General features: G+C 36.3%; 12 protein-coding genes, 1 long non-coding RNA gene and 1 pseudogene across 19 annotated transcripts; 3 read left to right on the top strand and 11 right to left on the bottom strand.

Annotated features, from left to right (window-relative positions):
- Positions 1–2,739: 2,739 nt before the first annotated feature.
- Positions 2,740–4,178, bottom strand: LOC128205995 (uncharacterized; annotated as a pseudogene).
- An 18,322-nt stretch (positions 4,179–22,500) lies between these two features.
- Positions 22,501–30,757, bottom strand: LOC128204081 (uncharacterized). 4 transcript variants are annotated; one of them, XM_052905423.1, is made up of 4 exons: positions 30,675–30,757; positions 25,557–26,249; positions 25,196–25,383; positions 22,501–24,984 (listed from the first exon to the last, which is right to left on the bottom strand). In XM_052905423.1, the coding sequence occupies exons 2-4, from the start codon at positions 26,242–26,244 to the stop codon at positions 23,929–23,931; spliced, it is 1,932 nt and encodes a 643-aa protein (XP_052761383.1). In that variant the 5' UTR covers positions 26,245–26,249; positions 30,675–30,757; the 3' UTR covers positions 22,501–23,928. The 4 variants fall into 4 exon arrangements, with proteins under 4 accessions (XP_052761383.1, XP_052761382.1, XP_052761386.1 ...); XM_052905422.1 differs by lacking the exon at positions 30,675–30,757 and adding an exon at positions 29,772–29,901; XM_052905426.1 differs by lacking the exon at positions 30,675–30,757 and adding an exon at positions 29,772–29,901 and having other exon boundaries at positions 22,501–24,963.
- Positions 30,758–34,850: 4,093 nt separating this feature from the next.
- LOC128206942 (uncharacterized) lies at positions 34,851–39,447 on the bottom strand. The gene is made up of 4 exons (XM_052909687.1): positions 39,325–39,447; positions 38,137–38,921; positions 37,837–38,012; positions 34,851–37,621 (listed from the first exon to the last, which is right to left on the bottom strand). The coding sequence occupies exons 2-4, from the start codon at positions 38,906–38,908 to the stop codon at positions 36,734–36,736; spliced, it is 1,836 nt and encodes a 611-aa protein (XP_052765647.1). The 5' UTR covers positions 38,909–38,921; positions 39,325–39,447; the 3' UTR covers positions 34,851–36,733.
- A 615-nt stretch (positions 39,448–40,062) lies between these two features.
- On the top strand, positions 40,063–131,902 carry LOC128205514 (structural maintenance of chromosomes flexible hinge domain-containing protein 1-like). Of its 2 annotated transcripts, XM_052907225.1 has the most exons (51): positions 40,063–40,207; positions 45,577–45,793; positions 54,216–54,294; positions 54,896–55,054; positions 55,595–55,677; positions 56,034–56,155; positions 56,348–56,480; positions 56,868–56,987; positions 57,714–57,877; positions 58,195–58,294; positions 58,763–58,970; positions 59,459–59,579; positions 60,387–60,446; positions 60,778–60,901; positions 63,060–63,254; positions 63,591–63,704; positions 64,112–64,218; positions 64,960–65,042; positions 65,664–65,774; positions 72,123–72,200; positions 72,561–72,680; positions 73,162–73,324; positions 75,554–75,653; positions 76,610–76,682; positions 95,099–95,238; positions 96,700–96,834; positions 97,323–97,488; positions 98,292–98,359; positions 100,647–100,792; positions 101,137–101,266; positions 106,546–106,632; positions 107,255–107,416; positions 107,612–107,737; positions 108,495–108,574; positions 108,905–109,065; positions 109,706–109,824; positions 110,230–110,288; positions 110,545–110,629; positions 111,026–111,157; positions 111,665–111,823; positions 112,012–112,147; positions 121,356–121,475; positions 122,532–122,617; positions 123,482–123,604; positions 124,060–124,161; positions 124,411–124,499; positions 125,090–125,196; positions 125,488–125,558; positions 125,881–126,052; positions 126,556–126,714; positions 128,336–131,902. In XM_052907225.1, exons 2-51 carry the CDS (start codon positions 45,629–45,631, stop codon positions 128,575–128,577), a joined length of 6,144 nt encoding a protein of 2,047 aa, XP_052763185.1. In that variant the 5' UTR covers positions 40,063–40,207; positions 45,577–45,628; the 3' UTR covers positions 128,578–131,902. The 2 variants fall into 2 exon arrangements, with proteins under 2 accessions (XP_052763185.1, XP_052763186.1); XM_052907226.1 differs by lacking the exons at positions 40,063–40,207; positions 45,577–45,793 and adding an exon at positions 50,412–50,550.
- LOC128205517 (uncharacterized) lies at positions 48,877–50,365 on the bottom strand. The gene is made up of 2 exons (XR_008256263.1): positions 50,230–50,365; positions 48,877–49,348 (listed from the first exon to the last, which is right to left on the bottom strand). It is a non-coding gene; the product is annotated as an uncharacterized LOC128205517 (long non-coding RNA).
- On the bottom strand, positions 78,025–82,547 carry LOC128205515 (uncharacterized). Its single transcript, XM_052907227.1, has 2 exons — positions 81,897–82,547; positions 78,025–80,545 (listed from the first exon to the last, which is right to left on the bottom strand). The coding sequence occupies exons 1-2, from the start codon at positions 82,290–82,292 to the stop codon at positions 78,326–78,328; spliced, it is 2,616 nt and encodes an 871-aa protein (XP_052763187.1). The 5' UTR covers positions 82,293–82,547; the 3' UTR covers positions 78,025–78,325.
- LOC128205516 (uncharacterized) lies at positions 87,986–94,007 on the bottom strand. The gene is made up of 2 exons (XM_052907228.1): positions 93,430–94,007; positions 87,986–90,541 (listed from the first exon to the last, which is right to left on the bottom strand). The coding sequence occupies exons 1-2, from the start codon at positions 93,823–93,825 to the stop codon at positions 88,334–88,336; spliced, it is 2,604 nt and encodes an 867-aa protein (XP_052763188.1). The 5' UTR covers positions 93,826–94,007; the 3' UTR covers positions 87,986–88,333.
- A 2,394-nt stretch (positions 131,903–134,296) lies between the features above and the next one.
- LOC128206556 (uncharacterized) lies at positions 134,297–138,295 on the bottom strand. The gene is made up of 2 exons (XM_052909115.1): positions 138,181–138,295; positions 134,297–137,483 (listed from the first exon to the last, which is right to left on the bottom strand). The coding sequence occupies exon 2, from the start codon at positions 137,480–137,482 to the stop codon at positions 135,338–135,340; it is 2,145 nt and encodes a 714-aa protein (XP_052765075.1). The 5' UTR covers position 137,483; positions 138,181–138,295; the 3' UTR covers positions 134,297–135,337.
- A 1,464-nt stretch (positions 138,296–139,759) lies between these two features.
- Positions 139,760–189,280, bottom strand: LOC128206080 (putative extracellular sulfatase Sulf-1 homolog). Of its 3 annotated transcripts, XM_052908227.1 has the most exons (20): positions 189,200–189,280; positions 183,559–183,681; positions 170,420–170,778; positions 158,025–158,141; positions 157,125–157,247; positions 156,658–156,883; positions 156,151–156,246; positions 155,410–155,560; positions 153,065–153,240; positions 152,514–152,642; positions 151,293–151,355; positions 150,627–150,789; positions 149,590–149,860; positions 148,524–148,598; positions 147,635–147,795; positions 146,647–146,867; positions 145,580–145,758; positions 143,733–143,875; positions 143,294–143,408; positions 139,760–142,570 (listed from the first exon to the last, which is right to left on the bottom strand). In XM_052908227.1, exons 3-20 carry the CDS (start codon positions 170,694–170,696, stop codon positions 142,482–142,484), a joined length of 2,775 nt encoding a protein of 924 aa, XP_052764187.1. In that variant the 5' UTR covers positions 170,697–170,778; positions 183,559–183,681; positions 189,200–189,280; the 3' UTR covers positions 139,760–142,481. The 3 variants fall into 3 exon arrangements, with proteins under 3 accessions (XP_052764187.1, XP_052764186.1, XP_052764188.1); XM_052908226.1 differs by lacking the exons at positions 183,559–183,681; positions 189,200–189,280 and adding an exon at positions 182,471–182,796; XM_052908228.1 differs by lacking the exons at positions 183,559–183,681; positions 189,200–189,280 and adding an exon at positions 171,224–171,354.
- A 7,612-nt stretch (positions 189,281–196,892) lies between these two features.
- Positions 196,893–200,334, top strand: LOC128205144 (ficolin-2-like). The gene is made up of 6 exons (XM_052906592.1): positions 196,893–196,921; positions 197,117–197,269; positions 197,744–197,779; positions 198,080–198,216; positions 198,644–198,740; positions 200,195–200,334. The coding sequence occupies exons 1-5, from the start codon at positions 196,900–196,902 to the stop codon at positions 198,734–198,736; spliced, it is 441 nt and encodes a 146-aa protein (XP_052762552.1). The 5' UTR covers positions 196,893–196,899; the 3' UTR covers positions 198,737–198,740; positions 200,195–200,334.
- Positions 200,335–209,425: 9,091 nt separating this feature from the next.
- LOC128205085 (uncharacterized) lies at positions 209,426–212,502 on the top strand. Its single transcript, XM_052906503.1, has 4 exons — positions 209,426–209,495; positions 210,579–210,649; positions 210,820–210,971; positions 211,946–212,502. Exons 1-4 carry the CDS (start codon positions 209,426–209,428, stop codon positions 211,998–212,000), a joined length of 348 nt encoding a protein of 115 aa, XP_052762463.1. The 3' UTR covers positions 212,001–212,502.
- An 11,788-nt stretch (positions 212,503–224,290) lies between these two features.
- Positions 224,291–228,970, bottom strand: LOC128206739 (uncharacterized). Its single transcript, XM_052909406.1, has 4 exons — positions 228,901–228,970; positions 227,781–227,851; positions 227,461–227,612; positions 224,291–225,410 (listed from the first exon to the last, which is right to left on the bottom strand). The coding sequence occupies exons 1-4, from the start codon at positions 228,968–228,970 to the stop codon at positions 225,299–225,301; spliced, it is 405 nt and encodes a 134-aa protein (XP_052765366.1). The 3' UTR covers positions 224,291–225,298.
- A 17,318-nt stretch (positions 228,971–246,288) lies between these two features.
- On the bottom strand, positions 246,289–255,304 carry LOC128205992 (prestalk protein-like). The gene is made up of 4 exons (XM_052908109.1): positions 254,959–255,304; positions 254,333–254,665; positions 247,352–247,422; positions 246,289–246,438 (listed from the first exon to the last, which is right to left on the bottom strand). The coding sequence occupies exons 1-4, from the start codon at positions 255,302–255,304 to the stop codon at positions 246,289–246,291; spliced, it is 900 nt and encodes a 299-aa protein (XP_052764069.1).
- A 515-nt stretch (positions 255,305–255,819) lies between these two features.
- LOC128205991 (clumping factor A-like) lies at positions 255,820–257,605 on the bottom strand. Its single transcript, XM_052908108.1, has 2 exons — positions 257,447–257,605; positions 255,820–256,659 (listed from the first exon to the last, which is right to left on the bottom strand). Exons 1-2 carry the CDS (start codon positions 257,603–257,605, stop codon positions 255,820–255,822), a joined length of 999 nt encoding a protein of 332 aa, XP_052764068.1.
- Between the last annotated feature and the right edge of the window lie 9,181 nt (positions 257,606–266,786).

Here is a 266,786-nt window from a genome sequence, read left to right as displayed (position 1 = left end):
AAAGTTTTAACTGCCCTCTTGGTTTGAGGAAAGGATGTATAGCGTCACCTGTTTTATTCATTCTCTTCATAAATGAATTTATCAAGCTTATTGAACCACCGGCATTTAATGGTATACAGCTATTTCCAGACACTACCCAGATAAACTCTGTGTTCTTTGCAGATGACTTGGCTTTGCTTGCTGACACTCCGTGTGGTCTACAACGCCTTTTAAAGGCACTAAGTGAATTTTGTTATCAGTTTGGTTTAAATGTCAATATTAAGAAAACTAAAATTATGGTTTTTAAGAATGGAGGTACCTTGTCTAAAGTTGAGAAGTGGAACTATAGAGGGACGTTATTAGATGTTGTAAATGATTTTACATATGTCGGGGTACTACTTACAAGACAATTATCTTTAAATAGGATGGCGTCAGATCAAGCTTTAAAATCAAAACGAATGTTGCTAACTGTTTTATCTAGACTATATGACTATGGACAAATGAATAAATCTACATTTTTCAAAATATTTGATACTAAAGTTGTCCCAATCGTGTTATATGGTGCAGAAATTTGGGGTGCAGAAAGGATGGTACCAACAGAACAAGTACAACTATATGCCTGCAAACGTTATATGTGCATACCAAAACATACGATGAAATTTCCGGTGCTTGGTGATTGTGGACGTTTTCCCATGTTTATTATCGCTATAAAGCGTGTTTTGAAATATTGGATGAGAATAATTAAACTTTCTAATTATAGATTTGTTAGGAAAGCATATGATTTATTATATTTGCAAGACCAAATTGGCAACAGAAATTGGGTAACCAATGTAAGGAACATTTTATGTCAAAATGGTTATAACTATGTGTGGTTAGAGCAAAATGTGAACAATGAAAAACTGTTTATATCACGTATTATACAAACATTGAAAGACCAGTACTTGCAGGAATGGCGTTCTGCAGTTATTGACAGTCCTAAGTTAACTTATTACTCTTTGTTCAAAGATAATTTGTGTCATGAAAATTATTTTAACATTGTAAAAATAAGAAAATTTAGAAATGCGATTGCATGTTTCCGTTGTTCTTCTCATGACTTAGAAATCGAAATGGGTAGATATATAAGCACCCCAAGGGACAGACGCATATGCAAACTCTGCAATATAGAACCAGAAACTGAGTACCATTTTATGTTTAAGTGCCAACACTACAATGATTTAAGGTTGAAATACCTGCCTAGTAAATATTATACTGATCCCACTGTTAACAAATTTACTGTACTGATGTCTTCAAGAAATGAACAAATTGTATTAAATGTATCTATGTTCATATTTTATGCTATGAAATATAGGAAGTTGTATTTAACAGATAATAATTGAATGCATAATGTTATATATGTGCCTTTATGTATACTTCTGTGTATTAGAAAAAATGTTTTCTTAACAGTTGGAAATATACATGGTAAATACCTAATATTATAATATTTCGACTCAGAGATCCACATAGTAATGCTACAAAGGTCATAAATATGATTTGATGCAATATAATACACTTTTTATGTTGAAGTAAGCCGAATGTTTTATATATTAATATATATATATATATATATATATATATATATATATATATATATATATATATATATATATATATATATATATATATATATATATATGTCTTAAATATATATTGTTTCCTATTGACAATCTATTTTTTCGTTTCGAATAGGCTGTCGGATAAAGGATATAATTCCATGCAGTAATGGTGTCTTACCGTTAGGTTATGTTGTCATAGTTGTTCTGTTAATCAGTTCAAATATCAAATAAGTCTATCTGTGTCTTATCAGGTTATATACATTTTATGACATGTGTTCTAGTAAAATAACAATAAGACAAGATAAGTCTTGTTTTCAACAATACCATTTACAAATTTTCTTATTTATAATTATGGAAAATCAATATGTGTATATGTCTGTAAATTTACTTAAACAACATTAAACAACCTAATTACAATTGTTATTATATTTGCGTTACAATGTCATGCATTGGTGTCCGTTCTTTAATGTAAAAATCTTTTGTTTTTGTTTTAACAATTCCTCTTCACCATATCTATATAATTGCATTAAATTGAATGTTGTTTTATATTGTTGAATGTATATTGTATGTATATTCAGACAAGCAATTTGAGCATATTATACTAGTATTAAAATACAAACACCTTAGTTGTACAATTAAAATCTCTTAAGTATTGGTAAATGTATTATAATTATATTCCTGGCATCTAAATACGTAATTAACAGATATATAATAATTAATTATTGATAAGACTTGGTTGATTCACATAGTCAATTCTAATAACTTTTATTTGACAGTTCTAACATTATTTATTTATTTTTGAACCATGTTTATTATCAACTATTATTTGTTTGCATGTAATATTTATGTAAAGCTGTATCTTAGAAGTTTGAATATTAACATTATCATAACCCTTTTCCACTCATTGTGTACATATATGTATCTGTATAATATGTTGTCTTGGGCCGGAGGCCTTTATCAATTAAATAAATTGAATTGAATTGAATTGAATTGAATTGGTATTGGCTCTTCTGGTGCAACAAGTTCAGAATCACTCAACAAAAAAGCAGCATGTGGAGCACATGTTTTAAGTTTTTCCCCAAATGCTAATGAATTAAGAGGTTTAACATTGTGCAGGTTGTCAACATTACATTTAGTAGATGGGCTAACTTTTTGTAAAGTGTCATTTTCAAATTTCAGCTTTTTGAATACAAGATGCTGAGACCTTTGAGGGCTTATTTTTTCTTTTCCTCGGCTGGTTCCATTTACATTTTGTTGAAGTTGGCGCATTCAAACCATCCTTCTGTTTGGAGCCGATATTAACAAGGGCGTACAGCAACGCAGCAACATGGTTGCATGATTCCCCCTCCCTGAAACATGAAAAGAAAAGTTGTACGAGTATGATAAAAAATTCTGCATTATTCATTGCAATTAAAAATTATTCAGAAACCTGTAATCTGACAAAACCGTGAACGGACGCACAACAGGGAGCTAGGAACACTTTTGGATAACGATTATTTAAATAAATTCATTGACCAACACCTCCTTCGAACAACTAGGCACGTAGCTACTGCTACTTTTGGATGACGCTGATTGAAATGAGTTCATTGAACGAAACCCCCTCCCCCCCCCCCTTCGGTTTGCATTTAAAATTCAGGGTATTTTCAAACAACCAGGCAGGTAGCTAGGGCTATTTTGGAATGACGCCGATCCAAGTTATTTTTTTGATTGCCTCCCCCTAGCCCCTTCGTTTTGTATTTCAAGTTCAGGCTTTTTTATTACAAAAACTTTGACCAGTCGAAATGTCATTGCACAGCTGCGTACAGTCAGCTATGCCTCTGTCAATTTATTTTATAATCACTGGCAATTTTGGTGCATCTTAAGCTTTTATTAGAACACCAACATTATTGCCAGATGGGATATCATTATAATGATGCATAATAAAATAACGAGTATGTCAACACCCTGCATAAAAAGGAGATGTTATTATCTAAAAGTGCATGTATACATCTTATTCTAAATGTGAATAGTAAATTTACCCAGCAGCACAGTTGCATCCAGCAGCATGAACCTTTCCCGATACTTTAGACAGACAGGCCCATGGTTCATAATCCTTTTTTTAACATCAGACCCTGGTAAGGACGGAATGACCTTTGCTCTTACGTAGCAGTGGGAACATTTATGTGATATCTGATTGTATTTCACACTATGGACATGTCCATCTTCGTAGAACACTGGCTTTTAATTGTTTTCTTGCATTCATATTCTGATTGTCAAACGTGCGTGAATGGTTTAACACAAGGTAATTGTATAAATCCTGCGTCCTGAAGAAGGGAATTTTTAACACATCGTCCTCCCAACAACCTTTTAAACTGCCTGGCTCTGGCAATTTTTTACCTAGCGGCGTGGTAAATAATTCCTCCTGTCGTTCAAGTTTGTTGTTATTGTCCTGAATATTAATCTCTTTCAATGTCCGTTTTCCTATTTGTACAAGGCCTCGGGCACGTTTTATTAACTCCGGTCTATTTCCTGACACATGTGCTTTCTATCTCGTAAATATATCTTAAGTTCACGCATTGATAATTTGTCAAATTGACACGGGTCACCGACCTCTTTATTCGACGCCATTATCCTGTCAATTGTTACTCACCGGAAGTTGAGGTCAACTACGAACGATAATTTGCTAAGGGGGGTAACAACGGTTATTGAACAGGACTATAGACTGTTCGGATTTACAAACTCAACCAGTATAGACATTGCAATGACACGCATATTTATATAATAGGTAATACAACTGACCTAATAGTTTAGTTAGTCTCCGAACAAGGTGGAGCGAGCGAGCGAAAAAAAAATAAAAATACTTTTTTTTATATTTAAGGCAATTCAGAGGCGAGCGCAGAGCGAAAATTTAAAAAAAAATAAACAGTTTATATCTTACCAAATTTATCATACAACTATCATGAATTATGTCAAGAAATGCTTTTTAATTGCAAACATAGGTTCTCAGTTATAAATGAAAAGCTTTTGATGATAACACATGAAAATCTGTCTCAATATTTAACAAATGGCAATAAGATCCAGTGCTTTACTATTAACTTCAATTTAAACGTGGATATATTGTAAAGACAACAGTTCTTATAGTAACGTGCAATTATATGAAGACCAAAAAGAAAACTATTGTATTCATTCCGTAACTTACTATCACAAAAAAAACATTTTAGACTAGTAAGAGTAATTCATCATTTGAGCATTTCCAAGTATTGGGTCAGGTCTAAATTTAAACCTCTTGAAGCACATGATAAAATTGTAGTGACTTTGACATTGCAGAAGATCGAAAATGTAAATAACACAGAGAACATTTCTAAAAAAGACACTGTGGATTAAATTGCAGGACAACATAATTAAAGCAGCATCAAACAAATCTGCAAATGTGGAAACGATCATTATATTATTAGAGCAGGTGGTGTAATAAAGATGTTTCCCTTTCAAGACCTCGCCTTTACCACGAACCTATGGTTTATAGGTATGTGCCTTGAAAAAAAATATCATGACGGCCTCCATAGCTTCAATGCCCGTAAGAAACAGGCCTCTTTAATCACAGGCAACTTTACTGGACTTTCGGTCCAGTCAACCCCGGGTAAATCCACTACATTCATCTGGCACTGCGGGGCCACCTGGAAGGTAAAAACACGGCCAATTCCCCGGCTATCCCTGGTATACCCCCGGACGGGGGTGGGTGGGGGGTGGCGGAGATGAGGGGGGAATATTTCTAAAACATTTACAAGTCCTACTATTTTTGTCAGTTTATAACAATTATGAGTATATGAAAACTGAGAAATGCATTTTAGAATTAAAAAATAACTCACGAATTTATGTTCAATTGTTGTAAGTCGTGTGTCCGTGTATTTTAATATAAGTTTTGCCCTCAAAATCTAGTTTAGTTATTATTGTTGTGACGACGCTTGTCACTTAGTTGTATGTAACCCGGCCGACTATGAGGAGGCGTTTTGTAGAGCCTTACGGTGCGATCGAAAGACTGCGCATGCGCTCTTTTTGGATGCAGCCCGCGAAGACACAAGACGTTGAAAAAAGTGTTCTGTGTTCATAGAGAAAATAAGAGTGTTTTGGTGTGGTTTGAAGGGGTCCTACGTAGTAATCAAGGGTATTTAGGACTAGTAGAGCCGGCAGACGCACTAAACACTTTAGTGGTGTCAGAAAAATTAACGAAACTTCGTCTGGAAAATTACATAATTTTGACCGGAAGTCGCATGGTTTTGGTCCAGCGAAAATTAGGACTATTTTGTTCAGTAGTTTTAACTAACAAACTGTGTTGGACTGTAGACTTGTTGTAGTATTTTTTACTAGCAAGTGTGTATTTTGTTGAAATTTAACCTGGCTTAGTATTTTTTACAAGTAGGTGTAAATTGAGGCCTGTTCACTTAGTTTTAGTATTTTTTACTAGCAAGTGTTAAGGTTGATAGTGCAAGGAGTCGCAGATTCAGGCAAGAAAGACCTCAATAGACGAAAAAGAACAACAGAGAGGTTTGTGGAAAGTTAAAGATTTAAAAAAGTAAAATATTTATTGATAATATATGAACTTATAGTTGGCCTGATAAAAATTTACCTAAAAATAAAAACAGTATTTTGGATTTTTTATATATAGATCTGTGATTAGTTATCGCTTTAAATTGATTGTGTGTGAGAGGAATTTGTGGTTGGTTGCAGTGTCTTGCACTTGTATTAGTCACATTGGGTATTCTTTATCTAATGGTGATATTGAACAGGATTTTTTCTTGAAAGTGCTAGTGATACATTTGCTTAGATATTGGGTATCTAGAAATTGCTAAGACATATATTGGTGTATTTTTTACACAGTCTTGGGTGTATTTTATACACAGTCTTGGGTGTATTTGTATACGTGGTGGTAAAGTGTATTGTTTACACCAGTAGGCATTGAGTTAGCGCTATATCAGCATTTGGAGGATTTTACTCATTTGTCATATCATTTACTATTTCTAGTATTAACTATTTTTGATATTGGAGATTTGAACCAAAAACACATCAACACACAATCATGTTTAAATCATCATAATTTAATAAATGATATAAAGTGAAAAGAGAAGAATATTAATAATAAGAATGGCGTTGAAAATAAATTTGGCTACAAAGGAGGAAATTGCAGCTATTATACCGGGGCACGGGGAGAAAAAATCAAACCTATTTATAAGGTATAGGGAAACAAATGGTCCATTTGATGAAGAAAAGTTGAAGTATGTGTTCGGAGAGGAGACTTACGATAAAATATCGAGTCTGCTGGACTTTTCAATGGAAGAGCCAGCTAAATCTCTCGAGCATGATCTATTGGATGCAGATTTGAGACGGCAATTGAAAATTTTAAGGGAGGGGGTTGACTCATTACCTGATGTGCCTCTCACACCAATAGGTGAAAAGTTAGGGGCCATTCCAAAAAAAATGGTTGTTACACCTAAGATACCAAAGACACTGAAAACCGTAAAATTGGAGTTTACTCCTGAACAGAAAGTGGCGACAGTGCAGGTACCTAGGCTTAAAAAAGTTGAGGGTAGTAGAGTGAAGTCTACTGTGAAGTTGGTGGAGGTCCCTGAAAAGAAAAGCAAACATTCTGTTGAACGGGTAACCAACTTAAAAGAAATAGACACCGACAGTGATACTGAAACAGATGAGTCACATACGGGGAGGTATCTTAATAAATCAGTCCATTCTAAATCTAAACATAAATCACGTAAAAATAGGCATCGTAGTAGATCACATTCAAAATCACCTTATAGAAAACAAAAAATCAAAAAGATCTATGTCACGCACACACAACAAATCAAAACGCTCAAGGTCTAGAAAGAGGCGTGCTCATAGGCATTACAGTAGTAGTTTGTCCTCATCCAGTAGTAGATCACCATCATTAGATAAAAGGGGGAAGAGATATAGCTCTTCAAGTGAGACAGAAGATTCTGACCAAGGGGTAAGGGGTAATCCCAGCAAAATACCCAAGTACTTAACATATGACGGGGTGTCAAACTGGACATCCTTTAAAGTTTAGTTTGACAGTTACAGGCGAGCTATGAGATGGACGGATGAGGAGAGCTTAGATTATCTGTCTTGGTGTCTACAAGGAAAGGCACTTGATCAGTATTCTTTAATGGTCCAGAATGGGCATAAACTGTCTTTTCGACGGTTAATGCGCATGCTAGATAATCGTTTTGGTACCACAGAGCTGCCAGAAACGGCAAGGGCAAAGTTTGATCAAGCTTGCCAAAATGGGTGTGAGGCGTTGGAGGATTGGGCTGATCGAGTCCTGATGTTAGCTACACAAGCATACAGAGAGTTTAGGCACTTTGTAGTATAAAGGGAAGCTGTGAAGAAGTTCTGTCAGGGGTGTACGGATAAGGAGGCTGGTAAGTATGCGTATTTACGGCACCCATCATCCATGGAGGAGGCATTAAACTTTATAAAAGAGTTTCAGTACACAACCTCAGCCATGGAGAGTGGTCGCCGCAAACGTAGGCCGGATGAGGTACAGGTCAATGTGGTTGACAACATCAGAAATGCGAACCTTGCGAAAATGGTTGAGTCTCTGACAGAGCAGCTGGCTGAATTAAAATCTTCAATTGGTAACCAGGGACAAGGCTTTGGGTCTTGTTACTTTTGTGGGAGGAAAGGGCATTTCAAGAGAGATTGCCTGAAACGTAAAGAGTGGCAAAAGGAAAAAGATAATAGCCAGGGGAGAGCAGTTCAGGGTCAGCCGCACAAGGGAAACGGCAAAGGGCCGGGGCCAGTAGGCCAATCCCTAGGTCCGAGGAAGAATTAGACCGTAAAACTTCTGTTGATAAGGCCAGGCAGGAGGTGAGAAGTTGTGTACAAAAACCTGAGCTTTTCAAAGAGGAAGAGATAGTAACATCAGTGCATAGGGTATGTGCGGAGTCTTCGTCCGTAAACATGATGGTAGGTGATGTGAGGGTAACAGCTAGGATAGATTCAGGTGCAGAAATAACAATTCCGTCTACTGAATGCTATAATAAATTGTCGTCAAGACCGGCTAAGGTGAAAGAGGTATCCATGCAATTGGCAGATAAGGATGTAGTTTTGAAAGGGTTTGTAACTCAACCGGTAGAAATACAATTAGGAAAACAAAGTTATAAATCTAGACTGTATGTAGCACCAATTAGTGATGAGTTGTTGTTAGGACATGATTTATTACATCATTTAGGCGTTAGTATAGACTGGATGTCTGAAACATTGGTCGTTAGAGGAGAGCACATTCCATTACAAACACAATTTAAAGAAAGCAAACCAAAAATAGCAAGGGTAACGATAGCAAAAAGACTAGTAGTACCTCCAAATTCAGTTGTTAGAGTTTCATGTAAGCTAGATCAGGCATTGCAAGATTACATAATCGAACCAAGTAGTGAGCTCAGTATTGAATCCCCTAGGGTACTGCGGAAGGCAGTGACGAGGCCTATCATGTCTTTTGTGAATGCTACTGATCATTTTCAAACCTTTAAGAAAGGGAAACTAGTTGCAAATGCATATGAGGTTCAGGGTTCTGTACATAATGAAGAGAAAGATACTGTTTCTTACAGCGAGGAGGTTTGTGAAGTGGGCCTTAAGGACAGCAAAAAGCAGGGCTGTGATGAAGGGCATGGTGAGAAAGGAGGTTTTTTACCCAAAATAAGTCAGGTTTCTTATCTGATAAAGACTCACCTGAAAAGAGAATGGGAGGAAGTAATGTTCCGGAGCATTTAAGTCAACTGTTTGAAAATTCCAGTAATAATCTAGATGAACAGCAAAAAAAATCAGTTGGCAGATCTGCTCTGTAACTATGGAGAGGTCTTTGCCATTAATGAGTTTGATTTAGGTAGTTTTTCTACCATTGAACACACCATTGATACTGGAGATGCTCGCCCAATCAAGCAAAGAATGCGTAAAACACCAGCTTGCTTTGTTAATGGGGAAGAGGCGCATCTGAAGAAAATGGTTGACGCAGGGGTAATCCAAGAGTCAGTCTCTGACTGGGCTTCAGCTCCTGTGTTGATCCGGAAAAGAGATGGTTCGGTTCGCTGGTCTGTAGATTATCGGGCTCTTAATGATGTGACAGTGAAAGACACTTTTCCCCTCCCATTAGTAGATGATTGTCTGGACACATTAACAGGTAGTGTATGGTTTTCGCAACTAGATGCAAATTGTGCATATTGGCAGGTCAAAATAAGTGAGGCTGATAGAAAGAAAACAGCATTCTTAACTAAGTATGGTCTGTTTGAGCATGTGAGAATGGGGTTTGGTTTAACAAATGCCACAGCAACGTTTTCTAGGGTGGTCTTATTTTGAGGGGAATGAATTGGAAAACGGTGTTAGCCTTTTTGGATGACATCTTGGTGTTGGGAAAACGTTTCGAAGATCATATGCATAACCTGGCTGAGACATTAGAGCGGTTTAAGAAGCAGGGGATGAAGCTTAAACCGAAAAAATGTTTATTGTTTCAGAAGAAAGTGGAGTTCTTGGGTAGGATCGAAAGCGAAAATGAGATCGCCATGGCAGACCGGGACATAGAAACAGTGGTAAACTGGCCTACTCCATCTTGCTCAAAAGATGTAGAGAGATTCCTGGGTCTGGCTAACTATCACCGGTTCTTTGTGAAAGATTTGCAAGAGTAGCTCAGCCACGGTATAATCTGACAGGGAAAAAAACATTTATCTGGGAAGAAGTGCAAAATGAAGCATTTAATGAACTAAAAACAGCTCTAACATGTCCACCTGTTCTGGCTTTGCCAAACAACCAGGACCCGTTCATTTTGGATACTGATGCATCCGATTATGCAGTGGGTGGGGTGCTGAGCCAAATTCAGAATGGGGTAGAAAAGGTAATCTCATATTGTAGCTTTACGCTCACAACGGAGCAAAAGAAATACTGCACTACCCGAAAAGAACTGCTGGCTATTGTAAGATTGACAAGGCACTATAAACACTATCTTTTAGGTAATGTTTTTAGAGTGCGGACAGACCATAGTAGCTTAACCTGGTTGCTACGGTTTAAGGAGCCACAAGGTCAATTAGAAAGGTGGATATAGGAGTTGTCCCAATATCACATGGTGGTGCAACATAGACCAGGTTCTAAGCATGGTAATGCAGATGCCATGTCTAGGTTGCGGGATGATCTGGTGCCATGTCACTCTTATATTGCAGGGGTAACTCCAGACAAGTTACCATGTGGTGGTTGTGATTACTGCAAAAGAGCAGATGATCGGTGGGGTGAGTTCACCAGGTCTGTGGATGAAGCTGTAGCCTTGAGAGTGATAACTGGAGAGAGTAGGGAAAGGAGAGCAGGGGATAATGTCAAAGATGAAAAGGGAGGGTGTGAGTCAAATGAAGGTTTAGGGACACCTTGTTCAGGCAATTATTCAGGCTGTTTCAGCCAGGATATTCCTGATGGAAGTCACCAGGGAGATAAAACCGGCAGTACTGCCGGGAAGGCACTCAGGGGTGACGGAGATCAGGGGCTTGCCGAGTTATGTCGGGAAGGGATTTTCAATGAGCGAAATCAAGGGGAACATACTGGATTGTACACCCGGGAAGGTAAACCTGATTCGTGTGTCAGGGAAAATCATATGTTTGAACAAGGAGACAGTTTTTCTGATTCACTGGGTTATGACATATATGACAGTCAGTCAGGGTTTGACATTATCAGAGATGGAGCGGACATCATGATTAGAACCTGTTCTGTTAAGGTACCGCAAGAAGCGACAACAGAAAGTCCATCTTGTTGGGGGGTTTACTTTTGAAGAACTCCAAATAGAACAAGCTGCTGATGGAGATTTGGGTATCATTAGGGCTTATCTTGAGGCAGGTACTGTGCCGACAGCGGGAGAGGTTTTTTAGCCTCCTCTGACAGCAAGAACTATTGGATAAACAAAGAATTGTTTAAAATCAGTCATGGTGTGCTGTTTAAGCAAAAGAGGGAATCGGAAGATTTGGAATTGGTGGTACCCAAAGCATTGCAAGAACTGGCAATCTATTGGCATCATGATATACCTTCTGCCGCACATCAGGGGATTGCAAGAACCAAAGCTAAGATTAAAGAAAAATTCTTTTGGTTGCAATTGGGAAGAGATGTTGAAAGATAAATCTTGTCCTGTGATGTGTGTGGCAAGAACAAGAAAACTAAGGTATATGGAAAGGTACCACTGACTGAGTACCATGTCGGGGCACCAATGGAACGGGTCCATATAGATTTTATGGGACCTTTGCCAAAAACAGCACAAGGCAATCAGCACTGCTTAATGATGGTGGATCAATTTACAAAGTGGGTAGAATGTATACCGTTACCATCACAAAAAGCAGAAGTAACCGCAAAGGCAGCCGTGAATGAGTTTTTTTCAAGATTCGGCTTTCCTTTTCAGATTTTTTCTGATCAAGGACGCAATTTCGAAAGTAAATTGTTTACAGCCCTTTGCCGTGCTTCAGAAATACACAAGGCACGTACCACACCGTATAGACCCTCAGCAAATGGTCAGGTTGAGAGGTATAATTGAACACTGATGGAGGCGGTGCATTGTTTTTTGGGCAAGTCGCAAAACAAATGGGATGAGCATATACCTCAGATAGCAGGAGCTCTTCGGGCAGCTGTGAACAGAAGCACAGGTTTCACACCAAACATGTTGATGTTGGGTCGTGAGGTGAACACACCGGCAAGTTTAATGTTCCCAAATCACGCTGACAAAAGTGTTGAACCGGAAGAGTATGTAGCAGAGCTACAAGAGAGGGTGAAGAATGCTCATGACACAGCTCGAAAACAATTGAAAACTTCTTTAAAGCGGATGAAAAGGTACTACGATCTAAAGGTTCTATTAAGGCCATACCAAGAGGGAGATCTGGTGTACTTGTTAGACACGGCAGTGGTGAAAGGAAAGTGCAAGAAATTGACTGCACCATGGAAAGGGCCCCCAATCATTACAAGAAAGGTGTCTGGCTACCAGTACCAGATTATGTTGTAGAATGCGGTAGTGGCCTTGTACAGCAAGACCTATCCCAGCTTGGATAAGAAAGTACCAAGAAAAACCGGATAGGGATCCATTCCTGTCAGAAGGAACGGGGACAGATGAGACAAAGTACTGTGAATGCAAGCAGCCATGGGGGGGGGTAGATTCATGATTCAGTGTGACTATTGTGATGAATGGTACCATGGTTCTTGTGTGAATTTTACACCTTCTGAGGCTTTGAATATTGATAAATACAAGTGTAAGAGTTGTATAACATCAAGGAATGTTTAATAGTCATTTTTTGTCTATTTGTTTAAGGATGGCTGACAGCAAGATCGTTCGGGAGGTGAAAGACCTTCTTGAGAAAGGCCGCTACTATGAGCCTGCAGACAAATTGGTGTCACACCTCAGCTTGGCACTCTGCAAGGAAGCGGACCAAGATCTTCTGAAAAGCTTGATAAAGGCGACATGTGATCTGGCTCGTAGTACGAGACGAGGAAAAGGGAAGGGGTTGAATTTCTGTAAAAGAGTGGCCAATGAACTGAACATCCTGGAAGTCGTGGACAGGGAGTGGATAGTAACCAATATCCACAAACTTCCACCCATCAAAGTGACCAAGGAACAGATCTATGAGCCGCTGAAGCAAACAAAAGACTTCAGACTGGAAATTGACCCCCAGATTGAAAAAGTGGTCAGCGATGCCGGAAAAGGGGCTGAGTGTGAAGAAATGGAGGTGGAGTTTGAATTGGACTTGTCTGCACATTCATCTCTACTAAATACTCCGGAAGGGGAAAAGGGTGGATCACCAAGAAATCCCCCGTAAAGATTGTGGTATCCCCTGCAGTAATAAGGATTTCCCCTGCCAAGGCTCAACTGCCTGAACAAAGGAGCCGGAAGACAAGTAGGGATGAACAGCAACCATCCACTTCAGAATATCAACATCAGCCCGGTGCAGGAGACAGGAAACGGTTGAAGAGAGCTTCTTGCTCTAACAACCCAGAGGGACCCGCCAGGGCCAATGCAGTAGCCCGATTATGTATCTGCTATTCATCAATGACCTTATGAACAAAATAGAGAAAAGCGAAAACTGTTTTAGTATTTACAACATAAAATGTGGGTGTCCAACTTCAGCAGACGACATGGTGGTCCTCTCTTATACCAAATCCGGCCTTGACAAACTTATTGAAATGTGTTATATAAACTCATGTGAAGAGCAATATTACTACAATAACTCCAAATGTAAAGTTGTAGTTTTCAATGATAAGCCACATGAACGTAACAGACAGTGGAAGCTCTGCAATAGTTGCATTGAAGAAGATAAGATATATACGCATCTTGGAATACCTTGCGAACAGCATCTTTCATTAAATACTAATATATCAGACAGCTGCGATAAACTTCGTAAAACGTTTTACAGCTCCGTCGCATGTCGAGGCCAAAACACACTGAATCCTTTGACTAACAAACGGATATATGAATCAGTCGTATTGTCCCGTGCACTTTATGGGACTGAACTCTGGTCAGAAGTCACCGTGACACAGTTACTTCCCCTAGAGACACTTCATCGTCAATGTATAAAGATGATACAGTCGGCTCCTAAACACGCCAGAACGGATGTAGTATTCAGCACATTAAAAGTGTACCCCATTATGAATCTCATTGATAAGCGCAAATTACTACTGCTTGGCCAATTATGCCGCCTCGATGAAAACGACACAGTCAAACAAATATTCGTAAACAGACTGCTTTCCTGCAAAATGTTCCCGATGAAAGCAACAGGCTTCATACCCGATATATTGTCGATATTGGGCAAATATAACCTGACACAACTTATAAACACTTACATCCAATCCGGACATTTCCCCAATGCGAATGCGTGGAAACGAACTGTTAAAGTCGCCATACAAACTACGATAGAGGACGAATGGAAGAAGCGTTTATCAACAGACAAAGACTTGGTTCTATTTAGTCAAGTACATAACACATACGACATATGCAACTTTTGGCATTTCAGCTCGCTAAATCCGTCATATAATGGGTGTTGCTCAAGAGCCTATGACTTAATGTGCAAACACTTCGAGCGACGCTATGATAGGATATGTTCGGGGTGCGGTCTTGTCTACTCATCATTTGCATTACATGTTATACTTTTTTGCCAATGTCATATAAAAATACGCACATGTTTATGGTTATATTTGGCAAAAGTGTTAGGTAATTGTCGATTCACACAGTTTTGTGCATTTGAACCTGAAGATCAGGTCATCTCGTTGTTCAATGGTTTGGTTGTCATTGACTTAGATGATCACGCCCGTCTATGTTGTTTCAAGTATATACTTCGAACACTGTATAAGATGAATGCTTACTAAACACATTTAATTGAGTACATGACTTGTAACACTAATTAACTGCAGTACTGTTTATAATCTATTTGCAATATAGACTTTATTTTATATAGCCTGTATCTTAGAATCGATTTAAGTATGTGTATATATATTTATATATAGTTAGATATATTTGATTGTAATTATTGCTCACTATTTACATATAATGTACATGTATGCTCTTCTTATAGGAGGAAATAAGGAATATATATTTTTTGTCTATTTGTTTAAGGATGGCTGACAGCAAGATCGTTTGGGAGGTGAAAGACCTTCTTGAGAAAGGCCGCTACTATGAGCCTGCAGACAAATTGGTGTCACATCTCAGCTTGGCACTCTGCAAGGAAGCGGACCAAGATCTTCTGAAAAGCTTGATAAAGGCGACATGTGATCTGGCTCGTAGTACGGGACGAGGAAAAGGGAAGGGGTTGAATTTCTGTAAAAGAGTGGACAATGAACTGAACATCCTGGAAGTCGTGGACAGGGAGTGGATAGTAAACAATATCCACAAACTTCCACCCATCAAAGTGACCAAGGAACAGATCTATGAGCCGCTGAAGCAAACAAAAGATTTCAGACTGGAAATTGACCCCCAGATTGAAATAGTGGTCAGCGATGCCGGAAAAGGGGCTGAGTGTGAAGAAATGGAGGTGGAGTTTGAATTGGACTTGTCTGCACATTCATCTCTACTAAATACTCCGGAAGGGGAAAAGGGTGGATCACCAAGAAAATCCCCCGTAAAGATTGTGGTACCCCCTGCAGTAATAAGGATTTCCCCTGCCAAGGCTCAACTGCCTGAACAAAGGAGCCGGAAGACAAGTAGGGATGAACAGCAACCATCCACTTCAGAATATCAACATCAGCCCGGTGCAGGAGACAGGAAACGGTTGAAGAGAGCTTCTTGCTCTTACAACCCAGAGAAGAGAAGAGTTTTTTACTCTGAAGAGGCTGGAGGGAGTGGACGTCTGACCATATCAAAGGGAGTTTCTTTCTCTAGTGATAAGTCAGAAAGTAAACCTGATCTGGTTCCACTCAACCAGGACACTTTAGCATCTGGAGGAGCAATGGAGAATGTGGCCTTGCATTACGGATATAAAAGAAGTCGCACCTGTATCATACCAGGCTGTGGAGGTAATACAAGGTATCCAAAAGTTCATGCCTTCCGGGAACATGTCCCAGGCATTTTTGATGAGCGCCTGCCCCCCCCCCCCCCCCCCCCGATGACGAGGAGGTTCTTGAAAGAAGAAAGCGGGCGTTGGTTATTATGACGACCTGGATGCTTGGGAGGCCAGGGACTTTGGATGAGTTGGCCGAGTGTCTCCGGATGCAGAGAGTGTTAGAGTTTGCGGATAATGTCTCTGTTTCAGACAGATTAAAGTTGCATATGGAGGCTTTTTGCCGATATGTTGGACATTCGATTCCCGCCAAGTTTACAGTGTGCCCACTCAATTCTATTGGGGCGGTACTTCATTATAAAGCATTGATGCTAATCTTGGCGACGTTCAATCAGGAACAGCAGACTTATCTGAGAACCATTTTTGACGGGCCAGCAGATTTGATGAGGGATCCCCTGCCAATTGCCTATGATGCACACTTTCATCTGGACAGGTTGAAGACCAAGTTGAGTCTACCAAATTGTGCCACCTTGGAGGCCATCTGGTCTAAAGCAGAAGTATTGCCCGACATGGAAATAGACCTCATCGGATCTTGTGCAAGCTTCTGTGATCCGAAGACGTGGCCAACAAACAGACAACTTCAGGATCTTCCCGGGAGTTTGGCAGTGGCGGTAGGGATCCACCCAAAGCACGCCAGCAACCACCAATATGCACGAGAGTCGTCAGATCTCAAAAGTTTGGAAGTTCTTCTGCGCCAGAAAAGGGTTGTTGCGCTGGGAGAGATTGGTGTGGACCATTTGGAGAGGCCGCATCATTGCCACCATCAATTAGAGCTGCTGGACGTCATTTTGCCACTAGCACAAGAGAAACAGACCGTTATTTTCCACTGTAGGGGAATGCAGAATGATGACGGGACGGAGGCGTATCTGGTATTGCTGCACTATGCCAAGAAATAACTGAACAAGGACCACACAGTGTATCCCCACTGCTTTACTGGAGACAGTTACGTCCTCGAAAAGTTGCAACATGCATTCACCCACCTGTATTGTGGTTTCACAGCGATGGCCAAAAGTTTCAACGAAGACCAGAAACAAGCCATGAAGAAAGTCCCGCTGACTTCCATGTTGTTGGAGACGGATGCCCCATACTTTCCACCCGAAGGAGAAAGGATCTCGGCTCCAAATCAGCTGTACCGTACCGCAAAGATTGTGAGCCATATATATGGAATGCCAGCGGCGGAACTACTCCAGGCTACAGCGGAAAATGAAAGGAGTCTGTTTCGAGGGGAGGACTAGAGGCAGGGGGGGGGGTGAATGGAACAAAGCTGAAAGAGAAATTTGGTATTTTTTACCAGTTCTCAGTTATATATATATATATATGAAAGTAACTTTTGTAACGAGAATAAATTAAAGGGGAAAGAGAAATATGGTATTTTTACCCGTTCTCTATTTTTGGGGAAAAGGGGAAAGAGAAATATGATATTTTTTACCAGTTCTCTGTTTTGGGGGAAATAAAATAATAAATGTTCCATTTTCACCAGGAAATGGTATTATTTACCATTGAAACAGAAGTAGTATTTTTTACTGCAAAAAAACAAAACAAACTAATACTAAAGCTGAAGGCTGACCAATACAAGAATTTATCTCTTTCAATTTTTAGTCCCACTGTACATCTCAAAAACATTGTTAGGGGTCAGGGTATAGAACGGTTAAGGTAAGGGGTTACCATAGTTTATCATCAGTTAAGGGGTTATCACGGTTATGGTCCATTAAGGTGGTTAGTCTAAGCTTTAGTTCAATTTTGGTCAAAGGTGCAACTTGTCGGCAACAGGTTAAAGGGAGGTTACATTTAGGCAGGTTAACCCTTTGTACCCAGACTTTAATTTATAAAGTTGGGGGGAGTGTTGTGACGACGCTTGTCACTTAGTTGTATGTAACCCGGCCGACTATGAGGAGGCGTTTTGTAGAGCCTTACGGTGCGATCGAAAGACTGCGCATGCGCTCTTTTTGGATGCAGCCCGCGAAGACACAAGACGTTGAAAAAAGTGTTCTGTGTTCATAGAGAAAATGAGAGTGTTTTGGTGTGGTTTGAAGGGGTCCTACGTAGTAATCAAGGGTATTTAGGACTAGTAGAGCCGGCAGACGCACTAAACACTTTATTATTTAACACTAAATTTTGAGTACAAAACATTGAATTACTTAAAACACACATAAATAATTCTTGCCTTCGACGCCGTGAAAATGTTGTTGTTTGCTGAAGACTATAATCCACTGACTATGACACTGATTTTCATTTAAACGTGTATTTTAAAACTGACAGTAACCTGAAAATTAATACCGGAAATAAATAACAACGGTGCGTCCTGCAAAATATTCCCGACAAAAATGACTGTCAACAAATAGGCTGTTTTGCGGTTACCCGGACCTGATTTTGTCCTGACACGAGGAAATTTTGCTCGCGAAGAATGTAAAGCTTAGAAGTTTTTAATTTTTTTTCGTTTTCCGAATTTTAGGTGCGGCAAATCCGACGAACAAATGATCAATTTGTTGTGGCCTTATAAAAAATAATATAATTGAAATTTGATGATTCATTCAGAAATGTTCACACGACAAGACCATGCAAGATGTGTATTATCTATTATTTGATAAACGTACATCGATTAGATACACCCTCGAATAAATACGTGCATGTATTCAGCAATCAAGTGCATTCACTTGCAACACGTATTAAGCGTTTAATTTAGTAGTTATGTGATCAACAAAACATACGTCGAAAAATAGGTTAGGCAAACGATTGTTTCCGGATCACGGGATCATTATCGTGGATCAACAAAATCATGCCTGTCGAGGAAAATGATGCCGAGAAAATCAAATAAAACAGTGAAACAAAACGTGATTGATAAAAGGACGCGAAACAACATATTACTTGTTCAATTTTCTTTATTTTGTCTATCCAATCGCTCAAATCACCCTGTTGGATGACCATCTTATGAAACCCTTCTAAAATTACGGCATACGTGGGACCAAAAACAAAGGGATTAAAAACAAGCCGTTATGGCTGAAAATGCTGTTCCGCACATGCGCATTGCACATTACCCTCCATTAACGAATCGTGCTAATAACAAAATATGCCGTGAAAATGTTCATGATTTCGCCAAAGATTTCGCATATTATGTTTTAGTACACTGAAAAAAACATCAACTGTATATACTGTAAGTATTTGTGTTTATTTTTTCATAGAACTTTTGAGTTTTTCTAGGTTTGTAAACATATTTTAAGACAATGTAAGTCTTCGTCTTCTTCAAAATATCGGCTTTGCTTAAATTTTAAAGGTTGATTGTATATTGTATATCCTTCCACATTCGAATATAAATATGTGCAACTTATCTGAGTTATTGTATAAATATGACAAAGCTTGACATTATTGTACACTTTTTATCAAATTTTATCTAAATATGAACAGTCAATTATGATTTGAAATGTGGTTGTTTTTGGAAATTGTGAAACTTTTCTAAAAACTCTGCGCCACACTGGTGACATTATATTTTCATTCAAATTGTTTATGTATATTAATATACTTTCATCATAGTTTTGACATCATTTTGTAAGTAGCATGCTAATAAATGTTGATGCATTCTTTTAAAAATAATTTCATAAGTAAAAATATTGCTAAATTTGTGACTTGAAGTTTGCCATTTATTCATTGTCAAAATAGGCATCGGATGATTGCTGCCTGGATGGTGTAATGACATATGTATTTCATTTCATGTGTTATAATACATATCTGTGGCAATATTTAAATGATAAAATGTTGAGGTATATATCTCAACCAATATATGTGATAATATAGTAACATTATACCACTATTAACCCATACAATTAACCAATACAATTATCCGAATATATTTGGTCAAACCGGAAGCAAAATTTCCAAAGAACATTTCGCTTGTTGGTATGAAAGGTTTTACCATCTTCAATGAACTGATTTTAAAAACAACTTGGCAAAATGGGGAACCATTACTTCGGTGACCATCTTTATATAACTCACAGACATAACGTTACTGTAATTGTTTTTCGATTTTTCTTTCTGGTCAAGCAATGTTATACATTTTCCTAGTGATTTCGTCCACGCTCGTTTCGTTTTTCCTAGAGACATTAGTTTAGTTTAAACATATTTATTTTACAACGATTGTGAAACAAGTTATTACAACATTATATAAATCACTCTCGTTGGCACGATTTTACGCGAGATAGTGGTCTTGTGTTGTGGGGGAAACCGGAGAACCCGGAGAAAACCCACTTGTCCGGCTTGGTGACCACAAACCAAACTCACAAACTCCTAGAGACATTGAAGTAAGAGTGACATTTCAATGGCAATTATTATCTTTCTGAGCTGTACCATGTAGTTTTTTATTATATTCTGTTCATAAATATTCCAGCATCATTACATGAAAAGGTTCCAAGAATTGCGCTTGATATATGGAATCATTGATTACTTTACATATATTATGATATATTTTATTCATGGATTGTTTTGTCATTGCTGGATTTATATTAAGCTGTTCTTCCGAAAAGAAAACATAAATACTCTGTGAATCTTCATAATCATTCCAAGAAGAATATAAGCACGGGAAGCTGGTGGGACATTTAAGCGACTACAATTAATTTTCAATCAGATTCAATCATTTTTTAAAATGATAATCGATAAGTTTAGTTAAATTTCTTCTTTTTTCATACGAGCAGGGAAAAAGATAATTATTCATGTTCTCAGCTTCGAGTAATTATGTCTGATTTTATGTTTAAGTAGATTTGAGTCCTCTTTTACAAAAAGATGCGAATACTAATCTGTTGTATTTTTGTTCGGCACAATAGTAACCCAGAGTTAAGGATAAGTTTTGAAAACAAAACCTTCAAATTCAACATTTATCCAAACGAAAGCAAAATTCTTTATCTTTCAAATCATTCATGTTTTGAGAAGAGATCATGCAAACAATGGATACAATAGACGTGTTTTACAAACAACACCGTCCGAGTTTTCCATCTAAGTTATATCTTTATTCGTGAACCGACTTTTTATAGCTCGCTGTATGTAAAATTAAGAAACTAGTTACACTATTTATAGTTAATACACACGAAAAAAAAGTGTCTTAACTTTCAATCAATTTCTTAATAACGCCTATCGATTTTGAATGCAGTCCGTAGATACCATTTTTTTGTTTTCCATATACTTTGAACGCGCAAAAGAATTATATAAAATATAATTTTCGGATTCAATTTTCAAATTTTCGGCAGAGAATTCTCTTCACATCGGTTTGAATGTAATGAAGATAATTAAACAAAATGCTACTTTTTTATTAACCTGCACCGGCACTGTAATCGGTCCATTGTTGCCGATTAACACTGAACATTTTGTTTTTAACTCGCTGCTTCACTGCCTCTTTTTTGTTACGATATAATCTATATCATATGAAAGATAATGATTCTTACTTTAAATGGGTGTAACAATTGCATTAGTAACAATTTTAGTCATTAAGTTATGACGATTTTCGGAAGATCACTCCAATTTTTAAACTTGAACTGGCTGTCAAATATTGACGATTTTCATTCAACGGCTTTTTAACTCGCTGTTTCAATGCCATTGTTTGTTTTGATAGTGTTTTATTTTATATCATACGGAAGGTAATTTCTTCAGCTTTGTATCGCTGTATAAATTGTAAAAATGCCATATTTATAAGTTATGACGATATTCGTGAAGGTACACCTGTATTCACTCGATACCGCACCTCTGTAAATCAATAAGCGCGCATTGATATTGATCAAGTCATTGTTATCATATTCAGACTGTCGTGTGATTTAACATAATTATGATTTCTTTAATTCTACTCCCAGGGTATACTCGGTACGCAAGCGGTTGGTACTACTACTATAACGTAATAAGAGACCCTATAGAAACCCGGAACAAATGATCTGTCACCGATCCAATACGAAATAAAATTGAATAACCTATTGAAATATATATGTTTTGTTCATTGGAAGTCATTTACTGCTTGAGTAGTGTATCAGCTTTAAATTGAATATTAACGCTCTTAAAGTGACAACCTTTATTTTTGAATGATCTGTTAAGCCTGATGATTGCATTGTGTCGATCAAAGGCAATTTTATCAAATCAATATTATATCAAGAAAACGGTCTAAATTTGCTTTAAGCTTGCTCATATAATAGTTCAATTATGTTCAGATTCGTATTTCGTACACTGGTATGGGGTAGAATTCAGTACAAAATTCAATTACGCATGAATCATTGTACACTTGTATTAAAATGAAACCCAAAATAAAACCAAGCGATATCTTCGTTTAATGACATCTGTTTGTTATATCATTCAAACATATTCGTAGTATTAATCAACCTCAAAGGACGGAATAATAGCAGTGTAAAATGACAAAAAGGCAGAAATCTTCTGGAACTCGTATATTTCGAGTTTTAATGTGATACCCAAATTTCTCGAAAGTTCTTACCCATTACACTCTTCAGTAGCTTATTTTATTATTTCATCTCCATTTCCTACTTTATCTTGATATTTCTAAATACAAATAAGTTTATTGTCTCCAGAATAAACATATTACACGCATTATTCAAAAACAGAAATAGCTTTATCCTGTTATAAAAGATTTGAGATGATTCGAGAAGTTTGGGCCTGGTTAATGTTTGTGTTGCCCGAATTGACATTTATACAACCAAGTACACAACATTCTATGTTATACAAAACAAAGCGTTAATTTGAAACATTTGAATCAGTTCATTAAACAACAGTTAATTGATCAAAACAGGTTGATATTTCGGACTTATTATAAACAAACAAATAATAAAGAGATTGGATAAATTATGTGTAACAAGATAGAGGAAAGGTGCTTTTAGAAGTAAGGTAAAATTAAATATTACTAGCTTAAAAGAAGATTCGTATTATAAATGACAGTAGTATGTGTATATTTCAGATATAAAGATACACCAGCCTGAAAGCATACTAGTATGTAAGAGTGAACTGCTATTAAAAACTTTATTTTCTATTTGTTGCCATTTCCTATTAAAGGTATAACATTTTGTAAAATATTCACTTGTTCATGTTACCAGTGATTTATTTTACCGTGCTGCCGAGATCTATTGTAGAACAAAATCTGAAGACCTCTTCAGTTTTATATGTTAACCAGAAATATGAACAATTTTAAACTATTGTGTACAAACAAATTATGTCTTGGACTCTCTTTTTCTCAGAACTCATGACTATTAGAGAACACGAAACTCGAGCGGATTTGAAAAGCAATCATTGCAAATGTACGTTCCAAGAAAAATTATCAAACAAAACAATCTTACCTAACATAATTATGATTTAAATGATGAATACTTTACAAGATGAATGTGTGAAATATAATAGTACAATTAATAAAATCTTCACTAATTTGATATTTTTACACAACTGTATATTTAATGTTTTTAATACAATTAATCAAACACATGAAGGGCTTTATCAGGCCGGTTATCCTCCGAATACCGGAACATCACTTCTTCATGTCAGTTGAACGTCGCTTGCGTAGATAAAGTGTACGCCGATTGACGGTAAATAGGCAAACGAATGGCGTCGGCATTTTTTTCAGCGTGATTCACTTATTTGCAAGAAGTTATTTCGTAGAGCATCTTGATTGGCCTGCACCTGCGAATCTTATATAAATAATGATTGTCCAAAGCAATAACCATTATTTTATCTTAGCCAAGTTGTCTTCATAAATATTGTAACGTGTGCTTTATGTCGATGTTAAAGCGGTAAGTCTTTATTTGTTTCACTATCGAAACCGTTGAATTCTGACAAATTATGATGTCGAACTATTGTTAACATAACTTGAATTCGCTCTCATGAACTTGATTAAGTTGCTGAAGGCCTGCTTGGAGTTGGAATGATAGATATACTCTTTTACCTGCCGTTGTTGAATCAACCCTAGGGACTTGATTCTCGGCTTGAAATTCAGCTGATGCACTTGATTGACTTCCAGTGGAACTCTTAGACACCTGTCGCTGGAATGTTTTACTTTCTTTCAGCGTTACAGTTTGTCTGTGTGTGTTCGTTTGTTCTCCTATCAGCATAGAAATTGCCACAACTTTGTTATGAACTGAATCTATATCGTCTTTACAGATGATGGCGCCGCTATCGCCTTTTGTTGCAAATGTTGTTTTGTCACTCGCAGCATTTCCCTCCTCGTCAGATGAGTCTTCGTCCTCAATTCCCACTAGATGTCTTCTATGTCTTTCAAAATATTCGGGCATTGCTATTTTCCCTTTTCCAGGCGACGACGTGGCGCCCCAGATATACACAAGTTCGCCTGTAAGTGCACTTATTCGTTCAGTTGCAAAGTCAAAAACTTGACTCTCGCTTTCATTCCCATCCGAATTTTTCTGTTTTGTCTCACATATTTTCAACAGTTGAGTATTTACTTTTGTTGCACATATGTCAATGGGATTAGAAAATTGCAGGCTATCCTGGTGAGGCAATATTTCTCCTAAGGTTAAATTTCCTTGCGGTCTGATCATTTTCAAAACATTGTTCTCTGCATTAGAAACGACATGGTTCGCGGTTAAAACGCACATATTTGTAGTACCCTCTCTAGTTTTTTCAGCAAACCCACCAAGCGTACCAAAGCTGCCTTCTATTGCAAACACCTTGCTACCTACTTTGCAGTTTGATGAAAAGCTTTCATAATGTGTCCCAACCCTTAAAACGTAATTGTCGACATCAATATTTAACCTTGCTAAGCTTGCATTGATATCAAGAAGAAGTTTTTGCTTTTCTTCTTCGTTCAAAATGTTACTGTTTGCATAGAAATTTAGGGTCCCAAATCTGTAGCCTAAACCCTTAATGCCTGCAATTTCCTGAAGGATAGCATCAGCGATCTAAAATAAACATTTAATAGCATGTGCATTCAAGAAAAACACATTAATTTAAAAATGTGAAAAGATCGTATTGTTATTATAATTAGTTTATTTAAAAGGCACTTTGTTGAACGTATTAAAGCCACTGTTACATACGTCCGAACTCTTATAATATATTAACGAAGTACTGAATCAAACCAAATGAAAGGCATTGTTATATATAATTGCTTACGCATTTGTCGACTTTATGGTCGATATCTCGTGGTTTGGGCTTTTCGTTATCGGGTAGGTTACTTCGCCCATACATAGCAATGATTTCGCCATGTAAATCTCTTATTGACTGCTTGTTTTCGTCAACAAGTCGGGTATGTGCCTCCTTGGAAACAGTCAGATATTCCTCCACAGTGGAATCGCGGCTGTCTGAAATGATAACCGAAAGGATATAAGTGAAAAACTTTGATTTGCTAGAACAATTGAAGCTCACATAGTTTGTATCTTATTTCAAATCATAAGTCAAATCGATACCTCAAACATTTGTTGGGATGATACCCAATCAAATGCATTCTACTGATTGTGAAAGGCAAAATACGTACATTGTCTGTGGGTTTGGACAGAATGGTGATCACCTCTAATAGTCGAAGGATTGATAACAGGACTATTCATTGCAATTGTTTGCGCGCCTAAACAGTTTTGTAAGGCATGGTAGTACGCCTGGTCATTACATCCTCTGGTCATTGTTAAAAGAATGTCTGTTCTCTCTCGGATATGTCTAAGCGCGTACATTTCAAGCATGTTACAGATGTTTTGGGAAAGCTTTTCCTTGGTCGAAATCCAAATATGAACGTCATTTGCCTTCGATCGATGCTCATCCTCTACGGGGTTTTCGGCTACTAGTATGATTAAGCGCCCAAAGAAGCTTGGAAAGTCATTAGCCTTGAATGTTTCATAATCAGCAACAAAAATGGTAGGTATCTTTAGACCCTCTCTAAAGCTGGAAAAATTGAGTGTTTTAAACTCTTCAACATTAAACGTTTTTCTTTGAATCCTACTTGAATCGACAGGTTTATATGCTAATGTTCTGACGTCGACGGGGTCACCTTGACCTTTAGATGAAACGTTTATGACGACCTCTCCAAATCCCAGAACATTCGTGTCATCTCGAACCCCACATTTTGTAATGAGTCTATGGCTTTTTCGGTTGAGACGTTGTACGTGTTGACATATCTGCTTGTACCTCGGGTATGCCTCAGGGGGTAAAGTGTTTTGCACAATTCTATCCATACCGCCTGCAGTTTAAAAAACATATTTAATCAACAATTGCTTTCAGCATTACCTTAGGAACATACAATTAGAGAGAGAGAGAGAGAGAGAGAGAGAGAGAGAGAGTCAACTCAAATGATAAGATGAAGTACGCTGTAAAAAGGTAGATCAATATTTAAGTTTAGTGTATTGTTTACTTAAAACGTATTCATATCAAACTTGGGCATAGGGCAAACCAGCGTTTATCTGAATTATCATTTGATGTCTCTAGGACATGTAGTTATATCACTGCCATAAATAACAATCAAGTAGACAAAACAAAATACAGATAACTGTGGTAAGGAATAGTGATATTATCATAAAAATTCGACCTAGCCCTACATACTCATTGAAATATGATTTATATTGTGACTAGTTTCCATCGTCTTACAATAGCGCCCAAGCGAATAAACGAAATCGGTATATCATTTAAACAAATATGTATCCACTATTTATCATATAAATCCCTTTATATTTTTCTTACATGTTACAAAGCGGTGTAACTGACTTAAAAATGTTATTTTCATTTTAATCAAAACACTTGTTACCATAACACCATTTGTTTTTTTTTTGTGTGTTTTTTTAATAAGCATACTTACAAATTTCAAGTATGCCTACGATATTCTGAAAAAATCCTTTAATCCAATTTATTCTGAAACTCGTTCCTTACTTGTTAAGTTATTGATTTCAATTTCAATTATACCACACAGGAATTATTTAACAAACGTGAATGTCATTAAAAAACTGTTGGAATTTTTTCAAAATCAATAACCTTCTTTGAGTTCCTGAATGAACGTATTTGGGTCAGAATGCATTGACATTTAATAGTCCTCTTATCTCGTTACTTACTCTCTCTGTTATTCACGCTTCGGGAAATAAAATAATTGAAACAATATAAATTGACACATAGAAGGAAGTTTATACTTTTTCTCGTATTTACTAATCAGAACAGTGACTTAAACTATATTTACATATGATCAAAGATTGTACATTAATGAAAGATTTTAAGAAAAACAATGGCCTCTGCAACGATATCCATTATATGGTCAAATTCACAGATGGGACACTACAAGTGCTCTCATGCTATCATAACACAGAAATAAAACCATTTAAAGAACCTGGCATTTTAAAACGTAAATTTTGATATTATTCTAATCAACAGTACACATATAGATCGAGATGTGCATGTAAGTGATAACAAAATGAAATATATCGCGACAATGATTTGGAAAAGAATCTTTGAATTATCTAGGTTGACATTTATTTCTGAGAAAGCGAATTTTAATTTTCTAACCCTACCTTTACACTTTAAATACGTATCCTACTTTTTAAGATGAAATCACTGACATAGTTCATGCAAATATATCCGCTCTAAACTAGTTCGCTAGTTGAGCATTCAAATAAGCGCAATATGAGATAAGCTACGTACGATCATGTGACCATGTTTTCATGTTTATGTTAACTAAATATCAATATTAATATATGTGTCATCGTTTATTATGGATTTTAGTCGTGCAATTAGTTTAACAGTGGTCTATGTTGTTGTTGTTGTTGTTGTTGTTTTTCATTTGTAAACCTTTTACAAAAAGTGTTAGCCTAACATAGTGCTACATCAAGGATTTTTTTTTTTTCAAAAAAAGTATTTGTATAAAATAATAAGTAGCAGTACTTCTTAATTGCATTTAAATCTAATACTGCTCATATGTCCGTATGGTTCATTATACTTTCCAATTCAAAAATTATATCAATAAAACTTACTCAACTAACACATAACGTTGTGACAACATCGTGTCAACGTTGTACCAACCTTTCCGCTAACGTTGTCTTAATGTTATGCACAAAGCTGTCTCAACGTAAATAATGTGGAAGCTTTCTGAACATTTAGACAACTTTACTAGGCAAAATAACTGCGTACAACGTTGTTACCGCGTTAAAATGCATGGTTACCACAAAGTTCTGACAACAGTCCCGTCAACATTGATTTAAAATTATGGATAACGTTGTTCCAACATTTGGAATGTCTGATTTTCTTAACGCTGTAAAAACATTTTAGGCAACCAATACATGACCGCAATACAACGTTGTTACAAGTGGGTAAGTGGGGTAAACAAAACAAATAAAAAAAAACAATAATGATAAGTCACATGCTTATATTTACTACACGTATGCGTCATACATACCACGAAGTATTGATTTTGAATCATGTCTTGATATATCGAAGCAAATCTTAATAACATGAGTAATATTGTCATATTCATAAAGTTTCTGTCAGAACGTATTGACATTCAATGTTCCTCATATCTCTAACATAAGATCTGCGCTTGAACAATGAAATTTAAATCAAAGCAATGCACATATAAGGAAATAAAAAAAAATCTTATCAATACTTCAGTTATATTTACATATGATCACAAAAACAGTACCTTAAAACAATACTCTCATAGATTAATCGTTTTGACAACTTTCTTAGTTTGTGTATAGAAAAGGCCAATAATTGTGTTAATGCAGGGAAACCAGTGATATAAGACTGCTGACAAAACTCAGATCGATGCTTTTCATAATTGTGTTAAAAATATTAATGTTTTATGCCGAAAAACTCATTTATCTTGAAACATTATGACGTTTTTAGCATCATTTTTCGCACGTAAAAATGAAAAACTGCAATCTGATATTTTGCCAACAGTTGTATACCACTGGTTTTCAGATATTTACGCAATTTGCTCATTCGAAGACAAAAAAAAATAAAGATGTTTTGATATTGTAAGAAGACAGCTTAGCATAATAAGTTTCATTCATAAAGGAATGAGAACCATAGAACAGCCACAATAAAGCACCTTAGTATTTTCAAACTGTTCACATTTATGATATACTAGTCAATACAAGAAAGATCTAGATGTACATGTACTAGAACACAAAATGACTCTTATGGCAGATTTCTAAATAAGAATTTTCGAATTATAAAAGCAGGTGTAAATTTTTGACAAAACATGTGTAAATGTTTTAATTTTAACGTTAACATTTAACACAAGGTATATTTTTAAGAGAAATCATTAACCGAGTTAATACAATTATATCCGAAAATAAAAACAGTTTCTAGTTGAGCATTGAAATTATCGGTACGATACAAGCTCAGAAACTTTGTATCATGAAACCAAACTTCTTGTCTATTCCAATACATTATATTCATATACAATTATGCTTAATGTACATATTATTTACCAGTTTGGTTATCATGCAATTCATCTTTATAGTATATAAATATATATTATTAGTATCGAGTGTATGCAGCAATCCAACATGGGAATATCCTAAGCGTTCATTTATATAAATAGACTTTGTTTTAGGAGTATCAAGTCAAGATCACACCAAATTAGTCATGAAATTTGAATGAAAAATGAGTACTGGTTTCCCTTAGAAAAACGTAAGCCTTTAGTCTTATGTACCGATTAAAAAAGTAAACCTGTCTTGTTGATAAAATCAGTTAAGAATTAATGAATAGTTTAACATACCCATTACAATTTCTCCATTTCAAACTCACACATTACAGTGTTTAAAAACAATTAACGTTAATACAGGTAGTGGAAAATAACTATTAAAGATACAAATGAATCATCGACCCGGGCTGAGCTCGTCTTATTTATAGAAAAACCGGCCCTACATTATCGCTGCAAGCGCTGCAAAATGAAGGAAGTAAATGCAAACTTCAAGGGTGCATACTATATTTTCTGAAATGATCCTTCAGTGCAATTTAATTCTTACTTGTTCCTTATGTTTTAAATTATTTACATAAAATTTGAATTATTAATATAAGTTTTAAATTATTGATGTCAGTTTTAAATAAAATGATTTTACAATCATCAAATGATCGAACTGTTAGCATTTTTTTCAAAATCACTAACCTTCTTTGAGTTCCTATCAGAACACATTTGAGTCAGAACGTATTGACATTCAATATTCCTCTTATATCGTTACAACCCCTCTGTGTTATTCACACTTCAGGAAATAAAACAATTGGAGCACTTTAAATGGACACACTAGGAGGAAATGAAAACTTTTAATTCCGTATTTTCTAATCAAAACAGTGACTCAGGGATAATCAAACACAGTACATTAATGGAAGATTTTAAGACACAGTGGCCTCTGCAATGATATCCATTATTTGGACACATTACTGAAGGACTAACTCAATTGCTTTAAATTTTATATCCCAAGCCATCATAACACTGAAATACAACCAACAAATCACACTAGCATTTTAAAACGTACATATTCAAATCAACATTATGTAGATCTAAATGTACATGTAAGAGATACCAAAATGAAATTTCTTATGACATTGATTTGAATAAGAATTTTGGATTATTCAGGTTGATCTTAATTTTTGACAAAGCAAATTTTAGTCTTAACCTTACCTTTACACTTTGAACACGTATCCTACTTTTTAAGACGAGATCACTGGCAATGTTTATACAAATATAAAATACTGCTAGTGGAGCAGTCAATTTAACGTAATATGATATCAGCTACGTTCATGTGACCATGTTTATAACGGGTGTGTTAACTATATATATATAGAAAAATTAGATCATTTTGAAAAAAAAACTATAAACCTTTAAGAAATATAGCCATTCACTGAAAGATAAAGCCGTCGCTTAACTAAGGGTGTTTGTGAGAAGTTATGCACGCATGGTTTACATTAAATATACGGCTGTCGTACTCAGGGGCGTAGCTTCCTTTAGGCACTGTAGGCACGTGCCTACACATTTTTCTCAAAAATGAAAAAAATAAAAGTTTCAAAAATGCAATAAAAATTGAAGGGTTAGGGGGGTATGGTATAGTGTCGATCTGCGGCGAACACATCGAATATGAAAATAAGTCCGTATTGAATAACACTATTAAAAAAATCGAAGGTTTTCATAACTGGTTCGAAGTAGTGTGGTAACGAAACTTCCAAGTGACCAAGGAAGTCAGATCAAAGTTTTTTGAGCGCTTGATTTGAAATTGTAACAACTTGACATGGACGACCAGGACCCTCCATATCCGGATATTGGCGGTTCTAGCTTCTGTGCAACTGATGAGGAAACGAAGCGACGTCTTCTGACTGAAACCTGGTCGTCTTGGCTGTCCTACCCATTCCCATTTCGGTATGTGCCTGCTGCATTTCTGTGTCATAGTTTTTAAATTAATGCGTCTGACCTTGCGACGTGTGAACAGCGTATGACATAAAATAGAACTGTTGCCTGTTTGGAAGTACTGATGGCCGAGAGAAGACGTTTACATCTGGTATGACTGATTGGAAGAACTTGTCATCGTTTATAAAACGTCATGAAAATGAAACTTGTCATAATAATGCTTCCGCTCGATCTGAAAGTTATCAAGACATACAGTTTGGAAAAAGTGAGTCTATTAACAAGAAACTGTCGGACTCCGCTAGGACAACAGTGGAGAACAACAGACATGTCTTGCATAGAATAATTTAAATAATAGTTCTCTGTGCAAAGCGAAACATACCACTACGAGGGCATACAGAGGAAACTAGTAATTTCTACGCAATACTTACTGCATTTGCACAAATGATGAAATTCTGTCGGAGCACATAGCTAGCGGCTTCGTTCAGTGTGCCTCTTTCAAAGGAATTGAACTTTGTGCCAATATTATGTCATTTCTCCAGGAAGCCGACCTTGACGTCTTAAAAGTGCGAACGCAGAGTTACGATGGGGCATCAAACATGTGGGGGAAATACCGAGGAGTTCAGGATCTTGTTCGTGAAAACTCACCGCATCACTACGTACACTGCAAAGCGCATTGCCTGAATCTCGCGTTGGTTCACAGCTCCAATATTCCTTGTGTTCGAACAATGATGACAACTGTCTAGGACAGAAGTTTTCTGTTCGATTACTCTGCGAAACGGCTAGCAACGTTCGTGGACGAGTTGTCTGGAGATGCCACCACTAAAGAGGAAATGGAGCAGCGAACGAAACTGCGTACTTTGTGCGAAACAAGGTGGTCGAGTCGCGCCGATGCCCTGGCGACATTCAAGAACGCATTTCCCGTTGTATTTCACACACTTGACGACGGAGATAACAAAGCAGGGCAGTATCTGGCAGGGATACTTTGCTTTGAATTCATTATAGCATTGATAGTGGCTGAACATGTGCTTAGTTCCACGGTTGCTTTAACCAACCTATTGCAAAAAGAAGATAACGTTCTATTGCATGCAATTGGTGAGACTTAGGTCGTCATTTAGCTAATAAACAATGAGCGAAACGACCCAGAAGTGTGGGGCGCTCTCTTTGAAAAAGCTACAAACGTTGCCGCGGAATTTGATATAATCCCGTCGACACCAAGAAGGGCTGGTAGGCAAAATCACCGCGCTAACCCGGATGTAGATACAGTTTCCGACTATTGGAGAATAACACTGTTCAATGTATTCCTTGACCATTTGATACAGGAAATGGAGACCCGTATTTTAAGCAATGAAGACCGCTTCGCGGCACAGTATCTTCTGCCAAACCGATTGCCAGGTCTACAAGATGAAATGCTTCCGTCCATATATGCCGCATATGCTCCATATCTCCAGCATTCGTTTGAAGCTTTCGGTAATGAAGTTGCGAGGTGGAGAGTTCGGTGGAATATCGCGGACAGTAGACAGCCTCGGCTCCAAGATACGCTCCTACAGACGAGCAAAGATTTGTACCCGTGTATTTATGGCATTCTCGGAGTACTGTTGACAATGCCACCGACATCAGCATCATGCGAACGATCGTTTAGTGCTATGAAACGAATCAAGAACTATTTGCGGTCGACCATGAGCACAGACAGGATGTCATCGTTGGCATTACTGCATATTCACAAGGACATGGACGTCGACATTAATAATGTTATAAATACATTCGCTTCAAGGAAGTGCAGGAAGCTTAACTTTTTCTGAAGCAAGTGTAGCCGGCCTTTGCTACAGAAAGTGTTTGATTTGTACGATTTCTAAGCAGTTCCGGTTTCTTAGTCTGATTACTTTTATTGACATGGTCGGTTATATATTCATGTTTTAAATATATTCTGAATAGAGTACGAAGAGTTTTTCAATTATCGTTTATTTATTTTTTGTTGAAAATTTGAAATGCTTTAGAACAAGTATGGAATATACTTTTAAGCTTGACAAAAACTGCAAAATTATAAAAATGATTTTCCTTCAAAAAATTCCCCAAAATACAGCTGCGGCGATATGGGATTTCAAAAATGTTCGGGGGGGGGGCATGCCCGCCAACCCCCCTAGAACAACGGAGCCTTCACATTCATTTTTGCCAAGCTACGCCCCTGGTACTGACACAACTACTTACCATTATTGTCCTTTTAAAGTCGTTAGAGATACTATGTGTATTATTCAGGAATGCACTCAGTGACCAAAGGTACTCATGAGCCAGATATTAGTGTAGAAGTTAACTCTGAAGGCTCGGAAACGCTAGGGAGACCACAACTATTTGATCAGCTGACTTTTGTTGAATTTAATTCAATTAATTGTCATTATTTTCACCAGGAGCTGATATTTGTCAAACAATGAACAGAAAATTTAAAGAAAAAACCCAAAATGTATTGAACTAAATACAGACAAACATTTAACATTATGCTGTCTACGGATAGTGTTTCAGAAATTTTAACAAAGAATTGTTTCATATTAACTCTATGGAGTATATACACTCCAGCTCAACAATGCACTGTCACTTACTGCATATATATACATATATATGAATATGTATGCATTCATCACAAAATGGAGATATTTTTAGGAGCACTGAATGTGCACTTAAGGCTTTGAAACGACCACTTGGTGCACCAAGTAATATGAACTAAAACGTATTTGCTTCCATTCATAACAACCTGTCTGTTACATTAGATGGTTTGTTTTATTAACCTGAATGAGAAAGTATAACAATAAAGTATTAAATGGCGGTACAGTTTTTTTAAGCTGAATATAATAACGGTCGATTTTCAAGTTCATGTCAATTTTCCACTCGGAGCAGAAGTGTATCACTATGTCTAGCATGCTCTGTAAATTCAAGGAATACTATTCATTGTTTGACACCCTAGGTTGCTATTTTCAAATTGATGTAGGAGTTCATCAATGTAAACGAGATAATTAAAAAAAAAATCAGAACACTCCTTCTGTCTGACGGATTTAAGGACTGCGATTTCTTCAGATAACTTCCCGTATGCTTTAAGTCATTGTATGTGGAAAACAGAATGCGCACCAGTTTTAAGGTAATTCCTAGTTTACCCAACTTCAGAAAACGTCCTGTGTGACACGCAAAATAAAATGCAAATTCCTTATCAAGCATGCTCATGAGCAGAGTACTGGTTCTTTCAATCTAATGATACCCAATCCCTTGCATGTTATATGCACCAATAATACAGTTTCCTGACGTACAACTCCATTCACTTATTTCATTGACCTCATGACCTTGCCACACACACCTTAAGACTTATGACTGACCACTATATTTGTGGTGGATACTAGTTTTTTCTAACAAAAAACGAAACAACATTTTGAGAAATACAAATACTGTATTTGAATAAGCATCTGGACAGTCAACTGAACAACATAATGCACACACATGTAAATACAATCAGAAACATACATATATTTCAAGTTATCAATATCGAATACACTAAAATATTCTACAAATTGAAACGTTTCCACAAACTATGAAAAAATATGTTGTATTTGTTATACATATCCACAATCGTGAAACATTTATAACCATGCAACACAAGGCCCATCAAAAACTGTAAATCTTTTAAAGAAAGTTAAGTCTTGTCCGTTTGACTGTCCGAAACTGAATGACCAATTCACTGACCAATACCTCGTTTTCTTCGTGCTAACTTACAACGCCACCTAGCGTTCATTTCATTTAACTAAGGAAATTAATTTACTTCTAATTCGTAAACTCAAACTAAGTAAATTACATTATTCTGGAAGTGATTGAATAGTGATTGACTTGATAATAAAAAGTACCAGGTATTGAGTATACTTTACTAAAACATGACATCTGAGAGATAGGCCTATAGCTACGCGGGTCGGTTTTAAGCTTACCTTTGCCTTTGTATAACGGGATAAGTATTCTGGTTTTCCATTTAGAAAGCTATTCCGCGTTCGTTTAAATGGTACCAGTAGATAACACATCCTGACCACTATACAGAACGTTTGTGTTTTAAATGGTGTCTTTTCATGGGCTTTGTGTTTCTCTAATGGTTTGATTGCACGCTGTACCTCCTTAACGGTAAAGTCTAATGATAGGTAATCTGTATTATGATCACAACTATTTTCATTTTATAACTATTCGATAGCCCATCATTTGCCTCAAACACTTTAAAAAGATAGCTTTTAAAACAGTTGATTTCATTTTCACCAGAGTATGTTATTTTTTCGACACGCGTGTTTCTTTTCCTCTTCCTCAGTCGTTTCCAGATTTATTTGTAAGCAAGTCTGGCCGCTGTATTTCAACAATCAAGCGTTTAGTTTTCTCCTCGATTTGCTTAGTTTTCTGTATTCGTCGAAAGTAACGTTTTGCGGCTTTATAGTAACGAAAGGATGCATGGTGGTACCCTCTTGGACGCCCCTGAGCAATCCATAGTATCTAATAACTGATCATTGTATGAGCGGTTTTAAGGTCATGATCCCTTTAAGGTTTAGCCCAGCGATGGACTATGCGGTTAAGTGTCATTATTATAATACAATATTTTATTTGTTTTATAATAAAGTCGTTGTGAACTTCGTGTATCGCTGTGCACCTATGCCACGTTATGTTGTTCTGTTGGGGCAGGGACGGCCGACAATCGGGTGTTGACTTTTGTTCTATTTTAGAACTGGCAGTATAAGGAGCACTCACCGACAGTCATGGAATATCAATGGTTTCCCGGCACTAACCGAAAGTGAAGGTCAGACAATATTTGGGGGCCCTCATCGACAGTTATCGACAGAAGGATTTCGGAACTCACCGGCGATCAAATACTCATTGACGGTCAACAGCGGATGTTTGGAAATATTGACAAGAGAACAGCAAACCAAACTACACACAGTGTGGGTTCAGAGGATACGTTATCAATGATGCCGAGTTTTTTGCTTGTACTAGCATTGTCCGACAATCTAGCAGCGAAGGTAATGAAATTAACCATGAAATTCTATTTATGAACTTTTATCTAAATAAGGTGCTTACTAAATCTCAAGGTCTTATTAATAATATATTAACAAAGTTATGCAATTAATGGAGTATAATGCATTCGAAAATAAAATGTATGAACGTGTACAAAAAATACAATCATAATCAAACGAAATGAAAACGTAGGAGGTATATGAAATAATGAAAGGAATAGCAAATAGCAATTAAAGCAAAACTACTTCATGTATGTACACCAACAAATACCTGTTATATAGTTTTTCCTTCAAATGTACATTCATTCAATTAATAAAATATTTTTAACATAGTTGAAATGGTTCTCCATGTTCATGTTGTAATTGTGTCAGACCTTGTTGCAAATAGAAGGACATGTATTGTCTTGGGATACTTTTCTCTGTTGCACGATTTAGCTTCAGACCCATTAACATTGAAATCACATGCACACATTGGCCGTCCATGTCATCAGCGCACACAATAGAACCACTGTCACCTTCTTTTGCAAAATGTTGTGGATTTTCATCGCCATCAACCTCATCTGGATCTAAATCTTCAATAGCGATACACTTTGTGAAGGTATTTCTAATGAATTCTGCCATTGTTATTTTTCCTGATCCTGGATTAGTCTTCGCACCCCATATGTAAACATGCAACCCTTCTAGGAAGTCAATGTCTCCACTGATAAAATCAAACAGTCTACTTTGCATTGGTTCTTTTTCGGAATTCTTAAACAGCGTGTCTGTTGTAACGTTGTTCAAAGTTGCTGCTGCAATATCAACAGGTAAATCGACCAGAGGAGTGTCTACGCTTGGGGTGAGTATTGTTCCAATTACTATTTCATCATTATTTCTTTCATCAATCAAGGACAAGTGAGTGACTTCTCCGGCAACATGTTTAGCAATAAGAGCACAAGTTTCGTTACCTTTCCGGGCAAATCCGCCTAGCGTCCCAACGCCCATTGCGGATATTGCACTTCCAACTTTGCAACCAGAAAACATCATAACTTCCTTCGGATCGCTTCTCAAGATAAAGTCAGTGATTCCGTAGGGTTTGAGGACAGAACGAATATCTTGGATCGTTTCTTCTGAATATTGTTCAATTTCCGTTTCTTTAACGAAGATGTTGAATGACCCCAGGCGGTATCCGCATCCAACTGCATTATGAACATTGTCGAACACAGCCCTCGCCATCTATAAGGTGAAAACAATTGTATACGTTTTATTCAAATTCCATGATGTAATGAGATAACTTACATGCAATTGCAAAAAATTATTATGTTTAACAATATTAATATTACAAAATACAGTTACTAGTTTTCGCTTTGTTTATAATGTCATTATTTTTAAGTTATATGCCACTAACAGCAGTCTATATTTTACAAATATGCAGCTTCGTTAATTGGTACCTCATCGGTCACCTGTCGTGGCTTCGTGCCGACCTGGGGTCGTTCCAAATCAGGGACCTTGCTTCTTCCGTACATAGATACCCCCTCCGATATCGTCTCTCTGATCTTCTGTAGGTTTGCACGTGCTAGTTCTACATGTGTTGTAAAAACCTCTTCTTCTGACATATCTGGCCGACCTAAACACAAATAGATAAAATAGACACTCGTAAAAATGGATAATGTTTAACGTATAAAGGTTTAACAAAATAACACAAATAAAAGAAAGCAGATGCTAAGATTATCTAAATAAATATTTCTTACCGCAGTTAAAATGGTTCTTTTGCAGCTCACCCAGTTCAAGTTTGTTCGAGCTCCTTCGTTTGTAAAAACTTTTGGCTGACACTGGAACATCTTCTATGGGGCTTTTTTCAGGATTCAGAAATCTCCCAAGGTCTGAAGCTGCGTTGTACAATGCAGAAATGTATTTTTGTTTTGACCAACTGGATGCTGCTTCTAATTCAACATCATGCCCGATGTTTCGAAACACATTGAGCACATTCAACCTTTCTTCCAAAAATCTGAAAACTATTCGCTCAAGAAGACAAGAAATAGTATCGGAAAACTTTGCTCGAGATGTCACGCAAATGTACTCATTATCTGCGCATGAAAACTGCTGTGGGGTTTCTTCTTCTGAAATCAGAACGATGAACTTCCGGTAATGACCGGGGATGTTTCCCTCTCGCCTCGCGCTGGTATGACTGGCAATGAAAATTACCGGGTCCTTAACGCTCGTATCTGAGGATGACGCTAGAACCTCCTCTACATACTCGGCAACTGTAAGGTACTCCTTGCTGACTTGACTTATTGCTGGTTTTGTAACCACTAACTGCTCATTGTGGATCAGAATTGTATCTTGTGGAGCCTGTATATTTAGTATAACACTTTCAAATTTAGGAAGACTAAAGTCATCCCTAATTCCACATTTTTGTAGTAGTTTCTGACATCTTTTGATAAACGGTTTGACGTACTTCCCTGCGTATCTGTACCGTGGGTAGGCGCTGGCCGGTATGGTTGTCCTTGTTATTGTCTCCATTATTTGGTTATTCCTACAAAAAAAGTCAAAACTAGTTAGGCCGACGTGCCTTCTTGTCCTTTTCTAAACATTGTGTTCATATACATTTATGCTTAATGATTATATTATTTACAAGTTTGGTAATAATTCTTTAGAACATTACACAATATATATATTAGAGTATTATGAGTAACGAGTGTATGCAGGAATCCAACATGGGAATATCCTATGCGTTCGTTTTTATAAATAAACTTTGTTTAAGTAGTACGAAGTCAAAATCACACTCAAATAAGTCACGAAATTTAAATAGAAATATGTACTGGTTTCCCTATTAAAGAAAAACGTTAATCTTTAGCCATATATGTACCGATTAAAAAAGTAAACCTGTCTTCTTGATAATATCAGTTAAATAAGAATTAATGAACAGTTTAACATACCCATTACAATTTCTCCATTTAAAACTCACACATTACATTGTTTACAAACGATTAATGTGAATACAAGTAGTGGAAAATAACGCCTTATATTAAACATGAATTATAGTCCCGGGCTGAGCTCGGCCTATTTATAGAACAATCGGCTTGACTTTATCGCTGCAAGCGCTGCAAAAAGAAGGAAGTAAATTGCGGCATTCTCAATGCACTGAGGCATGTAAGGCAATGAAGTTGTAAGCGTGAAGTTATACGCAATCACATTGCCCAGATCTATATCATTCACTGCCGTAGCCTGCAGATTATTTTTTAAAGTTGCACTCTTACTCCCAATTAAGCAGAATCATAATTAAAACAATTATTTTAATTTGCCGAAAAGGATGAATAAATATCAAATTCAAGGGTTTCTTAAGAAGGATAAAGTGTTTAATTTGAAGTAAAGCTACAGAAAACACGATATTTTTACCTTATGAGCAATCAAGCGTCTTTTAATATTTGTGCATTTTCAGCTATTACGAACACAATCTTGTCAATAGAATTTAAAATTTTCCATAAATGTATTTTTAAGTAAATAGTTAAAGGTTTATCATTCAAAATGTATGTTTGTTATACATGTGTGTGTGTGTGTGTGTGTGTGTGTGTGTGCGTGTGTGCGTGTTGATTTTAAATACGAGTGTCACTTTAAAGTCCATAAACTCATTTTAAACTGAAGGGGTATGGGGTATATGTTGGGTTAAGATTATGAACAAGCCTTCCTTTTAAGCGTTTTCTTTTACTCATATTTATCATTCTTTTATTAAAAGACAAAAACAATATCCATCTCGTGACAGACTGGCGGAAAATAAATTTAAGAAACTGGAGTTAATACCATCGGAAGGATATAAGAAAGGTAAGAAATATTATGGTATGCGATGTTTACGTGAACAAAATTTAAGTAAACATACGTTTACATTTGTTATTGTTTACGTTGGTGCCACGAATTAAATGACGACAGTACCTTAAATGTCACAGGTTTTTATGACGATATATTATACTACCAGACAAGCAGCAAAATGCAATGTTGTTACATTTTCTTTAAACCTAAAAATTGTGCGCCATGTTGCTGTCACCCACCCGAGAAGACAAGAAATAGTATCGGAAATCCATACATTTATTAAATATTAAGAGTTATAATCGCCGAGGTATGATTATAAAGTGTAAGTCTATTCCAGTTTTAACTCGAGATCACATGAACGCAAATACAATCTGCCTATGACTCGATAGGCTGTGGATAAGAGTGAGGTTTGTGCACGTAGACTGGTTTAACCCCCCTGTATATTTATATTATTCTGATCGTTCCAAGGCGGTACCTAACAATCCTTGATAAACATACCTACTTCTTTTTATATAGTATATATGCACTAGCTGTGCAATTTGTTGAGTTTTGTGCTGTTGTTCCATGTTAATTGTGTGTGATTTTTTGTTTGTTTTTGTGTTCTATGTCTTTGGCGTTTATCCTGTGCCATTAAACGGGTTATGTTTAAATTTTGGCTACTGTGCTTGTTTCTTTAGTTTTTCATATAAGTTATAACATTATGCCAAATAAGAGAAAATTTCGACACAAAGACGTGACGATAGTTATCTAATCTTCCTACGGCCAGAGATAATTACTACTAAATAGTGAATTGCCTTTATCAGTGGGGTTTTTACGTAACCACCTGTAATGATGATTGTGAAGTCATATAGTCAAGTGACTAATAGATGAAAGCACAGATGTGAGGTTATATATTTAATATAGAAATACTAGCTATGTTGTGCAACTATCAAGAAAGAACTGTCAGCTCTACCACGCGGGCTGATATATACAAGAATAGTAATAGTCTGTATTTAGACATAATGTAACACCAACAATAATGCATAAGTGAAAAACTATAACTGTTATATAATATACTATTAACAGTTTTTGAGTACCATTGGATTGTTTTCGTTTGTATAAACTGTCATTTGTTCCCAATGTTCAAAGAAACAGTTCGATTTTTTTTATGAGTTCTTAATGACTATGTGAAGAATGATGTTGCGAACGTACCAGCTATTTATATTCGTTTAGTTTCCCAGACATGCCAGATGACTCGAAACACCTACAAACAAACATATAAAATTGCGCTGTATGTGAACAATACTTGGCAGTTATCTGAGACATTGTATACAGGCTTCCTTGAAACAAACTCGTCATTCAACCCCGTGTGCACTTCCCTTCAACCCGTATGGCCCCCCGGTCGTCAGTTAACATCATGCGCAAGTGACGTTTTAATTGTATGGCTGAATGAGTTGTATCGAATTTAGAGTTTCTTCACTTTCCTCAATGATCAAGGTCACTAGAAGTAGTCAATAAAGCGATGGGAATGTAATAGAAATGTTTTGTGGTTCAACCTAATCATTTTCTTAGCGTTTTGCACATCCTACTTTGCAGAATAGTGTCGTTATCAGCATTCTTTCTCTGGCATTGGAAATAACAAAATTTGCCATTAAGTTCCCATTCTAAGTGCACAAGACGTCGTCAAGATATAGATGCAAACACTCGATAAAATATTGCTAAAATACGTCCATAATAATACGGTATAATTTGACTAAAAGTTTCAAGTGACGTAATTGTCTATTTTCACTTTGTCAAAAAAACCAATCGTTCAGCTTATACACTCAATTACTTTTCTTTACTTGTTCAGGCCTCTAGAAAAATAAGTTAAAATAATAGGATCTTACCTGAGTCTGGCCTCCTGGTAGGCGTAGTTACATTGCGATATAAATTATAAACTTACTTCCCAGGTCCAAATTTCCTTCGAACACATCTAATTATTCAAATAATCCGCCATGTTCCGCATCGTATTTGTCCCTCACTTAAAATCTCGCAAAATTATACTACGTTGGGCCCCTAGTCGTATTATGTTTACCAGAAGAACAAATCTAACCTTCCAGTCTCCACATAGACAAAATCACGTTGTGTTGTTGTTTTGATACCTAGTACTGATGTAATGAAAATCGTATGCATACGTTCGATTTCAAATCTTTCACGGCATCCCAAATTTCGGACCTGTATAAATTCTATTGGTTTAATAAGTGTTTCGAATAATTCTAAGTTATGACATGGTGTAATATTAATGAATTTACTTACATATATTTTTTCATTTAATTATTGCCCTCTTTACCTGTTCAGATAATGTAATTGTGACTTGCATAAATGAGTCGCCTGAAGTAAAGATAACTCATAGATACGTAAAAGTGTTTACTATATCTAAAAGTTCTTAAATTGACTGAAATTCTGCCACCTTTTCGAAAATTTAATACCTTAGTTTTTAATTGTATTTTTCTGCAGAAACATCAAATGTAACTATATCGTCAGTGTTTATCAGTAAGAAGAGTTTTAAAAATTCTGTATCAATACCTGTAGCGCCTTTTTATTGTTAAACCTTTTCTTATTTATTGATGTACCGATTGAAAATAAAAAAGGCAAAAGGCATTCACCTTGCCGCACGCATTGACCGACGTGTATTTCAAATATGACTGCAAGTTCACAATTGAGTTTAACTCTTGTATATACATGTCCATATATACATATGATTACAAGTTTTCCCCTGATTCCGAGCCTTAATCAAGCTAGTAAAAAGTCTGCCTAAAAATTAAAAGTGTACTTCCCTAAAATTGCTAACTTTGATAACACTAGTGTGAGTTTTAAGCATTATTATTTGCGATAACACTAAGACAATGGTAGGAACTACGTCACGCGCACCTGCTGAAACGGTTGCACGCGAAGCAGGAAAACGTCAACAAACCGGGGTTTTTTTAAAAAACAACAACAACAACAACACTTTCCACGATATTGTTCCATAAAAAAGAAAGAGCGCAACTAACAACTCTATATTCATTCATGTATGTACGGTTTCTGAAAGTAACTCTCTGTATACGCCTGAAAATGGAATAATACTTTTTTCTAGATATGGTTCCCTGTGGACGGAATTATATTTCCTTCGTTAAAGTCAACAAAAACGATAGTTTTATGTATTTTAGACGGCATGATCTCGCTTAAATGCTCTCCGAATTCGTGGATTGGTTGTCGGACTTTTTACGCTAAAAATCTGTAAAAACAGGAAATGATTCCACGCCGACGTGTTGCCAAATAAAGTTTCCGGCGGAAGACATTTTCATTATTCATCATAGCATAATAGAGGTGGCGTAAACAATAAAAGTATATATATATATATATTCAGCACATGTATGTATAGAAAATATCCTCTTGAAAAGGTACTAAGTTTTGTCACCATATAGAAAAATGATATCCCTCAGATTATATGTTCCATTTTTGATTGGCCGGTACAAATTAGTCATCGTTATGTCTTCCTTTTAAGTCTATACAAAAAAGGCATGTCCCATATCATTTTCACTTTAGTTTTTAAGCAGTTTTCTGGTGTAAATTTCTTCCAACAGTTGAAATATAAATATTTATGTGAAAAACTACAGAAACAATCTCAGTAGCCAAAAGTTTAAACATAAACCCCGTTTAATGGCACAGGGCAATCGCCTGTGATTATGTAAATCAAAGACTCCTGTTCTCAGCCTCTGTAAAACTGAAAATTATGACAACATTAAATGGGAGTGCGTGGTGACTTTTTACAGCTTCCGCACATATAACTTTAAGTTTAAAAATCACCAAATACACGATTTACAGACAAAATATCAGATCTGGTTAGTTGCCAATAGGACAATTTACGGTCCCTCTAATCCCCGCTGTGTACACAATTGACCTAAATCAATTAGTTGACAGTTGTTGTGATAGTTGCAAACTGTCAACAAAGGACCCCTATTTTAAATTAGCACTGATGTCAATTAGCGAAGTTTTGATAGCGGTACTTTCACCTACATAATCCTATTGTATACCAATTAGAGACCTTTCACCAAACAGTGGACGCTAACGAGCGAAAGAGTATCGTGAATTGATTTCTTAAATGGCGTATTTTAACTATTTTTGCAATGATTATCACAATTGATTGGTTGATATTTTAAATCAAGAATTATGAATATTGATGAGGTAAACAAGAATTACACAGAACGAAAAACTATCAATTTAAAAAAATAATTTGTAGAGTGAACAACTGAACTTCGTTCACTTTTTATGTATGCTGTTAATTTTCGTTCATTGTAATTTCAATTGTTGTTCATTTCTGCAGTCCAAACTTGTATAAAATGAAACGAATAAGCTTAATTAAAAGCCTGAAACAACATTTGTTTTCTTTTTATATCATTTTTTGTTTAAATACGTAATAAAGTTTACTTTAAAGGTGAAAATGACCAATAATACGACCAACGCACAATATACGTCATTAACGATACATGTATACACAATCTTGTCTTTGCGAACATAAATCAATTTTTCCGAGTACTCGAGTATTAATTTTACTACTCGTTGCCATCCCTAATAACTTACATACATCGGTTTAAGAATCGCATATCTATAGTCCTTAAACGTTTCTGTAAAAACAAAAAAATAGCAATCAATTAACACTAATGAAACAATGGGATCTACATGGAAAAGCCATAAAGTCAGCCAATACCTTTTTATGAAGCTACGCTTGTTGAGGTCTTACCATCGTCGGATATCTGTGTACATTGGGCGATTTGGCGAGAAAAATCTCGTTAATATGAATAATTAAAGAGGTAGTTTTCTTGGTTTCGCAAGGTACCAGAACTAAACCGGCTCTGCCTATTCTGTACAATACTTTTTGCCAACAGTCATGGCCTCTACTGACAGTACGGGAAATTGATATCTATTTCATTGTAACATGCGGATGCGTTGGAAGAAGAGTTGTCTCCTCCGCCTCACGCATTTTCATTTAAACGAGATTTGTCAGTCATTTATGAAACATAACGGAATTTAGGTTGCCGACGATGAGGTCAACATACTGCTATAATCGAAGTATTTGTTCAGCCTTTATAGGAGCAATGGTAACCAATGCCGTTATTGTAATTAAGCTGGATCTACACTATTGGAGCTTCACATGCAATTACAAACATTGTCGTATGGTTGTTTAAAGAATTGCATATATTGTTGTACAATGTATGCCGTACGATACTTCTAGATTTGTATTCCCCCTAGACACTATTCTGAACCATTGATTCTTCTTATGATATTTATATCGTAAAACAATGTCCTAAAATTCTTAAAAAGATGCTTGATTTTTTAAACATTTGGAAAACGTTGAAACTAAACACTGTTCGATATTATTGCAGAGGCCTAAAAGGGAAAGTAACCGCTGCTGGGATTTTGACGACCGTTATAAATATGGACGTTATGGCTGAGTTTCTGACAAAAATGGCGGCACCAAGCCAAGCAAAAGATGATGGATTTATTTTTGTTTACGATCGAAGGGAAAAGGATGCACCTGAAAAGACAATAAGCACGCAGAAGATATTATCATTTTCGGATTTGAAAGCTAAAATTATTGAGGTTTGTGCATGAGTAATGTTGCAAAATGCAATGGAACATTTACCGCATTGTTTATGTTTACGAAGGTTCTAATTATTCTAATTTGCATTCATAAATTTAAAAGCTGGTCAACAGTCATGAGGTTATCTTCGCTAACGGTTCCTTTCGTAGTTGAATGTTTATTCAGACCTCTTCAGTGTTTCTGCCAGAATATTTATAAGACGGAAAGGAGCACAGTGGCTTGATGATAGGAGCTCATAAAAGTAAAAATAAATCGGTTAAACAAGCCAAAATTATATTTTACACATACTTTAACATGTTCATCATCATCATAAAATAAGGTTTGACAAAATACAAAAGTACCTACTGCTTTAATACAAACCAAGTGAAGAATGTTCGTCCGTCGAAAATGTAAACAAAGACCAATTATCGTTGTACATTATAACTTCTTCATAAGTAAAGTTACTAACAAAATACCTGGGTCATAGATGCAATAGCCCTTAATGTACACTTTAACACCCGTATCCTTTTTGAGAGAAACAGTCAATTCTCGACTTTCCAATAGACCATAAGCCTTTGCGGCATGGTGACTTCCGGTTTATTTCCGGGTTATGACGAAGTACAATAACAGCGATAAATACGGACAAATTATCATTCCAGGTTTGTTATAATTTATTTATTTTTATTAGATTTGTCATTTTAATGAGTTTATATTACATTATTGTGATATTATTTGAATGTCATGAGCTATAAATCGCTTGACTGTTTACTTGGACAGTTAGTTCTGGTGGGTGGGGTAGATGGTTCAGAAAAGACTGCAGTTACTATTCTTATTGGAGTATTATAAACAACAAATTCTCATCTATTCTAAAACATTTGTTTTGAAAATTAACACAAATAATACATTAGTCTGTTTTACTATCTGACAGTCATAATCTAATGAGGAATCTGTATGTACATTACCAGGTATAACTAATAAGTCTTATGAATGAACATAAATAAATCATCATCAATATAAATTCTGATATTTATACTGATGTGTGTATTTTATTACTATGTAATAAACATTTTACTTAGAGTAATTATGTCATGTTGTCACCTGTGTAGTCTTCTAAATGATTTGTTATTTTCAAATATTATGATGCAGTGTTCTCAATAAGAACCAGCTGCCGGCCAAAATGGACATTTCAAATGCCAATAGGGCCGGTTCAAATTTGGAAAACTAAATGAATTTTCAGTAGAATAAGTAGAAGCTGGTCGGTTACTTTACTATTTGAGACGGTTCAACCGAAACTTATTGAGAACCCTGTGATGGCCACCGGACTAGTCGCATACCCCCAGGCCTGGAATTAAATCGGGTTCCAGATTGTCTTAAAACCCATTCATAAAAAAGTCTGAGAGTAACTTACTTTTTTATAAAAATATGCTTTTTATGTTCCATTCCTTTCTTTACAGATATGATTCAAATATGCTGATGTTACCTTCTGAGATCATTACTTTCAATGAAGAACATCACTACAATTGGTTGGGCTGCTAGATTGGTAGCAACGTGATGGACAGCTAGTACCTGACATGCTATTGTTGGTTTGGCATCTATTGCTTACTGGGCCGCTATATTGGATGGACCATACGTGTTGGTTGGACAATTATAAATGGTTGGACTGGAAGTGTTGGTTGGACCACCAGTGTTGTTTGGACTGCTTGTTGGACAGAATGTGTGATAGACAACTAGTGTTATTTGAATCACTGTTGGGTCATATTGGTTTGATTCCCATTGCTAGTACTTGTTGGATCTCTTTTGTTGGTTGAACTGTTGTTTTTTGACTGTTATTATTGATATTCATACATTGTATAATATGTTAAGTGCTTAGTATTCAACACTTATTATTATTATTGTTATCATAAGAAATATTATTATTCAAAAATCATATAAATATATAAAATTAAATATTTTTTTATGTCCTTGTACTTTAGTTATGTTTTACATTTACAATGTGCATCATAATGTTTTATTATATGAACAACTATTTTTATAGATATTTAAATAAACATTAATTCTGTACAACCATTTTTTGTTTCTTTTGCTACAATTTGTATGATAGTGTCAGACATTTTCTACAGAAATGATAAATTTGTCATAAAAAAGCACAGCAAAAAATCAGAGCTCATGGTAACTTCTTTAAATGCTGATTCTCATCAAAATGAATAAGTTGAATTGCATCATTGAATGTATGATTCTTCATTAAATTTAATGAGATCTCCTGCCAATTGACCTTTATGGACATGCACCTTTAAAACTGCAATCTTACAGATTAACTGATTTTGATATCATTGCCTTCAATTCAGTCAGTCATATAAGATGATTCACAAAATAACAGATCTCAGTTGTTTGAAACACTGTCAAAAGACTCCATTTTCTTAAAGCGTTAGAAACGCTTTTTATCCATAAATATATCCATTTTCAAACAAGATACGTACAAATGTTATCTGATCTTCTATCAGCAATCTTTTATCACTGGTTTTCAGACATTTTTTTTGTCAAAACGGTCAAGATAATTCTGTAAAAATGTTTTCTGATCTTCCATCAGCAATCTTATATCACTGGTTTTCAGACATTTTTTGTCAAAATGGTCAGTCTGAGAATGCAGCTTTAAACTTGAGCACTTTATTTACAATGATGAACAATTTTAGTTATGAAAATTAAAATAAATAGGAGCAGATGTATTGAATCATTCAAGTCTTGAAATATTATGTATGATCTTGCTGGACATGGGCCTATTGTTTCTGGAAATTTGCATGTGTACCAAGTTTCATTTAAATCTCCAGGCTGTTTGAATTTGGGCCAAGAAAATATTCGGCCTACAGTACTGCGCTAACGACACCTAGGCTTATTGACTATAACAATACTAAAGTAACATGATAGGAAAAAGCTCGAACCAAGGGCTGCCAGAAAAAGCACGGTGCTCCAACAAACTAAGTTAACCGGGTGGCTAGTTATTGCCCACAAACATTAACTCGATTTTATGTCTTTTTAATATTAACCATGGGAGTTAACACAGTCATTGGAATAAAAAGATCATAGACAATCATATTAATAACAACGGTATTTTTTACAATTTAATAATAACATTAAACATGATATAATTCAATAACAATAAATTGTCCTTGGTATGCAATAATCCCTTTAAAGGTTCAGTTGCCAAGGGTTAAAAAACCACATCTTGCTTCTTTTTGAAAAATCTCTTGTTCGACTGTTATCGGCTATAAAGTGTTGTTTCACATCCTGTGTCATAATTTTAAGTTCTAAATGTCTACTTTTTGTACCAAACATTTAAATTTATGTCACTTGTGTGCATTTCTTTAGTCCTTGCAGTCAAGGAAAGTTTTCATTTATATTGACACACTTCATTTATTTTATCTCTGTTCTTGAACCGATTCCGATTCCGTCTCTTGTGTTTTGCACAAATTTTTCTTGTAAAACTACTGATATAGCAGGTGCTATCAGATCAATGGTATCAACTGCCTACTCCTGTTGAGCATCAACTTGGCGGAATCAAACATCAAGAATGTACATCTCTGAAATAAAATAAATAGTTTTATCATCATCCAACTTAGCCAGAAAAAATATAAAAGACTCTTAACTGTTAAAGCTGCACTCTCACAGATATACCGTTTTGACAACTTTTTTATTTGTTGTCTTGGAAAGAGGCAATTTCTGCGTAAATATCTGCAAACCAGTGATATAAGCCTGCTGACAAAAAAAATCAGATCACCTATTTTTATATCTCCATTTAAAAATTATTATTTTATAGCTAATTTTAAAAGCGTTACTAACGGTTTAAGAAAAATGCATTAAAAATTATTTTATTTACTTAAAAATGAAAATCTGCGATCCAATGTTTTGTCAGCAGTCTTATATCACTGGTTTTCTTGCACGTTTGCATAAATTGGCAGTCGAAGACAAAAAAAAAAACAGTTGTCAAAATGTTTAATCTGTGAGAGTGCAGCTTTAATATCAGTCAGATATTTAAATAGTTACAATTTACTAGTACAATCTTAATAAGCTGTTATTTTAAGACCTGCATATTTGTTTACATACAGCACAGCAGTCAGTATTTAAATGCCCTTCTTAATCACATTTAAGCTTCATTTATTTGACTGTTTTGAAGTTGCAGATTTTAACCATTTCACACTAATTGCAACATATCATTCATTTAATTTAATAACAAACTAAACAAACCACGATTGAATGCATACTTCATAACAACCAATATGTATTTGAAGTCTTTGAGAACTACTATGAAAGTCTTTACCATTATATTTGTTATTTTACCCCACCCACTTAAATGTGTACTGAAGTTGGGTATAAACGTCGAAAACTTCATTGACATTTACAAAAAACGGTAGATATTTATAGAAGAATGTATAACCTGATGTTCCTAACATGTTTTACTCACCTATCGATCTATTTTGCCAATTATGCTCTTCCTTTCACTCGTATCGATAACTGGGAAATTGAATGCGGAAATAAACCGGAAGTCACCTTTGTCGCAAAGCATTATGGGCTTCTGGAATAAGGCGAATGATGCAAATGCTTCAAAATGCGAATTATCACAGGAACCAGCCAGACATTTTCTTGCTCGCCTTCATCTATTTGCGAGTGGCCGAAGGAAATTCACCACTGCACACTCAACACTTTTCCTATGGTTCAATCAGAACAACTCAGCCATGGCCGAAGTGTTTCGATTATTGAAAAATTGTGAACTGCAGCTTTGCAGGTGCCCTTCATGTATTTGTTGTTACATATACAAATGTCAATATTGGGTTTTTAAGTAAGGGCCTCGAACAATTTGCAAACTGTTAAAGATAATCACGTAACCATGTATCATTGTATGGTCGCTTGTTGCTGTACGCAATTGGTATTATCAAATATTTAAGTAAGGGACTAGAAGATAAATGTTTTCGTCTGGTTCGTGTATTGCAACGGCCGAAATGGAGAGAAAATAGTTTCTTCACTCATAAAAGGCCTGCAGAAGGCGAAAAGGCTGATCTTGACATGGGGATTGACCCTAAGGCCCCCAAGTCCCCTGAATCTAGCGGAAAAGCATCCATCGTCGGTACATCATCACAAACCATAAAGTCTCTGTCTGATTCTACGGCATCTGTCAGAACTGTCAAATAATGGAAAACGGAGCTGAACATCAAACTTTTGTATGATACAAAAAAGAATGATGGCAATGGCTTTGTCAAAATGTGGTCTGATGTTTGTAAAGAATTAAAACATCAACTGTAGGCACTATAGTATTTCAGTTTTTATTTAGTAATCAAAGGTTCACACCCTGCCCATTATACTTGCTAGATTCTCTATGCTTTGGCCAGTTGTGATAAATACATAACCATTGAAAAATGTACATAGTAATTTTCAAGAGAAAAACATCTACTCTGTGTAAGATTTGAGCCTATGAACCCCCGCTTGCAAGTCTGGTTCTCTCCCCAACTTGACTTACCAGGCACTTGGTTACTCAGAACCCTTGAATAGCTTATAGTGACTGTAACACTCCTCCCCACTTGACATTTTGAAAGTTTAATCTTAGGTTTGGAGGAGTGTAGTCACTTAACTTCTAGTGATTCAAGGCTTTTGAGTAACCAGAAGCTTAGTTAGCCCAGCTGGGTATATGACTTAGTCTATGTAAGAATTAAAAACAAAATGTAAAGGTTAATTGTTTATTCAATAAAAACATATGTAGCAAGGTGCATATTTCAGTATTTTATTAGTTTGTGTGTTTGGTATGGTTCTATATCATATATCGTTTTGTATTGTTTGTGTATCGTCGTGTTAAGTGTTGTGCTGCGTAGTTATTGTCCTCTGTGCGTTACTGTCCGTCAATGTCCGTCTATGTCCGAGTGCGTCAGAGCGTGAATACTGGTTATGCGAGTTTGTCTAAATTTATAGAGTGATTGATTGGTTCATAATGCCTTTTCCCCTTTTTCCCGCTTCATTGCACACGCCCTTATTTATATATACACATAAATCATTCCGTTCTGAATCATCATCGACGCAAGTCAAGATTTCAATTGTAACAGTTGTTACTATATTCTTACTTATTTAATACTCACTCTTATCTTTGAGCTCAAATATTCATTCATATTTAATTATTATTTAGACGTGCCTGGTAAGTTTATTACTCATAGTTCTTAGAATGTTTTATGTATTTAACCGCGAAGTCTCCCTTGAAATATTTACCGATCACTGTCCATTGTCTTTGTATTTTGTGTTATTAATAATATGATTATGTTAGCATATACTTTTATATGTTTTATTATATGTTTTAGGTTTCGTTCGACTACGTATAAATAAATATTTTCGAACTCCGAAGTTGAGTGGTTTTGTCTTAGTACATCCACGCTACAAATGGCTCCCCAACGGGGAATCGAACCCCGGTCTCCCGCGTGACAGGCGGGGATACTTACCACTATACAAATACTGAAAAGGGAGAAGCATGTTCCGGTGTAATGTTCTTACGTACTCCTGATCCAGTTATTTCTAGACTTAGTCCGAGTCCTGTTACTCCCATACCCGTGCCCAGGCCGCGACGTACCAAACGTCCGCCTGATAGGTATGGCGAGTGGGCTTATCAGCAAACAGCTGAATTCTTTGTTTGAGACTAAGTAGATTGAGTAGGCTTATGTATGAGTTGTACTGCTCTCATTATAGCATTTCAGGTAGTTTTCACAACAATATTAGTAGTTTTATTATTATAGCGCAGTGTACTATGGTTTTACCCATTATAATATTCATATTGCGTTACAGGCATTTTCATTGCGAAGTGACTGCTGCCCTTTGTGACATATATGTATTAACAGTTGTATCTGTTTGAGATATACTCTATTGTATTTGCCACATCCTTTGTCTCATGTTTTATATACAATACTTAAGCCTTTGCTATACATTATGAGATTTTATTTTTCTCGTAATATTATTTGAATACAATATCGTTGACACTTAATATTGATATCTATCATATTTCATTTCTTTGAGATAAAGTTATTTACTCTCTTTACCCGGAAAGTATGTTTCCTGAATGTAGGGTACATTCCAACCAGGAGGGGGAGTATGTAGCAAGGTGCATATTTCAGTATTTTATTAGTTTGTGTGTTTGGTATGGTTCTATATCGTATATCGTTTTGTATTGTTTGTGTATCGTCGTGTTTAGTGTTGTGCTGCGTAGTTATTGTCCTCTGTGCGTTACTGTCCGTCAATGTCCGTCTATGTCCGAGTGCGTCAGAGCGTGAATACTGGTTATGCGAGTTTGTCTAAATTTATAGAGTGATTGATTGGTTCATAATGCCTTTTCCCCTTTTTCCCGCTTCATTGCACACACCCTTATTTATATATACACATAAATCATTCCGTTCTGAATCATCATCGACGCAACTTATTTAAAATGAATTTGGCAAGCTGCATTTAAGTTCGATCTTTTTGCAAATTTATGCACTTAACACAGATTTGGAATATAAATGTCTGATTAAATTGAATTGTCAAATTGCTTCATATGCGATTGGTATTTTCAATTTTGGATATCACTGACAGAAACATCGGACCATTATGTACTCTGTTCTTTGAAGATACGATGGACAGTTTAAGAATCTACCAAATCAATGTTTTTTTGCAATCATAGGGGATTATAAGAATAAAGGTCCCAATTGTGACAGTGGTGTTTGTCAGACCTTTTCATTGTGATCAAGTATAGGAGAAGCACCGTCGATCCTGATTGGCTGATACAAATATCTTTATACTTTGGACATGCCTTCCGGCTGTCAGTCAGCCGTTGCAATCACAGCAATAAACGTGAAAGGTCAAAGACTATTGTTTTGTTATAGCATGGCGGCACAATTAACTTGTGTCAGTACTTGGCCTTGCCAGCAGATGGCAAGTTGGGCTCAACAAGCCATAAAGGTCTGGTGGAAACCTTGAGCTCTCTTAAAAGAGAATACAATGAAAAATAGCTTGCTTATTTGCGAAACATCTGTCAATCAGTTTGGGATTATAACCATTTAATATACTTTGCTTTCAAATCTTTTCAAAACATATATATTACAAGATAGAATGTATAAAAAATAATTTTGTTTGAATAAAGACAAATATATATGTATGAGTCTTATAGTTTTCTCAATGTTCCTGTCAGTTCACTGGACATGACTGCCTTATTTAGCACTGGTCGTAATTGATGGTTAAAAGATTAACATGTTATTTGATGAACAATGTGTTTTTTTCCGATTTGAACATGTCTTAAGTGTATTTAGCATTGATTTTGTGTATAATATTTAGATTTTTGTTGGAAAGGTTATGTTAGATTCATGTTTTACGAAGCTAGTCAAGCAAATAACATCAATTAAGTCTTATAATGTGATTGCTTTATATATATTTAATTATGTTTTGCAGGAGTTTGGATTGAAGAAGTCGGACAAGTTTGTCATATCAACCACTAACAGAGAGGAAGTCAATGACAATGACTCGTGGGGTAAGCTTGTACATACAAACATTTGGCAATTTAAATCATTCCAAATTGTGTTAATTTATAAAACACTGATCAACATCAGCGCAAGCCTTTAATTAACCATGGGTGTGTTAAAGGTGCACAATAAAGGTTGATTTGACTTAAATGATCCTTATAAAAAAAGAAGATAATTTATGTACAAAAAATAGCCATTATAAAATTATTTTTTAATTAATAGCTACATGGCCACAAATTCCAGAGTAACAAGAGTGCCAAATTATCACTTATATTTATTTATCTGTACACAAATGATATTCTTTTTATTTTGTATTGATCATCAAACCAAGTCAATTTCTAAAGTCTTGTGAACAAAAACTTAAAAGTATTCAGGTTCATTAAAATTAAAAAAGAATCCCTATTTCGATGACTAATTAGTACTTTTATAATTGAATGTAATGTTTTAAGTTTATACTGGCCTCATGCTATAAGCCATATATTTGTAGATTGAAATAGTCGTCATGTTTCTGAAAATAATTTTGTTGATGTTTGCCAGCCAATTTAGTATATATTGTTGGAACTACATTGTTCATCCTTCAAACCAAAATGTTGTTATTGTGTATTACAGACGTTGTGGGTTCGGGCGAGACACTGTACCTTCTCAAAAACCTGGATCAAGAGTTATGTGCCCCTGCCCGGGAACGAGTCAACTACCTACCTCACTACGACACCATCGTCAAGGGGGGCATGTACGAATACTATGCCTCTGAAGGACAGAACCCGCTACGTAAGCTTTCTTCTATCATCTTGTTAATCTTACTGGGACTGGGAAACCAATGTTATTTGCCCATTGAAATAAGAATGTTCCCATAGTAACTGTAACTGAAGTGATCTTCACAATTTTTTGAAGTTTGATGCATTTGAGTTTGATCATTTATTGTAAAAATGTATTGGACTGGTTTACGATTGTGCAGAGTGGAATGATTCTTGATCAGTGAAGTAAGTAAACCTGAGAGTGTCTTCAAAAGAAAAATGTTGTTTCTACTTTTGAACCACTTCTTGTAAAGCCTTCACTTAGTATGCATATTGATCATGTTCTGTAGATGACCCGTATTGATTTCTAGGTCAGTTACAAGCAGTAAGAAGGTAAAGGTCATGGTGACGTTAATTAGAAAATTAATGGGAACTTCAAACAGGCGACACACCCAATTCTCCGAATTCTGGTTTCACCATGAATGTATAAAATTATATGCAAGTACAACTGAACCACTTTTCATGTTTTGTAGTGTTCAATATTGAACTTTGTCTAAAATCTTTGTCATTACAGCATACGCTTTTGCCGAGTTGATAGACAATGCCCTGGCTGCCACCAGGAATAACGAGGGGCCCAGGAACATCGAAATCAGAGTGGTTTGTTAAATTTGGAATTGAGCTAGTTCAGCTTCTGGTTCAAACATTAGACTTATTCGATTTGGGAGACATATTGTATTTAAAATACATGCAATTCAACCTTATTGTAGAATTCTTAAAACATTTTTACATTAATGCATAACGAAACTGCATGTCTACACTGTAATTCAGGACATGTAAAGAAAGCACCAAACTATTCTAAATTGGTAATACTCTTTCAGTGATTTTCACTAAGAAGTTAAAATATGTAAAACAAACCAGTTCAGACCAATGGCTCTCTCAAAACCTGATAATTTGTCTTCATATTCACAACATATTACAAACAACAATAACTATTCCTCCACTGTACCTAACAGAACCTAGATGAGTCTACAATCTATGTGCTGGACAATGGGAAGGGCATGACGTCACGCCAGCTCAACAACTGGGCCATCTACAGGCTCTCCAAGTTCATACGCAAGGACAAACGATCTAAAGTGTGAGTACATGAACTCTGATCACCATAAGATTATTCCAGAATTACATCAGTGTTATGCCAACATCTCGGTTAGGGGGATCTGGTCTTTCTTATTGTGTCATTTTGACAAATTTGGATATATACAGGAATGGTTTCATCATGTAGAAATGTTGTATTGAGTAATGAGATTTTCACTTATTTTCCCCAATGTAGAAACCTTGACGAGACCGTCGAAGAAGAGGAATCGTTTGTCGAACAAGATGCACCCAAGTCCCTCAACAGCGATATATCATACTTTGGTGTGGGCGGGAAACAGGCCGTGTTCTTCATTGGCAATGCTACACGGGTATATCAATGTAGTATTTTGTCAAAGGAGAATTAAATAGTTTCTTTCTGAGAAACAAAAACACTGGTACTATTAAAGGTTGCAAAAATATCTATCTAAAAATAATGTGAACTTTCTGTTTTTCTGATAGCATATATAACTTTGTTTTGTGACAAATGCTTTTTAGCTCAAAACTGTTGTTGTTGTTTGTGGAAAATCATCCATCACAAAATAAATTTTCCGAGGGGAAACCTTAGAAGTTCTGCTTTCATTTAAATCTGATTCAATATATATCATGTGCATAATGACAAACAATGTTGCAAAGTATGAAATTTATAACTTGAATAAAATATGTTTAAGCTAAAAAAAATCATTTGCATTGTTAATCTCATATAAATACATTTTCAGATGATATCCCGTCCAGTTGGCTCAAAGGACGTGCACGAGTTGACCATCTCAAGGGAGGAGTTTGAGAAGAAGGAGAAGAACCATGAGGAGATCTACAGTGGCTTCATCCGCAACAGAAAGGTACAAGGAGGCTGTTCTGTGTCTTTGCAGTTGTTGAATTTCAAGTGTTTAACTTTAAGGCATTGCAGTTAACAATCTTATATAATTATGGCATTACTGTGCAATTTGTTAAAAATAACATTGAATATTTAAAAAGTATAATATCAGTGTAAGGTAATTGTGAGATGCTTAAATCAGATTACAACTGCCCTTAATAATTACCTACTCTGTTTATAACAAATGAATAATGAATCAAAGACCACATGTATTTGTTTGTCAAGGTTTTCATATGACTGATAAAACTCTATATGTTTTATAGTTATGAATATTCATATCCGGGTTGATTTGGCTTTATGTCAGTTGATTTTACACGTATCCTAGGATCAGATGTAGTTTACCTACACTCTATTCCTGTGATTGGATCTCTATTCTTGCCTTTTTTGTACAGTCAAACGCTTGCTTACTTACATATTTCCTTAACTCGTTGAATAAAATTGACTGTGTGTAATTTGACTACTTGTGACAGTTTCTATATCTAAGGTTAATTCTAAACAAAAGAAAATGATGAACTTAAGTATTGAATTAAATGAAGAAAGAAGGGTGCCCATGCTGGTCTTCATGAGCAGAAAAGAGTGACCATGTTGGTCTCCATCAGTGAATAAAGGTGCTTCCAATAAAGGCCTGGAGGAAGCACCGCTTCTCAACTCTATCACTTAAACCCTTGTATATTTGCCTATTTATCTACAGCCGGGTGATGCGGCTCATGTTTCCAAAGAAGACGAGACTCTGTGTAGCCTGATAGGAGAGGAGCCCGGCCGGGATCATTTCACTGCCGTCATAGTACAGGGCGTGAGCAAGGAGCACATGCTTTACCTGAAGGAGAAACTCAAAGAGTGGACACGACAACTCGCGTAAGGCTGGTTTCTTGAAATAATTTTCTGTTGATGTTTGATTAATATCTTGCACAAGGTCCAAGTTATATTTCATCATATTTGTAAATTCAGGTATTTGTCTATATGTTTTCCATCTCAAGCTGTGTTATTACTAACTAAGGTAAATAAGAATGAGGCTTATTATTTTTAGAACTCGTAAAATTATAGTTACTTCGTTTTGGAAACACCTCAGCTGTGATGTGAAGTATAGCTGTTAAAGCCATTAAGTCCTTAAGAAATTAATAGATGCTGTGAATTCTTGACATGACATAAATGTTTTTGTGTTTACATTACAGCCACATCTACCACTACTACTTACATGGCCCAAGTGGCAATGTGGAGCATGCTGATGAAAACACCAGGGCACCATCGCCATTCAAAAACATTGACATTGAGGTATGAGTTAGCACAATCATTGTGTAGTTGGCAGTGTCTACACCCAGCTGTCTGTTATTCCTCAAGATAAGAGCATTAATATGAATGGAGAAAATATAATTAAATTGTCTAAGAGAATTAGAAGCATTACCTGTGTGTCAATTATGCTAATGTATGTGTAATCAGCTTATTTGTCGTTGCTTTATCAAAGAAAAAAGTTGAGGTATTGTCAGAAAAAAGTTCAGATATTGTCATAGCCCTGGTGTGGTCGCCTGTGGTGTGAAAAACTGTTAACCTTAAACTTGAAACAATTTGACACAAATGTGACCAGATACAATATGAACATGCACACCAAGGCCCATTACTCTGGCTTAAATAATTGTTGAGTTTTGCCCCCTTTCAACTGAAAACCAACAGACAAGTGTCGGGGTTGGTTCCTCGGTGTTGTTGTAAAATATGCATTCTTTTATCTTGAAAAATGTCTTACAGGTCAAACTGTATCAAACTCGCAACCCAGTTCCCAAAACCATCAACCTCCGGGACATTGATAACGACATGCAGACCCAGTTTGTTCGCGGGGCTGCGAGTACATTTGAGTTTAACGCCGTCATTGAGGGGGCAAAGGTGGAGGGGGTGTTGAGGTATCATCCCTTCTTGTACGACAGGGAGACATACCCTATGGATCCATATGAGAAACGTTAGTACATATAACTGTGCCTGAAATGTTAAAGGGATTTCAACAGTTACATGTTTTTATTCCCAGTGTGGAAGCAGATGAATTTGAAATTTGAAATTCAGTTTAAAATAAATCAATATGCTCAAAACATGTTTATTTAGTTAATTTATTTAAAGAGAAATGGCTCTTTTCCAGTTATTGTGTCAGGGGTTCCAAAGTTCAGGATACAATTTGAAATCAGGATTGATAGCTTTTAACTTAAGACTACTGTTGTAAACATTGTGTTTAGCTTTGAATTTTGCAGCAAAAACATTAGGATGTAAATTTAAATGACTTTTATAAATTTCTTATACTTATCTTATACTCAAACAGATCAGGGGCTTTTTTTCAGGATTATTAGCTGTTAGTATTTGTGTTATCTGTATTCAGCCTGCAAAAGCAGCATTGTTTGCTTAGCAAGCAGTAAGAAAGAAAGAAATATCGTTTAAAGTAAAAACCTCATATTACAGCTGAAATGACTCTAGAAGATGAACACGGCTATGCTGTGAGTGAGGTGCCAGCAAGGGGAAGGAGACCCATCTTTGAGTGCTTCTGGAATGGCCGACTCATACCCTATACCATGATTGACAGGTCACTTTATTTTTAGAGATTAATGGAGGAAATTAATTAGTAAAGGCCCCACAAAAGTCTGCGTTTGCCCTGTAGTAATCATTCTGTCTGTCTGTCCAGGCCAACATTGGGGTTTTTTAAGGGCTGTGTCCAGGTTTAGGAGCTATTAAGTTGTTTTCTATTGAAAAAATACATAAAACTACATGCTTCAAGGCCTTTTTAAAAAAAATGAAAAAAACACAACCTTAAGTGTATCTGTCCATCAATCCACATTTTTTATGTTTTTTGTTCATAACTTATCGGCCTTTCAAGAAATCAAATTCATACTTTCTAATTTTCATCACATTAAGTCAGTAACAGTATGCTTTTTGTGATGAGTTTACTAATGCTTAAATATTCTCTGATTTATGGCCCTTGGTAAACTTAGAAATTATGACAACTTTTTTGGTTCTGTTAATAACTTGAAAAACATTCAATATATTATTTACAAACTTAATTTTTTGCTCACAATAACAATACGCTCTTTTTTGACAAGTTATGTAACTCATGCTTAAATTTTGTCACATTTATGGCCTTTTGTATACTTATTTTTTACTAAAATATAAATTATTCTTTATCTAGTTAAAACCCTTTCAGCCGTATTTTCCATATATTTTAGTACCCGTAGCAATGTTGAGAGTTTGCTTTGAAAATGCAATAATATTAATGTATAGTAGCAGAAATCAGACATGTTTTGAAAAACAGAAATACAAATCTTCTTTAATTAAAAATAAATGATGTTTAAAGCAAAGGAAGTTGTTTCATTCTATACCATATTTTCATTTGCAGCTTTGAGTGGTGCAACCCAACAAAAAAATCCAAGAATGTCCCTTCAGAATGCTGTAACAGGTATAATATAATATAAGTGTTGGCAGAAGGATAGAGCAAAATACAGTAAAACTGTGATTACTCAAGGATGTCAGGGCATATCCTAAAACTATCCAATTTCGATCTTCCCAGAGTTTCCATTTTAGTCCGTTATGAAACGCCTTCTTTTCAAAGTTTGAAGACATCTGGTAGTATTATAACATAATTATAATCATTTTAAAATTCTTTTATTTCATCATTCATCATTAAAATGCAAAATAATATCCAACAAAATTATTTGTTGTCAAGAAATATAAAGGGTTTGACTGGAGTCCATTTTAAGATGAAAGTCAGTTGTTTTTCCTGCATTCAGGGTGTCTGGTGTGTTATGGACGGATGACAATTTCCAAGTGAGCACCAACAAGTTGACCTTCATTGACCTTGAACTCAAACTGAGGGATAAACTTGCCAGCTTCTGCAGGGTTCTTAATGGACAGGTAGGCAAATATGTATATCAGTACGAGTTTTTAATATGTGTCAAACAATTGAGCCTCTTCATATGTTCATGAATCTATTTTTCTACTCAGGATGGACGTTAAAGGGGATGATCTGTACAGGCGTATAATAACTGCAGTGCTCCAGCCAGGATTTGAAAAGGGCAGGGTGGAGTTTTGAAAAGGGCAAGCTACATGAGTCGTGTAGGGGCGTTTGGGGGTGGTGGTGGGAGGGGTCAATCCCTGTCACAAGGTTGTTTTTTAAGGGGGGGGGGGTCTGCCCCTAGAATTTGTTTTGTTTACATACTCAATTTAAATCATTTTTCATGATTTTCAGACTTATACAAAATGGTGTTGTTGTTTTTTCTCTAAAATTAGAAGGGTGTGTTTTAATATTAAAATTAAAATCTGTCTTTTTGTCTGTGGTAGTATGATTCTACTTGTCTGGAGTCTTCTTTAGTGCAATGTCACATATTTCTCCTAAAAATTATGTAAAATGAAGAAAAAAACAAACACAGTTAAACATTTGAAGCAATCAAATAAATAGATACAGAAAAAGATATATGTTGGAGACGAATCTTAGTTTGGTACGATCGCGATTGGGTACGAATGTTACATTCAGCCTGGCTGTTATTTGATTGTCTTTGGTAAAATAATGTTTAATATGCTGATGTTTTAGAATAAAATGACAATAAAAATCACTTCCCTGATTTAAAAAAATCACTTATAAAACAGAGCATTGATAAAATAACTCCGAAAAATGTTCTGACAAAATGGCGGTTTCGGCGAATTTTGACAAGATCGTGGACATGGTAAATAAATGCTACATAAAACATCAACATATTTTTGTGGGTAACAAAGAAATTTTTATCATGAATATTTTAGAAATTAACTTTCAAAACTTTTACTGAAAAGGTGATGTATTTGATTGTGTTAGCGCCACCTTTCTTATGTTTACAAATCGGCAGTGACCGTCTGCTTCAAATCAACAATTTTTAATTAAAATGGCGAGTATCATCAGTACAATACAATTAACAATTATTTTTAAAGATTTGTGCTTGACAACTCTTTTCACCATCCCTTCACATTTTCTATCGCATTTTATGAACTTTCATGATTGAATGAACGAGTTCTCAATGTATATTCTGATTGGCTGACATTAAATAGCTCCACCTCCTGCCGATGCTCCCGTATTTGGCTCTTCCTAATTATTGGATTTGAAGATGACAAATTATGAATACACAGGTCGTCTGCTCACTACACAAATACACACTTAGCTGTCATATGACTTGGACAAGGCACATGGGAAGATGAAAGGGCAGTACGGCATATTTTAAGCAGACAATGGGGGCATGGTGACACCTAGTGGGAACACTATTATCATAAGTATTACGTAATTTGTCTCAATTATGACAGCAGATTAAGGGCTGCTGCTCTTTCATAATGATTTCAATAGTAAAAAGGGCACTAACGGAATAATTGGCCCTAATAGAGTATTTGTGAAAAGGGCACTACTCAAAAAAAGGGCAGGGCGGTAAGAAAAGGGGCACGGGCGCTGCGCCATTGAAAAACGGGCTAGCTGGAGCACTGAACTGTATTTGTATTTCAATATTCAATCATACTCCCAAAGATTTAGCCCAATTAATAAAAATGTTTTAATATACCAAAAAGGGTGAATAAATGTCAAAAACAATGGTTCTTATGAAGGATACTGTGTTCGATTTGTAAGAAAGGTGCAGAAAACACGGTATTTCTACCTTATGACACGATAGTAGATTGTAAATATTTTAATACTCGCCAATCATTTAATATTTTTGTGTTTTCAGCTTTTAAATACATGGTTACAATCTTGTAATCAGTTATTAATATTTTCTATAAATGCATTATTTAGTAAGTAGTTAAAGGTTCACTACTTAAAATTTATGTTTGTCATACATGTATGTATTGATTTTGAATAAGAGTGTCACTTTAGGCACCTGATATTAGTATGAACTTAGCAAAATGGTTTACATTCATACTGAATTGACATGGAGATGAAAGAAATCTTTAAAATATACAATATTTTTTGTCGGAATGATTTTAATATTTTGTTTAATAGAGATTTATTCTTACCTTTGAAATGTAAAAAATGGATGATTCCAAAGCATTACTTTTACTACAGGAAAAGCGCACCTCTATAGAGAAGGAGTTTATGGGCTGGTTGAGGGAGTGTCACGAGCAGTTTGACAAGCAAATCCACTTCACAGAGTACCAGGGACAGATCGTGAGGCTCGACCTGCCCAAGAACAGGCAGACTCCGTGGGCTGCGTATAAACAGGTCGAGTGGGACGGGAAGGTCTACAAGGCTGGACAGATGGTGGGTGAAATGTTTTATTTATTGTGTGAAAGATATTTGAAGTTTAATTACAATGAAAGATATCCTAGAGGGCTGAGACACTGGTCAAGCTGGTTGTCAGTACCTTTTCTCAAACTGTGTAAAGTAACACTTTTCTAATTTCATGATAAATTTTTATAAAAACTCAAAAATTAGAAAAAAGGCTGTTTGTAGATTTAAAGAATGGAACAGCAGGTATGTTAATTGTACAACATAAAATGATAATGCTATAAAGAAAAGAATGTAAAAAACTTCCCTGTTCTTTAAATATTCATGAGCTACCAAAAGGATTTTCAAAACAACTGCTTTACAATGCAGGTGCGTATAGTGCGGACCCTGCCGTTCTTCCTGGGAACCGTCAACCGGATCCTGCTTTACGGGGACCATGAAGGAGACACGTATGCCACTGGGGGCGATCTTGAGGTCATACAGGTATGCTCATATGAGGTTTGATACAGGTATATGTGTGGTTAAACAGAAAATGTTTTTTTTCCATGATTGGGTTGGTGATTTTGAGAGGTCAGCATTCATTTACATCAACAGGTCATTTTTTTAAATTTCATTCAAAGCATTTGCACTAGTTTTGAAATGAATCTGATGCTTTTGTGTGTCTCGAGCAAACATTTGAGTTATTGTCATTGCCTAAGTGTGGTTGTCATCATCAGCATGCTAAACTCCAAGTTTGCCACAACTTAAAATAACTTAAAATGATTGCGGTATATAAACAAAATTTGGTGCACAATTTTCCAGAGACTATTCATACATGTGTGGCACAAAATTACATTTAACAACCAGTAAAGCTCATAGATAGGCTTATTGTAAACATTTGCCTATTACAGGAGCCGAGGTCGCTGTACAACGAGGTGAAGATAGTTCCCCTCTCAAAGCTAGACAGGACAGTGAACAACCAGATGGTGAAGAAGTTCATCGAGGACGAGGAGGCAAAGTAAGGGCGGTGATGTGTATGGTGTATTACATTTATAGAGGTTAAGGGTAAAACACATGTGGTTTAAATATGGAAGCAAGGTCAATATTTACTGAGGATTTGAAATATATAGAAGCAATTGATATAACTGCCGTGCTCCAGAAAAGATAGGTAAATTGGTAAAAATACATTGAAAATCATGAAAAACGCAATGATTTTAATCTTTTATGTTATAAAACACATTGGAATAAGTCACGTCATTTTAATGGACTAGATTGGCGCATTGTCAAGCTATACTCAGTATTTACCTTCCTATGAAGAACCAATCTATTATCTTTTCATCAAGGGAGATCAATGCATTGATGTCATATTACTATTATTACCCACCTTACGGAACATGAACAAGATTCAGACCATTTACATACAGGGACTTAAACAGCATCCCCAGGATACTGATAAAAAATGTTTCAACTTGGTTTATTTAAATACATTTAAGAATATATGAATACTTTTGGAAAAAAATCATTTAGTAGCATATTGTTTGAAAAGAATATCTGGGGATAAAATACTCTTTCACTTAAAATCTCATCTGGAGCTCTGTAACTGTGATTAACATTAGCTAAAAGCATAGCTATTGGCAGGGATGCCAATATTCCTCTTTTCAGCTGATTTCCTCTTTTTTGGCCACAAACCGCAAAAAATGAATGATATTCGTACATATATTTGTATGATATTCCTTTACCTCCCCTTGTCCACTTCCAGGCTGCCCAGTGAGCTGGATATTTCATTCCCTGAGGGAAACAGGGTGGTCAACAATGAGAAAAGGAAGGCCGGGAAACCCATAGGTATATAGCAGTTTGTTTTGTACAGTTGTGATGCACTCAAAATCTCACAGTGTCTGCCAAATTTGTTTTTTTTTTTTCATGGTAGCCTACTGTGGTCAGGCTACCAAAATTGCTGCTTATATTTTAAGTAGGCCTTTTCTTGTACATGTCTTGTACAGCTTAAGTATATATTTCATGTCTAATCTAAGCACCAAGGACACATTGAGCAGCACCTACAATACAGTAGTGACTATCAGTACCTGCATTTATAGAAGGACTTATTACAGTCTTGACGCAATTTATCTCGAAATATCATCACATTGAAAATAACTTGTTTAATATAACTTGAATTAAAAAATACCCCTTTGTTTTTATTGACCTTGTTCAGGCAGGCAACCCAACATTCACCTATGGGGATAGTTTAATAGTTGTGTAATGTTTCTGATCTTGTAGCATTGTGTCTCTTGGTGGGTGCTTTTTCTGCCTTGATTCCTGTGCTGGTAAACAGAATCTTTGTTAAAGAGTAACACCTCATTGCAATGGTCGAAATTAGCACAAGCCTGCAAGCCCTGCACTGGTAAAAAGTCTAATTTCTATGACTGTCATTGTAAACATGGCTGAAAGTGTAATTCCTCATTGCAGGTGACATCAAGATAGAGATCATCAACAAGAAAGGCGACAAGGTGAAAAGTCTGCCAGGAAAGGAACAGGCTAACAAGAAACTCCTGGTCGAGTTGAAAGTCATCTGGCATGGTAGGTGATTGTGGGAGAATTTTTTTTTTTTGTGTAGTTTAAATTTATATATTATCTATACTGTATTGCTTGAATTCAAATGCATATATAGAAATAGAAGCAGTTATTAAGTTCTTGCATGAAGGTGAGGATAAATATTTGTAAAGGATGAAACAGCTTATGACAACATTGCAGTATACAAGCTCACTGATGTATTGTATGGGGAGAATCAGGTATCATGTTGTGGAGAAACCTAGAGTACCTGAAGGAAAACAACCCATCAAGCTTTGAGACTATCAATGAATTCACATTTCCCCAGGAATCATACCGGGAACATATTATTACTAAGTTAGGCAGGCTTTGGCTTGTTGTTGTGTTTTTGAGGAGAAGTTCTACATTATAAAGGTGCGCTTATATGTCATAGACTGGTTTCTATCAGTTACATCTCTTGTCAACAGATCTATAACAAAACCTTATTCCTGCCAGTAGACAACTTTTCAAGATACATGAATCATGTAAAAGGCTAAAAATTGACAATGTAAATGTGTAAAACAAGTCATCAAACTGGTTTAAATAAGGTTATATGAGTTATGTCCCTTTGTGACCTGAAAATAACATTTCAGATGAGTGAATCATAAACAGACCATTTTTAGTGAAATTGCTAGTGCTTTTTGCATTGACATCAACAGGTATAACTCACAACAGATAGAGGTTTTATCATTTATGTACAAGTATGTGTGCAGTTAACATCTTGTAGGCCTAGTTTAAGCCTTCTATAAGTGACCCCCCAAACTGTATACAGTACACAACCTTTGTTTATTGATCTTAATCTACTTGCCTTGATCCCTCTTATCAGATCTCCGATCTGAGTATCCTGCTGTGCAGTTTTGGAAGTTTTATTAAAGAAAATGACCCTAAATGGCCCTGAGCCAATAAACAAATACACAGGAAATTGGCCCCTACTGTGACACCAGTGCATTTAGCAGGAGATGCACAACAGGCCCCAATTTCTCGAAACTTCTTTAGCTTAACAGGCTTAAGTTGCTTATTTCAATTAGCCAAAATACATACTTAAATTGAATTTTGATAAATGTATAATGGTTTATTGTGAGTGTCATACAAGTTATTCCTTTAAAGTTTCGAAAAATTCTTAAAGAAGATAATTTTTACGCATATTATAGAACAACAAAAATAGTGAGCATAGCTTTATCCTGTTAAAAGGGACTTACGAAGTTTCGAGAAATTGGGGCCAGGGGATTATCATGCCAAACATTCCTTTAACTAGGCCTTTAATGATAAAAGCTGTGTCCAGAGGTTTTATCATTTATGTACAAGTATGTGTGAAGTAAACATCTTAACAATAAAAGTCGTTGACACAAATACACCAATTTTTCTGGTTATTAAGTGTATGGTTAGGCAAATCTATTTGTGTTGATTAGATAATTATTCAATTATCAAGTGACAGATAACAATTTCAAAACCAGGTTATCATTTGGTGAGGGAAGGACAATATCAGACAATCCGGAAACTTTTTTTCCTTCACAGGACATTGCGACAGGTAAACACGGAAAGTTTACCTGTCGCACCAAATATTTACCTGTCGCAATGTTACAAACAGTATTCAGTTACATCAGCCTAAACCTTTTAAGCCTCTTATTTAAGTAAGTTTTGTAATTCCCCATTATTACAGGTTTAGATCTTCTTGGTTAGATGTGTCCTACTGTTATAAATTACAAAAAAGAAGCTAAACATCTGGTAAAAAAAATCAATATTTCGGATCTTAAGTCATATTTTTTTTCCTCCCTTGCCTCCTTAAAAAAACTCATATCCGGTTTGTCTACCAATGGAAAAGCTAGATCTTACTCTTTTAATTCATCTTTAAATTAAAGATACAGTACGGTTATAAAATATAACAAATTATCCTACAAATCGAACTTAGACAGAACATTTATGCAAAAACGAAAGTAGAGTTCTTGTTATTGGTAATGTTAAACAGAGCGGAAAGAGTGTCAGCTCGGTATATTCATCATCATATTTAAATTAACACGATTGCCGGGAGCAACTTTTGCCGAAAAAAAAATACATACTGAATTTTGTTATTCCCGAACATTTCTGTAAAATTCTGTCTATTAAAAAGTATTAGAGTACGAGCTGAAATCGGAACCTTACGTGTTTTTCCAGCTTATACGGAAACATGTGCATAGCGGGGTTTACAAATAGTGATACACAGATTAACACGCTGAATAATCATGATATAATAATTAAAAATAACTCTGATCATTTATTTAGAAACTGAAAGTAAATTTTCAGAAAATTAAACAGTGCTGACTGTAATTTTTCTCTGGACATTGTGACGACTTAAACAAAAGTTTGATCGGTCAAAATGGAAATATACCGGACATGTCCGACTGTCCGACGGACATTCGCATTGTCTGCAATATCATGTCATGTCCCTCCTTCTACTATTGGAGGATGGGTCCCTTGCAGTTTATTTTTTGAAATTTTTAGCATATCAGGATTCTTTTATTTAAATATCTAATGTTGGCAATAATAAATTATCTTTAATTACCTTTCATCAAAAAGTTTCATTATAACAATCTATCGTTTAAATAATTAGTTAAGTTTTTTTTCTTTAGGGGAAATATTTGACCTTTTGGTGGAATTAATATGGGACAAAACACATGGGTGACTGTGAATGTTGAAGTATTAATACTGAAATCAAAGTTTTTGCAAACTTTTCTCCTCTATAATTGTAAAGTAAAAGATGTCATTTCGACCACAAAACACCCTATTTTCAGTATTTTTGACTTGTTGAACTTTCACACAACACTTGAACCACAGAATCATTCAAACACTGCTTTCCTTGTGAAGTTTAAACACTGCCACATTCTCCTTGTTTTCACTTTTCTCTTTCAGAACTGTTAGACAGCTATTTTTGTCATTGAACGTGATATATAGTGGAACATCTCTTTCTTCCTCCCGTATTGCAAATATCGTGCCAAGAATGTGTCGCCCCTCTCGGTCTATTTGAACCAGTCCATGAGCAGTAGCGATTGATTTTGTCAAAATGTGTTTGTTTTGATTTCCTTTCTCATAGTTTGCTTTTGTTTCATCGTTGATGACAAAAACATAGCCATTTCTGCTGACATGTATAAGCTCGGGGCGTGCAAGGCCATCATCTTTAATGGTTGATATGACTTCAAAATCATTATTCAGGGTGATAATTCTATTATCACAAGTTGCTATGTAAATTCTGCTGGCATCTCCGGTCATTGCTAAATGCCGTATCATGTATGTTCTCAGAAAAATATTCTTAACCAAATGCCCATCTAGTGTGTAAACACAGATGTCCGACTGATATCCGAAGTACAGGCAGCTTTGGCTATAGGCCATTGTCCTAAAGCTGTGATTTAGTTCAAACAGCTTATTCATTATCAGTGTTTTCCGAGAAAAAAACATTACTTCTTCAGCAGACACAGCAAAAATATCTTTGCCATTGGCTGCAATAGCTTTATTTTCATCATTAGTGCCACACATGTATGTAGAGCTATGGTATGCAGAATTCTTCAGTTTACAAGAAGCTTTGAATTCAAAATTGCTATCCAGCAGATTGACAGTTATATTAAATTTTACTGTTTGTTCTAATGTGTATCCTGCAACAAGAAACTGACTATCTGGAAGTTCACAAATGCTATTATAGGTTGTGGAGTCCTTTCCCTTGATATCATATGCCTTTCTTTTTTCAGCTGCAAAATTTGTTTCTATTCGCCCAATGCAATTGTTTTCAGTTAACATCTCTAGTACTTTGGGGTCTGCTTGGAATGTTACTGTGCTAGGCCGTCCTCTCCACATATCTTTTAGGTTCCCTACCACAGTTGCCATGGCGCTGGTACACTTCTTCATTCCAATAAATGATGCCGAATCATCATCTGTTATTTCTTTCAACTTGTTGTAAAAATAACAAAGGGTCCCATGCATTTCTGAACATTCTTCAATATCATTGGCCATACCATCATGCAGCGATTTTTTCATTTTTTCCAAATTCTTAATGGCTTCCTTTTCCATCTCATCCAGTTTTTCATTCAGTTCTTTTCTTATCCCTCGAATATTGCTAAGAGCATTATTACAGGAATCGTCTAGTCCATGCTGGATAGACGTCTTCTTGTCTTTCATAATTTGTATTTGTTTCAGAAGCCTAGAAAGGTTGTTGAAGAACCCTTTAAAGCTGGGGTCGTTCTGTATGTTTCGTGCAGCATCTGTTATTTTGACGATGCTTTTGCACTGCCTGTAGAATAGAAATGTCTGATCTGTTAAAAGTAAGTTCAAAACCGTTTGATGCCCTGATAAACCAGATGGGCATGCAATATTGCAATGTGACTGGGATAAAGATGAATGAGTTGCTTAAGTCATGTGTGACCTTTTATTTACTTATAGTAAGTATAGGTTTTATAAATTAATGACGTCAGTCAGCTAGTGCAGTTTAATTAAATGGCTTGTTTTATGATGGGTACACAAAATCTGCTCCCGTAAGTGAGTTTTAGGCCAAAAAAAATGTTCCACAACACATTTATCGGGAATGCTCATGTTACTGTTTAAAGTCATACACATTACTATTGTGGATAAAATATAACAATACAAAACTTTTTTTTAAAAGTAAAAGTGTTGGTTTTACCTGTGAGAGAGTGAAACACACATATTGCAGCACAAGTGTTTATGATCTTCACAAAACAGTTCTATAGTTTTGTCAGTGTGGTCATCACAAAGCACAAGCATGACTGTTGGGTCTTCATTTTGCCAGTCTGCTGGTTCTCCATACCGTCGCCACCTCTTTATTGCCTCCCGTCCAATAACTTCATGTCTTTTGAACAATGTGGCGTGCAGGGTTGAACATTTCATGCAGTAGTATAGCTTACACTCTGGACAGAAGTGCTCAGCCTTGGTTTTAAGACTATCATCGTTACATCGAGAACATGCGAAGTCAAAAATTTCATCTGTAGTCTCGTCTCTTGGCACTGATTTAGCAGCAACATCAGACACTCCAGCAACATTGTGTGTCAGTTGAGGAGCAATGTTTTTGTCAAGTGTACCATCCATGCTTGAAGCCATCCTTTCACTGTTTGACTACAGTCACCTTACCCCATGATTACATCTATAACATTGTGGTTGATAAAATGAATATAGTATAATTGAGGGTATAAAAATGGCTGAGATCACTGTTCAGTTTCATAATTTTGTTGATAAAGGCTGCTGAGATTGAGTTCAGTTTGATAACAAGATTTTAAACAATGTTGTTACACTTATATTATACTTGTTATCATTAGATTTTTGATGGATTTGACAGTTAAAGTGATAATATTTTAACAGTAAAAAATGTGAACACTGCATCAATCTTGAACTTATTTTTTACAATGTCTGTTCTCAATTAATGCAAGCAGTATTTTCAACTGGCCTGTCTGAAAAGCCTTAAAAGAAAAAAAAATCAAAATAAAGTGACCCAAATTGACCCATACTGGAGCATGATTTTCCAAATAAAAATGTTCCCCTATATTTACAAGAATTACTTATTTCCATTAATTTACCATTTATGATTTCTCCCGAACAAGAAGTCTGTCATACGTTGGCCATCATGTTTGTTTAACTTAGATTTTGGAAATTATTCTTATTACAATCTTGAATTCCAAGCAGTAGTGTACAAACTGGATTATGTTTACCTAATTCTAAATTTGATGACTGGGACAACTGAGCCGCATTGTGCAATTTTGGGCCTTCGGACATAATTATTACAAATGAAATAATCATTAATAAAAAATGGCAAAAATAATTATTTTTTCTATGTAAATCAATTTCTTCCTGACTTCTTTCTTTTTAAGGGTTTGTCATTGGTGCATCATTTTCTCGATAATATATGACCATTGGTTTACTCATGTTTCCATAGCAACCATGGATTTCGTCCCGACATATTTTGACTGGATTGATAGTCTGTGTTTAAAACGGCCAAATGTATTAAAAATACAAAAATGATTCATTATTTTTATCTTAATTTAAGTTCCTTAAAGATTCTGTGATAAGAAAATAATTTAAATTATAAGCTAGTTGTAATATTGATACAATAATTTTGCACGTCATTTGAATAATGCACTTTCATTACGACGTCATTTAAATGACATCAAATTTAGTATTCAAAATGCGCAATACATGATCTCACTTGTAAACACGTAACTTACGCAATTTAAGTGATATCATCATGAAAATTTCAGAATATCTTTCTGAAATTACAAGGCATTCAAATACCTTAAAACATTGTAATAGCAAAAATATGTCCGAAGGCCCAAAATCGCACGACGCGGCTCAAATTATATTTATTTTCAGCGGCGGGAGGTGACCAGACTATAGTATCCCACATCAGTCAGCATGGCAAGAACTGGCCGTACTGGTTCAGGAAAATGGGTAAGTTTATATTAAAAATTTAATGATTTTTACAAATAGAATGTATGCATTAAATATGACCTAACCTTTGATTACATGTGTAAATAATTCAGGGGTACTGTACTAAGTCTTCGTAAAGTATATATTTATATATGATGATAATGACATGGGATTTTTTATTTCGATTTTTCATTTGCTTTTTAGTAAGTGTATGTAAGGAGCATGTGTTCTAAAGCAAACAATCTTATATTAACTCGAAGCAGAAGTACGGGTACTTCAGTAACTGTTGTTCAGTAAAATTCTGCAATTGAGTAATATGACATATATAAATGATGACATGAGCAGCTCACTGCTTAAAACCTCTTCCTGTTAAACCTGCAGAGAATGTGAACTACCTGGGAAATTACACACTCACCCTGCAGGTGGTTCTTAACGAGAGTGGGGAAAACACATTTGCAGGCAGGGAGCTTCCAGGACGGAAATACAAGTTCCAGGTTGTAGGTGAGTGTGGTGGGCTTGGTTGTACATGTGTGGGTCTGACTGTGAAGTATCCAATATATTTGTATTTATTTGTGGTCGGCCTTGCTTACTAAGGACTTAGTTTTAACTAAAAAATATTGGTCAATAGTTTATCTGTTCTGCAATATGTCACAGGAATGATTCAAAACATAAATACTGCTATTTTAATAATTTTAAACACATTGACCCTTCTGCTTTATACAGTGGTCTTCAGAGGAGCTATTTGGTGTCACCCATAAGGGAGATGTCATTAACTCAGTTTGTTGTTCAGTGAGGCTTTTTAGGGTGTGAGTGCCATCGTACATTTCCCAAAAGCTGAAAGATTAAAAAGGAACACTTTCTTCTAACTATTGTATCCCAAATTAATACAGGATGCCTCAAGGTTGTGCAGTTCTTTAGGCCATCAAGGTCGGAGTGCCCTTCAACATCCTTGCTACATTTTTAACCATTTCTTGTAATTCAGAGGGAGAGGCTGAGAGGTTCTCTGTAGGTCTGTTGGAAGGGCCATTCAGGGTCGGAGTGCCCTTCAATATTCCCCTGGAACTGCAAGATGCATACGGTAATCCTGCCAAGATTGATATGGGCAAGGTGGATGTGAAGTCAATAACCCCTGTTCTAGAAGCAAGGTAGGTTGTTATTATTGTTAAGCCAGGTTGCAGTAAGTTCAACACAGTTTTTACAATGGCAGCTTGGTGTATACGTTCATTCATTAATTTGTCTGCCATCTGATTTTGTCCTGTCCGGAATGTTATTTGGCCATGCATATGGGAATTTTAAAATAACTGCAAAACACAAATGTTCACCATCAGAAGAAATTGTGCCGTGTGCGAGACCCATATCTGTATTTCAGAGGTCAAGGTCATATTTGTCAGAATGATTTAAAAGACCAGTTTGAATATGGGTCATCTTTTGTCAAAATTTAGGATGTATTTTGTGTTCAAGTCCTTGTTCCTGTCATAAATTCATCAATGTTTATGCTATCTGAAACTGTCAGAATACTTCCCAACCAGTGTGAATATGGGTCATCTCGGTCAAAAACTAGGTCACTAGGTTAAATCAAGAAAGTGTTTGAGTTCATAAATTATATTTGAAATAAAATCCAGTGGAAAATGGGTGTTCTCCAGTCAAAAACTATTTGTGTTTAAGTTTCTTATTTCTCCATAAATTCAACAGTGTTTGCCCAATCTTTAAGAAACTAAAATCTTTCTCCGCATGATATTTAAATCCAGGGTTAAAAACTAGGTCAGACCAGGGTGATTATTAGTCTACAGCGTTTTCTTTTTCTTCTTTAAACATAACTTACTGCTGCAAAATTGCAATGGTCAAAAATGTAAAATATGGCTTCGATACAGTTTCAGTATTAACCCCATGTCTTTGACAATATTTGTGACAAAACTTGTTATTAAAGATGTTGCATAAGAAGCAATTTTAATGTTAGCATTGATAATCCAAAAAGAAAAGAGATTGTTTTTATACTCTTTGATTCCAATATTACGTACTATTTCAAAGTAAAATGATGAAAGATACTTTAAAAGTATGTTTAAATATGAAAATCACATGCTTGTTGATGAATTTACATGATGTTTTAGAGGAAATTGGTAAGTTATAATTATGCTGTGGCATGAATATTTTGTGCTCTCAATTGTGAAAAAAAGTCCTTAAAAATACCTTCCATGGTAATGTACCTACACACACTGAACTTCATAGATATGATGATCAGCATGGGTTGTTGAGCACCAGTCATTTTTGTTTTACTATGGCCCTTAACTTAGTAAAATATGGTGTAAAAAACTTGTGTAATTACACATGCACTAATGAAACTTCATATAAATGTTGGTTCGAATAGGCAGTTGTGCTCCTGCCTTTTCATTCCAATTCAATCTTTAATTCCACAACTTGACATGTAACCGTACCTGTGTCCAAGAGGCGATTGGGGTACCGTAAATCATTGTGTATAGGACGTTGTCATATATAGGACGCAGGGAAAAAAAAGTTGAGAAAAATCAAGAAAAAATTTAATACCACTCAAAGTATAGAAAGGACGCATTGAAGAAATAATAAAATCAGCAGCCGCCAAATTTCTCAAAATCGGCAGCCAACATATTTGTTTTGACGAATTTTATTGAATCATGAAAATGGCAAAGGTTATTTAATAGTACAACACATGTAGATAAATGATAGAATATATTCAAATAACAGTGGTACACAACACATAAATAGTTAATTGCAGTACTGTATTACCGGTAAGTTATCAATGAACAGCAGTGTATATCTGTCTCCTGATGTCGCTCTCAGTGAAACCCTCAAATTACTTGTCATTGAGGCTAATTGTATAAGGAACAGCCCTATGGGAGGAACAACACTTAGAGTGCCTCCTATGCTCAATGATTAATGGTGTTCATCACAGCAGCTTAAGTTTGGTTTTTAAAGTAGGAAATTTGAGATGTATTTAAAGCTTTTCCCTTGTTTTTGCCATCTGTATCCATATGCACCCTACAACAAGTATATAGTGACTTCTGAACTATTACAGTGGAAGCATGTTGTAGTGATGTTGTTGTTTCCATGTAGACCTGGACATCGTTTATAACAAAAATTGTTTTATTCCATCTGCTAGATCTGTAATGATGCTTTATATTCCAAAGGTCATTGCAACATGATTTAGCTAACTATGAATAAAACTAAGGCTTGGCACCTTGAATTGCTTGTTAACATGTTAATGAAAAGAAAGTGTTTACTCTGTAGCAAATAAGAAATTTGAACTGGCTTCATCACTCAAAGAAATTGATAGAACATAAACATGTGTACATTGCCTTCAGAAAAAAAAATATATTTATTGAAAACTTCTTGTATTACAGTGGCCTGGAACTGGCTTATGGGGGTACGTCAACCAAGGGTCACACACTGACCATCAAGGATGTTGAGGCTCAAGGTCAAGTACAAGGAAACACTGGCAAGGTCAGTTGGCTCTCCCAGCGTACCGGGGGGGGGGGGGGGGGTATTAGTAGGGTCAACCTGATGACCAAGGGTCACTCACTGACCATCACAGACCTGGATACGAAAAGTCACATACAAGCAAACACTGGCACGCTCAACCATCTGTTTCATTAGAAAAAACACATTTTTAAATGGGCTGTATCTAGCTATATAAATTTTCCTTTTAAATCTTGCCCCTAAGCTTTATTAAGTAGCAAGATATCTCAGAATGTACAGATCCCATATCGTAACTCAACCACAGTTTGACATTTATTTTTCAACTGAAAATGACACAGATATATATGATAAAGTAACAAACGCCATGACAGCTTGTTAACACCGTAGCTTAAATGTGTTTTATATTCTTCCATGCAATTTTGCCCTTGTCTTTCTGTGCGTCCTTCCTTCCGGAAGTATTATGCGAATCTGTGTCCCTAAGTTTTAAAACTCCCAAACTTATTTACCAAGAAACAATTCATTACTTATATTTACACCAATAGTTCATTATTTCAAGAAACCTTGATGGAATGTTATTTAGGTGATGAAGTTTTGCACCTGGAGTTTCGTTCCCTGCTGCTCTTAGTAAAACCAGAGTTATTGAACTTGGCATATCTGGAATTGTGTGGCTGAAAACACCAAAACTTTATTACATAGAGCCATGAAACCTATGGGGTATGGTAATGGGGTGATTTTAGTGCACCTGGTGTTTTGCTTCCAGCTGCTCTTTGTCAAACTTTGAGTTATGGCACTTGAATTAGCAATATTTAGCATTTCTGGACTTGTGTAGCTCAACTCCAAAACTAAATTACCTAGAGTCATGAAACCAACAGGGAAATATTAATGATGTGATGGAGTTTTGTACAATGGGTTTTGTTCCCACTGCACGTAGTAAAACCATAATTATGGCTTTTGTTTACAATGAAACATCTATTTTTCAGAACTTCAGTTTGACAATCACAGTGCCAGAGTTGAACAAATTTGCCCAGGTGTTGAAAATCAGGCTTCTACCAGGTAATACAGAGTTCTTGCCATGTTGACAATCTAAACTTGCTTGTCACTGTAAATATATGCTGATTTCTTTTAGCTTGATTGTGATGAAACTGATAGCTTATAGGATCATGAGTGAGTCAGTTTCCTGGGCAGAAACCAGTACTGATGTCCATTTTGAGGGGCCATGAAAATTTTCCCTTGGCAAACTGTGAGCTAGTGTTAGGAATCAGACCAAATTTTACAACCAACCAATGATCATTTAATAATCAAATATTTTGATGCATGTACAAACACTTCCTATTTTGCATTTTACTTCAGATTTCTTATGCATTTCTGAGTAGTCTTTTGCGTTATTTTCTAGGATTGCTCAATTTACATTAATAACAAAATTAATTCATTTTGGTGAGAAGCTTTAAGAAAGTTTCTGTTATGAAAATGGCCGAAACGGCATAGATGGAAAGTTGGATCTTAAGGTTTTATGCACTTTATATTAAGACAAAATCATTATCGAAAGTTTCCGATATTGACCTTTTCTATCGATATTCAATTATATTCAATCATCGGACCACCATTACCCTGAGCATAAAAAAATAATTTTTGTCTAAAAATTTTGTTTGATCTTAAATGAGATGTGTTGCGCTTGTACAGAACAGTTTTTCTTTGCCTAATGACTGAGTAGAGTGCTAAACAATCTTGTGTTTCTAAAACTAAGTTTGGGAATAGTTAAGCACAACAGACACGTGTAATAATTGCGTGAACAATTTATAAGTAGAACGCTTAACTATTGACTCTCAAAAGTGTTTTTGACTGCAAAATTGTAAAAATCTTGCCAAGCACGCTGTGTTTGTAAAAACAAGATGGCGGATTCAGAACATGGTTCTCAAGATAAAAATTGCCGAAAAAGTCTACTTCTAAATTGATATTCAATTATATTTAAATCATTGAATCATCATTACCCTGAGCATTAAAAATCATATTGTATTCAGTTAAGTTCCATTTGCCTTGTGCTTAAATATTCCTTTTCTTATTCAAAGAGCTTATTGTAATAGTGTTTTGCCTATCACTGGGTTGTCTTAAAATAAAATAAAAATAAATGTAAATTTGTGCTGTAAGTTCAAAGCTTATTTTTGCACTTGGATTGATGTGAGTTTTTTTATACATCAGGATAAAGATAGCCATTTGTGAAAAATACCTGAGGCTTGAGTTCTGGATCAAGTTACTGATTGATGTGTTATTTAATAATTCTAAGATCTTAAGGGAAGTATCAATACTCCTTTGTGCTTAAAAGCTATTTCTAGCGTTTAAATTAATGCATGTATTTGTGGCTCTTTATTATATCACCCACTTCAACACTGCTTTAATCATTTTATTGTTTTCATAACACTGTGTTCCAGTAATAGACCTTTACTTTAGAATGTTAAAGTACAAAAATAGGTTAATATTCAAAAGAAGTTTGGACAGTGCAACCATGTGCTATTATTTATTGACAAAATTTTGTTGATTTTTAACAAATTACGAGTGGCGCTTAAGAACTTCTGCCTTTTCAGATAACTAAGTAATGTAAAATAAAATGTTCAATATAATTAGTTTGGAAGCACTTGATTGCTGACGTCATAGTAAAAGAGTTGGTCCAATATTTAGTGTGCAATATTGTCTTGCTTGAGCTAAACTTGGCCAAACGACTCCTCAAAGCTGAGTCCCAGTCCACTCATGTGAATATTAGCAGCATTATTAAATCTGTAAAGTCTTAGTGATGAGGTGTAACACTGCCTGGCCATATCTTTGTTGTTCTCCAGTGCATAGCAGTGGCCAAGCACATTGAAGGCCGTCTCAGCGTGACCTTGACCTGTAATCTTCTCAAATGCATAGAGATGAAGTTTCTTCAATGCTGCTTGTTTTCTCTGAGTGAGTTCTTTTCGGAGTCCCCGATTTATTTCCTGATCTTTGAGTTCCTTGTATGTGAGGTACTGCAGGTAGTAAAGAAAAGGAATGGCGTCGATAATGATGTCGTCCATCCAGTCATCTCCAGGCCGTCTCATCAACCTCTCTTCATCACAGAGTGTCCGATCTTTTTCATAGACCAGGTGCTGTGGCACACAGCGTGACTCCAGTTTTATGAACTTGACACTGCGAGCAATGTTTGCCTTAAACAGTTCTAATTCTGGAATATCTACATGCTCATTGACTTCTATCATTGGAAGACCATCTTCGTCTATCAGTCCTATATCAGGCAAGTTTCTTATCATTTCAACAAGTTCATTGGTGGGTTTTATCTCAGGTCTTCCCTGACACCCACACCATTGCCACACATTCGGATGTAGCAGGCTTTCAACATGTGCCAGCACTTGTTCAGCAAGTGTATACTGCCGACTGCGGTACAACATGGAGGCAAACTTGAGTCTGCATGATGTCAGGTCCGCATCCAGGGATACAGCGTATGGAATGTTGATATCGTCAGGAAAGGCCCACTTATTTGCTATATGAAAGGAAGCCCTCACTGAACCAAGGAAGCAGCATTGTATCTTCAGGATCTCCTTGAACAATCTATTTGGAATCTTCTCACTCATGATAAAAGATTTGGTGTCCATGATTTCAGCCGGCAGTTGTTTAAGTCTCAAGGAATGGATTCCATCAGCTTTGCTTGCAAAGCCCTCTTTCCCTTCCACTGTTTTGTACATGGCACAGAACTGCCCAAAGCAATATAAAGCTGTTTCTTTAACTGTGTCCTTTTTCGTAACGCCAAACACACTGCTCAGCACTCGCTTTTCAATATTATCCATGTCTATGCTTATAAAGCCTTTCATTGGCTCTTCTATTATAACTGACAGTGCATTATCTATTTTCTGGAGTTCACTATCATTTAGCTTCCCTGCAAACAAGTTAACACCTTCAATTGTATAGTGGGGGCAGCTTCTTTTTCGTACAAATTCCTGCAATGTTGTTAGGCAGTTAATTACACATTGTGTAAGATTTTCATCCCGCCATATTTCAGGTGGATATTTTTCGACAGTGAAAAGCATTGCTGTCTTGAAGTGGAATGTGCTTAGTCTGTCTTCCACCATTTCTTTAAATCTGGATTTCCGAATTAGCTTTACGATTATGTATGTTCTTAACTGAACAATGTTCAAGTCAAACATTAGCAGGCGCTCTATTTGGGACGTAGAGAATCTCCACTCTAGTTCTGACTTGGGGCTGTTTGGATGTCCTTGACGCACAACAAATGTTCCCAGTCCCTTTGCTTTTTCCAAGACTTCTTTTCTGGGCCAGTGACCTGGACGCATCCTTGTAAACAGATACTGGCATTCTTCAGGGAGGGTAGCACAATGCAAGGCTGACACCATATCAAAGTCCTCCCATCCACTCCTTGATGGTCCTTGTTTTTTATACTTCCCTTTCCACAATTCTTTAAGCCTATTGTCATCGTATATGTGTTTGAGAAGCACCCTACCTTCATCATCTATTTCCACATCTTCTTGCCTTCCAATTACATGCTCAACAGTGGCAGGATTTCTGGTGTATGGACAGAACATTTGAAGGTAACAGTGCTGGGCCGGCATTTCTGGAGTTTTGATCGCTAAGAAGAAAGATATTAATGGGTCTTTGTCTGGAATGGTCAGTTCCACTGGGCAGTCATAGTCACAAACAAGCATATCAATGTCAGAATTCATCTCAAGAGTGGTGCTTCCTTCACTTTGGCTTCCAAAATGGAACTTCTTTACATTTTTAAGGTTTATTATGTTGCTATAGTCAGTGTTGACTTTCTCCCGCATGAGGAATAATCGACGTCGCCTGTTCACCATTTTTTGTGTCACCCCAATATCTCCCATTATGTCACTCATCTTCAAAGACACCTTTCGCATCAGCTCAGGATTTGCTGGTAGTGACTAGATAAAAATAAATATCCTACATGAGAGTGAACTTAAGATTTAAAAGTATCATTTTTTTATTTGTTTCCCTAAAAATATTTACAAAATGGAATCATGTAATAGTATGCTACCCTTGCAAAGAAGGGGGGTGGGGATATTGCTGTGCATGTGTCAGTTGTTCAGTCAGTCCATCTGTAGGGTAAAGCTTGTCCAAGTGATAACTAAACAATGCCTGGACCTATGGTCCTCAAACTTGACATAGTGGCTGGGCGAGACTTAAGGGCACTGAAATTTAGGCTGCTGGCTAAAAAATTCTCAATTTTCAAACAACTTCTTAAAACTGCTTGAATTTTTAGTTTTAGCTTGAAAAGTGCTTGCCTTATCCGAAATAGTCCTTAAATTTATGTTCTGCCTAAAATGGAGTAACTATAGTAAAAAAGGTTCATCTTAACAAAATAAGTTTGGCCATGCTAAAGACTTACAGTTCTCAAACTTTACATGGAAGGTGGACCTGACTAGCAGATGACCCATATTGATTTCGAGGTCATCAGGTCAAGGGTCAAGGTCACAGTGACTTTGAATTGGAAAAGCTTGTTCAAGTGATGACTAGACAATGCCTGCATCCATAAAGATTGTTGATTTTGAGGTCATAAGTATAAAGGTCAAGGTCACTGTGACTTTGAAAGCAGAAAGTTATAACTTTACAATGCCTGCATCAATGGCCTTCAAACTTGACATGAAGGTCGTGGGTGTAACCTAGGGTTCTCAAAACATTGCGGTTGAACTGTCTCAAATAATAGTTACTTTCCCAGCTACTACAAATTTTACTTCACTAATTTTTTCGAATTTTGCCAATTGGTTGGTCCATTTTGCTGGCAGCTGGTTCTTATGACCCCTATTGATTTTGATGTCATCAAGGTCACAATTATTTATTGTCTCTATAAGTTTCCCTCAGCTGACCAGTATTGGTGCTGACAAGTCTTGGCAAATATCATATTGTGTATTGAAAAAGCAGCCGGCATCTGGGTCACAATTGTTCAATATTCCTGACAACACGGAGCATAATGTTTGACAATCATCTCTTGTTGTATTTATTCCTATGTGAATGTCATGTGCATGGATTAGTCATAATCCATGGATGCGATGGCTTGATGGACCAAAAAAAGGATAAAAACAGTTGTTATTCATTTGTTCTTAGTACTGACACTCCAGTTTGTTTCAAATTTAAAGGAAAGAGAGCCTTCTAAATGCCTTCTTACACAGCAGTTTTGTTAGAGCGTCCCCCAAACCCCTCGAAGTAATGGTTACAGCATTTAGGCTGCCAGGTCTATCACATCACTGTGTTTAAAATATAATTATTGTTACTTACTGTTATTTCTTCTGCCTCACCATCAAATCTGTCATATTCTTCGTACTCCTCATCCTTAAGCAATTTTAACTCCTCCTGGGGAGTGGAGCCAGGCACTCGCTCATATATCACTCTTTCTATGGGCCGCATCTTTGTCAAGCTACTTTCATTCAATCCAGCCATGTTTAATTCTTCCACCGGTTCATCTTCTTTGGTTGTATTTGTTCCTGGGTTGACTTTTGGAGGACCTGGGTTAGGTTCCACACATTGTGCACAAAGTAAATAGAACAGAGCAATCCTTATGGCTAGTGAAAGCCCTTTCTGCTGAAGAATTATCAGATTTAAAATGAAACTGTTCTTCAGTGTTTGGCTAAATGTTCCAATTTTGCCACGCCATTGCTGAAGTGATATTCCCATTTTGGACCAATGGGTTTTATATCAAGGGTTAACTTAAGAATGTTTCATTGTAAAGTCAGTATACACTGTAAAAATATCATGATTTATAACTTCTGGATTACAATCAAAGTACATTTACATTACTGTTAGACAGTTCCTTTTGTAAGTCTACATTTTACATGTATTTCCATTTCCATCCTAAAAGTAACACAATGATAATACTTAAGTGACTGTATTGTGTTTGAGCATTATCTTATATTCATTGATTCAATCCAGAGTTTCTATGAATTCTATTATAATTAGCTCTTTTCACAACAACTAATCAACTATTTATATACCGAGTTATGAAAAAAGATTGCAAATGGTTTTGGATCAAATTACATTGTCTTACAAATAGAAGATTATTCATAAGGACTAAACAAAGTTGTTTGGTAAGGTTAACATCCTTACTAGATAGGGTAGGGAGAGATTTTATTCCAAATACATAATGTCAAGATTAGTTTTTTGTATAATTAGCGCTATTCTCACAAAGGTCGCTTTACATATTTTGCTGTTTTTTTGGAACTTTATTCTGACAAAAATTAATGACAGTTTATGTTTAAAAAAAATGTGTATATGGTTGTGTTTTTATTGTTGTTTTTGTTGTTGTTTTTTTCAAAAATACTAGGGTCAGCGGCTTTTATTAGGTAGTGTCAGGTAACCAGAACCAAAAACAAAAAAAATTGTTAAGGCCTAATGAATGATTATATTTCACTCTGAAATAGGTTTATGGCAGATTTCTTTGTTCTCTTACATCAGATATAAAGAATCATGCCTTCAATTAAAGTAATCATAATTTATACTAGACTGAGATACATGTGTTTGCATTTAATAAAAGCATTAATAAGGATTTATGCATTAAGAGAATAGGGCCAAAATTGCATAGATGGAAAGACGGCTGTGTAGGATTTATGCACTAAGAGAGTAGGGCCGAAATGGCATAGATGGAAAGACGGCTCTGCAGGATTTATGCACTAAGAGAGTAGGGCCGAAATGGCATAGATGGAAAGACGGCTCTGCAGGATTTATGCATTAAGAATTTAGGGCCGAAATGACATAGATGGAAAGTCGGCTGTGTAGGATTTATGCACTAAGAGAGTAGGGCCGAAATGGCATAGATGGAAAGACGGCTCTGCAGGATTTATGCACTAAGAGAATAGGGCCGAAATGGTATAGATGGAAAGACGGCTCTGTAGGATTTATGCACTAAGAGAGTAGGGCCGAAATGGCATAGATGGAAAGACGGCTCTGCAGGATTTATGCACTAAGAGAATAGGGCCGAAATGGCATAGATGGAAAGACGGCTCTGTAGGATTTATGCACTAAGAGAATAGGGCCGAAATGGCATAGATGGAAAGTCGGCTCTGTAGGATTTATGCACTAAGAGAATAGGGCCGAAATGGCATAGATGGAAAGTCGGCTCTGTAGGATTTATGCACTAAGAGAATAGGGCCGAAATGGCATAGATGGAAAGACGGCTGTGTAGGATTTATGCACTAAGAGAATAGGGCCGAAATGGCATAGATGGAAAGTCGGCGGTGTAGGATTTATGCACTAAGAGAATAGGGCTGAAATGGCATAGATGGAAAGACGGCTCTGCAGGATTTATGCACTAAGAGAATAGGGCCGAAATGGCATAGATGGAAAGTCGGCTGTGTAGGATTTATGCACTAAGAGAATAGGGCCGAAATGCCATAGATGGAAAGTCGGCTGTGTAGGATTTATGCACTAAGAGAATAGGGCCAAAATGGCATAGATGGAAAATCGGCTGTGTAGGATTTATGCACTAAGAGAATAGGGCCAAAATGGCATAGATGGAAAGTCGGCTGTGTAGGATTTATGCACTAAGAGAATAGGGCCGAAATGGCATAGATGGAAAGTCGGCTGTGTAGGATTTATGCACTAAGAGAATAGGGCCGAAATGGCATAGATGGAAAGTCGGCTGTGTAGGATTTATGCACTAAGAGAATAGGGCCGAAATGGCATAGATGGAAAGTCGGCGGTGTAAGATTTATGCACTAAGAGAATAGGGCCGAAATGGCATAGATGGAAAGTCGGCGGTGTAGGATTTATGCACTAAGAGAATAGGGCCGAAATGGCATAGATGGAAAGTCGGCGGTGTAGGATTTATGCACTAAGAGAATAGGGCCGAAATGGCATAGATGGAAAGTCGGCGGTGTAGGATTTATGCACTAAGAGAATAGGGCCGAAATGGCATAGATGGAAAGTCGGCGGTGTAGGATTTATGCACTAAGAGAATAGGGCCGAAATGGCATAGATGGAAAGTCGGCTGTGTAGGATTTATGCACTAAGAGAATAGGGCCGAAATGGCATAGATGGAAAGTCGGCTCTGTAGGATTTATGCACTAAGAGAATAGGGCCGAAATGGCATAGATGGAAAGACGGCTCTCTAGGATTTATGCACAAAGAGAATAGGGCCGAAATGGCATAGATGGAAAGACGGCTCTCTAGGATTTATGCACTAAGAGAATAGGGCCGAAATGGCATAGATGGAAAGACGGCTCTGTAGGATTTATGCACTAAGAGAATAGGGCTGAAATGGCATAGATGGAAAGATGGCTCTGTAGGATTTATGCACTAAGAGAATAGGGCTGAAATGGCATAGATGGAAAGACGGCTCTGTGGGATTTATGCACTAAGAGAATAGGACCAAATGGCATAGATGGAAAGTTGGCTGTGTAGGATTTATGCACTAAGAGAATAGGGCCAAATGGCATAGATGGCATAGATGGAAAGACGGCTCTGTAGGATATATGCACTAAGTTCCTTTAAGTTGCATTTGCCTTCTGCTTCAAATTTAAAGTGCTTATTAAAAAAAAAAAAATGCCCATTATTTATTTGTCTTAAAAAAAAATATGTGCGAGTTTGTGCTTAAAGTTCTAAGCGTATTTTAGTGCATGGATCAATGTGGTGAATTTTTTTTTTTATACAGATTGATAAACAAAGCCATTTGTGAAAGTTACATGAGGCTTGATGTCTGGATCAAGTAACTGATTGATGTGCTATTTAATAATTATGCATTATAATGTCAGAGATCATATGGGATTAAATACTCTTTGGTGCTTGGAAGCTTTTATACAAATTCAATTCAAATACTGTATTTGACCCTTCCTTTATTTGTGGGTCTTCAGACAAAGTGGGTCTTGACAATATCTTCCACTGTCAAGTTCAACTTGCTCACAGTGAAAATCCAGACTCTTCATCTCCTTCAGTGCTCAACTTCATTTTATTGTTTTTTATTAACATGAGTTCCAGTAATGCCTTAACGTGGTGAACTTAGATTTGCAATACCAAACTACAAATCCAAGATTAATACTTTTAATATAAATAATTCTTAAAACATTTTTAATGTGCTATATAATGCATATCAACTCCTCTCTTCTCTTTCTCCCCTTCTGCCCTGGAACACTCAGTTTATATTCAAATCATTAATGTCAGCCGACATTTCAGCTGGGACGACAGATATTTCAGCTTCTTTGTTTTTTTTTACAAAATGACAATCAAGTTCCTTTTAATAGACTATAGTTAAGAAATCTTAAAGTTTAATTTACAGTTATTTAGTATAATATACTCAGAGAGTGACAAGTATTATCAATAAGTACCCAAAGTTCCAAAATAACCTGTCAACTCTTCATGACTTAACACGTGGTGTTTACATACGAAGTCACGTTGTACAATTGCTTCAGAAACTCTGTCCTTAGCATTTTAGACTTATGATTTAAATAAGAGCCAAATGTAAACATTCATGTATTTGACTAATATTGTTGTCTTTAATATTTCATAGAAAAGTACATGAAAACCCAGCCAAGACATTTGAAGACCATATCATATAATAGTCATCAATCAAAATATAGAGCATACACAATTACATTCGCTCAGAATTATTTTATATTATACATTCGTACATTGTGTATTGATTTCTTGTTTATATTGAACTGAATAAATATGTTTAAACTAATAACATTAGTTTCACTTTATTAAATCAATTAATTATCCCCCGCCTATGAAATAGGGAGGGGGATATTGAAATGGCGTTGTCCGTCCGTCCTTCCGTCCGTCCGTCCTTCCTTCCGTCCGTCCTTCCTTCCTTCCTTCTGTCCGTCCGTCACCTGCGTTTTCTCAGTAACTAGCTGGTAGAATTTCATGAAACTTAAAATTAATATGAACCACTATACTGGAATGATGCTCGTCCAAAAAAAAATTTGATTGGTCAATTGTCCTTGGAGTTATTGCCCTTGATTTTTTGAAAAATGCACATTCACAGCCATTTCTCAGTCACTAGCTGGCAGAATTTCATGAAACTTAAAATAAATATGAATTACTACACTGGGATGATGCCTGTTCATATTTTTTTTTGTATTGGTTAATTGTACTTGGAGTTATTGCCCTTGATTTTTTGAAAAACTCATTTACAGCCATTTCTCAGTAACTAGTTGGTAGAAATTCTTGAAACTTGAAATAAATATGAACCAACATACTGTGATGATGCCTGTTTATTTATATTTTGGATTGTGTAATTTCTATATGAGTTATTTGCCCTTGATTTATTAAAAGATCCATGTTTGCAGCCTTTTCTATGCAACTAGCTGGTAGAATTTCATGACACTTGGAATAAATAAGAACCAACATACTGTGATGATGCCTGTCTATTTTTCTTTTGGATTGGTCAATTTTCCTTAGAGTTATTGCCCTTGATTTATTAAAAAATCATTGTTTGCAGCCGTTTCTCAGTAACTAGCTGCTAGAATTTAATGAAACTTGAATGTTATATGAACCAACATCCATCATCCCTCTGATTTATTTCGTTAAATTTTTTTATCATAAAGTAGTCCCGGTCGATATTTATGCCCCCACAAAGTGGCGGCATATAGGGTTGCCCTTGTCCGTACGTACGTCTGTCTGTCTGTCTGTACGTACGTACGTCCCGAAGATTGTTTCCGATCTAATTCTTGAAAACCGTTTGTCCAATCCTCACCAAACTTTAAACACATGTTTGTGACCATAATATCTTGATCAAGTTCGATAGTCATGGAAATCGCTTTAGTCATTTAGGAGTTACGGCCCTTTTTTGCCAAAAATACTTCAAAAATATATGTTTCCAATCTAATTCTTGAAAACTGTTTGTCCAATCCTCACCAAACTTTAAACACATGTTTGTGACCATAATATCTTGATCAAGTTCGATAGTCATGGAAATCACTTTAGTCATTTAGGAGTTACGGCCCTTTTTTGCCAAAAATACTTCAAAAATATATGTTTCCAATCTAATTCTTGAAAAGTATGTGTCCAATGTGGATCCAACAAGTTTTTTCCTGCCTGAATGGCGCCATATAACCTATACAGTCTTGCGATGCAGTAAAACCCAACTCAACTCAACTTATCCTATATGTGCAGATTATCCTGAATAATCATTATGGCTTATTTTCTGTGACAAAAAATCGAAGTGGGGGCATCCGTGTCCTATGGACACATTTCTAGTTTATAATTTGGCTTGGAAAGGAATAAACCAATGTGCTTATCTTATTCTTTATGAGATTTTTTTTAACCTTCAAGCAGAAACAAGCCATCAACACAAACAAGCCATCAAGCACAAACAAGCCATCGTTGGCGGGGGATATCTTTTCACTGAAAATGCTTGTTAATTACACAAATATAAAGCCAACATAGGCCACTATGTTAAAATGGACCTTAACTTGGAATATTAAATGAAAAAAATAGTGCAATATCCAAAAGTAGTTTGGACAATTTAACCATGTGCTGATATTTATTGACATTTTTTTTTACCAACTTGCGACTGTCCAGATTAGTAAGTAATATTCATTCCTTTTAACTGGTCACTTTATTTATTGGTGGTGAAATTACAGGTTTGAAATTTGAATTACATTAAAGAATGAAGACACATCATTATAATGTTAAATTAAATTATTTGAAAACACATTATTGCTTATGTCATAGGGAATGTGTTTGTCCAATATTTAGTGTGCAATATTTTTATGCTTGAACTAATCTTGACCAAATGTCTCCTCGGAACTGGGTTCTAGTCCACACATGTGAATATTAGCAGCGTTATTGTGTTTGTAAAGTCCCAATGACACTGTGTAACACTGCCTGGCCATATCATTGTTGTTCTCCAGTTCATAGCAGTGGCCAAGCACATTGAAGGCCGTCTCAGCGTGACCTTGACCTTTAATCTCCTCAAATGCGTAGAGATGAAGTTTCTTCAATGCTGATTGTTTTCTCTTTGTGAGTTCTTTTCGGAGTCCCCGATTTATTTCCTGATCCTTGAGTTCCTTGTATGTGAGGTACTGCAGGTAGTAAAGAAAAGGAATGGCGTCGATAATGATGTCGTCCATCCAGTCATCTCCAGGCCGTCTCATCAACCTCTCTTCATCACAAAGTGTCCGATCTTTTTCATAGACCAGGTGCCTTGGCACACAGCGTGACTCTAGTTTTATGAACTTGACACTGCGAGCAATGTTTGCCTTAAACAGTTCTAATTCTGGAATATCTACATGCTCATTGACTTCTATCATTGGAAGACCATCTTCGTCTATCATTCCAATATCAGGCAAGTTTCTTATCATTTCAACAAGTTCATTGGTGGGTTTTATCTCAGGTCTTCCCTGACACCCACACCATTGCCACACATTCGGATGTAGCAGGCTTTCAACATGTGCCAGCACTTGTTCAGCAAGTGTATACTGCCGACTGCAGTACAACATGGAGGCAAACTTGAGTCTGCATGATGTCAGGTCCGCATCCAGGGATACAGCGTATGGAATGTTGATATCGTCAGGGAAGGCCCACTTATTTGCTATATGAAAGGAAGCCCACACTGAACCAAGGAAGCAGCATTGTATCTTCAGGATCTCCTTGAACCATCTGTTTGGAATCTTCTCACTCATAATAAAAGATTTGGTGTCCATGATTTCAGCCGGCAGTTGCTTAAGTCTCAAGGAATGGATTCCATCAGCTTTGCTTTCTAAGCCCTCTTTCCCTTCCACAGTATTGTACATGGCGCAGAACTGCATAAAGCAATATAAAGCTGTTTCTTTGGCTTTGGACTCTTTTTCAATGTCCAAAATACGATCTTGAAGACTATCCATGTGTATGCTTATAAAGCCTCTCATTGGTTCTTCAATTATAACTGACAGCTCCTTATCTATTTTCTGGAGCTCCCAATCCTTTAGCTTTCCAGCAAACAAGTTAACACCTGCTGTTGTGTAATGAGGGCAGCTTCTTTTTCGTACAAATTCCTGCAATGTTGTAAGGCAGTTGATTATACATTGTGTGAGATTTTCATCCCGCCATATTTCAGGTGGATATTTTTCGACAGTGAAAAGCAGTGCTGTCTTGAAGTGGAACGTGCTTAGTCTGTCTTCCACCATTTCTTTAAATCTGGACTTCCGGATTAGCTTTAAGATTATGTATGTTCTTAACTGGACAATGTTCAAGTCAAACATTAGCAGGCGCTCTATTTGGGACGTAGAGAATCTCCACTCTAGTTCTGACTTGGGGCTGTTTGGATGTCCTTGACGCACAACAAATGTACCCAGTCCCTTTGCTTTTTCCAAGACTTCTTTTCTGGGCCAGTGACCTGGACGCATTCTTGTGAACAGATACTGGCATTCTTCAGGGAGGGTAGCACAATGCAAGGCTGACACCATATCTAAGTCCTCCCATTGACTCCTTGATGGTCCTTGTTTTTTATATTTGTCTTTCCACAGTTCTTTCAGGCTTTTGTCATCACATGAGTGTTTGAGCAGCACCCTTCCTTCATCATCTATTTCTACATCTTCTTTCCTTTTAAATACATTGTCGATAGTGACAGGATTTCTGCTGTATGGTAAGAACAATTGTAGATAACAGTGCTGGGCTGGCGTTTCTGGAGTTTTGATCGCTAGGAAAAACGATTTTTCCGGGTCTTTGTCAGGAATGTTCAGTACAACTGGGCATTCATAGTCACAAAGAAGTATGTCGGTGTCAGAATTCATCTCAAGAGTGGTGGTTCCCTCGCTTTGGCTTCCAAAATGGAATCTTCTGCCATTCCTTAAGTTAATAATGTTGATATAGTCTGTGTAAGTTTTTTCCCGCATGAGGAACAATCGACGTCGCCTGTTCACCATTTCTTGTGTCACCCCAATATCTGCCATAACGTCACTCATCTTTAAAGACACCTTTCGCATCAGCTCAGGATTTTTAGGAAGTGGCTGAATTAAAAAGAAAATATAATTAGGTAACATTAAAATTAGACTACATGTATGATCATTTACGCTCCATGACCTACAGTACTATCCACGCCAAAACTACCACTTTCCTCGATCAATTCGAGGGTTTTTTAATTTATCGTGGAGATCTGCCGAGTACGTAACCTTGCTAATATCCACTGAGTTTAGCTGAGTCGCTTGTTTTCTGCTGAGTTTTTTTTGCTGGTATGGCCAGTGATCATGTTGTTTTATTAGCCTCAAAGCGGACTTCCGAGTTGTATGCTTTGATACCTTGCTACTTTTGAAAATAAATAATTACATTTGCAGTCATTTTGTTTGTAAAGTCAATTTTTTCGTTATTCGTTAGTTTTAAGTCATTGGTTATAAATTTTCCTTTCAACTTATATTTGTTAATGCCTGTTGATATCCACACATTTAAGATATAACACCACATATTTGTTTGTTAACCACAGTGTTACACCATTCTCTGTGTATATTGTTGAGAACTAAATTGGATAGGAGTAATGCAGGTGTTGAGTACTTTGTAAGTAATGTGATGTAATATTTTTCCTGTCAATATTTCTTTTGTGATACATATCAGTTGTTTTTCCACATTCAAAATAATATTTTAATTGCATTTATTGTCAATTATGACGTTACAAAAGTATGAAGGTAACTCAGGTTCTGTGGTTTTAAAATCGCCGATTTAATCTATGCAGGTTTTTTTTCGTAATCTATTTCCTTCTCTGAACGAAATAATTAAGCTTTCAATTGATATATTTTATTAAAGTTACAGTGTTAGTATGAATATTATGTTTAAAAAATATTTAAACCATTACTTCTTAGTTAATAATTGGAAATTATTAATATGAAACGCAGTCAAGTGTTTTTTGCAGTGTGGAAGTCAGGTGATTTGTAATTTTCTTAGTGATGTATTGCGCGCTAAATTCTACCTTCGGTTATCTGGTGTGTTGTGTTTTTTTATCAAATTGGAGGTTTAAAATTCAAAAAATTGATTGAATCTATGTAGCAAACAGAATGTTTACATTACTTTAAGATACTGCCACTGAAGTCAAATGAGTAAGATATAATTAGAACTGGGTCAAAAATGGACATCGACATATATATTGAATTTTCGCGCAATTAAAGAATTACCAGTCATATTATGTGCAAGTGAGTCTGAAAAATATTGAAACAATACAATAAAAAGTATTCAAATAAATTAAACAAAATCAGATACATGTATAGTAGGAGATTCTTATCGGTTTCCTCGGAGTTTCGCTGTGTTTTCACTCCAAGTAACCCGGCGATTGCAATTATACGGTCCACTGATCAGCCTTGGAGGGTGAACGTTTGAAAACACAGAGAAAATTTCGGTAAATTGGATACCGTGTTGGTGATGATGAAAGTCTTCCGATGAAAACGGAAAGTGGTAGTTCTGCGAGGAGTGTACTTTACTTTACTAAATTAGACTATGATCATTTACGCTCCATGATCTAGAGCTTTGAAACTTGTAAGTTTATAGGTTCAAGATTGCTCCTTGTACAAATGCTTCAGGGATGTGAATTGTCTATGAATTTGTGATAACCCATGGATTCGATAGCTCCAGGGACAAAAAAACAACAACATTTAGATAAAAACTGTAATTGGTTGTATTTTTTTGGCTTTTAGTAGCAATAACAATGTAAAATATTTTGTGCTACTGTCATATGATATATCATTTTAAAGGTTAAGTTATAAGCTTGACTGTTGGAGGAATAAGGCAAGCTATACTTATAAACCCTAAAAGAGGTGTCAGTATCACACAGTAGTTAACAATTTGAATGTTAGCACCTTTAAATCAATATCTCACCAAATACATCATGTATTGCATTGAGACTTTAGACAACTTTGTTATCAAAAAGCATCCGATAAGTCATCTGTATCCCCAAAAAAGAAAAAGCCATCAACAAGTTCTAGTAGTCGAGTCACTCAAGATTGATACTTTTTAATATTCATTATATGATTTAGGTGTAAATATCTACTTTAATAAGACAATATTATTAGGGAATAAAGCAAATGATAAAATTGCAAGTTGATATTTCATTTTGTGAGTGCTCTTCAAAGTGAAATTTGAACCCTGTGACCTGCATCACGACTCGTTCGTTAGGTAAACATGTATATGTCTTTGCCTGTGGTCTCGGAGGATATGCGTTTACACATCGAACTCGACATGATACAGGTCACCAGAAACACTTCCTATTATAATATCCCCTATATCTAAACATATAAAAATAATAAATCTTATTTATAAGCCTAACTCAATCTTAAATTCAAAACTATATTCAACATTAGACATGTTTAAAAATGCTACTTACTGATTAATTCCAATACCTTCCAACAAACAAAACTGTTTCCAACCAAAAACTTAAGTTAGGATTAATGGATAGTGAATAAACTTAGTGTATATGTAGCTTATGTGTAAAGCTAGCTTGGGATTGCTTTTGAGGGGAAAGGGTCAAGGTCATTGTTACTAAATTGTTACTAATGGTTTCTTTCCAATAACTTAAGCACGAATTAATGGATAGTAATGAAAGTTGATGTGTAGGTTACTAAGCTTATGTGAAGAGTGTTCATTGATAGTGATGAATCTTAGTGTGAATAAAGCTTTTTTGAATCTGCAGATTAAATTGGACTTAAAATGTTTCATTGATATTCAGTGATGCTGGCTTGTAAAAAGTTGAAACATTGTCATATGCAAAAATAAGGTAAAAGATATTCACAGGTGACTTGAAGCTTCACTCTCACAGATTTAACGTTTTAACAACTTTTTTATTATTTGTCTTGGAATAAGCCAATTTTTGCGAAAACGCATGAAAACCAGTCAGAAAATATGATTAACTGTAACTTACAAGTATTTCTTCTGCCTTATCTTCAGAACTGTCATATTCTTCATTCTCCTCGTCCTTAAACAAACTTAACTCCTCCTGCGGATCCGAGCCAGGCACTCGCTCGTATATCACTCTTTCTATGGACCGCATCGTCGCCAAAATACCTTCATCCAATTCAGACAAGTTAAATACTTCCACCGGTTCATCTTCTTTGGTTGTATTTGTTCCTGGGTTGACTTTTGGAGGACCTGGGTTAGGTTCCACACATTGTGCACAAAGTAAATAGAACAGAGCAATCCTTATGGCTAGTGAAAGCCCTTTCTGCTGAAGAATTATCAGATTTAAAATGAAACTGTTCTTCAGTGTTTGGCTAAATGTTCCAATTTTGCCACGCCATTGCTGAAGTGATATTCCCATTCTGAATCAATGGGTTTTATATATCAAGGGTTTACGATAATGTTTCATTGTTAAATCAGTTCGACACACTTTAAAAATATCATATAAAAATATTTAATCATATATAGCTCCTTTTCAAACTCTACAGTTTACATGTATCCCCTCTTTCATCCCCAAGGTACCACAACGTATTTTAGTGACTGTATTTTGTTTGCGTGTTTTGCAAGTAACTAATGACTCAATCCAAAGTTTCTATGAATTCAGAAATTATTAGCTTGCCTCAATAGATTAGACCTATATATATATATATATAAATATCTGTTCACAAAAATAATTGCAATTGGTTTTTAATAAAAGTGCAATGCCATACAAAAGGTAGGAGTTTTGTGACTATTGATTATATTTCACCCGTCACTGTTATTTTTGCATGAATAAAATTAATCATGAATTGCATTTGACAAGAAAATTATTGAAATGATTGTTGACTTTAAATAGAAAGTGTTTTTTTGTATTTTGTGTATGGCAATACGAAAAAACGTTCTGTACATGACCTATAATTAATGATCCGTATTTGATTACCTGCACCACTGACAAACTTTTATACATAATGTGGCTTTAGTCTTGTGCATACAGTTTCCTATATGAAACTGGCCTCAACTTTTTGAGACATTTTAAGTCCCTTATAACAGGATTAAGCTTAATATATTTTTGTCTTGGTAATATTTTTTTGTAATATTTACATTTTAAGTGTATATGGACTTTAAGATGAAATAATCTTTTATGATTATCACAACAAACTATTTTATATGAAGTAAAATTAAGATAAAGTAAAAAATTTGGCTTAATAAAATAAGGTACTTAAATTTATTAAAACTCGTTACAAATAACTTTCGAGAAAATGGGGCCTGATGATTATTTTGCACAAACAATATTTGAAAAAGTATGCTGAGCTCTGTTCACCGATTTTGAATCTGTTATGGCTGCTCTGCAACCAAAAGGCATGGAAAAGGAAAATTCATTGACTAAATAATTGTTAGCCATGAGACAGTGTGTTTAGAAGGAAAGGGACAAGCCCAGATTTACAGATGTAATGTTTTGTTTTCAATTTTATATCACATTTAATATGAGTAGAGATATACATTCATGATAGTTCCGAGTCCTGCAACCATTCAAAGTGTTAGCCCAGTCAATATGTGGGGCCAAATTTACCACATATAGAAATAAGTTTCTGATGCACTGCATGCATAAAAGTAAATTGTACATAGATTCACAGACATGTGTATGATACTTCCAGGTCCTGCCAGTATTCTAAGTGTAAGCCCTGAAGAGGAGCTATCAGTGGTGAATGGGTCGGCCCCGATATACCGCGTACAGATTCAGGATGTGGCGGGTAACCCTACCATACTGGAGGGCAGACAGAGCATTGTGTGTAAGGTAAGGACATGGACTATGGCGGGTAACCCTACCATACTGGAGGGCAGACAGAGCATTGTGTGTAAGGTAAGGATATGGATTATGGTGGGTAACCCTACCATACCGGAGGGCAGACAGAGCATTGTGTGTAAGGTAAGGATATGGATTATGGTGGGTAACCCTACCATACTGGAGGGCAGACAGAGCATTGTGTGTATAGGTAAGGACATGGACTATGGTGGGTAACCCTACCATACCGGAGGGCAGACAGAGCATTGTGTGTAAGGTAAGGATATGGATTATGGTGGGTAACCCTACCATACCGGAGGACAGACGGAGCATTGTGTGTATAGGTAAGGATATGGATTATGGTGGCTAACCCTACCATACTGGAGGGCAGACGGAGCATTGTGTGTATAGGTAAGGACATGGACTATGGCGGGTAACCCTACCATACTGGAGGGTAGACAGAGCATTGTGTGTAAGGTAAGGATATGGATTATGGTGGGTAACCCTACCATACTGGAGGGCAGACGGAGCATTGTGTGTATAGGTAAGGACATGGACTATGGCGGGTAACCCTACCATACTGGAAGGCAGACGGAGCATTGTGTGTATAGGTAAGGACATGGACTATGGCGGGTAACCCTACCATACTGGAAGGCAGACGGAGCATTGTGTGTATAGGTAAGGACATGGACTATGGCGGGTAACCCTACCATACTGGAAGGCAGACAGAGCATTGTGTGTAAGGTAAGGATATGGATTATGGTGGGTAACCCTACCATACTGGAGGGCAGACAGAGCATTGTGTGTAAGGTAAGGATATGGATTATGGTGGGTAACCCTACCATACTGGAGGGCAGACAGAGCATTGTGTGTAAGGTAAGGACATGGACTATGGCGGGTAACCCTACCATACTGGAAGGCAGACAGAGCATTGTGTGTAAGGTAAGAATATGCACCCTACACATTGAAGGCTGTCCTTGACAATATTGTACAAATCAGTTACTACACCTGTCCTTCGTGATTGAGAAGTTATGAACTAGACCTGTTACCCTCCTGATTGAAGTTATGCAACTTGTGTTTCACGCTGGAGTATAATTTCAGTAACTCAGGTGGTTGGTGCAATAACTATACTTAAATCAGGTTGGTTCAGCATCAGGACTGTTGTTCACCTGATGCAAGGTTGAAATCATCATGTGCCCCTGCTATCATTCTTGGGAATTGTATTTCCAGTAGAGAGTCAAGCATTGGATAAAGTTGTATAATCTTCAGTTCAAATGTACTTTGCAACGCTTTACTTGATACCAGTGTGACTGTCCAAATACTGAAACTGTTGGTAGTACTTTGGAAACTAGATTGCAAACTGATATCGTAAAACTTTTTGACGTTAACGAAGGACTAATAGTTATGTTAGCAGCAATGGGTCTTGGAGGTGTTTTACTTGATGCTCGTAATTATGATATCTTTATATTGCAGTTGTCAGGTGCTCCGGGCCTGCCCAGCTACTCCCTGGACAGTCTCAGTATCAACGGGGGGAACCTCACAGGGGAGTCAATTTTTCTCAAAAAGATCAAGTCAAATACCAAGCTTACAGCAAAATTCGATGTTCAGGTGAGTGCTCACAGATTGGTTGATAATTAAACTGTTAAAGTAAAACTTTTATATTGTATTTCTTGCTCTTACATGTTGAATATTTGAAATCTAAACTTGGTATTCTGATGCTTGTATACATAACTGTTTGTATTGAAATATTGTAAACAAATATATGTGTACTTTCTAAGGACCCTTCTAGAGGAGAGAGTGTAAGTTTGTTCTGTTTACAAGTTCAGTTTGCAATTGTTTTGTCTTAGTGCATGTTTGGAAGAATGGTCACTACTACCAAAAATGGAAAGAAAGAACTAAAATGTCTGGTCTACCAGTTTGTTTAAAGCCCACATTATCTCACTGGTTCAAGTCCATATTCATTGGTTTTAATAAGGAAAACATTTAAATTACATTAAAAAAATATATTTGTATGATACTGTTATGGGATACAGACTTCAAGCTCCCAGATGATGTTCACTTTATTATGAATAATTCCCATAATCTCTTATTTCCAGGGATCTAAGACCATAAAGCCTGTTGAACGTAAGATGGTGGTTGTCCCGAGTGGTAAGATATGTGACATGAAAGTGTGCTACCCCGACCCCGACACCAAGAAACAGATAACCATCACCAACGGCATGGAGATTATCATAAGGGCTGGAGAAACCCTGGAGGGGCTTAGTAAGTGGAAGGGCAGTGGGGCTCTGGTGTCATGAGGGCTGGAGAAACGCTCAAGGGTCTTAGTAAATGGAAGGGCTGTGGGGCTCGGGTGTCATGAGGGCTGGAGAAACATTGGAGGGGCTTAGTAAGTGGAAGGGCGGTGGGGCTTGGGTGTCATGAGGGCTGGAGAAACACTGGAGGGGCTTAGTAAGTGGAAGGGCGGTGGGGCTCAGGTGTCATGAGGGTTGGAGAAATGCTGAAGGGGCTTAGTAAGTGGAAGGGCGGTGGGGCTTGGGTGTCATGAGGGCTGGAGGAACACTGGACAGGCTTAGTATGTGGAATGGCAATGGGGCTTGGGTGTCATGAGGGCTGGAGAAACACTGGACAGGCCTAGTATGTGGAAGGTCAGTTGGGCTTCGGTGTCATGATGGCTGAAGAAACGCTGAAGGGGCTTAGTTAGTGGAAGGGCGTTGGGGCTTGGGTGTCATTAGGGTTGGAGAATTGCTGAAGGGGCTTAGTAAGTGGAAGGCGAGTGGGTTTTGGGACAGAAAGTTCTAATTTTGATGTTAGAAAATAGATCTGGGATGAAATGCTAGATTTTTATGGTGTACACTGATGTTAGACTCTCAGAAACAAACACAAACATCTGGAAAACCTTTCTAAACCTAAATTATTTTACAAACATTTTACATCGATTAGCAGAAAGTATACTTGGAAATTATCTTAAAGCTCTTTGTAGGTATTTCCTTAAATGTTTTGTTTTGAACTATACCATATCCTATCTTGAATCCTATACTTATAAAACCATCATCTGTATGTTTCAGCGTATAAGCTGTATGATGAGGGAGAGAGAGAGGTGGACATCACTGAAAAGGTTGCCTCTAAGATAAAGGTACTGGTGGTAGAGTCATTACACAGCACGCTGCATTCAGTGCAATGCATGGACATTTCTAATTATTTATATCTGCTGAATTCAAATTATTATGGATAATTTAATGAAATTAATGTTTGAATTTTTTTTATAGAAAATTATATTTACCTGTGTACAATATTGATATTTATATATCTGAATTATTATTCTTAACACACCTGTGAAGAATTTGTTTCACCATTTTTGGATTCCTTGTTTTTGAAGAAAAAAGTCCTTGTATTGTTGCCTTGGTATTGTCGTTGTGTAAAAACTTGAACCTTGGCACTCATGCTAAAACTGTCAAGATATTCATATAAAACTTGGTACACATTTTACACGGGACAATACACACATATTACGCGGGACAATGCACACATATTACCCAGGACAATACACATGTTACCCAGGACAATACACACATGTTACCCGGGACAATACACACATGTTTCCCGGGACAATACACACATGTTACCCAGGACAATACACACATGTTACCAGGGACAATACACACATGTTACCAGGGACAATACACACATGTTACCAGGGACAATACACACATGTTACGCGGGACAATACACACATGTTACCAGGGACAATACACACATGTTACCAGGGACAATACACACATGTTACCCAGGACAATACACACATGTTACACGGGACAATACACACATGTTACGCGGGACAATACACACATGTTACAAGGGACAGTACACACATGTTACCCAGGACAATACACACATGTTACCCCGGACAATACACACATGTTACACGGGACAATACACACATGTTACCCGGGACAATACACACATATTACACGGGACAATACACACATGTTACCAGGGACAATACACACATGTTACACAGGACAAAACACACATGTTACACGGGACAATACACACATGTTACCCGGGACAATACACACATGTTACCAGGGACAATACACACATGTTACGCGGGACAATACACACATGTTACCAGGGACAATACACACATGTTACGCGGGACAATACACACATGTCCCGGGCCAGGACAATACACACATGTAAGGCGGGACAATACACACATGTTACCCGGGACAATACACACATATTACGCGGGACAATACACACATATTACCCAGGACAATACACACATGTTACCCTGGACAATACACACATGTTTCCCGGGACAATACACACATGTTATCCAGGACAATACACACATGTTACCAGGGACAATACACACATGTTACCAGGGACAATACACACATGTTACCCAGGACAATACACACATGTTACACGGGACAATACACACATGTTACGCGGGACAATACACACATGTTACCAGGGACAATACACACATGTTACCAGGGACAATACACACATGTTACCCCGGACAATACACACATGTTACACGGGACAATACACACATGTTACGCGGGACAATACACACATGTTACACGGGACAATACACACATGTTACCAGGGACAATACACACATGTTACCAGGGACAATACACACATGTTACCCAGGACAATACACACATGTTACACGGGACAATACATACATGTTACGCGGGACAATACACACATGTTACATGGGACAATACACACATGTTACCCGGGACAATACACACATGTTATGAGGGACAATACACACATATTACCCAGGACAATACACACATGTTACCAGGGACAATACACACATGTTACCAGGGACAATACACACATGTTACCAGGGACAATACACACATGTTACCCAGGACAATACACACATGTTACCCGGGACAATACACACATGTACAGCAAGCCATAAGTCTGGCTTTATTAACATCATATTGTCATAGATCTTATTTTGGCATTTTATCATCATTTTACCTCTGTGTATGCTGACATTGTGTTTATTACTACATTATTAAAGTTACATTACTGGCTTATTTAATCACTGTAAAATTGTAGGAAAGAACCCCGGATTTATAGAACCATTTGATCTCATTCCTAAGAAAAAACTAATAAAGTCACATGACAAACTGACCTGAGATAAAAACACCAACCCATATGCATGTTAGCTGACCTGATAAAGCAAAAGTTTAATGGCACTCTCTTATCGGTTCAATTTCAAAAGGAAACCAGTACAGAAATCAGTCCCTATATGTACATATACTTTGGTGGCTGCAGACCAGTGACCTAATGATATCAGAGGTCAATTATAAAAGAAGAACATTCATCAGTCTAATTAGTCTATATTCTAACATGTCAAATGTAGGAAAATATACTTTCCTCCCCAGATTAATTGGCTAGCCAAGCTGAACAAGGACATACTGATGAAGGGCCAGTTACCAGGAATCAAGGCCACTAACTCTGTATTGGAGCTCAAGTACTGTCAGGTGTCTGTGGCAGAAAGCTCTGGCCTTGAGCTGGGATTTGTACTCAAGTAAGTGATGGTCCATGATTGATTTTAACAGTACCTATACCATTTGATACCTGTGCATGTTGTAAGTGCTCTCTGTAATTAAGATGGTTAACTTGAAGGTGTTATGTTTTGTAATGATTTGTTGGGTGAAAAGTCCATACATATGCTCCAAAGTTTAAACTTTCTGTTTAAAATCTAAAAATGCTGTAAAATCATTCTATAGCAACTGTCTTTGTTTGAGTAAATGGCGTAAATGTAGAGGGAATTTGTATATTACAGCCTCTAACATAACTGTCAAGGTCACAATTAGTAAATAATTGTCTTTGTGTGAACTACCATGCAGATAGATACTTAAAACATTTCAGGACAACAGCGTGGGAACCACATGGCCTTAACTGCACATTGACTGGCTCCAACAAGATCAGTATTGGTCAGCCTTTGGCCGGTGAACTTCTGGTCAAGATTATTGACAAGTTTGGCAATAAAATTGATATGGTAAGTGGCCTGGATTTTGCCAGGGTAGTAGGGCTATGAAAGTTTTTTTGCTTTAGATTAGCACTTTCTTGTTTTGTTGCCTTTATTTGCCATTGTAAAGGATGCTTAGAACAAAATTTAGTGCATCTTGAATGTTATGACCCAAGAACATACAATAGGGCTTAAAGCAACACTGAATTAACTCTCTGTTTTTATTGTGTTGCCTGTAAATCATGCCAGACACAGGGGTTGCTTTTGATCTTTAACATCCGATAGATGTGGAATTCCAGTATGGAGTAAGGACTATCTTGAAATGAGTGTATTAAAGTTTCGGGTAAGTAGGTGTCCGATATGGGATATATGGGGCAAAGAAAACCATAAAGGATGGGAGCTAGGAATATGGTTTCCAGCACTTCATGTATCCCATATATAGCACTTACAAAACCATTGCCCTTATAAACTTATAAAATATTTATTATGCCCCCCTTCGAAGAAGAGGGGTATATTGCTTTGCACAGGCATGTCGGTATGTCGGTCGGTCGGTCGGTCCGTCCGTCGGTAGACCAAAGCTTGTCCGAGTGATAACTCAACAATTCCTGGACGTATGGTCATCAAACTTCACATGAAGGTTGGGCCTGACCAGTAGTTGACCCCTATTGATTTTGGGGTCATCGGATCAAAGGTCAAGGTCACAGTGACCTTTAATGGTAAAATAATTTTAAAGCTTGTCCGAGTGATAACTCAACAATGCCTGCACCCATGGCCCTCAAACTTGACATGGAGGTTGGGCCTGACCAGTAGATGACCCCTATTGTTTTTGGGGGTCATCAGGCCAAAGGTCAAAGTCACAGTGACCTTGAATGGTAAAAGGTTGTCCGAGTGATAACGTGACAATGCCTGCTCCCATGGCCCTCAAACTTCACTTGGAGGTTGGGCCTGACCAGTAGCTAACCCCTATTGTTTTTGGGGCTCAATGGGACAAAGGTCAAGGTCACAGTGACCTTGAATGGTAAAAGGTTGTTTGAGTGATAACTCAACAATGCCTGCACCCATGGCCCTCAAACTTGACTTGGAGGTTAGGCCTGACCAGTAGATGACCCCTATTGTTTTTGGGGGTCATTGGGCCAAAGGTCAAGGTCACAGTGACCTTTAATGGTAAAAGGTTGTCCGATTGATAACTCAACAATGCCTGCACCCATGGCCCTCAAACTTGACTTGGAGAATTGGCCTGACCAGGAGATGACCCCTATGGTTTTTGGGGGTCATCTGGCCAAAGGTCAAGGTCACAGTGACCTGGAATGATAAAAGGTTGTCCGAGTGATAACTCGACAATGCCTGCACCCATGGCCCTCAAACTTGACTTGGAGGTTGGGCCTGGCCAGAAGAAGGTCCCTATTGGTTTAAGGGGTCATTGGGCCAAAGGTCAAGGTCACAGTGACCTGGAATGGTAAAAGGTTATCCGAGTGATAACTTGACAATGGCTGCACCCATGGCCCTCAAACTTGATTTGGAGGTTGAGCCTGGCCAGAAGATTGTCCCTATTAATTTTAGGGGTCATTGGGCCAAAGGTCAAGGTCACAGTGACCTTGAATTATAAAAGGTTGTCCAAGTGATAACTCAACAATGCCTGCACCCATGGCCCTCAAACTTGACATGGAGGTTGGGCCTGACCAGTAGATGACCCCTAACGATTTTAGGGGTCAAAGGTCAAGGTCACAGTGACTTTGAAAGCAAACTCGACAATTCTTGGACCTATGATTATCAAACTTGACATGAAGTTTGTCCTGCCCAGTAGATGACCCCTATCGACTTTGGGGGTCATCAGGCCAAGGTCAATGTCACAATAACCTTTAACACAAAAAAGTTAACAAATCTTCCCCCACTGATATCTCAACAATGCCAGAACCTATGATCATTAAACTTGACATGGATGTTAAGCCTGACCAGCAGATCACCCTTTAATATTGATTTTAGGATTCATAGAGCCAAAGGTCAAGGTCACAGTGATTTTGAATGGTAAAAGGTTGTCCGAGTGATAACTCAACAATGCCTGAACCCATGGCCTTCAAACTTGACTTGGAGTTGCATCTGACTTGTAGATGACCCCTTATGATTTAAGGGGTCATCGGGTCAAAGGTCAAGGTCACAGTGACCTTGAATGAAAAAAACTTGTCTTGTGAAAACTTGACAATGCCTGCACCCATGGCCCTCAAACCTGATATTTAGGTTTCTGGTGACCAGCTGATGACTCTGGATTTTGAGGTCATAGAGTCAAAGGTCATGACGGTCATAACACACTTTATCCTCACACTTTAATGGTCATAATCTTAAAACAGCAACAAATCAGCTGTCATTTCGGTCCATGCATATTTCATTCAATTGTCCATATAATCATGACAACATGGCGCTCAGGGGGGGCATAATGTTTGACAAACATCTCTTGTTTATTATGTCTCCCCCTCTCTGGGGGAGACATATTGTTTTTGCCCAGTCCGTCAGTCCGTCCGTACATCACACTTTGTTTCCGATCGATAACTGGAAAACCGCATGACCTAGGATCACCAAACTTGGTAGGGAGGTTGGTCGTGAGGTGTAGAGGATCCCTATTGTTTTTGGGGTCACTAGGTCAAAGGTCAAGGTCGCGGCAACCCCCAATATAAAAAACATTTCTGCTCAAAATCTTGAGAACGGTTTGACCTAGGTTCACCAAACTTGGTAGGGATGTTGGTCGTGAGGTGTAGAAGATCCCTATTGTTTTTGGGGTCACTAGGTCAAAGGTCAAGGTCGCGGCGACCCCCAATGTAAAAAACATTTCCGCTCAATATCTTGTTATTATTGTTGTTATTATGTCTCCCCCTCTCTGGGGGAGACATATTGTTTTTGCCCTGTCCGTCAGTCCGGTAGTCCGTCAGTCCGTCCGTACGTCACACTTCATTTCCGATCGATAACTGGAAAACCGCATGACCTAGGATCACCAAACTTGGTAGGGAGGTTGGTCTTGAGGTGTAGAGGATCCCTATGGTTTTTGGGGTCACTAGGTCAAAGGTCAAGGTCGCGGCGACCCCCAATATAAAAAACATTTCTGCTCAAAATCTTGAGAACGGTTTGACCTAGGTTCACCAAACTTGGTAGGGAGGTTGGTCATGAGGTGAAGAAGATCCCTATTGTTTTTGGGGTCACTAGGTCAAAGGTCAAGGTCGCGGCGACCCCCAATGTAAAAAACATTTCCGCTCAATATCTTGAGAATGGTTTGACCTAGGTTCACCAAACTTGGTAGGGAGGTTGATCATGAGGTTTAGAAAACTCCTATATTTTGGGGGGTCACAAGGTCAAAGGTCAACATCGCTGTGACCTCTAATGTAAAAAAATATTTCCGTGCAATATCAGGAGAATGCTTTGATCTAGGTTCACCAAACTTTGAAGTGAGGTTGGTCATGATGTCTAGATGATCCCAATTGTTTTGGGGGTAACAAGGTCAATAGTCAAGGTCGTGGTGACCTTCCATGTAAAAATCATTTGCGTGTAATATCTTTATGTCTCCCCCATTCATGGGGAGACATATTGTTTTTGCCCTGTCCGTCAGTCAGTCCATCAGTCTGTCAGTCAGTCAGTCAGTACGTCACACTTCGTTTCCGCCCAATAACTATAGAACTCTTAGACCCAGGAACTTCATACTTGGTATGCTAGTTGGTCATGACTAGTAGATGACCCCTATTGAATTTGGGGTCACTAGGTCAAAGATCAGGGTCAACGTGACCTTGAGGTGAAGAAACGGTTTCCACTCAATAGCTAAAGATCCTTTGGGTCCAGGAACTTCATACTTGGTATGCTAGTTGTTCATGACTATTAGATGACTCCTATTGATTTTGAGATCAAAAGGTCAAAGGTCAAGGTTACCTTCAGGTAAAAAATGTTATGTTGGCAGTGACCTTAAGCTTAAAAATGGTTTCTGCTCAATAACTAAAGAAAGCTTGTACCCAGGAACTTCATAGTTGTTCATGACTAGTAGATGACTCCTATTGATTTTGAGATCAGTAGGTCAATGGTCAAGGTCACCGTGACCTTGAGGTGAAGAAACTGTTTCCGCTCAATAACTAGAGAACGCTTGCAACCAGGAATTTCATACTTGGTATGCTAGTTGGTCATGACTAGAAGATGACCCATATTGATTTTGAGATCACTAGGTCAAAGGTCAAGGTTGCCATGACCTTGAAGTGAAGAAAAAGTTTCCGCTCAATAACTAAAGATCCTTTGGTTTCAGGAACTTCATACTTGGTAAGCTAGTTGTTCATGACTAGAAGATGACCCCTATTGATTTTCAGATCAAAAGGTCAAAGGTCAAGGTTACCTTCAGGTAAAAAATGATACGTTGGCGGTGACCTTAAGCTTAAAAATGGTTTCTGCTCAATAACTTAAGAACGCTTGTACCCAGGAACTTCATTCTTGGTACGCTAGTCGGTCATGACTAGTAGATGACCCCTATTGATTTTGAGATCAGTAGGTCAAAGGTCAAGGTTGCCATGACCTTGAGTTGAAGAAATGGTTACCGCTCAGTAACTAAAGAACACTTGCACCCAAGAACTTAATACTTGGTATGCAAGTTGGTTATGTAGATGATCCCTATTGATGTTGTGATCAGTAGGTAAAAGGTCATGGTCACGATGACTGTGAGCTGAAAAATGGTTTCCGATCAATAATTGAATAACGCTTGCGCCCAGGAACTTCATACAATGCAAACTTCTTTTATATTTTCCATGATTAATCAACAACACTTTCTTCTCTTCACTATTTAATATAATCAAATAAACCAAACTTCACTGTTGGTTTGTCTCCAGTCCAAAGTTACAAATTTCATGTCCATCATTTATTTTTTCTCAGCTACGACCACACAATAGGGGAGACAAGTGCTTTTTCAAAAAAGCAATCTCTAGTTGAATGTTTGTTTTATAACAAATTGTAGTACAGTTATGCAAAATGTTCCATTTATTCATCAGAATTAGAAAATAAATGCCATTTTGTTTGTGAATTCAGTTTAAACATATTTTATTCAACATAAATATTGAATATCACATTACAACATTGTATGTCAAACATTTATATACATGACATATTGAAACACAAGCAGACCTTGTAATGTTCCCTCTAAAACGATTCATTTACACTAAATCATTAGCTGTAGAATGCACAATTTAAAAGATCATCTATGTATGAACAAGGCAGTGTATAAGCACAGCATCAAATTAAGACTGGATATTGGTGAAAAGAATTACAAGGTTGTCATGGGAGATTGGTTATTTCAGGATGGTAAAGGTTTTGTGAATGAGTTAGCAGCCCACATCAGTGGAGAGGGGCTTAAGAAGGAGCTGTGTAAGATTACATATGATAAGGTAAGGATATATTGGTCAAAACCTTCCCTTAGCTTCACTTTCATCTTTAATATCATCTTGTTCTAGGTCTCAGAAAAGTGAAGAGTTTCACAAATGGTGAAAAACATTGTTATGCTACATTAGGTTTAGGGGTTAAGCCATGTTTTGTAAAGCTAAGGGAAAAAAAGGGCACATTGTTTCGGGCCCTGAAAAACTTGAGTTAAGAATTATGTTTAATTGAAGTCATACTTGGTTTCAACTGCATACTACAGTACACTCTTCAGGTAAACTTTATTTTTCATTTTACTCCATGGATTTTCAGCATGGCGGACATTTAATGTAATTTGTCTCTTATCAGCTTTCCTTGGCATTTTTACTTTCACCCTCCATGGCTGATCAGTGGACCGAAGAATTATGAATGCTGTGTTTCTCAGAGGTGTAAACATGGTGAAACTCGTTAGAAACCAATTAGAATCTCCTACTATATCTAAATTTGTTTATTATTTATTTGTATACTGTTCTGTCACGGTGACGTTTCAATATTTTTTATACTCACTTATTAGTAAATGTTGGTCATTTGATGTAATGAATGGTCCAAATGAATGGGAACAAATATTGATAAACAAAGTTATTTTAATTTCAGCAACTGATGTCAGCAATAATTAAAGGCATAGTGTTTGAAGGTGGAACAATTGGTAAAAAAGAGCTTCAGATTCAGTGGAAGAGCCTCAAGGATTATGTCCGCCTAGAAATGGTGGCAGGGCCTCCCGCAAAGATCAAGTTCCTACACTATAACCCTGATGAGGTAGGGCAATTTACTGACACCTAACCACATTTCTTAATCTTAATAATTTGTGGATCCAGAAACTGTGATGAAATGCAATTCAATAGAACTGATTTATCTTTGATCTGTAAATGGAGGTCTCCCTCCCACAGGAGTTGGTAATACACAACAAAAAAGACCAAACGATTGGCTTATTCCTTAATTTTCTTTTCACAGGAGCTAGTGTTATACAACGAAAGCCAGTTCCCAAAGCCGATTGTTGTACAGTTACTAGATGAGGGTGAAAACCCAGCCCGGGTCGCCGACATAAAGATGCAGCTTGCTAAGGACACCAAACTAAAGGTATTGGAGGTTCCATGGTTATATCTAAGTCAAGTAATGACGAAGCATGTTATAGATTTGTTGTATACTGATCATGTTGAATGCCTTGATTAGCGAGAGGGAACAAAATGTGAAGACAATAATGAGAAGGCTAAGAATCATTTGATTGATTCATATATACAGTATTGTAGTGCTTATCAGCATTTGACTTGATTAGTTTGAGTGAAGTAAAACGTGTTAAGATGGATGTGTTTTTGAGGCATGTATAGTATTGAAAAATTAATTTGGATCAAACTTTGCATTGTAATGAGCAGGGCCTGTCAGTTTGGCATTTAATGTTTTACAAGCGCCTGCCTGATGTGCTTTGTATAGCACTATAGAATCTTATATCAAGTGCCATTTAATGCAAACATTTATGATGTGAGTTAAGGTAAAATTATAAATCCAACCTATGGCAAACCTATAATTTTATTCATGTTTAAAATCATACACTTTTTCTCAAATGACAGATTTGTTGAGCCAAAACTAAACATTTTTAAAAAAAAAATCAGTAGAAAGTTTGACGCTAATATAGTTGGGTGAAATGACATAAATGTCAATACATAACAATTGTATTACAAACAAATCAAGAAACATCATGTGGTAAAGGATGATTTGAATTATGTATGAAATAGATAGCAATAAAGGTACATTATTATCTGTAAAATATTAAGATGTTAACAAGCATGCTAATTTAGTTAATCATCATGAATACAAATACAACTGTTGTTGTCTTTAGTTGATTCCCACTGTTCAACCTACCAAGACCAACAAGGAGGGCGTGGCAGACTTTGGCATGTACACCATCTCCTGCTCACAGTATGTACTCAAGTGGTCGCTTCTTTAACTTATGTGCTTTTAAGTATTCTTATTACCAAAGTTTGCTCAAAATATGCAAAAAAGGTCATGAACATTTGTTAGAAGATAGATTTAAAGTAAACTGATGGTGAAACACCTCAAGTTATTGCTATTTTTTAATATTTTCTAGGAAATGAAACTCAGATGTGATCAGTTCATAGTATTATATAATTAAAATAAGAAAAATTGTTAACATGTCACAACTATTTTATATAGTCAACAGTTAAGAGGAGGTAAGATTTTATCATTAAGACAATTTAACACATGCTGGGGTATTTTGCTTTTTCGTAGGGGAAAATATGAAGTGCAGCCGAAGGCGTTCATCTCTACCAGTTTTGTCCTGTCTGGCCCTAAACTGAAGATATCCATCCAGCCTGACCCCACACGCCCAGCCAGTCTCAATGTGGTCTATAACACCAAGTTGACTCTCGTAGTTGGACAGTCTTTGCCTGGTAATACCACTTTAGTCCTATAGATAATTAGCCTGGTAAGAATGACTGAAATTGGTGTCTGTGTATCAAAGTGCCTGGTAATTTGCGGACCAGATTTATATCAATGAAGTTATCAGTTATTGAGCTTAAGTAAGAAATTAAACAAAACACCTGTTCAAGTGATTTTGTTTTTATCAGCTTTGTCTATAAAGCCTGTTGAGTCTACCCAACTCAGTCAATATTATTAAGTGTCTGGTACAATATAAAAGGATCTCACATGAGTGGTCATTAAATACAAATTTTTTGTAACAAGTTTCCTAAAATTGATAAAAAAAAAACAGCCTTGGCAATTTTAGTAGTTTAGTTTAATAAATTTTGTATTGAATGACCACGAATGTGAGATTCTATTTATATCATAATTATATATGCGCCAATCTACAGCCCTAAATGTCACTATATAGTGCGGCCATTTTCAACGCTATTTGCTCATGACGTAACGTCACACTTTTTTGATAGTTGTTACACTAGTTACTTATATAAAAAAATATATAATGACTTAATATCACGTCATGTATAGCTATGTATAGCTTTTTACCATAGGCTAGAGATATTCAATTCAAACAGATTTACAAAGTTTGAAGGCTTGTCTTTTCCTTCCCAGAGTACACAGTGACAGTGGTATCAGAGGATGGTAGTCCGCTGACCACGGCCAAGTGTTCCCATGTGTCCCTCAAACTCTGGAAGTCTGATGGCTATGATAGCAACAGTCTGCCCAGCAGGGTGAGTCACCATACAATACATGGTTATCAGTCCTGGTACGGTAATTATTTATAACCTACTAACAACAGCCAAGTTTGAGGGTGGCTATGGTCTAGTAGAATAGGTCCCCCCCTCTCACTTAAGGAGTTGTGGGTTTGAATCACCAGTGGTTCTATCTCATAACCTCTCAAGAAGCACATCAGTACTGCTTTCTACCCAGGTAACAGACTCAAGCATGATTAATATCAGCTTTGAGATGTGTTCACAAGCTACAATAGTATAAACTAACAGTGAAGTCTATAACCACTGTTCATGATTGCCAATATAAATTATGTGGTTTACACTATTATTAGAAACATGCTGGAAGAGCTGTTAATACAGAGTATAATTTTCGACCTGTCAATAAATGCATGATTTCCATTGCAGACCCTGTCACACAACCCTGAAACAACAAAGAAGTCTGAGGCAGGAGTCTTCCATTTTAGGTAGGGTTGTTTAAAGGCATCAATATCATGACAACTTTCAACATTTATACTGATTTAGATTTTTTAGGGGAAAATACATAAACTACAGGGAGTGATACTGTGTTGTCTTGGTGAAAAAGACATGTTTGAGCAAACAATGGACAAAATGAACTTACTATATATATATAAGCTCATCTATTACATTCATTAAAAATATTATAAATGTATATCAAATAGGAATTTAACATAGCTCTTGTACATGCAAATGTATTCCTAGGAACATCGACACTCCGGAGGAGTCAGGCCCTTACAACATCATGTTTGTCTTCTATGACGGCAAACATCAACTCTTCAGCAGTGTGGTAGGTGTCTTGTAGAACTTATCAATTGATGTTTGTTTTGTGTCCCCTGAAAATGTGACTTGTAAGTATTACTTTTAGCATTAGTGGTGTTAGCCTAGTTGAATAACATTTTATAGCATATAAATTTATGGCTGACCAATTACTTTAAATACATGGTAGGATATCAAAGTGGAGATGTACAATATTCTGTTTCAATTTCATGATTGAATACCTTAAAATGAATAATTAGATGAAACCTGACAGTATATTTGGTATATTAGAACGTTTTATATCACATGGTCTATTTTGTACATATGATATGTATGGTAGAGGGATGCATTCAATGAATATATATATATATATATATGCAGTAGATGACTGTGTTGAGTAGCTGGTGTATGTGAGTCCTGATTCCAGATCCACACAAAGATAGAGCCAGGAGTTCCTGTGAAGCTGTTTGCCCTGGAAGAGCTGGGTACAGCCACCATCTCCAACAGTAAGAACGTCAACACCAGGTGCATCGTCAGAAACCTTAAACTGGAACTCAGGGTAAGAGACAAAATATGATTCTTGCTTTTTAACCGCCGGATTTCTTGTTTTTAACGGGAGGATTTCTTGTTTTTAACAGGAGGATTTCCTTTTTAAGGGGAGGATTTCTTGTTTTTAACAGAAGGATTTCTTTTTTAATGGGAGGATTTCTTGTTTTTAACGGGAGGATTTCTTGTTTTTAACAGGAGGATTTCCTTTTTAATGGGAGGATTTCTTATTTTTAATGGGAGGATACTTCCTGTATGTATGTGACCCACTGTAAGAAATATATCAGATATTTAACTTCAAGAGCATTTGGTACAAGTTTTACAAGTAGACAGATATTTTGGGTAAATAAATAGTGCACAAAACATTGAATACCGGTATAAATCAATGCTACTTTCCTGGTTTTCTATTAAACATACATCAATTCATTGGAGAATATATACATATCTTGCATGTACATGTATATTGTTCTTGCTGTAAAGTCTACATACAATGCTTTAAAGATATAACATGTTGACACAGGACAAGTTTAACAACCATGTGACCCGGGGCATGAACGGCTGTGTGAACGTCCAAGTGTCGTGTCCCACAGATGAGAAAGAGCTCCCAATGTTACATGGGACAAGCTCCAAGTCTCGAGTGCTCCAGTTTACCCTGGCAGGGGGCAGCTGTACTATACAGGTATAGATCAGTCCTAATGGCTAAAGCTGTACATCAATATGTAATGCAACAATTTTGTGCTCTCTTGTGATTTAGATTTAAGGGAATTTGGTCTTTAAGCTAGCTTATTTTTACTTAAAACATGATTTTGTATTACTCTTTTATGCAAAATATTTGCAAATTGGCACACTGAATTCCTAAATATTCAGATGGTAGCTATCCAGGAGAACAGTCCTGGGAAGGATGGCTGTCAGTATGAACTCAACTGTAGCGTCGTGTGGTGTGATCCTATACCTGTTAAGACTACGCTGGAACCACTATGTATACCCTTCCTCTTCTATAACGGTAGGAACTATCATTAGTTTGGGAGGGGGGGGGGGGGTATTGTGAAAGCCTTGTCATTGTTGTTGTCAGCATCCAAGAACTTAAACCTCGGCCATTACTCAAAACTGTTCAAGATATTAGAATGAAACTAGCATCACATGTTACTGGTGATAATATGTACATGTGTAGCAAGGCCCTTACCCTGGCTTAGATATTTGTCAAGTTGTGCCCCTTGATAGTTTGAAAAAGTCAAGCAAAATCCTTAATTGGCAATGACTTATAAATGTTTAAGATAATTACATTTAACATTGGGCCAATTGTTCAGAACTATGTTAAGTGAACGACAGGATAAGCGACACCTTTGTTAATTTTCAAACTTGACATATTTGCTGATGTGCTCACATATAAAGATATAAACAAGTACAGTTGAAAAAGGCTGTGCCAAATCTTGTTACAAATACATCAGATCAAAAGTGTATCCAATAAACTTCCAGAGCAGGTATGATTTTAAATTTAACAAATATGACAATAAAAATGGTTGTTAACTTTTGTTGTCACAACAGTGAGAAAGTGTACATGTGTAGCACAGCCTCTAACACTGGCTTAGACACTTGTTACATTTAACATTGTACACCTATCAACAGTGAGAAAGTGTACATGTGTAGCACAGCCCCTAACCCTGGCTTAGACACTTGTTACATTTAACATTGTACACCTATCAACAATGAGAAAGTGTACATGTGTAGCACAGCCCCTAACCCTGGCTTAGACACTTGTTACATTTAACATTGTACACCTATCAACAGTGAGAAAGTGTACATGTGTAGCACAGTCCCTAACCCTGGCTTAGACACTTGTTACATTTAACATTGTACACCTATCAACAGTGAGAAAGTGTACATGTGTAGCACAGTCCCTAACCCTGGCTTAGACACTTGTTACATTTAACATTGTACACCTATCAGCAGTGAGAAAGTGTACATGTGTAGCACAGTCCCTAACCCTGGCTTAGACACTTGTTACATTTAACATTGTACACCTATCAACAGTGAGAAAGTGTACATGTGTAGCACAGCCCCTAACCCTGGCTTAGACACTTGTTACATTTAACATTGTACACCTATCAACAGTGAGAAAGTGTACATGTGTAGCACAGCCCCTAACCCTGGCTTAGACACTTGTTACATTTAACATTGTACACCTATCAACAGTGAGAAAGTGTACATGTGTAGCACAGTCCCTAACCCTGGCTTAGACACTTATTACATTTAACATTGTACACCTATCAACAGTGAGAAAGTGTACATGTGTAGCACAGCCCCTAACCCTGGCTTAGACACTTATTACATTTAACATTGTACACCTATCAACAGTGAGAAAGTGTACATGTGTAGCACAGCCCCTAACCCTGGCTTAGACACTTGTTACATTTAACATTGTACACCTATCAACAGTGAGAAAGTGTACATGTGTAGCACAGCCCCTAACCCTGGCTTAGACACTTGTTACATTTAACATTGTACACCTATCAACAGTGAGAAAGTGTACATGTGTAGCACAGCCCCTAACCCTGGCTTAGACACTTGTTACATTTAACATTGTACACCTATCAACAGTGAGAAAGTGTACATGTGTAGCACAGCCCCTAACCCTGGCTTAGACACTTGTTACATTTAACATTGTACACCTATCAACAGTGAGAAAGTGTACATGTGTAGCACAGTCCCTAACACTGGCTTAGACACTTGTTACATTTAACATTGTACACCTATCAACAGTGAGAAAGTGTACATGTGTAGCACAGTCCCTAACACTGGCTTAGACACTTGTTACATTTAACATTGTACACCTATCAACAGTGAGAAAGTGTACATGTGTAGCACAGTCCCTAACACTGGCTTAGACACTTGTTACATTTAACATTGTACACCTATCAACAGTGAGAAAGTGTACATGTGTAGCACAGTCCCTAACACTGGCTTAGACACTTGTTACATTTAACATTGTACACCTATCAACAGTGAGAAAGTGTACATGTGTAGCACAGCTATAACCCATGATGCTTCAATAATTGTCAATGTAATGCCCAATATTATACTTGGCAGTCTTTTTTTAGACACCTTCTCTACATATATGGGATAATCTCTTTAGTATGATTGTAAATGATAACATTGAATTAAGAGTGGTTACAGTTGCATAATTTTACGGTACTTTCATTTGTAACACTTCATACATACTGTTAGATATTGACAGAAAAAATCTTAATAATGAATATGCATGAGGAATTGGAGACATCTCTTCTTCCAATGAAATGGCATGTTACAATTAAATACTCTTCAATAACCCTGTACTGTCAGTTGTCTTCACAGGCAAGAGGTCTAGGCAGCTGTTTTAAAATTTGGAGTGACAAGGTGGATTGAGTTAAATTTGAGCTTTCCCTGGAATTCCTTTTCTATGGGAAAACTTTTATGAGTGTCTGTTTATATTTAAGCAATGGTAACTTGCACAAACAATTCATGATTACAAGATTTTCTTTGCCATATCACCCACGGTATTCAACAAAGCATAGCCCAGTAGTGTATCGGGGATATCCGACGTTGGCTGATTAGTCAAAAGTAAATCAAAAGAACTCTGATATTTTTTCATTTATTTCTTAGGTACATCTACAATAATAGTAAAAAACACTCATTAATTGGTCACTGCTCAGAAATCATTTATTCATTTGACACTGTTCACCTATAAATTGTTATATTGTTATTCTTACAAACTCTTGCAAGTAATTCACTGACAGTATTTACTGCTCCCTTTTCTTTACAACCCCAGCTAGTGTGTTGAGTAAATGTTCCAGGGACTTGCAGGCTTTGTATTTACACTTGGCCCTCGTCACTACAGCTGCTTTCCTAGAAATGTTACAAGAAAGTGAATGATGTATTCATCAAACACAGAAAGTCATGTGTATGTCAGCAATTGCCTTCAAACTATTCTAACAAATCTATTTAAAAGAATATGTGTATAAGACATGTTTCTGTTAGTAGCAAGCTAACGTATAAAGGAAACTTGAACTTCCACGATTGGAAGTACCAAATCTGAAACATATGAAAAGTTTATCAAGAGTCATTTACCCTGCCAGGATCCATGCTCATTAAGTCAAGAGTCACTTACCCAGCCGGATTCAATGATAAGCTTATCAAGAGCCACTTACCCTGCCAGTTTCCATGCTTAGTGACTTACCCTGCCAGATTCCTTGCTTAGTGACTTACCCTGCCAGTTTCCATGCTTAGTGACTTACCCTGCCAGTTTCCATGCTTAGTGACTTACCCTGCCAGATTCCATGCTTAGTGACTTACCCTGCCAGTTTCCATGCTTAGTGACTTACCCTGCCAGATTCCATGCTTAGTGACTTACCCTGCCAGTTTCCATGCTTAGTGACTTACCCTGCCAGATTCCATGCTTAGTGACTTACCCTGCCAGATTCCATGCTTAGTGACTTACCCTGCCAGATTCCATGCTTAGTGACTTACCCTGCCAGATTCCATGCTTAGTGACTTACCCTGCCAGATTCCATGCTTAGTGACTTACCCTGCCATATTCCATGCTTAGAGACTTACCCTGCCAGTTTCCATGCTTAGTGACTTACCCTGCCAGTTTCCATGCTTAGTGACTTACCCTGCCAGTTTCCATGCTTAGTGACTTACCCTGCCAGTTTCCATGCTTAGTGACTTACCCTGCCAGATTCAATGCTTAGTGACTTACCCTGCCAGATTCCATGCTTAGTGACTTACCCTGCCAGTTTCCATGCTTAGTGACTTACCCAGCCAGTTTCCATGCTTAGTGACTTACCCTGCCAGATTCCATGCTTAGTGACTTACCCTGCCAGATTCCATGCCTTGAGGACAATGTATCCATTTTTGTGCTGGAAACCACTAGATGTAGGTGCACAGGAGCTGTCTTCTCTTATAGACATCAGGTGTAGATGCCCCTGGGTCAAATTGGTCGGAGCTGGGATTGTTATAGTTACCTGTAGAAGATTTTTGAAAAAGTTGTAGGATATAAGAGTTTATGAAGTGCAAATAATTATTAAACTACATTGAAATCTTAAAATATTGCTGAAAATATCTTGTAATCATAGCATCTGTTTTAACACAGTGTTATTTTCTTGCTATATTTTATTCATTGGTAGTTAAGGTACACCCTATTGATATAGGTTGTGGATAATTTGTGTTACCTGTTTGTTACCATCTCTTGTGGAAGTGATGATCCATCTCCATCTACATTATGGCCTACAGTGTTAAATCAATGACAAATGCAATGTGAAAGTTATCCCATTCACCTGTTTGTTGAAGTCTCCGGTGTCGAGGTTTTTCAGGAACACAATGGGTCCGAGGGAGATGATGTTACTAATAAGCCTGTTCTTCTGTCGCAGCTCAACCAGCTTCTCATTCTGCACTTTTATGATCTAGAAAATAAATTATTATTGGGCGACTTGTGACATAATGGACGTAGCATTATCATTTCTGTTTTCCAGCTTGACTGGTTTCCTGCCAGGCAATGAACTCAACTATGATTTTTCTCAGTTTATACTGTCTTAACAATGGAGGAAAAATGAAACAGTTGTGTTAACAAAACCAGAACAATAAGTATCAAAACCTGCCTTCATCTGTGTTTGTATGAGTGTGGACACAGCCTGTGGTGGGAGGAAGATGCTGATATTGCTGTCGTGAGAGGAGGTGAGCCAGCCACCTTGGGGTGTCACGGTGAAGGTCTCTGTTGTTGTGGCAACCAGCCCCTGGGGTAGTTCGTCATCCTGGTCATTGCTGATACGCCACAATCCACTTGACGTTTTCTTAATAGCCTTTTCTGAGAAACTGAAGAAAAAGGAGATAAAGTTATGTTTGACATGTTTTTGGGTTTATGTAAATGGAGTATAATTTGCCGACATTATATTCATAAGAACATATTTTAATACATTGAATAAAATACTATGCTCTTCGTTCTTTTCAGATAATGATGAAAACACAAAGTACCAAGTGAAGAGCACCTTAGAGCGTATCATGTTTGCATAATTAACGAGTTCATACACTAGCACTATGTATTTACCAACCTTTTGCCCATACTGAGGCCCTTTAGGGACAGGACTGGATGAAGCAGCTGTTTGTTTAGCAACATCTCAACTTGGTTACAAATGCCTAGTAATCGGTAGTCAGTAGTCTGTGCTGGTACATTGCTGGTAGACACATCATCACTCTCTGCCTTCAGGGCAGCCTCATGGGCCTGGAATCTCTTGTATGTCCTGAATGACTCATCTAAGAGACTATTCTCATGAATTCTGTTGCTGTGGTAACTGTTGTCATGCATGTTGCTATGGGAATGCTTTTGATTAAGGAAAGCTGAATTGGAGTTTGTCTCAAGGTGACGAGGACTGAAGCCATTCTGAAGCAAATCCTCACTGTCCCACATCTTGTGAGAGTTGTCACCATGGGGAAATGTAGCCACCCTTGACATTGTGCTCTCCATTGACCTTGACCTTTGACCTCTCTGTGTGTTGTATTTCCTTCTTGGTTCCCTTCCCCTTCTCTGGCTTTGATACATTCTCCTTTTCTTGTGGAAGTCAGGCTGTGAGCTGATTTCACCATTGTGTAGAGAGATCTTTGCATTGATATTATTGCCCCGAATGTTGAAGTAGTCTAGTCGGTCAAACTGCTTCATGACCTGGGGTATATTGACCAGCATATTGTTTCCAAGGTCAAGTGTACGTAACCTCTTCAACTGAACTATGTCAGATGACACATAGCTGATCTGGTTTGTGTTTAGGCGTATGCTCTGAACTCTTGATAAAGAATACATTCCCATTGGGATATTCTCAAGGTAGTTGTTGTTTGCATTCAGTGATTTGAGTCTCTTCATGTTCACCACTGAGAAGTTGTACAGTTTATTGTTGGCAACATTGAGATACTGTAGGTTTGGAAACATGTCGGGGATGTAGTCTAGATTATTTTCTTGCAGATGTAAAACCTGTAAAGCTTTTAGTGTGGTCAAGGCATTTGGGATGGACTCCAACTTGTTCCCCGTCATGTTCAAATAATGAATGTTCCTAAGTCTTAAAATAGATTGGGGGATTATCTCAAAGCGGTTGTAGGAGAGGTTCAGTTCAAGTAACTGTGTCAGGTTGTCAAAATCTGGGAGAAGGTTTGTAAGGTTGTTTCCCATTAAATTCAGTGTCCGTAAAGAGGTGATCTTGCATACTGGTAATGGTAGATGCTCAAACCTGTTGTTTGCCAGATTCAGATACTTGAGTTTATGCAGCTTCTGCACTGAGAATGGCAGGTACCACAGATTGTTACCATGGAGATCAAAGTATTTCAGGTTTTCCAGGGCACCTATTTCATGTGGTAAACATTCAAAGTCATTCTGTCCAAGCTTCAGTACTCTGAGATTCTTCAACAATCCCAGGCTTGTTGGAAGAGCAGCCAGCTTGTTCCTGGTTAGATTCATCTCTACCAGGTTAATACAGTTTGGAAGAGTCTCTGGTAAGAATGTGATCTCGTTGCCATCAAGGTATAGAAATTTCAGGCTTCTGAGCCTTGAGATTGCCATTGGTACCTCACTGAAATGGTTCTGAGAGAGCTTTAAGACCTCAAGTCTGGAAAATAAGAACACCTCTATCGGTATGGCAACAAGTCTATGATTGGCTAGATCAATCTGGACCAATCCTTTTGAATTTGTCACAAGATTTAGTCTCAGGTAACTCCCATTTGACCTTTTGACACTCTTCTTTGACCTCATTGTATTATGTGACCTTGTAGTGTCAAGTGTCCTTGACCTGTTGTGTGACCTCAAGGTCATGTCCGGGTCAGCCTGGTGACCTCCCTGATTGAAGGCTCTAGTTGACAAGCTCCTGTACCCTGAACTCTTGAGTGTCGACATGGTTAAAGTTCTTTTTATTTACTGTTCAAGAAATGCACCAAATTTGTCACCTTAGAAACACACATCAGGGTCAAGAAGATTTTTCAACTTCCATTCAGTATTTCAAAATGATTCACAAATTGCCCAACTTCACTGTTTACAAAATATCCATAATTCTGAAAGTTCAGCCAAATCGTAACAACGAATTTATCAATGTAATTATTAGGTTATTATCCATATGTTAATATTTATGCATATTCATGTCAAAGTATGGCAATATTCTTCTATTATAATTATACTGAGAAATAATAAAAATAAAAAAACGTTTAGTTCAAAATATCCAGGAAATATATCTTTTATATATAAATCTTAACACTGTGTTTGTTGTTAAGAAACTATTTCTTTAGCCAATGAAACATGTCGAAAACCAAGTCAGTGAGACTGGTAACCAGTACTGGATATACAGCAGCAATCAAATGTATAAAACTTGGTAATATTTTGTTTTGTCAAACATATTTAAGGCAAAAATAAAGTTTTTTGATTGTTCAATTTTTATCTAGTATTCACTATTAACAGTGACGAAAAGATAATGTTTGGACAGTTTGAAACAAATTTAAACTAGTGGTTGCAGGTTGCCAAAAGTCTGTAAAATGAGAGAGGAGAAAAAACAAAATTCAGCTGGTAATATGAATAAGTATTCTAACTTCTTTTGACTTTAATACTTTTATCAAATTTCATGCTACATTAATTCACTGGAAGGTATTAAAATACAGATGACATAAGAATGTTAAAAATCCTAAATTTTGTATACTTTTAATGCGCATCTGAGAATGGAAACAAATCAGAACTATCAAATAAACCACATCCGTTTCACTGGAGAGTATAGAGTAAATAATTTGAAATTCAGGGATGCCAATGTTCCTCTTTTCAGCTGATTTCCTCTTTTTTGCCACAAAACTTTAATTAAAATATGACTTGTTGCCTTTTCCCAGATCTATACAAACAATGTTTCTTGGTATATTATGTGAAAGGGATACTCCTATTTCACACTGGTTTCCAATTTCTTCAAAGATTTGTGTTGGCATCCCTGTCTAATGTATTATCTTTATATGATGGTTAGTCTTTTGCATGTGACCAGTCTAACACTATTATAGAAGTCAATATTGGCCCATCTGCACCAAAGTTCATTGTCAATAATTCATTAAGGCATCTTTAGCATCTTTAATTACCAGAAATGTTTCTTATATATGTTGTTATTGTTCTTGCTAATGAAATATTGATGAAGTCAGATTACCTGGTTAACCTTTAATCAATTCTGGCCTTTTATTGCTGGTAGTGAATGCTTTTGAGGTAATCAATTGCTAGGAGAAGTCTTTCTCTTTTTGTGATCTGTTTAATAAATGTGAATAGGTGTGTATGTCTTTATGCTAAAGGTTTTTATTATTTTTATACTCCACTTATGGAATGGGGGATATAGATTTGCCCTTGTCTGTCTGTGCATTCGTTCATGATTCAAAACTATTTGACCCAGAGTCATGAAACCTTGGAAGAATGTTGTTTAGAAGTTAGCATCTGGGTTTCGTTTACTGCTGCACACAGTAAGGGGAGAGTTATGGTCCTTCAATAACAAAAAATTGGCATTTTTGAACTTGTTATCATTTAAAACTCAAAAACTAAATTAACTAGAGTCATGAAACCTTAGAGAAATGTTTTTGGTGAATAAGTTGTGCACCTGGGGTTTTGTTTGCAGCTGCACATAGTTCAGAGAGATTTATGACCCTTCATTTAGAAAAAATTGGCATTTTCGAATTATGGTCCTTGCATTTAATGGTGGTGACAGTTCTATTAACATGTTTAATTAGAAGGATAGAGCTACATGTTTACAGATCTAAATACTCCAATTTCCACAAACCAAGGTGTGAAATTTTCCTGTGTCACATGAGGCAAGTGGGGGCATCCGTGTTCTATAAACTCGATTCAAATTAAATTTGGGTGCACCATTTGACTTTCATCCAGTGATGTTTAAAGTGACATTAGGAAAGGTTTCCATCAGTAATTCTTTTTTCTTCAAGCCCCAAACTTGCTCTCTAAATGACCACCATCCAAATGGCATCATGCTGTGTAAGGCACTGAACTATCTACCAGATGTAATACTCCAGCGTGTTTCTACCATGAAAATGACTCCAGCTTGATCCCATCCCGTTATTCTACCGGGAAACACCCTCAAGCATTATTCTCCCAGTCTTCAGCCTTTGGTCATATTGGATCTGAGATTTTAAAGTAAATTTATAAATCCAGTACATTCAAATTCCAAATTCAATTCCAGATGCGAAGAAGCAGACGGAGATGGCTGCACTGACCAAGGAGAGAGATAGCCTCGTTAACGCCATCAAGGTCTACAGGTCCCTGTTTGAGACATCAGAACAGCTTATACAGGAACTTAAAAGTATGTGGTATTTTAGCTGTGATGAGGTTGTGGGTGGGAAACAGTCATTTGCATTGATTGGTATTGTTTTGCAAAATGGATTGGCTACAAAATCATACATGCCATATCCCCCGGCGGGGGGAAAAATCCCCCGGAATTTCGATCCATCCCCCGATCTCCCGGCGGGAGAAAATTTTTTTTAATTATAAATCAGGCAATAATGACAAAGTGAAACCACAGTATGTGAATGAAACTCTCCAAAAGGAAACTTTTACAACAAGTGATCAATTAATTTGTAGTAATTATCAAAGGCAAAGAAATATTACTCTTTTGGAAGGAAGAAATTAATAATATTTATTATATTCTCTTATTGTCTGAAAGTCATCAAAGCTGATAGAATTAAGCACAATTTTTCTAAAGACTTTGGAGGAAGGTATATTTAATTTAATTGTCTCGAAAACATATTTTTCCAATGACGTATTTTGTTCTGCAATTGCATTACAGTATGACATGACAGTGTATCATAAAAATATGATAAATCATGACATAAAATAATTCTGTATAATGAAAAAGTTAAGAGGTTTTCAAAGCAAACTATATGTGAATACATTTTTTCATACTTGCGTCTAAAAATACTTTAAAATTTCGCCAACTTAGACCTGCTAAAAAATCCCCCTGAATACAACCAAAATCCCCCTGAATTTTCAGCCTTTTGAACAAATCCCCCTGAATGGTCTCCAGAAAATATGGCATGTATGCAAAATGAATGCTTAACTATTGATCCCTAGGCCTAAAAAATGTACACATTTGATTCAAGTTACCAGTTCTTTATAAGTGTGTTTTAATATGTAGTTTAAACCTTTAATGCCTTATACAGAGTATTACTTTAACACCATTCTCTTATGGTGAAAAAAGCGTTCTTATATAAAGCCTAATAAAGAAAAAAACAAACTACCTTTTTGAAAAGGATGTTACCCTAACCAATCCAAAAAAAATTTGCCCTATTTATGGACCAAATATAACTGCAAGCAAAAACAAAATTATGAATTCTGTGATTATTTATTGTGCTTGTTTCAGTCTCAGTGAAGGAGATGAAGTCAGATGAGAACAGATATAGAGAGGAGCTGAGGAGACAGAAGGTCCCAATAGCGAGCACTAATTCTGTAAGTTACTATGGTTTTTAGCTCGTCTGTTTAGCAAACAAAAATTTAACCTTTTTCTTCATAGAGAAGTGGCCACATCAGCAGCCCCTAGATAATCCCCTGGTATTATAACTAGAGTAACAAGGCATAACTATGAGGCTATGGACAGAGGAGAAAAAAGGTCGTAACTATGAGGCTATGGACAGAGGAGAAAAAAGGTCGTAACTATGTGGCTATGGACAGAGGAGAAAAAAGGTGTAACTATGAGGCTATGGACAGAGGAGAAAAAAGGTCGTAACTATGAGGCTATGGACAGAGGAGAAAAAAGGTCGTAACTATGAGGCTATGGACAGAGGAGAAAAATGGTCGTAACTATGAGGCTATGGACAGAGGAGAAAAAAGGTCGTAACTATGAGGCTATGGACAGAGGAGAAAAAAGGTCGTAACTATGAGGCTATGGACAGAGGAGAAAAAAGGTGTATCTATGAGGCTATGGACAGAGGAGAAAAAAGGTGTAACTATGAGGCTATGGACAGAGGAGAAAAAAGGTGTAACTATGAGGCTATGGACAGAGGAGAAAAAAGGTCGTAACTATGAGGCTATGGACAGAGGAGAAAAAAGGTCGTAACTATGAGGCTATGGACAGAGGAGAAAAAAGGTGTATCTATGAAAGAAAGGTTATGGTACAACAATGACATGTTAAATGTGGAGGCAGCAATCTCATTAATAGGTACATGTAGTAAAATATTAAGTGAAGAGTATAGCATGGGGTGAAAATGGGATTGGCATGTCAGCATTGTATCAAAAAGTTAACTCATGCAAGTAAATGGTTGTGGTACGCTTTCTTTTAGTTGGTGAAGACAACACACACTGTTGATTTTGCAGGTTGAAGGTGTTGAAAAGCTGCTGAAGGAGTATAATGAGAAGAAGTTGGAGGAGAGTAGCCGGAAACGTCGCCTGTGTGGGCTACAGACCATTGCCGCTAATGATCCAGATGTACTCGGCAAGGTAGGGTAGAAATTAAAAAAGTATTATGTGAAACTGCACAACGAAAATATATATTTATTATCTGTAAGAAAATGTAGCCTGTTTTAGAGTTAATTATCTAGATGTACTGGGAAAGGTAGGGTAAAATATAAAGAAAAAGATGATAATGGGGAAAATTCATCTTTGATCCTGACTTTAAGTCAAATTTATGTGTCATTGTTCATGTGGACCACAGACCATTCAAGCAAAAGAACATGGTTGTTTATGATGGGCAACATAGTCTTTATTGGCAACAATGCATTCAAGCGAATTTACATAGTTGTTTGTGCAGGGGATGTACCCATGTAAACAGGCTGAATGATAAATTTTATAGCTTTTGGACTGTAGCATATTTAAGAATCTTAATCGTGTCAATCAAATATTCTATTTGTTGTGTTTTAATGTGTATAACCAAGATCTCTCTTTCTCCCCTGCAGATAGGTCACCTGGCGTTGATATCAGACGATGATGCGGCCAGAGTACTCTCCTGGCACATGTCTTCCGACATGGACTGTGTCGTCACTCTTACCACTAAAAAGGTGGGTATTAGACTTCAGGTTTAATAGACGTTTGCATCAAAAATAGAAGGAAGCACCTTGAAATGAATATATAAAATGGCTTTGATAACAATTTCATCAGAGGTCTAAGCCCTATAACCCTGTTATGGGTCTCAATCTTTCATAAGCAAAACATATCATTATGTACATGTACATGAATTCAGAATTGGAACTTTTGGTCTGTAATCACGTTTGATACAATCCTACATGTATATTCCGTTATACGTACAGGCTAAGGAGATCTACAGCATGACGAGTGGTCGCCAGCAGGTGCTGCCTCTGGACTCCATCTTCAAGAAGAGTCTCACAGAGTGGAACAAGTATGTGCCCATAAAATTGACATCTTGATGGTTGTACTGAAATATGTCAAATTTTGATATTCCAAAAAAAACAATACTTAATAACCATGTTACAATTCTGACATGTGTAAGTAAGGTATGATAACATGTACTACATAATACTATGGGTAAAATACTCAGCTTAGTTAATGTCTGAGTGACAAAGGCATTTGAGTAGAAAGTCTCATTACTTTGGCCAAACTATTTCTTGAGTTTTTGCCTTTATGAGTGAAGATAAAGTCTTGAATTATGGTCCTTGATCATGTGAGAAAAAAATCTAGAGTTAAAGGATAAAAGGTGGAGGTAAATTGTATGTACTGTTTTAAAATTGGCTATGTACATGTGATAAAAAAAATAATTACCATTCCTGGTGATCACCAGTTGTACTTTCCTCGACGAAGTTCAGACTGGGGATCAAACTCCTGACTTTATCATCCATAGTCTGGTATGCTAACCACTCGACCATTGCCACTGTCTTTATCAAGAGATCTATTGAGCAAACAAGAAAAGCAGATAAGTATCATCCTCTTCAAACAATGCTAAGGATTACATACCTTCATGCTCTCCTACAGACCGCTGCCTCATGTCAAGTACAAGCCCAACTGGCGCCCAGCAGGAAACCCCGTGTTTGCCAGGAACCTGCTCACATTTGAGAAGAACCAGGACATGTGTAAAACTGGTAAGTGAGGCCAGAAGCTTTCCAACTCTATGCATGGGTTACTTCCCTTTGCTGTACACTAAATACGGCTGTGATGCATACTAATATTTTGTTTTTTATCCAAATATATTGGTTTTGGAGAAGAAACCTTTATTTCTTTAAAAGATTTTAACCAAAAAAAGAAGGCAGTGGGATGAAAAAAAATACGGTAAATTCTTAAAAAAGTACTGAACTTCTAAGCTGAGTGTGTGACATGTTCAGGTTAATATGGTATAATACCTGTATAATGGTCTGACCTCAATGTTATTCCAGTTTTCTCAATGCTGCTAGGAGACACATTGTGGATTGATACCCTTGACCAGGCTAACAACTACAGAATAGAGGTTTGGACATTGCACATTTCTGCGAATTAATATTTACATTATGAAACTTCAAATGAAAAATCTTAATGAAATATGTGATTAAATTTTATAACTTCCTTGTGGGTTCAATGATTTAGTGGTATAGGTGTTTATGTCCACTTTATGTCCGAGAGTTTGTTGGCTTGAGACTCACTAGGGTTCTCATGAACTCTAAAAATATACATCGGTACTAGTTTCTTCCTAAGAAGCAGACTGCACTATTCTATAAGCTTTTGTCACAACAGAGTCTGAGGAAAAAAGTAGAATAAACTCTTGATTCTTCTTGAATTCTTCTCTTCTCCAGCTGGTGAAGTACACCAACTGCCCAACCATCCTGACGAGAGAGGGTGACCGTATCCGTAGTAATGGGAAGTTCGGGGGTCTCATGAACAAGGCCCCTCCTGTTGAGAAATTGAGAGGTGCCGTGTTTGGGGCACAGTTGCCGGAGGGATACCATAAAGTCTGCTCTGTCATTGGTAAGATACACTTAACAATTGGCTGTATAGATAATGATTAATTGTGAAAAATGATCTTGCCTACAAGACAGCTATCCAAGGTCAATTTTTCATAACCATGTAACACGTTCGGAACATCAGTTTTGAAGCATTATCACTTAATTTACTTCTATTTGTTGGAATCTGATTGACTTACCTCAAATTGACCTAATAAACCCAAAACAGACAGGTAAATTACAAAAATACAACTAAATCAACTGTCACTACAAGTATATACTCTTACAGATCCACAATACAGTCTGGGAAGAGCTGCATGTTAGATGTCCTGTTGATTGTTATCAAAGCTTATTAGTGGTTTTAATTGGAGCTAAATGATTAACAAGAATATTTCATTAATTTCATAGATACCCTGACAAGCTTATGACCCCTACAGACCCGCATTAATGCCCAGTAGTCACTGGATGGCCAAGTTAACTACATTTTGGTGTCAAAGCATTATGCTATCATCTTTCTCCTGTTTACAGATACCCTGACACGGCTACATTCAGCTCTACAGACCCACAACACAGCCCAGGAAGAGCTTGACGACCAGCTGGCCGTTATCCAGGCTCCTGAGATGCAGGCCAAGTATGAAGAATGTCGGGAGGTTGAGAAACAACTCAAGGATCTTGAGAAACGTATAGGTTAGCATTCCTTTTCCTTCAAGAATAGAAACTTTGACAAGTTGATGACCCATATTGTAGGTCTAGGAACAGTCAACAGTGTTTGTTCACACCATAACTGGTTCACAGTTCAAAGTATGAAATATTTATGTCTCCCCCTCTCTGGGGGAGACATATTGTTTTTGCCCTGTCCGTCAGTCCGGTAGTCCGTCAGTCCGTACGTCACACCTCGTTTCCGATCGATAACTGGAAAACCGCATGACCTAGGATCACCAAACTTGGTAGGGAGGTTGGTCGTGAGGTGTAGAGGATCCCTATTGTTTTTGGGGTCACTAGGTCAAAGGTCAAGGTCGCGGCGACCCCCAATATAAAAAACATTTCTGCTCAAAATCTTGAGAACGGTTTGACCTAGGTTCACCAAACTTGGTAGGGAGGTTGGTCATGAGGTGTAGAAGATCCCTATTGTTTTTGGGGTCACTAGGTCAAAGGTCAAGGTCGCGGCGACCCCCAATATAAAAAACATTTCTGCTCAAAATCTTGAGAACGGTTTGACCTAGGTTCACCAAACTTGGTAGGGAGGTTGGTCATGAGGTGTAGAAGATCCCTATTGTTTTTGGGGTCACTAGGTCAAAGGTCAAGGTCGCGGTGACCCCCAATGTAAAAAACATTTCCGCTCAATATCTTGAGAATGGTTTGACCTAGGTTCACCAAACTTGGTAGGGAGGTTGATCCTGAGGTTTAGAAAACTCCTATATTTTGGGGGGTCACAAGGTCAAAGGTCAACGTCGCTGTGACCTCTAATGTAAAAAAATATTTCCGTGCAATATCAGGAGAATGCTTTGTTCGTTTCCGATCAATAACTTGAAAACCGCATGACCTAGGATCACCAAACTTGGTAGGGAGGTTGGTCGTGAGGTGTAGAGGATCCCTATTGTTTTTGGGGTCACTAGGTCAAAGGTCAAGGTCGCGGCGACCCCCAATATAAAAAACATTTCTGCTCAAAATCTTGAGAACGGTTTGACCTAGGTTCACCAAACTTGGTAGGGAGGTTGGTCGTGAGGTGTAGAGGATCCCTATTGTTTTTGGGGTCATTAGGTCAAAGGTCAAGGTCGCGGCGACCCCCAATATAAAAAACATTTCTGCTCAAAATCTTGAGAACGGTTTGACCTAGGTTCACCAAACTTGGTAGGGAGGAAGTACAAATTTCATGTCCATCATTGATTATTTCTCACCTACGACCACACAATGGGGGAGACATGCGCTTTTTCAAAAAAGCAATCTCTAGTTGTCTTCACTTTTCACAAAACTTCAATCACTAATAATCAATTCATTTCTTCTTATAACACTTTTGTTCAACCTTCCACATGTTTCTGACAAAGCAGATCTCAGATGGCATAATGTTTAACATGTAAACATCTGTGGTTTCGGCATATGTATCTTGCTCATGACCTGTTCGTGTGCTATATGCACAAAGTTATGATATTAATATTCATTATTTAAGTTTCTACTATACATTCACTTACAACAAGGTTAAAAATGAATAAAAAACCCTGCAATAATTGACTATGTTACAAACTATGTTAAACAGTTTCATTCAGCTGCATGCAAAATGCCCACCATATTATGACCTCTAATGTTCCAGGTATGACCTCACCACACAGAACTGTCACACCGAGCCTGCTACCGAAGATACCAAAACGTACGCCAGACAGAGAAGAAGAGAACAATCGAAGTGTTAAACGTCTTCGGGGCTCCCCAGCCTCCTCAGACAGTAACAGTGTAACATCGGTCACCCCCTCCCTCCTCACCCCGACACGCCAAAGTCGACGTCTTGCTGCACAAAGTCCTGCTGATGAGGGAAGGAAGAAGTTGAAAAAGTCATGATGGGAAAAACTATGGAAAAAACTTTATGAATGTACTATGTTTGAAACTGGAAGAAATATTAATGAGAATGGAAGTTCAAATGATAAACTGTTGTTAAAGTTTGTAGTCCACAAATTGACGAGTGAACAAGTCTAGCATCTCAGGATTGGAAGAAGAAAGTACAAGGAATGTGACAGCCTATAGCATCATAAGGCAGATGTTGCTTCATCCCTGTTAAATATGTAATTGGATGGTTGAAAGCAAATTGGTTTTGACGATTGTGTGGAAAAAAGCTTGTCATGGAAATATGTCTCAAATGTTCACATTGCGCTTATGACTTAACTCTTTTACAGACACTGTAAGTACATCAATGGTACTGAGTCCAAAAGTTTTACTACATTTACTTCTGATTGTATAAGCAGGAAGGTTAACTAAAAGTGTATTGAATAGAAGTTGCACAACTGTTCAAAACTGTTTGAAACATTTGCAATTGAAAGCGTTATGACTGTCAAGTTGTTTGCCTAAAAAGGCAACATATCTATAACTCTTCGTCATCAGTCGCAGCAGTGTCATCAATATTTTGTTATAACTTAAGTATTTATTTTCCAATCAGGATGAAACTTGGTGTGTTTGTGTGCATAATGTCTGGGTCAAGTTTGAATGTTCAGTTAATCTAGAGTTGACCCATTGTATGTTTTATATAGTAATTTTATGTCTTGACAGTAACTTTTTTACCAAATCATGATACAACTTGGTGACGATATTTTTAGACATAACATCTTGGTCAAGTGTGATTGATTGACAAATTGTATCTGTAACTCACTTTACTTCAAAGTTTTAAAAAGTTTTAGTTTTACAAAGCTCCTTCGAATTTTAAATTTGTATATAACCGATTCCGTGGAATTCTAGTGCAGAGAGAGTATCATTTTGTAATCCTCTGTTGTGAGAACTGACAAATGGGTGTTTGTATGGAATGCATTTGCTTTTGGTGGTTGTTTGTGCGCCCTGTGAAGCATCGGGATAACTTTGTCTCAAATAGTCATCACACTTTCACTACCAATCAATAACTTCTGAACTATTTGGTTATAGTCATTAAACTTTGTATGAACTTTGGTCATGGTCAGTAGATGACCCTGGTCATGGTCAGGAGGTGTCCAGTCATGGTCAGTAGATGACCCTGGTCGTGGTCAGTGGGTGACCCCGGTCATGGTCAGTAGATGATCCTGTCATGGTCAGTAGGTGTCCATGTCATAGTCAGTAGATGACCCTGGTCATGGTCAGTAGTTGACCCCTGTCATGGTCAGTAGATGACCACTGTCATGGTCAGTAGGTGATCCCTGTCATGGTCAGTAGGTGATCCCTGTCATGGTCAGTAGTTGACCCCTGTCATGGTCAGTAGGTGATCCCTGTCATGGTCAGTAGTTGACCCCTGTCGTGGTCAGCATGTGTCCAGGTCATGGTCAGTAAGTGACCCTGGTCATGGTCAGTAGGTGTCCAGGTCATGGTCAGTAGATGATCCCTGTCATGGTCAGTAGGTGATCCCTGTCATGGTCAGTAGGTGGCCACTGTCATGGTCAGTAGGTGACCCCTGTCATGGTCAGTAGGTGATCCCTGTCATGGTCAGTAGGTGTCCAGGTCGTGGTCAGTAGGTGACCCCGGTCATGGTCAGTAAGTGACCCCTTTTGATTTTGGTGTCAATAGGTAAAATAACATATAAATTTTCTAGAAATATGATGGGCTTTCCTGACAGGCCACACATTCAATTTGCGGAATTCTAGTGTATTATTTTATTTTAAACAAGAAAAAGTGTTGTATTAATGTGTACTTGTATAAATGATCTCAGTCCATGTTTGAAACATTTCAATGTATCACAAGTCCGTCATTGATCAACTTCATAATACATAATATATACATACACATTTGTTTTGTAGTTGACATTGTAATCCATAACTTGAATTGAACCATACAAATTCATTTGTCCATTGAAATGTTTCTCCTCATGCATGTACATTCTTGTCATGAACCTTTTGTTGTATCCTCATGTAGAGTTCATGTTAGTCTATTATTGTTGTTGTTAAGAATGTATAGTGAAATTCATCAAATATGTATATAGCACAGATTTACAGTCATTTATAATCTTTGTCTGGATATAGCTTTGTTGTTAATGTCACCACAGTGTTCTTTGTAAAACTCATTGTACATGTAAACGTATGTTTTAAACCATAATCAGAATTATTCCTTATTAATACATCATTCATGAATATAGCTTAGTAATAACTTAATTGATACACTATTACCAAAATATATTAGTTACCCACCTTCCTATTTATAAATGTAGAATAGCATGCATGTTGAGATGTTATTTGATTATTAAAGCTCAGTTGGAAAAGATGATAGAACTTGGCATGATGAAATTCACATTTAAAAGCATACAAGTACCCCGGTAACAGTAAATGATAGTTTAACAAAAACTTTTCAGGAAAAAGATAAAGTTTGACCAAAACTTGTAAGGAAAATTATTTAATTTAGCCACAACTTGTAAGTTGAATATAAAGTTAACCACAACTTGTAAGTTGAATATAAAGTTTAGCCACAACTTGTAAGTTGAATATGAAGTTTAGCCACAACTTGTAAGATGAATATGAAGTTTAGCCACAACTTGTAAGTTGAATATAAAGTTAACCACAACTTGTAAGTTGAATCTGAAGTTTAGCCACAACTTGTAAGTTGAATATGAAGTTTAGCCACAACTTGTAAGTTGAATATGAAGTTTAGCCACAACTTGTAAGTTGAATCTGAAGTTTAGCCACAACTTGTAAGTTGAATCTGAAGTTTAGCCACAACTTGTAAGTTGAATATGAAGTTTAGCCACAACTTGTAAGTTGAATATGAAGTTTAGCCACAACTTGTAAGGTAAATATGAAGTTAAGCCACAACTTGTAAGTTGAATATGAAGTTTAGCCACAACTTGTAAATTGAATATGAAGTTTAGCCACAACTTGTAAGTTGAATATGAAGTTTAGCCACAACATGTAAGTTGAATATGAAGTTAAGCTATAACTAGTAAGGTATATTATGAAGTTTAGCCAATATTTATAAGGTAAATTATAAAGCTAGTGGATATGCTTCATCTTTATGCTTTTAAAAAACTACCTGTGAATTTATATTTTAAAGAAACTGATAAAAGTTATTGTAAATATAATCACCCTGTGTTTGTATTGTTGTGAAGTTATACCTGTTTCATCTGTTCAGTGTTGTATAGTTGCCAGTGATGTGTTGGTATTCCTCCTGTACAAATGTTTATATTTTGGTATTTGTACTCAATGGAATAAAACATCAAAACTTGTTTGCAATTTGTTTTGATATGCATCATTAACAAGTGATTTATCATTAATAATTATGCCCCCTTCAAGAAGAGGGTTTTTTTGCTTTGCACATGTCGGTTGATCGGTAGGTCACTCGGTCCGAATGATAACCCAACAATCCCTGGACCTATTGTCATCAAACTTTATATGTAGGTTGGGCCTGACCAGCAGATGACCCCTTTTGATTTTTGGGGTCATTGGCTCAAAGGTCAAGGTCACAGTGATCTTGAATGATAAAAGGTTGTCCGAGTGATAACTTGACAATGCCTGCACCCATGGCCCTCAAACGTGACTTGCATGTTGGGCCTGACCAGTAGATGACCCCTTTATTTTAGGGGTCAAAGGTCAAGGTCACAGTGACCTTTAAGGCAAACTCAACAATTCCTGGACCTATGGTCATCAAACTTGGCATGAAGGTTAGGCCTGACCAGTAGATGACCTGTTGTTTTTGGGTTTCATTGAGTCAAAGGTCAAGGTCACAGTGACCTTTAACACGAAAAAGTTAACAAACCTTCTCCCAGTGATATCTCAACAAAGCCTGGACCTATGATCATCAAACTTGATATGAAGGGTGTGCCTGACCAGTAGATGACCCCTATTTGTTTAAGGAGTAATTTGGTCAAAGGTCAATGTCACAGTGACCTTGAATGGGAAAATGTTGTTTGAGTGATAACTTGACAAGGCCTACACCAATGGTCCTCAAATTTGATTAGGGGGATGGGCCTGATCTGTAGATGACCCCTATCAATTTAATGAGTCATCGGGTCAAAGGTCAAGGTCACAGTGACCTTGAACGCAATAAGCTTGTTTGTGTGATAACTTGACACAACCTGCACCCATGGCCCTCAAACTTGACTTGGAGGTCCATGCATATTTCATTCAATTGTCCAAATAAACCTGACATGGCGCCCAGGGAGGTGGGGGGGGGGGGAGCATAATGTTTGACAAACATCTCTTGTTTATTTTGAAAAGTAATGTTATGAGCATAAATTCAAAACTATTGAGGACAGTTGTAAACACAATGAACATTATTACTGGTTATTTGAAAAGTGTGTACACATGCTTTCAAAATGACAGAGACCTTTGTCCTAGTGACCAAAACAAAAACAACAGCCCACTGTACCTGGGAAGTTTCCCAGATCAAGCAATTTTTATCTTGACCTAATTACCTTGGTGGTTGTCCTGCTTACCCCATAGGGCTCATCTATTGGCTAAAGGGCTACCTACCATTGACATTTGATTTCAAAGCTTAATTGTGTTACTACTTAGACTAGACCAAAAGTTTGAAACAACAATTATTGTGACCTTGACCTTTGATATCCTCATTCAAATCCCCCCAAAAATAAATAAAAATAGGGGTCATCTATTGATCTTCATACGACTGAAGCATTACTGTTCAAGTGCTAACAGTTTTCAATCACCAAAACAGTATGGATCACCAACAAAACACCTATCACTGTAGTTTCATGAATTTAGTTCAAACCTTTTATGAGTTGTTCAGACAAATGCTTTAAGCACTGTTATGTGTTCCTACTCCAGTGCAGATGTAGTTTGTACTGTTTTATAACACTGCTGACCTTGACATACTGATCCCACAACAAATCAGATCCTCATTTGGCCATGGGCACTACTACATCTACTACTACTACTACTACTACTGCTGTTATTACTACTATGACTGCTGCTGCCTGCTGCTTTTGCTGCTACTTCTACTATTACTACTACTACTACCTACTGCTGCTACTTCTACTACTACTACAGTACTACTGCTACTGCTACAATGTACTGCTCCTCTACCATTACAACTACCTACTGCTGCTACCTGCTGCTACTTCTACTACTACTACAGTACTACTGCTACTGCTACAATGTACTGCTCCTCTACTATTACTTCTACCTACTGCTGCTACCTGCTGCTGCTGCTGCTACTACTACTACTGCTACTGCTACAATGTACTGCTCCTCTACTATTACTATTACCACTGCTGCTGCTGCTGCTACTGCTGCTACTTCTACTACTGAAGTCGCATGGTCCTATGCGAAACTAACATGACTTGTTACTGATCCCAAAAAAATCAAGTTTAGGGATCATCTACCTGTCATTGGCAACCTACGACTGAAACCTTTTTATGGTCCTATGTCAAACCATTTTGGTGTTGTATAGTACCACATGATATTGCTGTCAATTGCAGTCTGATTGCTTTTAAAGGATGACTGGGTATCAGTCTTAACCTCACACTCACTCATCATGATGCTTTATCAGAGCCTAAACCAACATCGAAGACAAATAAGTAAAACAGCCAAGTCGGTATACATGTTTACAGTCATAATTTATTTACTCAACTACCAAACATGTACATGTATTTCATCTGCAAATATATAAATCCAACTGCAGTAACACCTGACAGTTACTCATCCAAAGTATGAAGTAATCATACACACATTTAGCTATCATAATCAGTTAATCACACTTCGACAGTAATGATTTAAAACTATTGTCCTTAAATAATAGCATTACACTTAACAACAATTGGCAAGGTAAGGCATGCTATCATTGGTCCTGATTTTGGTTGATAGCATGTTAAAATATAGCCTATATGCCACCGTGCAGCATTAACAAAATAACGCCTCTATGCCATCGTGCAGCATTGACAAAATCTATATGCCACCGTGCAGCATTGTCAAAATAAAGGCCATATGCAATCGTGCAGCATTGTCAAAATAACGGCCATATGCCATCGTGCAGCATTGTCAAAATAACAGCCATATGCCATCGTGCAGCATTGTCAAAATAACGGTCATATGCCATCGCGCAGCATTGTCAAAATAACGGCCATATGCCATCGCGCAGCATTGTCAAAATAACGGCCATATGCCATCGTGCAGCATTGTCAAAATAACGGCCATATGCCATTGTGCAGCATTGTCAAAATAACGGCCTTATGCCATTGTGCAGCATTGTCAAAATAACGGCCATATACCATTGTGCAGCATTGTCAAAATAACGGCCATATGCCATTGTACAGCATTGTCAAAATAACTGCCATACACCATGGTGTAGCATTGTCAAAATAACTGCCATACACCATCGTGCAGCATTGTCAAAATAACGGCCATATGCCATCGTGCAGCATTGTCAAAATAATGGCCATATGCCATCGCGCAGCATTGTCAAAATAATGGCCATATGCCATTGTGCAGCATTGTCAAAATAACGGCCATATGCCATTGTGCAGCATTGCCAAAATAACGGCCATATACCATAGTGCAGCATTGTCAAAATAACTGCCATACACCATGGTGCAGCATTGTCAAAATAACGGCCATACACCATCATGCAGCAGTGTAAAAATAACTGGCATTTGCCATCGTGCAGCTTTGTCAAAATAACTGGCATTTGCCATCGTGCAGCTTTGTCAAAATAAAGGCCATATGCCATCGTGCAGCTTTGTCAAAATAATAGCCATATGCCATCGTGCAGCATTGTTTTGTGGGTATGCCCATACTGACTCACAGAAGCATTGCCAAGCAAGGTCCAACTTGTTTTCAAGTTGCCAACAATGACCCAGCATATTCCATGCCGTCTCTTTGTAACCATACTGATTTTCGTCATCATTCACATAATTACAAAGCTTCTGCAATGCTGCCAGTTTCTTGTCATGTTGCCCGTGCTCTCTATACGTGAGGTATTGCAGGTAGTAAAGAAATGGGATTGAGTCGACTGTAACACAGTCCATCCAGTCACAATACGCGGGGTGTCTGTGTTGAATGTCTGCTTGTGTGCAAGTCCTGTATAACTCATACACCAGATGTTTTGGCACACAGTAGGATTCCCGAGGCAGGAATACAACACAAATTGCCACCAAATCCTGAATAATCTCCGATACTGGAAGATACAGCCCTTTGCGCAGGAAGTTTCTGGTAGGTCTACACTGTCTTCTTCTGCTCAAACATAGGGGTAATACATCTTCGTGCAGCAATCCCTCAGTGAAGTTCAACACTGTTATAGCACCCTCATGCTGTCCAGTGCAGTACAACATGGAAGCAAACTTAAGCCTGCTTGATGTCACATTTGAAACCAAAGAAGTTTGGTATAAGTTATAAATGTCTGGTGAGATGGTTTGGCGTAACTCAATGCATCTGGAAGCCTGGATTGAGGCTAGAAGACCACAAAGGTTTTTTACGCCTGAGCCGATGACATCTCTGGCAAAATGTAATGTGTCTTTATTAATATTGCGTCTTAAAGAAATTAAATCTCTAATAATTTGGTCAACAGAAACCAGCAATTGTGGAAGAGTTTTCTGTGTAACGTATTTCCATGGTAAACTGTACAATTCAAACAGCAAAGAATCCAAGCAGTATTTCACTGTTATCTCCTGATTCTCATACCTTGTTCTCATTTGCAGTTGTGAAAGTGTGTTTCCATTTAATACCAGCATTCTATCTCCGACCTGATCCATATTTATATGCACAACGTATGTTATGATATTCTCTATCATGTCTGACAACATTACAGAGATACGCAACAGCTCAAACTTCTTCAGTTTTCCCACAAACAAGTCCACACCAGAGATTGTGTAATGTGGGCAGTAGTTCATCTTGCACCAGCGCCTTAGTGTAGTAAGACAGTAAATGATACACTGTAGTAGACTTTGCTTCCGCCAAATCTCGGGAGGATAGGTCTCAATCGTGGATAATAGGGTGGTTTTGAAATGGAATGAACTCAATCGGTCACCTACGATAGGTTTAAAAAATGTCTTCCTTAGTATTTTCAGAAATGTATAGGTCTTTACCTTGCTGCTATTTAGGTCAAACATGAGAAGTCTTTCTGTGAGGGAAGTAGAGAATCTCCACTCAATACTTGAATCATAACTTTCAGCATGTCCTTGTGGAACCAAGAATATTCCATATCCTCTTGCCTGTTCCAGTATCCCAGGTCTGGGCCAGTGTCCAGGCCGAGGTCTTTGGAAGAAGATCTGACACTCTTCTGGCACCCTTGGACAATGATAAGCATTTACCACATCTAACTCTTTGTTTCCACTGCGTGATGGACCTTGCCTAATATATTCCACTCCCCATGTCTGTGTCAGTAACGAGTCATGTACAGTGTTTTTGAGCAGCACCTTGCCTTCCATGTCAACTTCACACTCCAGGCTTTTGACCACCATATCCTGTGTGAATGGCAGTGGAAGGTCTGTTCTAATTATTTGTAGGTTACAATGTTGAGGAGGAGTTTTCTCATTCTTAAGCATCAGAAAAATCCCTTTGCCCCCAAACTGCCATTCAGACATTTCCAAAATAATAGAATGGTCATTTATTTTCACTAACATGTCTACATCCGATTTCATACCCAATGAAGTGGTTCCTTCACTTTGGCTTCCAACGTGGTAACATGTGTAGTTTTTGTCACGAAGGATATTTACTTCAATCGTGTAAACTTTCTCTTTAATGAGCCATGTTCTCCTCCTCCTGTCAACCATGTGTCTTGTGACCCCGATGTCCCCGAGCACCTTGGACAATCTCAGGGACATCACACGCTGGCTCTCTGGATCACGGTCCATTCTGTAACAAGAACATTTGACAACGTTTTTGACAAATTTCTTTTTCTTTCTTAAAATTATATCACTTGGTATTTTAATAGCTCTTTTAAGTCTTTTTTGTTCAGTTTTTGCTTTTGGGTGATGTAGTTTGTTCTGTGTTTATTATTTATTAAGTATGCTTCATGATTTTACTTTTACTTATTTTCTAATACATACAGATATCATTGGATAGATATTTAAAATAACATCAGACCTATACCGCTTATTGCCCATCAGGTACGAGTAGGACTGATATCATGTCTGATAGATGTAAACCTACCCAGTATATCATATCTGGTCAATATTGGATATACCTATATATCATTCTCATATCAGATATATATCGAAAACAATGTAAAATCTATATTGCTTTGCCAATCGGATACAAGTTGTTGCATATATTGTGTTGTTAAGCCCTCTTATTTGACTGACTTAAAACATGATCGTGTCTTATAATTAGGCTTATCCCAGAAGTTTCATTTATAAAGAACCTTCATGTACTGTTGTGGATAAAGCAATGAAAGAAAACAATGAGTTCATAGATTTGCAAATTCTGAATATGTTCAACTAAACTGAAAGCAAACAATAAACCATAGAGCTATGATCATTCTATAATCTGTCTCAAGTTTCTGGTAGACATATTTAAACGACAGTTTGATTTAAAAATAACACTTACATACCTTTCTGATAGTTAACCTCCAGTGTCTTTCATCATGTTTTCTTGTCCTTACACCACCCAACACGTTAACTTTCAAGGTTTTAAAATATGAAATGCAAGTTTCTGTTCAAACTTCGGCTAGTAATACATGTATAATAAGTCTTTGTAAATGATTTCCACAGACATATCATATTTCATTTTATTGATCTTAATGTTTATATCTGTATATCAAAGCCACGTTGTGAATACATATATAAACCAGAACATGATTAAGACAAGACTTGTTTTACATTTTAAGTTCACAGTAAATTCAGGGTGGCCTTGAATATTGACCTGCTGACCAAAATCAATTTTTATTCATCTGCACGTAATGAGCAAGCGCTCTACAAAGTTTGAAAACTGCTGGCCAAAGCATAATGAAGGTTTAAACACAATATTTTGCATAGATCTTGTTTTTTACAGTATTTCTTATCAAAAACACCTTAATCCAATCTTGTTAAGTTTAAATCTGTTATTTTGTATTGATTGTGAAACAAGTTATTACAATAATCTCAATGACATGATGTCGTGCAAGAGTGCTGGCTTAACCTGTGGGGAAACCAGAGAACCCGTAGAAAACCCACTGTCCTGCTTGGTGACCACAAACTTTTCTCCCACCTCAAGATAAGTAGATCCAAAAATTTAACCATGCTAGAAATTCTTATCTTGCCCACGGGCAAAGATAAAACGCCCGTATGGAACTTCTTTTTAATGGGCATCACATTTTAATTACCTCCCTTGTTGAAGACTGTCGTCTGTAGCATCATAGAAACCTTGTCTTGTTGTAATATTTAGAACGCTAATTAATTATTTCTCGCTTCAAATGTCACCATAAAAATGCTTTCACGCACCTTTCAAGAAATAATGCTTCACTCTCCTCAGAACTATTTAAAGACCATTTTGACTATAAACATATTCTAAATCACTGCGTGCATATCCATGACAACCACGAATTATCACATATCCATACGCATTTATTTTCACTACGCACAAAAGAGTTCCAGTAAAAAAAATACATTTTTACTTAATTTTGTTTAACTAAGGTGGGAGAAAAAGCATCTTGCATAGCCGCTCGTGTCAAGATAGGTTCATCCCAACCCTCGCGCAGGGTGTTTTGCGGAAACTCGGTAAACCACGTTTCCGCAAAACACCCTACGCTCTGGTCGGGACCAACCTATCTTACACTTTCGGCCATGGAAGATACTTATAATCTCACATGCACCCAGGCTGGTAACCGAACCCTTGACGCCTTGATGGAAAGTGCTAATCAATGCACTAACATGACAACTTGAAATATCATTGGGGACCGAGTACTGTGCTTTTTATATCCTGGCTTTTGTCAGACACAATCTGACAAGCAAATATCAAATTACGCTTTTAAATGATTTCAAATGGATTAATCAGCATTACATCTTTATGGATTTTTCCCATCAAATATTCTTATATTTTGTCTGTAGTGATGAAATAAGTTAAATGTCTATATAGACACATATAGACAGTATATATTGCCATGAAGTACATATTAACAAGTTGCACATGTGAAATAAAAACTCTCAACAAAATAATTATTTACAGTTTATTTAATGTATTGAAACGAAAATTCATCACATTTGCTAGAAAGTAGTTTTACAAAATGTTAAAACAATGAAACAGTGAAGTAATACATTGTACCTAAAATAAAGTAAAGTGTAGCAAGACACAGGATTACAGCATTTTACTTAAGCAGTAGTTAACATAAGTAAAGAAATAAACTCATCTTAACTTAAAAAACAAACACTTCAAGGACTACAGGCTTTCTATGCGAATTTCATATACTGATATATGGATTAAAAAAAATAATTTTAAAATCTTTTAAAATTAGGTCATATAAACACAAACTGGAGAGTACTGAAAGGACAAAATTGCATATCTTAGAATAATTAAGCCTTTCTTATCATAGTTTACCAAAGTTGAAGTAAGCAATTAAAGCTTGCAACATCCTGATATTACAGAATTTACAATGAACATGTGATACTGTATGTTTGTTAAAGAGAAACTATTTAAACACACTTTCTAGAAAGTTTATAGAAATGCACCTTTTAGATGCTTATAATGATGAAAATATTGCACAACATATTTTTCAAACAAGTAAGACAATATTCCCAAATGCCCATTGTGACACCCAATTGCCCATTGGGACACCCAAATGCCCATTGGGACACCCAAATGCCCATAGTGACAGACACCCGAATGGCCATTGTGACACCCGAATGTCCATTGGGACACTCAAATGTCCATTTGGACACCCATTGTGACATCCAAATGTCCATTGTGACACCCAAACGCCCATTGGGACACCCAAATGCCCAATGGGACACCCAAATGTCCATCGTAACATACAAATGCCCATTGGGACACCCGAATGCCCATTAGGACACCCGAATGTCTAATGTGACACCTGATTGCCCATTGTGACACCCAAATGCCCATTGTGACACCTGAATGCCCATTGGGACAGTGTTTTTACACATACATGTGTTCATGCACATGATTACTGTTAATGAATAGTAATGTTGTTTTTGTTTATCATTTTGGTTTCACAATTAAAGCATTAGGAGGGAGAAATAGTTTCTACATTTTTTATTTCGGATTTCTTTACACTACCAAGACAATAAACTACAGTAGGCTTTTAATAAATTGTCGTTTTTAGAAGATAAAATTGAAATCCTAAATTAAATATTATTTTACCTGGCACACACTTTTGTTTTTGAAACTGACATGCAATTTGGTTACACCCAACTATAAAAAAATTAGTAGCATGTAAGAATACTTTTTTTAGGGATTTTTTGAAAATTAAACCAGAGTTAAACACTTTTGATTTGCTAAATATGTACTATGTTCATCATGTAACAGTTTGAAGTACAGTAAAACAAACATGATAACATTTTCTGTTTGACTATTAAATAGTTATCAAATGTCATATGAATAATAAATATCCCTCTGTATGTCTGAAATATCAGTTCCTTGGCAGGATTGAAGCATACATATAAGAAAAATCCTTCCCTCAATCAATACTGAGTTATAATGTAACTTCTTCATCAATGTTTTTTATAATGTCAGACCTTATTAATTCATATATTCTGTCCACTGTGTTTTCACATAGCTTTGAAATTTATCTATGTGGTAAGTTGGCTTCTTTCAAAGTTTAGTAATATACATGTACATGGTATGTTCCTTTTCTCAGAAAGAAGAAACTTCATCTGTCTTTATATTATTACTAATCTTGAAATGTCCGATATTCCACATTGAAATTTTACAATAACTCATTTTATGCAAGTCATCATGATCCTTTAATGGATCTCTGTAAGTAGAATGTGTCCATGAAACTAATGAAAAATAACTGTACACACAAAACAAGTACCCTGTTATAGGACAATGCACATTTACAGTAATCATTATTGAGATAAATGTGTACTATTCAACTTTATACATCAAACAATATTTATTTCACTGGCATTGACACATACGTACAAGACAAATTAAATAACCTATTTTCTATAAAAAAAAACAAGAAGAAAAAAGAATGAAACAATTTACCGATAAATTATTGAAAAGCTTTGCTTCTCTAAACAATATGTAGTCATTCAACTATATGTAATTATTAGGAAAAAATTAACAGTTAATTTATAAACAGTATTTTCAATATCACAAATAATAATACAGGTGGTAACTTTATAAAGTACATGATATATATACATTTTCGAAAAAAACACAAACACAAACAGAAAGCTACTGGCATGAAAACAGTTTACAAACATCAAATAAAACACACAAGAAAAAAACTTCTTAAAAAATAGTTCCAGAACATTCCGGGAGTCTTTTAAGAAAAGGAACCTAAAATCATGAGATTTCCTATATCTAAAACAAAATCATACCAAACAAATTAAGAACCTATCACAAACATATCAAATGGTGAAATCTAAGACGGATCAGTTCCAATCTAAGACTGTTCGTTCATAAGTGTACACAAAATCATAACAAGAACACAGAACTATATTATTCATTTACATTGTGCATTAATACACTTCACAAAATGGCACATAATAAACAATTTAGTGTACCAGTCACTAGACATCTAATGAGATTTCTACCAGTCACTTAATATCACACAGTCTAAATCCGTTTCAAATCACAAATATCACTTAATTTATACAGCCCTATATGCCCGCAGCTGATGGAATACTTTACAAATATTCCCCATTTCAATAAAGTATCTACTAACAACTAAATGTCTATTTCATTGTTTCATATATATGTCCGAGTGTTGTGACGGCGACTGCGGTTCCTGTGACCTCTACGCACCTTCCTTCTACGTCTACGTCTTTTATTTTCACCTGTAAAAACAGATTTAGGTTAGAATTGAAAGATTCAAATGAATAGTTTGGCCCATTCCTTCAGCTGGGAAACCTCTTATAATGTGGGTCACAATGTTTATATCCTCCCATTCACTATTAGCTGCCATCTCCTCAATACCTCAACTTCCTCATGCATCTAGAACATTCCTATTGTCCACCAAATATAGTGGCCGACCTTTGCTATGTATTGTTACACCGCTTGTCACCATGACATCTCCTCAATACCACATGTTCCTCATTCTACAAGAAAATGTCTACTCACTGCCCGTGTCAAAAAAGCTTCGCAAAAGCAATGCTAAAAGCTTTGCATTATACTGTCTACCTTAATATGGACCAATTGTTCACCGCTTTGTTAAAGTTGACAACATGATTAACAATGATAACTTTAAAAGAAAAATGTTTGATAATGTGCTCACATACTTAGATATCAACAAGTTCAGCTGAAACAGCTGTCTCAAATAATGTTAGAAATAAAGCAGGTCACAAGATCGGTGCTTCCATTAAACTTCCAGAGCAGTAACAATTTGAAAGATGACAAAAATGATCTTAACGACATGTTAACTTAACCAAAGTTCTAAAAAATCAGCCCATTGTGGCCTATCCTTTTTCTATGTCTTGTGACACTGGTTGCCCCCTGACACCGCCTCAACATCTGAAGTTCCTAGCGCACCTAGAACATGTCTACCAAATATTGAAGTGTACCTTTTTCCCGTATCTTGTTACACTGCTTGCCGCCCTGACACCGCCTCAACATTACAAGTTCCTCATGCAGCTGCTCCATCACACCAAAGTCCACTGACTTGATCACATTGTGCAGCTGCAAGAAATGGTAAATATAAACTTATGGTACAAATTAATTATACCGTAATCATATTGTATTTATTGCCAAACAGCCTAACGGTCCATCACAATCTGTTTTGCTTTTGTTAGTCAAGGGCAAATATTATAGCAAAATTGTTGGGAATTTCTAGGTGTTATATAAATGTATGAATTTGCATTGAGTGAAACAGTTCTTAATCCATAAATGGAAGAGTTAACCCATTTTAGCGCACTAATGACACAAAGGTTACGACAAAAACAATATTCCCTTGAAAAACAAGTTTATAAGCAAAGAATGCTACAAAATCACTGCCGCCCAAACCTGGTGTGGGTCTGTTGTAAAGTCATAGAACGCGAGGAAACTGTCGACAAATTCGCAGTACAGGAAGTTGTGTGTCTCGTTCACTGTTCGGAGGCACCAATATGTGTTCTTCTCCGCATTAGTGCAGAAACAGTATGGACCCACTGAAATAAAGATAGAATGCTGGATATTGTTGACATAACATGTCCACACACAGTGCAGGAAGGAGTGTGGCTCATTCTCCGTACATATTCTTCACTTTTCTTAGCATAGTAAAAATATGTGCCACTGCAAGACATGTTCGTAAATTGAAATTATGCATTGTTGAATTCACACGATTATCTTAACTGTGCTTTCGCTTGAATATTTTCTATAAGTACAGTCAAACCTGGCTGAACGGTCACCTGCTTTAAATGGCCACCTGCCTTAACGGGCCACTCCAAATTCCCCCCGTACGTTTTTACTATATAATGTACATGCATTAAGCGGCCAACTCTCTAACGTGGCCACGGCCACTAATTTTTGTCCCCATGAAGCCATATTATCACTAATTAGCGGCCACTAATCCCTTGTCTCTGACACTTTCGCTTATAATTTTTTCCAATACACAGCTTTAATTGCGTATAGAAGTTTACGGAAAAGAACGACGGCCTCGGGTATCTCCGTCATCCAATGAAAATGAATATTGCATCACACGATTGTCATGCGTATTTACTCATCGAGATGTTTATAACACGTCGGCGAATGTTTTGATCAGAATTGACACAATTAATGACACAATTAATATGATAATTAAATAATTAAGAAGTTAATTATTAAATACCGACAAAAACACCGGTTATTTTGAATTCACAGTTTGCATTGTCATTCGACGGCGTGAAACGAGTTACGATTTTTATTCACTTCAATATTATTTTTCAAAGTGCACGGATTTATATTTCTACGAACGGATATTTACAATGCATTGTTCTTGATATGTTTTTTTACTTTGATTTTGGCTGAAAAAAAGACTAATCGAAAGTGTTTGACACTAAACGAAGGTGTCAAGTGTATAATGTTATTAGAAAACGGCCATAGTGCAAGAAGTGTTGCCAAGGAATTTAACTTAGGACGGACTCAAATCAATTTCTTACTTAAGCGTAAGCGTGAAATTATGGAGGGATATGAAAGCAATGGAAATCCAAACGCAAAAAGACAGAGGTAAATTACCGGAAATGTGTATGCACATGTAGTTGTGTAAATGTGTAGACTGATCTGTGGTGTTTTGTTTATACTATGCATCAACATTTATTTTATGTACGGACTACTTTAAAAAGTGAACGAAAAACGTGTATGTACATGTAGTTGTGTACATGTGTAGACTGATATATGGTGTGTTTTTTATGCCTTGTATCAACATTTATCTAATGTATTTTATTTATAAATTTGAAATAAAGTTATTTTATCTATACAAATACATTTGTATTCAACCTTCTTCAATAATATTGATACAGATGTTATTGATTGTGCTGTGAGGTGGTGGTTAAGATACATACTCCATCTCTGAATAAAGACAAAGTGGCGGAAATGCCGAACCTGGATTAAGTGGCCACCTGTCTTAAGCAGCCACTTTGATCATTTCCCAATGTTGGCCACTTAATACAGGTTTGACTGTAATTTGCATTTACTAGTAACTACATTTAAAACACCACCTTTCATTATCTTGATTTCTTTCAAATTTTAAAACACTACAAAACAGCTAAATCTTTTTGACATGTTTGTCTAACACATAAACTCAATTTGATATTTGACTTGTGACCTGGGCAAAACCTGAACTTAACCTCCTTGCTGCAATTAAAAAATGCAGCAGCGCTCCACTTAAAACGTACATGTCCACCTAGGTGGTGTCTGCCAGTGGTCATTGTCATGTATGGAACATTTCAGGTTGTCATGGTTACAGGAGCTCTTTTTTCCCTTCTTCCTGAATTGTCCCTCCTGGTCGTCGTCCTCCTCCATAGAGTTGCCAAATTCATCAACGTACTCTTCTAGCGAATCTGCACCAAACTTCCTGGATATTGAAAAGTGAGAATATAATAAATATGTCTTCATGTTACAAGACCAGGCTTGTGGGCTTCCTCGCAAATTTGCAAGTCTGCACTCCTGTGCTCACACAATGATAGCATTCCTTATAGTTATTCATCATGATTAAAAAAAGTAAAATCTTTAGCGACTAAACATTTTTTATTAAAGAAATATTAATAATGACAATATACATATATGTGACTTTACAAATGTATATTAAGAATAGTTGGTAATTGTAACGTTATGGTATGGGTTGGCAATCCAGTGTGTAACCACTAGACCATGGATTGGCAGTGTGTAACCACTGGACCATGGATTGGCAGTGTGTAACCACTGGACCATAGATTGGCAGTGTGTAACCACTAGACCATGGATTGGCAGAGTGTAACCACTAGACCATGAATTGGCGGTGTGTGACCACTGGACCATGGATTGGCAGTGTGTAACCACTAGACCATGGATTGGCAGTGTGTAACCACTGGACCATGGATTGGCAGTGTGTAACCACTGGACCATGGATTGGCAGTGGATTGGCAGTGTGTAACCACTGGACCATGGATTGGCAGTGTGTAACCACTGGACCATGGATTGGCAGTGTGTAACCACTGGACCATGGATTGGCAGTGTGTAACCACTGGACCATGGATTGGCAGTGTGTAACCACTGGACCATGGATTGGCAGTGTGTAACCACTAGACAATGGATTGGCAGTGTGTTACCACTGGACCATGGATTGGCAGTGTGTAACCACTGGACCATGGATTGGCAGTGTGTAACCACTGGACCATGGATTGGCAGTGTGTAACCACTAGACCATGGATCGGACACTTACAGCCTAAATCATTTAGGATGATTTCTCGTTTCTCCCACTCACCGTAATTCATCCAATTCATCGATCTCGACATCACAATCACACCCATCGTCCTCCTCCTGCTCTTCCTCCTCTCTCCCCAGATCCACACTATCTGTATGGTCCAGGGAGAAACTCTCATCATAATCAATGGTATCGTCATTATCTGCATAGTCAAACTCATCTGAGTCGTTCTTGTCCTCATACGTGAGTCGACGCTGTTTCTTCATCTGCTTTCTTATTCTCTGTTATGGATAGAACCATATGAGTTTGCATGTGTTTACAATTTATGTTGAATAGCAAAGCTCTTGGTTTCATAACAATTGAGAAATGGTAGTTCTGGTTTCAGAGGACCGAGTGCAATAAATTCATGGGTTTAGCTAAGGAGTTATGAAAGGTTGCTGCTGGTGGTTGTTCTTTTTTGGTAGATCCCTTTTGCCTTCTTGAGGACAAGCATGGGCGACTTTCTGCCTTCACAGAATGGAATGCTTAAGATTGTGAAAGATTTCTTTTGTTTTCAGTAAATGTGATTGAAAATACATACAAACTATACCTAGTTGGCAGTTGAAACCTAATATCACTCCAATTAAACACAATTCCTAACATTTTTTGGTCCCTAAACCCTAATGTTCAAGTTCTTCAGTCAGTTACAATGTCTCCTTTTCTCCCTTAGCAACCTGTCCCTCTTTCACAGCATCCTGTCCCTCTTTCTTAGCAACCTGTCCCTCTTTCACAGCATCCTGGCCTTTTTAAAACCCCATGGCTAAAACCATATTAATAAATTCCATCTTATAATGCATCATAATCCAACTAAAATATATTGAGACTTTCCAGTAAAACATAACTGACGGGGGGAAGACAATTATTTTCATAATAAATGATGGGGTGTCTTTTACGCTAATTTGGACCCCAAAAGGGTAAAATTCTTTCTGTAGGGGTGAGGTATAAATTAAGTGTCTCCCCTCCCATGGTTTATATGTTTAAATTGAATAGCTCTTAGCATCAACCACACCTTGAGGTTTCTCAGCCTTTTTCTCGTCTCCTCTATCATCTTGTCAAGTTGATGTTGATGATGTTCAAACTCTGCTGGGTCCCGAACCAGTTCCTTGTCACAGGTGAATGTATTATTGGGTAGGTATCGACATCGCTGCCGGTTCATTGTCAACTGCTGGGCTGGAATAAAAGACACAATAACTTTTATATCATGTCACGTTAACATCAAAGGACAATAGCAGAATAACCATACCCTGCTGGGTCATGGATCAGCTCCTTGTCAAAGGTGATCCGTGTTATCGGTAATGTTGTTCTGATGATAAACTTTTATCGAAAAGGTCAACGTCAGCGATTATTGACAGTGATTGTGTCAAAATCAATAATTAAAAGAATAGTTCTATAAACTGTATTTTCTCCTCAACTTCTCATCAAAATCAATTGTCATTTTTAACTCTCCAACCTGTTATTTATTTAATTGATCAATATAAGATAAACAAAAATAACAGAAAAGAATAGTCGGAAAATGCATTAATAATTGTAGTTAATGATGAAGCAGAAATGCCAAAAGTGTCCAAAAATAATTGATAATTAGTCAACCATTGATCATGTTTCAATCTTTGATAATTGATAGTAAAATGTGGTCAATTTCCCTACATCAAGAGGCAGGCAGGTACCAACACAGCTGAATGTTCCTACTCACCTGGGTTTTTTTCTTGTTTAAAAAAAAACAAATTCCATTATTTTGTCACAGGTCTTGTCATCTATATATTTGAATTTAAATTCTCCTATACATTTCCTACACTATTAAATGTCAATAAAATGAATGCCTGTTTAAAGATAGTTATAATCATTTAGTGACTTGCTAGGACATAAATTATCAGATAACCATCATGTTATCTTCAACTCACCGATCAGTTTCTTTTTCAGTGACAATTCCTCGTCATATAACGACCTCTTCTTTCGGAAAAAAGTGGGCTTGAAATCTGAAAGAAATTTATACAACTTTATAATAAACATAACTTTTACATGATTTGTACTACAATACACAATGTATTTCTAAACCTCTAAAAGGCCAAAAATATAAGGTAAACACTTAAAAAGTAACACTTCACTATGAATTTCCTGAACTTGCTCTGTGTATGGTGTTATAAGTTTTGAAAGTTGAAACAGTTTTTATAGTTGTGGTGAAAAACCTAAGCATAATTAAGCATTGTCGTCCAGACAAACACACTCAATTATTGCCGCCATGGAGACATGGTGTAACTACTATATGCCTTCCTTCATGGGCCTGGCTCATTGAAATATCAGGGCTGGTATTCATCTACTATATGCCTTCCTTCATGGGCCTGGCTCATTGAAATATCAGGGCTGGTATTCATCTACTATATGCCTTCCTTCATGGGCCTGGCTCATTGAAATATTAGGGCTGGTATTCATCTACTATATGCCTTCCTTCATGGGCCTGGCTCATTGAAATATCAGGGCTGGTATTCATCTACTATATGCCTTCCTTCATGGGCCTGGCTCATTGAAATATCAGGGCTGGTATTCATAAAACATATTAGGTCATTTCTTAACTTAATTCATTTTCATAATTTAATTATCTCATTGTTCATTTGACATAATCACTTAATTATTTCTGTAATACTTTGTGGGGGGTTTCTGCTTAATAGTGAATACAACCTTTAATGTTAGAAACACTTATACTTTTCTTTGAATTTAACAATGACAATTTTAGGAAATCAACTTAAGTTAGGAAATGACTTAATAAGTGAAAAAGGTCCCTGAGTCTTAACATCAAAACTCTTAAATAAGTAGAAACATCACAGATTTTGTTTTCATTTACTCAGCTTTGTGTTCATTTTTCATACAGTCTGAAATTCAACTCACACAATTATACAAAAAATATAACGAAAACATGACACTAAGATAATTTCAATTTATGACTAAAATCAGAATAAAACAATAGCATACTTGTGCTACTCATGTGATTCCTCGAAAACTGCCTCTGTAACTCCTGGTCCTTATATGGCATTCCCCTTCCTTCTGCATTCCCATACTTTTGGCTACAATTGCACTTTGGGTTCTTATCATGTGTTGTGGGTAAATTCTGGGCATGTAATGGTACACTGAAGCCTTCATCCTTCTGGAAGATGTGGTCATTTGTTGCAATGATAGTTCTGTTGTAGTTACGACATTTCTTGATTCGGTTTCTGTCACGATGGTCTTTGAAGCAAACCCATTTCTGTCAAAAGAAAAAGGATGGAATTGTTGCTTAATTTCAATCAACTAACCAAAAAGCTGAACACATTTATGAAAATAATGAAATTCAATCTGGGATTAATATTGGATTTGCTAAATATTTCATTACATTTTATTTAACAACAACGTAATAAATTATAATGTACTTAAAACCTAACGATCAATGATAAAAAATTACTAAGTTCAAAGAAGAAAAACGAGAACTGCAAAGCATGTGAATGTTTACCAAGGGGCAGAACTCAAAAATGACTTCATCTAGAATTATGAGACTTGCTACAAATGTGTGCATAGTAATTGAAAATATGTTTACCAAGTTTCATTATTATCAGTGAATGGTTTCCAAGTTATGGCCAATATCTAAAACTATTGCTTGATGCTAACAATATTTCCGTCAACAACCAAGAAACCAACATTATGACAATACTTTGACTAACAGGCAAGCAGATTAACACTCATAATAACTGTGCATATTCAGTCCAGGCTATTCCATTAAAACATATAACCCCCGGGGGAAAGGTACTTTTAAAATATACCACCCTCCTTCAGAAGTGAATTTACCCTTTTGGGTCCAAATTAGCGAAAAAAGACACCCACCTATATACGATTTAAATAATTGCCTTACCCCCGTGGGTTATATATTTTACTGGAATAACCCTCCAGGGTGGGGCACATATCTGGACAGTATTTGTTAGTTTTTGCTTTGTGTACGACAAAGACTTCTGAGCAACTACATACCTACATTTTCTTACCTGTTCATATTTACAGGGTGGAGCGTTTTCAGGGTCAGCACATATCCGCATCGTTTTTCTTGTCTTCTGGTCAACAAACGGCATAAGCACCTCTCCTTGCTCACTAAGTAACTTCTCATCCTGGGCCTTGAAGATACCCTTTAACATCTTCACTGTCACCTTCCTACAGGATAAAGAAAAACATCTAGATGAGAGACATTTCATGACTACTGTATAACGCCTTTACTATAGATCTTGTGGGGTATATAATGGATGGCCAGTTTGCACACTCTCTACCCTTCTTATCTAGGCATCCCAGGTTCCATTCTTAGCCTCGGCGAATGTGAGTTTGGTAGGTGCTCACCAAACTGGACAAGGGAGTGTTTCCTCTTAGAACTCTGCCTACCCACACAACATAAGACCACACTGTCACATAACAGTGCTCCAACTGTTGTAACATAAACGAGGTTAACTAATCGTAGCCCTTAAATAAAGATTCACAAAAATAAAAATGAAAAGAGTGGAGTGTGAGTACAAGCGCAAAAACTATTCATATGACTAAAAAAACCATCAAAATCTTTTCAGCATTTCAATCATACATGACTTAGTTCTTAAACCTTTAATGTCTGTAACATCTTACACTTACAATATAGCTTAGTTACAAACACATTTCACTTTCCACCTTACCCTCTCTCAATGAGCACGGTATCCCGCCATGGCCTTCTTGGTTTCACAAATCTCCCCTCCACGCTGAAATTCAAGAGTTCAGTGAATATATCAAATGTTAAAGTTGAACAAAAACAAGAACACTATGCACTTATAGTATTTTACTTTTCACAATTGGGTGGGTTTATATAACATATTAAAACAATCAGACTACTATGTTAAGGGTGTTAAATTATCTTTTGCAAGGGAAAAAAAACGATCTTGTTACAAGGGACTTCAGTGTGAGAAATTGAGACCTGACCACCAGCTTAATCCCACTTTCAAGTATGTGACACCGACTTGTAAGCTCAAAACTACAACACTCCCATAGTCAATAACACTTACAAACTTGTTAACCCCACATAATAATCTATGATGTCTACTTGCTAACCCCACATTGTAGTCTTTGACACCTGTTTGCTGACCCCACATTGTTGTCTATGACCCCTGTTTGTTAACCCTACATTCTAGTCTATGACACATATTGACACAAGCTAACACCACATTAAAGTATATCATGTCTCCAACATGAATGACGCAACGCCATTGTTCAAGGACTGGTCAGACGGTGACCCCATATTTTTCCATATTGGTTCATCAAATTTATATCATACCTAAATGGCGTCTATTTTCCGATTCCGATGAATAAATGAAACATTTAAACATGTAAACAGGTTGTCGACGTGATATACACGTTACGGGGTTAGTAGGTGACCCAAGATGGGATATACGGGGCACAGGAAACAATATTAGGGTCCGAGCTTCGCTCTCACCCAATATGGTTTCCTTTGCCCCGTATATCCCATATTGGGTCACCTACTAACCCCATTACTTATAATATGACACCAACTTGCTAACCCCACATTCTAGTATACAAAACCTATTTGTTAACCCTACATTCCAGTCATGACATCTACTTGTTAAACCAATATTCTAGTATATGAGACATGCTTGATAACCCCACAATCTAGAATACAACAACTTTTTGTTAACCCCACATTTTAGCAAACAAAACCTACATGTTAACCCCGCATTCTAGTATACAAAACCTACATGTTAACCCCACATTTTATTCATCACATCAATTTTTAACCCACATTCTAGTTTATGATATATTCTTGTTTAAAAACCTTACTCGTTATCCCCACGTTCTAGTATACAACACCTTAACAAGAACCCAACAAACTAGACTGTGCCACCTACTTGTTCTCCTGTTTGTGGTCCTTAATCAGTTTCAGTAGTGACCGGCCATCCATATGTTCAGGCACCTCAAGGCCGGCCATATCAAGGATGGTTGGGGCAATGTCCACATTCCCCACCGCATTGGGAATCCTGAAAGATGCGTTCATATCTATGAATCAATCTCACAAACTCCAGACTGATAAGGCTGATAGCCACATTACCCACTACAAGAAGGATTTGTAAATGCAATTTTGGGGTGAAAGCGTCTTCTAGTTCTTACTTATAAAACCCTTAATTGGTATAATCTTTTATTTGTAATTTAACTGATACTTAGTGAACTATAAGTGATCCTTTTCTAGTGACTATAATAATGTTTTGTATTGATATTTAAAACTAAAGCTTGATAAAGAATTTAATGAACGGAATAATAATTATCTTTATAATGAATATAAGATTGACGATCGTCTCATTTATGTAAAAGAAAACACAATTTAGTTTTTGACAACATTTAATTCAAATTGCTGTTCTACTGTAAATACATCCAAAAGTAATCCATCAAACCAACTACATACTTTGTGTCCCTGAGAATGCCCGGGCCCCTGATATACAGTGGAACACGGATATCAAAGTCATACGGGAGAGCCTTCCCCTTGGCGATACCGAACTGGCCCAGGTGGTAGCCGTGGTCGGATGTGTAGATGATGTAAGTGTTGTCAAGCTCACGTAACAGTCGCAGCTGGTAGTACACCTAGATTGATTTGGTGAATTCAGTTATCGTAACATTAACTCAGACAGGAAAATATTCATTTTAATTTGGAAAAAATGCAACATTAATGTGAGCTCTATAGAGCTTTTCCAACAGACTATATTCTTGATGCAATATCTATTTGCTCATTTATATATTGGCGATGATGTTTCTTTTGAGCTTTTTAAAACAAACTTGGATAGTGTATCAACTGGCAGGAGAACTAACCGTTGATAGTGTGTGGACTAGCAGGAGAACTAACCGTTGATAGTGTGTCGACGACTAGCAGCAGAACTAACCGTTGATAGTGTGTCGACTAGCAGGAGAACTAACCGTTGATAGTGTGTCGACGACTAGCAGGAGAACTAACTGTTGATAGTGTGTCGACTAGCAGGAGAACTAACCGTTGATAGTGTGTCGACTAGCAGAGAACTAATCGTTGATAGTGTGTCGACAACTAGCAGCAGAACTAACCGTTGATAGTGTGTCGACTAGCAGGAAAACTAACCGTTGATAGTGTGTCAACTAGCAGGAGAACTAACCGTTGATAGTGTGTCGACGACTAGCAGGAGAAGTAACCGTTGATAGTGTGTCGACTAGCAGGAGAACTAACCGTTGATAGTGTGTCGACTAGCAGGAGAACTAATCGTTGATAGTGTGTCGACAACTAGCAGAAGAACTAACCGTTGATAGTGTGTCGACTAGCAGGAAAACTAACCGTTGATAGTGTGTCAACTAGCAGGAGAACTAACCGTTGATAGTGTGTCGACTAGCAGGAGAACTAACCGTTGATAGTGGGTCGACTAGCAGAAGAACTAACCGTTGATAGTGTGTTGACAACTAGCAGCAGAACTAACCGTTGATAGTGTGTCAACTAGCAGAACTAACCGTTGATAGTGTGTCGACTAGCAGGAGAACTAACCGTTGATAGTGTGTCGACTAGCAGGAGAACTAACAGTTGATAGTGTGTCGACTAGAAGGAGAACTAACAGTTGATAGTGTGTTAACTAGCAGGAGAACTAACTGTTGATAGTGTGTCGACTAGCAGGAGAACTAACAATTGATAGTGTGTCAACTAGCAGGATAACTAACCGTTGATAGTGTGTCGACTAGCAGGAGAACTAACTGTTGATAGTGTGTCGACTAGCAGGAGAACTAACAGTTGATAGTGTGTCGACTAGCAGGAGAACTTACAGTTGATAGTGTGTCAACTAGCAGGAACACTAACCTTTGATAGTGTGTTGACAAGCAGGAGAGCTGACAGTTGAAAGTGTGTCGACTAGCAGGAGAACTTACAGTTGATAGTGTGTCAACTAGCAGGAACACTAACCTTTGATAGTGTGTTGACAAGCAGGAGAGCTGACAGTTGAAAGTGTGTCGACTAGCAGGAGAACTAATAGTTGATAGTGTGTCAACTATCAGGGAAACTGACAGTTGATAATGTTGACAAGAGTGACTAACATACATGAATGAGCATTTTAATGCTAAATCTCCAACGCAGTGATCTCCCTTGACAAGTAGAGAAGGTCTCGTACCAATGACAGCTGGATTTCAGCTACATTTTGTCTTTTTTAGAAAAATAATTATATTTTATCACATTGCATTCTTGTTTTGTGTAAATTCGTAAAAAAAAAATGAGTTTCATATCAGAAAGTTAAAATATATTTGATTTTTTTTTCAAGATTTTGAACATGGTCACAAGAATTTCATCATCAAGTAATACATGTGAGTAACCCCTGCATAAAGTTTGGTTTATGCTTACTCAATTCATATGCGTTCAGATCAATTTGAGCTATCAGAATGTTTAACGGCACTATTGAAAAATCAAGTCTTCCTTTAAACTCATCAAAACATTGCTCCACAATAATTTGTAAACAAATATGAACCTTTTCTACTAAAACTATCAACATATCACCGACCTTGCTAATATTCCCTCCATAATAAATTCAGTGAGCCTGATCCTCATTGGATTCATCATTTCAAAAAACCTAAGTTGAGATAAATTGCATCAAAAAAAGTTTAAATAACAAATCAATGTTTACTACCAAGCTGTTGACAGACTGCACTATCTACTGACATTTCCTGGCAGTAAATGCAAATACCACAAGATCCAATGTCTATATTCAAACTAAAGCCTTCACACTGACTGAAACTCAAAATAGGCTAACGTACCTTCTCCACTAAGCTGTCAACTGACTGCAGTGTCTGGAGGCGTTTTCTCTGCAGCATATCCGTGAAGGCAATCCCCGTGGGATCCAGTGTCTTCATCTCCTGTAGCAGCCACTGTTTGTCCGAGTTGTTCATGTAGTTCCAACTTGGGGTCCTGACCATAAAGGATGGGAAATTAATATGTAATATAAAACATAATATAGGGTTATACAACTGTTTCAGTGAGACATAAATTTTATTTCATTTAGTGAGCATCAAAAGAAAATGCGCCACTTGAGAAATTCTCAGTGAGGCAAACATTTATTCTTATAACTTTTGCTTAAAACTGATGGAAAATTATGTCTGTTTGTCTTCAATTACAAAAATGTGCACTAAAATTTTGATGCTGAAAAGTAATATTTGTCTACACTGAAGTCGGATTTATAGGGCAGACTGGGCCATACTTTCAAAACAGTGAGTGATATAAAAAGATGATAAAATAGGTAACTATTTTAAATTAAATTCAGTTTATTATGGAGACTGTTCGGGGAAACCAGTAAATGTTATATAAACACATATACAGGATCCTCTCTAGAGTTCTATTGTTCTTAGAATCAAGAATATTGGCAGTTATCTGCCATGGAAACACATTATACACTGCATTGAAGGCCTGCATTCTACGGAAATGCAATAAACAAATACACTGGTAAAAATAGAGTACATGTGAATATAATTATCATGCTGTTTAAAGTACACTTTACCAACCTGTGTAGTGTGTTATTTTCAAACATGTGTTGGTACTGAGGCGCGGAATCTTCCGGTCCATGGGGTGCCGGGACACTGAGCATCATCATCACTGGCCTGTCCAATAAATCAATATAGTGAGTAAGTGATTAAAGAAAATACGTCAATACATAGGTGTAGCATCACAAACAAAAGCCCCAATGTAATTTGTATACAACCAGTGGATTTTTTAAACAATCAGTGTATTTGTATACAATCAGTGCATATTTCTGAATAATATACAATCATACATATGTTTTTTATTAACATTCAGTTTATTTTATAGACAGTGTAGTTGTGTAGTTTATACACAAATATAGTATCTTCTATGGACAATCAGTATATTAATTAATTCTAGGCACACTATTTTTGTTTCAAGAACTACAGGGTAAATTCTTAAATTTCAAAAGAAATGACCCACTTTGTAGATAAATACTTTTGTTCACTATTAAACTGAACCCATTGATAAACAGAATTACAAACACTCACTTTGTTGGAAAGTACTGCTTGCTCTGCTTTAGGAAGGTGATGCTGTCATTGCCTATCAGGTCTGTAAAGTAGTCCTGATAGTAGTTGTCGTCGTGACGCACCTTCTGTCCGTTAAAGTTGAGCGTGTAGTTGTAGAAACGTGAGTTTTTGACGAGCCCCACCCACTCCCGCCAACCAGGCGGTATGTATGTCCCATTGTACTCGTTGAGGTACTTTCCAAAGAATCCTGCAAGAAGGTCAAATGAATATTGATGTTATATTCAAGGATTTTACATTCAATAATCTTTTTTAAATTATAATTTCAAGTTTTGTTCTCAAATATAAAATAAAAAATATATGGATTAGCGATAAGAAAGTCGAGAGTCCCAACTATTAAACTTATTTTTCCAGCAGTACAGACATCATTGATGAAGATAATAAGGATTTTTTACTTTTCTCAATATATATAAGTGTAAGATACAGCATACCTGTCCGGTATCCAGCGTCACTGAGGTACTTGGCAAATGTGCGAGGTTCATGTTCTCTCTGCCACTCCGTCCCGGAGCAGTTGTCATTATTCGTGTACACATGGTGGTTGTGTGGAAACAAACCTGCGCCCGATAGTTACAATATCAATAGTAAATGGCAGATATAGTCATGATCTATTTATTGCTATTGTAACAAGCACCAACAATAAGTCATTTGCTGCATGCTCTTTCATGCCTTTCACCTAGACACAAGAGTTTATTGTTTAAATGAAATGTAAATCATAATTAATGAACAGAGGTCTAACACTTCAATAACATACCATTTAATTGAAAAGGTTTGAAACTGCAATTTTATAACAGCACTGACATGATCCTTAATCTGCCAGGGGGCATAACTGGACATTTCATTGAGCAAGAGTGATAACACATGAGTCAAGCCTTTTTCTGTCCATTTTGGGGGAAAAGACCTAAAACAAATTCAGAAAAATATTTCTTAAATTTTACCAATATGGAAAGAAATTACAGTTTTGCATCAGGTTTTGGGAATTTTTAAGGTTGAATTACAATATTTTTTCATTTCAATTTTATTTAAAACTTGATGGAGGTTTAGTGTAAAAACTTGTTGCCACAGCAACAACGATTTGAACATCGCCATCGGCAAAATTTCTCTGAGCCTTAAGTGCATTACTTGAATTTCTTGCTGCAGCTAACAGTGAAATAATCCTTTTTTGATCCCTTAGAATCATTTTTTCTGATTTTCCACAATTATACTAGCTTTTATGCACCATGTTACTAAAGTGGTTTCCTTTCACAATCAGAATACCAATACATTTGATTCTTAGAAAGATAGACAAGCTAACCAGAGTTCATACACAAGCATTACAGCTTCTAAACACTTGCCTGTGAGCAGAGAGCTCCTGGATGGGCAGCACATGGGTGTGGACACAAACGAGTTGTTGAAGTGGATACCTTCCTGACCCATAATCTTGAGAGTCTTGGTCATAGTAGTCATAGAACCTGCAGACAGAATTAAGCTTCAATATAGATAGATGAAGCATTACAACCAATAGATTGTATACATCAACATAGCGATATCCTCTTTTTTATTTACGTTTGAATATCATTTTCAAAATTTCTGATTTTTTTTTCCATATGACATACACACAGAATTTGGACCCGAAATGGTGACATGTCAAGCTCACTGAAAAAGCCTTTGACACAGGCATAATGCCCTTCCATGCAATTGCAACACAGATTAACATGGAGTATAACAATAAGCAGAGAATTATTGTTGCATGGTACAGATACGGCCCAAACAAGGTTCAGGGACAGACAGACGTACGCACTGACGGCCATACATGGTATATGCGGCACCCCAACTCATCATGTTAAACCTTCATGGTATGTTTTTTGAAAATCCTGAAATGCATTGTCAAGATACAGCCCGCACAAGTATCATTTCAGCCTAAGACATCTAAGCATGACCAATTTACCACTGAGGTTAAGAAACCTTGGTGTTTTTAGCGCAACATTCAACCTTATCATCTTGAATCTTCATGGCAAGTTTTTTGAAAATCCTATAATGCATGGTCAAGATGCAGCCTGGACAAAGTTACCTCTAAGTGTGACCTTGACCTTTGAGGTACAGACCTGGGTCTTTTGTGAAACATGCCACCTGGTCATGGTGAACCTTCATGGCATGGTTTTTGAAAATCCTATAATGAATAGTTAAAATACAGCACTGACAAGAATAATTTCAACCTTTAGCTTCAAAGTGTGACTGTGACCTTTCGGATACAGATGTGAGTCTTCTTTAGGTCTAAGCTTGACTGTCACCTTTCAGATACAGTCACCACCTTTTCCTGATGAACAGTCATGACAAGCTCCCAGGAAATCATATAATGATGTCTGGACATGGTACAGTCCTATCATCAGTAATCATTTTAACCTTTGACCTCTAAGAGTTACCTTGACCTTTGAGTAACATACCTGGGTCTTATCCATGTCACACACTTCATCATGGTTAACTTTTATGACAAGTTGTTTTTTTTAAATCCTATAATGTATGGTCAAGAATCATTTCAACCTTTGACCTCTAAGCCTGACCTTGATCTGGAGCTATGGGGTTCAGACCTCGGTCATTGCGTGACACACCATCTCATCATGGTGAAACTTCATCACAATTGTTTTTGAAAATCCAATAATGCATGGTCAAGATACAGCCCTCGACAAGGATCATTGACCTCTAAGCCTGACCTTGACCTTTTTAGACAGATCTGGGCCTTGTACGCGACATGCCACATCATGGTGAACCTTCATGCCAAGTGTTTTGAAAATCCCCTAATGCATGGTAAAGATACAGCTCGGTCAATGTTTAGTTTGGCTGGACAAGCTCTTGACATATGACAGCTCTGTCTCGCTCACCACACACGAGCTGAACATAAATTTCTTGTTTCAGTGTAACATTACAATAAATTCACCTTGTAAGCAACCAACAACTCTGCCACTCATGAACTTTAATAGCTTTGGGTGCTCATACTACGAAATATATTGTAATCTTACATTGCAACACATAAGCAACTCCTCTATTACTGAGCATGAACATAACAATGATATCCTGTTGAGACTGTTAATTGAAGAGCTTATAAATACTTCAGAACCAGTCAAAACCAACCAAAGAGGATAAACTTTTATTCACATATATGACCACCAAGACGATATTGCCAGGAGCAACAAACTTTTATTCACATATATCAGATAAACTAGTTCAAACTGCATCATACTACACTTATTTTTCATTTATGAGTGTTTTGTCCCCTGTAAGGTCATTTAAGGTTACAAAGAGAAAGGCTGTCTAGAAAAAAGAAGTAACATCTGGTCAATGAACTCATAACCGACAAAATGGTCGTGTCATGTCAGGTTCAAGTTGTTTGTGCCTAATTGATGAATAAATAATGTTGTTTGGAGTTTAATTGAGTGCATCCAACCAAAATAAGCCACTGGAGACATTTGCCAAAATTATCACCAGACACGATGCACCGAATAACACTTGTTTAGCGCATTTTGCATTTGTGATATTATTTTCAACTAAAAACATGCTGACTTTGAAGACAATCAAATGAATAAGAAAACATAAATCTGTAATGTTAATTATTTTTTTTAAGTACATTCTGGCAAGATGCTTCAAAACATCTTAAGTTGAATTCTAGCATACCTTAATAAAAATCTGCTTCTGTTTTGCTTTTTTTAAAATTAAATAATGGTACTAGAAATGTTAAACAAACTGACAAAATTCTGAATAGAAGAACCACTTGCATTTATACTGTATCATCTTCTTACACCTACACATATCAGGCGTAGAGGTGAACAATAAAGAGGCCTGCTTTGTATAAGTGAATAAAAATAATTCCAACCATTTTAAACGTTTAAATTTATTTAGAGATACTTATGAAAATTAAACGTTTGCTAAGCTGCTAGCTAGGCTTAACATGAAATAATAACACCAGGCTGCTGCAGCTGCTGTATGGGTGTGTTTAAAATAGGGCCTGGAATAACTGCAAGCCTTAAGGGTATTAGAGGTGGGAAAAATTAACATCACTTTCCTTAGTTAATTCTCAGACACTGATATCATCTTTAACTGCTGATTAAACTCAATCATGTGATTACTATATCAGACTTTCTTGTTTCATCACACATTTACACTCAGTAGCATTTCATAAGAATCAACTGCCAATACTTTTAATGAGTATATCACACTCTCTGAAACAATTTACTAGTCTGGAGATACCACTTTTTCTCACAGAAATTAAGTCAAGCGGATTTTATGCTTTTCTTAACATTTAATTAAACTGAATATTCCCTGAAAGCCAACCTTGCCTTCACCTCTTAAATATATATATATATATATATATTATCTTAATTATTGTTTGGTCCAAACCTCTAAGCTGACAATTCAATTCAGTGTGTTTGCCCTTTACAGCCCCTTATCTGACTATTGAATTCAGTGGGTTGCCCTTTTTAACCTCTTGGCTGACTATTTGATTCAGTGGGTTGCACTTTTTAACCTCTTGGCTGACTATTTGATTCAGTGGGTTGCCCTTTTTAACATCTTGGCTGACTATTTGATTCAGTGGGTTTGCCCTTTTTAACCTCTTGGCTGACTATTTGATTCAGTGGGTTTGCCCTTTTTAACCTCTTGGCTGACTATTTGATTCAGTGGGTTGCCCTTTTTAACCTCTTGGCTGACTATTTGATTCAGTGGGTTTGCCCTTTTTAACATCTTGGCTGACTATTTGATTCAGTGGGTTTGCCCTTTTTAACCTCTTGGCTGACTATTCAATTCAGTGTGTTTGCCCTTTACAGCCCCTTATCTGACTATTCAATTCAGTGGGTTGCACTTTTTAACCTCTTGGCTGACTATTCAATTCAGTGGCTTGCCCTTTTTAACCTCTTGGCTGACTACTGTGAAATCATTTATATTCGTTGGCATGAAATTTCGTGGTTTGCCGAAAAATTACAATTTCGTGGGTACTTGAATTTGTGGTTTTTCATTTAATTTATTGAAATAATTTGAAACTACGATCATCTCCATAATCTCCACGCGCTGGCCCGTGATTTCCGTCTTCTACGTCACTCGGTTTATGACACTCGCTAAAGTGGTATGACATGGCAATTAGTGCATATACCCATGTCAATTATCGATTTAATTCTTAATTAAGGTCATAGAAGAAGATGTACCCTGATTAAAAATACAGATAGGCGAAGGCATTGAATGCCAATAAAGAATTTTGCAAACTGTGAAAACACCGAGAAGGTCCGTATACTTGAGTAAACAATCCCAAAAGATAGCTGATGTTTACAAATTCAATCACTTTTGAGTATCATCTCATTTCAATATTTATTCTCACGTTTTTGTTTAATAAGTATATTAAATGTGTTGTTTTGAACATTTTCATGTTGGGTGCTCAGTAACCTTCAATGTAATAGATCAATTATTTCATTTTAGAAAAAAATCGAGAACCGACATTCATCACTCACATCTTGACGTTTAGGCACGTGCTTCTGTCATTTTATTCATAAAAACACATTTAAATGATTTGTTTATTATTTGTTAAAGACAGATACAAAATATTAAAAAAACAATGATAGTAAGATATACAGTGAGACAGATATTTATGCTATATTATAACTGCGGCCTCTGTAACGAATAAACTGGACTATGTACATAAAATGGCAATTGAAAATCTGAACAAAGGGTCAATATTTCGTGGGATCTTGAATTCGTTGATCACCCAACCCACGAAAACCACGAACAATAATGCCCCACGAACATTAATGATTTCACAGTATTTGATTCAGTGGGTTGCCCTTTTTAACCTCTTGGCTGACTATTCAATTCAGTGGGTTGCCCTTTTTAACCTCTTGGCTGACTATTCAATTCAGTGTGTTTGCCCTTTACAGCCCCTTATCTGACTATTCAATTCAGTGTGTTTGCCCTTTACAGCCCCTTATCTGACTATTCAATTCAGTGTGTTTGCCCTTTACAGCCCCTTATCTGACTATTCAATTCAGTGTGTTTGCCCTTTACAGCCCCTTATCTGACTATTCAATTCAGTGGGTTGCCCTTTTTAACCTCTTGGCTGACTATTCAATTCAGTGGGTTGCCCTTTTTAACCTCTTGGCTGACTATTCAATTCAGTGGGTTGCCCTTTTTAACCTCTTGGCTGACTATTAAATTCAGTGTGTTTGCCCTTTACAGCCCCTTATCTGACTATTGAATTCAGTGGGTTGCCCTTTTTAACATCTTGGCTGACTATTCAATTCAGTGGGTTGCCCTTTTTAACATCTTGGCTGACTATCACATTCAATTTGGTTACCATTTTCACCCTCTTGGCTGACTTTTCAATTCAGTGTATTTGCTGGAGTAAATTTTTAAAATACTCTTTGCTTCTTTTTTATTTTATGTCTTTAAGATTTTGCAAAATCAATGCGGTAGTTGAAATGTGACGGGCAAATTTATTTCATTTGGTTTTTTGTTTACCCTGTGCCAAATTATACTTGTTTTTGCATATAAAATACCCAAGATAAACTTAGATGATGATAAATCTAAAAAAAATCTGGTTAAAAAGTTCTGCTTTAATTCAAAATAAACTATGCATGCAGAGTTTTGTATTCCTGTCAAACAAACCCTTAAAGTTCTTATCTACAGCAAACAATATCATCACACACAATGACTCATTACAAAATGCACATTTAATGAGGAAATGTATCTAAGTAATAGAACCATTCATGAATGAGGTTTTGCAACACCTAGTTTACAATCTTGCCCATGTCAGCTTATTTGCAGAACTGAAATGAACTTTTGTTGAACTGAAGTTTTGTGCTATATGTAATATCAGTTTAGATAAATCATGTCTCAACACGGCAATTAAATTTTTTTTTTCTTTCAATAGACATGTTTCTGCTCCTTTTCACAGACACAATCATATCACAAATTTATTTTCGGGCCTAATTTTTTTAGCTGTGTTAAGTGTTGTGTTTACAACAAGAAATAACAACAGTTTTACGGTTTATTACTAGTACTTGAGAACAGTCATTGAGAACTAAACTACTGTGATAGCATGCAGCATGTAGTAGTACAGAGGTGTGGCTTATCAGCAAGAGGTGTCGCTATTGGCTGAAGTTAAATACACAACAAAGGGCAACCCAACTCTACCCGGCCAAACCCCTCCACCCTTCAGCTTTTTCCGACCTTTGATAAAAAAAAATCTTGAATTTTCCTAGTTTAAAAAAATAAATGTTTATCATTATTGTTGTTGAATGTGAAATCCATTTATGTTTGATAACATACGTATAAAAACATACTAATAATTTAATACACATAATATCAAAATGTCTTGGTAGGCATTTGAGAATTTTAACTGGATTTAAAACAATGTTGGCCCTAAATCGCTCACCTGAGTAAAAGAGTTTAACCTTTGTAATCAATATAGCTTGATATTTGTTCTCAAACAAACATGTTGCCTAGATAATCACTGACAGGACTTGTCACAGTTGCCTGCACACTGACAGGACTTGTCACAGTTTCCTGGACACTGACAGGACTTGTCGATTGACTGCTCACTGACAGGATTTTGTTCAGTTGCCTGCACACTGACAGGACTTGATGATTGACTGCACACTGACGGAATTTGATTAGCATACCTGCACACTGACAGGACTTTGTTCAGTTGCCTTCACACTGACAGGACTTGATAATTGACTGCACACTGACAGCATTTGGTAAAGATACCTGCACACTGACAGGACTTTTTTCAGTTGCTTGCACACTGACAGGACTTTGTTCAATTGCCTGCACACTGACAGGACTTCGTTCAATTGCCTTCACATTGACAAAACTATGTTAAATTGCTTGCACACTGAAAGAACTTTTAGTATAGATACACAAACAACAAACAGTGCACCATCCAATAAAATCAATAAACTGCCTTAAGCTCTTGAAATCAAATTTCAGAACACATACAGTACCTTCAACTAATATTATCTCTTCTTCCATCTAGGACAACATCACCTTCCTTCAAATGTTCATAATCAAATTTTCTTTATATAAGGCTTATTCACTATCCACACAGAAGATAAGATTGTTGCTTAAAATAATCTACATGAAGTTTACAATAATCTACATGAAGTTCAATGGAAAAGTCTGATTATTAAATTTATCATTAAGTAAAAATGAAATTTCTTCTAAAGAATAAAGTGTATAATAATTATTTGAATCTATGAACCTAAAAAAAAGAATAATAATAACCTTAGAAGTGACTATGTTCAAGACTTAATAAAATTTAAAATCTATTCCCTTGTTACTAAAAATAGAAAGAAGTGGAATCTCCAACAAAAAGGGAGACCATATAGCAAGACTTGCTGCCCTTGTTTCAAGAGTAAACTTTACATAACTATCAAATTTTAACAAAATACATTTATAATGAACTTGTAACCCACGGGGTGAAGTCAGTTTTTCCACAGGGGCATAATTTGAATAAACATGGTAGATAACCAATAGACAATGTTACACACCAAATATTTAAACACTAGGTCAAATACCGTAAATGACTGGTTATAATATAATATGTGCTAAATCGGGGAAAAAAACTTTTAATTTATGTTTTGGGTTAAAAGACGCATAGAAAAAATGTCAAATTGTCTGGCATTTTCGGCCACCATGTTTGTTGACAGTGACAAAAAAATTTTTTTTCGTGAAAATGGCGATGGTTATCTTTAAAACCATACAATGATAACACAAAGCAAAATTGGTTTCATTTTTATTCGTTTCATGTGATAACATAACAGATTATTTAAAATAAACACATTCAATCAGCACATATTGCACAAAGAAACACACAAATTGTCATTCACTAATCCTTAAATCGCTTTCCTCAAAGCCCTCAAATTCCTTGTCATCGTCGTCACTCTCGAAGAAACGCTCCATTTCATCTTCCGTCATGTCTTTGGTCGTCTTGTCCGTGTAGTAACCGCCATTAATTCGTGCTTCTGTTTTCGCCACTTGCGTACGTTGACCTCATTCATCGTGTACTGGCGACCCGCTGCACGATTGCCGTGCTCTTCAGCATAGCTGATAACAGCTAGCTTTTCTAGTGCTGTGTACGATGTACGCACTTTCCCCATGATGGCACTAAAAAGTACCTAGTGTGACAATTTGTTGTTGGATGGCACTAAAAAGTACCTTTTATGACAATTTGTAAGATTCTTTCTGACAGTATATCGTAAACAAAATACGTCAAGAATGATAAGTTAAGTTTTGCAAAGACCTTATATTGTACGAGTTTGTTCTCAAAATGTCAACACCTACAGAAAAGAATAAAGAACGTGACAAAGTGCGAATAAACAAGACCATTATCGCAACAGTTTGTAGTATTGGTATGTTAACAGGTTAAAGGCAGTCGAGTTTTTCACACCTTATCGTACAACTGACAAAAAATATTTTGACAGTGCCCAACTTTGCTTTCTTACATGCAAGTTTAATTATTGTTCAATTCAATTTATTATTCAAAATTAAATTGAATAACTTTAATCGAAAAACATTTAATCCAAAAATATTTTTGTTAAAATTATAAACGTCTTACGATATACCGTATACCGATCTTTAACTTGCCGTTTTAACCCGTATATAATCGATCAATATGACGCGAGTAACTTCCCTTTCTACATAAATGTAAACAAACTCTCAGCTTAAAAATCGACCTCAGAAAAAAACTTTGAAAAATTGTTACGGGTTATTATACGCAGGCATTTTTTTGCATCGAAATCTGAGGAAAAAAAGGGCGTCTAATACCCAGTCATTTACGGTAGTATTTGCCAAAAACAGTTTTGCAATTTTTCTTTTAGGTTGCCATGGCAACAAGAGTTCTAGATGGAATTCATTTATTTGAACAATTTTGAAAAAGCACCAACCAAGGATCATTCCTATGAAGTTTTATTAAAATTGTCCATGGGGTTTAAGAGAAGATGATGGTTATAACCAATTGTTGACGCTTTTCCTTTAGGCTGCCATGGCAACCAGAGTTCTGCATGAAATTCATTTCTTTGATAATTTTTGAAAAAGCACCAACCAAGGATCATTCCTATGAAGTTTCATTAAAATTGTCCATGGGGTTAAGGAGGAGATGATGATTATAACCAATTGTTGACGCCTTTCCTTTAGATTGCCATGGCAACCAGAGTTCTGCATGAAATTCATTTCTTTGATAATTTTTGAAAAAGCACCAACCAAGGATCATTCCTATGAAGTTTCATTAAAATTGTCCAAGGGGTTTAGGAGAAGATGATGATTATAACCAATTGTTGACGCTTTTCCTTTAGGTTGCCATGGCAACCAGATTTCTGCATGGAATAAATTTCTTTGAACAATTTTGAAAAAGCACCAACCAAGGATAATTTGTATGAAGATTCATCAAAATTGTCAAAGCGGTTTAGGAGAAGATGATGAATATAACCAATTGACGCTGCACGACGGACGACAGACGCCGGACATAGACCGATCACAATAGCTAACCTTGTGCACTTTGTGCTCAGGTGAGCTAAAAAAAATAACAAAAAAACCATCTTTATCCCTTATTAACTTGCCTGCATTTTTGAGACCTTTGCCCTACACTAAGATAACACAATTTTAGGACTCAAAGCCTCCCACACCACATTTAGTCGGCACTGGGCCCATCCCCCCCCCCCCCCCCCCCCCCCCTGGTTAACCCCTGTACCTTGGGGGGCCGTGGTTACAATTGTCTGGTGCATAAAAATAACCAATTTTAGGTAGCTTGCTCAGAACATGTATAAGTCATCAAGACTGCATGTAAATGACAAATAAACAATTCTGCACCTAGTAGACATTCAAGTCTTTGATGTAAATTAAGAAATGACCAGAAAGGCCATCATGATATATTTCTTACATCAAAACACTGACAGCTGCTACTGATTTCCAGCCTACAGTAGGGGGTTTCAGCAATTACACAGCATTTCTTTTATTAACAATGCCTTTTTTTCAAAGTAAACCAATCTCCCACAAGCTACAGGCTTCTCTGATCACTGTCAAGTGTTTCCCCATGGTCTAGACATTTGTGGCTAAACATTTCACAAGCAATGTTTTATTTGCTTTCAACAAGAAACCTGATTTCACAAAACATTGTTTTATTTGCTTCTAGCGAGAAACTTGATCAGTTCATAGGCCAACATTAAAGCTTTCTGTTAATTTAGTATATAGTATTCTTTTAAATAAAACAAAGAAACCTTAAGTGTCAGGAAATTCAATAAAGGTGACCGTATTGTTTAATTGGAGGTCCTCATGGAAATTAAAGGTTCAAGCCTAGCGCAGCTGAGAGAACGTTAAATTTTCATAATGACCTCCAAATATATCATAACTACTTTATTGGTTGAAATCGCTGCTGTTTACTGACAAGACACGCCCCTTTTGATCGACGATGCTTTTGTCCATTATACTGTTTAAAAGATAAGCTATTTTGTTTCAAATTTAATGTAAATCGTCAATATATTAGTAAGCCATTTTACCAATAAGTATGGTACTTACAAGGTTAATCAATGGAATATAAAAGTCAAAATATGATTACAACCATTTAAACTTTTTTGGTTGTTCATATTACAATGGTAACTTTATCGATTGTCTGCTAAGTTTATGTGAGTTATGAGAATGATAATTATAACAAGATGCCATCAACAGCTTCAGTGTACCGTGAATATTATTATTGCTGTAAGAAGAACATTTTCGGGTAATTTTCGTGAGAAGTTCTGTGTAATTTGGCAAAATAGTTCATATACAAATACCTACAATCATAGTGATGCAATCATGATTTCTTACATGTACCCATTTTAACAGTAGAGGCATTTTAGTCATTAATTCATAAATTACAAAAAGAAATTCATCTAGACTATTATATATACGTTATAAATTATTTGCAGGTCTATATGAATATTATATTGTTTATACGGCTGCGCCAGAACTTGAACGGTTATTTCTCATTAAATTCTCCAAATAAACATGTGATGTGAAAATATTTAACTAAAAATTCCGCTGAGGTTTCTCGTTTCACCATCCCATGTCAAATTATATTAATACAAATTTAATGTGTCTCAAAAGACAGACACAAAGTCTCATTGGTAAATTTAATTTGGGACTTTGTTAATTTGATATATTTTCAATTTGTATTTAGTTTCTGTGCGAATTAACCCCAGGGAAACAAGCTTTCTTTGAAGTGAAATCTGCATTATTTCATTTAATATGAAACCTGGCATTAGTATTGTAATTGTTACATCTATTTCCATATTAAAATGCATTTGTATAGACAAAATTTGAACTCTAGTGATTTATTTTAAATCAGACTTTTATCACTTTTTTTTTATATATTTTTCATCTTAAATATTAAATTTGCTACATTATGACCATAATAAATTCAATATGAAGTACTATATACTAAATAAATAAAACTTTGTAAGTTTGTATTATATTATATTGCTTTGTATTTATGATGAGAATGCGGTTTATGTCTACTTATTCATTTCAATCAATCAAATCCCTTTAAAAAAGTTTCAATATAGGAATGGCAAATCAAATTAATTTGTAAAATTTGCTCCTCAAACCTATCCAGCACTAAAGTACAAACCTTGTATCAGACAAAATTCTTAAAAAAGAAAAAATTGCCCTTTTGCACAGAGAAGAAAATTACCCCTGTGTATAATGATAACAGACAGTGATTCCATTAAATTATTTAAGACATCTTCCAATTCCCATTATAATAAAAGAGAATTTCAGGCTGATGGATGGGGGGTTGTTTTTCAGGGATTAAGTTTCATATCCCCTTGGAATAATAAGGCTTTTATTTTATTACATCTTAGATGAGAATTGTAATAAAAAAGTGTTATTTTTTTCTCCCTTAGGAAACAAAAACATTTGGAGTCTATATTATAGCAACAGACACTGTGTTACTTTAAGAAAGTATTTGGAAGAAACATTTTACCAGATAGTAATTCTCAGTCTGATTTCAAAGAACTAGTTTTTCTTTTATTTTTATAATTCAACAGCCTTCTAAAGGGACAACACGCTGGAAATTATGGTGCACAACTGGAATGACAGCTGAATTACCATTTAAAAGATTTAAAATTAGTGAATCATTATTTTTATATTTTTTCTGAAAAAAAATGTAGAACACATTAAAAATGTGTAATAAAATATCTAAGTGCAAAAATTGATGCCTGAATAGCTTCTTGGGCCATTAAATTACCCATTAAATGGAAATGAAAAAAGCAAAAACAGACAGGTGCCTAAAAAAATAAGCAACAATTATGATTATGAATGTCAAGACAAGATGTTTATGTCTGGCCAAAGTTTTTGCAATACTTGGGCTATACATATGTACTGGTAGGTTTAAAGGAGCTGCGTGTCTTTAAACCTGTATGGGATACGGCAAAGAATAAAATGTCCAACCTAAATGAGTAAATGTTTTGTGACAATAATTACTTAGATTTAAAAAAAAAATTAATGTTTAAGAAATATACAATAATTTTGAGCACACTTCACTTCTATCGAGTACTATTTTTCTACCAATACTTATTTTCACGATTCTCATGTTTAGATATATAACTTATTTTACATTCTCTAATAACATTAGAAAGTGAATAAAACCTAAATAAATTAATTTATAAAAACATTGAATGGTGTGAATCAGCGAGATAAAAATGAGTGTTATTACTATTTATAATCTACAATAATTTACCCAGCATTTCATCCTGGTCGTCTGTAATAATCAGAATGATGTTCGGCTTTTCGCTGCGTTGTTCCCATGCTCCTCCTCTCTGCTGAGACTGAAATCGTCGGTTGTTTCTTTGGTTATCCCGATTTGACCTTCGTAATGACCTTGAGATTCTATCGTTTAAATCTTCAAAGTTTCTCTCACTATCCTTGTCCTTTGCTGCCTCCAAGGTGAAGGTCAGGTATAATATCACAAAAAACCCAAACAACACAAGTTTTGACTGGAGCTGGGTCATCACCATGGTGATAGCTGTTCTATTAATAGATACTTTGAAATATCACAGAATTGTTTGACACTGGAATTGCGATGAAGTGGAATTCAACCTGAAAAATAGATAATAAATTCTCAATTGAATATTAATAAACCATGAATAAGAGGCAAAGAGTCATAAGTTAGAAGAAAAGAATTTATGTGAATTATTTAACATTAAAAATGCAGAGTCATTTCAGAATGGATGGTTAAACATACTGATAGTTCAAAAATTAATTTGACTAAAAAGCATAAAATCACTTGCATAATTGCAGATTGCCGGATTGGAAAATCAAATCCAATAATATATACATATTTTCATTAAATTATATACTTGCATTTGCTACTTTATTTCACCGTAAAAAATATTTAGTTACAGTGATCCTTTTGCATTTAGTCATATCATACTCTAATATTATATCAAAATACAATATAATTAAGTCTGAATATTATCCGATCAGCTTCATAACTTCACTAAATGTTGCTTTGTACATAACTGAATCCAAAATTGTTACGTACTTTAACAGACAAGTTTATTAGCCATAATAACATGGATCAATTCCATAATACAGGATTCAAGAAAAATCTGGAATATTTCAAGCCAATGATTATCATCAGACATAAATTTTATTACATTTCCATCAATTTTCATAACACAATTACATAAGATTGAATGGTTTATTGAATCCATCTATCTGGAAACAAGCTATCAGACACACTTTCTGAGAGAAAAACATCTTAATGTTTGGGCTCTGTTAGGGAAAGGGTACCATTTCAATAATGTTTCCAATCCGAAATCCAATCCAAAAAAAAAATTGTATCGAATCCAAACAACAAATTGTATTTAATCCAAATAACAAATTGTATCGAATCCAAACAACAAATTGTATCGAATCCAAACAACAAATTGTATTTAATCCAAACAACAAATTGTATTTAATCCAAATAACAAATTGTATTTAATCCAAACAACAAATTGTATTTAATCCAAACAACAAATTGTATTTAATCCAAATAACAAATTGTATCGAATCCAAACAACAAATTGTATTTAATCCAAACAACAAATTGTATTTAATCCAAACAACAAATTGTATTTAATCCAAATAACAAATTGTATTTAATCCAAACAACAAATTGTATTTAATCCAAACAACAAATTGTATTTAATCCAAATAACAAATTGTATCTAATCCAAATAACAAATTGTATTTAATCCAAACAACAAATTGTATTTAATCCAAACAACAAATTGTATTTAATCCAAATAACAAATTGTATCTAATCCAAACAACAAATTGTATTTAATCCAAACAACAAATTGTATTTAATCCAAACAACAAATTGTATTTAATCCAAACAACAAATTGTATTTAATCCAAACAACAAATTGTATTTAATCCAAACAACAAATTGTATTTAATCCAAATAACAAATTGTATCTAATCCAAATAACAAATTGTATCGAATCCAAACAACAAATTGTTTTTAATCCAAATAACAAATTGTTTTTAATCCAAACAACAAATTGTATCGAATCCAAACAACAAATTGTATTTAATCCAAATAACAAATTGTATTTAATCCAAACAACAAATTGTATTTAATCCAAACAACAAATTGTATTTAATCCAAATAACAAATTGTATCTAATCCAAATAACAAATTGTATCGAATCCAAACAACAAATTGTTTTTAATCCAAACAACAAATTGTATCGAATCCAAACAACAAATTGTATTTAATCCAAACAACAAATTGTATTTAATCCAAACAACAAATTGTATCGAATCCAAACAACAAATTGTTTTTAATCCAAACAACAAATTGTATTTAATCCAAACAACAAATTGTATTTAATCCAAACAACAAATTGTATTTAATCCAAATAACAAATTGTTTTTAATCCAAATAACAAATTGTATCTATTCCAAACAACAAACAGTCACAGCCTATCCAATCCCAACATCTTCATTACATAGTTCCCATTTAAATGGGTTACTTTCTCATTTTAAAGAGGTATTTCCTATTTCAGTGGAATAATTCTCATTTCATTGAATTGAAATTTTGTTTTTACAAGATAAATTCCCACTTGGATACAAACTATCAACTCTCATTTCAATGAAGTAAAATCACATTCATTTCGCATTTTGTTCAAGGGAAAAAATTCCGACTTCCATCTAGACTTATCGAAATTTATTCTCATTTCAATGTATTAAAATTGTGTTTAAAGGATAAATTCACTGACTTCTATCTATTAATTTTCATTTCAGTTAATTAAATTTCCATTATTATAAAAAAGCATTAAATTTCTATTTAACATTTCCATTTAATAGAATTAACTCAAATTAAAATTTAAACTTAAAATACTTCAGTGTCACTATATAACTTGTTCACTTGTAGACCACAATCTTTTCCCTTTTATATATTTTGGCCCACAGGAGGGAGGGGAGAGATGGGTGCTAGGGAGGGTGACATAAAGGAAACTTTTGACTGTGGATAAATTTCAACACACAGGATTTTCACAGATCCGTATAGACATCTACCCAACAGAAAACCGACTACGTCCTGCTACACATCTATAGGTACAAATTGAGCTACTGGGCATTTTCACTTTCATGTTGAAAAAACCCGAACCTAACAAGTCTGCCTGCAAATCAAGCTATCAGTTCAAAATTGTGGCCATGCAGAAAATTTGATTATTTGATTATTAAACTAAGCATATATTACAAGTTGTTATCCTTTTTCAAAACTAGGGAAGCAGAAAAGTATGTAGGTCAAATGGAAGGGAATTTCCTATGCATAACATGATAAAACTAAGGACACATTACTTGAATATAATGAAGCCAAATGCAACTGATACCAAGTTTTCAAATTAAAGGCGCACAATATAGATTTATGAAAAAATATTTTTTAATGCACTATCATGTTCTATCATGTTTTATTTAAACTCGTTTGACTTAAATGATCAAAACAAAAACTTGCATATGATTTATATAGGGCCTAAAAAAATAAATTGTTTGGTTATATAGGGTAACATTCTTTTCAAAAAAAGGTAGGGTAGGTAGGCTTTTTTTTATAAGGCTTTATATACGAATGTAAATTTCATCATTGGAGAATGGTGTAAAAGTTATCTTCTGTGTAAGCATTGAAGGTTTTAAACTACATATTGAAAAGCAATTAAATAGGCAATTAAATTTTTTTTTTTTTCAATTTTTTTTTCAAATTGCCTATAAAAACGGTAGGGTCGGCACCTATTTCGTAGGTAGGGTCGAGTTACCCTAACCAAATGTATTTGTTTTGTAGGCCTAGGTACAGATTAAAAAATATCAGTGATGTTTAGGGCCATTTTCCACTGTTAAAAAACACATTTATAAAGGCTATAAATATGGTGTGTTTTTTAATCTGTGCCTAAATGATCATATGCATTTTTATCACTAAAGTCATTTCAGAAAAACATGATTAAGAAAAAAATAAATGACATCAACCTTAATTTACTGTGCGGCTAAATAAACAAAAAATTCTTATTAAAATGAATGACTAATGAAATGTATTTCACAATCTTTTGAAATATTACTTTACTTTAATTACTTTAAATATGTAAACTGATTTTCATTTCTATAAAAAGGCGAGTATAACATTGGACTATTATTAGAGACGTAATTTCATACTAAGAACTAAAGAAAAAAAGTCCACAGGTGGAACACGATAATTCATGACAGTAGTTCGGAGTTGTGCAAAAACCAAGGCCTACCTATGAAACAGGTGCCGACCCTTCCATTTTTCATGCATCTGAATTTATATGTAGTTAAAAACCTTTTATGTGTTATACGAAAGATAATTTTTCCATAAGACAACATTCTCCAATGATGAAAATAACTTATATAAAGCCTAAAAAAAAGCCTGCCTTCCCTACCTGTTTTTGAAAAGGATCAAAGTAACCCTAACGAAACCATTTTTTTTCTGGCTCAAGGGATAACAAAACATTCAACTTGATTTGTCAGAGGTGAAAATAATCTGCTATTGTTTCATGGAAAGGATTAAATTTTCACAATTTCTGTGTGGTATTGACATCAAAGAGATATTTAATATAATGTTACCTAACAGTACAAAGGCCTTCACTTTTAAAATGAGAGGAAAAAAAACAACAATCATTTAATGTAATGTAACCCTTTGAAACTTGTGCAACTTTTACACCAATCTTTGGGGAAATGAAAAAATTGGCATGATGTTGAGAAATGCATTATCTGCTTCTATCTGCAATTACCCAGGGGGTCTTTTACACAAAAAATCCCAGACTTGATACAAATTGATTGAGATGCAAAAAAACCTTTGGTGAAAATTATTCGGCTAATGATGTATTTCAGACAGAAAGAGATAGAACCATCCCTCCGTTCTCAGATATATTGGCTTAAATGTGACAATCAAGCTGTTTAAATTAGGATTCTATGGGATTTAATCCAATCTTCCAATTTAGATTTACAAACATTGGAAAGCTGAACAGCAAATAAATTAGACTTTTTTGGTGTATTAAACTAAGGTTTGAAGGCATTAATAATGATAAATGTTTGTTCATCCCCGGTGATGGAGGAGTGTGTTCCTTTAAATGCCTGAGGCTGTTGGGAAAAACCCATCTCTCACCTCACAGAATTATCTCCTGCTGCAATTAAGCTTAGCAGATTAAAGCGTGAAGATAAGATCCAGGTAAACCGGTTTAACACTGTAACCCCAACCCCATCCCAGTGCATTTTCAATGACTAACCCAAATCATCCATTTACCGTACACAAATATAATATATTTTCTGTAATCTGTGTTGTTGTGTGTTTCTTGTTGCAATGCCTTGTTAGGTTCTGATCCTCTTGGCTTTACAAAATCTAAAACCTTTACTGCTTATGAAGCTTAATCTGTTGTCCCTGTATTTTCCTGTTTAAGAATTGAATCTGAATATTTGAAAAAAAAATCTCTAGCATTATCCAACTCAAGGACAATTCAATGTAGTATAAATTCAGCTGCTTGAACAAGCAGCAGCAGCAACAGCAATGAAAAGACTCCTTTTATCGACATCACAAACATTTTACTGCTTTAAACTGTCATTTGACCAAACACAAGCGTTGTTTTCGAATTATCAGAGTTGACCAAACACAAGCGTTGTTTTCGAATTATCAGAGGTTTTTTGAAGATGTTGTATCCATCGGAATCTGAATGCATTTTAAAGCACAAACTAAAAATGGGGAGGGTGGGCACCTCAGAGTACCCCCCCCCCAAAAAAAAATCGTCAATCATAAGATAAGCCCCGAGGGCATGTCTAGAGGTTGCACCCCTAAGTTAAGCCCCCTCTGACGTCAATTCCTGGATCGGCCCCTGGAAAGGGCAATAGATCTAAGGAATTAAGTGAAATAGGTGTACACAAATTGTATTATGAAGGAAAGTCTGCAAATGTAGCACTTTTCAGTACTATTTTTCAAGCTGTTTTTCAATTCCATGGTATTAATGTAACAATGTGCTCATCAGTAGATCGCATATAAAACATGCATGGGAATATAGAATATTTCATCATAAGTCGATCTTATCTTGATAACGAATGCCTCATTACTAAATTCGTAAAGCAACATGGTTGCATACTATCTCCGATGCTTAATGACTGTTCCATAGTCAGTTTTATATCATAATTTACTAATGCATTTTCCAGATAATGAATGAGCTTCGATAGTTTTTCATTATTTGGATGGTAGTTTCGGGATGAAACAATTCAGGGGCCTTATTCATGAAAGAGTATACATTATTTCATGAAAGAGTATACATTATTTCATGAAAGAGTATACATTATTTCATGAAAGAGTATGCATTATTTCATAAAAATCTTCTCGTCTGTATTGATACCATTTTTTATTCCGATAATGTCACTTTAGCAAGAATTTCAACCACTACTAAACATTCTGGACATATTTGGCATAACAATATCTCAAGAAACAAAATTGCAGCCAAAAATAAAATGTTGCCAATTTGTTTTTGCTTTCATCAAGATTTTTTTATGTTACCAAAGGGTGTTTGAACATTTTAAATCTTGAAGAAATATGGTATAAAATTCAAATGTACCGGGTATGTGAAAAGATCGAAATTTTATAATTATCTTTGTATATAATATTATGCTTGCAGTCTTTAAATTCACCAAATTGCAACTCAATCAAACTTGCACTTAATTTTGATTTTGAGACCTTCTTAATTTTCATTTGATATCCAGTTTCCCATTAACCTTACATAAAAGTTCATTTTTGTTTGCATGGGTTTTAACTCTCTTTTCTATGGTTTGTTTGAAGTTTTATGGTTGTTTTGTCTAGCTGTTTTATGGCTACTCCAATTATTCTAGTTATGTTTCCATAAACAAATTACATCACTAGCTATGCGCTTTTATATCTTCTATGTTCACAGCTGCAATGTTGAAGTAATCATTTCTATGGATTGGTAGCTCTAGTTACACTTACATATTCTTACCATCTTATATATCTACATGAACTGTCAATGATCAGAGCATGTTCGTACCTCTATTACAATAATTTTTTCTCATGTAGCAAATTCATCGAACTTAGCCTTAACAAGCCTGAATTCCGACTCTACTGCTTGGCATCAACATTCTTTAACAAGCCCTGCTATATAAAATCCAGAATTTCAACAAGCCCGGAAGCATTTTACCAGTGTAGGGCTTGCGGAGCTTGTGCTAATTTCGAGCACAGGTAGCCACTGGGAGACACATTTTCTACAAGAATAATTTATAACTCTAGCATGGCATAAAGTTTTACCTTAGCATAATAAGTGTGACATTGACATTTAAGGTAAGACGCTTTACAATGAGTGAGAAACTTGACGTTAGAGGAAATTTTGGATTAAACCATTCAAAATTACACCATTCAAAATTACACATTTTGGTTCAAGATTCGTCAATGACATCCCTATAACTCTGCCTCAGTAAGTTAAATATTAGGATAAATATCATGTTTGCAAAACATTATCTACATCCATTAATCCAACAATAAATTTCGCTGACATTCAAATACATCTTTAATTAATGTACAACATATTTTGAAGTTATGAATAAGTTTTTAATAAGATGCAAATTTCAGTTGTATAGCCATTCATCAATGTCAGGATTAATTATGCACCCATGCTCTTGTCATGATTCAAGTATTTTACGGAAGATAAACATCGGGATGTGCATAATTTACCTACAGCACTAGCAAATGATAAACCCAGTTAACAAAAACAATTCATTATTGGATCATTAAGTTTATTTTCATTCATTATTATTATTATAGAGGGCATGCTTTGAGGGACAGAGAGATCAGCAATACAGCCAATGAAAGACTGACTGACACATGACCCACAACACATGGAAAGACTGACTGACACATGACCCACAACACATGGAAAGACTGACAGACACATGACCCCCAACACATGGAAAGACTGACTGACACATGACCCACAACACACGGAAAGACTGACTGACATATGACCCACAACACATGGAAAGACTGACTGACAGACCCACAACACATGAAAAGACTGACTGACATATGACCCACAACACATGGAAAGACTGACAGACACATGACCCACAACACATGAAAAGACTGACAGACACATGACCCACAACACATGAAAAGACTGACAGACACATGACCCACAACACATGGAAAGACTGACAGACACATGACCCCCAACACATGGAAAGACTGACTGACAGACCCCCAACACATGGAAAGACTGACAGACACATGACCCACAACACATGGAAAGACTGACAGACACATGACCCACAACACATGGAAAGACTGACTGACACATGACCCACAATACATGGAAAGACTGACTGACAGACCCACAACACATGGAAAGACTGACAGATACATGACCCACAACACATGGAAAGACGGACAGACATATGACACACAACACATGAAAAGACTAACTGACAGACCCACAACACATGGAAAGACTGACAGACACATGACCCACAACACATGAAAAGACTGACTGACAGACCCCCAACACATGGAAAGACTGACAGACATATGACCCACAACACATGAAAAGACTGACTGACAGACCCCCAACACATGGAAAGACTGACTGACAGACCCCCAACACATGGAAAGACTGACAGACACATGACCCCCAACACATGAAAAGACTGACTGACAGACCCCCAACACATGGAAAGACTGACTGACAGACCCCCAACACATGGAAAGACTGACAGACACATGACCCCCAACACATGGAATGACTGACTGACAGACCCCCAACACATGGAAAGACTGACAGACATATGACCCACAACACATGGAAAGACTGACTGACAGACCCCCAACACATGGAAAGACTGACAGACACATGACCCCCAACACATGGAAAGACTGACAGACACATGACCCCCAACACATGGAAAGACTGACTGACAGACCCCCAACACATGGAAAGACTGACAGACACATGACCCCCAACACATGGAATGACTGACTGACAGACCCCCAACACATGGAAAGACTGACAGACATATGACCCACAACACATGGAAAGACTGACTGACAGACCCCCAACACATGGAAAGACTGACAGACACATGACCCCCAACACATGGAAAGACTGACAGACACATGACCCCCAACACATGGAAAGACTGACTGACAGACCCCCAACACATGGAAAGACTGACAGACAGACCCACAACACATGGAAAGACTGACTGACAGACCCCCAACACATGGAAAGACTGACTGACAGACCCACAACACATGGAAAGACTGACTGACAGACCCCCAACACATGGAAAGACTGACAGACACATGACCCACAACACATGGAAAGACTGACAGACACATGACCCACAACACATGGAAAGACTGACTGACATATGACCCACAGCACATGGAAAGACTGACTGACAGACCCACAACACATGGGCAGACTGACTGACATATGACCCACAACACATGGAAAGACTGACAGACACATGACCCACAACACATGAAAAGACTGACAGACACATGACCCACAACACATGGAAAGACTGACAGACACATGACCCACAACACATGAAAAGACTGACAGACATATGACCCACAACACATGGAAAGACTGACTGACAGACCCACAACACATGGGCAGACTGACAGACAGACCAACAACACATGGACAGACTGACTGACACATGACCCGCAACACATGGACAGACTGACAGACAGACCAACAACACATGGAAAGGCTGACTAACACATGACCCGCAACACATGGAAAGACTGACTGACATATGACCCACAACAAATGGAAAGATTGTCTGACAGACCCACAACACATGGAAAGACTGACTGACAGACCAACAACACTTGGAAAGACTGACTGACAGACCCACAACACATGGAAAGACTGACAGGCAGACAGACAGACAACACATGGAAAGACTGACAGACAGACCAACAACACATGGAAAGACTGACTGACAGACTCACAACACATGGACAGACTGACAGACAGACCAACAACACATGGAAAGGCTGACTAACACATGACCCGCAACACATGGAAAGACTGACTGACATATGACCCACAACAAATGGAAAGATTGTCTGACAGACCCACAACACATGGAAAGACTGACTGACAGACCAACAACACTTGGAAAGACTGACTGACAGACCCACAACACATGGAAAGACTGACAGGCAGACAGACAGACAACACATGGAAAGACTGACTGACAGACCAACAACACATGGAAAGACTTTCTGACAGACCCACAACACATGGAAAGACTGACTGATAGACCAACAACACATGGAAAGACTGACTGACAGGCCAACAACACTTGGAAAGGCTGACAGACAGGCACACACAAACAGACTGATTGACAGACAGGTAGAAATACAGACTGACAGATAGACAGGTAGAAATACAGACAGACAAAAAGACAGGTAGACACACAGACTGACAGATAGGCAGGTAGACAGACAGATAGACATACAGACTGACAAATAGACAGGTAGACATTCAGACTGACAAATAAACAGGTAGACATACAGACAGACAAATAGACAGGTAGACATAAAGACCAACAGATAGACAGGTATATATACAGACTGGCAAAAAGACAGGTAGACATACAAATAGACAGGTAAACATACAGATAGACAGGTAGACTTACAGACTGACAAAAAGACAGGTAGACACACAGACTGACAGATAGATATTAAGACATTAAGACTGACAAATAGACAGATAGACACACAGACTGACAGATAGACACGAATACACACAGACTGACAGATCGACAGGTATACATAACGACTGACAAAAAGACAAGTAGACATACAGACCGATGAATAGACAGAAAGACACTCATTCTGACAGATAGATAGAAAGACATAGAGACTGACAAATAGACAGGTAGACATGCAGACTGATAAATAAAAAGGTAGACACACAGACAAACAGATAGACAGGAAGACACACAGACTGACAGATGGACAGGTATGCACACAGACTGAGAGATAGACAGGTAGACACACAGACTGACAAATAGACAGGTAGGCTTACAGATTGACAGATAGACAGGTAGGCACACAGACTGACAGATAGACAGGTAGGCACACAGACTGACAAATAGACAGGTAGAAACTTAGACTGACAAACAGACAGGTAGACACTTAGACTGAAAAATAGACAGGTAGGCACACACACTGACAAACAAACAGGTAGGCATACAGACTGACATATAGACAGGTAGGCACACAGACTGACAAATAGACAGGTAGACACACAGACTGACATAAAGACAAGTAGGCACACAGACTGACAGATAGACAGGTAGACACACAGGCTGACAAATACACAGGTATACACTTAGAATGAAAATTAGACAGGTAGACATTTAGACTGACAAATACACAGGTAGGCACACAGACTGACAAATAGACAGGTAGGCACACAGATAGACAGATAGACTTGAAGACACACAGACCAATAAATAAACAGGTAGACACACAGACCGACAGATAGACAGGTAGACACACAGATCGACAAATAGACAAATAGACACACAGACTGACAAAAAGACAGGTAGACACACAGACTGACAGATAGACACACAGACCAACAAATAGATAGGTAGACACACAGACCGACAGATATACAGGTAGACACACAGACCAACAAATAGTCAGGTAGACACACAGACCGACAGGTAGGCAGGTAGACACACAGACCAACAAATAGACAGTTAGACACACGGACTGACAAATAAACAAGTAGACACACAGACCAACAGATAGACAGGTAGAAACACAGACCAACAAATAGACAGGTAGATTCACAGACTGACAGATAGACACACAGACCAACAAATAGACAGGTAGACACACAGACTGACAGGTAGACATACAGGCCGACAAATAGCCAGGTAGACAAACAGACTGACAGATGTATAGTAAGACATAGAGACCAAAAAATAGACACACAGACTGAAAGATAGACATATATTCTGACAGAAAGACATACAGACTGACAGATAGATACACAAATTGACAAAAAGACAGGTAGACACACAGATTGACAAATATATGATCTTTCCACTTGAATAGTGCATAGTTGTCTTAATTAACATTTCTATTGAGAATCTTTTTCTTCTATATTTAATATTAAAAATATTATAACAATATGATTTTGAGCTTTAAAAATCTGACATCATTTAACTTAAAATAGTTTTTAAGTACCTGTAAGCTTGCAGCTTGGAATCACATGTCCTTAACACTGTCACAGCAGGTATTCCAGTCTTAATATCATATACACACTCAAATATGCCACTCAAATCATGCATCAGAATAAAATTAACCAATAAATATGTTTTCTTCACAATCAATTATGCTTATGTCACACCAACAATATTATAAATGTTTCTGAAAATAATCGTATGTCATGATCAGCCTGTCTATATTTATTATATATTTTTCTATTACATAAAACAGATAAACAGCGTGATACATCTTATAGTTATAGCCACTACTCATGCGATAACTAAACTGATCAGTATAGCACTCAGCCTCCGTATCTAACCAGTTTAGTGCAGACTGTCGCTATCATTTTACACAATGAAACAAAACACTCGAAAAACTGCTCCTTTAAAGGGTGTGACTCATGGGTCAAAACTCAAACATTGACACATACAAGTGCATTTGTCTTCGTTTGAGGTCTCTTTTTTTAAGATAAAACTACAAACCACTTCTCCGACCACATTTATTTTATTAACACACTGGTTGACAGGAGACTTTTTATGAATGAACCTGGGGTTAATGCTAATAAAGGCTTTAAAATGATGTTTACTCCTGTAGATTTTAATAAATGGGGTGGGAATTGGAGATTTATTAACACATGAACATGTCAAGAGTAGAAAAGATGGGTTAAAGATATACTCACAGGGATTTACTGATAACATGTTAATCAAATTCTCATACCAGAAATTGAAATAAAGAAGGCAGGTTCACTTGTTGGCTTTATTCTGTTTTTGGTCCACTTCTTTTTAAATTAAAAAGTGTTAAGTTTGTACTATATTCATGGCTAACTTCAGCAACATTCATTAGGCTTCCATAATATTTAAAGATGGCTCTGTTTTAAACATATACGGTAATACTTGTAAGTTAGGGAAGATAATGGTTTGAAAACCCCAATAAAGTTTTAGTTTGAGTATGAAGGACTCCAAGCAGGGTTAAGAGGCTAAGGGCGCTGTTGAAATTATTTTTAAAGCTATTTAAATCCATTTCAAGGTACTTTTCAGTCCTACATGTATGCTGAATATTCCTGTTACCTGTATCCCCATTCCATATGATAAGCCTGCTGGCTGTTCATTCCATGTCAGTATGGTGACTGGTGTTCTAGACCAGACAGTCAAACAGCCCAACAGACTGACAAACAGTCCTAAGGTTAGCACCTGAAACACAGATTTAATTTTAATTAATATCTCTGTTCTTTTAATGTTTGTCATTGTTTCAATTATTTTATTTTCCAGGCTCTTTAAAAACCCTAACAACCAAATTTTCTAAATATCAGACCTTGCCTAAAAATGAGATGCACCTGCAACAGCAACATTAAACTACTTGCATCTTCCATCAGTATAAATATAAGCCCCGTAAGTCATGCAACGAAAACAAGGCTAGGGCTAGCGGTCTTGTGCTAATTTTGACCGCTGACATAAAAAGCAATAGGAAATTGTATGACAGCTTTCCAAGAGGAAAAAAAATGTTTGTCCCTTTTATGTTCTGTCTCTTAATTAAACAACTGAAGTATGGCCATGAAAACACTCACAGATACTATAAAACTGTCTCCTGTTAACTTCAAACAAAGCAATGTTTGTTTTTTATGCAAAATCAATCCTCTTCCCTATCCCATACAAACACAGAAGCCTGTAAAGTCATAGACTTTGAAGGTCATGGCCACATAATTATATCAATGTTAAAGAAAACGAAGCCAGTATACAAATTTCCATAGATAATAAGTTGGAATTCGGAACTCACATGTTTTTTAACAACATAATAATAATGATGCAATATCTTAAAAAAAGATTCCCATTTCATGGGTTATCAGTTAATCAGACATTTTATCGCAGGCCATTCAACATGTTTGAAAGTACAGCAAAATGCAGAGCTAGCCTTCCATGTATACACCCTGAAAGTGCTTAAAAAAAGGGTAGGGTATGTAGGCTTTTTTCTCTCTTTTTTATTAGACTTTAATGGTAGGAGCGTAACTGTGAACATTGGGGAATGGTGTTAAAGTTATCATCACTGTTTCACTCTAAAGCTTTCAAAACTACATATTTAATTGCACACATAATTTTTCTCAGAACATTTTTTAAACTATAAAAATCATCATGTAAGGTTGGCACCTTTTAAAAGTAGGGTCTGGTCGACCAAACCAGAAGTGTTTTTTCAGGTCGTACTGTCATCTCAAGAGACGATCTCGAAGTACTCTTATGGGTCGTTCTAGAAGTTACTTAAAGCAATTCTCATCAAGAACTTTTTTTGTTAAAAAGCCGAGATTTCCAAAATTGGAATCTCGGAAATTCCCAAGGAAATGACACTTCGTGAATATGAGATTTCTTCAGGGAAAAGAATCTTGATGGAGTGAATACAAATTTCAAAATGAGGCTGCCACAAAATGAACGACATGATAAAAGACTGCAGAATAGAATAGAAGACTGTATAATAAGAAAATATCTCCGATATACAATGTATAAGTGGTATCATTAGGGAGGAATGAAACATCAACAAACCCATTACGAACATTAGCATTACCACGGACCTATAAACCATTATGTCTTCATAGGTCCGTGGCATAACCAACAATATTTTATCAAAGACAACCAACCCAATTTCTATATGTCTGAATAAGTAATCAAGCTGAATGAAGTTGCTGCATAAGTTATAACCCACAGGACATTCAATTCAGATCTATATAACCAAGGTGAAAGGAGCGTTTTCATGAAACTCGCCAAAATCCGTCCCCTTGGATTGCTTTTGAATTCATATCAGGCATGGTATTTTATTATTAATTATGCCACACCCTAGTAAAATGTCTTCAAAAACTATCATTTAAAATCAAAACAAAACATATTTCACTTACTTGCAAAAGGCACAGCTTTGAATATCCTTTCAATTATTTTTTTTATTATCATGAGAAAGGCTTCAAAAAGTTATTTATCATTAAATTTATAAAAGTACACAGACCTTGTTCACACCCAAAATACAACAACCCCTAATTTTCATTTTCTTCTTTATTGTGTTCCAACATTCCATGTATCTCAAATATTTACTTTTCAGCCCTATTTCTAAATGGCATTAATTCCTCTAACACTTCTGCAAACATAGGGGTCATAAAGGCAATGGCTTTCTCGCCTCTTAAGTAAATAAAGTCAAAGAACATCTGAATAAAACATTATTTCAAATAAAAAGTAATTATGAAGGAAGAAAACAAACAAATATTACCATAATCATTCGATTTTTAAAAAACAAAACTAAAGTGCACATATTCAAATACTGAATATTTCACAATTATTGAATTGTAGGAAAGCATCTTCAACACAATTTTTATTTTTGTTTGTACTTTATGAATTAATTTATATAGAAATTTGTAAAAATATGAACAGGGATAACTGTTTGCAACACTGTAATATATATATATCTAGATCTTTTGTTAGCAAATCTTTTCTTATTTTATTTTTTCCATAAATGATCGAAGTTATGATTATGATTCACAATTTATCAAATTTGATTGGAAAATCCGCCCGTCAAATGGCCAAGAAATTTGATGAACCTATTCTTATAAATACCTTTAACATTTACATTTAACATACCTTTCATAAAAAAACCATAACTGTAATATCAGGGCTTTTTCACCAAAAATTGTGAAGAGGCCTAGCCTTTTCATTTTTCAATTTAAACGCGTGAAATTCTGCAAATTGGGAAATTAAAATGCGTTAACGTCTCAAAATGGGGAATTGATAGCAACATAATTCTATGGAGTAATTGGTCCTCGAATAACGTTTAAATTATTCAGCTTTCTTCTTATGTCAACTTAAAAGATAAAAAAGAATAATTTGCTCAAGCAGAATAAATTTTTGAAGTAAGATCTTCCTTTTTGGGAAAAATATCTGTGATTTGTGAAAAAAATATCTGGAAATTTGGAAAAAATGCCATTTTTCCCAATTGTGAAGTAGCCTTATTTCGGCCCCTATCAAAGAAGGTGAAAAAGCCCTGAATATTAATTAAAATGTATATATGAACATTAAACATCCTTTCAAAGGCAAGAAATTTGCTTTCTAGTGGTATAAAATAAAACTGATATAACACTAGTTGGAGTGTTACGGCAAGTTAAAGATAGTCTAACAGTTATAGACACCAACATGACAGTGGCAGAACTCTACAAAATGGGACATATGTTGTACAGAAGTAAAAATGGCATAGAAATCAGTGTTCTCAATAAGAACCGGCTGCCGGCCAAAATGGACGGTTCAAATGGCAATAAGCCGGTTCAAATTTGGAAAACTAAATGAATTTTCAGTAGAATAAGTAGAAGCTGGTCGTTTACTTTACTATTTGAGACGGTTTAACCGAAACTTATTGAGAACCCTGAGAAATTGAATTTGGATATATAAGAACTTTAAGCAATATTTCATTGTGTAATTTGTAAATACATGAATTAAATTTGATGAAAAAGAGATACTAAATTTATACAATTCTATACGCTAACACCAACAGTTTATATTACCATTCAAATGATGTGTAATTTGTAAAGTTATGGTTATGTTTGAGTACAAATGCTATGATTTTTTTATTTTACCATTATGCTGTGATTTATTTAGAGTGGGTGAAATATCAATGGCACCTATGAACAACAACATATTTTTTACCAAAGGGTTTGATTCCCCTCCCTTTAGAAGTGTCGCTTCTAGGGTTTTGGAATGTTAATGTAAAAGTAATTGATTGAGCTTTTAAACAAGACTGACATGATGACCTTAAATCGCTTACTTGAGTGAAAGTTTAAAACCTTTGTTTTTTATGAGAATGAATGATTTTGTTGGATTATTTCAATGCAACTTGGGATAAAATACTATGATAGAGTATTGTCAAATGTCGTAATGGTTAAGGTCATTCAAGCACTATATTGATATTTGTTTTCAAAACTGTACACATGGTCCAAATATCATTGCTGTAGCTTCAAAAATAAGAAAGTAGGTCAAAAGGTCACAGTCAATGTCATATATTAAGGACAAAACTGATATATATATATAGTTGACATATGTTAAAACTATCCTTTAAAACATACATGTTTAATTTGATTTTATGAAAGTTTTTGGCTTTAATCATATTTTTTTAGGAAATGCTTGCCGTATATTGAAATTACCAGCAAGGAATTTCAATCCATTCCTCAGTCTCCGAGCCGGGAAACGAACATCCCCCGTAATTAAAAAAAATATTGTTTTCATTTACACAAATTTTATCACAGGCTTGACTTTTATCAGCAAGTTTACAGTAATACAGTTGTTTGCCCTTCCTGCTCTGAAGCTTAATTGGATTATCAACTGATGGTGTGTATAAATAACACTTAATCAACCAGCAAGGCACATGTGTTGCATTTTTTTTTATTGAAACTGACAGAAATTGTGTAACAAGTCTCAAATAGACTGGTCAAATGAAAGGTTGAACTATACTTTTGTTCCAATCAGACAGAAAAAAATATGTTAAGAATGATTCACATTGTTAAAAACATTTGTCAGTTTAAACAAAAGAATTAATAATTAAAAGGTGACAGTTAATTATTCGGTACAGAATGACATTAAAATAACTGATAGACAATGCTGTTTTTTTTCATGCTTCACAGACATGTTTACCCATATGGCATTGACATTATAGGAAAATGATTCTGAAAGTATCATTGGGATCATTACAGGCGCTCATAACAGTAGTATAATTAGTCGAAAAGACCTGTGTATGGCAATAGTGTGTATATTTTTAATCGGATTCCTGCTACAATTTGGAATAACCGGTAAGACTGTTGTTTCATATTGATGTAAAAATGATTATTCTTTGCGCAGAACGCAGTGATATGCTTAGGATTGGTATATTAGCTAATAAATTCATGTCTGGACGTTTACAGTTTTCATGACGAATTGTGTTTTGGAGAGTTTCTTCTCTTGTCAATATAAAGCACCAGTTAATTGTAACCACGGCCCCCCAGGTCTGGGGAATAGCGGGGACTTTGACTTTCGGTCCATTCAAGTCAGGCAAAATCTCCGCCCTGCGGGGACGATCTGCTGGTAAAACCCCCGCCGAATTCCCCCGCACCCTAGATAAGGCTAATTTCCTGCTATATTTGGTGTGAAGACAAAACCACGGCATTCACCCAGCACTGCGGGGCCACCTGAAAGGTAAAAAAGGCCCATTTCCCCGGCTATCCCCGGTATACCTCCGGACCTCGGGGGGGGGGGGGGGGGGGGGGGGGGGGTTACAGTTGACTGGTGCATTACCCTAGTGGATTTTATGATTTTATAGAAAGTTGAAATATCTTTGACAAATCATGATTTATAGTTGTATTGTGTCCCATGACGTGATAAGCAGCACATAAAATGCTGTATTTTTTTCATTTTCAGGATCAATACTGATTTTGCCCAGCTCAGAGGCCACAGGCAACTATTTAAAGAAAGCCAGGGGCAGCTGTTGGGTCTGCATCATACATTCAAGTCTCTGTGATAGCTTGGGCTACCTGCCCTTACCATTTCATTACTCTTGTAGTGCAGAGTACGCTGGGTATAAGAACAGTCTCTGTGGTAGCTTTAACCAGTTTAGGTTTAAACACGAAATTTATTAAACAATAAACAATATCTAAACTATTAACGGCTGTAAATTTTGAACACGTTCCATGAACAAATATGGTTAATCTTTATTAAAAAGTACCTGTTTCTTATCAGCACATCTAATTAGGAAATTTTATTGAAATTTAATTAGCTGCTTTTACTTTCATTTTCAGTAACAACCGTAATGTACACAGATTAAGACAAACCGGTTTGTTACAAACGGGCCATACAACTACCATAATGCAATGCAGTGGTTACCTCCCTTACACTACAGTGTCGTTGCCACTTGATGAGGAGGTCACTAAATTATGTTAGATATGTTGTTCCGAATGTTATAAACGTCTTGAATCATTGAGAAAGGAACATAGGGAGTGTTTACATATTCGCCCGCCAGTCAATCAGTATCATTTGTATGTTAATTATCCCACACATCATTACGCTAAGAGGTTGAGATTGTGTTTCGGGTCCGATCCAGATCGCTTAGAAGGCCTAAGTGAACCTTTGGTCACATGTTCTACCCATCTGGCCGAATTCATGTTGGAACCACTTCGACCCACCCAAAGACGAAACTCCAATTCTAGGTTAGACACCTCGAAGGTGTATATGCTTCAAACCTCCTACATTCCCATCTAGTGGACATTATTGATGTAATTTGGATCGCTCGAACTAAACATCAAGACTTTTGTCACGTGTTTTTTCTCACCAATTCAACACGTTGGGCGCATCAATTGAATTGTACTGCTCATGATCAAGGTAGCGACTCACCTATGTCCAACATGTACTCGTATTAATGTGACGGTAATGAATTGTCACTAATAATACTTTTTTTATCTCATGATGGAACATATACGTATTATATATTTATTAGGTAAGTACAATGTCAAGGTCACAACACACGGTTTGTGCGCAACAGTTGCTGTATACTCTAAATCCCGTTAATCGATTGAAGAATGAATGAAACTTGAGTCACATGTCCTTTCAATACGGCTTTTGAACCCATTTCTTAACCTCAACAGCTCAATGTCAAGGGTATCCACGAACGATCATTTGTAAACTATGTTCAATTCAAGCTCCTTTGTGTTAGGCTTGGTTCCACTCCTTGTCTCATAAAAACATGTTCTCCCATGAAGCCTGAATACACAGAGCTTGTTTGATTCTTTACTTATTATCGTTCATGTTTTGAAGAACCAGACATGAAAAATCAAGTAGCTGTTAACATATAATAAACAGTGGCGGCCTTGCAGCGTGAAGAAAGCGGCCTTGCGGTGTGAAGATAGCGGCCTAGCGGCGTACGTGATGTTAGCGGCATGGCGGCCTAGTGGCGTGAAGTAAGCGTCCTAGCGGCGTGAAGTAAGCAGCATTGCGGCGTAAAGTTAGTGGCCTAGTTGCGTGAAGTTGGCGGCCTAGCGGCGTGAAGTTAGCGGCCTAGCGGCGTACGTGATGTTGGCGGCATGGCGGCCTAGTGGCGTGAAGTAAGCAGCATTGCGGCGTAAAGTTAGCGGCCTAGCGGCGTGAAGTTAGCGTGCTAGCGGTGTGAAATTAGCAGCCTAGCGGCGTGAATTTTGCAGCCTGGAGGCGTGAAGTTAGCGGCCTAGCGGCGTGAAGTTACCGATATAGCGGCGTGAAGTTAGCAGCCTAGCGGTGTGAAGTTAACGGCCCAGCGGCGTTAAGTTAGCGTCCTAGGGGCGTGACGTTAGCTGCCTAGCGGCGTGTAGTTAGCGGCCTAGCGGCGTGTAGTTAGCGGCCTAGCGGTGTGAAGTTAGCGGCCAAGCGGTCTAGCGGCGTTAAGTTGTCGGTCTTGCCGCCTAGCGGCCTTACATAATTTACATGAACATGTTCGCTAATATTAAATCTGTGAGCTACTCCCTTTAACAAGCAAAAGCAAATAACAGAGTTTCAGATAGAGACACTCATGAATCTTTTGCCGACTGAATATAAACAAGTATAATATCTTTATAAACCGAATCGGCTTTACCATATTAAACTGCGCATCAAACCTACGGTAAATCATTGCATTTCGAATAGCAAAATGGTAATAGATGTATATAAGAGTTACCCAAGTAATACATCCTAATAATTTAGAACAATACTAATTACAAAACATACGCAAATTTATAAAATAAAAATGTGCCTTTTGTAGGTCTTTCCCATTAACAAAATGCGCTTCTCGTTCAGCAAAATATATTTAATAATACTTAAATATGACATTATTGTATGGCCATTAAAACATGAATTCATTCAAAGAGTAATTAATTAATTAATAAAATGTACAAACATTACTAAAATGATGTATTTTATGTTTAATGATAATATAAAATATAAATATTGTGCAATTAAGTGCATTTTGACGGTCAGTAGGCCATTTCCTCGAGGAAAATGCCATTGCCCTCCGTTACCTGTTCCGTTGAGTAAATAATATCAAATTCTATCGAATCAGTCTAAAAATAATCACAATTTACAAACATGATGTACTTAGTAGTGTTCATAACAAAAACGTTGCATTTAGTTTTATTTCCTGCAATTTAGACTAGTGCATTTCAATTGATTGAAGGATACATAATATAAGGGGGTTAAGTCGTTGTAACACTATTAACGACTTTCTCAAGAGTTGCCTTTCGCTAACATTTATATTGAAAGTTTATCGTCAAACCACTCTTCAATACTATACATGAATCAAAGCGCTGAAAGTACTGATAAAATCACTGATTTTCGCATTAGAATGCAAGGTTGGTGTTCCATGCATACCCTTTCCACATCTGTAATCGGCACCTGTGTTACGCATCCGCATTTCTAAACGGAAACCGTATTCTATGTGTCCGCATGTACTTCTTATCTGATTGTATTGCATTATCAGTAATACTTCCCACAATTACACTTATAAATATTTGATATGTAATATAAATTATTTTTATAATGGGTCATGTAGAATTAAAGATCAAAGTGAACAGAGGCAGAATCAAAGTTTAATTCTCCGCATTCTTTGTTTTACGATAATGATTTTCGACATTTTAAATCATTGCAGTTTCGTGTTTTTAGTTCTATATATTGTTCAATCCAAACCCTGTCTAGTGTTGGTTCATATCGCATTGTTCTTATTCTGAGCGAATGCAGATTGGATGCGCATGTGGATGATACATGGAATAGACAAAACGACAATACAAATATGTGTTGTTACGAATGTGGACAGCATACACACGGAATATAGGCTTTTATGGTCATGTATTTCAATTTCAGTCAAAGAAAATTGATGTGCTCCTTAAGAGTTCATTCTCTTGGTCGTAGTGAATGCATTTCAGCAATATAAGTATTAAGTATAATATATTATTTTACTTAGAGACGTTTTTAAAAATACAAAAATACCTTGAATCCCTATTTGAAGAAAACACTTGAAACTTATATTTTAAAAATGAAATAAGATTGTCAATCTTAGGGTGGTAAAAAGAAAGACTTACACAATTTATACTGGTCTTCTTCCACTGATATATTTGCTACGATGTCATGATTTCAACTTATTTTGATATATTTGAAAACATAAATAAAGAAAAACGTACTTCTAATGTTTTGAATGATCAAAAGACAAAAAAACTTCATTTTTATTAGGTTTGTTGTTCAAATTAAATTTACGCGATATTTCAATCACAATGAAGCTTACGAGTAATCCCTGGTAATCCAATACAGGGTATTTTATAAAATATCAATATAACAACATAGAACGCCGGGTCGCCGTTCACCGCCCATTTACGATTACATTCTAGTTAAGGGATAAATAAACTCGGTACAAATATATAAACATATAAGACATGATTCGTATATGAAAAATTGCAAATTAATGTATTTTATTGAAATATAATTTGTAACGAATAAATCGTGCAATAATCAGATCTAAGCATATGAAATATTTATTTCGGCGTAGCTATATAAGATAGATTTTGACCTAGATCTTTGACCAATCACATGCTGTATACAAACGCTTGATTGGACTTAATATTTTATAAATAATCTCTTCATGTGGCTTCGTTTGACCATCCACCAATCCACCAGATATGGGAAGTGGAAACAAACATTTCATTAAATATTACATAGCTATCTAAGTTTAAAGTCATTTCAATTCAAACAGGGATGTTATAACGACCGTTAAATCTCCAAGCCTATTTAGAATACAACATACATTATCAGGCAATGCAATTGCAGAAAGGCACTCATAAAGAAATTCAATTCACCTACAGCCCCCTCACCCGAAACACACTCCATGCGCCCGACTTGGCATTGACAATATATCAGCCAATGAGGTTGCATTCTACGTCAGTTATATGACTTAACATTAAATTTAAAGGATGAAAAGTTTAATTCATGTAATCATTCTCTTACATGCGAGTTATCAAAAAAAAAACACATAGATATCAGTTAATGTAAATAACAGATTGGTTCCAACTTTGTCTCTGGGTGCGTAGGATATGATACACATATTTAATGAAATCTTTCAAGAGTTAAAATATGCACTCTTACTCCCAAATAAGATTTACAACAATTAATACAAATGATTTAATTTACCGAAAATGATGAAAAAATGTCGAAACCAGTGGTTATAACGAAGGATACTGTGTTTAAATTGAAAGAAAGATGCAGAAAACACTGTTTTTCTACCTCGTGAGACGATAGTAGATCACAGTTCATCTTTTAACACTCACCAATCATTTAATATTAATGCGTTTACAGTTATTAAATACACGGTTACAATCTTGTTAGCAGTAACTAATATTTTCCATAAATGCATTATTTAGTAAGAAGGTAATGGTTTATCACTAAAAAATATTTTTGTTAAACATGTATATGTATTAATTTTGAATAAGAGTGTCACTTTAAAATATTATAAGCTGACATGAAATCAAGGCTCAAACCCTTTCGCTGTTACTGTAGCCTAGGAGCTGAGAACAATTCTATATTCTCTACGCCTTGGCGCCTACCCCAACAATCACGCATGACGTCATTTTAATAATTGTTCAATGTTTGTTGTTTTACGACGTTTTGCCCTTCCAACCAAATTAAGGTTACATTTAAATCCGCTTGGGCCTATTTATATTAAGATCTTAGTCTAACATATTTTTAACCGATAGAAAACCGAAGTTACGAACGCACGTTTGCAGCTTGTTCACTTAGATATATGCGAAATTTTAAATTTAGACACGCCGGCTTCTATTTACTGATATATCCTTGTGACTTAAATATACATAATAAGACCAATCGATTCCATTTGATTCCGAGTTTGAATTTAGTAAAAAGGCCTAGTTTAAGGAATGTTTGGCATGATAATCCCCTGCTGTGCATCTTTTGCTAATTGCACTGGTGTCACAGTAGGGGCCAATTTCCCGTGTATTCGTTTATTGGCTCAGGTACATTTCGGGTCCATTTCTATTATAAAACCTCCAAAACTGCACAGCTTGATATTCAGATCAGAGATCTGATAAGAGGGATCAAGGCAAGTAGATCAATACACAGGGGTTGTGTACTGTACACAGATTGGGGTGGGGGTGGGGGTCACTTATATAAGGCTTAAACTAGGCCTTTTAGGCTTTATGTGCTTCCATTTCTTTTCTTTCTTTAACGAATTTAATAAAATTTTCGTATTTTAGTTGAGATTGTTTCACCCTACATTTGTAAATATAGTATTTTGCTATCAATTTACTGAAGTTAGTTATTACGGAATGATCTGTTTTGGGCTGTACACCACATTATATTGTTTTATAATCAAAGTTCCGGGATATCATTTTTACTGATTGTTTTTTTTTTATATTTGACTAAAACACTTGACTATGCCGGCACTACAAGAACAAGTTCTTTATTGTTTCGATATGAATGCTACACATATCGCAAAGGTTAGATTGGATCCTGCAATTGAATAAATATGTGTTAGTCGGCATTCATCTATTGATATACTTATATTGAAACGCTCTAAGCTCTGAGTCTATAGTACATTTAATTGGATTTAAATATATTGATTTCCAGTCGAGGTCTTTAAATATATTATCCCATTTATTTTGAGGTTTATTTACCACTCCTTTATTGGTTTGTTTCATATATTTTTTATATTCATATTTGGTTCCTTATATTTTGCCAATTAACTTATTTTTTGACTCATGTTTGTATAGTTGTTTATTAACGTACGTTTCCATTTATCTGGTATGCTTGAAATTAGTGAATCTGTGTTTGGTATATTGTACTGCATTCTAAGTTATTCAAATGTGTAAAATTATTTTGTCGTGTTATTAAATAAATGGTTAATGTATGTATGTACCATTGTTTGTAAATAGCAGATGTTTTCATGTGTTTATATATTCATTATACCAATTTATTTGTGAGACTGGCGTTGAAATATGTTCTACGTATTTCCTAAGTTAAGTTTAACTTTGTCCAACTTGTTAGTATATCTTTTAGAAATTTATTCTGTACTGCGTATAGATTGTATTAGGTAGGATATATTTTGATGAAAATTTTCCCCTACGTAATATTTTACCACCATATTTATTATATTCTTTATTCCTTTAGATATGGAACTTTCTAACTACCATTGTTGGAATCGTCATGTATTCTTTTAATCCAGCTTGTTTTCATTGTTGATCAGTATGAAAATATTAAAATCGATCATTTTTAATCCATCCGTTTTTAATATTCCTGTGTTATGAATGTTTCTTGCTATCTTTTTTGGCTTTCCATCCAATAAAAAAATATAAGGGTGTTTTACAAACCCTGTTTTTCCATCTTTTCAATGTTGAATAAACGCTTTTTTAAATTTTAAATTTGTAGTTTAAATTCTAATTCGTTTGTTTCTATCATTTGTAAATACAATACGTCGTCGCTTGATTCGATGTCCACTTAAATTGCTTAATTGGCAAAAAAAAATCACACCAGTGAAGCGTAGTGAACCAGCCCTCAATACTGTAGACTTATTCATATTCAATTTTAAACCTGAACTATTGCTAAAATTGTTAATTGTGTTACAAAGGGCGTAAATAGAAAATTCAGTACTATTGACAAAAAATGTTGCATCGTCTGCAAATAAAGTGTTTTTGAATTCTTCATTATCTTTTAATTTATTATTCCCTTTATATAAAATTGTTTCTAATTGTTATGGAAAGCATTTCAATACATATTATGTTAGATAAGGGATTAGGGGACAGCATTGCCTTACTGCTCGTTCTATCGTAAATAAATCTGGTAAATGACTGTTGTTAGTTATTCAAGCTTGCATATCGTAATAAAAATATCCATTTATTGAAAGAGTTACCAAAATTTAAATACTTTAGAGTTTTAAACATGAATTGAATGATCAATACTATCAAGGGCTTTTTAAAGTCTGCAAAAAGAAGGCCCGGGTTATAAGACTTATCTTCATTTTCAGCCAATGAAATAACAGATAGGCAATTATTCAGTTCTAGGCTTAATTGTTAAGAAGTTCAACTTTCGTGGGTGTTTAAAGATCCGCCTTCTGCCACTCATCCGATACACATTCCTGACGTCAGATATTTCGTCCACAATGTGTTAGCCAATGAGTTTGTACATTAAGTCACTAAGATGACCTGAAGTAAAAACAAACTAAATGTAGTCTAATTATTACCGAAGGTGTGAGCCCGTTATAGAAGACATGATATAATTAATTGTCATGATAATAGTGGTTTTACTCACTAAGGTTACAAAATGTAGTTCAAAACTCTTATCTGAGATGAGACCAAATATGCCAATAACGGAGCAGATATGCACAGCTAAATATTCAGTTTCTAAACGAACTTGCAAGGGACAACAGCTATGGCTTCTTTGAAAACAGAAGGTAAGTCGTTGTTTGAGTTAAATTGTGTTACAATAATACATCATGAATATGTCAGGTATTAATAAAAATAGATACGCAACATACACCTATAACCATCGCTACCATTTCGCATTACACCAGTGCTTAATGTCGGAATGTTTTAACTTCAATTATATGAGGACATGCAGTTTGTCCATAATGGATGTTTCTTTACAGCCGTTGTATTAAATTTTGCACTTATCCTGCACGTGGTTTCGGTTTCCGGTGAGTGCGTGGACTTGGATGTATTTGGCTGCCGGAACAATCCGCATCTTTGTCATGACGACCTTCTCGCAGAGGTCACCTGTCCCATGGCGTGTAACAGATGCCGTGAGTAAATCTACAAACACTTCTATATTGCATACGAGTATGTAGCGTGCGAGGGACGTGCTATTGTTTCTATATGACAAGATGATACACTTTCTTCTCATGCTGCATTCGGACCATGAGTGTGTACACTTGATGTTTTCTGTGATGCAAAATGACATATTTTTAAAGACAAATACATTTCTTGCGAGTAAAAGCAGCTAGTCCAAACTACGAATTTCGACCATAATAAGCTAAAAGCTAAATTTCCGATATTTAGGATAGCGTTTTACGCCAAAAAATCATAATTTAGAAAACTAATTATTAGTAATCGCATTTTGTTCATAAAAAGGACGAATTAAAATATCGTTACATTATACATGGATTTGCCTTTTGTCACATATATTTCTAAGACTTGACAAATGATACAATTTTTAACAATATCAATTTCATATCCAGCAAGGTTATACTTCAAAAATATGTTATTCTCTTTTACAGCGACGCAACCCACGACTGCCCCTCAACCAACACAGGGTATATATTCTCATTAAATCTAGACCAAGAATTCCTTTTAGTTGCCAGGTTTCAATTTCGAAACTATATCCTACCAGACAGGTAAATTTGTCATCAATTACTTATAATGGAACTATAGCAACACTCTCAATAAGATGTCAACGGCACGAACATGAGATAGACAAAATTAACAATAAAGCCCGGATCGCTTACATAAGAAATAATAGTTCTGGCAACTGAGCTTGTCCCTTTAGCTTCCATATTTATAGTATTATTAAAAAGTATTTTAGCAATTGTCATGCAAAGCATTCATTTTGCCAGCAGAACCCCATAGTTGCTTGGACATAATGAGGCTCGGTATTGGCTCATCATCAGGAGTGTACTCGGTGTACGCGCCTATTAGCCGTAGACGAGTTCAGCTGTTCTGTGACCTTGAGACCGACGGAGGCGGCTGGATCGTGAGTATCTGTGATATGCATTTTAATATGGCACCTTATTCGGGTAGAAAATTTATGAAACTTGAACCGGACGTTTAACATAGAATCAATACGGATGGTCGTAGGTACAAATCAGGACTAATGTCCATTTTGAGGGGTCATGAACCCCTTCCCCCTCGATCTCATTAGTGAGAGAAAGGAAAATGTAATATGTACTGTTGTACCATCCACACCGTCTATAGGTATACGTGATACTGAACAGTAAAGCTACAACAACAACAACGACAGCACCATTTTAAAAGGCTGCTACTTATGGGGCTAACATACTTATACATTTGGATATAGAATGTGTTGTTTGAATGAATGACTCATAACATTTAATATACATAGAATAAATACGGGATCCAAAACCATAATTAAACTTACACCTTTTGTGCGTTCATTTTAGGTATTCCAGAACAGATTCAATGGTTCTGTGGATTTCTTCAGACCATTTGCAGACTATGAAGAAGGTTTCGGTACAAAGTATGGTGAATTTTAGTTAGGTGAGTGATGACAAATTAACACAGTATGGTGAATTTAAAGTATAAACCAAAACATCTCGCCGATTATACGTCGACATTTTAACGTAAACTTTTCCTTTCATTCCATTGTTCAAATTTTCATCTACTATTTACATTTATGTATTTCACAATAGCGTATTTTTTAACAAACTGGTTAAAATATTCATGTAATCACTACAGACGTTACCTTGTTTTCGATTGTATTCTCGTTAGGCCCGGCCAATCGAAAACAAGGTCAACTTCGATTTCTTAATGCGAAAGAAGTGTCATTTATCTTTTTGTTCACATTTGTTAATGCTTCTCGCTAAATTTTACCTGTTTGCTCGTAATCTGTTTGTATGCTATAGCCATGATTGCCTGAATGCATTAACATTTGTTGTTGTTGTTGTTGTTGTTGTTGTTGTTGTTGTTGATGATGTTGTATATCATTGCAAAGGTTATGAATGGAGCTTATCAAAAAATTACAGTATGTTTAGATTCTGACGGTTGTGTAAAAGAAAACAGAGATCAAAATTGACTTACCTGATTTTGGACACGTCCGTAGTGCCGGTCCTTTCTTTAATGATTGTATTAGTGACCAGTCTGTTCGAAATTGTTGTTTTTGTCAGTATTTGGTAATATAATGACTTTAATATATCATTTAAGACCAAACACTGAGTCAAATTCCTGTAGTTAAATGCTGCACAATTTTCAGCATTTGCGGGTGGGGTAAGATTTTTACACCACATGTAGATTTTCTAGCAGATTTTTTTGCCAGTGACATTATTATGCAGGGTGATGGGACTTTATGGGCGAGTGATTGTTGAGGTCGCTCCTTGGCGGACTATTGATATGATACTGAAACATTATTTGTGCCCTTCCTATGACATTTTAGAATAGAAAAGAAGTTCGTTTTCGCGGTCACATGACCACCTGACTGTCGATAAACATCACGTGGTCTTCTATCCAAATAAACTAAATTTTACACGGCACCTTGTTAATGGACCGATCTGTATGCAAATGACAGGATAAAAATGTTTATCAAAATCAGTTTCGTGCACATGATAACTTAAATACTATCTCATCAACTGAATATAAACATAAAGTATATTTCTCTTTTTTTATAACGTGTCATCAATCCCGTTAATTGGTTATGAATACGCAGAAAGTCAATTCTGCAGTGCCATAGATCTTAGTATAATACATAAATAAACGTGTGTGTGTGTGTGTGTGTGTGTGTGTGTGTGTGTGTGTGTGTGTGTGTGTGTGTGTGTGTGTGTGTGTGTGTGTGTGTGTGTGTGTGTGTGTGTGTGAGTGTGCGTGTGCGTGTGCGTGCGTGTGCGTGTGCGTGCGCGCGTGTGTTAAAGCTTGTCCATTCTATTATTTTTGTCTGTTTCATGCTAAAATAACGACAGATCCTGAAGCGGTTTATGATTTAACGGTATTCCTACGTTCAGGTTTACAACTGCTGAGCGAGTTTACTACCAGGGGAGATCTCAATGAACTGCGTGTTGATGTTGACATAGTTAACGGCACGAAGTCGTTCGATATCTATCGTCCATTCAGCGTAGCAGCAGGGCCAGATTACACGGCGCAACTCGGCAGCAGAGTTGGCTCTCATGCAAGTAGGTTATCTTATGAAACTGACCGTGTGTACGTCCGTAACTCGATACTCTGAAGTTTTTCTAACGGAGCAAAAGGGTGTATCAAGCAAAACAATCATTAATCTTTAAAAAATGCGTATCAATCGTCTGTTGTTTACATTTTGCATCCAAAATGGCAGCTATCACATGTTGTAGTAAGTTGACCTCGATACAATCTGTTTGACCTTGAACTATACTTCACAACATAAGTTTGTGCACAGTATTTTTCATTTTAAAGTTGTTAATTTGTACAACTTGTTTTAGCTGTTTCAAAGTATATTTAAGTTGTAACTAAATATTTACATATTTGCCATACTGTCGCTTTAAAGTTACTGATCACCACAAGAGCGGCAAAGGAATGTATCATAATAATGGCTTCAACATGGATACAAACGGATAAATGCACCCATCATGAATCCTAGCTGGTATCACTGGCCAAAGTCTGAATGACCCTCATATGACCTGCCTAGGCTAAAATGTGTATAAAGTTATGATAAATGAGAGTCAATTATGTTTCAATTAAGTTACCTGTAGATAAAATTCATAAATATTAGTATAAGCAATGTACCCTATTTTGGTGCGCTTGTAATGTTGTGCACTATACTTAGAAAACGGAAGGGCATAGGTTTTTGGCCCTGGTAGTCATGTTAAATCTGGCAGACGAAAACAACACAATTTCAAACAAGTGTTTTACACGTAAAATTATTCTTAGTCAATGGTTTAATATGGCATTAATTAAAAATGACTAACTGGTGTTGTTTCAAATACAAATGAAGTCTTTTTTTTAAAATGAAGTTCTCTGACAGTTCGTGCAATCGAAGTGTTTTACATCTTTTCAGTGGGCGGTTGAAAACAGGATGTGGTCGAAAATAGGTTGTGTCGGGATATTATCTGGCACCAATATAAATATTCCTAGATTATACAGTCAATGGCTGATGGTTAAAAGCTTGTGCCTAGCACTTTGTGTGGTCTATTAAACGGGATATACAGAAATATTTAGCTTTACTTGTGATGGGATCTTCCTCATCCCATTATGTTTGGGGATTATTTAATATGGTTTATGTGTAGAGGAAGAATATTTCAATATCATACCGATGCAAACATTACAAACACGTTTATTTGGTCTTGACGGACAATTCACGTTGGGTTGGGGACTGCTATATGATCAGTCTACAAATATAAAATATACCTCGCGACCCACGCGAAATAATGCATGCTTTATTTCTTATACTATTTCATTTTAGTGTATCCAATGAACCTCGACATCAACGGGTCAAAATTCAGCACGTACGATCACGATATGGACATTAATCAATTACATAACTGTGCCAAGGAAGAAAAAGGCGGCTGGTGGTACAAAGCATGTTACTATTCCAATCTGAACGGAGACTACCACCACGGCATGTTGTATTTCACCTTTACAACAAATTGGCAAAATCATATTTTAAAGGCAAGCAAAATGATGTTCCGTGCTTTCTAGCAATGCCCTTTGATTCAATGTCAAAGTTTGCAAATATAAATGGAAATGAATATCCTCTTGTATTGATACATGTGGTATTGGCGTTTCTTTTATTTGATTAATTAACTTATGTGCATTGTACAGGCTTGGATTGTTAGTCGCCGTCGACTCTTTGTATTCCTTTATTCAGGCCCCAATTTCCCGAAGGGTTTTAAGCGTAACACACCTTAGTAACTTATTTTATTAAGCCGATTTTCTTATTTAATCTTGATTTTACTAAATTAAAATGGGTTTAATGTGATTCCCTTACAGATATTTTCTATCAACCCAAAAGCTCTTAAGAATGTAAATATTACACATATTATACTAAAACAATATGAACGCGTTCTATAAAATCCTCTTTATAGAGAGGTTACATATTTAAAAAATGCAAATGTTGTTATGTCTGCCAAGTTTCAACAGAAGTTTAGCAAAAGTGGCGATAATTTTAATCAAATACTTGTTTTTTCTTGCCTTTAAGACAGCAAATCAACAAACTGATTTATCAAATAGCAAATTTATCCATTCCTGCCATTGTGTGCATTTAAAGAAAACAATATTCTTGCATAAAAGAGCAATTACAATTCCCTTTTTTAGTTTTTTTTTTTTTGTAAATAAGATTCACAAAAGAAAACAGACGCAGAAATAAATGCTCGTTATGAAAACAAAACATGTCTCAGAATGTTCAGGTTAATAGGTGTTTTTGTATATAAAGTTTCCAAATTTGTTCATACCTAAAATACTTTTATATTATCGTGATATCATTTATAGTCCTTCTACGATAGTAGAACAACGGTCAACACAGTGAAACAAAAGAAAAATCTATGATGCAATGAAAAGATTACTTTCTATATATGCCTAAAAACCTAAACCAAGTAAACTTAATGAAACGTTTCTCTTCTTTCTGTGTAAATCTGCAGGAAGACACTTTAACATATTATTATTTGCATGTTATATTTTGTTTACTCTTACCTTTTCCATACTTTCCGCAAGTATACATAATTTTTTGGTTGTATAACCTTGAGTGAGAGACTGTGAAATCTACCTTTACCATTTAACAGGGCATACATGATTCTCTGGTTATTATACCCTTATGTGGAAGACCGCGATATATTGTTTAACCCTTAAACCGAGGATGCATTATTCTTTGGTTGTACATCATTGTGTGAGGGATCGCGAAATCTACTTTAACCTTTTAACCTAGGATACATAATTCAATGGTTGTATACCCTTCTGTGGCAGACCGCAAAATCTACATACATACATACATAATTCTTTCGTTATGGGAGGGACCGCGAAATCTATTTTATCCCTTTAACCGAGGATACATGATTCTTAGATTATACACCATTATGTAAGGGATCCTATATCTACATTGACCCTTTACCCGAAGATATATAATTCTTAGGTTGTAAACCTTTTGTGTGAGGGATCCGAAATCTACATTGACCCTTTAACGGGGGATACATACTTCTTTGTGTATATACCCTTGTGTGAGGGACCCGCAATTTACATTGTCCCTTTATCCGAGGATTATAAGTATCTTCCATGGCCGAGAGTCTACGAAAGGTTCATACCGACCCGAGCGTAGGGTGTTTTGCGGAAACGAGGTCTACTGAGTTACCGTAAAACACCATGCGCGAGGGTTGGGATGAACCTATCTTACCCGAGCGACTTTGGAAGATGCTTTTTGTCCCACCTCAGTTATACAAAATTAAGTAAAAAAGTATGTTTGCCGGAACTCTTTTATGCGCAGTGAAAATACACGCGTATGTATATGCGATATTTCGTGGTTGTCATGGATATGCGCGCAGTGATTTAGATTGTTAATTATCAAATCGGTTTTTAAATAGTCCAGAGGGAGTTTAGCCTTATTTCTTGAAAGTTGCGTGAACACATTTTTATGGTGACATTTGAAGCGAGAAATAATTAATTAGCATTCTAAATATTGCCATAAGACAAGGTTTCTATGATGTTACAGACGACAGTCTTCAACAAGGGAGGTAATTACAACGTGATGATCATTTAAAAAAAGTTCCATACGGGTACTTGTTTTATCTTTGCCCGTGGGCAAGATAAGAATTTCTAATATGGTCAAATATTTGGATCTACTTATCTGAGTAGGGAGAAGCATATTTATTTGCTTGTATACCCTTGTGTGAGAAATCTACACTGTCCCTTTAACCGAGGATTCATAATTCTTTTGTTGTATACCCTTCTGTGAGGGACCGCAAAATCTATTTTAACCCTTTAACCGAGGATTCATAATTCTTTGGTTGTATACCCTTGTGTGACGGACCTCGAAATCTACTTTAACCTTTTACCCGAAGATTCATACTTCTTTGAAACCCTTCTGTGTGGGACCGCGAAATCTACTTTAACACTTTAACCGTCTATACATAATTCTATGGTTGCTTTCCGTTCTGTGAGGGACCGCGAAATCTTCATTAACCCTTTAACCGACTATACATAATTCTTTGGTTGTATAACATTGTGTGAGGGACTGCGAAATCTACTCCAACCTTACAACCGAGGAAACATAATTCTTTGGTTGTATACCCTTGTGTGAGGGACTTTTATGAGAAACTTTACCTGTTGAAATAAGTTAAAAGGCACACAACATATAATATGACATATCTATAACCCCATTTATCTTATGAAATTTTAACATCGAGTATTGATGCGTGTAATGGCGTGGTTGTTTTGAAATACACGAGTATTCATATGTCCGATTTTGTATTTAATGTGTTTATTGGCGTTATTTATAAAATGGCAGCACTAGAAGTAAAGCTCTCAAACGCATATGCATCATGCGAAAGATAAAATTCCGTTTGGACAGAAAATATCTTTTTTTCATACATTCGCCCAATTCTTGAATATGCTGATACAGTCTGGGATAATTGTACAGACTACGAAAAAAATGAACTTCGAAAGATCCAAAATGAGGCCGGTAGAATCGTGTGTGGGGCTACAAAGCTAATATCTATTTATGTTCTTCATAAGGAACTGTGCTGGCCTACTCTTTCAGAAAGACGACTCAATCACAAACTATGGCTCTTCTATAAAATGAACAACGGCCTTGTACCTGAGTATTTATCATCCCTTACACCCCAAACTGTTGGTTCTCGGAATTATCCACTACGCAATGCATCTAATACAAGAACGGTTATGTCACGTACCAGTTCTTACTTTTCCTCTTCCCTTCCTTCTTCTGTACGTGCATGGAATGAACTTTCTCGGGGTGTGCGGGACAGCCCTTCTATTGCTTCTTTCAAGAAATCTATTTCTAATCAATCTTCAGTCTGCCCTCCATACTATTACAACGGTAGCCGTCGCTTGCAGGTACTCCAAACTCGTTGTAGTGCCCTTAACTATCACCTGTTTTGTAAAAACATTATAATTTCTGCTCTATGCGAATGTGGGGAAGTTGAAAGCAGCACTCACTTTTTCCTGCATTGTCCCTTAATCATCATATGCACTACAATCAAGGCTAACATGAGACTCATTTTCTACAGTATCACAAAAAGGGCATTTTCTAGCTTCAACAGGTAGGTTCTCATATCTGCCAGTTTCAATTCGCAGAGGAGCTACACCACATTTACATTTACTCAACGTCGACCTATGCTGCAGCGGCATGATTATTTTACAATATTTTTCTGTACCAAATTCAGTTTTCAACAAACAGTATGTACTAGGGATGGCAACGAGTAGTAAAATTAATACTCGAGTACTCGGACGGTCGTTCGATCGAGTACTCGGGTACTCGATTACTCGGAAAAAATGAATATGTGTTCGCAAAGACAAGATTGTGTATTCATGTATCGTTAATGACGTATATTGTGCGTTGGTCGTATTATTGGTCATTTTCACCTTTAAAGTAAACTTTCATTACGTATTTTCACTATTTTAACAAAAAATGATATAAAAAGAAAACAAATGTTGTTTCAGGCTTTTAATTTGTCTTATTCGTTTCATTTTATACAAGAATGCACTGCAGAAATGAACAACAATCAGAATTACAATGAACGAAAATTAATAGCATACATAAAAATATTCAATACGAAGTTCAGTTGTTGAGTTGTTTACTCTACAATATTTTTTTTTAAATTATAGTTTTTCGTACTGTGTAATTGTTGTTTACCTCATTAATATTCATAATTCTTGATTTAATATCAACCAATCAATTGTGATAATCATTGCAAAAATAGTTAAAATGCGCCCATTAAAAAATCAATTCTCGTAACGGTCGAATTGTGTAGGTGAAAGTACCGCTATCAAAACTTCGCTAATTGACATCAGTTTTAATTTGAAATAGGGGTCCTTTGTTGACAGTTTGCAACTATCATAGCAACTGTCAACTAATTGATTGAGGTCAATTGTGTACACAGCGGGGATTAGAGGGACCGTAAATTGTCCTCTTGGCAACTAACCAGATCTGATATTTTGTCTGTAAATCGTGTATTTGGTGATTTTTATAGATTTTTTTTTCCGAGTACTCGAGTAGTGATTTGGTACTCGAGTACTCGGACGTTCGATCGAGTACTCGAGTACTCGGGTACTCGTTGCCATCCCTAGTATGTACGCAATTTGTTGCGCGCTCTACCTGTACCAATTCTTCTATTAGTCTGAGCCAACCAACCCTGCTCAAACTGATGCAGCAACAACTCCTCTACTTTACTTAAAATAACATGTTTAGGTATAGCGGTGTTATTACTGCCATAATTATCCAGGTTCAGAGAGCATAGTTTCTGCTTCAATAAATAAAACCAGTTACGACATGAGTTACTCCCATTTGCAACAGCCCAGAGTGCAATACATTTATTGAGCCGTGGAAAGGGTCGACCAGTACGTACAAATAGATTTCCACTGTCGGACTTCAATTGGCAACCACCCCATTTCCCCTATTAATGCAGCATTGGTACTATATTTACCCTCACCATGGAAAACCCGCATGGCCCTGTTAAATACAGCATTTATAAAATAAAAGGACTTATTACCATACGTATGTATACCTGTCGTTCTTAGACTTTGGGGGAAATGTTGTATCTATTTGTCAGTGTGAAAATGACGGCTAAGAGTTGTATATGGCAAGTGTGACTATGAGTTACAATTGTGGTTATTAGATTGAATAAGGATTTAAGGCGAGATGTTCAACAGAGTAGTTGAAATTGACTGTTATGATACTACAAGAAAAAAAAACGTGTGTGTGTGTGCGTGCGTGCGTAGGTGCGCGCGTGCGTGCTTGCGTGTGTGCGTGGGTGCGTGCGTGTGTGTACCGTCAAATTGACATCGGTAACATTGAGTTTAAAGTTTTTTGTTTTTCTTTCATTTGTCAAATTAACATCGGTAATATTGAGTTTAAAGTTGTTTGTTTTTCTTTCATTTATTGCTTATTACACTGGTTTAATAGCTACGTTTCAATTTCAACGTTCAAACATTCGTCTCAATGATTTTGGCGTTTTAATTGAATATATAAGTTAAACGACGATTCTTTTTTATTCAGTACAATATCCTAGTTATAATCATACGCTACAACAGACAAACAAATGAGTTTTCTCACAGCATTTTGAAACTATCAAAGATCAACAAGATGAACAAGCACTTAAAATAACAAAAGCCGGATACAATTATACATAGAATATCACACGAACAAGCCCAGTAAACAAACCAATAGTATAAACCTTTTTGGAGATAAAAGGTTATTGTCCAAATTACTCGTAATGAGTGACACCCGGATACACCAAAAACCGATTTGATTTTAATGTGGATTATTTCATTTGGCGTATTGCATATACCGACCAATTGTATGCACTTGAGTTGTCGTTTAACTTATATATGTGTATCACTTTAGTTAATAAAACAATGTGTGTTTATATATATAAGTCATATATAAGTCATATATTCGAAACAAATGTTTTCTAATAGTATTTCATTAAATGTAGATAAACCCTCACATAAAAGTACATAAATACGCACGTTAGAGTTATATTTTTTGTTTATTTAAATCAAATTTTGCACTTTAGTACGGCCAGCAAATTTGGTACACCTCGAATTATATCGTACTATCAATAATTTCATAACAATGGCAGACGTCCGTGAGAGTGAATTCGTTCGAAATCCCAACGAAAAAAGCGTTGAATGGGAACATTTTTCCAAAGATAGTTTTGGTCAATGTTTTACCTCAACTGTTTCTATAATCATTTGAATGTTTCAATGACAGATCAGTGCAAAAGATTAAATTGAAAATAAATGTTCCCATTTTATGTACTGATGCCTTTATTTTATATGTACTATCAAAATGCACTTTTAAGTAACAGAAGACCTATTTTATTTCAATTCATAAGATCTTGCCATATCATGCAATAAATTTCAATATGGGTTTTGGATATTGCAATATATTGCAATACGGTATTTGGCATATTGTGGCAGACCTACTTTTAATTGCATATAGGTACGAATTTAACAAGTCCATTCACGAGAATGTCGGGAAAAAGCTCATTGAGCTAATGCTTCTTGTAAGCATTTACCCGTCTTGAAAATAAGGATTCTCTTATCTTATATCAGGAATGACACAAACGTCTGCGTATCAATATGTATTTTGTTAAAGCCCTGAATTTTGCAATAACCCTGTCACTTGAAGTGTTTATGGCTATTTCTGTTTAAGACGTTCCACATAAATTTTAATATGAATTAGTTAAGTGATTATTAGTGTTCTGTTTTCACACAAAAGTAGATATTAATTTACAGAAAGTTGAGAGTTTTGGAATAAAAACCATTAACACCATTCAGAAAATATTGCTTCATTTGTTTCCATTTAAGAACAGTAACGCCTATATTTTTTGATATTTCTTTAATTGTTTAACTGGAGGGAATCTTTGTTTGCAACATTCCACAATAAAATCATTACACATCCAATTTGCACCATCAGTTGCTTGGTCTAGAGTCCTTAGACGAGAGAGAAAGTCATGCTTAAAATCACTTACATAAATGTTTTTAAGTTCTATAAGTCATGCTAAGAATAACTTACATCAATGTTTTTAAAGCTTCTATTAGTAAACCTCTGTACTTTATTAATCTGGAAGCCAGTTATAGCATGATCCACTCTAAGATCACAGTTAAGTTGAATGATTTTCCAAAAAGGCTACAAGGATAAAAAGGTTTATTGTTTTGGTGAAACAAGTTGGCTTGAGGAAAAGATCAATATTTCAAATATTTCACAGATAACCTTGAGAGTTCGTTTTTAACTTTAACAATTTATCATATTTCGCACGTCCGATCAGTGTAAAACAACTATAAACAACAGTCATTAAGCAAAAATAAAACATCTCATTTGGAAATTCACAAGCGCCTTTCAGAAAAAGCACACTTACCTGCCCCCGCTTGCCTCCTTCTTTATCTTAATGTCATCTACCACATTTTCCATTAGCGTTTAGATTTCACTTACCTGCTTGAGGATGAAATGCACCCAGCCAGATCGGTCTAACCGAAAATATTGCATATAAGGCGGCGTGAATGATCTCTTGGCTCATTCATCCGGATTAGACAAAATGCTTCGTTTTCTTGTATTTGGACTATTCGTGTCGGTTTTTTTATCGTTTCCTTCTGTGAGGGCCGACGGTTTGTTTGACTCTTTCTTCTTTTTTTATCAAAAATGAAAAATAATTCTTGATTGTATCATAATTTTAACACCAGCGACGATGCATCAAGATCGTTATCAAATGACTTATTAATAATAATACGATTTCAAAGAGGAATGCTATATGTGCATGATGTCTTTTATGTTTGTTGTATATTTGATAAAATAAAAATAAAATAATAATAATGTTACATAATAATAATAATAATAATAATAATAATAATAATAATAATAATAACTACTACTACTGCAGGGACAAGCCCAGTAGTGAAAACTTCAAAAGTAGCATCTGTTTAGAGGCACACGGCAACTGCTCAAACGAGAAAGCATTGGACTAGCGGAACAAATGAATAATTACAACAAATACAAACACAACAACAGACCAATCATACATTCATTCAATTGAATTGTCAATCAAAAGTAAACCGAATTGCTTTTTCATAGTTGAAAAGGTTTGTAAAGTCCATGTATCAAAATATTTCAAAAGTATGCATACATGAGTTTAATGGAAAAGTAAAATAAGTATAAACAGACGTTTCCTTGCTATTGCTAAACCATGTTAAAAACAGCATTTGGAACTCTCGTGCGCCTATTCCAAACAGCTACAAGCCAGCGTTCGAATCTATCCTATGTTAATTCTACAGTACCAGTGGATGTTCGAAGTTGTATGATAAAAGTTTGACTAGTTTCAAAAACAATTATTCGTTTAACTACGAACTGTATTGTCGACAAAATCGCCTTGGTACAAAGCCGCTCGTAGGGCTCTTGATGAAATGGTTCCGTTGACCTTGGCATGGTGTCTGTGCTGTCTTATTGGCTCCGTTTTTGTCCCATTATGATAATTCAATGAAACTCCATTATGTTAATCCAATGAAACCAAAGAAAACAACCTTCGACAAACAAATATTTTGATATTAAGTTATCGGAAATAGAAGTTAAACATAGCAAGCTATTCCCAACGTTGAACGGTGACACGATATGAAATAAGATTATTGCCTCTCGCCGAAATTACAAACTTGACATTTGTCGGAAAAGGATCAAAGATGTAAATGATTATATTGCAGATGAACTGACCGAACAAGAGATCATAGAAGCGGTTGAAAGAGCGCTAGATGGTCAACTCAGAGATACAGAGGTAAGAAAGGAACACGGCTGGCTAATAGTTTGCATCTAGTTTCGATCCGTTTCGATATCGCAAACAATGCGTCAAAGATATTTTCAATTATGATGTTAGGTTAATCGCAACCTGTTGATAAACATTTGTTGTTGTATTACAACTGGTTCTGTTTCTATACCACTTTTAAGGTCCGGGCGGCTGGTGATAGCGATAGCGAAGAATTCGACTGTGAAGGAAATCCAGAATGCGAGAACTGTTTTGCCAACTGCGAGAATGAAGAGAATTGTGCAATGCTCTGTGCGCTGCTCTTCCGTCAGGAGGATGAAGACAAACGTGGAAGGTCAATAATTATACGTCATTATATTAACTTATGGTTTATAACAACGACGGTGTGAGTCCCATTTCAACAACATACTTAGTGTCTGTTTCAAGCGACCTGATTGTTAAAAAGTATTATTTAATTCATAAAAGTTCTTTTTTTCATATTAGAGGTTCTATGTTATAATATATAAGGGCTATTATGACAGGACGCTTTTCTGAAGTCCCGTATCACGTCCAGTTCGCATGTTTATACACCAAACAAGACGTGATGCAGGTCGTCAGAAAGAACTATATCGTTATGTTTCTTTTATTATATGCCTCGTTTGATTATTTCCATGCTTAAACACTCCGTTTCAAATTTAAGCTTTGAAACTGCAATGAGATTTTTCACGACATTTCATCGGATAATAGTTTCGGTAATGACGTCACAAATCAATCGCATTAATGATTTGGAGCATTGTCTTGAATATAAACACTATTCAGCAACTGAATATATTCAAAATCGTTTCTTCCTTAGAAAATGTATTACTGAATGGTAAGTTAATGTTAGTAAAATCTTGAAAAATCATAGATTTGTAAAATGTAGCATTTAACAAATACTACTATGCAGATACGGCTTTGAAAAAAACACACGACAGTAGCGTGATGTGTATTCTTAAATACGGCACGCTGTAATTTTTTACTGATGGATATGGGAATGCGACAGTCGCATAAGATCTAAAATTGTATGCTTTCGTTGGTACGGATGTTTTAGATATGCCTATAAATAACATACTTTTGTTTTGACAACGTAATTCGTGTTCTTACTTGTTATAACGTATAAAACGTATTTCTAGAGCTATCATCATGACATTTTCCGTTTTGGTTCCTTAAATCTGTTTTAAAAGAATACCCAATCAATTTATCCGTGTAGTAGGAAATGATATTCAGACTCAACAGAGTAATATTTTAACAACCTTTGTCTTCTCTATCTCTTTCTCTATCACTTTTCAGGGAAAGTAAGCGAGGATGGTGGTGGCGCCGACGTCAATCTTTTTATCCCAGATAAGAACACCAGAGCGGGTCTTAACTGAACAGCATGCTATGAAAAAAAATGACTTAGGAGTTTAAATTGCGAAGAAAGTGCTTACAAACAACAGTGTTTATTAATTGGCTGTAATATATGGTGTTAGTTGTAATTACTGTTAAGAGAAACATCAAAACAAAATTTGGAACATTATTTTAGCACGAATTTGTTAAAGATGCGTTTGTGCAGATTTTGATAATGGTAAGTTTTCGAGCATAACTTTTTAATGGAATGCATGTTAACAAAATAAGTGTAACATACGGACATGCATATCATGATTGCCTGCAGTTTTTCTCTAAGTTAAACTTGATAATATGTGCTCGTAGTGAAATAATTAACTCGCGATGAGCATTGTTTAGTTACAATCTACAAGATCGTATCTTAAATCAAAGAAAGCAACACCCACTTTAGTACATGTAATATGTATATTCATAATTCCCTTACTAACCCTCTTCCTGTCTTGTAAAATAAATTCTGAAATCTACGTGAATTGTTTGTTTGTTTCCGCTTATACACCTGTATGTTCACTCTTATTAAAGGAAAAGGTATTTGATATCTCGTTTTAAGGTCTCACTAGTTAAAGCTCGCCGAATCTTCCCACAAAATGAATGTTTGGATAAGTGTCATTCGGAACTCTTCGGCCATTTTCTATCGAAAACAATATCGGATGTATGCCGGTATATCAGTTGAAGTAGCTCGTAAAATTTTGAATAATATTATTACTGAAATGTATAATTTGACTTGTATTTGTATATCTAAGTTAAAATGATTGTCAGTGAAGTGTATACTTGCATACATAATTAAGATTCCGACGAGTTAAGCCATAAAGTTAACTGCTAAATTAAAATTACTACGCGATCTACATGCAGCATAGTTAAATTATAAAGATTTCTGACATTGCAACCTTCCATATACATACGAGGTTGTTTTCGATAGAAACTGACCGAGGGGTTCCGAATGGATTAGTGTAACCTCCTACATATTTTTTTAGGTGGTTACAGTGATATGTTAATGCGCCAATTTTTGCCTCAAAAGTGACAGTAAGTTAAGGTTTAAACATTAAATCAAATGTTCCATGACTTATAAGTGCGGTTCTTAGACATTCAGAGAAAAGGTGTTGTAGTTATTTGTCATTGTGAAAATGCTGGTGAATTTATTGAGTTTTACAAGACAAGAGTAAAAATGAGTTGTTATGACTGTTATTATACTATTAGGAAAAAAACGTGTGGGGGGAGTGTTCGTGCGTGCGTATATGAGTGAATGCGTACGTGCGCACGCGCGTGCTTGCGTGTGTGAGTTCGTGCGTGGTTTCGTGTGTGTGTGTGTGTGTGTGTGTGTGTGTGTGTGTGTGTGTGTGTCAGCAGATTTACATCGGTTACACTGCGTTAACACTGGCTATATAGCTAAATTTTCAAAATTTAAACATTCGTCTTAATGACGTTGGCGTTAATCTACGACTTCGGTTACATGAAGTGCATAATGTTGCAATTAGCTTTTTTTCTTAAGGTTGATATCATTTAGTGTGATCATATTTTGTGTATAGGGCGTCATAAAGAAAAACTGAAGTAACTTTGTGACCTCACTGGCCGACAAATAACCTTTATCAATAAAATGACGGAATGATTCCTTCATTTGAAGTTCAGCGATGATTCTTTTTTTGTATTTTAAATCCTTACACCCCAGCTATAAACGCTACAACAGACAAACAAATGAGCTTTTCCACGACATTTTGAAACTGTGAAAGATCAACAAGATAAACAGGGACTTGAATGAACAGAAGTCGGATACATTTTACATTGAACACCATACGGACAAGCCCGGTAATCATACCAATAAGTATAAACCTTTTTGGAGATAAAAGGCTATTGCCCAAATATCTCGTAACGAGTGACACCCGAATACACCTAGAACCGAATTAATTTTAATGTGGATTATTTCATTGGGCGTATTGCATATACCGACCAATTGTATGCATTTGATTTGTCGCTTAACTAATTTATGTGTATCACTGCAATAAATACAATTTACAATTTTTTATTTTTATTTTTATTTGTGTCCATCACATATAAGTCATATATTCGAAACAATTTTTTTTCTAAAAGTATTTCATTAAACGTAGATACATCATCAAATGAAAGTACATATATAAAATGAAAACGATTGGCTTTTAATAAGGGCTGCAACAATATATCGATATACCGATATATACCGGTATACTGTTTAAAATATTGTATTGCAATACGTTAATCTTTAAATCATCTATGGTTGATGTAAATGTTTTCAAAAATGTAAACAATACGTGAATAGCAAACGTCAACACTTTGAACAACGAAACACAGAAAACGCAGTCGTCATTAAGTAAGGAAAAGGCACATGTGCTCTCTTAAATGGCAAAATGGTTTCAAATTAAGATGTTTTTATCCTACACAAAAACACAGAATCGATTTAATTTTTAAGAAGTTCTAAATAATAAACAGCTTATAAGTTTTTAGTTGCAAACAATTCAATTATTATGACCAACACTTATATAAATTGATTTCACGTATGGATTCTTCCGCACGTTAGAGTTATATTTTTGTTTATTTAAATCAAAATTTGCACTTTAGTACGGCCATCGAATTTGGTACACCTCGAATTATATCGAACTCTCAATAATTTCATAACAATGGCAGACGTTTGGAGTGAGAGTGAATTCGTTCGAAATCCAAAGGGAAAAAGCGTTGTATGGGAACATTTTTCCAAAGACAGTTTTGGTCAATGTTTTACCTCAACTGTTTCTATAGTTTTGAATGTTTCAATGATTGATCAGTGCAAAAGATTAAATTGACAATAAATGTTCCCAATTTTTTTACTGATGTACTATTAAATTACACGTTTAAGTAACAGAAGACCTATCTTATTTGAATTCATAAGATCTTGCAATTTAATGCAATATATTACAATATGGGTTTTGGAGGTTGCATTATATTGCAATAAGGAATTTGGCATATTGTTGCAGCCCTACTTTTAATTGCATATAGGTACGAATTTAACAAGCCTTTTACGAGAAAGTCGGGAAATAGCTCATTGAGATAATGTTTCTTGTTAGTATATACCCCGTCTTGAAAATAAGGATTCTTGTATTTTATATCAGGAATGAGACAAACGTCTGCGTATCAATATGTACTTTGTTAAAACCCTGAAGTTTGCAAAAACCCTGTCACTTGAAGTGTTTATGGCTATTTCTGTTTAAGACGTTCCACATAAATTTTATTATGAATTAGTTAAGTGATTATTAGTGTACTGTTTTCACACAAAAGTTAATACTAATTTACAGAAAGTTGCCAAAAGAGTTTTGGAATAAAAACCACTAACACCATTCAGAAACAATGCTTCATTTGTTTCCATTTAAGATCAGTAACTCGTGTATTTTTTATATGTCTTTAAGTGTTTAACTTGATGGAATCTTTTTTGCAACATTCCACAATCAAATCATTACACATCCAATTTGCACCATCAGTTGCTTTGTCTAGAGTCCTTAGACGAGCGTGTAAATCAAAATAGCTAATATCAATGTTTTAAAGCTTCTACCAGTAAACCAATGTACTGTATTAATTTCATCTGGAAGCCAGTTATAGTATTGGCAACTCAGAGATCAACCTAAAAAAGGTTTATTTATTTTTGTAAAACAAGTTGGTTTTCCTTACGATCAATATTTAAATATATTTAGTATTTCACAGATTATCTTGGGAGTTCGTATTTTACTTTCACACTTTTACCATATTTCGCATGTCCGATCAGTGTAAAATAACTATAAACAACAGTCATTTAGCACCCCCCCCCCCATCTCAATTGCCCCCGTTTGCCTCATTCTTTATCCTAATGACATCTTCCACTTTTTCCATTAACTTTCAGATTGTACTTACCCGCCAGAGGATGAAACGCACCCACCCAGATTGGTCTGTCCACAAATACTAAATATAAGGCGATGTGAGTGAGCTCTTTGCTCATTCATCCGGATTAGTCAAAATGCTTCGTTTTCTTGTGTTGGGTCTTTTGGTATCGGTGCTTTTATCGTTTCCTTCTGTGAGGGCCGACGGTATGTTTGTCTTTTTTCTTCTTTTTTATTAATACTGAAAAATATTTCTTGATTTTATCATAATACTACGCCAGCGACGATCTGTCCAGATCGTTTATAAATGCCTGTATAAATAAATGTGTTACGATTTCAACTAGGAATGCTTTATGTACATAATTTGTTTAAAGTTTGTTGTTTATTTGTAACGTAGACATTATTGATATTTGAAATATGTATTGTGCGATGTATGCATAAAGATCATATACAACTTTTCAACTTCTTAATAATAATAATAATAATAATAATAATAATAATAATAATAATAATAATATAAATGAAATAACAATAATAATCATCATCATTCTTATAAAAAAGTAATTACACACAATGATGATGATAAAACATAAATAAATAATAATAATGATAAAAAAATGATAATGATACGTGTTTCACAGTTCTTATTAATCATTCAGTGGAAACTACAGGGACAAGCCCAGCAGTTAAAACTTCAAAAGTAGCCTCTGTGAAAAGGTACGTGTACAAGGCAAATGCCCAAACGGGAAAGCATTGAACTAGCGAAAAAAAATGAATAACTACTACAAATACAACACTTCAACGGACCAATCATGCCTTCCATTTAATTGAATTGCCATTCAAAAGTAAACCGAAATTGCATTTTCATAGTTAAAAGAGTTTGTAACGTCCATGATTAAATATATTTCAAAAGTATGCGTACATGTTTTTGTAAAAAAATAAATATTTATAAACAGACGTTTCCTTGTTGCTAAACCATGTTAAAACAACATTTGGAACTCTTGTGCACCTATTCCAAACAGCTACAAGCAACGTTGAACGTTGACACGATATGAAATAAGATTATTGTCTCTCGCCGAACTTACAAACTTTACATTTGTCGGAAAAGGATCGAAGATGTAAATGATTCTATTGCAGATGAACTGACCGAACAAGAGGTACTAGAAGCGGTTGAAAGAGCGCTAGATGGTCAACTCAGGGATACAGAGGTAAGAAAGGAACACGGCTGGCTAATAGTTTGCATCCAGTTTCAATCGGTTTCGATATCGTAAAAACGTGTCAAAGATATTTTCAAATATGATGGTAGGTTAATCGCAACCTGTTGATAAAAATTTGTTGTTGTATTGCAACTGGTTCTGTTTCTTTTCCACTTTTTAGGTCCGGGGAGCTGGTGGTAGAGATAACGAAGAATTCGATTGTGAAGGAAATCCAGAATGCGAGAACTGTTTTGCCACTTGCGAGAATGAAGAGAATTGTGCAATGCTCTGTGCGCTGCTCGTCGGTCAGAAGAATGAAGACAAACGTGGAAGGTCAATAATTATACGTCATTATATTAACTTATGGTGCAGAACAAGGACTGTTTTGGTATCGACTTATTTCAACAACAAACTTAGTGCTGTTTCAAGCGATTTTACCCCTTTACCTGTTTCGAATTTGCAAAAAAACATAACAAATCTAGCTTGTGGCATACAGTTTATTAACAAAATATAACTTACGAACCAGAATGTTAATCGACAGAAATATGGCTCCAGGCTGGGGTTGGTTGTGGGTCTCTCGGCGTCCCCCTTCCATCAACGCCCCCCGCCCCCCGCCCCCGCCTCAAATCTTCCAAGGTTACTTTTTTATGTCAATATATGAGAATAATGTAATGAAATACGCTAAAATGCACCATTTCGGACAAGAAATTGTTAAACTTTTCGTGGGGGTTTGCCCACCTTCCCTGCTAACTACTACTAGTATTACAATTTCGGCTCTGAGGGAGGGCGAATGTCAAAAGATTGTGCCCCTAAGTAAAACCCCATCTAACGTCAATTCCTGTACCCGCCCTTGATAGGTACCTAGCACGTGTCTATAGACCTAAGATTTTTTTTTATCTAAGTTCGATGTAGCTAATCTGTTATCGTTGTATGAAAAAAAACCATTAACAATTAATAAATTTAAATAATTATTGTTATATTTGGAGTAAAATAAAGAGAGAGTCCACGCGATACGTAATGTACTATACTTTATTCTATTGCAACTGCCAGGATGTAACTGCAGTGGCGGGATTATCTGCAAGATTATGCACTGTAATCATGTATATATACATGTATGAGTTCCGTTCGTTTTGAGAAAATTTGAATAACGAATATACTGAAAGGAAATTGACAACTTAAAAACGATGGTCATTGAAGCATGTGAACATCTGCATGTTATAACATTGTTCATGTTGTTTTGAGTGTTTCCCATATATTTATCGACATGTCTAACTGCATTTTAATAGAAGAAAATTGATGATTAAAATAACGGTTCAAATGTTGCTCGTACGATTCAATTCACGAGCATGTCAGGTTCTCATACAGCGAGTCCCCCACAGTTGAGTGCTCTACAGTCCCATACAGCTGAGTGTTCTATCATCAAACAATTGTGAGTGTTCTACCGTCCCGCACAGTGAAGTGTTCTACCGTCCTACACAGTTGAGTGTTCTACCGTCCTACACAGTTGAGTGTTCTACCGTCCTACACAGTTGAGTGTTCTACCGTCCTACACAGTTGAGTGTTCTTCCGTCCCGCACAGTTGAGTGTTCTACCGTCCTCCACAGTTGAGTGTTCTACCGTCCTACACAGTTGAGTGTTCTACCGTCCTCCACAGTTGAGTGTTCTACCGTCCTACACAGTTGAGTGTTCTACCGTCCTGCACAGTTGAGTATTCTACCGTCCTACACAGTTGAGTGTTCTACTGTCCTCCACAGTTGAGTATTCTACCGTCCTACACAGTTGAATGTTCTACCGTCCTCCACAGTTGAATGTTCTACTGTCCTCAACAGTTGAGTGTTCTACCGTCCTCCACAGTTGAGTATTCTACCGTCCTACACAGTTGAGTGTTCTACCGTCCTCCACATGTGAGTGTTCTACCGTTCTACACAGTTGAGTATTCTACCGTCCTCCACAGTTGAGTATTCTACCGTCCCCCACAGTTGAATGTTACACCGTCCTCCACAGTTAAGTGTTCTACCGTCCTCCACAGTGAAGTGTTCTACCGTCCTACACAGTTGAGTGTTCTACCGTCCTACACAGTTGAGTGTTCTACCGTCCTACACAGTTGAGTGTTCTACCGTCCTACACAGTTGAGTGTTCTTCCGTCCCGCACAGTTGAGTGTTCTACCGTCCTCCACAGTTGAGTGTTCTACCGTCCTACACAGTTGAGTGTTCTACCGTCCTCCACAGTTGAGTGTTCTACCGTCCTACACAGTTGAGTGTTCTACCGTCCTGCACAGTTGAGTATTCTACCGTCCTACACAGTTGAGTGTTCTACTGTCCTCCACAGTTGAGTATTCTACCGTCCTTCACAGTTGAATGTTCTACCGTCCTCCACAGTTGAATGTTCTACTGTCCTCAACAGTTGAGTGTTCTACCGTCCTCCACAGTTGAGTATTCTACCGTCCTACACAGTTGAGTGTTCTACCGTCCTCCACATGTGAGTGTTCTACCGTTCTACACAGTTGAGTATTCTACCGTCCTCCACAGTTGAGTATTCTACCGTCCCCCACAGTTGAATGTTACACCGTCCTCCACAGTTAAGTGTTCTACCGTCCTCCACAGTTGAGTGTTTTACCGTTCTACACAGTTGAGTGTTCTACCGTCCTACACAGTTGAGTGTTCTACCGTCATACACAGTTGAGTGTTCTACCGTCCTACACAGTTGAGTGTTCTACCGTCCTGCACAGTTGAGTGTTCTACCGTCTTACACAGTTGAGTGTTCTACCGTCCTACACAGTTGAGTGTTCAACCGTCCTCGAAAGTTGAGTGTCCTACCGTCCTCCTCAGTTGAGTGTTTTACCGTCCTCCACAGTTGAGTGTTTTACCGTCCTCCACAGTTCAGTGTTCTACCGTCCTCCACAGTTGAGTGTTCTACCGTCCTACACAGTTGAGTGTTCTACCGTCCTACACAGTTGAGTGTTCTACCGTCATACACAGTTGAGTGTTCTACCGTCCTACACAGTTGAGTGTTCTTCCGTCCCGCACAGTTGAGTGTTCTACCGTCCTCCACAGTTGAGTGTTCTACCGTCCTACACAGTTGAGTGTTCTACCGCCCTCCACAGTTGAGTGTTCTACCGTCCTACACAGTTGAGTGTTCTACCGTCCTGCACAGTTGAGTATTCTACCGTCCTACACAGTTGAGTGTTCTACTGTCCTCCACAGTTGAGTATTCTACCGTCCTACACAGTTGAGTGTTCTACCGTCCTCCACAGTTGAATGTTCTACTGTCCTCAACAGTTGAGTGTTCTACCGTCCTCCACAGTTGAGTATTCTACCGTCCTACACAGTTGAGTGTTCTACCGTCCTCCTGTTACACCGTCCTCCACAGTTAAGTGTTCTACCGTCCTCCACAGTTGAGTGTTTTACCGTTCTACACAGTTGAGTGTTCTACCGTCCTACACAGTTGAGTGTTCTACCGTCATACACAGTTGAGTGTTCTACCGTCCTACACAGTTGAGTGTTCTACCGTCCTCCACAGTTGAGTGTTCTACCGTCTTACACAGTTGAGTGTTCTACCGTCCTACACAGTTGAGTGTTCAACCGTCCTCGAAAGTTGAGTGTCCTACCGTCCTCCTCAGTTGAGTGTTTTACCGTCCTCCACAGTTGAGTGTTTTACCGTCCTCCACAGTTGAGTATTTTACCGTCCTCCACAGTTGAGTGTTCTATCGTCCTACACAGTTGAGTGTTACACCGTTCCCGGTAGCCATTTGTTTTGAAAATGTTGTCAAAATTAACTTAAAACGCAAAACACAGTGTTGTACACAGAACAAGTCATGACTCGCCCAATATTACAAATAAGTTAACTTGAATAATCGCACTCATAATGTTTATACAGAGTAATAAATGTGTTGGCGGGACTATGATTGGTAATTACTCTAGTTATGAGATATTTACGAACGGAGTAAGACTGTATTAAAATAGCAAATGTACTGGTCCCAATTTATCGAATCTTCTTAGCCCCTGATAACAGATTTAAACTAAGCTCACTATATTTGTTTTTCAATAAATTGCGTCATATTTATTTATTTTGGAGTTTTTATACTTTAGATAGGAATAATCTATATATTAATTACATTAAACCATTTTTCATTTATCAAAATTCAATTTAAGTATGTATTTTGGCTAATTGAAATAAGCTACTTAAACCTGTTAAGCTTAAGAAGTTTCGTGAAATTTAGGCCAGCCTGTTGATATATAATACTGAGAACTAAACTAGAGCAAAATTTTACCATTTACTTCAATTATACGTTCAGGTACTTATTTACCTATAGCATGTACAAACACAAGTACAAACAATGAACATAAAAATTGTCATCGAAGCGATAATTCAAATTGCAAAGATTCAAATAGTTGTTACCTACTAAAATGTGTTTCCCATATCGAGGGGTGAATGCGGAAATGTTCTAAGTGACATTAAATAAAGAAGCAGATAGAACCTTTTCGCTTTCACCCCTCGATATGTAAACGCTATTTTTCGACTTAGATATATATTTTATATATAGTTTTCGACTTATAAATACATATTTTATCAACTGGTTATCAGCAATCAAATTAGGGTGGCTATGAAATATATGAAGCATTATGAAATAGAAATGTTGGATGACGTTTACATTTTACTTAAGTGATTTTGATTTATGAGTAAAAAGTTAAACGAAGAGTAAATAATTGGCGGTTTTAATGCATGCTTAAGTAATACTCAACATAAAAATACATTATTGTTTGCATATATCCGGGTTTGCATCCGACTTCTGTCAGTTTTATCTATGACATTATCATGAGAAAGCCCATTTGTTTTATAATAAAACCTATAATAAAAATTGTAAGTGGTAGCCAAAGATCTTATAGGTTGGATGTGTTAGTGCCTAGTACTCAATGATAGTATGGTCGCTTAGATATATGTCTTCTTAACCATTTTGTTTTCGGTCCATTACGTCATAAAACGTAAATGAAGCATTTTGACGTCGCCCTGTACACAATGCAGACTGAATGCACTAATCGACGTTACATCAGGACAACTTTGCAACTAGAAAATTTTCAATCTGAATTGAGCAATGTAATTATTATACTCATATTATAGTAGATCAAACTAAATACATTGTTCATGAAATTATCAGAAATACATTTGAACTCATTGTAACCAATGAAATCACGTAGCTTCGATGGCATTCCGATTAAGACCTCGATTTGTAACTTTATATGTAACGGCGTACTCAATATTTTACAAAACAACACACCCCCTTTTTCTTTAAGTATCTGAAAGTATCATTTACTTCATAACACTTATAAATAACCGGCCTAAAACAAGAGTCATCCATTAAAAGAACAACATTTCTTCTAGTCTAGGACACAAATCTGTAACTCACTTATACTCTTGTCTTGTCAAACTCAATTAATTCACCAGCATTTTCACAATGGCAAATAAATACAACACCTTTTCTCTGAATGTCTAAGAACCGCAATTATAACTCATGAAACACTTGATTTAATGTTTGAACCTTTACTTTAATATTTTCACTTTTGAGGCAAAAATTGGCGCGTTAACATATCGCCGTAACCGCCTAAAAATACTGCACGATGTGACACTAAGCCATTCGGAACTGCTCGGCCATTTTCTATCGAAAACAACCTATATGGACGGTTTACGATATCAGAAATCTTTAAACTTTAACTACGCTGCAAGAAGATGGCGTAGTAATTTCAATTTAGCAGTTTAACTTAATGACTTAACTCTTTGGAACCTTTATTATATATGCAATAATACACTTCACTGACAATCAATTTAAACTTAGATATACAAACACATGTTAAAATACTACATTTTAATATTATTAAAAAAATACGAACTATTTCTACGGCATACATCCGATGTTGTCTTCGGTTAAAAATGGCCGAGTGTTTCGAATGACACTACCAAACTTTCAATTAGTGGGACGATTTGGTGCCCTTTAAACGATGCGACCTTGAACGAGAACATCCGATGTTGTCTTCGGTTAAAAATGGCCGAGTGTTTCGAATGACACTACCAAACTTTCAATTAGTGGGACGATTTGGTGCCCTTTAAACGATGCGACCTTGAACGAGATGTCAAAAACCTTTCCTCATTCGGAACACCTCGGCCATTTTCTACGGACACAACCTCGGATGTATGCCGGTACATCAGTAGAAGTAGTTCGTAAAACTTTGAATCATATTATTAATTAAATGAAGTGATTTAGCTTGTATTTGTTCAGTAAACTGCTAAATTAATTGAAATTACTACTTGCTGCGTAGTTAAAGTGTACCGATTTCTGACATTGTAAACCGCCGATTGTTTTCGATAAAAATGACCGAGAAGTTCCGAATGGCCTTTTCCTTTAATACGAGTTAACATACATGTTCATAAGCGGAAACAAACAAACAATTCACTTAGATTTCAGAATTTACTTTACAAGACAGGAACAGGGTTAGAAATAGAATTATGAATATACATATTGCATGTACTAATTTAAAAGTGGGTGTTGCTTTCTTTAATTAAAGATACGATCTTGTAGATTGTATTAAAGCGACAGTCCGCAAATCGGGCAAATTAGCCATGAAAAAAAAAAAAAAAATCATCTATGTGTTGATAAGCATTCCTGACTGACGAATCCAAAAAAAATTTGGTTCAAATCGACCTAGAAATGAGTTTTTCGTGTCATTTTCAATATCTCTTCTTAACTATCGGCCCCCGAGAGTTAACGGTTATATAAATAGAAAAAACAGTGGGATTCCAAAGTTCTTGCGCATGCGCAGGGCGATACTATTTCCCGGTCTCTCCTCGTAAAATCCGGTCTCATCCGGTCTCATAATTCCCGGTTCATAACTTATGGCCCCAGGCAACGGATTGTGTTGCTGATGTTTATAACACGATTTTGACAATCTTATTTGTTTTTATATGTAACAAAATGGTATAAAATATATAAACATTATGTCTTAATTTATGCAATTTGTTATAGGTATACACTATTTATGCAATTCGTGTTAAAGGTGTAGAGAAAGATGCGATGCAGTACAAATGCTCATGTTTTTTGCATAAAAGATTGAGGACGGCTAGAGTATGAAGTAACTTAGAATTGCACCTTTTAAATTATGTTATGTTATGTTATTGTTCTTCCTTTTATGTTTACCCCCCCCCCCCCCCCGACATAAAAAAAAATAAGCATAAATGATTACAATTGAAAAATTCCATGTTTGCATATCCGACTCATATCTGATTTACATGTAGTCAAGCATTGTTATTTTTTGTATTACTATTATCAATAGTATACTTATAACTGAATTTAATATGAAAAAAACACACACTCAATGTGTTTGTTATTCATGACATTAATTTCAGTACATGTGCATATTTCATGTTTTTATCTTTGCCTAAATTTATTTTATGTTTTATTGATATAAAATTTGAAATAAATAGTGACATAATTATCATCAAATATCTAATGTTTTAATCAACTGTAATCTTTTGTAATCCTATTACCCCCCGCGGTCATTAACACCTTTTTGATCACGCCCGATAGCTACTATAAAACAGAGACCGGAGGAGACCGGATGAGACCGGGACCGGGAAATAGTATCGCCCCCAAGAGTAGTCGGAAAAACCGTAGACCTACTTTCTCTTTTGCCGTCTAAAAATAGCAACTTTCGGCAATTTTCAATTTGTTAAATCTAAGTTATTAAAGCGATTTTTTAAAAAATAATTGCGGTTCAGTCGGTCTGAAACAATGTGGAACTTATTAAAAACTTTTGAAATACGGTTACTTTTGCGGACTGTCGCTTTAACTAAACCATGCTCATCGCGAGTTAATTCTTTCACTACGAGCACATATCATTAAATTTAAATTAGAGAAAAACTGCAGGCAGTCATGATATACATAGCCGGACGTGACACTTATTTTGTTAACATGCATTCCATTATATTCTTATGTGCGAAACCTTTATCAAAATGTGCACAATCGTATCTTTAACAAATTTGAACTGATATTTTGTTTTCCTGTTTCTCTAAACAATAATTACAGCTAATGCTATATTTTACAGGCAATTAATAAACACTGTGTGTAAGCACTGTTTTTCGCAATTTTTACTCCCCTAAGTATTTTTGTTTATTTGATAGCATTTCTGTTCCGTTAAAGCACGATCTGATGACACGTCTATGGCTATTTAATTCTGCCAAGCCGAATCGGAATGTGTGGAATTCGTGGAATTCGTGGCCAGCGAATATTGCGGAAAGGGTTCCTGACTCGTCGTATCCATCCTCGCGTCATTACACTGAAAATTAATAGAGAACGCAAACATTGTTTTAAAATTTACTCTGTTGAGTCTGCATATCATTTCCTACTACAGGTGTGTTTTACTGCTTATTCGAATTTTAAAAATATAATTGGCAAATCATGGATACATTTATTGGGTATTCTGTTAAAATAAATTTGAGAGAGCAGAACGGAAAATGTTATGATGATATCCATAGAAATAAGTAAAATACGTTATAACAAGTAAGAACACGCATAACGCATATTGAATTCGAACTGTGACGTCACATACTAAGTCAAAACAAAACTATATTAATAATGCACCAGTCAATTGTAACCACGCCCCCCCCCCCAGGTCCGGCAGGGACTTTGACTTTCGGTCCAGCCAAGCCCGGGCAAAGTCCTCGCCTGGGACGAATGGCTCGTGAAACCCCCGCCAAATGCCCCCGCACCCAAGGGACTCTATTTCCCGCTATATTTGGCGTGAAGACAAAACCACTGCATTCACCCGGCACTGCGGGACAACCTGGAAGGTAAAAATACGGCCCATTTCCCCTGCTATCCCCGGTATACCCCAGACCTTGGGGCCGTGGTTACAACTGACTGGTGCATGACAGGCATATCTAACACATCCATACCAAAGAAAGCGTACATTTCTAGTTTTTTTTTAATATGCCTATTATTTTCTTTTCCCATATCCATCAGTTTAACTACAGCATGCCGTATTTAAAATTTTGAATTGAAAACCCGTATCAGCATAGCATCAGCATAGTAGTTATGTACATAATCATTATTGTGATTGATTTGTGACGTCATTTCCGTCACTTAAATTCCGCAAAGTATCATGTATAAATCGAATAGCAGTTTCATTAGCTTAAACTGAAAGCGGAGTGTTTAAACATGGAACGAGGCATATAATAAAATGAAAATAACGATAGCGCTATTTCTGACGACCTGTATCACGTCTTGTTCGGTGTATAAAATGCGTTTACACAGCGAACTGGACGTGATACGGGACTTCAGAAAAGCGTCTTGTCATTATAAATAGCCCTTATGTATCATTACTTAGAACCTTTATGGAACAAAGAATAAGAAAACTTATATGAATTATATAATACTTTTGAACAATCAGGTCGCTTGAAACAGTCACTAAGTATGTTTTTGAAATGAATCGGGACCAAAACCGTCGTTGTTATGAACCATGAGATAATACAATGATCATTTATCGTCTATAAAATGTTGCATCAATGACATTCTTTTTAAAATAAAGAAGTGTAAAAGAGCATTTAAAAAATCACTATTTTCAGCATTTTTGGTCTGATATTTTAATATCAATGATTACATTTTGGTATCTTTTTATTCCGAAGAATGTGGCTCATATATGTTCATTGCCATTAAACACGTCATCATTATTTTGTTTCAGGATTGGCCGCATTTTCTCTTTCGTTTATGCTGTATGAACGCACAGTTGGGCACGCGAGCAAATTCCATAAAGAAAAACGTGTGCAATTGTTATTGCAGAAATTATATCGTTGAAATCATATATAATTATATTCCCTGTGCGCGTTGACATTTGAGTCTAACTTAAAAATGGTCTAAACTGTCAAACAGTGACATATATAAAAATGATAAACATTAGTCTATATTTCACCGATGAATCCCTATGCAATCTCATCATTTTGTTGGAAATAAAATCGATAATGACTGCAACCAGTGTTTGTATACCACGTGATAAATTGTGTCATAAATGTTACGTCGGAAGGCAATTTTTTTTTGCTTTAAACAAAGATAACTTTACTATTTCTTCATCATTTTAAATGAAACATAACGCAGTCGACCTCGCAAACAGAGCCCCGCCTTCTTGTACCAGAGGTTGATTGAAAGGGTAGTTTCTGAAAACACTTCGACAAACATTTTGTCAAAGTTATCTTTGTTATAAGTCTTCATTTTAAGCAAAATATTGCCTTCTGACGTAGCATATATGACGTAATTTATCACGTGGTATACACACACTGGCAACCATAACCAGCTGAGAGCAAAACAAAATATAATGACGTATAATTATTGACCTTCCACGTTTGTCTTCATTATTTTGACCAAAGAGCACAGCGCATAGCACTGCACAATCCTCTTCACTCTCGCAGTTGGCAAAACAGTTCTCGCATTCTGGATTTCCTTCACAGTCGAATTCTTCGCTATCGCTATCACCAGCTCCCCGGACCTTAAAAGTGGTATAGAAACAGAACCAGTTGCAATACAACAACAAATGTTTTCAACAGGTTGCGATTAACCCATCATCGTAATTGAAAATATCTTTGACGCATTTTTACGATATCGAAACCGATTGAAACTGGATGCAAACTATTAGCAAGTCGTGTTCCTTTCTTACCTCTGTATCCCTGAGTTGACCATCTAGCGCTCTTTCAACCGCTTCTAGTACCTCTTGTTCGGTCAGTTCATCTGCAATAGAATCATTTACATCTTTGATCCTTTTCCGATCAATGTCAAGTTTATAATTCCGGCGTGAGAGACTGATCTTATTTCATACTGATTCACCGTTCAACGTTGGGAAGATGTTGCTACTTTTAACTTTTGGTTTCAATAAATAAATATAAAAATATTTCTATGTCGTAGGTTGATTCCTTTAGTTTCAATGGACTGACATAATCAAGTTTTGTTCGATCATATATAATCATAATTGAACAAAAACGGTAAATGCCAATAAGACAGCACAGACAACATACCAAGGTCAAGGGAAACGTTTCATCAAGAGCCCTACGAGTGGCTTTGTACCAAGGACATATTTTAGACAATACAGTTCGTAGTTAAACCAATAAAAGTTATTGCAACCAGTCAAACTGTTAATATACAACTTCGAACATCCACTGGTACTGTAGAATTAACAAAGGATAGATTCGAACGCGGGCTTGTAGCTGTTTGGAAAAGGTGCACGAGAGTTCCAAATGCTGGTTTAGCAACAAGGAAACGTCTGTTTATAAATCTTTTACTTTTTCATTAAATACATGTATGCATACTTTTGAAATATTTTGATGCATTAAATTTACAACTATGAAAAAGCAATTTCGGTTTACTTTTGAATGACAATTCAATTGAATGTATTTGTTGTAGTTATTCATTTGTTTCGCTAGTTCAATGCTTTTTCGTTAGGGCATTTGCCGTGTGCCTCTTAACAGGGGCTATTTCTGAATTCTTCACTACTGGGCTTGTCCCTCTAGTTTCCATTGAATTATAAATTGACACTTATGAAATATGTAAAAATGTCAACGCAATGTGAGCGGTATTTTTATTTTCAAAACACCATTTAGACATAAACAATGAAACGCATATTATTATAAGTATTATTAACAAATATTAATAATTATACTTAAAGTTATACTTATTATTATAATTAATATTATCATTATATTATTATTGTTATTATTATTATTATTAAACAATCAAGAAATATTTTTTATTTTTGATATAAAGGAAGAAAAAGTGAAACATACCGTCGGCCCTCACTGAAGGAAACGATAAAAACACCGATACCACTAGCCCCAACAGTAGAAAACGAAGCATTTTGACTAATCCGGATGAATGAGCCAAGAGCTCACTCACATGGCCTTATATGCAATATTTTCGGGAAGACCGATCTGGCTGGGTGCATTTCATCCTCTAGGAGTAAGTGAAGTCTGAACGCTAATGGAAATTGTGGTAGATGACATTAAGATAAAGAAGAAAGAAAGCGGATACAAACACATGTGCTTATTGTTATAGGCGTTTGTTAATTGTCAAATAAATAGAGAATATTTGTTTATTTCAGTTTAAGAATTTATTTCATATAAATTCACGAGTGGCGAAGCTACAAGGGAAACTATAGTGTTTCTATGACCCCGTGTGAAATATGACACTGAAATAATCAAATTTTTGTTTGTTTAATGCGTTTTTTCCGAGTTTTATAGATTTTTTTTTAAAGGGTGTTATTTACGCCACTACCCGTAGGACGCCCCTCACTGTCAATTTTCTATTTCCGGTTTGATGAGAAAATGTTCTCTGATATTATTTTTTATGGTTTATTATTCGCTCGTAATTAAGTGCAAAGATTTAATGAACAGTAATCAATGAAGTTTTATTAGTGTATCTATGTTCCAAAAAATAACGAAAACACTGTCAGTTTAAACGGGCAAGAATACATAACCAAGTTACTACGCCGCCATTTAGTGAATGAAAATTTGAACGGTCGGACGTGTTAGCAAAACAATTGCGGATAATCATTGGATATATAACATGTGTCTTGGTTTGAGGGTGTGATTCATATTACATTGATATTCAGTCATCTCACTGTCAGAGACCAGTCTGTTTCGCTTGAAGACAGGTCATTTGCCAGTCGAGACCACGCCAGGATGTTGACAAATTTTGAGGCGTGGGTGGGGTAATAAAGATATCAGTGAATCAGTTAAAATTGTTTTGAGAATCTTCCGGGAAGTTCGTATTACTTATAACAACGACAAACAGTTTAAGATACATTCAAACAATGATATAACATTCTATCTATGTTCGAGCAATTGTTTTCGTCTGTAATTTGATTGGTATGAATTCGGCTTCAAGATCAAGAAAACGTTTGAAAAACGGGATAACCATTTTTGTTAAAAAACACTTAGTTGTTTATTTCCAAATTCATGTATGTCTTTATTTAAACTTATGTTACCCTATTTGAATTTCTTTTTGGCCAACATTTTCTATTTCAAAGTGAAGTATTTTGTTTTGATCAATGGAAAGTAACTACAGTGGATGTATAAGTACGTTCCAAAAGTTGATATTTTCACTCCTTATTTTTCAGTGAAAAAATCAAATTGATATTTCACTGTTGTTATTTCACTGATAAAACTCAATATATATCATCGAAAAGCTTGAAAGAAGAAGTATTATTTTGCTTTATGGCTGTTGTTTGTGTACACACTGAGATTCAAAGTACGATAAAATGTGAAACTAAAAGATCGTAAAGAAATATTGTCCCACCCCCAAAAAACAAACATTCTTTTTGTTCTTGCAGCCTTTTGGGACAAACCAACTTAACTGTGATCTCAGAGTGAACCATACTAACTGGCTCCCAGATGATTTCAGATGTCCAAATTAATAAAGTAGTGGTTTACTTATAGAGGTTTTAAAAACATTAATGTAAGTTATTCTAAGCTTGACTTATAGAAGCTTTAAAACATTGATGTAAGTTATTCTAAGCATGACTTATAAAAGCTTTAAAAACATTGATGTAAGTTATTCTAAGCTTGACTTATAGAAGCTTTGTATTGATGTGTACAATGCATTGAAACTTACTAACTGAAGTACCACATAGTTTACAATTAATTTATTTTTTGCAGTTTTTTTCGTATTTTTCCATTAAAAAAGATTACTAGGTTCTTCTACCTGGTAGAATTCATTCCTTATGCGTTATTGGCTAGTCGATGTTATCACATGATATTACCAAGCTAGGTATATAGCATAAATATTCCAGAGGTTCAGGGCCTTTGTAGCACAGTGGATAGTGGATACAACACTTGACTGCAATTTTGGCGACACCTGTTCGAACCCGTTCTCCCACTCGATTTTTTAAAAAAAATAAAATTTTCTTTTACAATTAGGATATCAAAGAGTAAAACATTTTATCAAATAATTGTCCTGAGATTTGTTACAGAAAAAAAACTTTTTTTGGTGCAAATCTGGTGAACAGTCCCTTTAAAGGCAAATCTTTTTATTCATGATATATATACTTTTTTGTGATGATGTATCTGCATTTAATGAAATACTATTAGAAAACATTTGTTTCGAATATATGACTTATATGTGATGGACACAATGAAATAGCTATAAAACAAACGGTCCAACTTACTGAAGTGATGATATACGCATGATACTATCAGAGTATAGTGCGGTCTGAGCTCGTGCTTGGTACATATATAAGCTAAGCAACAACTCGAATGCATACAATTGGTCGGTTTAGTAATACGCCAAAGGAAATAATCCACATTAAAATCAAATCGGTTCTTGGTGTATCCGGGTGTCACTCTTTACGAGTCATTTGGGCCATTACCTTTTATCTCCAAAAAGGTCTATTAAGTATACGTATTTATTTGTTTACCGGGCTTCTTTTAATGGTAATCAAAGTATAATTGTATCCGGCTTCTGTTAATTTTAGTGCCTGTTCATCTTTTTGATCTTTCATAGTTTCAAATTGCCGTGAGAAAACGAATTTGTTTGTCTGTTGTAGCGTATGATTATAGCTAGGATGTTGTACTGAATAAAAAAGAATAATCGTTGAATTTATATTTTCAATTGAAGGAAACATTCCGTCATGTAATTTAGAAAGATTATTTGTTGGCTCATGAGGTCACAAAGTTAATTTAGATTGTTTAGATCTTGCCCTATACACTATATTTTTGATCACACTGAATGTCATCACCCTTTAGAACAAATATGTGACGAATGCCCACGAATGTGACATTGACCTTTTGCACAACGCCAAACAAAAAAGGGGAGATAATAGCAATGAAATGTCCATTATGTCTAACCAACATGGCTGGTGCATTTGCAAGACCGCACAGCCTTATGTCTAACCAACATGACTGGCGAATTTGCAAGACCGCGCGGCATTATGATTAACCAACATGGCTGGTGCATTTGCAAGACCGCACAGCCTTATGTCTAACCAGCATGGCTGGCGAATTTGCAAGACCGCACAGCATTATGTCTAACCAACATGGCTGGCGCATTTGCAAGACCGCGCGGCATTGTGATGAACCAACATGGCTGGTGCATTTGCAAGACCACATTGTAATATGTCTAACCAACATGGCTGGCGCATTTGCAAAACCACATGGCATTATGTCTAACCAACATGGCTGGTGTATTTTCTATACCATATGTCGTTATGTCTAACCAATATAGCTGGTGGCCTTGCAAGACTATATGTCATTATGTCTAACCAACATGGCTGGCACATTTGCAAGACCACATGGCATTATGTTTGTGCCATAGGATTGAAACTCCTCTATGCTTGACAACAATACAGCGTTGATCTTGCAAGTGCAACATTGCCTTTACTTGTCAAATACATACGGCAAGTTATTTCAAATTGCTTTAAACATAAAACAATACCATCCATATTTGACAAAGTACACTCTTATGTACTTTTATGCAGCATTCCATTGTTAACAAACACATAGTGTGACCTTGACCTTAGAGGTAGGGGCACGGGCCTTGCACGCGACACGTAGTCTTGGTATTGACAAGCCCACCTATATAATTCGGTTTGCTCTTAGAGTGCCATGCCGAGGACGGTGCGATTTTGAAATGCCATCATACATAAGAAACTATTTGCAACATTATGCACTTCTTATAACCAAAGTCGTAGAGTCACGCCAACATCATTAAGACAAATGTTTGAATTTTCAAATTAAGCTATATAACCAGTGTAATCAGTAATAAATGAAAGAAAAACAGAACGCCTTTAATATAACTCCGTGTAATTGATGTTAATCTGATGGCACGTACGCACACACGCTCGCATCCAAGCACACACGTACCCACACGCACGCACGGTCACACACACACACACACACGTACGCACACACGCTCGCACCCAAGCACACACGTACCCAGATGTACGCACGGTCACACACACGCACGTACGCACACACGCTCGCACCCAAGCACACACGTACCCACACGCACGCACGGTCACACACACGCACGTACGCACACACGCTCGCACCCAAGCACCCACGTACCCAGATGTACGCATCACCACACTCACGCACCCACACGAACGCACGGTCACACACGCACGCACACACACAAACACACTAACGCACACACACACGTAAAATAATAGTTACACGTGTAACCAAGTATCTTAATTGGATGTCATTAGATCTTAAGAGTGCTTGATTCCTTTCTACATAAGTATAGTTCACTTACTTACTATGAATTATAATCAGCACAGTATCTTTTATACGGGCTTGAAGACAATCGCGAATGTCTGTACAAGCCCTCTTACGGTTTGTACGTGTATGCAAGGGACTACTTCTTTTTTTGCCGGAGTGATAGGCATTAAAAAATTTGGGCACCACTGAACCGTTAAAATGAGAACCAGAAAAGCTCGTCATACATTGTTCATATAAAGCGCGTGCATGCCGGCAAGCAAATTGTACATGTTTAGGACGGGGTTTGACCTCCGTTAACCAATGAAAATCAATACGGAAATACCCGAGGTACATGTACAATCCATCTTCGGCACTTCCATAAAAGGAGTGGAGAACACATATTATGAATACACGTCTAAAGAGTACTTCTTTTGACCGGAAATTATATTTCATAACTCTGCAATAATAATACAAAACGAACAGGGTTTGTCATAACAATTATTTTTTTTACCCCACATCTTAAAAAATACCGTCTAAACCGGATATCTAAATAATTAAGATAAATGTATTTATGCGCATTTTAAGACAGTATATGTAAACAATGATTTGCATATATCAATACCATGATGAAATAACACGGATTTAACGTTGTTTTCACGGTGAGTTGAACTAAGAATTATACTGGTTATTGTAAATTCAATCGTTCATACGTTGTTGTTTGGACACCATAATGACATAACGTTGGTTTTTACGTAATGAACAAGCTAAGTTGATGCAATCGATATCCACATCATCAATCGATATGACCTTCAAGTCAGTTATGACTCATCACTATAGATGCCAAACTAACTGTTAACTGTGCTATTGTGTACTTTGTTTATTGTATTGTTAAATTAAAGTATTGATTAAAAATGTTAAAACTTAAGTAGTGAAAACTAAATCTAAAAAAACATTCGTTTTTCATTGAAAATCATTGTGCATGATTATGGTAAACCTGAGAAGAAAAGTGAGCCTGGTGTGGGGCTCAGACTCATGACCACAGGAACACTAGCACGGCGCTCTTGCCAACTGAGTTAAACAGGTAGCTGGTTCCAACTCACACAGACTAGACTCGTCCGTCCATTAAAAGGGCTGTCTCACAGATGATAAAATAGCGAAAAAAAAAGAGAAAATTGTCGAAAAATATCATAAATTTGGCATCGATCTGTGACACAGTCCCTTTAACCATTTAGGCCGACATGTAGGCACTCCTGCTCTTTTACTGCTGCCACGAGTGTGGGTAACCTGAGTGTAATTATGCCCAGTTTAAAAATTAAAAATGTTTATTGAATTAATATTTTTTTGTCATGGCGGAGTGGGGCAGATAACTCGCGAAAACTTTCAGCGATAAAGATGTATGAATGAAATTACAGAAAAAACACTTCAGCACAAACAATGAAATCAAATGTTTAGTAATTCATAATTTGATTTACAGGGGAAGGTTCGGCTGGGGTTTCCCCTCCCGACAACCATCAAATTTGGCATGTTTGACCTGGTTTCAACAAGCATTATAATGTGAGTATTATAGATTATGAACCCGGGGGAGGTTTAAGCATAAAAGGCAGTGTTTCTTTCTGGCAGAATTACATGATAACACTAGAGCTTACAGCGTCTTACCGGTGATTTTTTAACAAGGTTTTCTTTAGGCAAGATGAAATGTTTTGACATGTCTCGCTTAAACTGGCACATATTTCCGCACAGAATTTCTTTAAGTTAACCTCTTTTCAAAATTATTCAGCTGAAGGCATGTATAGAAAAACTCTTTCCTACAAAGTAAAAAATGACATTTAAGTAATTAATATTTTAAATGGGGTGGACTCGGGAGGGGTTTTCCCTCACGACAAGCAATGTTTATGATACCTTTTTTCTCCTGCATATAATCAGAAAATGCGGGGTTATCAGTTCAGCACAAAAAAGTGGCGGTTTTTGCAATATTTTTCAGAAGTTTTTAACAATTGCTTGTAGATCAGTGATTTTTCTTCATGCAGTTTGCAATTTACTCTTCCTAACAGCTGTTTCGACTTGAGATAGGATATGGTCGAGAAACATTTTCTTCTCAATTTGTTCTTAAAACACAGTCTATATGAATTACTTAAAAGAGCAAACAAAATGTGCGATTAGATGCACAATACAGACCTGCCTGCCACCCCGCCGAGCAGTACTTGGTGTATGCAAACATGCCGACATGTTAAAATTTGTTAGCACATCAAGATCATATAATGGAAAATTGTATCCAAACTGAAGTATAAAGTGAGTAAGTTTGGTCATATAAGCCCATTGATACTGTTTGTTCCATTCCTAAATGAATTTCTTTCATGTTGTTTGTCAATCATTTCTGGTGCGGCTTTTATGATAATATTATTTTCTAATGAAACTGCTGACTTGTATTAGTCTTTGGTCTGTATTGTGCATCTAATCGCACATTTTGTTTGCTCTTTTAAGCAAACATTACATTTATTGCAAATTCTGTAAGCAATTAATCAACACTTACTACACATTTGATGCAGAATGATGTTTTATTTTTGCACTAGTCAATTGTAACCACGCCAGGTCCGGAGAATAGCCGGGACTTTGACTCTCAGGCCAGCCAACCCGGGGTAAAGGTTAAACCGATGGTTAAACCCCGGCAAAATGCCCCCGCACCTCCGCTGCGGTGCCACCTAGAAAGTTAAAACACGGCCCGTTTCCCAGGTATACCCCCGGACCTGGGGGGGGGGGGGGGGGGGGGGGGGGAGTACAATTGACTGAAGCATTAGTGTGCATATTCGCTGGAATTTAAAGGTCCGCCTATTGCCATACATTCGATACACACTTCCCGTGTCAGATTTCGCTATTTGTAGTAAGTTTGATGGCCTAAAGTAATATCATAATGATTAAAAAGGACTCGTTCGCTACATTCAGTACGACTAACCTTAATCATTAAGATTTTTCTTCCGGTCATAAATCTATTACTAATACAAAATACAAATACGTAAAGTAAAATATGTTCATTACTTATAAAAAAGGGACAGATACCATCGACCCTAGCAGATGATAACGAAACAAACACTGTCACGAGGCACCCAAAACATTGCCAACTCTGGAGCTTATCAGGCTAACGGCGTTCTCTATCGATTTCTCCTCTCAGTGCAAAAGTAGCGTAGACATAAGCTAGTTTAGCAATTATTAATATATTGGACGCATGGCTAGATTAAGGCAGATAAGAACTACAGATTTTATGGGGGTCATAAAAGTGACCAATTTTTAGGCTGTAGGCCTAGACAATAACATTTACATCGAAAATACCTAGTAAGCAATCTGCTCTAATTGCTACGGACTGCGACCTGCATATTTATAAGCTTGCTATAAATAGCGCTGTAAGGAGTCTTCAGTCTATATTATGCGGTTAATATAGTTTGAAAAAGATGCTTTTTGCGTAATATAACGCAATTGATACATATTTTGATATCGGCGAATTACAGATCGCAATAAAGAAAAGCAGAATCCGCAAATAGTAGCAAAATGAACGCGTACTGAATCAAATAAATACATGTATTGTAAACCTGTGTTTAGATTTTGCTTCGGCCGAGGACCGATAATATCTACATGTACATTGTAGTTAAGAATAGAATGTGGGTCATCGCATTTAGACAGGTTTATTCACCGGAAATTAACTCTGAGAAGTCGTTAAAAGACGGATAAATATGGATCGTATTATGATGCTACAAATACTAATTAGCCGTAAGATATCAAACCATAATGTTTTAAATGAAATTATGATACTTCATTTTATCCTACAATCAGTTTTTTCATAAGTATAATAAGTGTGTTAAATTGCCTAAATCGGCTATTACTTGATTTTTTTTATTGAGATTTTTAGTTTTTAATTGTGCTTGTAAAATCTTGTGTAACTACATACGAACAACTTTTTAACCAATTACTAAATGAATATCATACACTTTTACAATTCAAATCAAACCGCGTAAAGAGTTGACAAGCTATCGACCTGCTACAATTTTTGTCATAGTCATGTTATGCCGAATGAAACGGAAAGTATGTGAATAGTTCTTAGTTTGTCTCAGTAAGTTCAGTCCAATATCTTGAGCAGGTAGCATAATGCATATGCGTATTTAAAAACACAACAGATATAAACTCATTTTGTCCACGAGTGACATATGTTTAGGGCATCGTAATCCATTGGAAGCTAAGCGATCGGATGTCTATAAATAACTTTAAATAACAAAACAAATTTCAGCTCCTTCTTAATTCAATGTAACTTTGGGTGATCAACAAAACCCTAAAAAAGGACCAAAATGTAAAACTCATAGAATTAAAACAAAAACATCATCTTGAAGGGCAAGAATTATCCTAACATATATGTAGGAAGTAAGTTGATCTATTGAAAGACTAATTCGTGAGAACTGTTTAACCATATTTTCCCTATATAACTCTATAGCTACATCGGATTTCTCCAAAGTTGGCAATGTGCTGGCTAATTGAAAAAAAAAAACCTACTATAAACATGCTCTTTCACATCTACTTAAAGTTAGTTTTTGGTTTGACTGAGCTGGTTGGTTGCATCTTACTTTACGGCAATGTAAAACGTAAACATCAAAAGTTAATGGAAAGAGTGATAAATGCTATTAAATCAGTCGATAGTGCGCTTAATCGGTATGTACCGATATAATGAGATTGATGGCAAATTAAAGATGCACTCTTACTCCCAAATATTTATCACAATTAATACAAATGTTTTGATATACCAAAAAAGATGAATAAATGTCCAAAACAATAGTTCTTATGAAGGATACCGAGTTAAATTTAAAAGAAATGTGCAGAAAATATGGTATTTCAACCTTAGGAGACGATAGTAGATCACAGTAAATATTTAAAAATTAACACTCACCAATCATTTAATATTTTGGCGTGTTCAGCTATTAATTACACGGTTACAATCGTATTATCAGTTATTAGTATTTTAAATGCATTATTTGGTAAGTAGTTAAAGGTTTATCACTCAACATGTATTTTTGTTATACGTGTGTATGTATTGATTTTGAATAAGAGTGTCACTTTAAGTCAATCAAAGAGTTACAACTTATACGTAGTTAAAGCGATGGGATTTGCTACAACGTAAGGTAATGTCAATGTTAGCAGAAAGACAAATTTAAGTAAAGGTTTGATCGAGGTGGACACCATAGAAACATCCGAGGTGGACACCATAGAAACATCCGAGGTGGACACCATAGAACAAACCGAGGTCGACACCAAAGAAACATCCGAGGTCGACACAATAGAAACATCCGTGGTCGGCACCATAGATACATCTGAGGTCGACACCATAGGAACATCCGAGGACGACACCATAGAAACATCCGAGGTCGACACCATAGAAATATCCGAGGTCGACACCATAGAAACATCGAGGTCGACACCATAGAAATATCCGAGGTCGACAACATAGAAACATCGAGGTAGACACAACAGAAACATCCGAGGTCGACACCATAGAAACATCCGAGGTCGATACCATAGAAACATCCGAGGTCGACACCATAGAAATATCCGAGGTCGACACAGAAACAACCGAGGTCGACACCATATAGACATCCGAGGTCGACACCATAGAAACATCCGAGGTCGACACCATAGAAACATCGAGTTCGACACCATAGAAGCATCCGAGGTCGACACCATGGAAACATCCGAGGTCGACACCATAGAAACATCGAGTTCGACACCATAGAAACATCGAGATCGACACAATTGAAACGTCCGAGGTCGACACCATAAGAATATCTGAGGTCGACACCAAAGAAACATCCGAGGTCGACACAATAGAAACATCCAAGGTCGACACCATAGATACATCCGAGGTCGACACAAAAGAAACATCCGAGGTCGACACCATAGAAATATCCGAGGTCGACACCATAGAAACATCGAGGTCGACAACATAGAAATATCCGAGGTCGACAACACAGAATCATCGAGGTAGACACCATAGAAACATCCGAGGTCGACACCATAGAAACATCCGAGGTCAATACCATAGAAACATTCGAGGTCGACACCATAGAAATATCCGAGGTCGACACCATAGAAACAACCGAGGTCGACACCATAGAAACATCCGAGGTCGACACCATAGAAACATCCGAGGTCGACACCATAGAAACATCGAGTTCGACACCATAGAAACATCCGAGGTCGACACCATAGAAACATCCGAGGTCGACACCATAGAAACGTCGAGTTCGACACCATAGAAACATCGAGGTCGACACAATAGAAACGTCCGAGGTCGACACCATAAAAATATCCGAGGTCGACACCAAAGAAACATCCGAGGTCGACACAATAGAAACATCCAAGGTTGACACCATAGCTACATCCGAGGTCGACACCATAGAAACATCCGAGGTCGACACCATAGAAATATCCGAGGTCGACACCATAGAAACATCGAGATCGACACCATAGAAATATCCGAGGTCGAAAACACAGAAACATCCGAGGTCGACACCATAGAAACATCCGAGGTCGACACCATAGAAACATCCGAGGTCGACACCATAAAAATATCCGAGGGCGACACCATAGAAACATCCGAGGTCGCCATTGAAACATCCGAGGTCGACACCATAGAAACATCCGAGGTCGACAACATATAAACATCGAGGTCGACACCATATAAACATCGAGGTCGACAACATAGAAACATTCGAAGTTGACACCATAGAAACATCCGAGGTCGACACCATAGAAACATCGAGGTCGACACCATAGAAACATCGAGATCGACACCATTGCGTTGACATTTTGTTATGGTAACAGGCAGACTACTTTATTAAAAAATAATACTGCAAAGAATTGACATTTTTTCACCAGGACGATTTAACAATAAGTTGCTATCCGTGTTTCTTTCCCAAAAGCAATCAAAACAAAGTACAAGGTACGCATTTATTTAAGGATTGATCGCATTTTTTCTTGCGTTTATGCTGTATCAACGCAGTACGGCACGCGAGCAAAATCCATGAAGGGCGCTAGCTCTTCTTGGTCATTTGGTCGCTTGCCCTACTGCATATATTTCTTGGTCATTTGGTCGCTTGCCCTACTGCATATATATTGTTACCGTTTCAGACGAAGTACCTGACAAGACAACGCATCGTTTGCTTTAATGGGATAATCAGTAAGCCTTAATAAAACGAACCGGAAAGGCCACCTTCCAGGAGCTTGCAAAGACGACCTTAATGCCATACGCGATAAAATGCTTTAATACTAAACGTTACATAACAAACACACACAATAAGCACAAAATCAGTAAGCTTCAATTCAGGACAGACGCACACACGCACACAAAAACCGCGAATGAAAGGCAATTGCAACTTAAAGCCGAGGTCACACAATACCTTCGATTACTCGTGGACCTTTAGTTTGATTGTATGTGTATGTTTAAATTGTACGTAATTTATACTGTTGACAGAAAATAACAATACAATATGGTTAATATTATAAAAGCAACAACATTGATTGTAGCCACAAATCTAAGTCTAGACCAAAATGTGCCAATCTTAAAGCGAAACATTGCGCGATGATTGGTGCACTAGTAAGTTACTTAAGTTAAAGGTTTATCAGTCAAAATTGATGTTTGCTTTGCATGTGTATATATTGATTTTGAATAAGAGTGTCACTTTAAAATACTTTTGTATATAAGATATTGCATACCAGGCTGCACGAGTGATGTACGGTATATTACGGGACACAAATCGCCTATCTTTGCTTATAGACTATCCAATTGAACTTTTTGATAAAACTTTGATACCAATTGCGGGCTACAGAAAAAAACGATGTTTAAGAAGAAAGACTTCAACTACGATTCCTTAAGAATTATTTTTAAAGATTAAACGGTGTACTCAATGGTAAAAGTGGGTTTATACCGCTTTCTGTTGATATTGAAGGTCAAAGACAAAATTACTATATATAAACAACACTACATTGGTGTATTCTATTCGATTTACCCATGAGTATAAATTTCGTATCATATACGTAACTTTCATAATTAAACTGGATGGTTTTATCAACTTTTAAATACTTATTTTAACAGCTTACATTTTATATTTAACACTAGATTCACTTATCCGCTATAAAATATTTACTTACTTATAGAAACTACAGAACGTTGATGTCAATGATAATAATGATGGTTTACAATCTATTCTGACTATTCTAAAAATAGATGAAGATTATGTTAATAGTATAGTAATTTGGTCATGTCTTCGTGCCCAGTGTTCAATTTAAAAATGCTTTCCTGCATAAACTGTTATACACCAGTCAATTGTAAACACGCCTCCTCACCCCAATAACGGGGACTTTCGGTCAAGCCAATCCCAGGTAAAATCTCCGCCCAGTGGGGACAAATTGCTGTTCAAGAATGAGTTAATAATAAACTATAAGAAAAAAACACACTTGGAAAACAGATTTTCCACGAATGACAGTAACGTCAACAGCGCAAAACCTTGCGTATAAATCCTCCATCAAGTAGAGGCGTAGGAAAAACACTTTTCCTTTATCTATTTTTTAATAAATTAAAAAACAACAACAACAACAAAGCTTCTAATATAGGCAGGAAATTTGTTGATTTCAGTGTGAGTTCGTATTTAAATTCACTCGTGGTCATTGAAAAAACAATATTTTCTATTACACTCGTGAAATAAAATACGATCTTTCACTGAACAACAATTTTCCATGGAAACAAGGCTCGAATAATCATACATCAAACATATCGTTATTGTCTAGTCTTTTCGCTATCAGGCGGTAGAGTAAGAAGACGTTTTAAAGACGCCTGGTGAATGATGCTTGTCTTTAAGTGCTTTTTTTTATTTTTTATAAATCTCTCGTTTAATACGCCCAATATGTGTACATACAGGTATTGGAGGACCATTTAAAGGTCGGCGAGAGTCGTTTAGAAATGTTTTTTTTTATAATTCTACTATAATATATATTATATACAAATATTGTTTAATACAAATTGTAATAACAATAAATGACTTTAAAATATAATTATATGAATGTGTTTGTGAAACGTTGTCATGCCCGTGACCGCCGGGCGACCACTTTTAGCCTATCTATTATTGACAATTACGTTTTGTCCACTTTAAAGCTGCACTCACACAGATTTAACGTTTTGACAACTATTTTATTTTTTGTCTTGAAACGAGCCAATTTTTGTGAAAATCCATGACAATCAGTTATACAAGACTGCTGACAAAAAATCAGATCGCAGATTTTAATACATGTATTTAAGTTCAAAATTTGATGTTTTATGCATTTTTCTTAAACCGTTAGTAGCGGTTTAAGCAAAATAACACATTACTTTTCGAACGGAAATATTAAAATCTGCGATCTGATTTTAAATCTGAACTCTGCCCATTCGTTTAAGCAGAGATAGTGGGCAATTTGGATGGACAACAGTTTGAACAATGTTACTATCGTCTTTGTATAAATGAATAATAAATGATTAACATACACGCGAAAAATATAAGGAAATAGATTTTTCAAATATTTAAAGAAAAGACAAATGTTAGAAAACGGGTTTAAAAGGTGTCTGACGCATTCCTATACAGCTCACACCCAGCCGAAAATGATTCTAAATATTTGTAAATAAATCTTGCTGTATTTTGTTTAAGATCGTGGGTTATTCCGTTCCTTAAAACGATAAGTTAACTGTCCCTACTAAACGAACACTAACAGCGTTATCTGAAGTTGTCATGAGTATATTTACACTTATAAATGGTCAAAAATGTCAGAGGCATGCCTCGGGGAAACTATACAACAGCAAAAAGAGGCGTAATCGATATTTCTTATGTTATTTGTTTCAATATTTATTTATTTGTTTGTAAAAGAGGGCGTAGCCGGTATTTCTCATGTTATTTGTTTGAATATTTATCTATGTGTTTTAAAGAGGGCGTAACCGGTATTTCTCGTGTTATTTCTTTGAATATTCATCTATTTGTTTAAAAAAAGGGCGTTATCGATATTTGTTATGTTATTTGTTTCAATTATTCATCTATTTGTTTGAAAAGAGGGCGTACCCGGTATTTCGCGTGTTATTTCTATGAATATTCATCTATTTGTTTTAAAAAAGGGCGTTTTCGATATTTGTTATGTTATTTGTATGAATATTCATCTATTTGTTTTAAAAAACGGCGTTATCGATATTTGTTATGTTATTTGTTTGAATATTCATCTGTTTGTTTGAAAAAGGAGCGAAACCAGTATTTCGCGTGTTATTTCTTTGAATATTCATCTGTTTGTTTTAAAAAAGGGCGTTATCGATATTTGTTATGTTATTTGTTTGAATATTCATCTATTTGTTTTAAAAAAGGGCGTAATCGATATTTGTTATGTTATTTGTTTGAATATTCATCTATTTGTTAAAAAAGGGAGCGTAACCGGTATTTCGCGTGTTATTTCTTTGAATATTCATCTATTTGTTTTAAAAAAGGGCGTTATCGATACTTGTTATGTTATTTGTATGAATATTCATCTATTTCTTTTAAAAAAGGGGCGTTATCGATATCTGTTATGTTATTTGTTTGAATATTCATCTATTTGTTAGAAAAAGGAGCGTAACCGCTATTTCGCGTGTTTTGTTTTTGTTTGAATATTCATCTATTATTTTGTTTAAAAGGGGCGCAACCGGTATCTCTTATATTTTTGTTTGTATAGTAATCTATTTGTACCATTGACGCCATCAGAGAAAATTTTAACTTATCGAGTTGCATAATTAATTTTTATATTAACGTCCACAGAGAGGCAGTTCGCACTCTGGCGCTATGTCAGTGGCAATGCATGTTATATTTATTAACGTCCACAGCGAGGCAGTTCGCACTCTGGCGCTATGTCAGTGGCAATGCATGTTATATATATTAACGTCCACAGCGAGGCAGTTCGCCCTGTGGCGCTATGTCAGTGGCAACGCATGTTACCTATATTAACGTCCACAGCGAGGCAGTTCGCCCTGTGGCGCTATGTCAGTGGCAACGCATGTTACATATATTAACGTCCACAGCGAAGCAGTTCGCACTCTGGCGCTATGTCAGCGGCAATGATGCAACAGCTAAACCATTTTATCGTTATATATATGCTAGGACCAAGACGTTACTTTCATTACACTATGAGAATCACTCATAATCTTAATGTGAAGGGAAAAAAGAAAAACAAATTAGATGTTATAAAGATTTTATTTCTGAAAAGACAGGGCTAATTATAATGAGTAAAAGGAATACACAGGTAAAGCTATGATTAAGAACACTACTGTAAAACAACATAATTGCTTCAAAATAGAGAAAAGGTCATATAAACTATGGTTATATTCTTCCTCGAATTCTCGATCTTTTATATGTCTCTAGTCTTAGAATTTGCCGGTTTCCTTCATAGAATAGCGGTTATAGACATGAATATTACTATTGTGTACAACTGATAGCGGTTGCGCATCATGTCACCTAGCCGGCAACCCTACTGCGTCTAGTCACCCTTGTCCTCGTCCTCCTGGCATTCAGCGTCTTTTTCAGCACACTGTAAATGGTGATAAACCAAGCAACGGTAAACAGTAATGATATGGAAGGTGTATGAATTTGATTTGTCAGTTTGACGGATAAATTATTGCTTGAAACCGAGGTGTTCATCAGAATCATTCGATACATTCCTGGCTTTCGTAAGATTACTTGTTGATATAACAGATTCAGTTACGTTATACCCTTAAAGCTGCACTCTCACAAATTTACCGTTTTTACAACTTTTTTATTTGTTAACTTGGAATGAGCAAGTTGTTGCGTAAATATCTGCAAACCAGTGATAAAAGACTGTTGGTAAAATATCAGATCACAGATTTTCATAGTTCCGTTCCATGCATGGTTTCCATGCATTTTCGCAAAAAAGGGCTCGTTCCAAGATAGAAAATAAAAAAAGTTGTAAAAACGTTCAATCTGTGAGTATGTAAATTTCACTTAAAACAAAAAGATAACAAAATAAAATTAAACGTTAGCTTATCCGGCCACAATCATGGATTTTGTCTATATACACCATACTTAACCCATTGGACGTATGTCCCCATTATATATTCTTTCTACTCGTTTTCGTTATTAATATAATTAAGAACTTAAAGAACTGATTACATTCCTGACCGTCTTTCAAAACACGTTAATTCCGTTTGGAAATGATTTAATTTGAGTAAAACGCAAATGTTGCTAAGTGAGCATTTCTCATCACGTGTAATGTATGTGTAATGTATGTGTAAAGTATGTGTTATGTATGTGTAATGTATGTGTAATGTATGTGTTATGTATGTGTAAAGCATGTGTTAAGTATGTGTAATGAATATGTAAAGTATGTGTTATGTATTTGTGATGTATGTGTTGTGTATGTGTTATGTATGTGTAATATATATGTTAAGTATGTGTAATGTGTGTGTAATGTATGTGTAATGTATGTGTTATGTATGTGTACTGTATGTGTAAAGTATGTGTTATGTATGTGTAATGCATGTGTATTGCACGTGTAATGTAAGGGTAAAGTATGGGTAATGTATGTGTAATGTATGTGTAAAGTTTGTGTAAAGTTTGTGTAATGTGTGTGTAATGCGTGTGTAAAGTATGCGTAATGTATGCGTAATGTATGTGTTATATATATGTATGTTATATATGTGTAATGTTTGTTAACATCACCAATAATGCAGTGACTGAAAATTTCATTTAATACAACACAAGTTGGATCAATGCTATGTTGGTTGCCTTCTTCGTATATTTTATGCAGCAATTCATTACTTCTATTGATATTGTTTACACTTACAAAACAAAATCCTATTAATTGGATCGCCCAATGGAATGTTTTTTTCTTAATTATTATGCAATTACAACGAATGCTATTTATATAAAATATTCATTTATAGTTTACAATCTACCTGAACTTGTTGCGTCTGGCGGTATAGGTACGGAGCTCGAATGCTTCTGCGCATTGCTCCCGGCAGACAGCATCGTAGTCTTCACATTGTGCAAAACATTCCACACAGTCTTCGTCGTCGCAGTCATTAACACTGAATCCCCGCTCCTAAAACAATCATGAGAAATCCATGGTAACTTGTATTAGTTATACAAACAGTGCGTTCAGTGACAGCGCTGGGGCACAATTCAACTAATGCTTGATTCCTACTACCTAAGCCATCTGCATTCTTCTTTCTTACAAGGATGTGTTTTAAGTGTTTCGATATAACAGTTTATAGAGACGCTATATGCCCGTGCAGAGATAAGTTTGGACAGACAATATGAGCCTCTAGGAGGAGTGAATCCTGTCAACACACACTAGTGCTAGTGATAGTCGTTTTGGGGAATCTTATTCAAAAAATGCTTTGGTTGCCATCTTGTTCACTGAACTGGAACCATTTGAACAACTTGAAAAAAAGTTTAATACTGTTAAACATATGAATTGTACATAATACATCAAGTATTAGGGTGTAACCCTCTCCCCTTTGTGTACCAAACACTCAACCATTGTCTATCCGAATCCTGCATATCAAATTATATTTTATTAGTCAAAAAGTATGTGTTCCAAAAAATGAATAATTTAGAGTTTCTGCGTACCGCGTAACACCTTCCTAAGTCCCAGAGGCCTTTGAAAACCGCCTTTCAAGAGGTGGGGGGTGTGTGGGGGATGTGGTGGGCGGTGGGGGTAACCCGCGTGTGTAGCACAACAAAAATAGTATATTAACAAGTATTGAATTCAGATTTACTTGGCAACGATTGTGAAAGACGTTACAACATTATATTAACATTCTCGTTAACATGATACGATACGCGAGGGAGAAAATAGAGTCCCGGACGAGACCCACGCGTCCGATTTGGTAACCACAATACAAACTCACATGTGCAAAAGCCAGTAAGCGAACCCGGACCCTTATGGTCGAAAGCGAGTGCGCTAACCACTGCGCTAATCGGATATTCTAGTATAAAGTGTTTGTTGTTACCTCTGGGGCATTGATGTCAGTCTCCAGTGCCCTTTCGACAGCTTCAAGGATTTCGAAATCCGTCAGCTTATCTGAAAATTACGCAATTCTAATGTATACAAACATATCGTTCAAATAACTTTGACTGTAATCTGTAAGAAGTTGCCCCGTGCCCCGTACACGGTCTACAATGTCCAACATCTTTTTATCGTCCTTCGATATGATCGAGTATGGTTGAATAAACATTGAAATACAAGAAATCACGACCAGGGGCGGATCCAGGATTTGAGGTTGGAGTGGCTGCTGGTTTGGAGTCAATTAGGTGTTGACTTATACTTCATCAACAACAACAAAATTATAGAATTGAATTGAATAATAATAATAATAATAATAATAATAATAATAATAATAATAATAATAATAATAATAATAATAATAATAATAGGTGTTAATGAAGCACACTGAGCGCTTGCTAAAGAATGAAATTAAGCCCGCGTATGTAACAAATATCAGTAATATTTTTAAAAATTGTTTATCCGAAATATCGTTATTCCGATTTTTTTTATCTGGGTCTCGATATAATAATAATAATAATAATAATAATAATAATAATAATAATAATAATAATAATAATAATAATTATAATAGTAATAATAATAATAATAATAATAATAATAATAATAATAATAATAATAATAATAATAATAATAATAATAATATTAATAACAACAACAACAACAACAACAACAACAATAACAATAATTATAATAATAATAATGATAATAATAAATATAAATATAATGATAAAACCAAATGCTGAAATGTCAAATTAGTTATAACAATTGCATAAGAAAAGAAAGCAGTTCTTACCGTATGTCCTGGCTGAAGGGATGGTAACAAGCACCAAACCACAGAGCCCGAGAAGGAGTAAGCGTAACATTGCCTTTTGAAATTGTCCGCACAGAATGAGCCAACCCCGTTCTCAAATTGCTTTATATACAATTTGATAACCTAAAATTAGACGTAAATGGAATTAGTGATCCATTATGATTGATGTTCAAAATCGAGATGTGGAAAGCAGATACTTTAGGTCAATTTAAAGTATGGCGCATTTACACTGCCCACACACTATTTTCAATGCGACCTGCCTTTTAAACTTACAAACCGAACAACAAACACATGGGCGATTAGGGAATTGTTTATATATATATATATATATACATATATATAAGATGTAACATAAGATATACTTTTGTCTTAAATTTTGCTAAATCAACCAATTCAAACATACTTTTTAAGGACTCATTCATTCTGAGGCGACTAAGTGGCCACAAAAGAAGACACCACAGACAACAACAACTATGTAAGACAAAAAAACATTAATAGTATTGTCAGTGGCAATGCATGTTACATATATTAACGTCCACAGCGAGGCAGTTCGCATTGTGGCGCTATGTCAGTGGCAATGCATGTTACATATATTAACGTCCACAGCGAGGCAGTTCGCCCTGTGGCGCTAGTGGCAATGCATGTTACCTATTTTAACGTCCACAGCGAGGCAGTTCGCATTGTGGCGCTTAGTCAGTGGCAATGCATGTTACCTATATTAACGTCCACAGCGAGGCAGTTCGCCCTGTGGCACTATGTCAGTGGGAATGCATGTTACCTATATTGACGGCCACAGCGAGGCAGTAAGCATATATTAACGTCCACAGCGAAGCAGTTCGCCCTGTGGCGCTATGTCAGTGGCAAAGCATGTTACCTATATTAACGTCCACTGCGGGGTTGTTCGCCCTGTGGCGCTATGTCAGTGGCAATGCATGTTACCTATATTAACGTCCACAGCGAGGCAGTTCGCATTGTGGCGCTATGTCAGTGGAAATGCATGTTACCTATATTAACGTCCACAGCGAGGCAGTTCGACCTGTGGCGCTTAGTCAGTGGCAATGCATGTTACCTATATTAACGTCCACAGCGAGGCAGTTCGCCCTGTGGCGCTTAGTCAGTGGCAATGCATGTAACGTCCACAGCGAGGCAGTTCGCCCTGTGGCGCTAGTGGCATGTTACCTATATTAACGTCCACAGCGAGGCAGTTCGCATTGTGGCGCTATGTCAGTGGCAATGCATGTTACCTATATTAACGTCCACAGCGAGACAGTTTGCATTGTGGCGCTTTGTCAGTGGCAATGCATGTTACATATATTAACGTCCACAGCGAGGCAGTTCGCCCTGTGGCGCTATGAGCATTTCTCATCACGTGTAATGTATGTGTTATCTATGTGCAATGTATGTATAAAGCATGTGTTATGTATGTGTAATGAATGAGTTATGTATGCGTAATATATGTGTAATATATGTGTTAAGTATGTGTTATGTGTGTGAAATGTATGTGTCAAGTATGTGTTTTGTCTTTGTTATGTATGGGTAAAGTATGTGTAATGCATGTGTAAAGTATGTGTTATGTTTGTGTAAAGTATGTGCAATATATGTGTAAAGTATGTGTAATATATGTGTAATGTATGTGTTATATATGTGTAATATATGTACAATGGTTGTTAACTACACCGATAATGCAGTCACTGATAATTTTATTTAATACGACACAAGTTGGATCAATGCTATATATATATGAGATGTGACACAAGATTATAAGTATCTTCCATGGCCGAGAGTGTAAGATAGGTTCATCCCAACCCCACCTCAGTAAAACAAAATAAAGTAAAAAAAAACAAATTGTTGGAACTCTTTTGTGCGGAGTGAAAATAAATGCCGATAGATTTGTGATGATTCGTGGTTGTCATGGATATGTGCGCAGTGATTCAAATCATGTTAATAGTCAAATCGTTCTGTGAAATAGTTCTGAGTAGAGTACAGCATTATTTCTTGAATGGGGCGTGAAAACCTTTTTATGGTTTCATTTGAAGCGAGAAAAATTTAATTAGGATTCTAAATATTGCCACAAGACAAGGTTTCCATGATGCTACTGACGACGGTCTTCAACAAGGGTGGTAATAATGTGATGACAATAAAAAAGGAGTTCCATACGGGTACTTGTTTTAGCTTTGCCCGTAGGCAAGATAAGAATTTCTAGCAAGGTCAAAGTTTTGGATCTAGTTATCTGAGGTGGGAGAAATGTCTGTCTTAAATTATGCTAAATAAACAATTTTAATAAACATACTTTGTTAAAGACGCATTCATTATGAGGAACCAAGTGGCCACGAATGAAGACCCCACGGACAACAACAACTATGTAAGACAAAAGGACCAAAAGGACACTAATACATATTTCTGTTTACCAGCTTCGAAGCGCCTGTGTAAGGCTCATGTCCATCGATGGCACAGATGAAAACAGAATTAAACGACTTATAATTTATCCCAGCTTCCTTACATTCGTATTTGCATAATACATGTAAATGAATAACAAATAAATATAAGCTAAAAAAGTTATATTCAGCAAAAAACCCCAATAAGTACCACAGTTGTAGTTTTACCCACGGTATACGTTTTGTAAAGTGTTTTTTTTTCTTATTTAAAAAAGCTTAACGTACAGCGAGGGTAACGAACCGGACAATTTGAGAGTGTTTATGCTGTGTTCCGAAAAGATAAAGCTCGATAAGTGAAGTAAAATCCGGGTTCATTATTTATACAATATTCTTTAATGTTCAAATTAAATCAGATTGCTTCCCATGAATTCACCTTGTTTTTCACAAAATTTAAACTACTATCAGAGCATGTTAAAGTTGATATTAGAACATGTAATTAATTAGCATAATTCAATGAAATGCCACTTTACTTTAATAGAAACAACTGTTTTGCAAATATTACGGATTTTGCCATTCTTCATATCAATACAGAGTGGTTGATAAGTGATTGATTGTGAGCGGATCCGTGGTATAGTGGTAACACACATGACTGTTAATTCAGGGATCCTGCAAGTTCGATTCCCCGCCTCACCACTTAAAAATACTAATCGTCTTCCGGGAGGGACGGTAATTGGGGGTCCCGTGTGACAGTGCTATACACTGGTGCACGTTAAAAAAAACAGGATAGCTGTAACCAGGGTAACATTATGTTTGTGTACTATGCTCCAAAACCTAAAATGACTAACAATCTTATTGGAGCACTCGCCGAATGGGCAATGCTTACACACACGCACACGCACACGCACACACACACACACACACACACACACGTGATTGTATCATAGGCGACGTGTAGCTTAGGCGCACCTTGTGCCATTCGGGTGATGATATGGTTTGCGGTAGCTTTCGTCTTAGCAAACGAATGTTAAATTTTGTTGTTAAGAGTAAAGGAAACACGAGTTGTGCGAAAAGCTGAAGCTCAAGGCTTAGATCAACCTTAATATGTGAGATCAACCTTAATAAGTGAGATCAACCTTAATAAGTGAGTGTTTGGTTCGAACTTTGGATGAGATGTCGAATCATTCCTGTTTTTTTTACAAAACAAATGCTTCGTTGCCCACGTGACATTTTCTATTTTGGCCAAACTTGAAGCCTTTCAATGAAAATTGTATACATTAAATCATTAACCATAACAATCCGTTCATGTGTCAAGTCCCATCACTCGGATTAAACAATTTGACAAAGTATGCCCCATTCTTCGAAAAGCTGACGAGCTTTTTAAATCGCTTGCGGTACTTTAGTATTTACACTTATCACTCATGCTTGATCAAGAACGCATGCATTAAGCAGTGTCATTTAATTGCTTTCATCACTTAACAGACTTATATCATTTTCCTTGCATCTCTTTGCTGTTCACTGGAGGATTGTTAATGCGAAGGTTTAAAATAAATAAACAAGTTTGCTTTATTTAAGATACCCGGATTTCGCTAAATGTAGAGAACAAAATTAAAACCTAATCAACAGTGATCTTAATAGAGCTAAACAAATAGGAGCACTTAAAGGTTCGTATTGATCAAATTGTACGAAGCAGAAACACATACTGTTTAAAAGGTAGGACACCATTTTAATGGAAAATTAGTATTGAAAAATAACAACAAATTAGAAGTAAATTGATTGTGACGCCGACGGTTACTTACCAAAACGTTCATGGATGGCCGGCATTACATTAACTTAACATTGACAAGAGCGCCAACCAAGCATTAGCTTTTCATCAATGCGTTCCGGGTTTTTTCGTCTAAGCGTTCTTAAATTGGTTTGATCACTGGACAGTCAGGATTTTGATGGTATTCCGGTATTCTCCCTAACACAAAACTACAAACACAACGTTTACAATGAAGTACAGTTTCAGCAACGGCATAGGAAAACAATACGACCCAATAGGCGATATCGTAATTACATACTTGAGTTTATTTTGACTATAAAATAACTTAATTATTTGGATGAACGTTACTGTTTTTTCTTCCCCGATTTGTTTTGTTTTTTATTTTTATTTTGGGACTACTATTTTGTAGAGTAACAAGTTTTGATTGGTTAAAATTGTTGTTTTTATTTTTGACGCGAACTCAAATTTTCTTCATTATTTTTTCTTTACATATCTTCATTATGTATTCTGCTAAATGTTAATGTTGATTATTGTATTTGTGATTCTGTGTAATGAATTAATCTTGAATAATATTTCCATTAACTTGTCTGACTTGTTTTCTTTATAAGTGATTACATATAAGCATGTTCGTTGAAAGCCGGCATAGTCACCTAGTCAATATAAATATACGCACGGAGTCCTTATACAATGTTTAACTGGTAGCGTCCTAGGCATTGTACAAGATACAGAAATCTTTATTCAAAGTCGGATATATGATAACAAGAAACATTAGATTAATGAGCTATTTTCCGACATGAATAACAAACATACATAATGTAACACAACTTAACAATGGACTGGTGACCTGAAAATAAAAGTATTTAGTTTTATATAGGAGAATATACAGAGGCAGTTTCTTTTAAACAATTACAAAAAGTACGATGTATTAGAGCATTTTAAACAATGATGACATCAACTTGTATTCCCGGCTGTACGGCCAGTCCACACGCGCACAGGTCCGCAAGTAAACATACCACTGTAGAATAGTTTGTTCATCGTCCGCCATTCAATCAATGGTGAATGTTGCGCAGCGGGTCTCAACATACCCTTAACAAAAACATAAGCAAACACACACTGCTTATGAGACTCGTTTATTTTGGGCAACAACAGATACATGGGGGGACAACAAAACAGTAGCAAAACAAATGCTTGAAAAAACATGCATACACATATCCGACTGTCAAATATTCCGATCAACTATTATAAATAATAATCACCCCCAAACTGAGCATGTCACGATTGTATCAGAATAAAAAAACATGGTTAAATAAACTTACGCCATGCATTGTTTAGTGATAAGATCGAATATGTATCTCTGGATTACTAGCCGCCCAGGTAAAACCCCGTTTTTGTTTTTTAAATGGACGAGGAAACCTGTGTTCGTAACAATGCGCGAAACAATTAATGTTTCTTAGACTAACCCTCCAAATATCAGATAACGCACATATCTCAACATGCTCCATTTTACAAATACAAATATGATTTTATCATCTATATAATTCTCCTTCTCGCCTATATTTTAAAATAATATGAATTTGAATGTTTTAAAAACTTGATGTTCCCAAGACGAATGTCTCCGTAGAAATGACACGCAAACACCCTTTCCCACCTTTCAATTATAGCTATCACGTGACTAAAACTGCCCAAACCAGTTTTGAAATGGCCACGTTGAGACAAAGGTTCTCCCCGATACGATGTAACGTGGAGAACTTTATTTCTTTGCTATTGGTCTCAATATCTGAGTCTATTCAAGGTCAAACTTGATACAACATAACTTAATAGAAAAAGATACTTACATTTTGTTTCATTTTTATCAGCTTTAGATTCTGTTGTTCTTATCAAATACATACTGTATGCTTGAAAGCTTTTTATAATAAAATAAGACGATGTATTATCATGATTAAAGTTAACTTCCGTCATCTGTATATACATCACTACCGTCATCAGTACACACGTCACTACCGTCACCAGTATACACGTCACTACCGTAATCAGTATACACGTCACTACCGTCATCAGTACATACGTCACTACCGTCATCAGTATACACGTCACTACCCCCATCAGTACACACGTCACTACAGCCATCAGTACACACGTCACTACCGCAATCAGTATACACGTCACTACCGTCATCAGCATACACGTAACTAACGCCATCAGTACACACGTCACTACCGTCATCAGCATACACGTAACTAACGCCATCAGTACACACGTCACTTCCGTCATCAGTACACACATCACTTTCCGCCATCAGTACACACGTCACTACCGTCATCAGTACACACGTCACTACCGCAATCAGTATACACGACACTACCGTCATCAGCATACACGTAACTAACGTCATCAGTACACACGTCACTACCGTCATCAGCATACACGTAACTAACGCCATCAGTATACACGTCACTACCGTCATCAGTATACACGTAACTAACGCCATCAGAATACACGTCACTACCGTCATCAGTATACACGTCACTACCGTCATCAGTACACACGTCACTAATGTCATCAGTATACACGTCACTACCGTCATCAGTACACACGTCACTTACCGTCATCAGTACACTTGTCACTACCGTCATCAGTACACACGTCACTACCGTCATTAGTAAACACGTCACTACCGTCACCAGTACACACGTCACTACGTTCATCAGTACACACGTCACAACCGTCATCAGTATACACGTCACTTCCGTCATCAGTACACACGTCTCTACCGTCATTAGTATACACGTCAGTGCCGTCAATAGTATACACATCACTACCGCCATCAATATACACGTCACTTACCGTCATCAGTACACACGTCACTACCGTCATCAGCATACACGTAACTAACGCCATCAGTACACACGTCAATACCGCCATCAGTATCGCCATCAGTATACACGCCATCCGTCATCAGTATAAACGTAACTAACGCCATCAGTATACACGTCACAATCGCCATCAGTATACACGTCATTTACCGTCATCAGTATACACGTCACTACCGTCATCAGTACACACGTCACTACCGTCATCAGTACACACGTCACTTAACGTCATCAGTACATACGTCACAACCGTCATCAGTACACACGTCACTACCGACATCAGTACACACGTCAATACCGTCACCAGTTCACACGTCACTACGTTCATCAGTACGCACATCACTACCATCATCAGTATACACGTCACTTCCGTCATCAATATACACGTCACTACCGTCATCAGTACACACGTCACTACCGTCATTAGTATACACGTCAGTGCCGTCATTAGTATACACTTCACTACCGTCATCAGTATACACATCACTACCATCATCAGTACACACGTCACTTCCGTCATCAGTATACACGTCACTACCGTCATCAGTATACACGTCACTACCGTCATCAATATACACGTCACTACCGCAATCATTACGTCTCTACCGCCATCAATATACACGTCACTACCGTCATCAGTACGTCACTACCGCCATCAGTACACACGTCACTACCGCCATCAGTACACACGTCACTACAGTCATCAGTATACACGTCACTACAGTCATCAGTATACACGTCACTACAGTCATCAGTATACACGTCACTACAGTCATCAGTATACACGTCACTACCGCCATCAGTACACACGTCACTACAGTCATCAGTATACACGTCACTACCGTCATCAGTACACATGTCACTACCGCCATCAGTATACATGTCACTACCGCCATCGGTATACACACCACTACCGTCATCAGTACACAGGTCACTACCGTCATCAGTACACACGTCACTTCCGTCATCAGTACACACGTCACTACCGTCATCAGTACACACGTCACTACCGTCATTAGTATATACGTCAGTGCCGTCATTAGTAAAGACGTCACTACCATCATCAGTACACACGTCACTACCGTCATCAGTACACACGTCACTTCCGCCATCAGTACACACGTCACTACCGTCATTAGTATACACGTCAGTGCCGTCATTAGTATACACTTCACTACCGTCATCAGTATACACATCACTACCATCATCAGTACACACGTCACTTCCGTCATCAGTATACACGTCACTACCGTCATTAGTATACACGTCAGTGCCGTCATTAGTATACACTTCACTACCGTCATCAGTATACACATCACTACCATCATCAGTACACACGTCACTTCCGTCATCAGTATACACGTCACTACCGTCATCAGTATACACGTCACTACCGTCATCAATATACACGTCACTACCGCAATCATTACGTCTCTACCGCCATCAATACACACGTCACTACCGTCATCAGTACGTCACTACCGCCATCAGTACACACGTCACTACCGCCATCAGTACACACGTCACTACAGTCATCAGTATACACGTCACTACAGTCATCAGTATACACGTCACTACAGTCATCAGTATACACGTCACTACAGTCATCAGTATACACGTCACTACCGCCATCAGTACACACGTCACTACAGTCATCAGTATACACGTCACTACCGTCATCAGTACACATGTCACTACCGCCATCAGTATACATGTCACTACCGCCATCGGTATACACACCACTACCGTCATCAGTACACAGGTCACTACCGTCATCAGTACACACGTCACTTCCGTCATCAGTACACACGTCACTACCGTCATCAGTACACACGTCACTACCGTCATTAGTATATACGTCAGTGCCGTCATTAGTAAAGACGTCACTACCATCATCAGTACACACGTCACTACCGTCATCAGTACACACGTCACTTCCGCCATCAGTACACACGTCAAGTCAAGTCAAGTCAAGTCAATATTAATTTATTGTCGGGTACTATCATCAACAGTTTAACATTAGCTATGAATAGCGGTCATCAGTACACACGTCACTTACCGTCGTCAGTACACACGTCACTACCGTCACCAGTACACACGTCACTTACCGTCATCAGTACACACGTCACTACCGTCTTCAGTACACACGTCACTACCGTCATCAATACACACGTCACTACCGTCATCATTACACACGTCACTTACCGTCATCAGTACACACGTCACTTCCGTCATCAGTACACACGTCACTACTGTCATCGGTACACACGTCACTACCGCCATCAGTACACACGTTACTACCGCCATCAGTACACACGTCACTACCGCCATCAGTACACACGTCACTTACCGTCACCAGTATACACGCCTTTGCCGTCATCAGTAAACTCGTCACTACCGTCATCAGTACACACGTCATTAACGTCATCAGTATACACGCCACTACCGTCATCAGTACATACGTCACTACCGCAATCAGTACACACGTCACTACAGTCATCAGTATACACGTCACTACCGTCACCAGTATACACGCCACTACCGTCATCAGTATACACGTCACTACCGTCATCAGTACACACGTCACTACCGTCATCAGTACACACGTCACTACTGCCATCAGTATACACGTCACTTCCGTCATCAGTATACACGTCACATCAAAAGGCCACCACAATTGCCACAACGATGTCATGACATCGTTGTGGCAATTGTGGTGGCCTTTTGTACCACAGTTTTACAATAAACATTCGAATATGTTTATAACAGTTTAAGTCAAATATATCATACACTGTTGCTCTACTTACACGCGGTTGCAAAATTCTGAATAGACTAAAATCATCTTCTGACAAAGTTCGTGCAGACCATAATGAGGTATCTTTCAATGAAACAATAGTTTTAGCTATATGTTTCCATTGACGTCTACAGGGAATTCGTTCTGGATTAACTAAAGCATTGTTGATAAAGCTTTGAAGCCCATATGTACATATGATTTTACATATATCAGGAATAAAACCTAAAGAAACATTTCTATCTGTTACAAACTGAAAGTATCGTCGTAGAAAAATATTCTTAGTGGTGCATTTAGAGTCTAGACAAAGTATCAAATGTAAGAATAGCAAGTTCTTAATGATCACCGATGAATACAATTTATGAAGCCCAAGCATTGATTCACACATATCAGATCTCGTGCGAAAATGAAATCCCTGAATTTTCTTAACCATAAAATGCTGTAAGCGATTAACTGAAGCTATATCGCTTTGTACAATATTATTCCATAATTCACTACAAAAGAGAACAATTAGCATTATGATTTTAACATAGAGATTAACAGAAACTAATTTATTAAGACCATGTGAATGTACACCTTGAGCAGTCATTGCAAAAAATGCATTTAAAGCTTTTTGGCATCTCTCTTCAATTTGTGCTTTGCACTTCATGTTAGAAACTTGTTTCACACCCAGGTGGTTCGCACTATTAGTTTGAGGGATTATCTGGTCACCATACATTATTTCTGACTTGTTTACATTCATGTCTATTCGCCATGACTTACAGTAGCGATATACAATGTCCATCATTTTCTGAAGATTCAAGGTAGATAGCGCCAACAGGGCAATATCATCGGCGTATGCAGGATTGCCGGACTTGGTTGAAAGAACACAGCAGCCTTTGTTACTGATCTCAAGATCTCTCAGAAGGTTGTCGACGTAGATTAAATAGTAAAATGTAGATAAAACACCTCCTTGGCGAACTGATTTTTGTATGTTTATGCTATCTGATGTATCGCCATTAAGCTTAACAACGCATTTAAGATTGCTATAAGATGCTTTGACTCGGAGGGACTACCAATTGGTTGGGAAACCTTTTGCTCATTTCAAATCTGTCACATATTGAAGGCGAGACGAGTCATGTTTTTTCTCTTATATGTTTTACATCGGTGTTATTTCCCTTGGGTAGTGTGTTACATTGAATTCATTTTTGGCTTCCGGCCGGTGGCAAGCAACATATCGTGCATGTGAACAGTTACACACACATATACATTGGTTTTCAGGACATGAGGTTCTAGTTTACGATCAGCAGTCTTATGAAGTCTGTCCTCGCAGTAGTTTGAAAAGAATATGATACACGAACGAATTTGACGAACGAACCTGCCGTGGTATGTTGCCCTTGACGATGACCCATTTAGGGTGTTAGAACGTCACGGGCATGCAATTCTTCAGATAACTTGATCCGTGCAATAATACGAGGACGAGTTATGTACGACTATGATACTTGGGTGGTGGATTGCCCTGTAATTGAGATGAACCAAGGAACAGTGTCTATACCACGTGATAAATTGCGTCATAAATGCTACGTCGGAAGGCAATATTTTGCTTGGATTGAAGACTTTAAACAAAGATAACTTCACTATTTCTTCACCATTTTAAATACAACATTTCGTAGTCTACGCCGCTTAAATAGCCCCGCATTCGGTCTTTTCCCAGAGTTTGATTGAGAGTTAAGTTTCTTAAAACACTTCAACAAACCTTTTCACAATACGGCCTTCTGACGGAGCACTGTCAAAATATAATTTTGGAAACAGGTTTGTCCAAGTGTTTGATGAAACTAATCACCTTATCAAACTTCGGTAATAAAACAAAGGCGGTGCTCTTTAACCGGCATAGACTGCCCTTTGTTTTATTTAAAATGGTGTAGTAAAGGAAAAGTTATCTTTGATTTAAGTCTTTATTTTAAGCTTAATGTTGCCTTCCGACGTAGCATATATGACGTAATTTATCACGTGGTATACACACACAGAAGTAAGTTGTCACAGATCGAAGTCTCACTTCAACAGTCGGTGACCTGTTATTGTGTCCGGATCCATTTTAAGGCTTATATATTTGAAAACTGTGCAACTATTAATCCATGCATTTCTTAAAACACCTTGTTTCCGACAAAGTGGCACTTATTTTTTTTTTATTTGACTAACATTTCTTTTTGATTGGAGAGCGACTTGATCGAGGACCATGTAGTTGCATTACTAGAGTGGTTTACATGATCTGTGCATGACCCACATTTTATTCCGAGTAAATAGTTCGAAATTTAAGGTCCAAGTGTTGTTTTGAAAATCAGAACACATATATGCAAATAATTCGAGAACGACTTTACCATTCAAATTCAATGGCATGCTGGACTTGACCACTTGATGCTTTTGACAAAACGGCATATAGGGGAACATTATATTTTAATAAAATCTTTTCAGCAGCATAATTTGATGATATCTTTGCGACGTTTCAGCTGCAAATTTAGCAAAAGTGAATTATCTTTGCTTACTATGAAGATAGCAAATGTCTCTTTTGAGTTCGAATCATTTTAACGACGTAAACTGATAAAATTTTCTCCCACCTTAGATAAGTAGAAAATTTGGCCGTGCTGGAAATTCTTATCTCCCACCTCAGATAAGTAGATCCAAAAATTTGGCCATGCTAGAAATTCTGATCTTGCCCCCTAGGGCAAAGGTAAAACAAGTACTCGTATGGAACTTTTTTATTGTCATCCCACAATAACCTCCCTTGTTGAAGACCGTCGTCAGTAGCATCCATTCGGAACTCCTCGGCCATTTTTATCGAAAACAACATCGGATGTTTATGGACGGTTTACAAAGTCAGAAATCGGTACACTTTAAGTCCGCTGCAAATTTAGCGCGTAGAAATTTAATTTAGCAGTTAAAGTTAATGAAATATTGGGAATCTTGAATATGTTTGCAATAATACATTTCACTGGCAATCAATTTAAACTATGATCAATACATTCAAGCTAAAACACTACATATAATTATTAACGATATAATTCAAAATTTTACTACTTCTACTGATGTACCGGAATACATCCGAGGTTGTTTTCGATAAAAATGGCCGAGGAGCTCCAAATGCTGTAGCATCATGGAAACCGTGTTTTGTGGCAATATAATAAATCCAAATTCATTATTTCTCGCTTCAAATGGCATCGTGAATTTTTTTCGCGCTCCATTCAGGAAATAATGCTGCCATCTATATATATCTATACACACATTATTTTCAATTCGCACAAAAGAGTTCCAACGAAAAAATACATTTTTACTTTATTTTGTTAAATTGAGGTGGGAGAAAAAGCGTGGCCAATTTTTTTTTTGATCTACTTATCTGAGGTGGGAGAAAAAGCTTTCTTACACTATTGGCCAGTGAAGATACTTATGCTCTTGTATTAGGACATTCCGGCTATAACGTTAGCTAACCAAATCCCCACAATTGTTACGTAATGGTGATTTGTTTAATATGAACTGATCACATTTCAATGTAAATGCAACACGCTTAAACATTGCCAATTGGTAAAGCATTTGACTAAAATTAATCCCCGCAAATTCAATTTGACCTAAACACTCGGACATACACCGAGCCGCTCGTGTAAGATAGGTCCATCCCGACCCTCGCGCTGGGTGTTTTGTGGAAACTCGGTAATACTCGTTTCCGCGAAACACCCTTCGCTTGCGCTGGGATAAACCATTGTTGAACTTCTCCTTTTGGTATTTAAAAGCATTTGACAAAAATTAATAACCGCTTTGGTAAAGACGGTTAACAATGAAATTTATAAGATTTAACTTCTCTTTGAAACAGATCAACAACCAAATTGCGGTAAACATTATGTCAATGAAGCTTTTGTTCGTTTTGACTGCAAAAGTTACGAAATGCAGCGTTTTGGTAAAAAATATAAACATATTTTCAGGACCGCAGGTAAACTCGTCCCCATAGCTAAAAACGTTTTCACGACGTATTAATGACGTTTTGACAAGCTGGAATGTTCTGACTATAATGGTAACAAGTATAAACATCCCCCATTACATAAAGAAGTTGAGCGTGTGTGAGTGCGTGCGTGTGTGCGTGCGTGTGTGTGCGTGCGTGTGTGCGTGCGTGAGTGTTTGTGTGTGTGTGTGTGTGCGTGCGTGTGTTCGTGCGTAAGAGTACATTATAGGTTTCCTTTTATAGATTTAGTCGAACTAAATGTCTATATGGTGTTAATGAAATATCTCCCACGATGTTATTACTCGCTAAGATTCATACACCGCATTTGCTGTGTGTGTGAAATTCGCAGTTAAACCCTGCAATTGTTAATACATATAGTCAACACCTCCATAGCTGGCAGTATGGTATAGGATGGTGAACAACATGATGTAGAGGAATGAATTAAAAAAATAGAGTTTGTTTCACCAATCCTGACCACTGGCTGTTCAGGTTAAAACGTCGCTAGTTATACACCTAAAACCAAGATCGTGTTGGCAAAATCGTAAAGGCACCAAAGGAAAACCCGCCATAAAAAACGCTTTATAGAAACACAAAAAGGCGCCAAACGACAAACTCGCCTCATGGAGATTTCCAGGCGTCTTAAACAATTATTAAGGGTATGGTATAAGCGCACGAGAACCTACTATCCTATCACACAAAATGTTTTGTTAGAAACTTTAAATCAAGTTCTTGACGTACAACTTCTTTTACTTATTTCAATTTGACTTATATATTCTGACATACACCTTAAGACTTATGACTAACTGTATGAAGGTCATAAATGATTATGCTAATAAACATGAACAACAATTTTAGAAATACATTTACTGCATTTGTGTAAGCATCTGACCAGTCAACTAAATACACATCATATTATACACTTTTACAAACAATTCACACACAGTCAATACATTTAAGAAGTATAACAAAACAGTAAGATCTCTATGATATACATAAACAATTTACGTTTGAAAATATATACAATTCCATTTAATTTTGTATCATATTTCTTATTCAGATAAGCAATCGAACATGATCAATTTACACAAAAGATCCATCAAAAACTGTTGTTGTTTTTTCAACTATTTAAAAAATAGCCAAGTCTTGCCAGTTCCGAAAGTGAATGATCAGTTCACTGACCAAAACCACATTTCCTCGTGCTGACTTACAGTGCCACATTGCTTTCATTATATTTAATTTGGGAAATTAATTTTCGTCTAATTCGAAAACACAAACTAATAGAATTACATTTACATAAGCAAACTCTACATAAGAGCTAAGGTGTTGCTTATAAATAACAGTTAAGCCAAAGATGTTCCAAGAAACCTTGGAAACCTTGATCTGCTGCAAGCCCCAATTTCCGGAAACATCTTCAGCGTAACAAGATTAAGTATCATATTTCATGATATTATAATGGTTTGACCTCAATTCTATGACCCAAAAGATAAATTTTCAATATTATTTTTAAACTTATTGCCATGGTAAGTCTCAAACTCGTTAAAAGCAGCTAATTTTGTTATCTACTATGTAATTGAGTGAATTTTCTTTCACATTTAAATAAAACTTGTTTACACAGTTCTATAGGATATATGCGAATTTCGACTTGGTCGTGTACGGTCAAATTGTTGCTACATCCATATATGTGTACATTGTAAGCTATCTTGATGGAGACAATCTTTAATCTTCATGGAACTTTCACAGAACGAGTGTAACAAAGTCGTATTGCCCGACCCGAAGGTGCGTCTATAGGGATATATGTTCAAAGTGACACACTTATTCAAAATCAATATATACACATGTATAACAAACATCAATTTGACTGATAAACCTTAAACTACTTACTAAATAATACATTTATTGAAAACATTAAGTACTGATAACAAGATTGTAAGGGACGCAGTGACGAAGCACTTTTTTGCTGACATATTTAAATATTGGACAGTCCATTCTTCAAATATTGGGCAGTTTAAGTAGAAATAAAGTACGGGACGCAGTTCAATAACCCATTATAGTACAAAAAAGAACAATGGATGACGTCACAAACATGTTTCAAGAATAACTTTAAGATTGTAAGAAGAGTGAATACTTTTCAATAACACATTTCCTGCAACTCTCCGACAACTATGTTGTTAAGGAACCGTTTGCAAGTCCATGAAAAGATAAACCACCGATATTATATATATAAAATGATAATTTTGTTGTTATAGCCGTCTGGCGAATAAGAAATATTAGCCAGACGGCTATAACAACAAAATTATCCTTTTCATTTAGACTGGTCACCGGTCAGACGCAGTGGTTATTTCCCTTTGTCAAGTAAAAGCAATGTGCTTGAAAATCGCAATTTACTCACCCGCATACCGGTCGTAGCTTTTATCGATAGTAACGACATGGTTCATGTATAGCCCTTAGCGTTATACTCAGATTACTGAAATAGGCAAACATTAGGCGAGCACACACCTGGGCCCAGTTTCAGTAATGATCGTAAGGCTTAATATTATAACTTATAGTAATTTACATTTTTTCTGACCGTTCCAAGGCGGTACCTAACAATCCCTGATAAACACACCTAGCGTTTTTATATTTAAATAGAAAATTTAAGAATTACTAATTTAAACGAGATTATGGCAATAACTTGAGAGGCAAATGTTGGGTGAAATACCTAAATATATGATGACGTTCAAACGTTTACATTATTGATTTATTCGGGATTGTTGGGATAAGAGTGAGGTTGTGCACACAAACTGGTTTAAATCCCCAGTAAATTTACATTTTACTGACCGTTCCAAGGCGGTAACTAACCATCCTTGATAAACATACCTAGTTTAGATATTTATAGTATATATGCACTGTACTGTTTGTGGAGTTTTGTTCTGTTCTTCCATGTTTCTTGTTTGTGATTTTATGTTCTATGTCTTTGGCGTTTACCCAATGCCATTAAACCGGGTTTATGTTTAAACTTTTTGCTACTGAGCTTGTTTCTGTAGCTTTTCGTTTAAATATTGGGTTTCAATAAAAAATATCGCAAGGACATTTATTGCACAGATTCTGCCCGTTATTCTGGACCCGAGCACTCTTAAGCAGCGTAAGATATCGACTAAGATATCTTATTGAAACAGGCCCACATATCAACCTTAAGTGTATCGAACATATCTTTTAAAGTGTCCCTTATTGTATCACTTCTTAAAAGGTTTAAACGTATGTTTACATTCATTGGAATTATGATACATATATATATATATATTCTCATGTAAGCCTATTCCGCCGCGTGTTTGATGTCTTGCATCAAAATTGTGGTCGTTTATATGTCCTGTCTACGTAAAACGTTGGACAATAGGCCATATTCATGATTGAGCCAAAAGTTCTCCCGTGTCTTCATGGAACTTTCACATATGTGTCTATGCTTTGTATTGTACGTCAAGTTTGATTAAAACAGATCACCAATACAAATGTTCGAAATATATTATTAGGTAAATTTCGTTTATAACCTACATTGCAAGACAATGAAATTGCTTATCGGCCTCCGATAAATTCCACGCATAATCAGAAAGCACGCTTTGATATTTATAATACGTGTATGTTCTATCTGCTACAAGATACAAGAGTCAATTGTGGTTCTGTTGTTTTACCCATCAAACAGAGCACAGATCCAGATTTATTTCGGCGTAACATACAACACGGCAAATATAAAACAGAACAGAACATTAATTTATTTCAGTTCACACTATCAACATAATTACATACAATGAGAACAGAACTGAACATTAATTTATTTCAGTTAACACTATCAACATAATTACATGCAATGAGAACAGAACAGAACATTAATTTATTTCAGTTAACACAATCAACATAATTACATGCAATGAGAACAGAACAGAACATTAATTTATTTCAGTTCACACTATCAACATAATTACATACAATGAGAACAGAACAGAACATTAATTTATTTCAGTTCACACTATCAACATAATTACATACAATGAGAACAGAACAGAACATTAATTTATTTCAGTTCACACTATCAACATAATTACATACAATGAGAACAGAACAGAACATTAATTTATTTCAGTTCACACTATCAACATAATTACATACAATGAAATCGATCAACATGCATACTCATGAATATCTTTACAACACATATTACAATACTATCTCATTAAACAAATAACTAAAATGAAATGAACACTTGATAAATATGTCACAGAATAAAACCAACGAAACTGTATTGTACATATTGTTTGAGTTTAGTTTCTAAATTTAAGCAGAAAAAAATACTTCACACATGATGATTATTCAGGGTAACAGGGGGCGACTTAAGGTGTCTGACTCACAAGTAGACCTGGGGCCTTAATACAGAAGCATCTTAAGGTAAGATTTTACCTTTTCCTTAAATTCAACAATGTTCTTAACTGTATAATTACACAGGTAGAAAGTGTTATGCATAGTATCGATTCTGCAATTAAAATATGGACACTGAAAAATTCATTTTAAAGAATCATTTTTTGCAGGTTTATAACATTTCCAAATATTATACTTAAGTTAAAATATGTTAGAAATTACAAAAGATGCTTCTGTAATACAGACCCAGCTGTTCTCTAAAATCTTTGTTTACCTGTTTGTTAAATGTTGATTTCTGACTACCCTGTACAATGTTGGTATCTTTTGAAACGTTTGAAAATCGTGGCTTATCCACCCCGGGAAAAACCTACGCGCTGTTTTAGAATATAATAGTAATTGATAATGATACTAAATTAA

The sequence above is a fragment of the Mya arenaria genome, chromosome 10, assembly GCF_026914265.1.
Source record: "Mya arenaria isolate MELC-2E11 chromosome 10, ASM2691426v1".
Taxonomy (NCBI): Eukaryota; Metazoa; Mollusca; class Bivalvia; order Myida; family Myidae; genus Mya; species Mya arenaria.
This window is presented reverse-complemented; position numbering and strand designations above follow the sequence as displayed.

Excerpts from the sequence above, each read along its gene's own strand:
- LOC128204081 (XM_052905422.1), bottom strand. Across the intron at positions 25,384-25,556 it reads TGTCCAAACCCACAGACAAT|ACAGCCGCGATTCCACTGTG; the intron begins GTACGTATTTTG and ends TTATCATTTCAG. Across the intron at positions 24,985-25,195 it reads ACCATAAAGTCGACAAATGC|ATCGCTGATGCTATCCTTCA; the intron begins GTAAGCAATTAT and ends TGTTTATTTTAG.
- LOC128206942 (XM_052909687.1), bottom strand. The coding sequence starts at position 38,908 with ATGGAGACAATAACAAGGACAACCATACCGGCCAGCGCCTACCCACGG. Across the intron at positions 38,013-38,136 it reads AAAGAACCATTTTAACTGCG|GTCGGCCAGATATGTCAGAA; the intron begins GTAAGAAATATT and ends ATTTGTGTTTAG. Across the intron at positions 37,622-37,836 it reads CACGACAGGTGACCGATGAG|ATGGCGAGGGCTGTGTTCGA; the intron begins GTACCAATTAAC and ends TTCACCTTATAG.
- LOC128205514 (XM_052907225.1), top strand. The coding sequence starts at position 45,629 with ATGGACGTTATGGCTGAGTTTCTGACAAAAATGGCGGCACCAAGCCAA. Across the intron at positions 107,417-107,611 it reads TACACTATAACCCTGATGAG|GAGCTAGTGTTATACAACGA; the intron begins GTAGGGCAATTT and ends TTCTTTTCACAG. Across the intron at positions 110,289-110,544 it reads GCAGGAGTCTTCCATTTTAG|GAACATCGACACTCCGGAGG; the intron begins GTAGGGTTGTTT and ends ATGTATTCCTAG.
- LOC128205515 (XM_052907227.1), bottom strand. The coding sequence starts at position 82,292 with ATGGGAATATCACTTCAGCAATGGCGTGGCAAAATTGGAACATTTAGC. Across the intron at positions 80,546-81,896 it reads GTGAGGCAGAAGAAATAACA|TCACTACCAGCAAATCCTGA; the intron begins GTAAGTAACAAT and ends ATTTTTATCTAG.
- LOC128205516 (XM_052907228.1), bottom strand. The coding sequence starts at position 93,825 with ATGGGAATATCACTTCAGCAATGGCGTGGCAAAATTGGAACATTTAGC. Across the intron at positions 90,542-93,429 it reads ATAAGGCAGAAGAAATACTT|CCACTTCCTAAAAATCCTGA; the intron begins GTAAGTTACAGT and ends TTTTTAATTCAG.
- LOC128206556 (XM_052909115.1), bottom strand. The coding sequence starts at position 137,482 with ATGGACCGTGATCCAGAGAGCCAGCGTGTGATGTCCCTGAGATTGTCC.
- LOC128206080 (XM_052908227.1), bottom strand. The coding sequence starts at position 170,696 with ATGGTGATGACCCAGCTCCAGTCAAAACTTGTGTTGTTTGGGTTTTTT. Across the intron at positions 157,248-158,024 it reads CAGGAGCTCTCTGCTCACAG|GTTTGTTTCCACACAACCAC; the intron begins GCAAGTGTTTAG and ends TATCGGGCGCAG. Across the intron at positions 156,247-156,657 it reads AAGCAGTACTTTCCAACAAA|GCCAGTGATGATGATGCTCA; the intron begins GTGAGTGTTTGT and ends TTTATTGGACAG.
- LOC128205144 (XM_052906592.1), top strand. The coding sequence starts at position 196,900 with ATGGCTTCTTTGAAAACAGAAG. Across the intron at positions 196,922-197,116 it reads GGCTTCTTTGAAAACAGAAG|CCGTTGTATTAAATTTTGCA; the intron begins GTAAGTCGTTGT and ends GTTTCTTTACAG. Across the intron at positions 197,780-198,079 it reads TGCCCCTCAACCAACACAGG|CAGAACCCCATAGTTGCTTG; the intron begins GTATATATTCTC and ends TCATTTTGCCAG.
- LOC128205085 (XM_052906503.1), top strand. The coding sequence starts at position 209,426 with ATGCTTCGTTTTCTTGTATTTGGACTATTCGTGTCGGTTTTTTTATCG. Across the intron at positions 210,650-210,819 it reads GTCAACTCAGAGATACAGAG|GTCCGGGCGGCTGGTGATAG; the intron begins GTAAGAAAGGAA and ends ACCACTTTTAAG. Across the intron at positions 210,972-211,945 it reads GATGAAGACAAACGTGGAAG|GGAAAGTAAGCGAGGATGGT; the intron begins GTCAATAATTAT and ends ATCACTTTTCAG.
- LOC128206739 (XM_052909406.1), bottom strand. The coding sequence starts at position 228,970 with ATGCTTCGTTTTCTACTGTTGGGGCTAGTGGTATCGGTGTTTTTATCG. Across the intron at positions 227,613-227,780 it reads GTCAACTCAGGGATACAGAG|GTCCGGGGAGCTGGTGATAG; the intron begins GTAAGAAAGGAA and ends ACCACTTTTAAG. Across the intron at positions 225,411-227,460 it reads AATGAAGACAAACGTGGAAG|TGTAATGACGCGAGGATGGA; the intron begins GTCAATAATTAT and ends ATTAATTTTCAG.
- LOC128205992 (XM_052908109.1), bottom strand. The coding sequence starts at position 255,304 with ATGGCGTGTATACTGATGGCGATACTGATGGCGGTATTGACGTGTGTA. Across the intron at positions 254,666-254,958 it reads TGACAAGTGTACTGATGACG|TGACGTGTGTACTGATGGCG; the intron begins GTAAGTGACGTG and ends TGATGACGGTAG. Across the intron at positions 247,423-254,332 it reads TGACGTGTGTACTGATGACG|ATAAGCTGACGGATTTCGAA; the intron begins GTAGTGATGTAT and ends CGTAATTTTCAG.
- LOC128205991 (XM_052908108.1), bottom strand. The coding sequence starts at position 257,605 with ATGACGGCAAAGGCGTGTATACTGGTGACGGTAAGTGACGTGTGTACT. Across the intron at positions 256,660-257,446 it reads GTACTGATGACGGAAGTGAC|AGACGTAATGATTGCGGTAG; the intron begins GTGTGTACTGAT and ends TGATGGCGGTAG.